We start from the raw sequence: 242,338 nt of genomic DNA, 5'->3' as shown, positions 1-242,338 counted from the left end.
ACAGTTTGCGTGCGTTTTTAAGCCCCACTCTTGGCGTGACTTCCTGAGGAGACATGAACAAATGTCTATTCACCCAAAATAGGGCGCCAACAACAGATCAAAGACACAATTCCATCCAAGCCCAGCTTGGTGAACGAATGAGTTTATTGGGCTTACTCATCTCCAGCACGGATGGTGACCTGCCAAAAGCTGAATAGGTGGAGCTCCCCTCTTACAGACTCTAGCGTCTCCCAGAGCCATGTGCTGCTGGAGGTAGGCATCAGAGGGAAGGAGGGAACAATGACTCTCTCCCCATTCCTTCCCTGGAGGATCGCTAATACACTCCCTCCAGCAAAGGACTGGTGCAGAGGCCAGCCCAGCTGCTCTGATTTCAAGAGGGTAGTGTCATGTTCTAGGACCTTCGTGGTTTATGCATATGCAAAAGATACATAGAAGTCAAAGAGAATTGTTTCAAGTTAGATCCTTGAAAATCCAACGACAGCTAGGGGGGTGGCTCAGAGGAAGAGTCCTTGTCTAGCATGTAGGAGGTACTAGCATGGTATAAAAATAAAGGAAGGGGACTAGAGAGATGGCTCAGTAGTTAAGAGCACCAGCTGCTCTTGCAGAGGACCTAGGTTCGATTCCTAGCACACACAAGAGGGGGTCATAACCCTCTGGAAACCTATCCTAGGGGATCTAACGCCCTCTTCTGGCCTTCTCAGGCAGAGCATGCATGTCAGGAAAAATACCCATTCACATGAAATAAAAATAAAGAAAGGTGGGTAGGGTGTAATGGTACCCACACCTTTAACCCCAGTACTTGGGAGGCAGGGGCAGGAGGCTCCCCATGAGTTCAGGTCAGCCTGGTCTACATAGGAAGTCCCAAGTCTATATAGACCCTGATTTCCAAAAAGACAAAACAATAGTAATAAATAAGTAAAGGAAGGAAGGAATTGAGGGCAGAGAAGGGGACAGGGAGTGTAAGATGTCATAGCTGTTTTATTTCCTCTATAAATTGTTGTAAAATAAATTGCAAAAATAGTCGATGCCCAATAGTAGGTATGCAGTTCTATATTTTTCTGTATTGTATCCTCACCTACACCCCAAATGTGTAGTAGGCCTAATGAGGTGGGTGGGTGGGCGGCTTTGGGGTCATTAACGATAATCTCCTGTTGGCAGACTTTTTCGTAAAAGATACTCTGGCCAAGACTTCAGGCTCTACCCCATGCTCTCAACAGAGATAACGCATTTAGCAGCCACAGACAATAATGAATCAATGGATGTGGCAGTGTCCCAATAAAACTTGATTCATAAACATCACAGGGTGATTTTCATACAATTTTCCTGTGTGTTGCCATTTTAGGAGGGCACTCCAGGAAGCAGTTTCTCTGAGGTCATTATCCATAAGGAGGGGCACTTTGAAGAAATGCAGCTATTCAGAGGCCACCCATGTTCCTCTAAGTAAACCCAATAAACAAAACTCATGGTTCAGGTCATTAAGAGAAAAAGATGGCAGGGGTGGGGTGGGGAGAGATACTTGGGCAACTCTGCTTTCCTAAAGAAACTGAAATAGACCCTGGTTTTCTTTCCTGTTATTTGTTAAAATTTACAATTCTATATGAGTATGTCATATTTCACTAAATTGCCCATGTTTTATTATAACACTGTAGATAACACAGGGAGAAACCCAGTGTAAAGTTAAACACTAAAGAAAGGTTTCAGATGCCGGTACAAGGGCTGGAAAGATATCTGGACAGTTATGAGTACTCGTCGCTCTTTCAGAGGACCCGTGTTCGATTCCCAGCACCCACCTGATTACTCACAACTACCTGTGAGCCCAGTTCTAGGGGATCTGACTCCCTCTTCTGACCTCTATGAGATCTTGGATTATTTGATGTTCAATCAACCTTCTTTACTCTTTTCTTCTCTGCTCAAGTTGGTTTGTGGTGCTGGGGTAGCAGACCAAGGAGGTCCTTGCATATGCTAAGTAAATACTTCACTGCTGAGCTAAAGGGACTGAGCACTACCCTAGGGTTTGCCTCTCGGGTGAACTGTAAATTCTTATAAGTTCCTGGGGTCTGGGCAGGTGCTACACCCAGAACATTTGCATAACTCAGCATAAAGGTTGAAAGGCAATGACTATGACTTGAGATAGATTTCATTCAACTCTAGCGCACACACTAATTACCTGTAATTATCTGTAAGCTTGGGCCATTGACTTGATCTCTCCCAGTTTGGCTTCGTCAGCTTTCAGATAGGGATAATAACACTTTGGAGCTCATAGACTTGCCCCGGGGTTTCAACACGAGGGTGAGTGTGAAGATTAGCCCAGTGCCTACTACCCAAGTGCATACTGAGGCTAGCTAACTCCCGATATACTTAGCACAGTGCTAAAAAATCCCATCAATTTGTGTGCCTTTCTTATTAAAGCAAATTAGAACGAAGTGCAGAACACTATAATTGCCCGTCATTGCCTCTCTGCTCCTCTTGTGCTAGGAGCCTTCCCACACAAAAGAAACCAATTTCATCTCAGAGATACGGAAAACAAGAGTTAGCCTTGCGGTTTTTCAACTCCCCCTCCCAGAACACCAGAGAGTCCTATTCTAGGCAAACAGATCTTGTTGTCCTGACAACACAGATTGCCAAGAAAATAAGTAAACCTGACATTTGAGTCTTTGTTTGTTTGCTTTTTTTTTTTTTTTTTTTTTTTTTTTTAAAGAGAAACTTAAACCCTGTGGAGGGGGCAAGGAGTGGAAATCTAAGACTTCATCATTTTCTCTCCCGTGTGGATGCCCCTCCTTCCTGAGCTAGCCTGTGTACCACTCATATTGTTCACAGGAACATTCTGCTGCATAGGCTTGAGTACCTAGAACAAAAGAATGGGATTCATATCACCAAGGAACTTGATTCATCGGGTTCTTTATCTTCCACAGAGCAATAGCTAAGAGAGGCCTTGAAAAACCACCTTCTACCGGCAGCAAGATAAATAGCTTTCTAAGTCCTCGATACGAGCAGCACCGTAAAAGATGTCAGGAAGAGTTTATGAGAAGGCTCTTCATCTGCCACTGCAAACAACATTTGCAAGAAGAAAAACATCAGGACACAATTGAATACTCAAAACAAGTAGAAAAAGTCCAGGCATGCAGGTGAAGGCAACAGTGGTCTGGACACAGGGAAAGACACGGGCTGTAGAGGCTGTCACACCAGGGACTGAATCGTCTTTCCAGTCCTTACCACTGACAGGGCTGGCTCAGGCCACGAGGTCAGGGCTCAGTTTCCTCTTCAGTAAAACGAGGGAGGCACTGTGCTTAAAGATGATTGTAAGTTCTGAGTGGTGTCTGGAACACGATGGCTACTAGATAAATGGTATTATTAGTCAAAAAATAGGTAAGTGTTCACAAAAACATCACAAGACCTTTCTAAACAGTGGGATCTGGGTAATGCCGAGAACATTAGGATCCCAATTCTACAACCTGCTATTTCTAAGACCTTGGGCGAGGGACTTCATCACTCTATGTCTCAATGCCATCTGTTAAACTGAATTAAAGCTTTGCCCAGACTGTTCTGAAGGTGAAATATAGGCTCAGTTTAAAAACATTTTTTTTTAATTCGTATGTCTGTGTCACATGTGTACAGGTGCCTAAAAGACATCCTTGTCTCTCCTGGAGCTATATAGTTAAATTCAATTGTGAGCTGCCCAGTGTAGGGGGTGCTGGGAAGTGAACCTGAGTCCTCTGGAAGTGCAAGTAACCTTAATCACTGAGTCATCTCTCTAACCCCAGAATGACCGTTTGTTTAAAGAACTCACAACAGGCCATTCTGTAAATTTTAGCTCTTCTCATCCAGGTCAGGAAGCACGCTGTTGGATCTGCGAGGCCCAGATAGAGTGCCCGCTGTCCTGAGCCAAAGCACCTTCCTCCTTTTCTTTGAGGATAATTTCTGAAGGCCACTGGGATAGACCCCAATGCTCCATGACTACAAAGCATTCATTTCTTTCTCACCAGACCCTTTTCCCATTTAATCTATTGTGAGGCCTTTAATGTGAAGTCGCCTGGAATTAGGCCATTACATAACATAATTACTGGCATCCTTCTCCCACCACACACTCCATTAGGAAAAAAAAAATTTTAAAGCCAGTCAGCTATCACCCAGATAGTTGTGTCTAGGGTCACTCTTGAGATTTCAACTTTCCATGTGGCATACTGTCTCCTCCTGAAGAACAGCCTGGGAGGCAGTCACTGGTTAGCTAAGGACGGCCTGCTTCCCTGCTGAGATGAATGTCACCCAGCAGGGCTGGCCAGGTGGCTTTGTGAGTGAAACCAGGCATATTTCTGTTGCAGTGAGTTTAACTACACTGCTTTGTGACCAGGAACTCTGGATCCATGAATAAAGTGTGTGTGTGTGTGTGTGTGTGTGTGTGTGTGTGAGCACACACACACCTTATCTATTAAATGCCTTGGCTAGCTCAAAGGCTGCACAGTTCTAATCCTCTACCCGGCTATCATAGATTCCCCCCCCCGTACCCCCCCCTGTACTCCTGATTCAATACCCTCTAAATCTATGATCTTTGCTGCCCTGTTCCTTTTGAGCAGCCAGCCCCCTAGTCTTTGCTGCCTAAGATGCTTCTGGGCAGCCCTTTCAGGGGCTGCGTTCCTTCTCACCTACATTTTGGATGATTTCCCTACTGCAGTTCTAAATCTGATCTTCTCCCTCCAAAACATGATCCCTCCTCTCTCCCTCCTCCTAGCTCTGGAAAGTCTAAGGGTTCCACCTCATCTCCCTTTGCCCAGCCATTGACCGCTGGCATCTTTATTGATCGATCAAAAACCAATTGGGGACAAGAACCTTCAGTGTTTGGACACGCAGATTCCCGGTGAAAATCCAAGCATTAGACCCAATCCCCAACATGGTTCTGTGCTCCAAAGGGGCTCATTACTTGGATTTAAGATGCAGTGATGTGCTGATTTAATCCCAGCCCTCTGAAGGCAGAGGCAGGCAGATCTCTCGTCAGTTTGAAGTCAGCATGGTCTACATAGTAAGTTCTAGGCCAGCCAGAGTGGATATGAAAGCTTGTTGTTGCCATTTTTATCTTTTTTTTTTTTTTTTTTTTTTTAGGAAAAAGAGTGCTGAAGATTAAGTCCCATCCTATCCTACACCCACTAGGGGTGCTACAGCCCAGCACCAAGAAATTTTACACCAGGAACCTCTCATTTTTTTTCATGTGGTCCTACACATTCCAGTCAGTTCTGATCCATCCTGACAGCTCTGGGGCTTAATGCTGATGAAATAAATGACAACAAGGACTGGTGGTGTAGCTCGGTGGTGGAACACACGCTTGGCACCTGTGAGACAATGAATAACCTAGCACTACCTCCCCTCCCCCTCTCAAGCCGATATCAGTCAGACCTGTGTTACACAGGACTCCAGGGAGGTTGAGGTAGGAAGATCCAAGTTTAAGATCAGCCTGGGGCTACAGCATTTAAGAAAACCAAAACATAAGGGAAAATAAACTATCTAGTTTCTCGCTGGAAATTTTTTTTTTCGAACTACATAGCCATTATTGTGATTACGTTTCTACAAATACAACCTCCACAGGAATTAAAGCAAAGACTTAAAAAAAAAAAAAAAAAAATCAACACTCCGAACCATGTCTCTACATCATCTATCGTGAGCCTGTCTCCAGAACAGCTGCCTTTGGCCAGCAAACACTCCCTGGCGGATGGAGTTGTTTTTCATTGCTTCAGAGAGAAACTGTTTCTCATTAGAAGGTTTAAATATAACAGAGAAGGAGCCAATGACAGAAGCTGCAAAATGTGGTTGGTTCCTTGTGGCTTTAGAAGAGCTGTTCCTATGTAGGCTGCTTTTGGCCTTGGAACGAGGCATTTGCCTATGCGCAGGGGAAGGAATTCATGAACACACAGTGACAACTGTTAAACTGCCAGGTTGAGATATGTTTAAGAGAGCTTCTAGACCCCTCCAGGGCATCTTCTTTTCCTTATAATCACCTTCGAGTTTACGTATAGAAAAGTACTTGCATGCACAAGACAACAAAAACAACGGAAAAATCATGTGCTATTAGTGTTAATACCACAAAATAAAGATACCTTCTTATCTATCTCCAGTAACGTGCTGTGAGGACTGGCTCAGCGACAGCAGGGCAAGCTACAGAAGTGAACCAAAGGCCTGTGAAGGTGTGTGTGTGTGTGTGTGTGTGTGTGTGTGTGTACTATAATAGCTCAGTGGCCTAGGTTGGATCCTAAGTACTGAAAAACCAAACTCACACAGTAAACCTTTTATTAGGGGTGTGACTGCCATGTGTCACAGCATATGACCATGTGCACAGCAGTTAGAGGACAATATGTGGAGTCGATTTTCTCCCATCTTTTATATGGGTGCAGGGGGTTGGAAGTTGGGATGTCTGATCTGTGAGACTCCTTTACCTGATGACAGTTTTTTAAATGTAGTTTTAGGGAACACATGTATGAGGGGCTCATGTGCCTGGGTGCTCACTTTGGGAGATGGGAGGCAGAGACAGAAGCTAGGTATCCTCCATCACCCTTCACTTAGGACTGAGTCTCTGGAGCCCACCGATTTTGCTACTCTTGCTAGGCAGCTGGGGTAGTAGTCAGCAGTAAAGTGTCTCCCTCACTTTTATGTAGGATCTGGAAATGCAAACTCTGGTCCTCACACTTGCCATCTCCCCAACTCTCTCTTTTGAAATGGGATCTCACTGGGTAGTACTGGCAGGCCTTGAAGAGAGCAGCCTGCCTCTACCTCCAAGTGCTGGGATTAAAGGCCGGAGTCACCAATCCCCTGTAAGCAGATTTAAGAGGGTACACAGGAGCTTTTAAAAATAATTCATCTTAATTTTATGTTCATTTCGATGGCTTGTGTCTATGTGTGGGTGTTAGACTCCCTGGAACAGGAGTTACAGACAGTTGTGAGCTGCCATGAGGGTGCTAGGAATTGAACCCAGGTCCTTTGGAAGAACAGTTAGAGCTCTTAACTGCTGAGCCATCTCTCTAGCCTCCAGATACAGTTCTTTTTTTCTTTAAAGAATTATTTATTTTATGTATATGAGTACACTGTCACTGTCTTCAGACACACCAGAAGAGGGCATCAGATCCCATTACAGATGGTTGTGAGCCACCATGCGGTTGCTGGGAATTGAACTCAGGACCTCTGGAAGAGCAGTCAGTGCTCTTAACCTCTGAGCCATCTCTCCAGCCAGATACAGTTCTTAACAAAGATGCTGACAATTCAACCCAGAAAACAAAACAAAAAAACACCTTAGACAAACTGATGAGAACAGTTTATTGACAAGACAGCATGTATTGACCCAGTCAAGCAGGGAGTCTTTTCTAGAGATGGTTAATCAGGGGCACCCCATGGGAAGGCAACTCCTGGTGCAGCTGCCGGAAGATCATGGCACAATGGTTCCTCTCCTGGGTCTTGCCAAGGATGTGGTACAGCCTGGCCTGGAAATAAGCAACATCCCTGATGCGCTCTCTACAGTCGACTTTTGCAAAGTAGTTCTTGGCTTCACTGAGGTTCTGAATGGCAGCTTCCAGAGCTGACAAAGGGGGTAGAAGAAGGAAATCAACACTTAACATTTCAGTTTTCAAAACTTGCTGTCTAGAACTCAACATATACCATACATTAGATAGTCTTAAATTCTCCGCTCTTAAAATATGAAGAGGAAGAAAAAGCCCACCCACCATACTATGGAAAGTTTTGTCTCACTTCTTTTTGTTTTAAAAATTAAAACTAAAATGAGAATGCTGGGGCTGGTGAGATTCGGCAGGCAAATGCAATTGACAGGCAGGCCTGACACTCTACAGAGCGCCTACCTTCTGCTTTCTTCACCGGGTCATAGGAAGCTGCTGAAGCCACTTGGCACTTGGACACTAAGAACATGGCACGGCCTTTGTCCAGGATAGCCCCATCGGCTAGGATGGGCTCAATAGCCATGTGGAGAAGGGTTAGGGCCTGTTCTGGGATTCCAAGTATGAGCTAAAAAAGAAACAGCAGATCATTGTACACACGCATGTCCTGTGCCCATTACCAAGATGGGCTTGTGTTCCAGGTATTTTTCTCCATGGCACAGGCTATCTCATCCTGCACAACACATTCCCAGAGAACATGTGCACACAGCACTATGATTTCCATCAAAATTACACACAGCCACGCCAGCTTTGGTGATGAACGTCTGTTATCTTGGCACTGCAGAGCAAAGGCTGGAGGACAGCTCCAAGTTTGAGGCCAGCCTGATATATATAGTTAGTCCCCAGGTAGCCCATGGTAGATAGGAAGACCCTGTCTCAAAGTGGGGTGAAGAAAGCCAGATTTTGTGGCACAAATAGCCTATAACCCTAACACTTAGGATGCAAAGGCAAGATCCCAAGTATAGGCCAGTCTGGGCTACATAACCAGATAAAAAACAAATGAACGATAAAAATTAGAAATGATGGAAGAGGGCTAAAGAGATGGCTCAGTCATGAAAAGGTTATAAAGAACCTGAGTTCAGTTCCCAGCACCCACCTGGGGCAGCTAACCACCCCAGGTCCAAGTGATCCAAACCCCTCTTCTGAACCAAGGGAACATGCATTCATATGCACATACCCACATAAACAAATAAGGATGCTCAAAATCAGTGGTCACAAGGCCTGAGTACCAAAACTACAATGAGCTACCATTTCACAAACATACAGCATAGAAATGAAAATTGCAAAATCCCAGAGAGCTGGCAAATTCTTAGTTGAGACAATTCTGGGTAAATTGGAAACCTTAATACGTTATTGCTCAGAACACAAAGATGACGAGTCCACTATGAACCCATTTTGTACCATTTCTGCCAAAAATAGTTAAGCAGTTCCTAAAAGAAATTAAAGTTATCTTATGATTCAACAATTCCATTCTTAGATGTCTAAGAAAACTGAAAACAGGTATTCAGACAAAAATTTGCATATGAGAAAGCTGAGAAGATGGCTCAATGGATCAAGTGTTTGCCACACAAGGCCAGAGGTTCACAGCCCTAGAACCACATAAAAAGCCTATAAGATGTGGTAGGACTGTCTGTAACTTCAGCACTTGGGAAGCAGATGCTTGAGGTCTGACAAGATGGTTCAGTTGTTAAAATCCCTGCCGTGCAAACCAGAGGACCTCAGTTTGATTCCCAAGCAAGCACATAAAGAGCTGGACACAGTGACACGTACCTGTAATTACAATGGTGGGAAAGCAAGACACATGGGGATCTCTGGGGCTCAATGGTTAGAATGGTTAGCCAGTCTAGCCTAATGACAAGTACAAGGTCCCAGTAGAGACTGTGTGTGTGTGTGTATAAATAAACGTACATATGTGTACATGTGTGTATTTATACATACATACAAACATACAGAGAGAAACTCAAAATAAGGTGGACAGTCTCCAAGGAATAATAGCCAAGGCTGACTCTGGCAACCATATGCACACACACATGAACCCCATAAACATAACACACCCTCAACCCCACAGTCCCCCACAGGGAGGAAAAAAAAAAAATCACACTGGGTTACCTGGGCATAAGCCAAGTTGAGCACAGTTTCAGAGGCCAAGTACTGTAGTCGGTATTCTTTGGAGAGGGCCAGAGCTTCCAGGAGCACAGGCATCGCGATGGTCGGGGAGGAAGATCGCCAGTACAGCTCAGCCACAGACAGGAGGACGCTGAGCAGAGGAGAGGGGGGGTGAGAAGACGCATCTTCCAGTCCCCATGGGACGCCCGAGAGACTGCTTACCTGATGACCATTTCTGTGTTCTTCAACTTTTGACAGTATGTCAGCAGCTTCTGCAGAAGTCTGTGTGCCTCTGTCATCTGGTTCTGAGCCTGCAGTACCACTGCTTTTCTGAAACAATCAAACGGACAGTGATGATTTCAGCTATAACCATTTGAGAACAAAGATCTATCTCCTCAGCAGGACTACTAACTTCTAAAGGGGAGAAAAGGAAGAAAAAGAAGGAGGAGGAAGAGGAGGGGGAGGGTACCAGTCTCTTCCTCCTCCTAAGTGCTGGGATTGTGCAAGTGTCCTGTTTTGTGGCCACAGCTTTCCAGGTCTCTTACCTGTATACACCTTCTATGCCATTAAGTGCTGTGATTCCTGTAACGAGTGAATCAGCCAGATGGAATTTGCCATCATTCATTGCTCTGTCAAACTGTATTTTTTGATCACACAGCATCCATAACTAAAAAAAAATTAAATACAAAAAGAAAAATATTCACATTATTGTTATAAGCATCCTAATAATTCACATACATGTGTTTGAGGTTATTTATTGATTTATTTAATGTTACAAGCAATTTTTAAAAAGCAAAGAGAAGCCTACATTTGGTGGAGACAAACATTTATAATTCCAGCAACTTGAAAAACTGAGGCAGAAGGATCAAGAAGGGTTCAAGGCCGTTGTGAAGAACAAACACACAACACAAAGCAGCTCCATGTCCACCTTTCAGCTACACTGCGCTTTACCCTGATGGTCTTAGATACTCCTGTCATTCTAACCAAATTCCATTTCCCTCCTATATTCCATACTAAGCATTCAATTTGTTGTCTGCCATTCCCATTTTATGTTTCCTAAACTTTTATAATATTCATCCTTAAACAATATACAGAATAAGGCTGGGTTTGGTTTCAAATTTTGAGACAGGGTCTCAGGTATCGCAGGCTGGTCTCAAATGTTCTACACAGTCCAGTATAATTTTGAACTTCCAAAAGATTTATTTTTGCCAGGTAGTGGTTGGTAGGCAGAGTCAGGTGGATCTGTGTATTTGTGTGTGTGTTACTGAGAATTAAACTCAGGACCTGTGGATCTTGCTAAATTTATATCCCCAGATATGATTTTGAACTTTGGATCATCCATTCTGAATCCTGGGATTATAGGCAACCACTACCACACCCAATTTATGTGGTGCTGGGGATAGAACTCAGGCTTTATGCTTGTTGGGCAAGCACTCTACCAACTGAGGCACATCCCTAGCTTGAGCCATTTGGGTTTGTTTGGTTTTTAAGACAGGAATATGTATTTCTGGCTGGGATGGAACTCATGCATATCAGGCTGGCTCTGCCTCCCATTGAAAGTGTGAGAAAATATCCAGTCCCTCCCATTTCTTGTTTAATTTTAGTTTATTCGTGTCTGTATGTGGTTGCAGGTGTCTACAGAGTACTGAAAAGGCCATCAGGTCCCCTGGAGCTATAGCTACAGGACTGTGAGCTAGCTGATAGGTGTGCTGGAACCCAAACTGGTCCTGTGGAGGACAGTATATGCTCTTTAGCACCGAGCCATCATCCTGCTAGCCCCGTTTACCACATAAGCTTAGTACAGAGAAACAGCATCACCTGTATGCAGCCTTTCCACCCCACTTCTCTGCAGTGCTAGGGATGGAACTAGGACTTTGTGGGTGCTTGGCGGATACTCTAACATTAAACCGCACACCCAGACCATCAGCTTCCTTTGTAGCTTAATGTTTTTCTGAGGGAATAATCTAAAGTGTCCCACTTCAGAGCTAGGGATGTATCTCAAATAGGAAAATGCTCCCGGGGTGCATGAAGCCCGGGTTTCATCGAGAGCACAGCACAAGCATGTCACCACATGACTACAATCCCAGCACTCGGGAGGGGCAGGCATAAGCATTAGAAGTTCAATGCCACCCTCAGACGGAGTCTAGAGCTATCTTGTGATACATTTGAACATGTCTAATCCTTTGCATTCTTTTCATAAATAAATCTGTCAGCGTGAGAAAGGCAGGTTACCTGGGCATGCTGACTGTTGGGTGGAAATCGTTCCTTCAAGTGCTTTAATACTTCACCAGCAGCAGCGAAACAGCCCTAGAACGGAAAGTCATGATCTGATTGGCATACCAGCACTGAGGATACACCCACTCACACACAACCTACCTGTTCTTTGTTAGTGAGCTAGAATAGGCACAGGGAACTGAATGTTTCAGTGGGCATTTTTTTTTCCTATAGGTCCTAATGAGTTTCATATAGTTTTAAAAATCTTTTTTCATGTTAAGGCAAGACATAGTTAAGTCTGGCTGTGAACTCCCCTGTTCCTTCTGCCTCCACCTCCCATGTGCTGTGACTACAGGTGCACGCTGCCATGCCTGGCTGAAAAACTGTTCTGAATCATATAGATAAGCAAAGTTCTTTCTAGGAGGAAATAAGAAACGTAAATAAGACCAAATTACAGCAGGTCTGGTGGCTCAGGGCTGCAAGTCAGCATTTGGGAGGCTGAGACAAGACAACTGTTGGGAGTTAAAAGTCAACCTGTTTTATTTTACCCTGTGAGCTCTTACACAGTAATACTCATCTAAACAAAAGAAAAGAACAAAAGCGCAGTTACTTGTAAGCCCCCCTCAAAGAGAATCTCAGATATGTCTGACACATCTCCTAAAGCCTCTTTTATACTCGTAAGTATAAAGTATTGAAGTTCCAAAAATAGCTATACATATTATTTTTTTTTGTAAAACACGTACAATACTGACTGCATGATTAAAATTCTATAAACTGTGGAGTTTTGTTTTTGTTTTTTGTTTTTTTTCTTTTTTTTTTTTTGACAGGCTCTCACTACATACCCTGGATTGGCCTGGAACTTAGTTAGTATGGAGGCTGGCCTTAATCTAACAGAAATCATCCCTGCATCTGTCAACCTCTCCCCATCCTAAGTGCTGGGATCAGAGGTGTGCTCCATCTCATCAGGTAAAATAAATATTTGAGTGATTTGACTTTTCCAGAAATAATATAACTATATTAGCATACTTTATTAGGTAGATAAATTGATACATCAAAATAACCTGCCGGGAGTCAGGAAACAGAAGATACATATTCTGGTTGTTTCTAGCTAACTGCACTTTATATATGCACTGGCTGTCTTGGGTTTACAGCTCTGCATACCTATGTGCCCAGCTGTTTCCTCACAGGCAGAAAAATGAAAGGTAATTTTTAAGTCTTGAAAACTTTTGCTTAATTTACTGGCTGAAACATTGACCTTTGAGCTAAGGGAACTCTGAGGCAGCATCAGGACTTAAGCCTCCTATGAAGAGAACAGCTATATGGGACCTAATTTATCATGCAGTCAGGGGATGAAAGCCAAGGTCACACCCACTTCCCACTGTCCTTTGGAATCAACTGGACATGAGCTGGAAACAGAACTGACATGTACTAGTGAAGAGACACTTAAAATCCCTGGACCTCAGATTCTTGTTCTATGAAATAAGAATAAAATACACTGAGCTCATGGGGATTCTGTAAGATAACACATACTAAGCACCAAGCACAGGCCTGGCAGACCTACGCGAGCAACATTCATTATCACTGTTCTGCCTGGATTGTCAAACTCCTCTCCAGACACACAAACATCTCTGCTACATTAAATTGCCATCTCTCCTTTACTTCTGTGTTTACTTCAGTGTCTCTCCCGCCAGGACAGCCCTGTCTGGGAACTCACTATGTAGACCAGGCTGGCCTCGTCCTGTCTCTGCTTACAGAGTGCTGAGATAAAAAGTGTACAGCACTATGCCCAACCTATTCCACTTCTTAAAAACCAGTAGACAACCTCATGTTCCCTTCGATGACATCAAAATACTCTGCATTTGACCAACGTGACATATTTAGACTATCACCATGGAGGATTTCATTCTTCAGCAACCTGCACCAACCAGACCCATGGACAATTACCCAGTGCTTTGCTCAAGCACTAGAGGAAGGAAATGGCATCATCGCCAGCACCCTAGAAGCACACTAGTCAGGCCACCTAGACTATATCTTTTAATTAACATTTGGGGCACACCCTTGGAAGCCATACTGGGACCATGAGAGAACAGATCTCTGCTACCACATGCACTGCTATGACATACAGACTTCCTTTGGTTTCCGAAGGAATTTTGCCATAGCAACAGAGCACAAACACACACACAACCAACCCACCTGCTCTGCATGTAGCTCTGCAAGATGGCAGAGAGCGACTGCAAAGGACTCAGTATTGTTCTGCTGCACGCCCGCATTCAGCGACTCCAGGCTGTTCATGCTCAGCAACATCTGGGCTTGTTGCAGTGCCATGGTGCTGGGTGAGGAGAGGGGACAGGTTTCTCTTTAGGCAGCAGACCCAGGCTGCCCCTGAGCCATACCCTACAGTTATCCTCAGTGGAGAGGCAAGAAAATTAACCCTTGCGGCTCTGGACGTGTGGAAGCAACTCCTCCCCATGCCAGCTCTCCTGCCCTCAGGCCGAGGAGAGCAGAGGCACCCTGGGTATGCAGGCACCAAGGAAGTGTAGAGTAGGTCAACGTAACTGGGAGCACTTGGCACCCAGATCCCCACCCCCTCCTCCCCACCCTTGATGTTCCCTGAGGTCACAGGATGCTAATTAGGTTTCACGGGTAAATTCAGACCCGGTGCCATCCTGGCACCGGCTGCTCTGGCAATGCAGGCAGTGGCCAGTGTCGGCAGCTGTTTCAGAGCACACCGTGCCAAAAAATTATCTGAAATACAAAAACAAGACTGGTAAAGAGGCGCTTCCTTCATTACGGAATTCCTAGAAACAGCAGGCTGTCTAGGGGATGTGTGAGATTGAGACAGGGCTCCAGGGGAAGGTCTAGTTCAGAAGTTTACTTCCAAACTATAGGTGGCTGAGTGGAAAACAGAATGGCTGCAGATATCCAGAGATATCTCAACAGAGGAGCAACCTTGTCTACACAAGCAGCTGTGGGGAGGGGTGCTGGACTTGCACAAGGAGGCCATGCAGCATGCGAAGAGGAAGAGGAGCTCTCAGCTCAGGGTCAGGTGATCTAGGTTTGAGTCCCAGCTGGCCACTGGTTAAGTACACTCATGATCTTGAAATCAAATGTGTGAGCCAGATGAGCACCCACCAGATGGTTATACACAGAGTAGCCGGGAAGAGTAAACCATCTACGTGGGGAAGACTTTGTCAAGTTCATGCAGACTACAAAATGTCACCAGATGACGAAGCATTTTCTCTAATCCCCTCGGTGAACACATTCCAAAGGGGGACAAACTTGCACAGGACCATTTTGATAGCTCCTGCTTATCTCTCTAAAGGCTTCACACCTCCGTGGCTCTGGCAGTCTGCCTGGAGACCTACCTGCGGCCGTACAGCCTCCAGATGGCCGTTTTCTGTGCAATGCTGATATCGATAAGTTCAGACAGGCTGTGTTTCCAGTGCAGGAGGTCAGAGTCCTTTAGGGCATCCATCAGTTTGTTGGCCGTCTTCCCAGCAAAAGCTCTCTGTTGAACAAGGGACTGTATTCCCAGGGAGGCGAGGTACTAAGGGGACAGATATACCCACGACCCAAGATAGAGATTACATGACAGAATTTGTTTTGCTCTTCAGAAATGTGGTGGATTTCACATTTCAGCACATGCACAGTGACAGCTCTACTTAAAGAACCTACAACCTGACCTTAGCCCTGACCCATGAGAGATGTGTTCCTGAAACTCTAGGGCTTGGAAGAGAAGCAGAGGGCACATGGCAAAGAGCCAGGGCTTCAGCATTTGGTAACCTGGACTTAAGACACTGCCTCTGCTACTTACTGTGTGACTTAGGGCCAGTCACTTAGCTTCTTAGCTAAGCCTCAGCTTCCTCATCTGTAAAATGGGCATCAAACCTATCATAGAGAATCGTGGTAAGGATTACAATGAGATAATAGAGCAAACAGTGCTGGGCACATCAGATAACAGGAGATTTAAAAAAAAAAAAAGGATGCCTGTCATGAGCAACAAGTTATCTTCTTAGCTTCTGGAATTCTCCTCAAGAGCAAAAAGCTCATCTCAAAAAAGCGGTTTAAATCCATAACCAGAGTTTGTTTAAGCAGTCTGTAAAGAGCCACTTCAATTCGGTCCATGTATTTTTCCTTTCCCAGAAGAAAGCACACAGGTAATGCACAGATTGAACAAGTATGTACATTAAGTTGTTCTCAATTTTGCTGCAAACTTCCTGAGAACGCGGTGTAAGCAGTCTTACGGTCTATGGTCACGGATTCAGCAGAATAATTCAGCTGAGATAGAATGCTGTAGTTCTTCCAATAGCAGTATAGACCCCAAGGCCATTCCTACTTTCTGCACACAGACCATGCCCTTTGCAAGGTCCCTGTGTCACCAAGGTAACAACTGAGCCCTTTCTTGTCATGCAGAATGAGAAAAACAGGTCTTCCCAGCAGGCCTACTGTTTAAAACAAGGATCAGCAAACTTTCTAGCAGGGTCAGAGCAGATTCCATGTTGCAGGCTACACTCAGTCTCCGCTTAGTTGGGGCTGTTCTCCTGCCCCATCCACCCAAACATGTAAACGTTTCTTGGCTCAACAGCCATACACAGGCTGACAGAACACCAGATTTAAAACACAAGCTGTAGTTTGCCAATCCCTGGTTTAAATTAAGCGTTCCAGGTCTGGGGATGCACCTCAGTGGCAGAGCATTGGCCTAGCAAGTATGAGGTGATGAGTTCTATACCCACACTAGAAAAGAAGGAAAAAGCCTTTTCTACAAATTTTCTAAGTGCAAATGTACTAACTGTTGCTTAATAAACTAAAACTAAACAAAGATCTCTTATCAAGTCGATAAGTGGAGCTCTCACAGATGTTATTGGAATAGAGAGAAACCTACCCAACAGAATTTAGTGGTGTGATTAATAATTAAAGTCAGAAAACAACGAGACCATGTGCAGGAATACCCACTGTAAGTCTCGCTGGTTCATGACAAAGGTGGGCCGAAGAGGAGACAAAGGCTCAACACCACTAATTTTAACAATCTCACAGAAAGATGAGCCTTACCGGTAACCCAAAATGTACTGCTTTCTTCACAGAGTGCTCCAGCAGAACATAGCTATCGGCTCTCTTCTGCCCCAGCACATAAAGCCAGCTCTGGCAAGAGATAACCATCAAAATGCGTCATAACAACGGCAATGGCAGATCTCCAGTGAAACATCGATGTAAGAAAGGATTTTAAAGTGACCAGGTAAACCCTCTACAATACTGTGTTATGCATTGTGAGACTTGTTGGGCATATCAAAACCTTTATCAAAGCTAGACTGAGATAAACACGCTATTGATTCACTCTCTCTGACAGCCCTGAGTGATAGGCCTGTCAGAAGGAAGCATAAAGCTCCCATTCAATCTGTCATCAAGTTACTAGTATAGAACATTGTCTCACGAATACCAACATCAATGCAACTCTTAACTCTTTTTCTCATGTCAAGTTATATAAAGTGTTCAAAGCAGAACAAATGTCACAAATTAAGAAAGATCTATGACTATGGGGCCCTCTGTGAGTCCTTGAGTCCACCTACATAGTTTCCCCTCACTGCTAAGGCCCTCTGATCCCACTGCAAAGCAGCCTGACTGAATCTGGGCCTTCGGGAGGCCAACTCTACCCATGAGCAAATCCCAAGACCAGAGGATGGCCTCACCAAACAGTGCTGCAGACACACGTGATCGTTGGACTCCTGGGCAATCCTAATTGCCTCCTGCAGGGCGAGCTCTGCCTGTTGACTAATGACAGACTAAACATTAATATCCCATTAACAATCACAAACATGCAAGCGTCAGTAGCAGGAAGTCATTTGCACGAATTCCGTCCATGAGCAGGCCTCTAGCTGCAGCTGTAGCTATTTATGGACTGCTTTCTCTGTGGCTACCCCAACCCCAGGAGCAGGAAACATCCACTGTGGAGGCGGAGACAGGCCCCTCTGGGGGAAATGTCTAGTAAAGGAAATGTTTCCCTTACTGCTTCTAAAATGTTTGTTCCAACTCTCCAATGCCAAGACAGCAAGGAAAAGACTAATAGTTTATTTTTCATTAAGTTATGTTTGACATTGTATAAAACAAAACAATAACAAAAAACCAACCCACTATGTGCTACTGCTACTTTATCATCATTAAAATAATAAACCTAAACTAACAAAGTTTTCAGAAGCATTCTGAAGATTCCTATGTCTGGTCATTTTTTCTCTCCTCACATGCCAACTGGCCCCTGAAAACCAACAGTCTCCCTCAACTTCCCACTCTTTAAGGCAGTCCAGCCAGCTATTCTCAGCTCTACTGAACCAGCACCTCTGAAAACACCCCATTTTGCAATGCTTCACTAAATACTACTGTGTGTTGTATTTCTGTATACTTATCTGTGTGGACTTAAACTACTTCACAAACCTCTAAACAGCACAGGCCATGCCTTATGTTCTCAATTTTCCAACAGCAAATGAAAAGATGAATGCTTTACTAATGTCATCTGCAGGTACCTCAGCATGAGAGCCTCAGTGTGAGAGCCTCAGAGTAAGAATCTCAGTGTAAGAAGTCTCAGATGTCACTTGCTTAAGAACAATGAACGTTCTTCCAACATTAGCAGCAGTCTCGCAGGTGCAGCTCTAATTAAGCAGTTTCCTTAACTGCTTGTTCAAACAGAGAAGCTGGATCCACTTTGCCTATGCCTCAGCATTTCTCTCAAACTGCTTTCCATGCTGAGCAGAATGTAACACAAGTGAGCCGCCTGAGAGCAGGGAGCACATCTTCATACACAGGTCCTCAGTGTCACCATTAAACAGCAGATGGCCACACAGTGCTAGGCTCAGGGAGTCTGAGAGACCCACACAGTGCTGCAGGACTGGAGACAACCAATGCAGAAACTTAAGAAAGTCAAGCAAACATTTTCAGTAAAGGGGCCTGGCATGGTGGTATCGGTCTGTGCTCCTGATAACTGGCAGGAAGATCAGGAGTTAAAGACCAGACTGGGCTACATGAAACTGTCTCAAAAAGGCTTGAGAAGAACAAGAGGCAAGCTGGATTCCTCTCTGAAATGTACTATGATGCCTACTTAGCTTCCCAAGACAGAAGCCACGGCCTCCTCACTACTCAAGCGTTCATACCTGGTCTCCACAACTGAATGCTGATCACCATCACCTTCTATTTATCCTCACTTGCAGAATCAGGAGCACACTGCTCAAACACTGTAAGCTCCCACCTGGGACCTTCTCACTGAGGTGACTATTTCCTCCAAACACGGGCACAGACCACTTGGCTTCCCTATGACTGTTTCCAATCTCAGGTCAGCGAATGACAGACAGGACTAACCTGTGACCTTGGCAACTGGGCGTGCACACACAGATGGACCAAGACCAGAATGCTCCTTCTTCCAGCGATGGCAGCCCCTCACACGGCTCTCAGCCTGGCCTACACTAAGGACAACACTGCAGCTCCACTCTGTGCCTGTGCCATTCTACCACCAGCTACGTTCTCTGCCCTACACACCAGTGCTTCCTGTTCTCACTTCTGCACTTTAAAAAAAAGAAAGATCTTTGGGGCTGTAGCTGTTGCTCAAAGGCAAAGCTTAATTAACCTGCACAAAGTCCTATAAACATCCAATGATAAAACCCCAAGAAGAGTTTAAAAAAAAAAAAAGTCCAATCTGCAGGTTATTAGAGCAAAAAGGGAGTGAGTTATAGTATGATATTATGGAATCTCACATTACCTGCTCTGGCCTTGAGCACAAGGCTCTTTTGAGGCTCTGCTCAGCAGTGAGTTTTTCTTAGACTATGTCTGGTAACCTGTAGCTCCCACCCTGCTTTGTCAACCACTTGTGCTGTCAAGCCAAGCCTCTCTTACACAAATCATTTCTACAGGAAGATGGTCCACACTTGCCCAAATTGTTTTTTTCCTTCCTGACTACAAGTTCTCATGTCTTTTCCACAAAACAAAACAGACAATAAAGCCAGGTATATATTATAACAAAACCAACCAGTTCCACATCATGGCTGTGTAAAACCACACAGAATTCCCAAAGTCTGTGAAGCCTGCTACCTGCAGATACAATTTCCTTAGCTTTATAATACTGAAAATAGCTTCTGCAGCACTATCACTACCTCCAAAAGTCCTTTTGTAAACCCCTGACCTAATGACCTAATTCACTAAATGGCCCATTGTTCTTAGAAGCAAAACCAAAGCAGGCCCAGGCACTAAAGTATGCAATACTGCATAGTGACTCCAGGGGGCATCCTACTAAGGAGGATTTTCCATTCCCGAAAAGGTTCACATCTAGACAATTTCAAATCAGTTTTTTTCTGCATTTTAAAAATAAAATGATTTTTCTGATTGTTTGTTTTATGTTTTGTTTTATGACAGAGTCTTCTATGTAGCCCAGGCTGGCCTTGAGCTGGCACCTGTCTTTTTCCTCCAACTCCTCAGTGCTGGGATTACAGACGTGTGCCATCTTTTTTTGTTGTTGTTGTTCTTTGAGACATAGCCTTGGCTGGCCTGAAACTCTCTGTGTAGACCAGGCTAGCCTCAAACCCAGAAATGCATGTGCTTCTGTCCCTGAGTACTGGGATTAAAAGGATGCACCACTACCGGCAACGGATTATTTTTAAAAACGAGTTTCAGTTAACAGAGATGCTTGTCTTCCACGTCCGCATGGACAGGAGTCTATTAACTTACTAGTGGCCGAAGCGGCAGTGCAGGGCAGCCAGGTTGAGAGCAGCGTATCTCAGGCTCCGGCCATAACCCTCTTCCCCATTACTTTTGCCCTCCGCTCCAGTGAGAATCAGGCGGTCAAAATAATGAAGGAGACTGTGTGTTGAGCTGAAAACATCTTGAACACGGAGGTTGTTTAAGTAGCTGAGGTAATGCTAAAACAAGAAATAATCAGTAGTCTCATGAAAGCCATAGTGCAGCTTTATCTTTTCTCTAGTAAAAAAGTACTGGCTTGGAACGGTATCAGGACCCAGGAGTGATACCGAAGGGTAGCGGCCCTCCCAAGCTGAGGTATTAAGGAACAGGAAATCAATGAGAACCTGATTCATGTACAAGTTAGAACTTAATTCTTCGAAATGTCCAACTAAAACTAGCTACCAAGTAAATTCTTGTCCTTTTGCTTTGAACCACAGAATTAAAGCACTCTCCTAACACGGACGTCTGTTACTGGGAAACACAATAGACCTGTTTTGACATGAATAAAATCTGGTGTCAAATCAAATACCATCTGAAATTTACATTAAGAAGCTCACAAAGGAACAGATCTAAGAGGACATTTAAAAACTTGTTTGAAAACACTCGCAAAAGGGAAAAAGGAAAAGAATTTTTCAGCTTTTTATCCACCAGTCTACCGTGTCTCCTGTCTAAAGCCATACCCAAGACAACTGAGAGAACAGAGTAGCAGGCCTGTGGCCCAAGGATGGTAGGGGAGCCCTGCAGTCTAGGCCCTGCTGCTATCTTGCCAAAAATGTGATTTCTTTTAGAACCTAGAGTCTTTGTGGCTCTCTGATATACTGAATAGCACTGTCCTTTTCCTTGAAACCCAGACACAAATTCTGGACAAAACTCACAGCTTCAGCAAAATCAGGATTAAATTTCAACAGGTTGTTCAACTCTTTCTGCAAGGAAGCTGGTGTGAGGGCTTTGGTCTCGTCATTCTTCAACAGAGCAGCCTGGAATGAAAATGACAGCACATTAAGAGACAGTCAGCCCAGAGGGGACAGTGACTGACACTGCCTCCCTACAGCCTCATCGGCCTGAGCACTGGCCTTGCTCGCACCAGCGCACATTTCCCTTCCCATGGATACAAGCCTCACCCACATGCTCCTTCCAGACCTGGCAAAGCCCGGTGGCTCCCACATTATAATTTACACTTCACTGTCTATCAGAGGCTAGGCAAGGTCTCAAAGGCCATACTCGCTCTCATGAATCCCCTGCACCCCCTCACTGTGGCACCTGCCAGACTATACATAAACTGTCACCCGAACACTCCCAACACTGTGAGCTCTCCAGACAGATAATGTGCTCATCTCCTGCCCTGTCCTGCACCTGGCTAGTTCACAAGGATAGAATCACAATTACATAATGCATGCCGCTATGGTTTGGATGTTTAATGTCTCCCTAAGAGACCATGTTGGTTCCTAAGCTGGCAGCAATGAGAAATGCTGGGGACCTTTAAGAGGCCCTTTAATGGCCTTAAATACACACACACCAATGAAAACAATCAAAACCAACAAAACTAGATTAACTCCAAATGAGAACAGAATCAGTCACCACTCAGATCATGAAGGACCCTTATGGGAATTTGTGAGCAGGTCAAGCTAAGAGATCTACCTCATCTGCCTGCCAAGTGCCAGGATGAAAGATGTGTATAAACATACCCAGCCAAATTAAATCTTTAAACGTAACTGATTATAGACAATTGATTCTATTTTTTAAGCCTTTTTCTTTGATTTTATTTATTTTATGTATATAAGCTTATTGTTGCTGTCTTCAGACATATCAAAAGAGGGCATCAGATCCCATGACAGATGGTTGTGAGCCACCATGTGGTTGCTGGGAATTGAACTCAGGACCTCTGGAAGAACAAGCAGTGCTCCTAACGGCTGAGCCATCTCTCCAGCCCCTCATTCCACTCTTTGTAGACAGCTTTACTATGCACATTCTTTCTTATTTTGGGAAGCATGCTATGCAGCCCATGCTAAGCTCTGACTCACTATCATCTGACATCTGAGGGCCGTGATCATAGGACAGTAGCGATTCCTCTGTAGCTCCAACTCCTCTACTCACTCACTCACTGTCTGATTTTTTTTTAAACAAAACTAAGTTTCTCTGTGTAGCCCTGGCTGTCCTGGAACTCACTCTGTAGACCAGGCTGACCTAAAACTCAAAGATCCACCTGCCTCTGCCTCCTGTGCTGGGAATGGAGGTGTGCACTACCAGCACTTGGCCTTTCGTTGGTTTTGATTTTTGAGACAGTTTCTCTATGTCCCCTGGCTGACTTCAATATGTAGAGCATGCTGGCCTCAAACTCAGAGATTCCATTTTTTCCCCCTCAGTGCTTTTAATCACTAGGCCATCTCTCCATCTTAATTCATCTTTAAAGACAGTCTCAATATGTAACCCAGGAAAACTCCACTGATTTTTTTTCTCATTATAAAAAAAAATGCCAAAAGATATGAAATAGCTAGGAAAGAAATTAAGAAGTTAGTAATACTGTCAATTAGAAATAAGATTATGAGGGGCTGGAGAGATGATGACCCAGCAGTTTAGACTACTGACTGCTCTTGTATAGGTCCTGAGTACAATTCCTAAAAACCACATGGTGGCTCACAACCATCTGTAATGAGATCCGATGCCCCCTTCTTGTGTGTCTGAAGACAGCTACAGTGTATTCCCATATATAAAACAAATCTTTAGAAAAGAAAAAAAAAAAAAAAAAAAAAAAAGAAGAAAGAAGATTATGAGATTATGAATAGTACATTTTTTTTCCTTGAAAGGAACTGGCCTCAGTTTTTCAGTCCTTCTGCCTCAGCTTCCTATGTGCAGAGACAGTAGTATCATGAGACCCGGTATAGTTGTGAGTGGTGTAGGTGGCATTTCATCCTAGTGTGCTTTTCCATACATGTAGGATTACAGATATGAAGCTGGGTATAATGGCCTAACATGTAATCTTAGCATGAGAGGCATTTGCAGGAGGATCAAGAGTTCCTGGGTTACATATTGAGACTTTGTCTTAAAAAGCAATGAGTAAGGAGGGTGAAGAGATGGCCCAGTGGTTAAGCACTGACTGCTCTTCCAAAGGACCCTGGTTAATTCCCAGCAGCCACATGGCAGCTCACAACTGTCTGTAACACACTGATCTGACACACTCACACAGACATGTATGCAACATACCAATGTTCATAAATAAAAGATAAAAAAATAAATGAAGCTGGGCAATGGTGGCACATGTAGTTAAACCCAGCAGCTGGGAGGCAGAGTTGGATGTAGCCTGGTCTACAGTGAGTTCCTGGACAGCCAGGGCTACAGAGACAAACACTGTCTGGAGAAAACACAGAACAGCTAAGGGCAAGCAGCACAGCCTGTGGCCACAGCACTCAGGCTGTGGAGTCCCTTTAGTGTGCGTCCAGCTTGGTCTAAAGAATGTTCCAGGCCTGCCTGACATACACAGTGAGACCCTATCTTGGGGGACTGCAGGTACAAATATGGTGGGGGAGGGGAAATGAAGTTCAGAGGTTAAGAGCACTGACAGCTTTATAGGCACTGCATACATGAAGTTCACATAAGGCAAAACATTCACACACACACCATATTAGTAATAGTATTTTTTCCGTTCCTTTAAAAAATACTAATTTAATTCTATGCATATGGGTATTTTGTTTATAGGTATTTCTGTACACGTGTGCAGTGCCCACAGAAGCCAGAAGGTGGCACTGGATCTCCTGAAACTGGAGAAAGTTAGAGCCACCCAGTGGGTGTTGAGAGCCCAGCCCAGGCCCCCTGGAAGAGCAGTCTTTACTCTTAACCACGAAGTCTTTCTAGCCTAGCCTTTCTTCTTTCCACACAGTAACAGATGACTAACTTTGTCTCATCATAAAACAGTCTTTGAAATAATTTCTAAAGCAACACTGTTAATTCTCACTCACATTTATTGTGAACTCTTCCTCCATTTTGTCATTTGCCTTTTAATTAAGTTAGAGAATGTGATGATGACATGCAGACATTAAGTTTTATACTGAAAAACTAAGTATCTCCTGCATGGTTTCTTTCTTTGTGCTCATAAAGGCTTTCCCCACCCAGAGGCAGTTAAAACTTCATATGGAGCGCCTTCTAGTCTAATTATAGAGTAACCTACATACACTTAACTCTAATTCATCTGTAGGCACAGGGTGTGAGAATCCAGATGACAAATACTTCTTCCCACAGCCAACACAGCCAGGACTAAGTTATGAAACCTGGGCTCGACATCTAAAGAATTCTGCATGTAGACTCTCCTGTTTGAAATTCACAGGGGGTGGGGGGTGTGTAATTCAATTAAGTTAGTTTAATTTAGTTTTGAGACAAAATTTCACTATATAGACCTGGCTAACCTGGAACTCTATGGAGACCAGGCTATCCTGGAATTCACAGAGATCTGCCTGCTTCTGCCTCCCCAGTGGTGCCATTGAAAGTATCTATTATCATATCCAGCTAAAATTCAAATATTACACCTCTCTCCTTTTTTTAAGATTTGTTTATTAGTACAGTGTAGCTGTCTTCAGACACACAGAAGAGGGCATCAAGTTCACATTACAGATGGTTGAGAGCCACCATGTGGTTGCTGGGAATTGAACTCAGGACCTCTGGAAGGGCAGTCAGTGCTCTTAACCGGCTGAGCCATCTCTCCAGCCCATATCTTTTTGAAGGAATAAAATTATAAACAAAATGAAGAAAAACAGGACAAAAAAATTTAAATTCCATTTTGTATTAAAATAGCACAGAAAAAATATTTAGTTTATGTTATCACAATAATGAAAAATTATGGCTTTAGGCTATAATAAACATATCTGGAACAACATATACCAGGATCTATAATCTGAAATACATTACAAGGAAATGGCTGGCTGGGGAGATGGGAAAGTGGTTAAGTTGTTAGCTGCTTTTCCAGGAGGCCATGCTTCAGTGCCCAGCACCCACATCAGGCCACTCATACCACCTCTAACTCTAGCTCCAGGGGGGTCAAATGCTTCCTTCTAGCCTCTAGGGGAACTGCACTCATGTACATGTAACCACACACAAACACAAATGTACACATAATTATTTTTTTAATTAAAAAGAAAACGTAGGTACACTGGAAAACAAGACAAGAAAACTGTCTACTGTCAGTCCAGGCTCTACAGTGAAACATCAGCCCCATGCCAAGAGATAAAATCTCATTTTAGCTGAAAAGAGCATGTTAAATATTTTACAAACAAAGTAAAATATAATTGTGGAATCCCAAGAGTAAAGATATGGACAGTCTCTATACAACACTTTCACTGGATGTGGTGGTTCAAGCTTATAATCCAAAGACATGAAGCTAAAACAAGAGGACTGCCGAAAGTCTGAAGCCAGCATGGGCTACAGAATGAAATCCAAACTAAAAAAGCACATGGTAGTGTGTGTAGAGGTCAGAGGACAACCCGTGACAGGCTGGTCTCTTCCCACCATGTGAGTCCCAGAACTGAACCACTCAGGTCATCATGCTTGATGACAGGCACCATTACACTCTGAGCCACCTTGTGTGCACTTCTCTTTACATGTGTGTTTGAAGACATCAAAAGAACAAGCTGGTGGGTATAGAGCCCACTGGAATTCCAGAACTACAGGGCAACGAGAGATCCCCAAAGCAAGCTGGCCAGCTAGGCTAGCAGCTTGTCAAGTTCTAGATTCAACTGAAAGAGCCTGCCTCAATGACTAAGGTGGAGAGCAATTATAAGGGAGACACCTGACATCACCGGCCCGGGGCCTCCACATGCACACATATCCACGCTCACAACATATATTCATGGGAACTAGTTCATCTGGAACATAACTGTTGGGGACTGGTCCAAATTCTTTGTCTTATTTCGAATCCCCAAAAGCCTCGCTTCTAGATCTGAGTGTCCCTTACCCCAGCCGGCTTCAATTGAAATAAAGAATTGCCATAAATAGTTGGGCAGGAAGACACGGCGGGACTTTTAGATTACATGGGTGAGGGCCTCGGAGAGACAGAGTAGAGGGAGAATCACTATGACCAGGACAAAGAAAGATGAAACTTCAATTCCTGTATTGAAGACTCTAGAAAAATGGCCCTAGAGGTCACTTCCCTGATTGTGTCTGGGGTAGCAGATGAAATGTTGACCGAATAAGCTGACTAAGGAAAGTTGGAGGGGAGAATGTGTGCTAGCCGCAGGGAGGATTAGAAATGCCCAGCCATTGAGCTAGTCAAGGCACAACAAAATTAGCTTGTGTGTGTGTCTGAGGAAGCACAGCCCACCAGGAGCCAAGGCGATTTTAACTAACCTACTGTGCATCGTAACTCAGGTTGTGTCAGTGCTTGCCTGGCACGCACAGGACATGGAGTTCAATTCCCTCAGTACTATAAATAAGTAGATAAATGCAAAAAGAAAGAAGTACATCAAGATTACTAGGGAATGGGCTGTTGGTCACACTCCATGATGAAGTGAATCTGTCTTCAGAGAGGAATGAAGTGACCATAGCCACTACCAGTAAAGAGGGAAGCGTAACAGGCACCACAGTCTTGCACAGACATGATGATACAGAAGAACATCATATAACTTAATAAAAGTAAAGAAAAAGCTTATAATAAGCTATATAACTAACATACCTGCTGAGAAAGAAAAAATTCTGCTTGTTTTTGGGACAGAGGACCGCTGCAAGATACTTCTTCTTCTCTAGAAAATGAAAACAAAAATAATAGTAAAGAATTACACAACAGTAAAAAAGGTAACTTTAAGAATCATGTAAATTCTTTAAAAGTTCAAGGCAAATTATGGTAATACACCCTGTAATTCTACTTCTCATACAGTTGAGACAGAAAGACGGAAAGTGCAAGGACAGCCGAGGCTTCATATTAAGAGGCTATTCAGCAGTCACTGATAGTGGGATACTAACCCCAGAGGCTTGCGCTGCCCCAGAAACAACTCACAGACAGTGTGAAGTCCATGAAAAAAACAAAACAAAACAAAACAAAAAAAAAGTCATGCTCAATCCTTACACACCAAGAACACATTGACAAATTCCGGGTTACACCCTATATTACATATACTTTTTGCTCACTGTAAAAAAAGAAAAAAAAAGAAAAAAAAATTTGTATTGATTGATATTTTCTACAACATTCTTTTCTTTCTGTTAAACTCTCTAAAATGTTTTTCTAAAGTCTTGGACAACCAGGGGACTATTGCCTGCAAATTTTTCACTGCCTTATTTACCATGTGGAAAGAATTTGGTTAAATTCTGTGTACTAGAAACACTGTGCTTCTCCTTTAGATGTTTTGTGTACTATTGTTCTTTCTAGAAAACCCCATTGTGGTTTTTATTGTTTCTATGTGCCCTTTTACCAATAAAAGACAGTCTATGAACAAAAAAAAAAAAAAAAAAAGAGGCTATTCAGAACGAACAAAGGTAACGCAAGCAGACATTCAAGCACACATCTGTAGATCACATGAAAGCAACTCAATTATCCACTGACAAACAGCAGATAAACAAAACGTGGTGTGTATTTGCAATATATTATTCAGCATGTTAAAAAGTTCTCCAGCTGGAGAGACTGATCAGTGTTTGAAGCATGTGTGTGATTCCCAGCACCTACTTGGCAGCTACACGATAGCCTCGTTCTGGCCTCTGCAGGCGTCCTGCACACCACGATGAACTGTCAGAACACTGTGTCACAACAGCCCTCTACCACAGCTTCCCCACTCCTAGCATCTCTGTCCCATGTCCATGTCTTTCTATCATTAAGACAGGCTCTTGCAATACAGCCCCAGCTATCCTGGAACCCACTGCTTAGTCAAGGCAGACCAGGAACTTACACCCCTCCTGCCTCCCTGATCATTTCCTAGTTCCTGCCCAGTGTAGAAATTAAACATATTATCAAACATGGCTTCTGTTTCATTTCTTTACCACTCTGACTCTCATAAAAATTCTATCTCATGAGTTTAAACTTAGTTCCCATCTACCATTGTCCTTCCCTACCTACTGGCATGAACGCTGGAATTTTTCTCCTTGCAGAGTGAAACACCAAGCATTGTGCCTAACATACAGGAAGCACTCAAACACTTGCAGGACAGCTGAGACTGATATTAAGCTAACACCAAGAGAAGAAACACAGAACTTCCTTAGATGAGAAGCAGCAGAGCCAGGAGCTCACGTAAGCTCACAGGGTATGCTCTACAGGACTGCACTCCTTCTGCAGAACATGAATGCTGTTGCTGAGCCACAAAGTTGAACAAAACACAAAGCTAAATTTTAGTTTTCCTGTTCTACAACTGGAGTCTTAAAACATTCAATCAACACTTCAGACGGAACAGTCCAGGTTCTAAATATGTTTTGTTTCTCTGGCACTGAACGCTGAGCCTAGGGTCTTATTTCACAGAAGGCAGGTTCTATGCTACTGAGGACATCCTTGGATTTCCTGCTCTTAAATTAACTGGAGCTCTCAGTGGTGGCTCATACCTGTCATCTGTATACTTGAAGGCTGAAGCAGAACTGCCCCGAGTCTAGGCTACTGAATAAAACCATGTCAAAAAACAAACAAACAGTGGGGCTTCCCTTCAAATAGGAGGAACTATAAAGTGGGGACTTGCAAAGCTTCCAATATTACCTCAAGAACATGTTTCCCTTTTCCAGAGCTAATGCTAATTTCTAAGAAAAAGACATTTGAGGTTGATATGCAGGTGAGGGTAGGTACAAGATAAGGCAAGGCCTGTGATTGGGCAGTAAAAAGATAGGCAGGGACAGAGTTTTAGAAAGACCAGAGAGATAGGAGAGGAAGCCAAGATGGAGGAGGAAGATGATCCACCTTCTCGAGCCTTTAAATAGCCACAGGTAGCTATCAATATCTTCTAAGGGATGCATCATTATTGGACAATTTGTCTTATCTAGGTGGGCATTTATACCTATATTAATTGGCTCTGAGTTTACTGTGTGGACGCTTGTGGAGTGGAAATTTATTGATATAAATCTGGTTGATGAATCACAAGCCTCTAGAGTTTTGATTTTACCGGGTTGCTGGGAATGTGAGCAGAGTCCGCAGCAGGGAATAGAGGCTGCTGCTGTGACCAGAGAGTAGCCAGCAGCAGACTGGGATGGAGATTGGGAACTTAGGGAGTTGGATTGCTTCTTTTTCTAATATTTACCACAATAGAAATTCCCTATAGAAGGACTGGAGAGATGGCTCAGTAGTTAAGAGCACTGACTGCTTGTTCAGACATCCTGAGTTCAATTCCTAGCAACTACATGGTAGCTCACAACCATCTGTAATGGGATTCAATGACCTCTTCTGGTGTGTCTGCAGACAGCTACAATGTATATAGTAAATAAATCTTAAAAAAAAAAAGAAAGAAAAGAAATTCCCTATAGAAAGCTAAAAACATCCCAATTACTACAAAAAGAGAAAGGGGTAATACAATGTAATACAATAAAATAAAATTATAAAAGGCATCTACATGTCATGTCTAGCACGTATGAGATTGTGGGTTATAGTCACACCCTTAGAAAGAAAAAAGAAACCATACACACATAAAAAATTAAAATTTTCCTTTTCAAAAGTTAAAAAGGGCTCCAATTGACCACTCTAAAAAATAGCTAAAGAAAAGGCTGAATGGTGCAGAAACGGCAGAACACACAAGTCCTGGACCAAGCCCCAGCACTATAAAAGCAAAGCAAATAAAAAGTTCAAGTAATCAAATTAGTCAGGAAATTTTTTTTTTCAGATGGGTTTTTGTTTTGTTTTTTTAATGTAGACCTTGCAATCTTGAAACTCAATATGTAGACAACGCTCTGCCTTTAGAGTTCTGGGATTCAAGTCATGTACCACCATACCCATCCAGAAATGTCTTTTATGTATGATGTGTATATAAGTGTTCATATTTGAGGCTAGCCAGGGCCATACAATGAGTTTAAGGCCAGCCTACTTAATGAAAGCATGTGTGTGTGTGTGTCTCCCCACCCCAAATAAAGACAGCTTATGGAAATCTATTACATTGTAAGCTAACTTTAAGACATTCTATAGAGACCTAAATATGGTGAATGCTTGTGCTTTAGGAAGCCCTCAAGTGATTCTCAGACTCTGAAGATTGATGTCATCGCTTATTAGGGAAGCTGACCCCACAGGACAGAAACTGCACGCTCAAACTTAGAAATCTGAGTAGAGTATAAAGTCAGGAGCAGGGCTCAGGGCAATCCATCAGGAAAGACGATTCCTAAGGTACACAGCAATGAGCCTAATTATAAACACTTCTTCCTAGTCACTACACTTCCAGAAGAGTAGAGGATCATCTGACAGAAACCGTGTCCCTGTAGGGAGTCCCAAAGGAAGAGAGCCACTGAATCCACACCCTGACTTCACTCTCCTTCCTCCTGTGGACTGTCCATTAGTGCCCACCAGCCAATCTGAAGCCACCCGACATGAAACCTCAGTTGAGCCTGTGAGCCAACCTCCTGGATCCTCAGGAACAGAAAAGAGATGGCCAGCTCATGTCTTGACCAGAATGGGCTGTGACACTTTTAGTCAAGTCGAGTAACTGGAACAGGACCCTGACAGGAAACCCAAATCACCTCACAGACACGTCGAGCTCTTCCTTTTCCATCTGTCTCTCTCCATCCTCTCTCTCCATGTCAGCGTCTTCCACCGTCTTTTTCTCCCCATTCTGGAAGTACTGCTGGAGGGCAGTGTACAGCTTGAACACTTGACTGAAAGAAAGCTTACTGTAGGCCAAGATCATGTGACGCAGAAACAGACCTACAAGATAAGACCACAGACAAGGGAAAACCATTAATTGATATCCCAAGATTCCCAATAACTCCCAGCCCCACTCCTCCTTCAGAGAAATCACAGGTGCTGTCCTCCTCCTGGAGTGTTCTTCCCCATGCTTGCCATTCAGGTCTCGGTCCTCTCCCACCTCTATCCCTTCAGGCCTCCATTTTCTTCGCCACTATTCAAACTCTCCAAAACTACCATAGTTATTATATTTGAGTCTAGTCAAAAGCTAAGGAATAACTCCATTATCTTATTTACTGATTTCCCTTTAACATCTGCCACCCCTGCTTCCAGCACAACTCAGTCTCTGTAAGAGGCAAGTCGGTGTCTACCTTGTACATCCAAGACCTGGGAGCAGGAAATCGATAAACTGATGTTGACTAATATAAAAATAGCCATGCAACGGAGTCAGAGGGGAGGGGCACGGGACACAGTTAGTAGAAAAGCATCAAAGAAATGTCATGTACACACGTGCTTCAAATACTAAAGATTGTGCTTTTACTTACCTCCCTTCCTAAGCTTGGCTGGTGGGCCCCACTTACATTTGCACAACAGACAAGTGGTCCGCAGGACTGTGAAAAGAGCTGGGCAACCCTAAAGACCCCAGAACCAGGCTAACTCTACTACAGATAAAACAGAATTGCTGTTCCACGAGTCATAGTTAAATATAGAACAACATGGAAAGGCAGTAAATACAAACCACAACACAGTCAGCACCCTAGTCTGCTTATTCATGTACACTGAAGTCAAGACAGATGCCCCTTAGAAAGCTCCTCACTCCAATGGGAACACTCTCTGCTCTTCTGAGAAGTTTCATACCTACTACACTTGTTTTGTGAACCTCTGGTTCAGTTCCAGAAAAAGAATCTGAAAGGTCATCAAAAAATTGTTCCAGATCCTTCAATTCGCCTTCAGCCATCAGTTTGATTCTGAATGAGAAAAATGGGATGCGTGTTTTAGGAAGGCCCGCCCGAACATTTCCCACATTTCACATTCCTGAATTACCAACAATTCCGCTTTAAACGTGATTTCAAGGCTTGTTTAAAACTGTGGCTTCTAAAACAAAGTTTATAATCCATTTAAAATGCCACTCCCACATTCCTCAAGAGTGTTTTACATTCAGGATTACTGCATACCATTCCTCAAAGCAAAAAAATGGAACTATCTAAAACAACTGTAAAAAAGGTAATTACATATGAAATAGTACACCTGGGGGGGGGGAAGAATACATAAACCTTATGTCTGATATTATCCATTAAAAACACCTAAATAAAGGTTCTTAGGAAAACTATCCCTTCTCAATGACCCTAGCTTTGGTTCCCCATGTATCCCAGCTGGCTTCCAGATTACTTTGTAGTCAAGGAGGAATTTGAACTTCTATTCTTCTTGCCTCTAACCCCCAAACACATAGATTACAGCTGTGTACCATCATGGCTAGTTTAAAGTGCTGGGCATAGAACCCAGGCTTTGTGCATGGGAGGCAAGCACTTTACCAACAGAGCCACATGCCTATCATTTTACAAGACTTCATAGCTATCCACTCCTTTGTAATCTTTCTTCACCCATCCTTTTGCAGAAAGAAAGTTCACCTGATCTGCACTGAGTTTGCCAGCTGAGGACACGACTCTTCAATCAGTTTGTAGAGCTTTGACAGTGCAATATCTGGGCCCTGCGTGAAGGAAAAACAGGAAGGTCAGAGATAGTGAGCAAAGAGCTTCAGACTGAAAACAACTGTAAAGAGTCATTTATCAATCATTCCAAAAGAGAAATATGGATCAGGATTCTTCCTGACCATGCAAAACACCAGGACATACTTTACATCTGTGGACTGTTTTAGTTTTGTTAATGGAATGTTCTATCAAAAAAAAAAAGAAAGAAAGAAAAATGAACAGGATTTATAAGACAAGGCTCTCTTTCCTTTGTCAGTCTATAAACAGGCAACACTGAGCCTGTGTCCTTCATCAGTTATATGGACTTAGTCACTGTCTCCTTTGTTTGTGGCAAAAGTTAAGTGAGAAAATGAGAAGGACTTTGGTTTGACCCTGGGAAGCACTATAAAAAGGTGGGTGCTCTAGTTCTCGTGACTATAAACACATTTCATCTTCTCCTGAACTCTGGAAAGAAGGCTGGCTAATCCCAGAAGCAGTACCTTCTCTAGAAGAGGTTTAAAATTACACACTGGAGCCATTTTAGAAAGTTATTGTTTATGCCATGCTAGACATGGGTAACCCAATTTTACTTCTTGGGAAACTGTATTTGACATATGTTAAAATAGCCTATATGGCTGGGTATACATCTTTAATATAAGCACTCAGGAGACTGAGGCAGGAGGATTTCTGAGTTGGAGGTCACCCTAGCCAATAGAGCTAGTTCCAAGACAGCCAGGACAACACAAAGAAACCCTGTCTCAAAAACCAAACAAAAATAGCCTGTATGTTGAAACAAAAAAAAAAAATTATTCATAGGAAAGAGTTAAATTAAGTTGGTTATCTTAATATGAACTATTATGCAGCTGATAAAAAGAATATTCTTTTTGACTGATATTGAAAGAGCTCCAAGACTTGTTAAGTGGAAGGACATTTAGCAAGTAGCATTTATCAAGGTCCTTTTCAAACTACTATTCAACAGTTAGACTGGACTAATAGTGTAACTCTGGGGAAAAAAAGAAACAAAACAAAGTAGAACTGTAAAGCATAGAGTACCCTACTTTCCAGAAGACCAAAGGCTCTTGAAACAGTATCCCTACCCCTAGTCACTCAGATTATACAGGAGCCTAATGTGGACCTGCAAAAAGAATACATGTAAAGCACCTGCCCATAGTAGGCGCTCAATAGACGTTAGCTAAAAGCATTCACGTTATTTTCCCAAATTCCTCTAGAGCAGAAAGAGTTACGAGAGAACCCCCGCCCCTAGGCCCCTGGTTGGACGTTTCCCGCCTCCCCCCCCCCCAGGCCCAGGGCGGGGCCCACAGGAAGCACGCAAATGGGCGGCAAAGAGTGGGCGCCCCTCACCTGCAGCAGTGGCAGGAGCAGCTGGTTGAGCTTCCTCCGCTCCACGAGGCTGACTGCACCCTCTCCCGTGCGGCCCATCTCGTTCAGCAGCACCAGGACCGCGATCTTATAGGGCGTCACCCAGTCCTTGATGCCAAACAAGTTGGCGTGCACTACCCCGTTGGTCATCATTGGATTTAAGTATTGGCTCTCGTGGACGCTGGCAATGACAGGCCTTCAAGGCCTGCCACGCGCCGCGCCCACGAGCCGCCTTATGCCATGGCTGCACCCGCCCGGCACCTAGCCCGCCCAGGACTGTTTCCCACAGCAGCGGGTCCTCCCTATCCCGGCGTGCCTTCAACCAATCATACGACAGGAGAAAAACTGACGGCCAATCAAAATATCCAAACGTGCAGTAAGGGGGTGGGACATAAGTGGTGTTTTTAGAAATTGGTTCCCTACAGAAACGCCCAACCACTGTAAACAGGTTCCTGGTCGACGTGGACAGGGATCTGGTAGAAAGGAAGAGGCAGTGATTTTGGTTAGACAGTCGTGAACTGGAGGCTGTGCATGTATCCGTTCAATTTGATCTTCCTCCCCCACCCCCATTTAAGTGCATTTTTTACCTCTGGCGGTACACGAGGTTGAGCACGAAGCCTTGTGTGTATCAGGGAAGCTCTCTAACAAAGACTTTCATCTGAAGCAACGCTCCTCCCCCTTTTGAGACAAAAGCTTGCTAAGACGTATAACCTGCCCTCGAACACGCGATTATTTTACTCATCCGCCATAACCACAGTAGCTGAGATGATGACATGTGGTGCATGTCAGTAAAAAAAAAAAAAAAAAAGCAAACAAACCCACCTCATATACATAAAATAAAATAAATAAATCTTTTTATTTATTTATTTATTTTATGTATGTGAGTACATTGTTGCTGTCTTTAGACACACCAGAAGAGGATGTTGGATTCCATTACAGATGGTTGTGAGCCACCATGTGGTTGCTGGGAATTGAACTCAGGACCTCTGGAAGAGCAGTTGGTGTTCTTAACTGCTGAGCCATCTCACCAGCCCCTAAATAAATCTTTAAAAAAGAAAAAGTAACTGAAAACTAGTAGACTTTGAAGTTATTTTGCACAGTAGGCAACCAGATGCCTGATTTACATATCTGAGAACACTGTACACCTGGAACAGAACTACATCAATTTTTCCTCTGACTCATCAGACAGTAGCTCTCCAAGGTGACATCTGCAGCTTCCATTACAGATGGGAGGGCCAGCAGATGTGTCTCAGTTGGTTTACCTGCTGCTAATCAAACCCAAACCTTCCCAAAGGGACAGCCCCTAATCACAGCACTTGTAGAAATACTGCTGAGTTGGACTGGAGAGATGGCTCAGTGGTCCCAGCAACCACATGGTGGCTCACAACCATCTGTAATGGGGTCTGATACCTTCTTCTGGTGTGTCTGAAGACAGGGACAGTGTACTCATATATACATCAAATAAATAAATCTTTGAAAAGAAATCTTTAAGACTTTTCTGGGGTTGGGGGACCGAGTTTTTGGGACAGGATCACTTGGTTAATCTAAACCAAGCTAATCACGCTGGCCTTGATTTTATGGCCATTTTCCTGCCTCTGCCTTCCAACAACCAAGATCACAGGTGTGTACCACCACTCCCAGGTATTTTTTAGACTTTTTGCTCCTAACTTCCAATTTGTTACTGCCTGACCATTTGCTATCCTGAGAACAAATCATCTTTCTACTCCATATAATGGATCTTGCCTTGTCCCACCTGAAATCCTTTGGGGAAGAGGGCAGGAACAAAATAACATTTTTAAAAAGGAGGCATGGGGGAGGGAGAGGGCAGACAAACATCTCATCAGGTAAAGGACCCAAAACATCTACCCTGCTGGCCTGAGTTTCGATCTCAGGATTCACAGGGTGCAAGAAGAAAACCAATCCTCTGGCCTCCATACCTGGGTTGTGGCACGTGCACACACATACACATGCATGCACACACATACACATGCATGCACACACATATGTAGATAGACAGATGGACAGATAAAATATTTTCAAAAAGAGGTCAGGGGCTCTTCTCTTGCTCCCTTACCTTCTTCCCCCCTTTCCCCATCCCCCTCCCCCTCCCTCTCTCCACCCACTTCTCTCTCTACTACCCTCTTAACTCCCCTCCACATGTCCTAAATCAACTCTGTTCTATACAGGAAAAAAAAAAGGCCAGGGATGCAGTTCTATGAGAGAGTGCTTTCAGAGCATGACCGAAGCCCTGAGTCCCATTTCCAGTCCCTTCCCAAATTGTGCATTCCATACTGCACCCCAACAACAATCGGTGACAGTTCAAAAGAAGCTTTGGGGTTCTCTATTTGAAAGTCAGCCCATTGAGTAGCACACAAAATACCAGTTTCATCCTGAATTGAATCATAGCTGACGAAATCTTTACAAGTTGTTCCTCACCTTATGTCTCCAGCACCCAGTAGCTAAGGAAATGGAATAATATAACTTTTCCGACATTCACCATTAGACACTGCGGATGGACCTCAATTATCGTGTTGAGCCTAAGCTTCCAGGGCTCAGAGAAAAGCAAATCAACTTTCCCCTGAAGCCTGAGAGGCACTGACTGGGAGGATCAAGAAGATAATGAAAAGGACTCAGAACCTTCCTAAAGATCATAGCCAGCACATTCATGAGAGTACTAATTATGTGCACTGCCAAGTGACTCACAGAGAGAACGGGCTCAGAGCCTGCCTCTCCTGGCTAGCAGTTTACAGTCCAGACAGGCTGACTCTCATGCTCATTTACAGACAAACCACACACACACACACACATACACACACACACACACACACACACAATGCAACAGGACTATTAACTCAGCTGATGTTAAACGGCAACCGTTTGGGATGGGGACATTGGGAAGGCTGAAAACAGAACAGTTGCCATGAACAGTCTACTTACAGGCTAAGATAAACAGACTGGACAAAAGGATTCTCCACCTAAGAGGATTCTTTTATAGCCACCTAAGAGTGTATACAAGCTTCAATCAAAAATGTTCTCAAACTTGCTAACCTTTTATCTAGCCTCATTCTGAACTCCTTCTACCTTCTAAGGTTGTGTAACTGTGTGATAGGAGGGAATTCACTGTCCTCCTGCCTCGACTCCTAAAGGCTGGATTTCAGGAATAAAGGCCATAAGTAGAGGTTCACAGTAATTGAAACAATTGGGGCTGGAGAGTCGGCTCAGCAGTTAAGAGCACTCGATGCCTCCCAGTACCCATATGGCTTACAACCATATATGTAACACGTGTTCCAAGGGAGCTAACACCTTCTTTGGCCTCCGTGGCACTAGGCACACACATGGTTCACGGCCAAATATTCAGGCTAATGCAATCATAAACATAAAGTAAGCATATGTATTTACCTTATAATATATTTTATAAAATATTTTATAAGAATATTTCATTTATTTGTTTGCTTGGAGACAGGGTTTCTCTATGTAGCCCTGGCTGTGCTAGAACTCCCTCTGTAGACAAGGCTGACCTTGAACTCAGAGATCTTCCTGCCTCTGCCTCTTGAGTGTTGGGATCAAAGGCATGCTACACCACACCCAGCTGACTAAAAGAAATATATTTTGAAAATAATAATTGTAGCAATCTCTGTGTATCCTAGTTACAGGCCATGGTTTTGTGTGGTATTTCTGAACACACCTCTGAATTTGCCTTTGCTAAAATAAAACTGCTGTTTCATTTGAGTACCATTGGCAAGATTCCTGAAACGGCTCGTTTGGCCTTGAATGGAGGATGTGGAGGATGTTTTTGTTTCAACTAGCTCAGTTCTATCTAATTCTTATTGCTTTCCATTTCAGTCAAGATTGGTTTTTCTAAAAAAAAAAAAAAAAAAAAAAAAAATCAAAAAACAAAAAGCAAACAAAAAAAGATAAAAATTTGAATAGCTAATTATTTTTACCCATTGACAGTTGCAAAACACTTTCTAGAGCCTGTGGGTATAACTCATCTGTATAAGACTTGCCTAGCAAAATACAAAGACTCAGGCTCTCTACAGCACCAAATATAAACAAGTCATAAATGGCAGGAGAAAAGGGATGGAGGAAGGCACAAGGCGGACATTGGAGGTTATTCTGTCGAGGCCTTCTGCAGGTCCTGTCCTATCAAAACAAAGTTCAACCAGGGCTATATGGGACTGTCACAAAAAAAAAAAAAAAACAAAAAAAAAAAAACAAAAAAAAAACAAAAAAAAACAAAAAAAACAAAAATCGGGTGTTCAAAATAGTTCAGTCAGCCAGTCAGTGGTGGCACACACCTTTTAACAAGGCTCTAAGGAGGCAGAGGCAGGTGGATCTCTGAGTTCAAGGCCAGCCTGGTCTACAGCAGGGGCTCCAGGACAGGCAGGGCTACACAGAGAAACCCTATCTCAAACAAACAAACGAACAGCAAAACGAAACACCACAGAAAAACCAAGTAAATGAAAACAGTGCTGGAGAGACTGTTAATAATATCTGAAGGGTGGAGAGATGACTCAGTGGTTAGGAATGGCTGTTTTCTCAGAGGACCCAGGTTTAGTTCCCGGCACCCACCGAGTGGCTCATGACCATCTGTAACTCTAGTTCCAGGGGGATCCAGTGCCCTGCCCTCTCCCGCCTCCACAAGCACCAGGTACAAACAGGCTCAGGAAAAAGACTCATACGCTTAAATAAAATAAGAATAAATAAATCGTGTACCAAGGCAGGAAAGTAAACTTATACCATCTAGCTTAAATAAATAATTAAACAAACAAACAAATATTGTTTTAAGGAGATAATTTTAAAAAGGGGGAGGGTATTTGATCCAATGGCCCAAAGACCAAGGCTAGATCCAAAGACAACTGGCAACAACAACAAAAAAGTCAATGAAGTGGAACCCAATAATATTCCACTATCCTCATAGTCAGATGCCCTATCCAGTTGTCATGGGAATCAAAGAGGCTTGATCCAGCAACTGATGAAAACAGATGCGGAGACCCACAGCCAAATATTAGGCCAAGTCTTGTGAATCCTTCTAAGAGGGGGAGGAAGGGTTGTAGCAGCCACGGAGGTCAAGGACACTACAAGAAAACTCAGAGAATTCACAAGCCCAGACTCCAGTTCACTGAGACTGAACAGACAATCGGGGTGCCTTCGTGGGTCTAACCTAGCTTGGTGTTTTTGTAGAACTCCTAACAGAGGGGACGGGGCTGTCTCTGACACTTTTGCCTGCTTTTGGGACTCTTACCCTCCTACTGGGTTGCCTTGCCCAGCCTTAATATGAAGGATATGCCATGTTTGGTTGATATCCCTGAGAGTCCGTCCCGTCTCTGAAGGGAGATGGAGGTTTGGGTGGGTAAAGAGGAAGTGAGGATAGGGTGGGACTGGGAGGAGAGGAGGTAGGGGAAACTTCAGTGGGATATAATTTATGAGAAAGTAAATTAATAATAAAATGAAGAGTATTTCAGTCAGGTGGTGGTGGGACACGACTTTAGTCCCAGCATTTTGGAGGCAGAAACAGGCCGATCTCTGTGTCCAAGGCCAGCCTGGTCTACAGAGATAGTCCCAGGATACCCCAAACCTTTTCAAACAACCTCCCCCCACAAAAAAAAAAAAGGAGAACAGAGTTTACGGCCAACCTATATACATAGTTCCAGGAGATCCAGAGCTACATGGGAGTCACTCTCTTTAAAAAAAAAAAAAGAAAAGAAAAAAAGAAAAGAAATAAAAAAAGAAATGTTTAAATTATAACATGTTATTCAATAAGTTTCAGCTAAAGAGTCTGTGCAAGACCAATAGAAGAAACAGCTGCCTTGTTTTAAATTACTTACAGAATTTTGGAATCAGCTGTAATTAAAATCCAGCTGCAAGTAATCGACCCAATTACAATTATAATATACTTGAGAAAAAACTAAACCAAACCAACAAAAGTATGTGGAAAGTACTAAACAGAACCCTAGTGTCCTTTAGGCCAGGATGTCTTAAATGTCTTCAGTCAAGTTAACCTTTCTCAGCAAAGAACACACCAACTGGTTTTTCAGTGCCAAGCAGCCAGCTCCGAAAACATACTTATACAGACTAAACAGGTTGTGTTTAGGGAACATACATATATGTATGCAATACCATTTAGTAAAAAAAAAAAAAAAAAACACAAGATTTGGAACGATAGCAGAGAGGGGCGTATATAGCAGGATTTGGAGAGAGGGAAGGAAAAAAAAGAAATATTGTAATTATAATCGCAAAAATAAAAGTTTTAATTAAATAAAAATAATCTTTTCCCTCTCAGAACTCTTTTTTTCATCTGAGAAATGTTCATACAAATATATATACAGAGAATATATCAAAAAGAAACATATTTAAAAACCGCTTTTGATACATAATTTTTCCATTTTTAAAGGAAATATTTTTGTTTTGTATGTAAGGATGCTTTGCCTACACGTACGTCTATGCACTGTGTATGCTGTACTCAGAGAGACCAGAAGAGAACATCTGATCCCTAGAACTGGAATCACAGGAAGTTGTGAGCCACTACGTAGGTGCTGGGAACCAAACCCAGCATCTCTGAAAGTGCAGCCAGTGCCCCTAACCACTGAGCCATCTCTCCAGGCCACACAATAATTTTGTGTAAGACCCTGTGTTTATAAAAATATAACATGTCCTACATATAGTATGTTTAGGGCCACTTTAGAAATTATTGGAAATTCTGTTCTAATCCTAAAATAAAATTCATTTGGCAATTTTAAAAAAGATTTATTTTATTTATATAAGTATACTGTAGCTGTCTTCAGACACACTAGAAGAGGACATCAGATCCCATTGCAGATAGTTGTGAACCACCATGTGGTTGCTGGGATTTGAATTCAGGACCTCTGGAAGAGCAGTCAGTGCTCTTAACCAGAGCCATCTCTCGGGTCCCAGTTGACAATGTTTATATGAAATTCAATTTATATAAGTGTAATATATATATAATTATAATAATCCAATACATATAAATTCATGGACCAACAAGATGGCTCAGTGGAGAAAGGTGATGACCACCAAGAATAAGGACCTGACCTCAACCCAGGACCTACATGGTAGAAGGAGAGAATTGTCTCCCACAAGTTGTCCTCTGACCAATGGGTGCAAGCCACAGCTCTCAGGTTCACACAGATAAACACACACACACACACACACACACACACACACCAAACAAAAATTCGAGCCAAGGTTTGGAGGGAGATAGCTTAAATAAAATGTTTGGTAAGCAAGCTTCAGCGGCTGAGTTCTACACCCCAAACTTAAGTTTAAAAAGCCAGGCAACAAACATCTTCCTCCCGGCAGGCGGATATCTATCACCATGAAGGGTTGAGCTGTGCAGTTTTAGTGGGTACAAGATCTACCCGGGACACCGGCGGCGCTCCGCCAGAATCGAAGGAAAGGCTTTCCAGTTTCTTAATGTTAAACGCGAGTCTGCATTCCTTTCCAAAAGGAATCCTCGGCAGATAAATTAGTCTGTCTTCTATAGAAGAAAACACAAGAAAGGACAGTCGGGAGAAATTCAAAAGAAAAGCACTCACCGTGCAGTCACGTTCCAGCGAGTCATCACTGGCGCATCTCTCGCCGATATAATCGCCAAGAGGAATCAGAAACCAGAAGTTAGGAAAGTTCAGCGAGAGCAGGCTATCAGGGCTGCCAAGGAAGCAAAAAAGGCTAAGCAGGCATCGAAGAAGACAGCAATGGCTGCTACCAAGCGCCCACAAAGGCAGCACCTAAGCCTGTGAAGGTCTCCGGTCCCAGAGTTGGTGGAAAACGCTAATTTGGTAGATCAGAGTTTAAAATAAAGATCTGTCTTTAATACTAAAACAAACAAAAAACAAATAAACAAACAAACAAAAAAAGAAACAAAAAGAAGAAGAAGCCAGGCATCAACTCATGATACCTGCTTGTAATCCTACTTTAGGCGAAGCGACAGCACAAATTATCATTGGGACAGTTGCTGTCAACCTAGCCTCCATGGTGAGAGACCTTGTTTCAAAACACAAGGTAATATCTCCTCAGGAACAAATTCCCAGGTTGATGTCTGGCCTTTACAATTACACACACACACACACACACACACACACACACACACACACACATGCAATAGACAAAATAAATAAACAGACCAGGGAAATGGGTCTAGAAAAGGTACTTACTGCTTAACATGACAACCCAAAGTCAATCCTGGGAGCCACGTGGTAGAAGAAAAGAACCCACTCCAGTAAGTTAGCCTCTGACCCCACACAAATAAACAGATAAATAACTAAATGACATTAATATTTTAAATAAATGAAATAAATTTAAATATTTTTAAGCAAGCAAGCAAGCAAGCAAACAAACAAACAAACAAACCTACCCTCAAATCAGCGCCTCAAACAGCAATTTTTGAAAATACTCTAACACACTCATACAATAAATACAAAGAAGACACCGACGTTTTGGGAATTTTATGCTGAGTAACGATGGTAGAAAAATATTCGAAGTCATTGTTTTCCAAGACTAAATCACTGTGTTTTCTTTTTTGCTCATATTTCTGTAAAAGCATAAAACTTTGCACATACTTCAACAAGAGAGCTGTCTAGAACCTTAGTGGAGAGAGGTGTTCCCGGAAGCTGTTTCTTCGTGGCAAGTGTTTCCGGTATGGGCGGCGCAAAGTGTGCAGGTCAGGTCACGAGCTCAGCACCAGGACTTCCGGGAAGCCACTCTGTGCAACACCATTGATGTCCAAGTGATTATTTATTTGCTTTTGGATACAGGGTTTCTCTGTGTAGCCCTGGCTGCCCTGGAGCTCATTCTGTAGATCAGGCTAGCTGGCTTCCGACTCAAAGATCCACCTGCTGGGATTTAGGTGTGGGTCATCTCTCCCCGCATTGAAACCTTTTACTCTTGACCATATTTTTTTTTTTACATACCCCATATTCAATTAAACGATGGGAGTGGAGGTGGAATGGGGGTTCCTCTTCTTGTTTCGTGTGAAACAATTTAAACAAAAAGCTGTTTGATCTGTTTGCTCTTGATCGGGCTAGCCTGAGCCATGCTCCTGCCATTGAAGAAGCCAAAGGCTTGGGGACATGGCATTCCCTGCAAAATGAGCTGTGTGCAGATTGTTATCTGGAGGGAAGCCTTCCGTGAAAGCGTGTGAATGTTAACCATAGTAGAGTTCTTGGAGTTTTCTCTTGACACTTTGATTTCTGTGTGTGAACTTAAACGGCTTAAAGCCAGAGAGGAAACTCCAGTTCCCAAAGAATCCCACGTTTCAAGTTGCTGCAAAAGCGAAATTTGAATTGGCCTCAAGTGCCTGGCTGAATCATGTGTAGTTCCTAGAATAGGCGAAGGGAGTCGAAAAATGTTTGGTACTGGGCATAGTGGTGCAAGCTAATCTCTGTGAATTTGAGGTTCCCTGGTTGATACAGAGAGCTTCAGGACAGCCCGGGCTACAAAGAGAAACCCTGTCTCAAAACAAAAACAACAAAAAAATTAAAATAAAAAATTTAATGCTATTAAGAAAATTAAATGATCCAACTTTCTTTTTTTAAAAAAAGATTATTCCTATACACTAGATTTTTTTTTTTTCAGTCTCTGAGAATTAAGAGAGAGGGAAATGGTCAGATCTGTTTCTAAACCCCGACTTTCTATAATTCTTACCCAGTCTATAAAGCAGTGCTCTTCAAATCCTTTTTCATGGCCAAAAGTAAAAATATGGTAAAGGGCTCTCCTGAGAGAAGTATTTTTTTTAGCACTGTTCACCAACAGAGAGAGTAGAACAGATATACATACATTCATACATACTTTATATATCTATACATATATTTATATTTATGTATACACACTACTGTTCTTTCTTGGGTCTGGAGATATAGCTCAGTTAGGAGTGTCTACCTAGTCTAGATGGAGCCCTAGGTTCAATTCCCAGTAACCACAAAAAAATTCTTTTATTCATTGATTCACAAATTAAAATACTAATCGTACATTTGGTCTGACAAGAACTGGTTAACCCGGGATGGTGGTCCATGCTTTTAATCCCAGCACTCGGGAGGCAGAGGTAAGTGGATCTTAGTCTGAGGCCAGCCTGGTCTACAGAGTGAATGAGATCTAGGACATCCAAGGCTACACTAACAAACCTGCTTTGAAAAACCAATAATAGGGGCTGGTGAGATGGCTCAGTGGTTAAGAGCACTGACTGTACTTCCAGAGGTCCTGAGTTCAATTCCCAGCAACCACATGGTGGCTCACAACCATCTGTAATGAGATCTCATGTCTTGTTCTGGTGTCTGACAGGTACAGTGTACTCACATAGACAAAATAAATAAATCTTTTAAAAAACCCATAATAATAACAATAATAATAATAAGCTTAATTATTCCTTCAAAAGTAGGCTTTACATTAAGGTTCCAGTGTATCCTGACCTTTACTAGAAATAGGAATTTTGTTTTGGTTTTTGTTTTTTTTTTAAGATTTATTTATTATATATAAGTACACTGTGGCTATCTTCAGACACACCAGAAGAGGGCATCAGATCCCATTACAGATGGTTGTGAGCTACCATGTAGTTGCTGAGATTTGAACTCAGGACCTCTGGAAGAGCAGTCAGTGCTCTTAGCCTCTGAGCTATCTCTCCAGCCCAGGATGTTTTAATTAACTAATAAGTTTTGTTTTGTTTGTATTTTTGTTTTTTATGTTTAGTAATCTTTAGCTCAAATATAAAAAGTTCAATACAAGCATTTTTAGGGCTTGAGATCTATTAATTTAAAACAAGACAATGGGAAATGGAACAAGATGGTCTTTCCATTTTCACAGCTCTCATGGAATGGACATAAAGCATCTTTTTAACCACACCCCTTTCCCTCACTACCAACCATTTATACCATTCTGTAATCTTTTTAAAAATATTTATCTATTTATTTTATGTATATGAGTACACTGTAGGTGTTCTCAGACACACCAGAAAAGCACATTGGATTCCATTAAAGGTGGTTATGAGCCACCATGTGGTTATTGGGAATTGAACTCAGGACCTCTGGAAGAGCAGTCAGTGCTCTTAACCATTGAGCCATCTCTCCAGCCCTTTGTAATCATTCTTTGTTGTTATTTGTTTATTTCTGAGACGGGGTTTCTCTGTTTAGCTCTGGCTTTCCTGCAACCCCCTTATAGGAACAGGCTTATACTTTATGAGATGAACGCCCAGCCTGGTGCCTAGAAGCGTGAACAGCCAAGTTGAAGATCAGTATTGTAATTAGTTTTTGAAAATTAGGCATTACATTATATACTGACAGAAAATCAAAAAAGGGGTTCTCTTTTTGTTTGTTTGGCTGCTTTTGGTTTTGCTTTTTGAGACGGTTTCTCAGGCTAGCCCTGGTTGTTCTGGAACCTGATTTTTCGACCAGGCTGGCCTCAGAGATCCAACTGCCTCTGCTTCTCCAGTGCTGGGGTTAAAAGTTCCCACTACCACTATGTGGATCCTCTACAAGAGCAGCCAGTGCTCTTATCAGCTGAGCCATTTCTCCATCCCCTAATTGATTTTAGTTTTTTTAAAAATTTGTGTGTATGTGTATAGGTGTATGTATGTGTAAGTATGTAGGTGTGTGTGTAGGGGTGTGTGTGTATAGGTATATGTACGTGTAAGTAGGTAGTTGTGTGTGTGTAGGTGTGTGCATGTGTGTCTGTGTGTGTATATAGGTGTAGGTAGGTTTGTATTTAGGGGTGTGTGTGTGTCTCTGTGTGTATATAGGTGTAGTAGGTAGGTGTGTATGTAGGGGTCTGTGTGTGTATGTAGGTGTGCCCATGTCATGGCTTATACATGGAGGCAGAGGACACCTTGCAGAAGTTGACTCTTTTCTGCCACCTTGAGGGTCCCAAGGACTCCAGTTTGTTGTTTGTTATCTTCTGTTTTCTTGAGACAGGGTCTCACTATTTAGCCTCAGCTGGCACTTTCTGTTTGTTTGTTTGTTTGTTTGAATGGTGGCCCTGGGGTCCGGCCCCGATCCTCATGCCTACAAGGCAAGCATTTGCACCCAAGCCATTCCCCAGCCCTGCACATTGTAAAACTATAACGCTTCGGTTTCTCACAGAAAAGCTTAGGCAAGCTGTATTACCCTTTGTTTCTGCTCACAGGCTCTTTTGTATGTTTTTTCCCTTTGTCCTACAAAAACATCTGAGCATTATATAATGTTGCAGTCCGGCAAGAGCCAGATGAGATAACCAGGCTTCCAGTGACCTTGGAGAGTGAACTGTTCCGTATGAGCAAGAAGACGGAAGAAAGAGAAAATACACACAAAATTCAAACAGCTTTATATCTTAATCTTAGGATTATAGTCTTGACTATAAAAGGTATTTGCTACCCCAAAGATCTGGGAGAGATGGTAAATATCTGTTTTTTATTTCTAAGGAGGCATTAGTACAGTTCGCCACAACATTACTCCCAAAAGAATGTCACCAAGAATGGAGGTAGAAACTGATATTAACAATCGTGGCTGAAATAGACCACAGAGAACAGAATAACAAGTTACTTTGAAACCAGAGCTCACACAGGCTATAACTCAAAGCAATAAAGCAAAGCAACACGTATATAAAAACACTTTTAAAAGTTTTTCTTTAGACTTTTATTGAAAGATGCTAGCAAGTCAAATATTAAAAATATGTCAAGGGGGACTGGAGAGATGGCTCAGTGGTTAAGAGCACTGATTGCTCTTCCAGAGGTCCTGAGTTCAATTCCCAGCAACTACATGGTGGCTCACAACCATCTGTAATGAGATCTGATGCCCTCTTCTGCTGTGTAGGCATACATTGTACACAAAATAAATAAGTAAATCTTTAAAAGAAAATAGAATATGTCAGGGGACTTGCCAAGAATACAGAAGGCCAGCCATAGCTGGCACCTTGCACTTGTAATTTTGAGACAGGGAGGGCATTGCTGCCAGTTCAATTCAGGCTGGGCTATATAGTGAAACCTCAAGCAAACAAAGAAACAAATGAATTTAAAATATAGTCATGGTTGTGAAAATCACAGAGAAAATTATCTCACTGATTGACACTATAAAATATAAAAAGTGGGTACACGCAAGTAAATGGATTTTGCATTAGAAATTAATCAATGTGTCCATCGATCCCTCCAGCTGGGAATAGTGAGGCCTATCCTGGATGGATAAAATACAGGGTTGAAAGGTCTGGATAACTAACTGAGCTGCCAGGGAAACGTGACCATGACTGATGAGCATGGCTAAGTATTTCCACATCTAACGTATCAGTCCAACTTCTCCAACTGTGTGGACCTCACTCCCTGGAGAAGGGACTCCTCATTGTACTTTGTACCTAGATGGACAGAACGCTCATCTCCCTCTATCTGTCTCCAACACAGAAAGAAACTGTGGTAGTTCACACCTATAATCTCAGCACAGTAAAAGGAGAGGCAAGAGGACCACAAGTTCAAAGTCATCCTCGGCTACACACAGAGTTCAAGGACAGGCTGAGAGCTACATGAGACCCCAGTCTTTAAGGAAAAAAAAAAAAACAAATGGTAGTAAAATAGTTTTATGCTCACATTCACATATCCATACATCTTTTTTTAAAAGAAGTATTTATTTCGTGTATATAAGTACATTATAGCTGTCTTCAGACACACCAGAAGAGGGCATCAGATCTCATTACAGATGGTTGTGAGCCACCATGTGGTTGCTGGGAATTGAACTCAGGACCTCTGGAAGAGCAGTCAGTGCTCTTAACCACTGAGCCATCTCTCCAGCCCCATATCCATACATCTTAGTCTATTTTATTTTACACCTAGAATAGACATGATAAGATTTATTTTAGTCTTGTGTATGTGTGTGTGTTTCTGTGTAAGGGTGTGTGCATGTGAGTACAGGTGGTTTTGGAGGGCAGAAGGTATTGAATCCCTTGGAGATGGAGAAGATGGTTCTGAGTTCCCTGCTATGGATGCTATGATGTGAACTCAGGTCTTCTACAAGAACAGCAAGCAGATGAGTCATCACTTTGTCTGCCCCTTAATTAGACTTCACTTTCAAACATGAGTGCTTCCTTCTACAAACTAACTCTGCCTTCATTGTTTGGGATTAAAGGTGTGTACTAAGGACACTTCTGTATTCCAGCCAGATCACACAGATGTAGGGCTTTGGATGTGAGCTCTTGCAAAGCAGCCATGTTGCTGGATTAAAATTTCGCTACAGTGAGTTTAAGGACATCATGGGCACCATAATATTCTAAATTAAAAATTGTAAAAGGCTGGGCATAGTGGCTCATACCTGTAAGCCCAGCAATTTGGCCACCGCAACAGGTGAATTGCTATGAGTTTAAGGCCAGCATGGACTATATAGTGAGTTCTAAGCAAACAAACAAACACAAAACAAAACAAAAAAGAACCCACATATGCCCTCGCTTCTCAGATTACATGAGCTCACTTCTCAGAAAGAATCGACTTTGCAGATAAAACTGGGGTCTCGAAGTGGGATCGTTCTGGGCTGATGGATGGACATAAGTCAGGTAGGGACAGAGGTAGAAGCTGGCTTGAGGCAGCCACAAGACATGGAATACCTGGAGCCACCAGAAGTTGAGGAAAAACAAAGAAAGCTCACTCCACAGATTTGTTAGTTTTACATCACTGTTACACAATTACCTTAGAAATAAAGGAAGTTCTTTGTCTCAAATTTGAGCAGAAAATGTCCCTCATGGTTGCAAAGGCATAACAGAAGGAGGCACACCACCCACAGCAACAGTGCTCAGTGGCATGGCTTTCTCACATCTTGGCAGAGTAGGAAGAGGGAATTCAGCAGAACCAGCACCCAGCCATAGCTCTAAGGCTCACCTCTACAGCCTAAGTCAACTATCTAGGCACTATGTCCGGACAGTTCCAGTCTCTGCAAATCAGCACTCCCATCTGGGAACCAAGTGTTCAGACATGACACACTCAAACCACGGCTCTGCCAACAGGCAGTTTCACACTTGTCATCTCCAGTGCTGCGAGAGGGTTTGGTGCTCCTCAAGCCACCAAACTTTTGGGCGTTCAATGCAGAAACTGGTACGGCCGTTCGGAAAATTTCCCCTTCATGTTCATTCAATTTAAGCTCAGTGAGAAGAGAAGGGGTGTCTTTTTGTTCTGGGTTGGCCATCCAGTGAGGGCACAGTATGAAGAACATGAGCTAGGAAGAACATGGCAGAAAGCAGCCACCTGCACTAGAGGTGAATTACTCCCCAATACTGTGGCATAGCGCTTCTGTGTGAATGGAGATTACTGTACAAGAATGGGCTTGTCTTGCAGGGTTGCTCTCTTTATTAGAAGGTTAGAAACACAGGTGAACATGAGCCTGCTCTGGAAACAGGGTTGACTTGATCCTAACTTTCATCAGGACACACATGAAGCCTCAGGCAAGAGAGTTCAGGAGTGGCTCGTTTACCCAGGCTATGAAAAGAAGAAAGGCCTGCGCCCGTTTTGGGTACACAGGAGGGCAGGGGTTGGAGTTGGGAGGCCCTGTAAAATCTTCCTCGCCCAGTTTCTTTCACTCTCTGGGTTTAAAACTACTAACATCCTCTCTCTGCACGCGCCCCTTTCAGTGTTTGCTCAGTTACTCGGCAGAGCTTTAAGGCATAAGTCTCCACCTGACAATCATGACCTCCATTTTTACAGATGGAAAATTATTTTTATAAAATACACATTTGATTCACTCTCTCACTATTGTGTACATATTTAATATGCTTTGATCATATCCTCTCTCAGTTTCTTCTCTTATTCTTGCTCCTCCAAATGAACCCTCTGGCTTTCATTGCTTGCTTTTCTTGCTTTCCGTCTGTCTGTCTTTCTTTCTCTCCAGGCTGGCATTCAATTAATTCAGTGTGTAACCAAGAATTGCTGCAGTAAATATCATTTGGTGGTTTCCACCTCACCTTAGATCACTTAGCTCCCAAATAAAAGACACAAAACCTTTATATTTATAATAAGCCTGACAGCATTAGAGCTGAGCAAATGTCAAAGCTCTGTGCTAGTTTGTTTACTTCCCTGTCAGTGTCCCCAAGATGTCACTTGCCGTGTCCCGCTGGGGCCACTATTTGAACATGCTGGCCCTCACGAGCCACCCATCCCTTGGTACCTTCTTCTTATCTCTTCTCCCTTTCCTCATGGTCTCTCCTCAGACACCAAGCCCTGGCACCAAAGCCCCACCTACCTCTCTTCTCTTCGGCCCAGCTACAGGCTGGAGGCATCTTTATTAACCAATAATTTTAAATTAAGGAGCGACGCTTGCACAACAAGAGCTGGTATACCTGTGAATGCACCCTCTGGGCAACTAGATATTGGGATACAGAATTTGCCATTACTATATATAGCAAGAGACCAAACCTCAACAAAGAGTGACTTTGAATACCTCCTGCTTCACTTCCCCAGTGCTGGGATTATAGGTCTGCCCTCCACACTTGTTTTTATGCAGTACTGAAGATCTAAACTCATGCCTCCTACATGACAGACAAGCATTCCAGCAACTGAGCCATGTTCCCAGGCCCAAAGATAACCTTAAAGGATGCAATGATTTCATTCGACTCAACAATAATTACAAAGAAGATTGATTGTCTTGGTTACAGTCGTGAAAGTGATCCAGGACCAATAAAACACAGCAAACTCGGTTTGATTCTCACACTTTCCCACCTGGCTTGTATCTAGTTAACCAGCCATGTCCATCAATCTAACACTCAGTTGAACTCAGATATGGAGTGGGGGGGGGGTGGAGTGTGGAGGTGGGGGAGGACCAGGAGGAGCAACACCAGAATGGTACACACCTTTGATCCCAGCAACAGGACAGCCAGGGCTACACAGAGAAAGCTTGTCTTTATCTATTTATCTATCATCTATCTATCTATCTATCTATCTATCTATCTATCATCTATCTATCTATCTATCTATCTATCTATCTATGGGGCAGTGGGCACTGTAGGGCAGTGGACTGTGCCACCAGACAGAAGAACTGGTAAGTTAGTTGCAAAAGTTCAAAACCTCAAAGTCATATAATTGAGAATGGTGGGAGTCCTCTAGCTCCCAACCAGATTCCTGTCCTGGAGCATGTGACGGTGACACCCCACTTAAAGGACCACAACATAGCACAGAAACCTGGGAGTTCTCCATGCTGATGAGGAAAGAAGAGATTACCACAAGCTGTCCTCTGATCTGCACAAATACCTGTGTCCTACCCGTAGAACATAGATAGATAAATGATAGATGATAGAGATGATAGATTATAGAGAGACAGAAGACGATAAATAGATGATGATAGATAGATGATAGACAGACAGGTAGATAGATGATTGATAGATACCAGCTAGATAGGTAGATAGGCGTTTAAGAAAAGGATTAGACTGGGAAGACGTCTCAGTGGGTTGAGGTGCCTGATGTCTCTGTTCCATCCCTGGTGAGCATGCTCATGCTCATGGTGGGAGTCAAGAACTTACTCCTGGAGATTGTCCTCTGAACTCTATGGGTGGACTCTGGTGCATCCAGGTACAAGTATACACATGCACACAAAATAGATAAATAAAATTCGATAAAAATAAGATGTAAATAGATATATCTGCTTACATATATTGACACATTGCACCGTAGCCCATAAATGTATTGAAGTTATATTTTAATCAATTAAAATAAAGTTAAGTAAAAATAAACAAAAAGGTCTGAAATCTCAAAAGTAGGGAAATAAAGGTATGATGATCTGGGAGTTCAGGACCATCCTCATCTACATTTCAGGAACAACCTACATATCAGGACTTGGTTTCACTCTGCCCACCCTCCCAAAAATAGCCACACCCAACTGCTCAGAGAACAGTCCCACTATGCCCTGAAATAGAAAGTAATGTCATCATAAATTAGCAAACCAAAGTTTCTCACACTAAAATTAGAACAGTGACCTCACAGTCAGAAAGAAGCGTGTTTTTATAAAAAGAATGCAAAAATGAAACTTTTCTTTTACTGAAAGTATGAGGTTTCAAGACCAAGAGGAGTGGTCCATCACTGAAATCCTTCCCCGGAAGAGGTGGAAGCATGAGAATCCAGAGTTCTGTCTCCTTAGCAATATAGCAAGTTGGAGGTTATCCTGGGATACACAAGACCCTCCTTAAAAAAAAAAATGTTAGTACATACCTTTAATCCCAATATTTAGGAGGCAGGAACAGGCTAATCCCTGAATTCGAGGCTAGCCTGGTGTGTGTCAGGATATTTGATCACACTGTGATCCCCAAGATTGTGTTATTTACTGCAAAAAGAAAAACAAAAACCAAAAAACAAAACCTGTTTTTAGTTGTGGTGTGTGGCTCAGTCTTAGCACACATCTTTAATCTAAGAGCTTTCTTATTGAATATTATAAACAGGATTATATAAAGTCGACCATAAGCCAAGAAGCAGAGCAAGCAACCAGTCGACAGAAAGTGAACATAGAATTATTAGGAGAAACCATAGAGGGTAGGAGGGAGTCAAGGAGGAAGACAGAGGTGAACAGGAAGTAGAAGAGAGGGACACTCAGTTTGAAGGGGTCTTGAGACTGTGCAGAAGGAGATCATCTTTTTGGATTTCAGCTGCAGAGGAAGGTCAGCTGGGTGTGCTTTTCTCTGAGCTAGCATGCTTGTATCCCAACACTAATTAAAACAATTTTGTTAAGAACGGCACTGGTCTACAGGTCCAGTTTTAGGCTATTAGAGTCACATGATAAAGGAGACACGATCTCAAAAATAACATTAAGAATCTATTTCAGGGCTGCCTGAGTTGCTCACTCAGACCGCTTTCTGGCGCTGCTGGTGCGGTGAATGCTGCTGGTTGCTGAGGGTTCCGGTCCCAACTGCTGTTAGTTAGTGATCCAGCCACCTCCAGTCCTGGGCGGTCGGGGTTCCCCGCCTCCACTGAAGAACGGAATCATGGAAGACAAACCACTGGTAGTATCTAAACAGAAAACAGAAGTGGTATGCGGTGTGCCCACCCTGGTGGTCTGCACGGCCTTCAGCAGCTACATCCTGGTTGTGGTGACCCAATTCGGGAAGATGGGTACCCTAGTCTCCTTGGAGCCCAGCAACGTGGCCAATGACATCAGCAAGCCAGTGCTCACCACAAAAGTCCTCCTCCGGCAGGACGAGCCTCTCATCCGTGTCTTTGCAGAGAACCTGGTAGCATTTGTGTCTCAAGAAGCAGGAAACAGAGCAGTCCTCCTGGCCATGGCTGTGAAGGATAAGAGCATGGATTTGAAGGAAGTGATCCGGCTCTGCTAGGTGTGGTTGAAAAACCACGATAAATCCAGACCCCAAGCAGGCAGAATAGAGCCAAGAATATAGGTTAGCCGGGTCAGCGACTTTTGTTCCAGGACAATCTTGAGAAACCAGGTGTTTCCCTTGTGATTCTTCACAGGTATTTTCGGTATTTACCAATGACGCCCTTCCCACCCCTTTTGGGTTGCTGTTTTTTTTCCTTTAAATACTCCTTTTCCCAGCTACTCGGGGTCGAACTCCTCTACCCCTGCGTGGGATATGAGTCTCGGTCCCAGCGCGCTGGCTTATGTGATTACAGCAAGGACGGTCTCTCACAAGGTCTTGGGGGGTCGTGTTATCCCAAGACTTGAGTGAGGGTCTCCCCGCTCTGGGGGTCTTTCATGGTGACCTGCAATCAGCAGTTGCAAGACACTCAGACGTGGTGGGCGCTGTGCACGAGGTCTCGGAGACCCATCTTCCCAAGCTCATTCTGTCTTTAGCCCTCGAAGCTGGAAACAACATTCTAGTCTCAGGACTCTTCCTACAAGGCTACTGTGTTCTGCCTGGGCCACTGGAAAGGGCTCTGGGCTGTGGTAGGTGCATCCACTGAATTGAAATCAGCGGCCAGTTGTGGGATTAGTAACCCCTGGGTATCCGGCAGCACTTGTGGGAAGACTTTTTTTTTTTTCTCTTTTTTTACTAAAAATAAACCTAAAATACTTGGAAAAATATATTACAGTGGTTAAGAGCACTGGTTGCACTTCCAGAGGACCCGGGTTCAACTTCCAGCACCCATATGATGTCTTACAACCATTTTCAACTATGGCTCTGAGGAGCTGACACCTTCTTCTGACCTCTTCAGACACATGACATAGGTCTATGTTTATACATGCAGGTAAAGACCCACACATATAAAATAAAATCAATCATAAAAAATAACTAAAAAAAAAAGAAGCTTTTTTTTTTTTTTTAAGTCTCAACACCAGGTAGTTAGGAATCATCAACTCTTACAGACTCTATTCCCTTAACCACTTGTACAAGATAGTTTTAGAATATTTTCATCCTCCAGAAAGAATGCTGTTAAGGTCAAACTCAGTGGTAGGACACAGGCAAAGTGCTCTGGATCCGGTCCACCCCTAGCACCAGGAAAAATCCAAAAGTTACTCCACGGCAGAAAAAGAAACCCCATTCCCAATATCAGTCACTTCATCATCCTTGGTTAATAAATTACACTTGTGTGCGGGTGTGTTTATGTATGTGAATGTATGTGTGTGAGTGTGTGTGTGTGTGTGTGTGTGTGTGTGTACATACAGGATCATGAATGTGTGCATGTTCCAGTACCCACACGTGTTTGAACAAAGTTAATGTGCTATGGTGCCTATACGGATGTCAGAGGACAATTTTTCTCCTCCCACTACACCAAATCCAGGGATGGATCTTAGTTCATCAAACTTATGGACAAGTACCTTTGCCCCACTGAACTATCTAGACAGAGCCTGGATTTTATTTAATTTTCTATTTATTGCTACTATTGTGTGTTACAGCAGTGTGTGTGGGGGGGTATATGATGTTTGTGCCCTAGCATCTGTATGGAGGGGAGAAGACAATTTGTAGGGTTGGTTTTTTTCCTCTCACCTTTATATGCATTCTGGGGATTGAACTCAGATCCTCAGGCATGGACCACAAGTACTTTTACATGCTGAGCCATTTTGATGACTCACACGTTGTATGAATGATTTTATTTTTTCCTTTGACATCACTAGGGACTGAACCTAGGGCCTCATGCATGTTCGTCAAGCCAAAAAAAGATTCTGTTGTATGCATGTGTGTGTGGGGGTGAGCCCTGTCTCACAAAAACAATGTATACATTTGTTTCTGAATTCATTCAGCAATGGACATTTGAGCTGCATTCTCGTGGTTTTCCCTGCTCTGAATCTTGCTACAAGGGGACATGTTCTCACTGGGTACACAGGAGTGGAATTGTTGGGTCATAGGTAACCTTATGCTTCACATTCTTAAATGGTCGCCAGAATTCTACCAAGCTTGGTCATGTGATATCATTGGTGAGTTCTTCATATCTTCAACAAGGCTTACACGTGTGCTGCTCTTGTCAAAATCCCGCTCGGAGGGACACCTGTGTTTTTATTTGCATTTCTGTGACAGCTAATGATGGCGGGCATATTTTTATGTGTTTATTTGTTAACCCTTGAAGATGATTGAGGGAGAACTAGTCTTTGCCTCACCAGCAGATGTATTATGATTTTTTGAGACAAGGTTTCACCATATCCCGCTGGCTGGCCTGGAACTTACTATGTAGATCAGGCTGGCTTTACATTCACAGAAATCCACTTGATTCTACTTCCTGACTGCTGAGATTAAAATGTGTGCCACCATGCCCGGCTTAATTTTTCAGCTAAAACCAATTGTGTATATACTATACATGCATGGGTCGGAGCTGGAAGCCAACATTTGATGTTTCCTTCGATTGCTTTTTATTGTACGGAGACAAGGTCATTGTCTGAGTCTGGAGCTCACCAATTAGGCTAGATTGTCTGGGCAGCAAACTCCAGGGATCCTTCTGCTTCCATCCACAGAGACTAGAATTACTGACAAGTCTCACCAAATCTGATTTTTATATGGTGCCAAGGAGGGAACTCAGTTCCTGGTCCTCATGTAACAGGCACGTTATCGACTGAGCCATCTCTTTAGCTCTGCCAGCATAGTTGATGTGCAGGGTAAGTATTGTCTAATAGTCTTTCTCTTTCTCTTCTGTGTAACAGCTCCGGTTGTCCTTGAACTCACAGAGATCCACAGCCTCTGCCTACCAAGTGCTGGATAAGATATTCCATTGTCTCAATAGAACCTGAAGAAAAATAGACTTGACACAATCTGAGGAAATAGCTTGCTATGGTTTGTTTTGTTCTGAGCCAGGGTCTGACTGTGTACAGTGGCTGGTCTTGAATTTAGAGAAATTCACCTGCCTCTGCCGTCCTGGGATTAAATGTGTACGTACACACAGGATTGTGAGCATGTGCATGTTCCAGTGCCCACACGTGTTTGAACAAAGTTAATGTATTATGGTGCCTATACAGAGGTCAGAGGACAATTCAGAGTTTTCTCCTCCCACAACACCAAATCCAGGGATGGATCTTAGTTCATCAAACTTAAGGACAAATACCTTTGCCCACTGAACTATCTAGACAGAGCCTGGATTTTATTTTATTTTTTAATTTTCTATTTATTTCTATTATTGTGTGTTATAGTGGTGGTGGGGTATGTGCCATTGTGCCCAGATGTATGTGTGTTCTGTCAAATAGTCCATCTAACCAGATGTTGAAAAAGAATAGAACAGGGGCTGGCTCAGTGGTTAAGAGCACTTGCTGCTCTTGAAGAGGACCTCAGTTTGGTTTCTAGCACCCACACACGTAGTGGTTCACAACTGTCTGTAATTCAGTTGCAGGGCATCCAATTCTTCTGGTTTCCTTGGTCACTGTGCACATGTGGTGCACAGATATACATGCAGGCAAAACCAGACACAAAGAATTTTAAAGTATTATTATTATATTATTATTGTTATTAAGAGTAGATCTGGCTGGGTCTTCGCTAAGGAAGAATGAACATCTAGAGCTCTAAAATTTCAAATATTATTTTGAAGTGAGAGATGGGTAAGAAAACCAACTAATTAAAGCCTTAATCTAGCAAGGCTGAAGAAATTAATACCATCCTTGTCACTTGTTTTTCTGTCCCGACATCAATTGGAAGGGGTCATGAGAATTCACTGAAAGGGTTAGAATTTAGGTAAGTTTGGACATTACATCAATTGGGTACAGGTGTGGGGGACACTTGGAAGGCAGAGGCAGCATTGATTTCTATGAGTTCCAGGCCAGCATGGTGTACACGGGGAGGGGAGGAGTTCTTTTGGAAACCTCGTGTCAACAGAAAACCACAAAACACACACACACACAAGCCAATCAACGACAAAGACTTGGACTCGAACAGCCTTTGGTTCAACTATTTTCAGTACACCTTCTTAGTGGTTCGCCCTCGAGTGTGCTGTGTCTCTCCTTAAGGAGACCGGAGGTTCTCACGGGTGATGAGAATCTAGAACATTCGGAGAAAGGGCTTAGCCCGAGGCCCTGCTCCGCAAGTTAGAACAAAAGCTTCAAACCAACCTTGTTTCCTACTTTACCACAGCCCTTTCTGCCTCCGGCTGCGGGAAACTAGCCACCCAAAATAGGAAACCAATTCAGCCTCAGCAGCTTCCTCTCTGAGAGAAGGTGCGTCGCGTCACACCCCGTCCCTCCCCACTCCGCCCCTCCCCTCTCTTCTGACTGCGCCCTAAGCCCCGCCCCTTCTCCACCATTTCATTGGCTCTGGTGACCGGCCCCCCGAAGGCCTGCTTCGGATTGGTGAGCTCCGCCCGCCGCTCGCCGTCTTCCCGGGGCGTGACCAAACGTGTCCCCGCCCCTTACGTAGGGACGCTCAATCGGTCTCGGGAGGCGCCGCATTCGCCGCCTAAGAAGGAAGGAGGTCCGTTGTGTGAGGAGTCTGCTATGGTGCTGAGTTCCCGGGTAGAGCCGACCGAGCCGAGGCGGTCGCGGCCATGAAGGTGAGGGGCTGGTGGAGCCGGGAGGCTCTCCTCTCCTCTCCTGAACGCACAGAGCGCTTCCTATTTTCCGTCTCAGCGGTTGTCCAGGGGGGTTCCAAAAAGACCACCACTGTGGGGGGCGCCCGGACGGGTTCCATCCAGAGAGGCCAGGCCTGCCGACCCGCCCGAGCTCCCACAGCGCCCTCCGGCGGCCTGGTTAAGAAGGAGACGAGCGGCCCTGCGGTCACAGCCTGCTGAGCCCTGTTCCGGGGCCCTGTTCTCTTCTCGGGGTCCCGAGCTTTTTAAGCCGCTAGAGCTCTCCTCAGGCCTCACTGTTTCTGCCCATGACTCTGCCCTCTGCCTTCCCGAGTCCTTGAGCTAACCCAGACCTCGGGGGTGCATCACGAGACAGAAGGCAGAGAGAACGCTGCGGGGTGTGATGGGGCTAGGACCAGAGTAGCCTGGCCAAAAATGACAAGGTTTGGGGTGTCCCCCTTCAAGGAGTTCTTCCGTGGGTTTAAACGTTGTGGCCGTGACCTAGAGCTCTAGACGTGTCTACATCGCCACTAGATACGCAGCAAGTAATTTGGCAGCCTTTCTCTCAGGTGGGAGTGAGTGCGTGGGAGCATCAGTGATAGAAGTTTCAGAAAAGGGCAGGTTTTGTGTGTGTGTGATTCTGGCCTACTTAAGGAAGATGATTTTTCTCAACTTCATCGCAGAGAGTTCTAAAGAGTCTGTGTACAGCAATTAATTCAGGCATTGATTCATTTGCCCAAATCAAATGGCGTGAGTCAGAAGGTGGTGATACCTTTCCTGACAGGGTTGTATTCATCTTGTGGAAGTAGTGTATTGGCTTTGGGCTGCTAGATTAACGACCTTTTACAGAGTGTCCCAAGATTTACTGTGGACAACTGAAAAGAGTGTCAAATGGCTAGAGAAATTCAGCGAGTGTTTTGCCCAGCTCCTTCATTGTATTAGTCAAAAAGGAGTAAAGGTAATTCAAAATATAGTCCCCTTCTTTAAGAAAGAGTTTGCAAGTTAAAAGACAAGAGACAGGTAAAGCATGGTGGCACAAGCCTGTAATCAACGTTTGGGAGGTAGAGACAGGAGGATTGCTGCATGTTTGAGGCCAAGCAAGTGTTTTCATGAAAAATCAACACTAATCCCCAGAGAGATATATCTCAAGTAGTCACATTACAATCTACAATAAAGTAAGGTGTGTGTGTGTAAAAAAAACTCTCAGAATCAAGAGATAATGGTACCTTCAGTGTTGCATACCTGTAATCCTAGCATTTGGGGCCAGGGGGTTGGGGAGGCTGTAATCTGTCTTTTAGTCGTTCACAGCCGTTCTTTGCTTCATAGTAAGTTTGAGTCCAGCTTGTACTGAATGAGATCCTATTTTAACAGCAAGCTCCCTGCTGCTGGAATCCAGGGAGGTTTTGGGAATAGGTTAACATCTTTGTTTTGAGATAGGGTCTTGCTGTATATCCCTGACTGGCCTGGAACTGAATATGTAGGCCATCCTTCCTCCTGAGTGTTTGGATTACAAATGTGTGATCAAGAACGGGCAATGATTGAACTGATATTAAGGATGAGGATCTTGTGAAGATTTTTTAAATGTTTAAAAATGCTTTTAGGTTTACGTGAATGAGTGTTTTGCCTGCGTGTATGTATGTGTAACATCTGCATGCCTAGTGTTCATAGAGATCAGAAGGTGGCCTTAGATCCCTTGGTACTGGAGTTACCAATGGTGGTGAGACACCATGTAGGTTCTAGAAACTGAACCTAGGTCCTCTGCAAAAGCAAAGTGAGTGCTCTTAACTGCTCATACATTTCTTCAGCCCCTAAGGTTTTTTTTTTTTTGTTTGTTTGTTTTGTTTAAAATTTTTATAGGTATGAATGCATGTATGTCTGTGCACCACAAACATGTACCCTCTGATTCTGAATTGGAGTTAGATAGTTGTGATCCCATATGGGCTTGGCAAGGGCAGCCAATGCTTTTAGCCACTGAGCCATCTCCTATAAAAGTTTTTACTTCCCAGTTTAGTTACAAAATGTCACTGTAACTTAATATTTTATTAAACTCCCTGGCAATAGCTTTATGCCCTGAAAAATAATCATCTTTGCTGTGAGATCCAAAACCAGCCTTTATTTATCAAGGAAAGTGGATATGAAAGGAGAATTGGATATAGGTACTGTGCCCAAACTTTTAAATAAGTTGTATAAAAACAATGGTTTTGTATTTAAGTGAAAGATAACGTTATTCTTTTTCTCTTCTTTCTGAACAGAAAAGGAAAAAAAGGGATATGGCTGCTTCTGGGTGTGGAGAAGTGTATTGTAGAAAAAAGGTAGAGCACAGCCAGAGGCAGAGACATCTGGGAGAGAGTTCAAAGTGGACGTGACCAGACAGACTGAGCTGGACCCAGCAGGGGAAGGGGAAGGGACAAGTGATAGGGGAGGGAAGGAAAACCAGATACATCAGCAAACAGGCTCAAAGGTACATAGAGGGTGGGAAACCAAAATGGCTGGATTATATAGGGAAGGACAGCCTAGTCTCCTGGGCTGGAGATTTCAGGTTAGGGGACAGGGTATGTAAGCCAGGAGGACACTGTAATGATAGGGACTGAGGGATGCTGGGAGAACCTGTTAAGGCACCTCAGCAATTTGTCTGGGGTTTAAAATTTACCACTTTCCTTTTTTTTTTCTGGAGACAGGGTCTTACGTGAGATACTAAGGAGAAAATGGGGAGAATTATTCCATTTTTAAAAAGGTAAAAATCATACGTGTATCATGGCTCACACCTATTATCCCAGCTCTTGGTAGGTGGAAGCAGGAGGATCCGTTCAAGGCTACCCTTCACTGCATAGTAAGTTCAAAGCCAACCTTGCCTACCTGAGACCCCATGTCAAAAAATAAAAAAAGGAAAAGTAACCTGTATGATATCGAGCAGAGATTATTGCAAGAGTATATTCATTTGAGGTTTGGCAAGATGACTTAGTAAAAGCTCTTGCTGTGTAAGCCTGATGACCAGATTTTGGTTTCTATAACCCTTGTAAAGAGAGAAGAGGGAACCAGCTTCACAAAGCTGTCCTCTCACCCCAAGTCCCACATACACGTATATAGAATGCACATACAATAGGAATAAATTTAAAGGACAGCACCTGTTTTATAATGTAGGATTTCTTCCTTTGTAGTTTATAGTTAGGTAGCATTAAAGCAGTGTGCCTCCTATATTTGTTTTGAAGCATCAGTGTCAGTAAGTAGTCTTTTGACATTTTTTTAAGTGAGTCTAAAGTTTGTCTTTTTTTTTCTCTCAGTTCTGTTAGAAAGTTTAACTGAAATCTAGACCATAAAGCATTCATTTATATCTCTGTTGCTAAGATTCAAAACATTGTTTCAACACAAGGACATTCAAATCTTAGCAAATTGAAATTGTCTAACAATTTCATAACAAAAATCTGTTGTCTCTGAAGTAGATGGGTTCTTTGAGGAAGCTTTCAGTAGCTGAAGCAGAATCTCAGGCCAGGCATAGGCTGAGGCCTTCAATCCCAGCACTTGGGAGGCGGAGACAGTTGGATCTATGTGAGTTGAGGCCAGTTTGGTCTATATAGTGAATTCCAGTACACTTAGAACTATGTAGACTCTTGTCTCAAATACCAAAAATAAAGTGTCAGGATGGCCGAGTAGTCTAAGGCGCCAGACTCAAATACCAAAAATAAAAGAAAGTAGAAGAGAATTTATATCCGATTCTTTTGTAGTGTCTTAGGATACTTAGTAAATATTAATATTTACACATATGAAATTGCTAGGTTCATCATTTACTGGACCATATTATAGTCCATTTGGCATTATGACAACAAAATAGACGTAATCTCTGGTGTAATTTCTCTTTAATTGAAAGCCAATGACTTAAATCATTTAGTTTTCAACAACTCCATTCATTGTCCATTACCTTCCCCACCCGTTTCTTTCATTTAATCTTCATAGAAGCCGAGTTCTGTAGGCTGGTTAACATTACATTTCATGGAATCATTAAAAGAGATCACATTCTAATTTAGTATAGTGCAGGAGCCAGAATCTGTAGTAGCTTTTATTTGAGTATTTTGAAGTTTTTTCCCCTACAGGGATCCTAAGTGTGTGCACACAGAGCAGCTGTAGATTGAGGTCATTTGAAAACTGGCACTGGAAGAGGGCTGGGTCCACGTTCTCAGAAATAATCAGGATACCCTTCCTCCTGGTTTTTTTTTGACTGAAGCTGTGTGTGCTGCAGACTGAATATACTAGTTGAATCTAAGAAAACTAATCAAAGTTGGTGATCTATTGTAGAAACAAGTGTCACAGTGCTTGAACTGTCAGGTCACTTTTAAAAATTATTTGTGGAAAGTAATAGTGTTATCTCCCACCCTTGTTACCAGAAACAGTTTTGGTCTATGAGGACTGAGCAGGAAGGGATTATGAAGAAAAATATTTTTAATAATCACCAATGGCTAGAAACTAAGCTACAAATATAAGTTGGGGATTATTAGCAAGTACAGATTAGGATTTATTTTTGTTTTTCCTATATCTCTTTTGTGTTGTGTTTTCTGTGCTGGAGTGAGTTTAGGGCTTGTGTATGCATGCTAAGCAAGTGCTGTGTCTAACTCTATGTCATCTCAGATTTTGAACTACATTCATGGCCCAGGGAAGCAATCCAGTCATTTTACCACGACTATTGTCTTGGACTTTCGTGGTGGGGCCCTGCAGAGTCCTGCTTTTAACTGTGGTCCCAACCAAAACTTCATGGCTTTAGTTTTCAGTGATCTGGGGCTTTACTTGGAGAAGAGACGTAGACTTAATTTTTGTTTTGTTTTTAATTTTTTTTTACTTACTACTATTGGGGGAGTTCATGCTGTGGTCAAGGGACTTTATGGAGTCCATTTTCTCCTACCCTTTTGTGGGTTCTGGGCCCTTTTTCAGGTCACCAGCCTTAAACTCCTGATCTTTTCCTCTACCCTCCCAAGTGTTGAGCTTTTACAGTTGTGTACCACCTCACTGAGGTTAGTTATTTTTTTGTTTTTTGTTTTTTTGAAGATAAACAACCACCTTTTATTATTTTTTTCTTTTATACAATAAAACATTATTCTCATTGAACTTTATTTCATTTCAAGCAGTATCCACATGTAAGTTTATGACTGATTAGCCTAATTTTTTTGTTTTTAATAAACAGATGTCAAAAAGTTATTCTTACCTAAGGGTTCTTCAAAGCAGAGGCAGAGCAACAGCAGTGAATTTACTACAAAGTGAAGGGATTGTGTCTAGTACGGTCTTTAGGAATGGGTTTTTCTCAGAAAATCTAGGCGGAAATGTTTGGAAAATATGTTCCAAACTCATTACCAAAATAGGAGCAACAGGTAAAAGGAAAATAAAGGAATATATGCTGACTAACCAGGTGATCTTAAAAGATAGGGGAAACAAAAGAATAGGAATCTAGGTCTCTGAAGTGCTCTCTCTCTCTCTCTCTCTTTTAATTTTATGTTATGGTGTTTTGCCAGCACATACATATATACTGTGTGTGTGCCTGCAACCCACAGAGGTCAAAAAAGGATTGAATCCCCTGGAACTGGAGTTCTGAATGGTTGTAAGCTGCCATGTAGGTGCTATAAATCAAATCTAGGTCCTCTGCAAGAGCAACAAATACTCTTACGCACTGAACCATCTTTCTAAGTCCAAGTTTTTCTCTTTTTTCCTTTCATCCCTCCCTCTCTCCCTTCCTTCCTAAGATTATTTTATTTAGGCTGGGCTTGGTGGCATACACTGTTAATCCCAGTACATGGGAACCAGAGGCAGGTAGGCATCTCTGAATTTGAGGTCAGCATGATCTACACAGTGAGTCACATAGTGAGAACCTGTCTCCAAATAAACAAAAAATGTGAGTGCGCGCACGCTTGAAAGGGAGAGGGAGAAAGAAAAGGGTGGGGAGGAGAGAGAGGATTGTTTTTGTTTTGGAGATAGCACCTTACTATGGCGTCTTGGTTGGCCTGAAACTTGCTATGTATTCCAGGCTGGTTTTGAACTCATAGATCTACCTGCCTTCTAAATGCTGTAATTAAAGGTGTGTCATAATGCCTGGTTTGATTTTTTTTTTTTAACTTTATTATTGTGCATAAGGGGGTTAGGAGGAAATGTGATCCACCATGGTTAGAATGTGGAGATCTCAGGGCAACTTTTGTAGAGATCTCATAGAGAAACCCCAAAACAAACAAATAAAAAATGTAAGAAAAAGGAAACAAAAGAAATTGGTAGCAAAAGAGTAAGTAAAATAAAAGAAATCACTAAATTTCAGTAAAAGGAACTTGAGAATCATTAAGTGGGCAAAACTTCAGGTAAGCCACTTTTAAGAAAGGTAAGCCCTTTTGAAAGTCTTGGAGAACTGTAGAGGGAAGTAGAATCTTAGAGACACACCCCTCACAACAAAATGTAGACATCTCCTGCTCAGGAATCTTGAGGGTTGTTTTCTTTCCAAAATTATTTAAGCAGGAAGAAGTAATCTTCATTAAGACCCAGAAAGCCTTGACCTTGTAAATGTTGGCTATATATCAGAATCACTTGGGGGTCAAGGGGAACTTTTGTGGGGCTAGAGAGGCGGCTCAGCAGTTGAAAACACTGACTGCTCTTCTAGAGGTCCTGAGTTCAATCCCCAGCAACCACATGTTGGCTCACAACCATCTGTAATGAGACATGATGCCCTCTTCTGGAGTGTAGGTATATGCAGATAGAATACTCATATTCATAAAATAATGTCTTTAAAAATTTTTTGTTGTTGCCCAAACTGTTGTTAGAATAGCAAATCAGAAGTCCCCAGAACTAAAAAACATTTAAGATTATATTCATTTCTGTACTTATATTCCATAGCACTTCGTGACATTCGGAAGACACCTTGGGAGTTGGTCCTCCTTCTAGCGTATGGGTCCCAGAGATTAGGCTTGTTTTATCAGGTGGGAATGGTTTTTAAGGCTTTGTAGTGAGTCTAACATGCAGAGAACAACAGTCTTGGTTAGTTTCACAGGCTGAGGCAATTACTTAGCAGGTGGCAGTTACAGAGCACCACAAAATAAGGATCTAAAACCACCTGCACACAAGGTCATTAAAGAAATCACTTCAGATGTGAGGTGTCAAGACACAAGGGGCTTAATATAGAAGTGGAAATTATGTTTTTCATATGCTGTTGGTGTGAATGAAGAAGAAACCCTAGACAGGACTACTGCGTGCATACAGACCAGTTTGAACTCTTAACTGTTAAGTTGGAAGAGTGTAAATGTTGTTCTCAGAGAAGCTAGCATTGTGGGTTTACCCTTTTCCTGTGCTGCCAAGGATGTTTTCTTAGTGTAAGACTGTTTTCTTGGTAGATACGTTTGATCAAAGTTCTCAGATCCTAATGAGGCTACAACCTAGATTTTCCACTGTGTTTTCTTTCCTTCTGTTTTGATCTGGCTGAAAATAGTAATACAGATCTACATTGTACTAAGTGGGGTTACAGCAACATTTTTGACAGGGAAGCTGTTGGAACTTTTTTGTTTTTATAATGAAATACTTGAGTTAAAAGCAGCCTTTCTCTGTTCGCAGTATGTGTGTTTATGTGGCCGAGTGCATATTTGTAGGCCAGAGAAAACTTTGGGGGTTGTTCCTCTGGTGACTTGAATAACCATAGTACAGTGACTAAGAAACTTTGTGACCTCAAAATTGCCAAGGCTGGGCTAACCGGCTAGCAAGCCCAGGGATCCACCTGTCCTAGTGTAATCCCTTAGTGCTGGGATTACAGATTTGGCTTTTCGACTCTATGATCACATTATTTAATATTTTGAAACAAGGCCCAAGCTGGGCTCAATTTACTATATAGACAAGAATGACTCTGAGCTCCCAGTCTTGATGAGATTATAGGCTTCTGTCCCCATCCTCACCTGCCTTTTGTTTTTTGGTAGGTTCTTGGAGTAGAATGTAGGTTCTTGTGCTTTGAGGCAGGCACTTTACTAATTGAGCTGTCTCCCTGGACTCTGTGTTCTTTTAGTCTCTTTCTGGAGGATGTAAAGAAAATTCTTGTTCTTCACAGAAACACTAGGGAACAGGACTATATTGTTATATTCTGATAATGGCATAAACCTAGAAATTGTACACAATTTCTCAAATAGGTTCTTGGTTCCCTTCACTAGAACTATCTAGTTTTTTGCTTTTTTAAAAAAATTTTCTGATGTGTTTATGTTTGCACGTACTTTTGTATTTATTTAGAAGCCAGAAGTGGACTTTGGTTGGATTCCTTCCTTGATAGCTTCCACAACAAAAGTCTGTCTTTCCTTTGTTTTTGCCTTTATTTTATTTTTATTTATTTATTTATTTATTTATTTATTTTGTTTTTTTGGGTTTTTTTTTTTTTTGAAACAGAATTGCTCTGTGTAGCCCAGGAGGTCTTAGAACTCATATAGGTCTGTGCTGGCACTAACGGCATACTCCATGATGCCTAGCTCCCCCCCCTTTAAAAAAAAAAAAAGAGACTGGTCAGTTATGTGGTGGTGTACACCTTTAATCTCAGCACTCAGGAGGCAGAAGTAAGTGACTTTCTGTGAATTGGAGGTCACCTGGTCTGAATAACTAATTCCAGGCAAGCCATAGTGAGACCTTGTCAAGAAAACCGAAATACATAAAATGTAAAATTTTCAGTTTAGATAGATTTCTTTGGGTTTGACATGGTGTAGCATACTCCTTTAATCTCAGTACTCAAAAAGCAGAGGCAGGGCAATCTCTGAATTCAGGGTGTCTTGGTCTACATAATGAGTTCCAGGGCAGCAAAGACTAGATAGAGAAACTCTGTCTCAAAGACTGGGAGTTTGGGGTATGGTGAGAGCAAACTTTCTTTGGAAGACTGTTGGAAGACTTTTTCTTAATGAACAATCACTGTTAGACTGGTTTTCATGCTTTGGTGTAGAACAGGAGCTGTTAATTATTTTACTTGGCTTTTGAAAGCAGCACTGTGGCAATTATAGATGTGGTGCTTGAGTTAGTGATGAAGGAACTAAGACGGTTGAACCTCGTATACTACCCTTCTGTTCTTCTCACTTGAACATCTGGATAGTGAGAATGGCATTATCATCAGCACTCCGTAAGCCTTTAAGCTCGATGAGCAAATAATATTTGACATAAAAGTAAATGGAACTGGTATTATCTGGTGTCATTTTAGCTATTACCTCAGGAAGGTTGTGTTCCATTACATATCACATTGTCTAGGTTCTAGAATATGTTTATGAAGTAGAATGTGGGGCTAGAATTCCCTCCTACTGGTCCCAAATACTGTCTCCTTTATTCTTCAAGCATGGGAAAATTGCTTTGGCCTCATATTTGAAACTTTGTATTTATTTTGGACAGGCTTGCTTATCACATTTAGACTAATAAAAGGTGATGAGGAGCTGGAGCGGAGCTCTCTGGTACAGTGCTTGTCAGAAGGGTCCACTCCCGACAACACACAAGAAAGACATTGTTATAGGTGGAATAGTGAGCCACAGTGTCACTGAGAATAAAGAGGCAAGAAAAAAATCAAAACATCCTAAACGAAAATGTATTTGGTGGAGAAGCAAATTATTTGTTTATTTTTATTCTTTGTGAGGTCAAGTGCTTTGGCCATTGGAAATGATATTTAGTGCTTTTGTTCAGAAAAGGTAGAATAGCTTCTGCATTAAAAGTACTTTCTTTAATGCCAAGTGAATATATTTTTTATAAAAATGTGGGAAATAGAGAAGAACTCAGAGGAAATAACTGAGATACATTAACATCTAGAGAGCTGCCAGGGTAGTGTACACTTTTAATCCTTGGTCTTCATAGCAAATTCTAGAACAACCAAGGCTATGTCGGGAGTCTGTTCACATAAAAGAACAAGACAAAAAACCCTGGAGAGCTTTAGTTGGCATTTGGTTGTTTTCAGTGATGCTTAGGATGGCGCCCAGGACCTCGTGCCTCTAAGCCGTACCCCTGGCATTTCCCTTTTGTTTCTTAATAATAAATTAGCATATTATACTCAACAACCAGTGAGACAGTAGGATTAATGAGATAGTATGGCTTTATTTCTTCTTGTTAAATAATAGCTGGAGAAGTAAACCTGTAATATCCAGTACTTGCTTAAGGCTAATAGGAAAAACCTGAATTTCACATATTATCTGGAGTTTTAAAAGTATAAGCATATCTCTAATATTACATAGGAGATACTTGACTGACACAGAGTTAGTGTAGCAACATACAGAGTTATAATTGGGCTTTTGGAAACTTGAGGCAGGAGAATTGCAAATTTGAGGTTTGCTTGGGCCTTTAGACACTTACAGGTTTTGTTACAGATTTTGTTTGCTTTTTTTTTTTTTTTTTTTTTTTTTTTTTTTTTTTTTTTTTTTTTTTTTTTTTGAGATTGGACTGGTTTCTCTTTGTAGCACTGTCTGTTCTGGGTTTAAAGACATGTGCCACTACCCAGCTTTTTTTTTTTTTTTTTTTTTTTTTTTTTTTTTTTTAAACCTTTAACCATGTATTTTTTGTTTGAAAATAAAAAAATTATCTTTCTAAATGATTTGAAATGTTGGTAACTTGAATGTTAAAAATACATCTTTTAATATATTACCTGAAGTAATTATCATTTCCAAGGCTTAATACCTCTGTCTGCTAAGCTAGGCCTAGTCTTGGAAGCATCTAGTGTCTGTACAATTTTATCTAGGCCTGGAATGTTTTCAGCCTCTGAGGCTTACCGCTGACTAAGATCACTCTTTCTAGTTCTTTCTGAGCTCTGGCTGGCTGATTCAACTCAGCTGTTCTGGCTCAAACTCCTCTCCAAACTGATTCTGGCTTCTCTCTCAGCCTCCCACTGAATTGCTCTGCTTGGCCTCAAACTAACTCTAATAATTAATCTTTTCTAATCTTCTGGCTCCTTTTCATTCTCTGGCACATTCTGTTTTTACCTTCATCTAGTTTGTTCTTTCATCTACCTGTCTGTAAAACTGCCTCCTTCCTCTTTCTCTTTCCTGTGGTGCTCTTTTCCAGTAGCCTCCTTTTCCTGTCTTCGTGAGAGTTGGCCATATCTAATCCCGGCCTCGTTCTGTTAAATCTTTCTTTGATTCGTCACTTTTAAACATGGCTGCTTCCTTTCATTGTTTGGGGATAAGGTGTGAGCCACACTACAACTAGAAACAGGTTTCCCAGTAAACACCACCACCTCAGGGTTCATAGTGTGATTAAATACCCTGCAACACCTGATTGTCCTTTATTAGGGGTGCTTAGAAACAGAAGTGCTTTAGATTTTTGAGATTTTGGAATATTTACCTTTACCTGCTCCTGAAATTGAAGCTTATTTAGCATTGTGTTGTTCGTGATAAAGATACTTACCTTATGATCTCAAGGTTACTTAAGACAAACTTACCTCTGAAGGGTGGCAGCCCATGTAGCACTTGGCTTTTATTCATCTACTCACTCACTCACCCACTCACTCACCCACTCACTCACCCACTCACCCACCCACTCACTCACCCACCCACCCACTCACCCACCCACTCACTCACCCACCCACCCACTCACCCACCCACTCACTCACCCACTCACCCACCCACTCACTCACCCACCCACTCACTCACCCACTCACCTATCTCTATCTATCTATCATTTATCTATTCATTTCTTAATCTGTTAGCCTTTTTCTGTCTGTCAATCTGTCTGTCTGCCTATTTTAGGCAGGGTCTCTCTACATAGTTTTGGCTATGTAGACCAGGCTGGCCTCTAACTCAGCAGAGATCTTCTTGCATTTGCCACCCTCCTGGTTAATTTTATTTTCTGTGTTTGGATGTTGTGCTTGTATGTATAGCTGTGTATCACATGTGTGCCTAGTTCTCTAAGAGGCCAGAAGAGAGCATCAGGGACTGGAGTTACAGCTGGTTATGAGCCATAATATGGGTGCTGGGATTTAAACTTGTCCTCTGGAAGGGTACTAAATGTTCCTAACCTCTGAGTCATCACTCCAGCTCCTCTGCTTGCCTTTAAATGGTGGTATGTATGTTTCTTTTCAGGCGGGTGCTACTTCTATGTGGGCTTCATGCTGTGGGCTGCTGAATGAAGTCATGGGAACTGGAGCTGTCAGAGGCCAGCAGGCGGGATTTCCAGGAAGTACTGGCCCATTCAGATTTACACCGAGTACTGACTTCTCCACCTACCCACCAGCAGCTACTGAAGGACCCAACATAGTTTGCAAAGCTTGTGGACTTTCTTTTTCAGTCTTTAGGAAGAAGGTGAGTTGAGTCAAATGCTGCACACAAATAAAACACATGGTGAAAAGGATAGATCATATTTTTTTTCCGCCTTGGTTTTTTAAGACAGGTTTTCTCTATATAACAGCTCTGTCTGTTCTAGAACTCGTTTTGTAGACCAGACTAGTCTTGAACTCTGGTAAGATTCTAGCTCTGTCACATTTTCTGAGCAGGCCTTGCTGATTTTCCTGTGCGGCATTGATCTTTGCTTCCAAAACCTCATTCCCAATGACACTTTTTTGAAGCAGAAGACTTAATTACTGTGCAGTTTTGTTCAGTGGTCATTTATTATAGCAAGGTACCAAATTTTAAAAATATTTAACTTTGTTTCCTGCAGAGCTTGTCATGAAGGTTAAGGCCTTATGTATGCTAGCAAATGCCCTCTCTCCCTCTTCATAGCCCTGTACTGCTCCCTAGCCTATCCTTGACCATGTTCTTTCATTATTTTTTTAAATGTATTTTAGATTGGATTCAAACTCCTAATTGGCCTTCTGCCTCTGTCTCCCAAGTACTATGATTACAACATGAGACATCATACCTGGCTCCTGACGATATTTTTTTTTAAAGAAAATGTGCATGCATGCCACTTGCGTGCAGGTACCCTCAGAAGCCATAAGAGGGTGGTGAATGCCATGGATCTGGAGTTACAGGCAGGAGTAAGCAACCCAACATGGAGATTGCAAACCAAACAAAGGCTCTTCAAAGAGCAGAAATCACTCTTAACCTCTGAGCTATCTCTGACCATCTTTACTTTTTTTTTTAATGCTTGTGTGTGTGTGTGTGTGTGTGTGAGAGAGAGAGAGAGAGAGAGAGAGAGAGAGAGAGAGAGAGTGTGTGTGTGTCTGAGCATATATTGCACGTGTGCAGATATCTGAGGTGGCCAGAGAGCATTGGGTATCCTGGAACTAGAGCTATTGGCATTTGTGAGCTATCAGACATGGGTGCTGAGAACTAAATTTGGGTCCTCTAGAAGCTAGTGCTTTTAACAGCTCAGCTATCTTGCCGTGGTATTTTTAAATGTTAAGGAAGTTGGATGTGATTGGTTCAAATCTGTACCTCAGCACTGGGGAGGCTAAGATAAAGGCTTATCTTAGCTACGAGTTCAAGGCCAGCCTAGGTTACATGGAGTGTTCAAGGCCAGTTCGAGCTGCAGTGAGAGAAGCTTTTGAGGATGAGAGGTGTAATGAACAGCTAGTGTTTATGGAGATTTACATAAAGCACTTTGGCTAAAACTTTTACTTTAAGGGGCATCTTTCAGTTTGATGAGTATATTTTCTTGAAGTGTGAGCTTATTGGAACCATGCACAGAACTGCACAGAACTGAGTGGGCATACCCGAGTGTTCTCAAAGATTCTCTTCTGAAATGGCTTAGGATGTAATTAGGCTGTGCTGGCTACAGATTTCTGCACTAGTGGAGTCTTCTCTGTCCTTGGGTTTAATTGGAGAGGTCAGTTTCCTTTTTGTATTAAGCATTTTTTCTTCTAGTCATTGCTGGGGAAATTATCCACATAGAAAAGACCAGGAGTGCCTGTGGTTATGCTCTGTTCCATGTGGTTCAAGTCAGCACTGTTCTGCTAATTACATGTTTGTACTGAGGGGTGGAAACATTTTAATTCATTAACACAAGAGCATGTATTTTTCTTAAAACTGCTGTATTTGAAGTTGTGAGAATCTAAGTTGCCTGAGCTGGTGCGTGGGTACTTCATATCAAAGCAAGGTTTCGGTTTTAGTAAAAGGCATCAGAAGAGGGTGTTTGCATGATGGTTTAGGTGTTGTGTCGTCTCCTCTCTCTTCAGCATGTCTGCTGTGACTGCAAGAAGGACTTTTGCTCCCTTTGCTCAGTCTCACAAGAAAACCTCCGCAGATGCTCTACTTGTCACCTACTCCAAGAGACGGCCTTCCAGCGCCCTCAGTTGATGCGACTAAAAGTGAAGGACCTACGGCAGTATCTCCTCCTCAGAAACATACCAACTGACACTTGTCGGGAGAAGGAAGACTTGGTGGATCTAGTACTGTGCCATCGTGGACTGGGCTCAGGGGATGACCTGGACTCAAGTAGCCTGAATTCCTCAAGGTCCCAGACTTCTAGTTTTTTTACACAGTCCTTTTTTTCAAATTATACACCCCCCTCTGCTACTGTGTCCTCCTTCCAGGGAGAGCTTATGGACAGAGATGGCACCTTCAGATCAGAAGTTCTGTCACAGGTAGGATGTGTGATTGATGACCCAAGAGCCTGGAGTGCTCACTCTTGGCCATATGTGGTTAGGATCTTTAGCCCCCAGTGCTGGCGTTGCACACCTGCCCGATGTATAGCCTTGGTGCTAGTGCCTGGAATCCGATCTAGAGTAGCTCACGAGTTTGCCTTGTAAACTTATGTAACTTAAAATTAACTGTTGAAGTAGTAATCAAAAGTGTCAGTGACCATAGAACGATCAGTAGTTAACTCAGTGACCATATTTACCTTGTTGGAGGGAAATTGTTCTGATTTGTTTTAATTTATTTTGAGACCAGGTCTCCAGCTCAGGTTAGCTTTGAGATCTCTGAATAGCTGAGGATGACCTTAAAGTAAGAGAATATGAGTGTGTGTGCGCAAATGCATGTGTGTACACATTCTTACTTACTTAGTTCTCCGTCTTATATTTTGAGACTGGGTCTCACTGACCTGGCTACACCAGCTGGTCTGGAAGCCCCGAGTTCAGGATATTCCCATTACTGCCTCTCGTGCTGGCATTCTAAGCATGGTCTTTTCAACCTGCTTTTGTGAGCTGCAAATCCAAACTCACATCCTGTGCTTGTACAGCAACCTTAATCATCTGAGTGGTAACCCCAGTCCTGACTCGACTCGCAGTCTTCCAGGCTCTTGAGTGCAGGGATCAAGAGTGTGTGTGCATCATTATGGCCTGGTCTTAAGGTAGTGCTAGAGATTGAACCAAGACTTTGTATACTAAGCCAGCATTCTTAACTAAGTCATGTCTCCAATTACAAAATTTATCTAATTCAACTAACAATAACAAAAAAAGTAGTGTATTAGAATACTATCCCAATAAGGTTCTTGAGCATCATAGTTGAATACAACTCAGTTTGTTGTGTATGAATGACTCTAAAATGATAAGTTGTGTGTGGTGGTGGTGAAGTTCTGTGTAAAGTAGGGAGGCAGGCACAGCAAGATCTCATGAACTCCGGAGTTTAAGGGCAGCATGAGCCATTAGCAAAGAATGCTCTCAGTTTTACAAACATAACAAAAACCCTAAGATATAAAATGCTGAGTTATTTTGAATTTTTTTTTTCTTTGAGAAAAGATGTTATTAAAAGTAGATGTAGGCGGGCAGGAGGGAAGGCTCAGTGGTTAAGAGCACTGGCTGCTCTTGCAGAGGTCCTGTGTTCAATTTCCAGTAACCACATGGTGGCTCACAACTGTCTGTCATTCTAGATCCAGGGGCTCCATCACCCTCACACAGACAGACAGTTAGGAAAACCACCAATGCAAATAGAATAAAAACAAGTTAAAAAAAAAAAGTAAATTATTTAAAAAAAGAAAAAAGAAAAATCTTTGAAAAAAGTAGAGGTGTACTGGGTGTTAAAGGCATGATGGGGCAGGTGGCGCACGTTTACCCTGGCACTCAAGGGGCAGAGGCAAGAACATTGATTTAGCTGCTATTCAAGATAAGACCAGAGTTTTATGATTTTCTCAAATGAGAATTTGCATAATTCTATAACCAGTAACACCGACTTTTGGGTATATAACACCATTTGGGGGAGATGTGGGTGGCAGTGCTGCAGTGTGGTACCTGTGGGGTGAAATGTGATATTGGAAGCAGCCTAGACTATTGTATGCTATGGTTAAAAAGATGCCATTAAGAATGGCGGTGTACACCTACAATTCCAACATTGAGAATGTGGAGGCAAGGAGGAGATGAGTTCATACTAACCCAGGCTAGATCTTGTTTTCCTAAAGAAAACTGTTTATTGGGAATTTTTAAAAATATTGATGCCTTGTATACGTATGTGAACGTTTGCATGCACTCATGCCCTGGTAGGCATGTCAAATTCATGTGTGCCCTAGTGCCTGTGGAGTTCAGAAGGGGGCACTGTATTCCCCTAGATTGGAGTTAAAGATGGTTGTGTTCTGCCACGTAGGTGCTGGGAACTGAACCCAGGTCGTCTGCCAGAACATTAAGTGGTCTTAACTGCTGAGCCATTTCTCCAGCCCTAGTCACACCCCCCTCCTTTTTTTAAGGCAGGGTCTCACTATGTGGTCGGTAATTAGAAAAATCTAATTACAAATATAATTGGATCTGTCATGTATATAGGTACAAAGTGAAATAGCTTCAGCAAACACAGATGATGACGATGAGGACGATGATGATGAGGACGATGATGATGATGATGAACAAGAAGAAGAAAACTTAGAGGAACAGGTGAAGTTCCTTTAAAATTGCTTTTCCTGATAAATGCTTATGGCAGGAAGGGCAGATGCTGGACTTGCTTTAGGTCAGCACAGAGTTTCTTCTAAGTCCAAATGTATTAAAACACATTTCAGGCAGCTGAGAAGTCTGAGAAGGGTATCTGGCCTTGGGGACCAACGTAGGCCAGACAGTTTGGGCTTAAGTAACAAATATTCTGATTTCAGAACCCGGGGCTCTCTAAGAAGAAAGTGAGAGCTTCCCTGTCTGACCTGTCAAGCCTTGAAGAGGTAGAAGGGATGAGTGTGCGCCAACTGAAGGAAATCCTGGCTAGGAATTTTGTCAACTATTCTGGCTGTTGTGAAAAATGGGAGCTGGTAGAGAAAGTTAACCGGCTGTACAAAGAGAATGAAGAAAACCAAAAGTCATGTAAGTTTATATTTTTCCCAATATCCTTTCTTGCTCTTTAAAAATTGGCTTTTGTCATGCTTAAAGTAAGTTTAGCTAGCATGACAGTGCTTGCCATGATCCCAGTACTTAGATAGCTAAAGTGGAAGGGTCTCAGGTCACTGTCAGACATGCCTCAAATAGAAATTATTAAAAATAAAGATTTGGGGCTGTGGAGATGGCTCTGCAGTTAAAAATTGCTGGCTGCTCTTCTAGAGGACAAGGGTTAATTCTCGGCCTCCACATGGTGGCCTATCTGTAACTGCAGATGGGGATCCAGTGCTGCTTCCAGTTTCCATGGGCACCACGAATGTCAGAGGTACACAGACATGCAAAACACCCATAACACATAAAATTTAATAGATTGATTAGTCCTTTAGAAAAGCAATATACCTGTTTAGTAACTGAGTTAGTTATGAAAGCTTGTTGCTAAGTAGTTCATGATGTGTCATGGCCTTTGAGATCATTGTCAGGTGAGCTAAGACAATTTTGCGGTCTTGTTTTTCTTATAGACTCCTTGCTAAAACAATGCCGATTTTTTTTTCCCATTAATCCCTCTAGCAGGTCAGTACCTTGGTTATCTTGACTGCAGCTTATTATATATGTAATTTATTAAACATTTATTTTGTCTGTGTTGCCTGCAGAGGCCAGATCCCTGTAATAATCTAGAGGCTTGTATGAGATGCTTTCTCATACAAAATTGGTATCATCCATTTGCTAATGAACTATCTAATGATGGAAAAGTTTTTACACATCTACTTCTAGGACAGTGTCAGAGTAACAAGTCTAGGAATAGTCCCCATACCTTAGATCCGAGGCTGCTGGCTTGGGAATGGCATTCTGGAAGAGGGCGTTTGTTTTGTAAGTGTAATCCTTGTGTATCTAGCAAGGTGGAATATGGGGTATCAGTTTTTTGCTGGAGGCCAACTTCCTACTCAACACTAGTTCAGTCCCTGGCTTGAATACATTGTTTTGAGCACAGCTGGAATTTTCTCTCTAGACTGGCCTAAAGTCACTTAAATGTTAATATTGACTTGGATAGCTCCACTATGTTACACATTAAAGACATGGGAAGAAACATCCACATAAGAGATCAATCAAGCTTTAAAACTGGTCTCCCTCTAGTCTCTTCCTCATCTGCTTATCTGCTGTCTCAGCCATAGATCTTTTGTCTGCAAAGTGGGTAATAAGATCCTCTGTGTATCCCTGGATGTCCTGGAACTCACTCTGTAGATCAGGCTGACATCAAACTCACAGAGATCCACCTGCCTTTGCTTCTCAAGTGTTGGAATAAAAGGTGTTTATTGTCATACCCAGCAAAATGATTTTCTTAAAAGTAAAGACTTCTGGCTCTTTAATTCTTGCTTTGTTGATCCATTGATCCCCATTCTTAACTTTAAGGCAAGTCTCAGGCATGGTTAACTTTTTAAATTCATCAACTTTTTCAGTGTCTGAGATTTTTTAGGCTACATAGCCAGGAAAGCCTAGCCCGTACAACAAAAACATGACATTTGATGTTTCTCAAGTGGTAAGAGACCTTTTTAATGTGTGATTATTGAAAAGCTTCCTTTGAGTAATGAAGTCCCTCTTAATGACTAGTGTGCCACTCATGGCCTGACTAGTGTGTGGCCCACATGAGGAAGGTCTCCTGTACCCAAACTCTGTAGTTGAAGATTATCCTGAACTTGTGATCCTCTTGTCTCTACCTCCCCAAGTGCCAGAATCATAGGCATACATTTATTTTGCTTGGTTCTGCAGTGCTGTGAATCACACCCAAGATACACAAGCTAAGTGGGCACTATACCAGTTGAACTACACCCCCAGCCACTTTCTAAATACAGAATGAACGTGTCTTCACCATACACTTCTCCCATTACATCATGACATAAAACAGCCACAAACATCCAACATTTATTGAACACTTTATAGCTGCTCTCAAGTTCTTCACAGAACCCTGAACTAGTTAGTAGTCCTGTAGAGATTAGAGACTGTTCTTTGTATAGCACTGGGATGGTCTACTGGGCCTGTGGCAGGCTCAGATGGCTGTTTGGCTGTGAGAGGGCAGCAAGGCCTTAGCTCAGCTTTCTTTCCTTTCAGATGGTGAGCGGATGCAGCTTCAGGATGAGGAAGACGACAGCCTGTGCCGAATCTGCATGGATGCGGTCATTGACTGTGTCCTGCTGGAGTGTGGGCATATGGTCACCTGCACCAAGTGTGGCAAGCGCATGAGTGAGTGTCCCATCTGCAGGCAATATGTGGTTCGAGCTGTGCATGTGTTCAAGTCCTGATATTGAGGCCCCTGCAGTGGGACATTCACATGACTTTACCCCCAAACATTTCAGTACACTAAAGGGACTGGAAACTTAATGTCCTAAATAGCAGAAGCTATTTTTAAAAATTATTTTCATTACTAACTGGGGACAGGAAGTTCATCCTAAGTTGAAGAAACCTGGGCTGTGCCATAGGCCCCTTTACCTGGGGACACATGGGTTAGGGTTAGGTGGGTTTTATCACTTGTTTCCCCTGAGCACTAGTTGAAGCCAGACTGTTCAGTGTTGGTGTTGAGGCCACTTTACTTTATCCTGTGTTTGAAACTTTTGTTCTTTGAGGTGAACTCACCGTTCATTACTATAGTGTGGACTATCCTGAGCAGTAGCTGCTCTTAATGTTCACTTGATTAGCCATGTATATTTTTAAATGCTAATATTTAATGAATGTAAGTTTCAACATTGTTGCTATTTCTGCATTTAAACATAATTGGGAAACAACTGACATTCTCATTAGTCAACTGCCAGGGCCTTAGACTAAATATGTCCATCTTTGTTTGGGTACAGCTTTTAATAGCAAGGGCTGCATCTAGCTTATCTTAGAAGTGTATGTGTGCTAAATTCTTTATTAATATGTAATCAATTTACAATGTTTTGTATAGTGAAGGTGTATTTTTAGTGCTATCTGCAAGTAATTTCAACTTTAGGAATAAAATTAAATTAAAAGACTGCTGTAGTTTAATATTGTTTCTCTACATTTCAAACTTACTGCATATAGTAAAACAAACAAGCATCCTGGTCTGCACCTCTCTTCAGAAGAGATGTGAACACCTTCGAGATCTTTGATGTTCACCATAGTCATATTTACTGTGACGTGGTTAGGTGCTTTATGGTTTTCTCTACCTACTGCCATTCACTTGGATGGAGAAGCTTGTCTCTGAGAAATTAAAAGCTTTATCTAGAATTTTACCTAACTCACTCTTTAATATTCAATTAGCTAAATATTTATGCTAAGGGAAGGTGGAGGGACAGACTTCTAGTCCCCTGCTAACCCCTTTGAGTGTACACAGCAAATGAGATCAATCGTTTATGCAGAAGGGGCATAAAGATTAAGAAAAATGGTCAATTCACCTTACTGTACATTGTATGAGGTATTATTAGGTCATCCAGATATGATAGGATCTTGTATATGCAGGATCATGTATATGTTATCTGCAAATACTATACCATGCATGAATTTGGGCGAGTCCATGGTAAATACCAGGGATGACTGCTTATTTCTTTCAGCAAAGGGTAAAAATTTCTGCTGCAAGCTGCATGACAGTCAATACATCAAATGTTCTGAAGGTTCACAGCACAACAGAATGAAGTCTCTTCAGTAGAGCATACTGTAACCTCAGCAGACATCAGGTTCCCTTGATGCACTGGTGCCTCACTTTTGTTTGGAAGCTCTAGATTGACCATAGTCATTCACAAGGTTTGTTCTTTCCACTACCAGCTGTGGTAAAAGCACCACCTTGGAGCACCTCTTTGTAATGTGGTTTTAGGCTGGCTTCAGCTGAAGCTTGTTTAAAGCTATGGAGGGCTGTTGAGATGAGGTACATACATATCACATACATAAAATAAGTGCAATGAAAAATCTACAGAGATTAGGTTTGTTTTGGGTTATAATCTTCCTTGGTGGTTCAGTACTCCTTGGCAGATGTTAACTGTGCCTTATGCTGGTCTATAGCTACATTATATCTTTACTCTGCTCTTTGCCTTTAGTAGTGTGAATACAGGTTCTTACCAGAAACTGCTTGTGTGGGAAAAAAGAAATTACTCCGAAAGCAGTTCTTAGGGGATAAGATGGCTTCTTACCAGGGTGCAGCTGTCTTAGTTGAAGGTTCAGAGAAGTAAAACGATCACAGAAACGGCCTTTGCATCTATACAACAATCCATTTTTACACTTTACATTTTACACAAGTGTTGACACGTCCAGTTACCCCTCAGATAAGAACAGAAGCCACTGTCCCTAGAATTTGACTTTTGAACTTAAATTAACTTTCAGGAGAGTGCAGTGCTGCATAGGCCTGTGTGAGATGGCCTCTGCAGGTTTTAATACCTAGTTCCTAGGTGGTAGTTTGGAGGGATGAGGAATTGTGATTGTTGCAGGAGGTTAATCACTGAAGGTGGGCAAAAGCCTCCCACATGTGGATTGGTCAAGATACACACGCTGTCAGCTGCTGCTACAGCTGTCTACCTCACTCCTCTATGCCCTGGCTCCATCTTCATAAATTTTAAGTCTCTGAGACAGTGAGCTCAATTAAATTTGCTTTTTTAAGTTGCCTTGATATCAGTAAGACAGATAGTGGCCATGCACAGAAATTGCTTCTGTGCAGGCATAGTGGATGTACAGACAGCCGGTGAGCCACTGCACACAGCAATATCCACAGGCAGCCCTCATTGTAGCGTAGTTTTCTCCCATTATCTTTATTGGTTAGAAAGCCTCTTTCTGTAGGAGGAAAAAGTCACATGTTTTGGGGCTGTTGCATTTCTCAGATGACATTCTGATTTGATTTTAACCCTCATAAAACAGAAACCAGCAAACACAAAGAGTAAATTTTTTTTTTTGTACAACTGTTTATACAAATCCAACAAAGGTAAAACCGCATCAGGGAAAGGTTAAGAAACACCAAACAACAATGGCACACATGGATGCAGAACTTGACTAGAAAATAGCCAGCTTACCAACTTAACTGAGAACTGAACACTTGAGAGGAGGGGGACAAAGGAAAGGCTATGGGCACATTTCTTCTACTTGATTTGTGGTATAAATTAGATCTATGTAAATAGAATACAAAGCTCATGCTTGGAGCAAAACCCTCCTGAGTGTAAAGGCTGAAGTCTGTATTGTAAAATTTTGAGGAAAAAGTGAATTCTATTGAAACTTGGCAAAGTGTTTTACCTGGACTATACTTTACACAGATCCACAACATGCTTGTGTAACTTCTTGACATACAGAGTAGGCTCTCAGCATCCAGTTAAACATGCTTTTTATGTGGGAGGTCATAGCCCCCGTCACACCTGGGCACATCTGGAGATGGGCTTTTTATGTTTACGAAAGTACAGGTTAAGTTCTCTCCTACCTGAAGGACAGTTGGCAATCTAAATAATAAAAACACTGGTATGCATTCAAATCTTGCATAAATAATTTTTAAACAATTTATACAAAAATAGTTCTGCATAATGTAAGGTGTAACAAAACCAACTAAACAAAATGACGGCTGCAGATGGTTTGTGTGCTCCACTCCACGTCGACACCAGAAGCCTCAGCATTGCAAGGAACAAGGTGCCCTAAACAAAAACTACTGATAAAACACTAAGTTTAGGCTTCTAAGAGGATTTCTCCAAACCTCATCTTCTTTCCAATTGGAATGTCTTCTAAAGGCCGCCTTAGAAGTGGTCCAGAAAGCCGTGCAGTTACGATGCAGAAAGAGCAAAGGAAAACATCTGGCTCACTCATCCCCAAATGGTGGCTGAACGGCTTCTCCCTTGGCAAGACTTGCAAAACAGAACTGTGTCCTGTAGTCTCTTGTTTCAAATTCCAAAGGGAAATATAGGCCCACTTGTTTTTGCGGTCTTTCCCCCTCCCTTGCTGTATTTCCCCCAACCCTCCATATTTACATACTTGTCCTGGAGCTAACTTAGTTTTTGCAGGAGTTTCTCTTCTACTTGCCCAAACTGGACACTCACAGACATTTCGGCTATGAATTGCTCACAGCCTTCCTTGGTGACTTGCTTGCAGTACCTCAGGTCAATATGACAGATATTTCCACAGCGTTTAAAGAAGGACAGGCACTGGTCAGTGACCTTATTGCAGTCTGCAGGAAAGAAGAAACCATGTGAGGGACAGAAGATGCAAAGTAAGACCCTATAAACTCAAGGGTCCTGTAATAGAGATAGAAAATAGGTCTTTATCATAGTCCAGACCTTGATGTCCCCCAAATGGGGATAATTTCACCTACCAATTGCAAAGTTCAATAATGTATTCTTAGAGAAGTGTATCGAGTGTTCAGGAGTGTGAAGACATAAAGTTCTGTTTGGAACACTGTCAGTCTCCAACCCCAGTCCCTCGCTCCTTCTGACCCCTCTATCAGGTAGAAACTACTTATACAACAGGGCTGCCTCTTCCTGTATAGTCACATACAAAACCACTGTCTTACAAAAAAAGTCACAATATTTTGAGGGGGTTGCCTAAGATTATCATGCCCTTTTAAAGAATTTATATAAGTAAACTATAGCTGTCTTCAGACACACCAGAAGAAGGCATCGGATCCCATTACAGATGGTTGTGAGCAATTGCTGGGAATTGACCTCAAGACCTCTGGAAAAGCATCCAGTGCTCTTAACCATTAAGCCATATCTCCAGCTCCAGTTTATTTTTTGAGACAGGGTTCTAACTGAACTGGCACTTGCAGACTCAACTAGCCTGGCTGGCCAGCAAGCCCAAGGTTCCCTCTAGCTCCACCTCCCTAGCACCAAGATTACCAAATGTGTCTTTGACTACTCTGTTCAGATAAATACTCTAGTGGATATGGCTGTATCAGAGTGAAGACCTTAAAATCGGAGACTGAAGAAAAGGCTTTGTCCACAAAACAATTCACTGTATCCTGTAGATATTGCATATTTTTTCAACATTCTTTTCTTAAACCCTACTACTCGACTGGATAATCAGTGTCCAGATGAAACTATAAGCAAGATAAATGACTTCTGGGTGGATCAAATAGATGAGAAAAATGATTGCTATCATCCTGTAAGGGTATTAATTTTGAGCCCTCTTCTCTGTACTATCATTTTTTGAATAAAAATCGGAGCCAGTAGGTAACACGCACTAACAGAGTTGAGAGTAATGAAGGCACTGATCACCTTTACATTGTCAGTCTTGCAAACAGTAATCAGAGCCCTGAACACAGGTGCTCACCAATTCTTGGATGCATAATGTGGACCATGTAAGGATAACCCAACCTCTCAACGGTAGTTGGAAAATAAGTACTTGTAGTAGGCAGTCACAAGACGGAGGAGTCTGCGCCACTGACAAGTGAGGGTGGAGGGAAGTTAGACAGAAGGGTCTGAGAGAACGCTAGCAAGGATGCTTCCAATACACTGATCTTTCAAGCATATTGCAAATGTTTCTGGGAAATGGTCTTTATGTAGTCCTGGAACTGGCTTTATAGACCAGGAGTGCCACAAAATCTTAAGATCTCTCTGCCTCCCAAGTGCTGGGATTAAAGACGGCACTACAGTATTTGGCTGTTAATCTGCTTTATAAATCTTACTGCAAAATTAGAGATGCAAATGATGATGCCCACATACAATTACTTAAAACTCAGTATTTGATTCACTTATAGAGGATAGATTTTGCTGGTATAAAAACACATTTGCTTTAAAAAATAAACTCAGTATGTCATTCGAAGCCCCATTTGAACAGAAGCTTTTTAAAATATCAATTTATCTTGATTACCTACAGGTAAGCTGGCTTGCTAAAGACTGCCACAGGGATCACCCATCAGCAGGTAATACCTGTCTGTGGAAGGTGTAAGGAATCAGGCTATAAACACATTTAATGCATAACGAGGACAGCCCTTCCAATTTCCCAGACAGGGTCAAGTTCTAGGTGCAAGCTAGTTTATTGTTAAAACTAAGCCAGGGAACACCACTGAAAGAGGCCATGCGCACTGTCCCAAAGTCAACTTGGAAAAGGAGCCATCTGGAAATACTGGTCACACTGGTGTAAAAAGGTAAGTGCCAAGATAAGCACAAATACCTAATGGCCTCAGGACAAATCAGTGTGCTATCTGGACAGCAAGGGCCTTTGGGTGAGAGGTGCCGAGGAAGAGACAGGAGTGTGAGGCTCCTCTGTGTACATGTGAGAGACTGTTCAGGGTTGGTGATGGAAGTGAGGCTTCAGAGGACTGAGATGGAGCTGAATGGAAACAGCTCTCAGAAGAAGGTTCAGATAGAAAGAAGGGTGTAGGTGCATCCTAAAAAGGCTCCTAGGGCTGTAGGGAAACACTTCTGTAGCCAGCATGTCCATGACATGAACTTACCCAGAGACAATCACAATTATTTTGTCCATAGCAAGGAAAGTACAAATATTATCAAGGAAATTTTCTTATCAAAAGAAAAATGTTTAACTTATTCAAAACTTCTGGCCTTAACCTGGAGTTCACATTAAAAAACACTATGAGGTTCACTAACCCTGAATGGGAAACATTTTCTAAGTAAACGAAAGTAATATAAAGAATATAAAGAATACAGGACTTCTTAGAAGCCAATATCAGCCTCTCTCGCCTTTTAAAGGTAACTGTGAGGTTCTGCTTATGTTTGTGGTCTTAAGATAGAATCTAGCCAGGGCTTGTTAAGAAATAAGCAAGTGCTTTATCACTGAGCTCCATTCCAGGTCCTGTGTCAAGGATTACTGATAACAGGATAAGGGCTGGTCAACATAGGAGGGGCCTCAGATGTCACACTGAAAAATGAAAATAAATTACGTGCTTTCTCCCACCCCTAATACTGGCAAAATTTCTATCCTATTTATACTTAAAATTCACCTTTGTATCTTGGAAGCACCTGAGAGGCTATTTAGGAAGAGTAAGGGTTCTTGAAAAGAGGGAGAGGTTTAATTTAGAGGCATCTTTTCTGTTAGTTTTCTCATCTTCAGTCTCAATGAGAGTAAAAGAATACTCCATTTATTTCTTAGCTCTTTGAATTTACAATAGTGTGATAGCACTATTGGAGTTATATAAATAGGCTCCTTTCTTATGAAACATTTTATGATCTAATTGTTACACAAGACTTAAAACAATAAGTTGTGTTGCCTGCACTATTTGCTGCTATTGTATGTTTGAAAATGTTCACAACATAAAAATGGGAATTGCAGAGATGGCTCAGTGAACCTGGGTTAGCCATCTATACCACCAGTTCCAGGGGATCTAACATATTTTCTAATTTCTGCAGACACTAATCACACATGATGCACATATTACATGTATGTATGTAAGGCATATTAAAAAAAATTCAAAATGGGAGATTGGAAGAGAAACCCTACCAATGATGAAGATAATTTTTAAACATTTTTTAAAAATAGCAAGTTTAACAGAAAAAAAATTGGCAAACTTAGAAAAATAGTTTCATTTCTAAATGAGAACAATAGAAAAAATTGTAAGCCCATGCACAATAGCACCCAAAAAGAGTAAATTCACAGGAATGAGACTTGTCCACTGACATGGCAAACAAAAACAACAACAAAAACCTACTAAAAGACACAAATGGAAAAACATTCTAAGTTCATAGATTAGAAAATAAAACATTAAGATATTTCTACTGTCAAAGATGAGCAATCCCTAGTGGTTTTGCAAAAATAGAAAAGTCCATTCTGAAACAAGTAGTCTGAAAAGTCAGAAGATTCATAGCCAAAGGAATAGAATTAAGGTAAAAAATTCTTATTACATGGTTAAATAATAATAATATCAATTACTGCTACTATTAATGCTATTACCAATATTATTATTGGAGACATGTCCTTTCTACAAAGCTCTGGTTGCTCTGAAATTCACTAAGATAGCCTCAAACAGAAATCGTCCTCCCTTTGCCTCCTGAATGCTAAAATTAAATCAAAGGTGGTGTGACCTACCACACCTCACTAGTAAAATTAGTTTAAACAATTTCAAAATATATTTGTGTGTGTGGTGCACATGTGGAAATAATAGGACACTTTTGAAGGTCAACTCTCTCCTCCTATCATGTGGAATGTAAAGATCAGATTTGGGGTCACGAGGATTGCATTATGTGCCATTTTGTGGGTCCTCAAATGATTTTTGACAAAGGCATTGAAGAATTCTTTCAGTGAAGAAATAAGACAGTGTTTCCAGCAAATGGTGCTGGGAAAACTGGACTGGATGCCTACATGCAAAAGAACGTAACCACTCCTACCACATAGCACATACAAATATAGGAGAAAAACCTTCATGACTTTAGGAGCTGAGACCCAAATGCTGATGGCTTTGCCACTCCTCTCGTCTCAGTTGGGTCCTTGAGCAGAGATGATGCTGCCTATCACAGCTGTGATGAAATTTCACTTCAGCATAGCTCTCTGCCTGTTACTGCTAATTCCTGCTACCAAATCTTTACAACGCAAACTGTCTAACCGTCCCACCATACCTGGTAGGTGGTGTGGATATGGCTGTAAAGACAGGTAAACATGAAATGACATGAGTCCTAACAGTGGAACGGAATGCAGCTGTGTTAAATGTAATTTTAGTTAAGTGAGGATATCTCTTAATTTCTTAAGAAAATTTTCCCTTGTATTGTGACTTTTTTTTTTTTAACATAAATAACAATTCCAAACCAGATTCTGAGAGATGAGAGACATAAATAGTGGACCTCTGTATAGGGATTTCGTTTCTAACAACAGGCTCCTTGATAGAGGATTGTAACAGTCACACACAAGACATGGCAACATAGGCAGAAATAGGGTAAACCCTGTATTCAGTGGGCCCTGCCTCTCGGCCTGTTGCCCACACACTGGCTGCAGGCATGACCTTACCTCTTACCATCCAGGAGATGTCCTAGGCTATAGTTTGGATCAGGAACCACTGTTAATATGCCCTCACTAATGCTAGCACCAGTTTTTGATAGGAAGTATTTTAATTCTCATAGCAACTTCCTCTCTAAAGTTGGTGGTCTCACTCACTTGTATGTTAAAGTACTGTAACCAAACAGTTCTTAATAAATATCCAGTGCCTAGATGTCCCACAGGTATGGGGCCCAACTCACCTGATAGGATGATCTCTGTCAGAGAGTCTCGGGTGGTGGTGCCAACTGCAGTGAGCAGGTTGATGGACTGATCAGTGACGTGGTTACAGTAACTGAGGTGGAGCTTGGAGAGCAAGGGCATATGGCGAATAATGAGCCGCAGGGAGAGATCTGTAATGTCTAGGCCAGCTAGGCGCAGCTCTACAATGTTCCGGAGCTTGCTCCGATTGTCCATCTGACCTGTTGGGACAGATGGAAAAGAGGCAACTTGTCAACCTGAACAGGGAAATAAAGTCCTGCTATTGGTCTGTTACATAGCCCTGAAGTGTTGCCATGCAAGCATTCGAATTAGCAATTCTCAGCATTAAAAGCTTCCACATCAGAATTCTCTATAGAGAAATCAGAATTCGAAAACCTGGTTGGAGGATCTGTCAAGCTGTGGTTGTTTAGTCTGCACTTTATTCTAGCAGTACTAAGTCTAAGCTACTCTTCGCCTTTACCATCAAGAAAATTCAGAAACATCGAGCCTAAATTTCATTGAAAAACAATAGTTCAGCTGTTGCAGAAATGACCTGCTGTCCTTGTCTGTTGTCACCTCACTTTATGCATATACCTGTTTGAGCTTTGGCTGGGGGATTGGGAGGCACCCAAGTAGCTGACCTAGGACCATGCCCTCACAGCCAAAGCAAGCTAAGAACATTTTGCCCTATATCTTCCAGCAAAGGGCTAAGGCCAGAAAAAGCTGACGACACATATACCTTGGGGTGGGAGGGTGGATGATAAGAGGTCAAAAGCTAACAGGGTATCTAGGTCACCTCATATCTGTGAGACAGACCCTTAGGTCTCACCTGGCCTGTTGTCTGTGGGTGGAGACAGGAGATCCCGCATCTGGGCATCCTTTAGTCCTTCTACCCACTGGACATCCAGGGTCCGGAGCAATGGACAACTGGAGCTACAGAGGGCCGAGACAGCGATCCATGAGCAGCCTGACAGCACCAAGTCTCGGAGCCCTAGGAGATGAGAAGAGGGTAAAGAGTCAGGAAACATAATCCAGGCCATTATTACTGCACATCTGGGATCCTCTACCAAAAGCTTACCAGGTAACCGGTTGATGAGCCAACTCAGCTGCTTCTTTGAGATATTGGTCCAGCTGAGGTCAAGAGAGACAGGCTGTCGCCGGATGATGCCACTCAGCATCAGGGGTGTAATGGACTTGCAGTGGTTCAGGTCAATGCGGGTCCACAACCGCTTATCGCAGCACCTGGGAGTTGGGCCAGACAGGAAACATCAGAGTTGTCTCACTTACCTGGGGAACCCCTGCTTGGCTGTAGTAACTCTTCCCTGCTTGCCATCTTCATTCAAGGAGGACGTTCCTTTAAGATTCAGTCCTCTGTAACTTACTGATCATGCACACTGCCCACATTGGGCACCTCTGTTGATGGCCACATGCTTATACAAAAGATGCCAGTAAGAACTCTCCATAAAATGCCTCCTGGGCCTCACAATACCTTCTATAGGATGCCGCTTAACAACCCTCTTGACAGAAGGTCAGAAACTTAACTAAAACTAGAATACTGAAAAATGTCTGGCTGGAATTAGTCACTGTGGGCACACTCAGTCAACTTCAGCTAAGTCCAGACAAGGAATTCTACATGGTCCTTATTTTCCCATATTAGAAAAGCAAATAGGTGCCTCCACAAGCAATTCAAGCAATATACGCTTCCATGGACCATTCTGACCTGAGACCTACACCCTCCTGCACAGGGACGTCCCTTACCAGCGGTTCCAGGTCCTGCAGACCCGCATGCAGACACACAGGTCTTGGTGGCTGAGGTAGCTGAAGACTGCCATCCACACCTCCCTATGCATGACATGGGCTGCTCCATCATCCAGGGGCAGTGAGTCAGGTGGAGGGCTGATAGGTGGTGGCCGGATCACGTGACGCTCCATCTGGATGCACTTGGGTGGGGATGCAGAGGGTGGAGGCCGGGAGATAACACGAGGTGGGCTGCGCAGGCCAGGTCCCAGAGAATGCCGAAGCTCCCGAGGAGTGCCGTTGAGCCCTTTGCTGAAGCGGTGAGGGCGCTCACAGTGGCTTAAGGGCCTCTTTGGCTCCTCGTTCTCACTCTCGGGCTCTGACTTGATAGGCTGGTGGTTCTCGTGGGCCAAGGTACTCTCTGTCTTTTGGATCTCGTGGTTGAGCTCCTTGCTTAGCTCTTTGCTCAACTCCTTGTTAGGAAGCCGCCGTTTCCGGCGCATCTTCACCTTTTTCTTCTCTTCTGGGCCTTCAGCCCCCTCAGTGCTGGGCCCAGCAGTAGGTGAGCTGGACCGAGACTGATCACTCTCCCGAGTCTTAGGAGGTGCCTCGGGCAGATCGTCCTCTGGTTCCTGCTTGAAGCGCCGAAGGGGCTTGTTGGCCAGTGACAGCCTATCCTCAGCGTTCTTCCAGGACCGCCGCTGCAAGAGAGAGGGAAGGGTGAGGCTGGTGGCCCGTGATCAAGCCACTCTGTTTGGGGCGGCACCCACCCCAGACTTCCCAACCCTATCATGGGATACGCTGGGCCATGGGTGTGTTGCCTACGTTTCTGTCGGCTTACAAGTAGGCTGCAGGTACACAGGGAAGGGAAGAAGGTACCTTTTTCCTGAAAAGCTTATCTTCTTTGCCAGGTTTTAGCTGTCATAGGAAGAAAGGATACAGAGCTTGCTCCTGGACTGAAGAAAAATGGTCCCCTTCACACCCCACCACACCACAAGCCCAGTCTTATCAGTAAGGGCTAGAAGGACATCTTCCTTAAAGCCATGTCTTTCACATCTGACAAACAGCCTGATGCTTTTCCAGAGAATGATAGAAATCATGAAAGATGGTGAATTGTTCCCACCCAGCTCACCTCCCACCTGAAACAGACCAGAGTTGGCAGCTGCTCATGACAGTTGCCCACTAACAGCAGTGTCATGGCTGAGAGAGCCTATAGCTGGAGACCAGACAGGAACTTCTCCAGGCGCCACCTTGTGGCTACTAATGGCAAAGCCCATAGCAAAGCTGGGCCACCAGGATTTTCCCAGCTGCAGATTCCCCAACCAACAGAGGCTTCTCCACCTCAGACCTTCTCAGGCCTGCTGCTGGGACCAGCAGCAATGGACAAGGGTACTGGGGAGTGGGGAAGAGGACAGCCTGGACTCGAAAGTCCCCAGGGCCTCAGGAGGGTGGGGCGTGGGAGCACCTGCTGCTGGAAGTAAGTGAGACTGGATCTCCACCAAGGGCTGAGACTGCTGCCTAGAGGGGGCCTCGGCGAGAGGTGAGAGGAGGAACCGGGGGACGTTTGAAGCGTCGAGGCCTAAAGGGGGTGGGAAGAGGAGTGACTTCGCTGGCTTTTCTCTTTTGGGCCAGGCTCTCAGGATTTGGGTGACCTGCTCAGGTACCATTAATTTTCCCTGCCCCCCCCACCCCACCCCATACCTAAGACCAGCCACACCACCCTTCTGCTTGCTACCCAGGTCTTCCCAGTTCGTACTCGCTTTCGTGCACTCAGTTCTTGGGGCTTCTCGTATTTCCGCTTCCTCCTCAGGTGCACATCATCAGACTTTCGGCGAAGGATGCCATCTGTAGGCACCTTCTTGGGGTGCTCATCTGACCTGCGACGGGGAGCCTCTTCACACTCACTTCTGCGCTTGGCAGGCTCCTGCCCTTCCTTGTTGTCCCGGTTCATCTTCTGCTCCTTGAGCAAGGAGCCAGGCAGGTTGGAGGCATACTTAAAGCCAGGGCCACGCTTTTGCTTGTAGGCCAAAAAGAGAGAACAACAATCCAACTGTATATCTTTGAACTTGCTCTTCTTTACCCAGCCTCCTGCACCCCACCTGACTGACAACTGGGGACAGGCTGGTCCTGGCAAGGCCCAGCCCATCCCTTTCTGCCAACCCGACCCAACCAGAGACTTGGAGTCCGCACTCACTTTCCCGGTCTTGCCGGCATGGTTACACTTCGGACACTCCCAGCAGTTGGGAAGCTCATCGTTGACCACACCCTCTGATTCCTTAATCTGCAAGGACAGGACAGGACTTGGTGGACAAGGAAGAATACTCTGAGGGTCCACAGGACACAGGTCACCTCAAAGACCAGTGTAACTCAGCATTCACACCCTCCCCAAAGCTGTGCCCATCTTGTGCCTAGACTAAAGAGAGGACCCACCACGTGGTTGTATTTTTCTTAGCTGAGCTCAAGAGAAATGGTGAAGCAATAATTCCCAGGAGAGGCTGGCTTCCAAAGCCACAGATGGCACAGCACCCCCTTCAGGTGGGTGTGACGAGGGAAACAAAGGCCATCACCCCTTGCAGCCAGATATAAATGCTGGGACAGAGACATGTGCCAGGACAAAATGTGTTCTTCCTTTCTAAGGTGGAATCAGCTGCCTGAGCCAGGCAGGCACAGAGGTCACCCACAAGGCATTCCTGCCCTAGCATATCACAGGAACCGGTTCTTGGTGCAGATGCATGGGAGAAGAAACACCTATTGCTCAGGACCCGCCCTCCCTGGCTCAGGCTTTGTTCTCTCAGAAGCCAGGTGTCAGGATACATGTTTTCTGTCTACGGAGTTTTGAGGTCCTGGGTGTTCAGAATGAACTGAGCTTACTCAGTCAGCACACTATTCTTCCTGCCCTGGACTTACCACCTGACACAGAATGCCCTAGAACTGAGGGGCCTCTAGAAATTCTAGAAGATACCACCTATGTATCTTCACTCCTTGAGCAGCAATTTCTAAGGAGGTAGCTTATGATATGATCGCTGCCATATCAGACCCATCAGACCCTGAAGAATGGGGGTGGGGTGCCCAGAGCCTCTAGGGATGCTACCTTAAGGCATCCAGGGTGGATGATCTCGTTGCAGATGGAGCACTCCATGAGCATGAGGTTAAACTTGCCTTCTTCCTCTTCCACCGTGTCCTCCTTCCCTGCCTCGCCACACACAAGGCACACGGCGGTGTGGGGCAGCACTGGCTGAGGACCCAAGAAACACACAAGTCATCAGGGAGTGAAGACAGACCCCACTGGGGACTAGACCTGTCAGGGGTCAGAAAGCTGCTCCAGGCACATTTATTCACCTAGCACTATCAGTGTTAGGTGCTCTACAAAATCTAGGGATACAGCAATGAACATAAGACAAAAATCTCGTATCCTGAGCTTATCTCTTAGAAGAATGAGGCAGACAGCGTGAAGAACATATTCTGTTTATATCAACAAATCTAAATGTGTCCACAGAGGGCTAAAGCTCTCCTTACCATTGTTATCAAAGCACAATCCACAGCCTCGGCTCACACCCATCTTGAGTAAGAGCAAGACATGAGATTTGCACTCCCCGACAACAGTGCAGAAGCTCGGTGGAGAGTGTAGAGACCCCACCGAGGTGCAGCCCACCATCCGAAACCAGTTCACCACGTAGGACCACATGCATACCGAAGAAAAGACCACCAGTTCCACTTAATGTCTTTGATTATTAACTTACAAAACCTCAACTCTTGAGCACATATCTTTTCCACACAGGAAATATGCACACAGTACTTCCCCATGTCAAGGGACCGTTATCAAAGGAAAAATACATGTGACTATGTTTTGAGCTCAACTGACCACCAGGTTCTCCATAAAATATCTTTATTTCATTTTTTTTCCTGCTACTTATTTATTTAGAGACAAAGTTTCACAATGTAGCCTAGGGTATCTAGAAACCTCTATGACCTGCTTGCTTCAGCCTCATATAACTTTTTATTTGAAAAAATAGAAAAGGGCCAAAGAGATGGCTCAGTGGTTAAGAGCACTGACTGCTTTTCCACAGGTCCTGAGTTCAGTGCCCTTGTCTGGTGTGTCTGAAGAGAGTTACAGTGTACTCATATACATAAAATAAATCGTATTTTAAAAAATATATTGAAAAAGTAGAAGAAGACAGTAGCTGCTGTTCTAAGTCTTTAAGACTTAAGACCTGATTCTGTCATGGGGGTAGGGGGAGGGGCTGGAGAAATGGCTCAGTGGTTAAGAACACTGCTCTTCCAAAGGTCCCGAGTTCAAGTCCCAGCAACCACATGGTGGCTCACAACCATCTGTAATGGGATCTGATGCCCTCTTCTGGTGTGTCTGAAAACAGTGATTTACATAAAATAAATAAATCTTGAAAGGAAGGAAGGAAGGAAGGAAGGAAGAAAGAAAGAGAAGGAGGAAAAAAAGGGAAAGAAAGAACCAACAATTTGTCAATTGGTACAAATGAGAAAATTGAAGACTAAGAGCTAATGAAAATGTCCTTCACCTGGTACTCTTTCATGGTTAGAAACAGGCTTTCTTATCAGAAAGATAATGATACTATCAAATGTGATTTATGTATATATGCTTAAAGCATGCTGCAGTCTATGGGAAATGGCCGCAGTCACCAGTGTGTAATGTTACAACCCTGACTGCAGGAGCAAGGCTAAAAATGACAACTTTTAATGCAACAATATGAAAAGCTGATCGTTACAATTTCAGATTCCATCTTGCAACTGACTTTAATCTGCCACCTCAGGGCAGTGGTGACTCATACCCTTAGTCCCAGCACTCAGGAGGCAAAAAACAAATGGATCTCTACATTCAAGGTTAGCCTGATCTACAGCATGAATTCTAGGACAGCCAGGGATACACACAAACACACACACACTCACAACAACAAAACCCAACCAAAAAACAGTAAGTAAATAAAATAAAAATAAAAGAAGCTACCACCTGTGGGATTCACAGATGGTTCTTCAAAGGACTCACAGTTACCTATGGTAGCTCTTAGCATGTTCCTCCATTGCTCAACAATCTGTGGGGACAGTCTGGAGAGATGGCTCAGTGGTTAGGAGCACTGAGTGCTCTTCCAGAGGTCCTGAGTTCAATTCCCAGCAACCACATGGTGGCTCACAACCATCTTTAATGGGATCCCTCTTCTGGTGTGTCTGAAGACAGCTACACTCTGCTCACAAACATAAAATAAATTAAATCTTAAAAAAAAAAAATCTGTGGGGAGGCTGGATTTTTTCCTCAGCCTCCGTCCAAATCATATCTAACTGATGGTATAGAGAAGCAGAAATGAAAACTAAAGTCCAAATTGAGCCAGATATAAGAAGATTTACAGAAACATGAGATAATGGCATTCTTTCCCCCTACTAATTATTTTATTTTTGAAAATATAGAGTTGGCTCTCATAAAAACATGTCATTTGTGAACATACTTATTTTTAAAATGAACCTAAACATTTTTAATTTCTCAACTGTAATTTCAAATACAGCATTAGATTAATATTTTTCTTAAGACCATATAATTTGAAAACTATAAATGATACACAGTGAGGCCAGGGGCCAAGTTAGATCTTCAGCCTTCTTGTGCTAATTAGTGCCTACCACTACAATTAGTGCTTCATAAGGACCTCAAAATAATCTGGGACACATTCCACAGTTTAAAAGTCTTTGTGAGGCTAGATATGGCAACAAGCACCTTTATTCCCAGCACTCAGAGGCAGGTGGGTCTCAATGAGTTTGAGGCCAGCCAATGCTCTACAGGGAGACTAAGACAGTTTCAAGAACAACCCACACTTGTTGGAACCTGTCTGTGGAAACTGATGATTTGGAACACAGTGGCTCCTAGACCTTGCCACACTGGAAGACCCATGACTATCTGCCCAGGAAGAAACCTGTGTGGTTTTTTTTTTCTTTTTCCCAAAAAAAATATTGCATTTTGTACCCCAGGCTGATTTGGAACACGCTGGCCTCACTCTTCTGAGAATCCTCCTGCCTCAGCATCTAACCTTTACCCATATGTGACCCATATGCCCCGTTCCCTTTTCTAGTGTATATGGAGTAGCTTCATCCACAGACACAGACATCCTCCTTGCTGCCCAACCTCATCTCTGCCAGGATCTCTGAGAGCCTTACCTGTACTGCCTCAGTCAACCTCAGACCTCCCTCTTGCTTCCCTGGGCTGTTCCCACTAAGCCTGGTCCTGGTCCTAGGTGCCTTGTCCCACCACTCTTCCCAGACGAACAGTTTCCTTGTGCCGCTCCTCTAGCCTTGGTTGCCTCAGGGTCCTTTCTGCCTTTCTTGTTCTGCGCACACCTTTTCCTTGGATTTCAGTGAGTTGTCTTTGTTTTCCCAAATACCAAGGTGGCAGCTGCTTCTTCATCCTACAGCCTTCTGTATCTTATAGAATAATCACTCTCTTCATGTTGTTTGAATGTATATCTCATGTCTGATATCTCACAATTTTAGAGGAAAGATGACTTTAAAATTTTTGTAAAAATAGGTCTCTTTATGCAGTCCTGGCTAGCCTGGAACTCTCTTTGTAGACCAGGTTGGCCTTGAACTCAAAGAGCTCCGTCTGCTTCCTGAGCGCTGAGTTTAATTAAAGGCATGATGCAGCACACATTTACTTGGTACCTCACAACTGCCTGTAATTTCAGTCGGGCACCTGATACCCTTTTCTGACTTCTGTAGGTATCAGGCATACACAGTGGTATTAGGGACACACACACATACACGGTGGGAGTGGGGGGCGATGGAGAAGCAAAACACTCTTACAATTCATGCACCTGGTGTATGTACATGCTGGCAAAACAGTCATAGACATAAACAAAGTAAACAGAGATAAACAAAAGAAGTTGCATTTGAGTTTTGAACAATAATATGTAGAATATATAAAGAACTATATATTTATAAATATATAAAAAAAATACGTATTTCTACAACTTACCAAAACAAAAGGCCAAAAAATAAAATAAAATAAAATCCAACTTAAAGCTGGGCAAAGGACTTAAAAGAAAGATATACAAATGGATAACAAGTACCCGATAAAGTATCAATCATTATTAGGGCAATACAAATAAAAAACCAGTCTGATACGACTCAATGCCTAATAGAGCTATGTTAAAACAAAGAACAGACAATTCAAGGAGATGACGCGGCCCAGGATGTGGAGAAATGGAATCTCTGCACTTCTCATGCAGTGTGAAATGATATAACCACTATGGAAATTCCTCAAAAACTAAAACCAGAGGTAGAAACAATTCAAAATCCAGAGAACAACAACAACAAAAGTATGATATACATCAATCTAAAGTAATATTATAAATCTAGTATTACCCAAGATTAACAAATTAGTCAGGTAGGAGGCTACAAAGCAAAACCATGGCACAGTAACCGAACAGCATACAAAAATTTTAGATTAAAACAATTCTGTCGGGCATAACAACTGTTATCTTTGAGCATGTTATGCTAAGTGAAATATACAACTCATAAGAAAAGGACAAAGTGTCTGATTTCTCATTAGCATGCTCTCTGCAGTGGTTCAACGCTTAGAAACTAAAAGCCGCCACAGTGGTTTCTAGGAACTGGGAAAATGCCTAGAGTTCTGCTTGGTTTAGAAGATGAAAATGCCCTCTAGATCAGCCACAGACTGTGCACAGAATCAACACTCACGTGCTGCTTAAAAATAGGCAGGTCGGCACATGTTATTGCATGTATATTTTGTCCACAAGTGACAAGGCAGTGCGAATACAGAGAGGACACGATGCTCGGGACTTGGGTGTTGGGGACAGCAGCTTCATGAAGAAGGAGCTCACTCACCCAGTGCCATGCTGGACTCATGGACCAGTTCACCAAAAAGTGTGTGGAGGAGGGATCTAAAACTGAACTCCAGGAGGACTCTGTCTGATTGCCAAAGAAGCATGGAGGGAGGGTCTGGAACGGCTGGCTAAGTTCTCCATAGGCCCAGCTTCACCAGGCCAAATATCACCTCTCCTTGTCTAGGGCAAAACTAACTGTGCACCCAACTTCTGATTATGAAGACAGGGAAGAAGGGCCCAGGACCCTGTACCACAAATGTTGGTAACAGGGGCACAGTCAAGACAGAGTGTCCTGACCTTTTTTAATAAGGGGGATTTCAAAGTACTCAGCTAGTAGGAAAGAGCTGTAGACCACCAGATAACACACAGGAGTCTGACAGCATAGCAAAGCGGCCCAAGTAAAACCAAGGGTAGCTGCAACCCCTCATCCCACAGAGCACCCCTAGGGCAGGACAGACTAGCAGGGAGGCCAGAGCCCTGCAGGAGCCCTGCCTGTGCCTTCTGTGCACTCACCGCGATGCACTGCCGCATGATGCAGCTCTGCTTCATGCGCCCAGGACCTCCAAACTTCTTCATGTCCTTGCAAAAGTGGCACTCTCCACACTCCGTCCGCAGGCAGGCCTCGCACTTGCGGCATCGCGTCCGGCGCCTGCGAGCTCCTGCTGTTGTTCGGTTGGCAGCCAACTTCACCGCTGAGGCCGGGCCCAACTTGCCCTTAGGCCGACCCACCACCCGGTTCTGGTCAAGAACAGATGGAACAAGTGAGATGGGAGGACGGGGACAGGCAAGCCCCTAGGAGAGGCTGTCAGGCTGGCAATGATGGTACCTCAGAAAGCGACTCATATTGAGATGGGATTCAGGGCAACTAGGTTAAAGAAGGGCAAGTCAGGTAAGCTCAAACTGCATGACAGGCAACCTCTGAAAGGGGGACACTTAGATGCAGGCCAGCATGTAAGCACATGTGAAAGCAGGAAAAATTGCCATGTGACTGCATCCTCCCAGAAGCCAAGAAACACCAAGGGCTACAGACCAATACCAGAAGCCCAGAAGCAAGGAAGGATCTTCAACTTGAACCTTTGGAGCAAGAGTGACTTGGGGACTTGTTAAAACTGACTAAAGAATGTAGCTTTAAGCCCTCTACTAGCACAGCTTTAGGTAACTTTACTATAGGAAGCGACCTGGCTGCACTGGCTACATATAGTTTGGGCCCTGGTGGCTGTTCTGACCTCTTCCTGCCCACAGTTAATCTACACTTCCTGGGAAAAGGAGCAGCGGGACACACCAAAACATCAGCTCTCTCCCTCTGAACTTGCCTGAGAAACACATTGCATAGGACCAGTTCACACTTGCTCAGGGGTCTAGCACTCTTAAGGGTATTTCAAACTGGTATATCTCAAACTGGCCATTCCTCTGAGACAAGGCACGCAAGAACTGACATCACAGGTATCTCATGCAACACTGCATGACTATGAGATGACTTGCCACCCTGTTATCCCCAGGAGAATTGGGCAGCACCCCCCCTGAAGAAGGCCTTCTAACTTCAGAGACACCCCACCTCCAAATGGGCTTCAAGTGTATCACTTCTTATGACTTGAAAGAAAGCAAGAGACCAAGTAAAAATAAAGCTGTGCTCAACAGTGAAGCGAGCAGCTGCAGTTCTTGCTTCTCATCCCCAGCCCCAGAGCTCTGCCAAATCCAAGATGCATGGTGAGCCTGCCAAGCTAATTACTGGGGGTCACTGTCAAGGTTCTGAGACAGGAAGAACCAGTATAGTGGGTAGTACTGTCTAAAGGTTCTCAATCTGTGGGTAGCAACCCCTTTTGGGTTAATAATCCCTTTACAGGGGTCACTTAAAATCACTGGAGGGCTGGAGAGGGCTTAGAGGTTAAGAGCACTGACTGCTCTTTCAGAGGTCCTGAGTTTAAATCCCAACAACCACATGGTGGATCACAACCATCTGTAATGGAATTCTGGCACCCTCTTCTGGTATATCTGAGGACAGCTACAGTGTATTTATATATAATAAATAACTAAACCTTAAAAAAAAAAGAGCATCGGACAACACAGATATATACACAAAGATTCATAGCAGTAGCAAAATTACGGTTATGAAGTAGCAACAAGAATAATTTTATGGTTGGGGGTCAGCACAACATGAGGAACTGTAAGAAAGGGTCGCAGCATAAGAAGGTTGAGAACCACTGCTCTAAAGCATCCTTTTGTAGAGTGAGTTTACTGGGACAATCCCTCTGCTAGGGAGGGCACCGCTCCTGTTCAAACCTACTAGCCTAACTATCTCAAATGGTTAAGTCACTTTTCAGGCAACAGCTTGTCCTCAGCAAACATGTATAGTTTGCCATCCTTGCACAGAGAATCCTATCTCACAGGCATGAAGGCCAGGCAGCTTGCCAGCTTCCAAGCACCCCTTCCCAGCGCGCATCTCTCAGGACCTCAGGGCTTCCGACGACACCCATCTGCATTAGGAAGAAAACAAGTCTCCTTTTCTCCATGAACCACAGTTACTACCTCCTCTCCAACTTTCCCAGCAGCCTGCAACTTTCAAGAAAGGATGGGCAGGGCACCACTCTAGAGGGCTACCCACCCACTAAAGTCAGGTAGCAGAGCATCCCACAGATGTCTTCTCATTGTCTTTACAGTGAGTCTGGACTTCCCCTCTACACACACAAGACCAGTTCTACCAAGCTCACTGATATCAGTGGGACACCAGCCTTTATTCACACCATATTATATATGTCAGCTCAAGATATAGGTCTGCTATCAAAGTACATCACAACTAGTGTCCAGAGCTTTGTGAACCTGAAAACTCAACAAACAGCAACAACAGAAATGTCTAGAACACAGCAGGATGACAGGTAATGGTAGGCATTTTCTTAATACTATTCATGAAGAATGTGGCCATCATTTTACATAAGATGCAATCTAGTTTTCTAGTGATAACTTCATGACAGTTCCCTTATTGTCCCCATTTTACAGAGGAACATCTAAAGCTAAAGGTTAAGTGGCTCACCTAAGATTGGAAAGCCTACAGAGATGTGGACACAATCGAAGTATGGCAACAGCCTCACAACACTGTAACTGCCAAGGGCACTCATACTGAAGGGAAAGCTAGAGATGCACAGGTCACAGGCCCCTAGAAGCACAGAACCCAGAGGTATCTTCTTCTCCACACTTGCCTTTTAATCCTTCTACCATGTGGCAGGTCAGATGCCACCCATCTCTGAGGGAAAAGCCAAGCAGGAGGGCTCATCTTGGGCCCTTGCTGTAGGAATTCCACAGACTAGCCTCTTGTGGTGGAAAACTAAAGAAATTCAGTCCAAAGTTATTTCGGATATCAAAGACCTGCCCTTGCTTTCCAAAGGAGACTTTCATCCAAAAGCACATTCACTAGAAAATGAATCCGTGTAGGCCTAACTAGCACAGACATCCTGGAAAATGACAGAGTAAATGACAGATGACACCTTCAGAGAAGCTGTTTCCATGATTGCTGCCCTCTCTGCGAATCCAGCTACAGACAGGTTTTGGCTGTGGTTACCAGCTGGAGGAAACCAACCAATACATGCAGGATCCTAATAAACACCGAAGAAAAAATTCTCCAAGGGGAAGAAAAATAATGAAACTTCAGCTAGAGCTGGGCATAGTGATGCAAGTCTTTAGCCTTAGTACTTGGGAGGCAGACACAGGTCTCTGTGAGTCTGAGGCCAGCCTGGCAGTCTCAGGATAGCCAGGCTACATAGAGAGACCGTTTCTTAAAGAACAAAAAGGAAAACAAAAGGTCCAATTAGGACTCTAAAGAATTAGAAAGTCTCATGGCAGCAGAATCTAGACAAGTGTTGAAGAGGAAACAGGGAGGTAAACTAGCAAAAGTGGCCCATTCTGCCTGAAGTTTTTCTATCTTTTGTGTACTACCCAAAGCTTCACCAATTCTGAACTCCACTTTTCTCTTATCCTACAACATGGAACAACAGCATCCAGCAGTTTCAAAGTCACTTACTGATATTTTATTTTGTCCAAGGCTAGCCCTGAATTTGTCTTTACACTTGGGATCCTGGTGCCTTTACTTCCCAACTGCTGAGATTACAGGCGTGCACTGCCCTCCTTGGTTTACGCAGCTCTGGGGATGGAGCCCAGGCCTTGTGCATGCTAGGTAAGCCTTGGTTATTAAAACTGGAAGCACACATACTTTAAAGGTTCTTTCCCCAGGACCAATTCCCTCAAAAGGAAATGTCTCATTATGCAGCCCAGGCTGGCCTCAAACTCAAGAGATCTGCCTGCCTCAGCTTCCTGAGTACTGGGATAAAAAGTGTCCCATCACACCTATTAAAGGAAATGTTATAAAAGAGGCTCACTCTTTCATTCTCTCAATATTTAACGAGTATCTCCATCTTCCCAGCACTATCTTCCAGAAAGTTCATGGGTAAAAATTTCAGAAGGCCCACATCTATGTGACAGGAGCTCAGGAACAAGCTCTTTAGATGATAAAAAAAAGTCAAAGCTCAGGAGAGCTGAGGTGCGTGTGTACCATGCATGTGACTCTGAGTTTGATCCTCAGAACCAACAAGAATGAAAAGGAAAAGTTGGGAAAAATAACAGCATGGAAGACTTTGAGCTTCCTGGCTGCAATCTCACACAGAAAGGCAGGTGACAATGAGGTGTACTGCTGGAAAAGAGCTTGGGTCCAGAAGTAAGCTTGCTTCTTTTTGACCAAATGGTTTTCTACAGGGGCACCAAAAAATTCAGTTGGGGAAAAAAATTTTTTTTCAACAGTGATGAGAAAAGTGGAAATTCCCATGCAAAAGAATGAACACAGGGCTCCACTTCATAATACATACAAAAGACAACCCCACGATGGACCAGAACTCTAAGCATAGAGTTAAAAGAATGCACAGGTGTATAGGAAATAGTTTCTTGGATATGACAACCAAAGCAAAATCACTAAGGGAAAATATAAAATCAGACTTCCTAAAAATTAAAGCTTTAGGGGGCTGAAGAGATGGCTCACTGGTCAAGAACACTGGCTGATCTTTCTGTGGACCTAGGTTCAATTCCCAGTCTCCACACAGCAGCTCAAAACTGTCTAACTCCAGTTCCAAAGGAAATAAATTTTTAAAAAAATTTAAACTTTTGTGTTTCAAAAAAAGAAAAGAAAAGAAAAACTAGAAAATATTTGCATAACATCTACACAGTAAAGGACTAGGATCCAGAATATATAATTCTTAACATCTCAATGATAAAAATACAAAATGTCAACTTTAAAATTGGGCAAAAAGGGAGCTGCTCTTCCAGGTCTCAGGCTCAGTTCTCTGATCCCACAAGCAACTCAACCACCACCTGTAACCAGTTCCAGGAGATCTGGTGCCCTCTTCTGGCCTCTATGGGTACTGCATGCACATGTTGACCAGACTCATGTGAAGCAAAACACACATAAAATAAAAATACATCTTTTTTTTTTTTTAACTAACAAAGAATTTTAATAGCTATTTCTGAAAAAGAAAATAACACACAAATGGCCAACAAACAAGGACAAGACACTCAACATCACTAGCAACGAGTCTGCAATGTGCACTGGGGACTCATTCATTAGCCCCCTCATTCACATATTCACCCACTCATCCACCCACCCAAGTGTTTTCTGGCTGTGAATTATGAACCAGATTCAACGCTAAATTCTGGAACTTCTGAGATGAGTAAGCTGTGTAGCCTACTCGTAAAGACGTTACAGTCTGGAAGGAGAAACACAGGAGCTACGTAAATGCAACAGGATGATAGATACTGCAGGCTAACTGTGAAGTGCTAGTCACTTGTAAAACATTTCTACCAGTAGGTTATGAGGTAGTAATTATTATCTCCATTTACAAATGAGGGAACTTGTGGACACTACAGTTCATTAACCTGCCCAGTGTCATGCTGCTGATAAGAGAACTAAGCTCTGAGCCTAGGCAGTAGCTCTGAAGTCTGGGCTCTGGTATGCAAACCCAGAAGAGATGCCTCATCCTCTGGGAAAGGCAGGTTGAAAAGGGCAGTGCAGACCACAGCAGCTGCTGATTACATGGGCAACAGAGGGAGAATAAGACTCTACAAGACAGCAGTGAGGGTGGGGTTAGGGGGTGGATAGATTATGCAGAAAGAAGAGTAAAATGGAGATGTGAAAGTGCATGACACATTTCGGCAACTACAAACAGCTCAGCAAAGCTTCTGGAAAAAAAGAGCTCTGAGGCAGCAGGGCCTCCTAGGCCTCGGTAAGAAAACACACGCTGTACGCACAGGACTTCACACACAGGAGCAAGCAGGACTGGCAATAGTGTGAGTAATGGAGATTTCATGGGCAGTGAACAAGACAAAATGTGGGCAGAGATCAGCTAAAGATTATAGGGTCATGAACAAAAAAGCAGCAGACAGTAAGACAGCAGGGGACAATTCTACCTGGTAGAGGGTAGAATACGGGGGTCCTTGTGTGGTTTGAACAACAAGCAGAGAAAGGAAGCCTAGGAGGTTGAGGAAACAGGGTTTCAGGGGACACTGGAATCTGCAGGGCCTAGGGAGCAAACCAAAAGCAAAGATACACATCAAGGAATCAACATCATGAAAGTGCTAAAGCTGTCTCGCTGCAGCAGGGATGGGGGAGAGGGGGAGGCAGCCAGAGGGAGAGTTTGAGAGTAACCCTAAAACTGAAAACAATAAATTGAACCTAGGGAAGACTGATCCTTTCAGAAATGCCAGGACTGCAGGAAAAGCAGCAGAAAGTTGCTCTCAGTAAGAGTTGGAAGCCTTAAGGAATGGTGGTGGGAAGTGGTAGCCCACACCTCTAATCCCAGCACTCGGGAAGTAGAGGCAGGAGGATCCAAGTCAGCCTGCTCTACAAATTGAGAAAGGACAGCCAGGGCTATTATAGAGAAACCCTGTCTCAAACAGGAAACAAAACAAAATTTTAAAAAAGGAAAGGAGTACTTGAGTTTTACTGGGTGGTTGTGGCTCACACCTTTAACCCCAGTGTTCAGAAAGCAGAGGCAGGCAGATCTCTGAGTTCCAGGACAGCCAGGGTTACATAGAGTAAAACCTGTTCAGAAAAGAAAAAGAAAGTTTCTACAGTGAACAGTAGTCAAGTGAGTAAAAACAGGAAAATGTAGCTAAATGTTTCTACAATTAAGACAGTTTTACAGGTGTGGTGGGCTCATAGCTACTTGGGAGGCTTAGGTAGGAAAATTAAAAGTTCAAGTCATGCCTAGACTACACAGTGAGTTGAAAGACAATCTAAGAAACTTATCGAGACTCTGTCTCAAAATAAAAAAGAAAATAATAATAAAGAAAAATAAAAATTAAAAAGTAAAGGGAGTGGGCAACCTGGTTTAGTGGCTGAAGACACTTGTCACTAAGTCTGATATCCTGAGACCTCACTCCCACATATTGTCCTCGGACTCCTTCACATATGCCAAGCCACATGTAGAGCCACACGTGTGTACACACAGATTAAATGCAATTTTAAAAGGGAAGCCTGGGTGGCTCGATGGTAGAGAGCCTACCTACTATGTTCAATGACCCAAGTTCCATTCCCAAAGCTGTAGGTAAGTAAATAGGTCTGAGTTTCCCACCTACTTACCTACCACCACAAAGAATACCAATGCCATTTATCCCTGTAAGGGTTTAAAAACAAAAAACAAAAACAAACATACTAACAGTGCATTCTGATGCACAACACAGCTGAGCTGACATGAAAAGCCACACCCAGCCTCAAATCACTTGAGCACAATGAACACGCCACCCACAAAAAGCTAAATCTGACCAATGCTGTGGACCCTGGAACACATCATACCTGTAGGTTACAGGGAAAGTTGTTTATGCACTGAGGGTAAAGAGCAAGAGAATAAAGAACACCCAAGGGATGGAAGGATCTCTGGAGAATCTAAGGAAGCTAAGGACCTTTCCTCTAGAAAAATACACACAACCACAAAGTTGCCAAAACTTCTATACATCTTCAGATAGGTTCAGTGACATGCCTGGAAATGTCACTATTGAGCTGGGCTTGATGTGGTAGCCCACCCCTGTAACTTAAACACTTAGGAGGTCAACGGAGAGGTACCATTCCTGGCTACTAGTGGAGCTGGAGGTCAAGAAAAGAAAGGAAAGGAGATAAAGGGGGAGGGGCAGACAGAAGGGAGGTACAAAAGAAAATGAAATTTCACTATTAAAGTGCTAGCAAGATGGCTCAGTGGGTTAAGGTGCTTGCTGATAAAACCTAGTGACCTGGGCTTGACCCCTTGGTCCCACATAGGGGAAAGAAAAAAGAAACAATTCCCAGAGGTTGTCCTCTGAACTCTATACACACACACACACACACACACACACACACACACACACACACCCCAAGAATGCCATGGTATATGCACACACATACACAATAAACAAATAAAAAAACAATAACCAAAAAAAAAAAAAAAAAAAAAAAAAAACTTCACTGCTTAAGGAATTACGAACGCCAGTTTACTAGCATATCCCAGTACTTAGGAGGATGAAACAGGAGAATCAAAAGTTCAAGGAATTCCTGGGAAACAACATTGAGACCCTTATACTGAAAAATACCTCTGTGAACCAAACTGAAGTAAACCACCACTACCACCACATAAATTTCTGAGTTTTTCTTTATAATTCCCAAAGTGCTATTTTCAACCAGTCCTGGTCAAGTCACTTTCATTGGGAAGAAAAATAAATAGTCGGAGACAGAAAAGACTCTTACTGACAGCTATTCTTTAAGAGACACCTCCTCAGACTGGAAAACAGAGGAATTTCCTGATGCCTCCTGTATGGGACATCGCACAGCCAATGTGCACAGCAGTAAGGAGCAAGCAAAGGATCAAGATAAAGTTGCTCCCTGGCCATCACTTCCTGGCTAGTCCACAGGCTGATGACACTGGGGGACACCTAAGCGGCTGAAGGAAGATGCAGGACAGATAGCTAACCCATTACCACAGCTGTGCCAGCCCAGGAGGACAGGTCTAAATAAGTCTGATACTGCTCAGACCTGGCTGGCAGTCTGGGAGTTAACCAGAATTCTGAGTAGGGTTGTAGCAGCTCTCTCTCTCTCTCTCTCTCTCTCTCTCTCTCTCTCTCTCTCTCTCTCTCTCTCTCTCTCTCTCTCTCTCTCTCTCTCTCTCTCTCTCTCTCTTTTCCCCCCCAATTTGGTTAGTGGAACAACTGCTCCCCAACAAGGCCTCCCTCCTCTCTGTCTTCTGTTTTGCAGGTGGCCTAGTATACTTGATATCTACATGTCAGAGCTCCAGCACCCTCCTCTTGAAGGTGCTGAACACATGAAGGTACAGGGAGGGGAAAACTCAGAAAAGCAAGTTTAGAAGTCACAGATGCTTTCACAAAGGTTCTTTGGGACATCTACTCTATACAGATCCAAAGAATCCCAGGACTGACAAAACTGATGGAAAATGTGGTGGCAGGGGAAGGGGAGGCAAAGGGCACTTGAGCCACAGCCTAAGGTAACCCCCAAATGCAAAGTATCAGAGCTGATATCAATTCAGCAGGGCTCTATTCCTTGGCTTAGAATGTTGTCTGCCTAGTAAACCCATGAGGGGCGGGGAGAGCGAGACTTTAAAGTGTAAATGAAAACTGGAGAGAATGTCCTCTTGCTAACTGCTCTAGAAAAGTGATTCCCAGCTTGACCCATTGGAAGAGGGCTACCTGGCTATAGGAGTGTAGGCCCTTCCTAATAGCAGTCTCCCTTAGAAAGAACAGTGCCACAAAATGTGCTCTTAAGCCCAGGGACAAGCTGGGTGTGGTGACTCACACCTGGTCTCAGAGAACTCGGAGGCCGAAACAGGAAAACTGCTACAAGTTAGAGGCCGCCGGGGAACACGGAGCTTCATACAGAGCACTACACGAATAGGCTGTCTCGGTAGCAAAACAAACAGTTCAGAGATAGTTGTGCCCTGTCAAAGGCACTGGACTACAGGATATAATCAAATAGGGGGGTGGGGGGGGGGGAGAAGGTTAAGACGAATGTCAAACCAGATGGACCGAAGCCCGTACTGAATGCTAAGATGTCCCGATGCCATGGTAACGGTAAACGGTTGGCAGTATTAATTAGGCAGACCTAAACCGAACCCTGAGTTGAGGCATGAACTATATATAGCAAGAATTTGACGGCCATTTACACAGGGAGAACTACCTGAGGCAAACATTCCAAGTCCAAACCTCCTGAATTGTTCCTGGGTTCATCCAACTGAAAAACTTGTGAGACTCATTAACACTTAGAGGGTGGGCATGACAAAGCTGGCGCAGCAGAACCAAAAAACCAAACGCTGAACTCTACCTCTGTTAAATAAAACTACGGAGCAACACGCACAATACCTCAAGTGCAGCCCTTCAGCTCACTTCCTCACTGACGCCTAAGGTTGGGGGTGGGGGTGGGGGGTGTTCCGATGTTTTCGCTGGAAACATCTTTATTCCACCAAGGAAATGCAAGCAGCATTCTAAAAAGCATCTTATTCACACAGGCCGTCCAAAGCCCACACGATAAGGTGACCCATCCCAGTTCTAATCCCTTGGATATGTCTACCTGGCCTGTCTTACTGCAAATGCTATTTTACACGCCGTGCTTGGTTTAGAAGCAGCAGTACCTCAACTTTCTTCCCCGGTGTCCTAAACACGAGCCTTGAAGTAAATCTTCACGGTAAACACACCCAGAGCTTTGTTTTACACGCAGAATTCTACTCCGGTCTCTCCTCTCCGAGAGAGGTGCTCGGTTCTCCTGACTGCCGAGGCCAAGGGCGATCGCCGGGTTCCGGATGGCCCGCGCCGGCCGCGGCTCGCACCCCTTCCTGTCTCGGCTGCCCACGGCGGGCGAGCGCGCGGCGCCCAGACAAAAGCTCGGGCCGTCGGCCCACGGGCCGCGGGGAGTCCTCCAGCCCCGATGCAACTTTGCCCGCGGGAAGCGATGAGGCACCGGCGCCGCGGGGCCCGCTGCGCTCCGCAAGCGCGTGGGCCGCGGGCTACCGAGCCGAGGAGGGCGCGGTGCGCCCCGCAACTCACCCGCGGGGCTGGGGCCCGCGCCACCCGACGGCCAGGCCCGCAGGCCCACATTGTCCGCGGCGCCGCGTCCCGCCGCACACGCCCCCTGCCCGCGCCCGCCCCGGGCCCGCCGGCCGCGGCCGCCAAACTTTCTCCTCAGCGCGGCGTCGCGGCCGCCTCAGCCGCCTCAGCGCGTCAGGCAGGAGCTCGCCGGGTCGAGCCGCGGGTCCCTCCCTCCGCCCCACCCCGGGCCACCGACCTGGTCGGGCTCCGATTCATAGTCGTCGTCCTCCGCGCTCACGGACATGGCCATGGCTCATGGTGGGCCCAGCCTCGCGCGCGCTGACATGGCTGGAGCGCCGCCGCCGCCCGCAGGGAGCAGGCTCGGCTCACCCTGGCTAGCGCTCGGGCTCCCGCGCAGCGAGGAGGGAGCCGCCGCCACCGCGCGCCTCGCACGCCCGCGCGGGAGGGGGCGGGGCGGGGCCGGTGTTCATGCATATGCATGAGGCGAGCCAGGAAGGGGCTGGCCCCCCGGGCGGGCGGGCCAATGACGCGGCCGCGGTGCTCGGCCCGCACACAAAGGGAGCCCGGCCTGTGGTGACACGGGGGCGGGCCCGTGGAGGACGGCCGCGGGGCGCGTAGCTCGGGGGGACTGGGGCTGCGTGGGGGCGTGCCCCGCGCCCCGCCCGAACGGGTCGGCGCGCTGCGGGATACAGATCGGTGGCTTGCGAGACGCTGCTGCCACAGGAAATGCACACCCGTCTTGGGGTGGGGTCTTTTGTGTGGTCCCTAGGGGCGTCTCCTGAGTCCATGTCCAATGGCCACGGAGGGACCACCCTATAAGCAATGCCAGGCACGGGTTTCTAGGTCTCCTGCAGCAGGATCTGTGGATGCTCGGAGATCGGGATCTGATGCCTGCGGGAGTCCCAGAGGCCCCCAACCCAGAGCCCGCAGGCCTCTCGGCCTCAGTAACAACTGGGGCCTCTGCCCTCTGCGCTCTTCCGTCTGCCTATCCAGGTTGAAATTCAACGTCAAATCTGAGGTGGTGCCGGCTCCAGCTGCTAGACTAGAAGCTGTCTGAGAGAATCCTCCAGTCTTGGCCCTGAGGTGGATGTCCCCACCTTCCTAGAGAGAACCACTACTCTCTAGTGCCCAGGAACTGACTTCAGAGAGGTTGCAGGTGCCATCGTCCATAGCACAGTAATCCTAGGAGACTGGGCAGAAAGGTGTAGGTTTCTGGGTTCTTCAACTCCGGAAACAAACCAAACACTGCAGAACATCGTTGCTAGAAAGCCAGACTGACCTTCATCCCTTAACAAAAAGTCTACTCGCAATTGTGTCAACAGATCAGCTCATGACTTTTAGCCCAGATGACCAATGTTATTACAAGCACCAAAATGACTGAAACATAACTACCACGGAGGGTAACTTAGCTAGACAACTGAGGAACATATCACATACATATCTATCTGAGGTGACACTAGGCATACCTGCTGCTGCTCCAACTATAAAATGGGAACGATTTACTGAGAGCCTCTCTGGAGAGTAAGTTCCAATAGTTGCAGAGTCAGATGACCACTCTGTCACTCTGTCGTCGTGGGTATCCAACTGTTTACCCTCATCTAGACCAGGAGTCAGGACATCCATAGCGGGAACAGGGTGGGGGTGGGGCGATTTGTTAAGGCCTGGGCTTTCCGTGAAGGCGGGAGACCTTAAAAAGCTCAGGAGGCTTCCAGCAGAGCCAGCAAGAGTAAATAAGTAGGGAGTGTCAGTCTGACTGAGTAGATTTTAAAAGTCTCTGAAATGTATACACCCCCACTGAGGCTATGGAAAAACTCCCAGCTGACTTGCTCTGAGTTTCCTCTTCCATTTTGTTTTTTACCAGCCTTTCAAGGTTACCAGAAGGGGATAAATGGCAAAAGATGACCCTACATACACTACCCTTCACCCATAAAGCCACCATCATATATAAGCCCTTAGGACATGCTCCACCCCAGGAAAAAGCAGGTAAAGAAACTAGATAGAGGGAAGTAGGTGGAGAAGGATGCTAACTATGGGACTTCCGGAGTATCTTAGGGGTGGGGTGTGCCGGTCTAGGATATATCTGTCCAGCATAGAAAGAAAGAGGAGGTCGAGGAGGAAAAGGAGGAGGATAACAAACACACCCTTTCTTTCTCTGTCACTGGTCATACCTGCAAGGACAGAGACACCCCAACAGCCTAATACATCAGACGTAGTCTGCAAATGGGATATTTTTCACCCTCACGGGTCTCCTCTGTTAAGAATCAGAAGCACAAGTCTATTTAATAGAACTTGTCTTCAGGCTGGATTCCTTTGAGGTGAGGACTCTCAAAAAGATCACTTCTGTATTTAAATAAGTAAAATGACACAGCTCTCTTATCATGGCTCAACCAGGAGAAAGGGAGAGAGCTGCAGGGAGAACCTTGGCGGGTGGAGAATCCCTTATCTAACGTCAGCCTGCCCAAGATCACGATCTCACGTAAGATCACAGAGGAGGTATGGTTTGCCATCCTGCCAGATGTGCACCCCCTGCACAGATGAAGAGAAAGAGGTGAGACTCTGCCAGGAGGTGAGAGGATTCCATTCCGATCTGATCCTGACCCAATGAAGAGGATGCAAAAATTAAAACTAACTGGTTTGTCACCTGGTCAGGTTTGGTGGCACACACCTCTGAGTCTAATACTCAGGAGGCAGAGGGAGGAGGACCTCTTCTCAATTCAAGGTCAGCTTGGTCTTATGTATTGAGTCCAAGACCTGGTTGTCACATTCCAAGAGATAATGTTGACTAAAGCAAAGAGGAAACAAGACACACACACACAGACACACACAGACACACACAGACACACACACACACACACACACACACACACAAGGTTTCTGTTTTGTTTTAAGATGGGGTCTTTTTTGTATATGTGGCCTTGGCTGGTGTCGTGCTTGCTTTGTAGCCAAGGTGGGTCTCAAACAATCCTGTTGCCTCAGCCTCCCAAGACACCTGGCCAGGTGTCTGCCACAACAGCTTAGTCATGCCAGATTTTATAAATTGCGAATCCTCAGTTTAAATGCAAAACTAAAGAGGTAACTTGCAGTTAGGAAGCTGGTAAGGCCTGATGTCTGACCTTCCCAGGGAAGAATGAAACTAAATAATTCCTGTGTTAGGTTTTCTTCTAAACATAAAATGGTGCCTGCCAACCACAGTCCAAAAGGCCTCTTGAGGATCCTCTCCTGGTACTTGCGAGGGGCTTCTTCTAACTCTCCTAGCCAAATTTCCTTTAGCTAACTGGTACAATGATCCAACATCTGACTTGTGTTGCTACAGTTCCAGGCTATACACAAGCAGAAACTATGACGTCCCTCACCCAGCAGAATTGCTACCTGAAACTGTACTGCTTTCATTGTGCCATGGCTGATCGTGTCTTGTTTACTTGGCCCTGGCCTCATCATGAATGACCCTGAAGAACTGAACCCTCTACTTGCTCTGCGCAGCCAGATCGTCCTTATATTTCTAGAAAGTTTTCAAGGCTGATGCCACCCATGCTTGCCCTGAGCCAAGGGGTCCAGACTGACTGTAGGAAAGGAAGCAAACAGAAACACTTGGGTGCCAAGTGCTCCCAGGTCACAGGGGCTTCCCACTCTCTTCCTTTTTCTTTGGGTGTTACTGAATACTCCTCCTATACCTATCAGGTTCTAAGACCTCAGAAGACATGGTTCTGCCCAGACTTAGCCTTATCCCAGGATGGGGAAAAGGTAACATGCTGGAAAGAAAAGAGAAGAAACAGAATACGTTGAAAGGGGAGACAGCTTATATACGAATGGCAATATACCCACAACCTAGAATACAACGCACACCCGCACGTCTAAGATTTATTACCTTTCTTTATAAAGCAAGCCACAGAGAGGTGTGTGCAAAATGCATCATTTAAGTTGAGCCTGGTAGTATGTACCTAGTATCCCAGCTAACTGGGAGGCTGAAGCATAAAGAAGAAGAAAAATTCCAGGTCCAGTCTTGGCTACAGTTCTGGGGGAAACCCGAACAAGTTAGCAAGAGCTTGTTAGCAAAATCAAAAGTCTACATACAAAAAAAAAAAAAAAAAAAAAAGTCTACATACACTGGACATAGTCGATCGTGCCCAATTTTAGTGCCGCAAGCAGAGGTGGGTGGAATTTTGTGAGTTTTAGGACAACCTGATCCATCCATCCTTCAAGGCCAGCCATGACTATATAGTGAGACTTTGTCTCAAATAAATAGTTACTGTAAAGGAAAAAAAGATGCAAGAGTATGATGTCTTGTAACTATAACCCCATAGGTTGAGAGCATTTGAGGCCAGTGGAAGCTGTACAGTAAGTTCTGGGCCAGACTCAGGCACACAAGATTCTATCTCAAGAAATAACAGAAACAAACAAGGGATGGTGATGGAAATGATCTTCACCAGTCTCACAGGAGCCATCCTATGGGCAGACCTTGCTGACATCACATAGCTTTTGGGTCACACTGTTCTTAGGAGGCCTCCTTTTCATTTAAGTGTGATCACATGACTTGGTTTGCACAGGATTGGCCAGCTAAGCATGTCACGTACAGAGAAGGAGCTATACCCTCGCCCCTACAATCACGTTTTTCCATCTACTTCCAGAGCTTTAAGCCAAAGTCTCCCCTCCTTTTATAAAGTCTTAAGGCTCAATGAATTACTTACTCTACGTAAAATCCCAACTAATACTTGTGCCCTCTCTTTTGTTATCATAGTTATTAGTCACCCCCAAAAGAACCCAGAGTCTCACTCTGCTAGCTAAATATTCAACCATTCACCATAGTCCCAGCCTTGACACCCATTCACAACCATCATCCTCAACTTCCCCACTTCTAGAAATGGGCAGAGGGACATCAGATTGGGGATGTGTCCACTTTTCCCCTGGACTCGGGTTACAACTAAGGGAGAAGGTCGTGCCCAGTGTAAGGCCCCATAACCTGAACTCCACAGGTAAAGCTTAGAAATGGCCCAGTATAGGAATAGACTACAGAGTCCTTGGGGTCAATGGCTGGTACCCTCCTGAGCTGATGAACACCCCTTGTGAACATGCCTGTTAGAAGAAAGGACAAAGCTTGTCTGCAGAGGGGCATCTTGGTATGATGTGTAATTTATGCTTAGTAGCTATAACGAATATATGCTTCAGGTGTTTTTACTGTTACTTCACCATTTGTCTCTCTCCAATAATCCTTGCCTAGCTTAATGTAATAGCAAAACGTTTTGCTTTATGTTGCCCAGGCTAACCTCAAATTAATGATCCTCTTGCCTCAGCTATCCCAGTGCTTGAATTACAGGCCTGTACCACCACGCCTGCCTAGCAAAAGATATTTTGGAGAGTCACTCTTAACATGTAAGAGAAATAAAAAAGCATTTGTGAGTCTTGCCAGATACCAAGTTAGGAGTCTACCTGGTAAAACTGGTTTAGAGAATATCATTTTGACAAACTAAGGGCTGCTGCAGAAATTTGTTTAAAAAATTACTAATGCTACTTAATTTTTTTAACTCCCTCAAGAAACATTCTACAGCATTTAAAAACCACATATATTTATCACATGGGTACACACAATAGACTGAGCTTCCTGTTAAATGAAGATTCCTTTCTTAATTGTTCATCTTTACTTTAACAAAATCAACCTGGAAATATTAACGTGGGCTGGAAGATTTGAGACAACACACAAGATACTTTAGAAAAAAGTAATTTGCGGGCTGGAGAGATGGCTCAGTGGTTAAAAGCACTGACTGCTCTTCCAGAGGTCCTGAGTTCAGTTCCCAGCAACCACATGGCTCTCAGCCATCTGTAATGGGATCTGATGCCCTCTTCTGGTGTGTCTGAAGACAGCTAAGTGTACTCACATACATAAAATAAGTAAATAAATAAATAAATCTTAAAAAAACAATTAATTTAAACCAGATGCTGCACTCTGGAAGCAGAAACAGGCATAGCACCCTGTAAATTTGAGAATAGCCTGGTCTACAATGTAAGTTCCAGGACACCAGACTATACAGTTAAAACCTGCCTCAAAAAGAAAAAAAAAAAAAAAAAAAAAAAGGTGGGGGGACTGGAACTGATGTAAAATGTTTCTCAACATTTACCCCAATTCAAAAATTATTCATGGAGAGATGGCTCAGTGGTTAACAGCACTTGCTATTCTTAGAGAGGACCTGGGTTCAGTTCCCAGCACCACAAGGCAGCTGACAAATGTCTGTAACTATAGGTCCAGAAAATTCAATGTTCCTTTTCTGACCGGCCAGGGATCAGGCATGCACACTGGACTGGGACATAAGGTTAAGGTAAAACACACACATGAAGTAAAGATCAATGAATCTTTCTTAAAGTTTCTTTCCTTCCTTTTTGAAACAGGGTTTCATTCTGTTACACCGGTTGCTCCTGGAACTTGATACTTAGTTCAAGTCTGGTCTTAGGCTTAGTCTTTCAAAGTTTTGTTACATTTTCCCCATGTATGTGAGTGTGTCCGCAATGGTGCACAAAAGGAGTAAGAAAGAGGACAGACTGTAATAGGTTCTTCTACCACATGGAACTCTGGGATCAAGTCCCTCCTCCAGGAAGGCAGGTACAGCCACTTTTTTTTCTTTTCGCTTTGGGGACAGGATTTCTCTGGGTAGCCTGGCTGGTCTTGAGGTTAGAGACCTACCTGCTTCTGCCACTACGCCCAGCTTAAAGGCAGTCAGCCTTACCCTACAGAGCCATCACACTAGCCCTGAATTTGTGCTCTTAACCCTCCTGCCTCAGGTTATAGGTGCTGGAGTCACTGATTACAGGGTTGCTGGCCGTCTAAGCTAGTTGACTGAATCTGAAAGCTTCAGTTCAGTGAGAGCTACAGCCTCAAGAAAACAAACTGCTTATGCTTATATAGATATTTTTTTCATTAGACAAGTTTTCCATGGATTAACTAGTCAAAAGGAATGCTCCCCACCAAACAAACAAACAAACAACAGAAACGTGTACAAAACAGAGCTGAGGATAAGCCTAGCCTCCACCATCACCATCTTGGCAGCCAGATCTTCGAATAGACTTAGCTCTTCAAGGGTGGATCTGCCAACCCCTTCACTGTGATTTCAGATCCTGCCCTTGAAAGGTAATCTCACTGGGACTGCAAGCCATTTGAAACCAACTACCTCTTTAAGAGCTGCAAATCATCACTGCAGGGGGCTAACTACCTCAAATACATCAAAATGGGGATGGGGGAGGGATACTTAGTTCTAACCAGGAGACTCTTTAAATACTTTAAAAAAAAAAAAGATTATGTATATGAGTACACGGTCACTGTCTTCACTGGGAATTAAACTCAGGACCTCTGGAAAAGCAGACAGTGCTCTTTACTGCTGAGCCATCGTTCCAGCCCTTTAAGACCCCTTTTTTAGAGGGGAAAAAAAATAAGGTGATGGTGGGGGTGGGTGGTACTCACTCTTGAGGCAGAGGCAGGCAGGTCTCTGTGAGTTCAAGTTAACTCACAGTTATTGAACTCAATTATTTGGCCTATTGGCCTTGACACATGAATTTGGGAAAGCCTTTTCTGTATTTTCCTTGTTTGTTTCCTGTTTGGGGTGTGATGATTACTTCGTGGATTTTCATTGGTCCAGGAGATGCAAATTTGCTCCCTAGAGCCATTTTCCATGATGTAGAACAAGAACAGTAAATAAGGGCTGGAGAGATGGCTCAGTGGCTAAGAGCACTGATGCTCTTCCAGAGGTCCTGGGTTCAAATCCCAGCAACCACACGATGGCTCACAACCATCTGTAATGGGATCTGATGCCCTCTTCTGGTGTGTCTGAAGACAGTGGCAGTGTACTCACATAAAATTAATAAATAAATCTTTTTTTAAAAAGGTAATTAAGGGCTGGAGAGATGGCTCAGTGGTTAAGAGCACTGACTGCTCTTCCAGAGGTCCTGAGTTCTATTCCCAACAACCACATGATGACTCACAACCATCTGTAATGGGATCTGATGCCCTTTTCTGGTGTGTCTGAAGACAGCAATCATGTACTTATATAAGTAAAATAAGTCTTTAAAAAAAAAAAAAAAAACCCAAAGTGGTGACGGTAAAGATTAAACGTTTGAAGAGGGAGCTGATCATATAAGAGCAAGAAGTAGATTGGCATTAAATTGTATTTATTACTTTTACTTATTGATCTTTGCATGTAGGTTTAAGTATGCCAAAGTGTGGAGATGAGGGGACAACTTGTGTTATCCTCTGATCATATAGGTCACATAGGGTAAATGCAAGGTGCCAAGCTTGGCCACTGAACCATCTCACTAACCTAGAAAACCAAAAAACAAAACAAACAAACAAAAAACCAACCAACCAAACAAAAAAACCCCTAAACTTAGACCAGGGTTTGGTTTCCCAGCACCTTGTTGGCTCATAACTGTCTTTAACTCCCATCCTAGGGATCTGATGGCTTCTCCTGGCCCCCTTGGGTACACAGACCTGAGCACGGTACACATGACACATGCAGGCAAAAACACTCATACACATTGCAGCGGCTGTTCCTGGTTGTCAGCTTGACTGTATCCAGAATGAACCACAATCCAGAACTGGAGGGCTCACCTGTAATCCTGATTTCGAGGTTAGGAGATACAAGTTTCAGTCCTGGATCTTGGCATGGAGACCTTGAGGCACAGTGGCTATGAATCCCAGGACACTAAAGCAAGGAGATCTCTGAGTTCGAGGTCATCTGGGACAAAGCAAGTCCCAGATTCAGGCATGGTGTTACACACCTTTAATCTGGGACACACCTTCTGCTGGAGACCTACGTAAGGACATTGGGAGAAGGATCGCTCTCTCTTCACCTGCTTGCCTTGTAGAACTAAGCTAGATCCTTGGACTTCCATTCACAGCTGCTGCTGACCGTTGTTGGGGAGCTGGACTACAGACTGTAAATCACCAACAAATCCCCTTCCTATATAGAGACTACCCACAAGTTCTATGGCTCTAGAGAACCCAGACTAATACATAAAATACAAATTAAAAACAAAAAACTTTTAAAAAACCATTGGAGTAAAAAGCCAAGTGTCCTTTGACAAATAGCTAAACAAAATGTGGTATATAAAAACAAAAAAAAAAAAAAAAAAAAAAAAAACAAAAAAACTGTGGTACATATACACACAGTGGAATTCAGCCTAAAAAGGGCATTTGGAATCATTGTCTTTAATGAAATAAACTAGTCAGTAAGTTAGTGGTGGTGCAGATCTGTAAACCCATTTGGCAGTGAGGAAGGCTCTGCCTCACTGCCAGGAGTCTGGGGCCAGTTTATGATACAGTTTTGAGCTAGCTCAGACCAACCAAGCAACCAACAAACTAACCACCCTTTTTCTTCTCCCTTTGTGGCTCTAAGTGTCCCCAGGCTCCCCACTTAGTACCTGGATTTGTTGCCCATGATGGAAATGGATTTCACTCTCACTTCTGAGCCTCAATATCTACTTTCTTTATGTTCAACTGAGAGTTCCTTCGCTGCATCAGAAACACAAAGCAAAATTAACTGGAAGGGAGAAGATGCTCAGTGGTGCGAACGTACGCTCAGCATGCTGGATACCTGAGGCTATTCCCGGCACCAGGAACCAAATAAAGTTCACATGATCTTGCCCTGTTTTTTTTTTTTCCTAGATTTCCTAAATTGGGAGGGTGAGTGATCTAAAGGAATTACGGAGCCAAACATTTCTAACAATGACTAATTAGAAAGAAGAAAGGAGAGGAGGACCGGGAGAGAGGAAGAAGAGGGAGGCAGGAAAAGTCACTTGTAATGTATGACGGCACCTGATGGCCGAAGTCGGTCATTGTTCTGGAAATAGAACAGCAGCAAGGGACAAAGGATCACTTACTGCCTGCCAGACTTCCAAACGGCCTCACCAAAGGCACCGGCCCTAAGTACTGCAATTGCTTCCCAAGAACACATCTGAGGCGTTATTAACGCAGCCGCTCAGGTTTTCGGGCTCAAGCAGAAGCCTTGGTTACAGACTTTAATAGTGGGGTCTTTCAGCCAAGTGCTGTCTTAGGGTTCCAACACCGCGTTTCTGAAGGACTCGGACAAACACAAATGTCAGCGTGGCACAGCCTTCCCAGGTTGAAGGGGGCTGCCTCAGTCTGAGGGAGGAAGTGTTGGGGCCTCTTTCTCTTTTAATTACTGGTCTTTTAGCAGATCTAGCAGCTCGCCATGACTGTAACAGAGAGAGACAGACAGTGGGGGCGGGGGTGTCGTCAGTTAAGTCACATTGGGCTCTGAAGCATTTGGTGAGCAGGTCAAAGAGATCAAAGGGATGAAACTAAGTGGCTAAAACTTTACCTTTAGAAATTCGTGGACATTTTTGCTACCTAGCAGGTTCAACAATTATGGTGCGGGGGTCGGGGTGGGGTGGGGGGATTTTCCTTGGCTCTTGGGTATCTGGGGAAAACATGGATTCACCAGTTGTAAAATGGATGAATGGAGCAAGGTGACACAATCCTTTAACTCCAGCACTTAGGAGTTCGAAGACAGCCTGGTACACATAGTGAGTTCTAAGCCAGGATCATAGTGAGACCTTGTCTCAGTCTAAAAGAACATATCCAGGAATGTTGGGTCTTTAGTCCCACAACTCAGGAAGCAAAGGTAGGCAGAACTCTTGAGTTCGAAGCCAGCCTGGTCTACATACTGACGTTTAGGACAGCCAAGGCTACGTAGAAAGAGCCTATTTCAGAAAACCAAAGAAATCAAATCAAATAGACGATGGGAAAATTAGTAAAAGAATCTCTAGTATCAAAAGGCTAGTGCACAGAGGACAGCTGTCAGTCTGAGGCCAGACCAGCTAGATAGACTGTTCAGCCTACTCTACTGAGTAAGATGATGTCTCAACACAAAACCAGCTAGCCCCTAGGGCAGGTAGAATCATTGCCAACAAAAATGTGGATCGTAATGTCAAAGCCCAGGGGGGAAAAGAAATGCAATCAGTCTGTCCATCATGACCTTAGTAGGAGACTAACAGGAATGGAACCTTTACCAGATGCGACTTGGGAAAGGCTATGGTAGACAGGGTGGCCCTCAGTGGCTAGAGTCAGTCGACAACAACGATCTGCAGGGAGAGAGCTGGGGAGATGAACGTCCCTAGAGTAGTCTTCTACCGCCTTCCCATTTCCTATGCGTGCTTCCAACTCACTGAGCCTATCAACAAACCCAAGGAAAGGGAAGCCTGCTGGTGCTACTGGTAAGACCTGGAGGAATGACTAGGAGATGTGGAGCCCAGGACACTCTCTGCTGAACCGGGAGTCAAGCTGGATGGACCTCGGAGATCTGTCCATGGCAGATAATGAAGGCGGAGGCAGGTAAGGGGACGGACAGACTCGGCTCCGCTGTAATGGAATGAAGATGGAGCCACCAGGAGCTTCTAAGACTCAGCTAGCTGCAGGCGGGGCCCTGAGCCTCCAGAAATAGCAACGAAGTGCCGTCACTAAGGCCACGGAGCTTCGAGTTCTGCGGCTCCGATGAACTAACAAGGGAGCAGAGTAGGGAAAATTGGGTTAGACAGATGGGAGCCTAGGGGGACTGAGCCTGGACAAAAGGAGTAAGTGGTTCCCAATGCTGGAAACCATTGTGGCCCGTCTCCAGGGAGAAGCAAGTCCTTCTGCCTTGGTAGACGGACACAACTCTGACATTTCTCTTCACCTCAAACACGAAGCAACTCCTCCCTTGCAAATACAGTCTTGTTTCTTCATTGACATGGCTACTATTCCCAGCCAAGTTACTCTCACCCGCGCCCAACTAGCAGCTCTCTGGTGCCCCAGCTTTTAAAGGAGCCCCGGCCTTTGATTGATTGAGGAGGGGTTGCAAGAAAGAGAGGAAGTCGGTTGTCCCAGGGCTGGGTTTCTATCTATGATGACGAAATATCCCAGAGACAGATGGTGCTCCTGGCTGCACAACCCTGTGTGAGTGTGCTATCAACTGTAAACTTGGAAATGGTTAGGATGAACCAAAACCCAAAGCAGGAGGGCGGTCACACATCTGAAGTCAGCCTGGGCTACCACAGGAAGACCCTGCCTCAGAATATCAAGGGCTATGGTGGAGAGCACCTGCTTAGCACGCACGATGATGCACTGTGATCATTCCCTGACACACAGAGAAAATAAAAATGGCACCCCCGCCCCGTACGTGTGTTTGTGTGTGTGTGTGTGTGTGTGTGTGTGTGTGTGTGTGCATGTGCGAGTGTCTGAGTATGCAAGTATTTGTGTGTATATGAAAACCAGAACACAACCTCTCTTGTCCCCCTGGACCCTCCACCTTATTTTTGTTTCTTTGGTTGGTTGGTTGGTTGGTTTTGAGACAAGGTCTCTCACTGAGCCTGAAGCTCACTGTTCCAACTAGGAATGCTAGGCCACAAGCCCCAGGAAGGAACTGTCCTGTCTCTGCCTGGGAATAGAGGTAGGAGCTGTTACTTCCCCCTCTTTAGCATATACAGATGGTGTGAACTCAGGTGCCCGTGCTTTAGGGCATCTTCCTGCACCCAGGATGTTAACTTTCATGCAACAGAAAGACAATAATGCCCATCCCCTTTAAAAATGGTTCTCCCAGACTCTCAGCATCAAATTTAAATTCCTTTTCATGATCTCCAGCATTTCACTAGCTCCCAAAGGCCTTGCCGGACTCGCCTAGATCAGTGTCACCTCCTGGGCCCAGCCTTCTGATCTTTCACCTGTAAGCCTTTAACTTCTAGGTCCCTTCCATGTCCCCCTCAAAAGCAGTCCCTCGCAGCCACCTTACAGCACTTGCTTGTCTTCCCACAGGGGACTAGCCCGGCTGGATCATTATATATTCTGTTATAACCTCCAAGTTCCATCAAGACAGAGGATAAAGGTGTTTTTTACGTCCAGTAGCCTGCACATTGCACATAATGCCAGACACCCGTTCATTGTGGGATAAACAGGAAAAAGGAAATTGACAAAGAGCCGCCATACTTAGAGGGGAGAAAGAGGCTAGGTACTTTCCAGCCTCTGGTCACATCTTCCCTGATCAACCAATTCATCAATACACTTAAACCTGTTTAGATGTATTTCTGCTTAAAGACCTGTTAGTGGGAGGCTACAAGTAAAGTCTATACATGTTGATTGAGCTGGAAAACAAAAACCGGTCTTTGTTTAACCCAGTGGGATAGTCTTACATTGAACACTTAGAGCTACTCAAGCCAGCAGGTGAATGTCATATACATGCGCACACACACACGCACACACACACATACACACACTCACGCACCCACACACTGACACACACAAACTCATACCCCATGATCTGGCCCTTATCTATCCCACTAGCAAAGTGCAGAGCGGCTGTATGGGGTTCTTGCTCCAAGGCCCACCATAAGACACAACCATAAGCTCATGTGTAGTCAGAGGCTACACATCCGGTGAGAGAGGCCTGGCCCTGGAAAGCCCCATGATTCAAGGACTTGTTCCCAGCTTGGCACAAGGAGGATGTAATCGTCACTCTTTAAGCCAGGCTTGGTGGCACTGAAGCATTTGGTAAGCCGAGGATAGCTGAGAGTTCAAGGTCAGCCCCACCCACACGGTGGCTCACAACTGTCTCTAACTCCAGTTTCAGGGGATAAACACCCTCCTCTGACCACTGTAGGCACTGCACATACATGACGTATAGACATCCATACAGGCAGAACACTCGCACACATCAAGTAAAAGTGAGAAACAAAGAAATTAAGAGTTAAAGGCTAGCCTGGGCTACATACAAAGATGCCCAAGTTGCCCGTCCTCTGCAGAACTTGATCACGACATTATGTGAGACTAGGACAGAAAGGCTCAAGAGGTTTTAGAGCATTTTAAGATCCTTGTAGGACAGGCCAAACTGTTGCCCAGCCTCCACCACTCCAGTGTCCCTTCCTGTCGGAAGTCACCGGAGGTTGAGCAAACCGTAACTGGGGGCCACGACAAAAGTGAGGCAAGTAAACGGTCCCAGAGTTTTGGTCTCAGTCATGGGAAGGAGCAGAGCTGGGTGTGTGGCACTAGCATGGCAACAGTTAGCCATAGACAAGGCATTCCACAGGAGGAATCCATTATGGCGACTGCAAGAGCAGCTTCACGATAAAGTCTATCAACACCCCTTTGGCCAAACCCCTTCCTGGTGTGGCACAGAAGCAAGCTCAACAAAGGTGACGTGCATACTCAGGAAACCAGGCCTGGTATCTACCAAGCCCCACTGCCAACACCATGTAGGCTGTCCTAGTACCAGTGTCCATTAAAGCCACCGAGAAGCCCCCAGCAATGGAACCAACAGTGACACCAAGTCCTGGAAGTCACTCTAGAGATGCCCAGGACACAGACGGTGCTAGTAGGTCCATCAAACAAGAATGGGTAGCTATAGTAATATCCATGAAGGCAGATGTCATGTGACTGGAAAAAGAGAAGACAGAAGTAGCCAATGGACTGAGGAGTGATGACTCCTTGGCTTGTGCCGACCTGTATGACAGTCAGGATGTACATAGGAAGGCCTTGGATGACGGACAGCCCGCTGGGAAAAAGGAAAAATGGCAGATGCTGAGCTGAACACCATGGGAACAACATATTTAGGAAGAAATGTATGACAGCGTTCAACGTGTGCTAGCCCCACAACATATTAAGTCACTCAACCAACCACGGGGAAGCTCCTGAGAACCAGAGACTGTTACTGGCATGGTAACCTGTTTCTTAGCCACAGGTCTATAGTCACATCCTTCAAGGCTCAGAGATCATTCTAGAAGAAAGGGGCAAAAAGAATGTCAGAGCCAGAGCCAGGGGTGGAGTATTGTGTAACAGTTTCCAGAACAGAGATTAGTTTTCATCCTCGGGGCTGGAGAGATGCTGAGTGGTTTTAGAGCACTGGCTGCTCTTCCGGACGGACGACCTTGGTTCGACTACCAGCATGTGGCTCACAACCGTCCGTAACTCCAGTCCCGGGGCCTCTGAGCAAAGCACATGGTGCACAGAGGCATGCAAGGAACACCCATGCATATTAAAAAATAATTAAATTAAAAAAAAAATCTAGTAAAGTCTAGGCACTTTATCGGCCGAACATCTATCTCCTAGACCCTTCACTTGCCTTCCCTGCCCTTCTGGGCTCCTTGTGCGGGCCAACAGTTATTTCCTTGCTGTATCAGGAGCCACTTAATCCCGGCCTTCAAGTTGCTGCCTCGTGGGGGCTTTCATAAGGTCTATCTTGCCCCTGGGTAACTGCGAAGGTTCAGGCAGCAGCCATACTTGGCCTTTGACACCCTCTCCTCAGACCTTGACCTAGAGGCTAGGGAGCTTGTGGTCTTAGCTGCCTACAGGCCCCAAGGGTACATTCTAAAGAAAGAGCTAGACCCTGCTCAAGAGCCTGAGGTTTCTCTCCACCTGAGTAAAAAGGAAGGGGAAAAGGGAAACAGCTTCTTAAGCCCCCACCTTCTCACCCCCCAAAACCAGGGCACACCAGCTCCTTGTGGCTTTTTTACGGAAATGAAGGCCGGGCACAGTAGCGCATGCTTTCAATCCGGTCATTTGAGAGGTGGAGGCAGGGGGACCGGGAATTCAAGGCTGGTTGGCTACAAATCAAATTTGAGGCCAGCCTGAGCTATATGAGACCCCCTTCTCAAAAAAAAAAAAAAAAAAAAAAAAAAGGTAAGACCCCCCCCAAAAAGAGCTGCCTTCAGGTCAAGTAGGCGGGCTTTAAACTCATTGTCCTGCATCAGTCCAGGAAGGAGTGTCAACATCACAGGTGTGCACAGCTGTCCTCGGTCAGCCTTACTTGTCACAACTCTGGACTAGAATAGCTATATCCCTGAGCAGCGACCTAAAACAGAGGGCTTTATGTCATTGGTTGATTTGTTTGCCTGAGGCTGGACTCAAACTCGCCACACGTCTGAGCATGATTTTAAACTCCCGGTCGTCCCTCCTTGATCTCCCAAGGGCTGCACAAACCAGGGTTGTATACCTCCTCATATTTTTTTTATCTCTAAGGATATTTTAAAGACAGTATCTCACAGCAACCATGCCGGAGTCAAACTGCTAACCCCCTCTTACAGCTAGGTAAACTGAGGCTTTGACTTACCCAGGAGACCACAGCTAGTCAGTGGCAGAGCCAGTTGTCAGTGACCAGTGGTGCCTGCCTTTGGCCCTAAAGCACATGTTCATGCTCTTGGGATGATCTGGAAGTTCTCAGAAGCAGAGATTCTTAAGGGTCAGTGGGATTTTACTCAACTTTCAATGTCAAGGGAAGGACCTAAGACAGACCTTAAAAATATTTATGTATGCATTCATTCATTCATTCATTCATTCATTCATTCATTCAGTGTGTGTGTGTGTGAGAGAGAGAGAGACAGACAGATAGACAAAGAGGGTGTGTGTGTGTCAAAGGACAATTAGTAGGAGTTAGTTCTCTACCACATGGGTTCTGAGTATCAAACTCAGGCTGTCACGACACCTTTCCCTGTTGAGCCATCTCACTTTTGAGACAGGGTTGTGCTCTGTACCTCAGGGGAGGTAGCCTTGAACTTAACACTGGAGCCCAGGTTGCTCTTGCTGCTTTTAACAAGTTTCCCAGGCAAGGTTGATGCCCCCCAAGCCTAAGATTGGGCCCTCATTAGACCACCCTGCCTCTCTCTAGGAAGAGACTGAGCCCAGAGCAGAGGACAATAATGAACAGCCAATTACTCCCCTCCCCATAGTTTGTTCCTTTCGTTTCTCTGTAGCCCAAGAACACCAGAAGTCCTCCACCTTTGAATAGCCTGGTCTTCTCAGAGATAGACTACACATCTCCCAGAACCCAGACTGAACATGTAACCCGTATCTAGTCTGTTCAAACGCAGAGGAAGAGAAACGAAGTAAAGCCACAGGTGACATGGGACCTGGGTGACTTCCTCTCACACCCTGCAAGCCATCCTGTGAAATCCTTAGAGGGCATGGTGGCTCATGCATGCCTTGTGGCTGCCCTGTACTCCAGAGGCAGAGGCAGGCAAATATGAGTTCAAGGCCACCATTGGTCTACAGAACAAATTCTGGGACAGCTACACAGAGAAACTGTGCCTCAACAACCACCCCCAAAATTGGGGATGGGATTTTCAAAAGAAAGGCTTCGACCACTGTCTTGCCAGGTGGGTAGCTATGGCTCGATCTCCTCTTTGGGTCGTTTCCTTTGAGAATATACCAGGCAAGCTCGTGGCTTGACGTCTCTGGCGGGTGAGCAGAAGTTTAGCTCAGTAATAAGGCCACAGTCAGAGACTGGGCTACAAACTGTGACCATCTCCTGTCTTGCCCTCCAAAGTCACAGACAGGACCCCCAAATCTGTCCACCTGGCTAAAAAGGGAAGCAGACAGATCAAAACAAGTCCAATGTCACTCATGGAAACAGCCAGTTGGGGGAAGAGTGATGAATGGGGTTCGGTGGCATCCTGGAATTAAAGGACATGCCACCAGAAAAGACCCCACAGCACCTAATCAGTTCCAGAAATGGGCTTTGTTCTCCTGAAAGGAGGTGGGAGATCAAAGCATTTCTTGCTGTTCACCCCTGAGCATTAATTACTTGTAGAGTAACCAGACCCAGAGCAGACCCTGCTCCCTGCCTTGCATCCTGGTGGCCTCCGTGAGCACCTTTGATCTTTCAACCTCACAGGCATCAAATTGGAAGGGAGGTTGACTGCAAACCTGGGAACCCAGAGACCTGGTGTGGCCCAGGCAGCCGGTCGTTCAGCCATCCCTTCCTTTCCTGTTCACTTTTTAACCCTACCCGCCAGGAAATGCTCAAGCGTGGCGCTGCCCTCCTCCCGCTTCCCTCCACCACACCTCACTGGGTTCTCACAGAAAGGCTTGACAGAAGCAGGCTCAGAAGCTGTGTGGCTGAAGGCACATGGTGTACCTCTCTGACCTCGTCACCTCCAAGCACCCACCACTTAGCTTTTTGTGTGCACAGACACAAAACATACATTTTTATAATTAAAAGTTATTGGCCCTGTGTGTTGACTCACGTAGTAATCCCGGCCCTTGGCAGGCTGAGGTGGGGAAAGACTGCTGTGAGTTCAAGGCAGCCTGGGCTATCCACAAAGTGAGCTTTAGGAAAGCCTAGGCTACAGAGTGAGAATGTCTCTCCAAAGAAACATTAACATAAAATATAAACACTTCTAACAAACCTCAGCTAGAAGGGATAAGGGCTACAGCAGAGCCTTACTTTGGTTATTGAGAGCCCCATGACCCCAGGCCCGGTTAGTAGTTTCCGGTCACTGTCTATAAGCAGTTGTGGACTGATGCATGGACCATGTCTTGTAATTCTACACATTCCTACAAAGTGGGGGTGGATCTCAGGGGTGTCCTAGGCTTTGGGAAATTCAATAACCCCAAGTAATGGATGTCCCTTCCCTAAGTACTCCCACATTTAGAAATAGACTTTTGGGTAAATAATCAAACAATGTGAAAAGAAATATCAGTAACAATGCCATTCGATAGAGATACAAGATGAGCCATAGAAACACTTCCGGGTTTTTCCTTCTAGTACTAGAGATTTCAAACTCATCTTCACTAAGCCATATCTGCAGCTGATTTTTTCGAGTCCTGTGTAGCCCAGGCTAGCCCCAAATGTGCTATGTAACAAAGGCTGGCATCAAATCCCTAAAACTCCTGCCTCAACCTCCCAAATGCTGAGCTACTGGATTGTTATCACCCCACTGGGTTGAGACTGTTGTTTTATAGCACATGCCTGTAATTCTGACTGGGCAGGGGAGCCTGAGACAGTTTGAGGCCTACATGGACTAGTAAATTCTAGGTTAGCCTGGTCAAACACACATACAAAATTCCCCTTAAACTGGCTGGCCATGCTGGTACACACCTTTAATTTCTGCCCTTAAGAGGCAGGAGCAGGAGGATATCTGTGAGTTTAAGACTAGCCTGCTCCAGGAGAAACCCTTGTTTTGAAAAACCAGAATTAAAAAAAAAAAAAAAAAAAAAAGACTTGCCTAATAATAATCCAGTTAAAGTGTTATCTCTGAGAAATTGTCAGTTCAATTAGGTTGCCAGATTTATCGGATTAAAAACACAGTGCACCTAAATTAAATCTCAGACAAGCATGGTGTTTGGACATAGTGTATGTCCTATTAACACTGGGGACACACCCACTGTCTTAAGACACCATGACCAAGGCAAGTCTTATAAAGGACAATGTTTAATTGGGGCTGACTTACAGGTTCAGAGATTCTGTCCATTATCAAGGTGGGAGCAGGGCAGCATCTAGGCAGGCATGGAGCAGGAGGAGCTGAGAGTTCTATATCTTCATCAGAGGGCTGCTAGGAGAAGACTGACCTTCAGGCAGCTAGGGTAAGGGTCTTATTTAAGTCCACTTGCCCACAGTGACACACCTACTCCAACAAGGCCACACCTTCTAATATTGCCACTCCCTGGACCAAGCATATGCAAACATGGGTCTATGGGGCGGCGACCTAAACATAGCATAATGCAAAATACATTTAGTCCAACTTCTAAAGTCCCCATAGTCTATGGCAGTCTCAACAATGTTAAAAGTCCAAAGTCTCTTCTTCATCACCACTAAATTCTTAGCTCCAGCTAATGAGCATCAACTGTCCCAGTAGTCTAGTCCCTTCTATTCTGGACCCTAAAGCCAGAGCCACATGGCGGAAGCTACTGAGTTCTGTTGCTTGCAGGAGCTGGAATATGGCCCCCTTGTTCTATTACATTATCATTAGCTTTCTGTTCGCCTAACTCCTTCACTGTATAAATTTCGATGTCCTAGATATTGCTCTGTAGACTAACTTTGAATTAGTTAATCCGAATGCCTGTCTCCTAAACACTGGGATTAAAGGTGTGGTCCACCAAGCCTGAATTCATGTTTTCTTTCACCTAGAACTTGTTCTGTTCCAGGCTGGCCTTGAACTCGGAGATCGGCTTGGCTTTGCCTTTTAGGATTAAAGGTTTGTACTACCATGCCTGGACCTAAATTTACCCTGATGGGATCTTGCCCCAAGGTTACCACTCTGTATCTTTGAACACAGGATTAAGCTTCATTTCACCTCCTGGTACCTGTTTAAGATTCAAACCATATATTTTATATTTTTCTTTCTCGGCTTGCTATGCTTGTTTAAAATGCTCTTCATGAGACTTAACCAGAGAACAGAGTCTAGGATGGGTGTTTCTGAGACTTCCTTTGCCAATGCAGTTAATCAGAGTCTCTTCACCTCAGCCTCAGGCAGGTTCTTTAGAAACGGGCAGAAAGTAGCCACAATTTTCACCAAGATACCACAAAAACCATTTCTAGGCCACATATTGAAATTCTCCACTGAAACCTCTTGGGCCAGGTCTGAACGATTCAAATTATACTCAGCAAAGAAGTCTTCCACATTCCTATTAAGATGGCCCATTTAGCCCTATTTAAAAGCATTCCACTGGTTTCCAAACCCAAAGTCCCCAAATCCACATTCTTCCAAACAAAAGCATGGTCAGGCCTCTCACAGCAATACCCCAGGCCCTGATACCAACTTCTGTCTTAGTTAGGGTTTTACTGCTGTGAACAGACACCATGATCAAGTCTTGTAAGGACAACATTTAATTGAGGCTGGTTCAGATATTCTGTCCATTATTATCAAGATGGGAGCATGGCAGCATCCAGGCAGGCATGGTGCAGGAGGAGCTGAGAGTTCTACATCTTCATCTGAAGGCTGCTAGTGGAAGACTAAATACCAGGCAGCTAGGGTGAGGGTCCTAAGCCCACACCCACAGTGACACACCAACAAGGCCACACCTACTCCAAGGCCACACCCACTCCAACAAGGCCACACCTCCTAGTAGTGCCACTTCCTAGGCCAAGCAAATACAAACTATTACACCCACATAGAGAGTTTGTTAATTATCTGATATTCAAACTTAACCGGGAACTTTTTGTACAATTAGGTGACCCCGGTGAAAATAATATGAGAAGCAGTAAGGTAGCTTACGTTTGTCTTGTGCTGTCTCTGAAACCTGCTGTCTGTTTTGCACATACAACACTTTCAGTGTGGGCAAAGCCATGCTTCAAACACACAGTACCATACAAATGGCTGTCCCTGCTGACAGTGCCTACAGGTTTACAAAATTCTCAGTGTCATATGCAATAGAAGAAAAAAAAAAAAAAAAAAGCAAAGAATTGGCAAAACACCCACGGGTAACAATATTTTCTTAGGGGAAAAAAAAGCCAGGATTTTGTGTGTGCTAAACAGGAGTTCTACCTTTGAGCTCAGATCTATTCTCTCTCTCTCTCTCTCTCTCTCTTTCCTGTGACCTGCCAAACCTTCTGCCACTGAGCTAAGTCTCCAGTGCTTAAGTTACTGAGACAGGGTTAATGTAGAGCCTTGGCTGGCCTCGAAGCAGCCATGGAGCACAGGCTCCATTCAAACTCTACTTCCTGTTGCCTCAAACCCCTTGAGTGCTGGGAGTATGTGTAACTGGGAGCAACAATGGCTAACATTTAGAGCAGTGGTCGAACGACCCTTCCACAGGGGTTGTCTAAGACCACACTGTATATCAGATATTTACCTTTCGATTCATAATGGTAGCAAAACTAACAATCATGAAGTAGCAACAAAGAATAATTTTATGATTGGATTTCACCGGGACATGGGGAAGTGCATTAAAGGGTCATATTGTTAGGAAGGCTGAGAACCACGGCTTTAGAGGGTGCAGAGCACAGGCACCCTGTTCTGAAGGCTTTGTGTGCATAAAAATCACACTGAGTCCTGAGAACCATTCCAGGTGCCAGTCTAAACAAATGAGGACGTGTATACAACTTGTGCAGGTGGAAGGAAGACCCGGGTGAAGCCCAGTGTGGTGGCAAGGGATCTTTCTGCCCGTCCTGTAAGCCCTTTATCTCTTAACCCACCTCCAGAGCCATAGTTTAGACATTTTTATGTTAAACGCTGATAAGTCTTATGAAGAGAAAGTAGTTACTCTAAAAGGGAGGAGTCCATACAGGGAAACGGTGCAGCCAGAGAAAGACCGGAAATTTGAAACAGAGCAAGCCTCATTCCCGAAGTTCAATGGGGCCACCTGGAGCCACCTGCGGCCACCAGGGGCTACAGCTAGTAGCTTGCACAGTTGGTAAACTGAGCCCTTTAAAAAGGAAAGCATTTGCATGTCCTTAAAACCACTCAGGCTAAATGGAGTGCCCTCTCCAGGAGCAGGAGAAGAACAGTCTTACCTTTGGAGTTTTCTTTGGCCAACTGACCACGGGGACCCCTGTGATGGCCAGGTTGGGGTCGTCATCCACATGTTCCTTCAGTACGTTCTGTGGCCAAACAAAGGATCCATATTAACTGAGGGTAAAGGAAAGGTCCCTAAAGGAAGCAAAACTAACCCCTCAAAGAATTGCAAGCTCTCCAAACAAACAAACAAACAAACAAAATAAAAAAAAACAAAACCAAAAACAAACAAACCTAGGATTCCTATGGACTCACAACATCCCTCTTCCCAAAAAAATGTGTTGAGACCTAATTTCACTTTGCAGCTCTAGCTCACCTAGAAGCTACAGAGATCCAGGCATGTATCCCATCACCCTGGATTTACCACCCACTTACCATTGACTGCTGCCACTATGACACCCAACCCTTCTCTAGAGCACCACAGACTCACACACTTTGTGTCTGTAGCATATGCTCACGTGTGTGTGCCTGTGTGCTGTCCCCAGAGAACTCGGAAATCAGAGAAGGGCCCTGGGTAACCTCCACCATCTCCTTCCACCTCAAGTCCTTTGGGACGGGATCTCTTAATGAAACACACACAGCTTGTGGTTTTGAGGCTGAGCAGGCCACCCACAAGCCCAAAAGAACCTCCCATCCCTGTCCACTAGAGTGCTGGGATCACAGGCATGTGCAGAACCATGGCCAGCTTTGACGACATGGTGCTGGGATCTCATGCTTGGACAACAAATATCTATATCTATATCTATATCTAATCTATATCTATCTATATCTATATCTATATCTATCTATCTATCTATCTATATATCTATATCTATATCTATATATATATATATATATAGATATATATATATAAAACCCTGCTATTCTGGAACTAGCTCTGTAGACCAGGCTGGCCTCGAACTCAGATCCGCCTGCCTCTGCCTCCAGATTACTGGGAAAAAAGATGTGTGCGACCACCACCTGGCCAGCAAACGTTCCTGACCGCAGAACCTTGTCTCCAGCGTAGTTTCACTTTTAACCAAGTAACCTGGGGAGCTGGTACACGAGCGTCTTAGAGTCTGGTAAATCCGTGAGTGCAATGATGTTCTCAAAGAAACAAATAAACCAACCAGGTATGGTGTACATGGCTGTAATCTCAGCATTTGGGATGAGGAGTTCAAGGTCAGTCTCTCCTTCACAGTGAGTATGAGACAGGCCTTCAATATGTGAGACTCTATCATAAAAACAAACGAACAAACAAAACCCCCTAAAGACGGAGAATGGGGGAAAGGCAAAAGGAAAAAGAAGTTTCGTGGACAAGGCTCAGCAGAGGTGACTGACAAGCTGAGCCCTTAAATGCAGGTTTCTGTCTTATCTCCTTGGTGTCCAGCAGACACAGCCATGTGCGTAGAAGTTTGTGGGGATAAAGTCTGGTCTCGGGAGTGGTTTGTCTTTTCCCCTGTGGTACCCCCAAACATAAATGAGAGATGATTCAGAAAGCCCTTCTTACACAGGAATGAGGATCTAAAGATGCCTCGCTAAAAGCCAGAGTCTGATTCCACGTCACCCTTCAGGAACCTGCACATCACTCACAAAGCAACAAACACCATGTGGTATGTTGGCGTCTCAACCTAACACACCCAACACAACTAATTTTTTGGCCAACGTTTAGCCAGATGGCCAGCTCAAAGCATTCTTTGGGTGACATTTAACAACACGGCCAATCGTGGGGGGATATTTAGTGGGGAGGGCAGAAGAGCTCAAAAGATAAATATGGGGAGTGATTATTTTACCTTTTAAAACAATGTATTTCATGTTTGTGTGTGCATGTGTGTGTGTATACATTCTCATTGGAACAGGGGCGCGAATGCTTGTGTGTGGTGATGTCACAGCGTACTTGTACGGTTCAGAGGACAACTCTTTAGAGTCAGTTCGCCCCCATGGCCTTTACAGCTCAGATTGTCAGGCTTCTTTGGCAAAGACCTTTCTTTACCTCACGAGCCATCTTGATGGTTCCGAGAATGATTTCAAGACATTTTTTCTGACCTGTCTTACCAGACAGGCATCCAAACCCGCTTCTGACGGACTCAACACTCTATTTTCTTGGTCGCCATTTGGTTGGCTGGTTTTCTGAGATGGCAAGCCTCAGTTTCTCCACTCCCCACGGGAGACAGCAAACAGCACAGAAGTCGCCAGAAAAGCCTGAGTTGGAATCTTTACCCTGGAGCATCCGGTGTCAGTTGCTAGTTACAAAATATCTTTATCCACTATATTTAAGTGAACAATGTCTCCTGCAAGCTCATGTAGGGCCATACTTTGTGCCTAGCTGGTGGGGAGATAAGAGGGCAATAGGGGTGAGACTGGAGGGTTACTGGTGAGCACGGTTTCCTACCTGAGCTCCCTCTCAGTCCTGTCTGTTGCCAAGATACAACCAGCTGAGCTGGTGGCTTCTGTCACCGCGCCTGTCACCTTCCTTGCCGCCAAGGATAAGTCTCTAAAACTGTAAGCCAGACGCTTGTCTCCCTGACATTGCTTCTGACAGATACTCTGTCCAAGCATAAGGGTGGCTGACAGTGTTGTAGACCCAATGTTGTCTAACCCAAGCCCCGCACAATGACTACAGAAAGCTTCTAGCAGGTAAAGCTCAACACATAAAGCTTCATGCCTCCACAGGACATGCTACAAGATACCCGGCTAGAGCCTTCCCCAAACCACCAAAATCATACAAACAAACAAAAAAAAAACACCCCTCAAACTCCCCAAAACAGGGAAAATCTAAAAAACTAGCCAACTTAAAAAAAAAAAAAAAAAAAAAAAAAAGGAGGAAATTAAATGTAATATCGCATCAGGGACAAGATTCTCAAAAATAAATCAATAAATAAAAAACAAAAACAACAACAACAAAAAAAACGGTAAACATTGAGGAAATCTAAAGAAATAACAAAACTTTTGTTTTACTAATTGTGCAGAATGCCTTATACTAAGATGTTAACATACTTGCGCTGTTTTATTCTTCTGACTTTTCCGTAAACCTAGAACTCTTCTTGCGGGGTGAAATGGCAAAGGCATTTAATCCCAATGCTTGGGAGGTAGATGCAGGGAGCCTGTTATGAGTTCAAGGCCAGCTTGGTCTACATAATGAGTTCTAGTCAGAATTACTTGGTGAGATCCTTTCTCAAATAACAACCATACATTAAAAAAAGAAAAATATCTAAAAAATAAGGTATTAATAAAACTGCTTTCTTATTTAAAGTCATGAACTATGTAGCTCTGGCTGGCCTTGAACTCAGAAATCCATTTGCTTCTGTATACTTTTTTTTTTGGTTCTTTTAAGACAGGGTTTTTCTGTGTAGCCCTGACTGTCTGGAAACTTGCTCTGTAGACCAGGCTTACCTTAAACTCAGAGATCCACCTGCCTTTGCCTCTCAAAAGTTGGGATTAAAGGCATGTTCCACACCCGGCTCCTTTTTATTTTTTTAATTAAACACATTAGTTTTAAAGTTTTCCCAAGGTGCCCTTGTATATTAGACCTCTCGTACTAAACAATGCCAAGTTCCCTTCTGAGTATAGCACTCAATGGCCACTGGGGGGCACAATGAACCTTGTCTTTCTGGGAAGTATTTTCATTTGTAAAGGTGAAATTTAGGGGAGGGGTAGCCTAATGCAAGATTTTTGTCTGTCTCGGGAGAAAAAAGTGTGCTGGAGGGAAGGAAGTCACAGGATTCCTTAGGCTGTGCCTGAATTTACACATTCTCTGGGACCGCTGAGCACACAAACAAAACGGAGGCTGTGTGTCCAAAGTGTCCCAGACCCCTAAGGATGACACCATGTAAGCCTGTGGCTCTCACAAGTCCAGAGCAGGCTTCCTGCCCACCCCACAGCCCCAGGCTCTAGCTTCAGGAACCTGCCCGTGTGTGATCTACCAAAGAAACCTCACCTCCCCATCATGACAACTTCTCTCAAAGAATTTAATTTGCTAACAAGAGACGTGGCCTTCATTGCTCCCCAGGGTGGGGTGTTAATCACTGAAAGCCCCATCTATGCAGTGACTAAAAATACCAGCGCTAACAAGGCGGTGGTTGGCTTTAGGATTGCAGCTCCAACAGTGGCGTTCATGAAGGGGGTGAAACAAGGCCTCTGGGGAACACCAGGTGACAGTTTATTTGGGTCTCTGAACCCCTCCCTTCCTCCATTCCATCTGTACCCGGAAAAAAAGAAAAGAAAAAACTCCATCTGTATTAGATTCCATTGTGGTCTTCCCCATAAAACAGGTTTAATTCTTAACTCTAAATGTCAATACATGCTAACAGAAACTTCCAATCTTACAAGGGAAAGAGGCCTCTACGCAGTAAGGTGAATCCTAAATCCTGAGGCTACCTACACTCACCAGGCATGGACTTGCCTGGATACCTGACACTGAGTTCTTCCCCCAACTCCTGCTCTTCTTCATTCTCCTCCTGAGGTTACACAGGCAGGGAACACAATATGTACAGCTCTTTCTGTGGTCACACTGGGAGCCAGCCCCTGGCCTCTCACTTCCTGCCCTTTTAGCTCCTCTCAAAAGGCTCCTTTGAAGTAGGCCAGGAGGTGATGGTTTTACTATCAGGGCTGGAGAAGGAGACTGTGACCCAGCACATGCCCAAGGTCCCGGGCCCATCTCTAAGCAAAACACACACACACACACACACACACACACACACACACACACACACACACAGAGAGAGAGAGAGAGAGAGAGAGAGAGAGAGAGAGAGAGAGAGAGAGAGGGAGACAGACAGACAGAGACACAGAAAACAAATCTAGATTGTACACCTCTCACTGTCTTGCAAATCGGTAACCCCACAAAGGAGCAGCTTTCAAAGCAGGTGGGTTCCAGGGTGGAGAACCCTGTGTCCCCAGCAGAAACATGGCTCTGCCCCTCCTCCACATCACAGGTCCTCGAGCTCTGGGACCCAACAGTTGTTTCCTGTTTTCATCCCAAGGTGTCTAAAATAGTAACAATATCAACTCTAGTTTATGGAGCACTTCAAGGCCCCGCTAAGGCTTTACACGTGTCAGCCATGACATAGGTCCCGCCTCCTCCTATTTTTACCATGTCCCCGACTGTGCAGGGGGACTGTGACCTGACTCCACAACTGTCCTCAAAGACAAGCGACATCTGTTTGGACAATGTGTTCTTAATTTAGAACTGACATCCATTTGGGCAAGGCACTCCGAATTTAGGACTTTCTTCCCTCTCACATTTGGAGCCCCGTGTCAGAATAATACAACTGATCTCTACTTGGCTGTTGAGAAAAAAAACACTTGGCCTGACAGGTTCGTTTATGCCAATAATCCTGACACTGGAGAGTCTGGGACAGTACTGTTACAAGATTAGAACCAGATAGAGCTACATATAGTCTATGCCGTACAGTGAGACTGCATGCTAAGAGTACGGGAAGGGGGTGCGGGTGGGGTACCAATAACGACAGAAAGGGAGGGAGGGAAAGAGGTAGGAAGGGAAGGGAGAGAAAGACACTTTAAAACAAGAAAATGACTGACTATCGTGTCTTTTAGCCCCACAGCTGTGTAGCCCTATAATCCCCGTCAGTCCCATAACTCTATTGCAGCCCCATAATTCCATGCAAATGGATAGGTGGTTTGTATACCACAATAAGGTGACAACAGCCGGAAGGGCCCGGAATCACAGCAAGGGGGCGTGGCATGGAGTTAACGATGGCTGGAAGCACCTGGCAGAGGGTCATCTGATGAAGCCATCCCACCTACATTCTTGGCATCTCTGCCCACTAAGGCCGAAGCCCTTCCCAGCCCTGCCACATACTGGGTTATACTCCAGTCACTTGGAACTGACCTAAAGGTCTATCCTCCTCCTCAAATACTTACACACCCCTCTCTCCCCTCCACCCTGAGCCGAGGCCCTCTCTCCGAGTTCTAGCCGAAAGAAGGCAGAGATGTTTCTAGGTGAGATGCCTAGCTAGGCAATCCCATCTTACAGTGAATTACTTCATCCCGAGACTGTTTGCTAATCCCCAAAATTCATGTGCAGTAAGAGCCCCAGAATGAGACTCTGGGCACGGTTTCTACACATTTAATCAAGTTGACCTGAGTTTCTGGTGGGTTCATCTGGGCCTGAATCCAATGGCTGGTGTCACTCTCAGACAACACGGGGGAGGGGGAGGGCCATTATGATCTATTTTAACCATGGCTTCAGGTGCAAGGGACAGAACAAGCCCAGCAAGGCCTCGGACAGCTAGCTGCATCAAGAAGCGGGAGGAGCTAAGGACAGGCATGGCTCTGTAAACATCTTGCTTTCAGACTCAGTCTCCCAACATCTGGACCCAAGGTGCTCTGTAACATTGGTCCGGGGGAAGCAAATGCAGAGGGCAACTGCTCCCTAAGAACAGATGAGAACTGGGGGTAGAGAAGAGGGTAAGATCCTGGGGCCTGAGAGGCTGATCAAAACCAACCTCAATGTTCCCTGCCACGGTGCTGTCCAGCTTTTTCTTTTAACAAAAAGATGCCAGTTGTTATTTCCGTCTATTTATTCTGCGCCCACTATGTGGGTCCCGGGGACTGAACTCAGGTCCTATGGCTTGGTGGCAGGTGCCTCTAGCTACGGAGCCATCTTGCCAGACCCCATTGCAGTTCTCTTTCTCTCTCTCCCTCCCCCCTCCTCAGATTTGCTTACTTATTAATTTTATGTCTTTATGTACGGTGTGTGTGAGTTTATATGTACCAAGTGTATGAAGGAACCTGGGAGGGAGAGAGGAGTCGGTTTCAGGAACTGAAGGTAACAGAAGATTGTTCCTTTCTAGAAGATCATAGCTACCATGTGTAGTTTTCCATGAGGGTAAACCTGGGTCCTCTGATTTTGCTTTTGTTTTTAATATTTTGCTAAAAATGTTATTACGTTTATTTGTTGGGGGGCATCCCGTGATTCACCTACAAAGATCAGAGGTTGGGTCAGCCATTCAAGCCAATTCTCCCCCTTTACCATGTGTGTTCGGGGGTTAAATTCATGTCATCAGACTTCACAGCAAGTGCCTCTATTTGCTGAGCTATTTAGCTAGCCAAGGTTTTATTTTATTTTATTTTATTTTATTTTATTTTATTTTATTTTATTTTATAGCCCTGGTTGCCCTAGAACTCATTCTCTAGACCAGGCTGGTCTCAAATTCAGAGATCCCACCTGCCTCTGCCTCCCAAGTGCTGGGGGTTAAAGGCGTGTGCCACCATCACCCGACCAAGATTTTGTTTTTAATTGAATGTAGATTTGCATCTGCACGTGGTTAGTGCATATAAGTTAAGGAGCTCCTTGGGACCAGAGGACACTGGTCCCCTGGAGCTGCATTTACAGGTAGTTGTGAGTCTCCTAAGGTTGGTGGCCTGGAATTCAAATCTGGTCCTTTATAAAAACACTCAGGGGGCGGGAGAGATGGCTCAGTGGTTAAGTGCACTGACTGCTCTTCCAGAGGTCTTGAGTTCAAATCCCAGCAACCACATGGTGGCTCACAACCATCTGTAATGGAATCTGATGCCCTTTTCTGGTGTGTTTAACAACACACACACACACACACACACACACACACACACATAAATAAATAAATAAATCTTTAAAAACACACAGAGCTCTTAACCGGAGTCCCCTCTCCAACCCCACCCACATCGCGTCTTAATGAAGTACCTAAGTATTTCACAGTAATCAAGAAACATCAGAATCTGGTCCCTAGAAGAATCAAGCCCAACCTGCCCAGTTGTTTTGTTTTGGGCTTTTTCAGACAGCATCTCACTACGCAGCCTTGGCTGGCCTGGAACTCCTAGATATTTGCCTACCTCTGCCTCCCCAGGACTGGGAAACTAACTCCATTTCACAAAGCACCAGAAAATAGAAAGCAGAGAGACCTGCTCAGCGCCATATGATAAGTAGCTGAGAACATAAATATGAACTCAAGGATCTTGATTTCCTGGTCCTGTTATCAAAATAAGTGTACTCCAAGAGGTAGGCAGCGTTCTTTCATGGCACTTGGGGAGCCCAGGACCAGGTGAACCTAAGGCAGTGGCACACGCCCGCATTCCCACGCTCAGGAAATGGAGGACCGGAAGTTCAAGGTCCACAGCCGGTGATCTCTTTTTCACCAACCTATCGAGCGAATACGAATACGGTTGTCTTTCAGCTAGATAAAAGACTCCGCCAGGCAGCCACAGGAGTACTGGCCTCAGGACATGGTGTGAGCCCTACCACGGTGGTACAGGATTCTGTCCTCTATCTAAGCCTGTGACTCAAGAGGCTTCCTCACCAGCAGGCGAATCCTGCCTCACAGGGCAATGGAGGGTAGGAGGAGTCTGAGGTTCTACCTAGAAGGAAACCTGGCCGGAAGCCAGGGGCACTCCCTGGAAACACACAACACAAGGATGTGAAGAACATCTCGCATGCTTTAACCTAGAGGCGGAGGCAGGGGCAAGTGGATCTCTGAGTTCCGGGAAACTCAGAACTTTCAGGAATTTTGTTCCAAAACAAAAATTTAAAAACAGATCGCAGATCAATTAAAATTTTTTCACTTTATAGGCTATCCCAAGTTTAAAAAAAAAAAAAAAGTAGACACATGACAGAATCCTTAGGTTTCTGTTAGGATACCAGACGATGAAAATAACCAGTAGAAATGGACGTGGGGACAGTGGTAGAGAGCCTGCCCAGTGTGTGTGGGGCCCTGCATTCTATCTGGTTCCACACACAACAAAATCAAATTAGTAAGCGAGGCACTCCTGGACTAGTGATTTTTGTCCCATGGTTCCCTGTGCCAGTGGTAACTGGTAGGCTACCTGACCTGAGCCCCAATGTTTCACATACTCTAACTCTCACCACCCCACAACCCCCAACTGTGCCCCTGAGTCCCTGCAAGGCCAACACAACGTTGCCTAGATAAACTACCAGTTCCCAAGGAGGAAATCCGAGTTCCATTCCTAACAACACCAACAGACTTCAGGCTGTACTGCCTTAATCAGACCCTGGAACGGCAGATGGAGAAGTGGCATGACCTCATACGGAAGACTTAGCAATGCAGTAAGAAGCAGTTCTGCACGGTGGGAGGTGGGATGCTATATCTGCATCCATCCCGGCTCTACCTGACCCGCAGGGCCTGATTCCTAATCGGGGAACGCAGATATACTTGACATCTTGGCAACCCCTCAACCTTCGGCTGCTACACCTCGCCCAACCACGGTCAACAGCTATAAGGTGCGTCACCAAGAAGCGTGACCAGCTCAGGAGCACAGACTCATGCCCTAGGAAAGCAACCCAGAATGGTAATCCTTCTCACTAAGGGATTAGAAGTCTGTCTGCCAAACCCAACAGAACACGGCCATAGCACACGCTAAACTTTCTGGGGATGGAGAGGAGCCTCAAGATTCCAAAAGGATCACCAAAGAAGCTGGTGTCCCCTCAGGGCAAGCATCCACCTAGCTGCTAAGTGGTGGCAGATTCCGTAATCCAGATAAGCTTGCCTAGACGGAGTACCAGCCCAGCACCTGGACCAATCCCAGAGTATCTACACTAAAGCCCGACCCAGCCATGGCCCCTGCCCACCTTTACACCTTCCAGGAGGGCCTGGGGGTCCTCGATTCCCTCAGGGACACACTTCTTGTTCTCCGGAAGAGACTCTAGTTTTTCAACCAGGGCTTTCAGGCCCTTCAGTTCAAATTCGGTGAGGTGGGTCCACTTGGTTGAAACCTCAGTGGCCGGGGAGCCTGTGGGCGTCTTGGGGTAGTCTATGGGCATCGATGTGGACTTGACACTCTCCTCCGACTCATTGGACAAAGTCCTCTTGAGGAATCGCATGGCGGGGGCTTTAGGCTTCTTCCCCGTGCTATCCTGGTCTTCCGACGGGTTGCTGTTGGGTGAGGTGGGGCCATCGGTCGATGGCTTGGGTGTTTTATCTGCACCATCCCCTTCCTCCTCCTTGTCCTCCTCCTCCTGGGGCTGCTGCTCACAGGACTCCTCCTCCATCTCTAGCCACGAATCGGATGAAAAGCCGTCTACACTGGTTTTCCTTGGGGCATCTGTGGGGAAGATCATAAGGCATAACTATGATCACGTCACCGACGCAGGCAGCTCTACAGATTCCACTCACTCTTAAGCAAAGAAAGAGGATCTGGTCTAGGCTGCCAGAAGGGTAATTAATAGTCAGCCATACACAGGTTCAAGTCGCAGCCCTGCTCTTCCCAGGTCAGTACACCCACACAGGTTGTTTTACCAAGCAATATGCCTGGCATTTTATCATATGTATACAAATCAGTCACGGGCAGGGATAAACAGATGGCTCAGTAGTTAAGTGCAACCACTATTCTTGCAGAGGTCCTAGGTTTTGTTCACAGTACCCACATGGCAGCTCACAAGCACATGTAACTCTAGTTCCCAGGATCTGATGCTCTCTTCTGGCTTTCAGGATATCATCCATCCATCCATCTATCTATCTATCTATCTATCTATCTATCTATCTATTCATCCTCAATTATATACACATAAATAAATAAATCCTTTAAAAAAAATCAGTCAAGGGCTGACAAGATGGTTTAGTGGGTAAAGGCACTTGCTGCCAAGCCTGACAACCTGAGGTCAATCCCTGGCAACTACATCGTAGGAGAAAATAAGACTCCTGAATTGCCATCTTACCTGCTGGCACACAAAAAAAAAACCAACAAGAGCAAAGGCAAAAATGAGAGTCAGGGATACACCTCTTTGGAAGATAATTAATCATCAATAAGCCTGCGGATAGACTAAGAGGCACAGAAGTGTCTCCCCAGTTTGCACAAAGTCCTGGGTTCAATTCCCAGTACAACGTCAACCAACATGAAACCTGAAACTTCAGCATGGGAGACATGCAAGCGGGAGGATGAAGACTTCGATGATAGTCTGGGTACATAGAAAGTTCTAGGCCAACCTGGACTAAAAGGCAAGGCTGTACCTCAAAACAAGCAAACACCAAAGGCTCCAGGTGTGTATATGTGTCTTTGCTCCTAGGGGGACAAAACCCCAAAAAGCAGCTGGTAACCACAGAGGAACGAAAAGAACCGGGATTCTTTGTTCTGTGGGATGGATGGTTCTGTTTTAGCAAGCACACTGTGATAGGCTTCTCCATACATCTGAACAGTCAAAGGAGGGGGTGAAAACCATGTTTCTCCTGAGGGTCACAAGCTCCTTTTCTTGGCTTCCCTATTCTAGGTTGGAAGCTCACAGGCCGGGGCTTTTTCCTGAGAGGCCTGATGGCCAGAATTCTGGCTCTAAAGAATCCCAGGAGACCCAGGACTATCTGCAGGCTCCAGGACAGAAAGAATTTCTGTCAGCCCAAGCAGCTGCCTCTGAGATAAACGCAGGCTACTCACCAATAAGTATTAATTCTCTCTGGTATTCCTGAGTGAGGTAGGAGCGCTGGGTCACACAGTACACGTATCTCTCCAAGACATACCAGCACATCTCATAGTAGAAGGGGTAACGGAACTTGGGCTGAACCTGAAAGCAGAGAGCAAGCCGGCAAGAGGTCAGTTTCCAGGATCCACGGGGAGACACACGGCAGGCGGTAGGTTCCCTCAAGAAGAGCTCACCGTCTCAGCAAGAGCACAAATGGCCAAGGGGGAAAATGGGAGGTGTCACTGGCAGGGAGGCAAGAGAGAGGCCTAGGAAGGGAAGCGCCAGCAGCATGCATGGATGAGACAGAGCGCGCCCTGTGGGAGGCACCTCGGATTTGGACCCTGAGCTACCCACCCTGGAAGGTCAACAGGGCCCACTGTGTGTAGAAAAACAGTTCTCCCCTGACCTGTTGCCAGCGCTGTGGATGCCTGCAGCTGGGAGCCCTGCCTGATCCCAGCTGCCACGGACATGGGGTCCTCGCTTTAGAATATTCTTGCGCAGGCTTTGCTGTCTCTCCCACCCCCTTGGAAAACAGAATTCCACTCCCAGTCCTCATCCTTCTGCAGACAAGCTATAGTACATCCTCCTGGATCTTAGGAGGAAGGTGAGGAGGGGAGGAGCGCGGCTAACGGTGGTGCGGTCTCGTCTGCCTTCCAAGGACAGGGCTTCCAGTGTGTTCACAGTGTCTGCTGTCCACACCTACCTACAATACCTGCCTGGGTCTCTACTAAGGGCCCCAAGGGACCCAGTTCCCCAGTGTGACCAACATGCTGTCATGGGGCGGGAGGGGGATACTCTGGGGTCTTGTGGCAGAGCACCAACAGAGAGCCCCCTCTTGGCTGTTTCTTACACATTCAGAGGCAGTAAATGTAAAACTGTAAAATGTGAGGACCTCAAGGGAATTCTGATGGTGGCAGTGCAGGAACGGGTAGTGAAAGAAAAGAAAGAGGAATACCCCCATAGATGGCGTCAGCATGGGGGAACCTTCTAGAAGCTACATGAAAGGGCATGGAAGGAATAAGGCCTAGTAAGGTGAGCTCATGGCCCACAGTAGGGCTGTCTCCTCCTCCAAGCACTTGCCCAGTGGGTCTTGCACAGACCCCACATGGCTCCCTGCCTTTCTCTTTTTCCAAGAAGGTATCTGTGAAGGTCAGAGTGCTCCCTCCTGACCCCTCTCAACCTTCAGGGAGCATCCCCTACTCCCAGGTGCCCCTTCTATGCTGACAGCATTACAGTCCCCGGGTACCTTTTCCAACAAAATCAGACAAGAGCCGAGCCGACACCTCCGTGACCTTAAGTGTGTTTTTCCTGTATTCTCTGAGCACCCAGGTGTTCCTCGGGTTAGCTAGCCTGTCAGCTCTCAAGCCCTTCCCCCACTTCGGGTTCCACCTCTTCCCCCTGCTCACTGGGTCTGTTTGATTTCCCTGCTGTGGTGAATGGGGTGTTTAGGAATGAGACCATGGTCGCTGCATGCTTTTCAGCTCCTTGGGAAGATGCGCGGAAGAGAGAGCATACTCTAGCGTTTTCCTTGGCTCCAGCTGCTTTCTGAGAAGCCCAGTTCCACAGTTACTGATCAGCATCCCCTGGGTTTACCCGGGGGGAGAGGCTCTGGATCCTGAGGTAGACCTTGACTTCCTAGGATGAAAGGTTTGAGGAGAGGCTCAGCCCCATCCCTAGTCCAGAGACTGGGTCAAAGGATTTTGAAACAGATTGCCAATCCCTAAAATTGCAAGCAGAGGAAAACAGAGCCCTGAGTTCACAACTCCCAGTGGTAGACGTGATGGATCAAACTGTTTGCTTTTCAAAAAAAAAAAAAAGAAAAAAAAAATTGAGACAATCCATGGCACTGTGCCATTGAAGGGCACCGTGACACCAGAGAATCCTAGTTTAAAGGGGGACATTAGAGGAAGGGGCTGTATTTCAGGAGAGGAAGGCAAATCTCCCCTCTTTGTTGCTGAACCCAAGGGAAACTAGTTGGGTAAAAACAAATACAAATGAAAAATTTTCAACTTGGTTTAGTTGTTTGGGTTTTTTTTTTTTTTTTAATTTGAGGGGGGTGGGGGGTAGGTACTATTTTTTTTTCCAAGAGAGGACTGCAGAAAAAAATGTTGCAAGAAATAAACTTACAAACAGGTTGTCACCTTCTACCCTTCGCCTTCCAAAGGTTTCAGCCACACGCCTGGGAACATTAAACACATGATTGCTTAATATTATTTGGTGACAAATTTAGAGACTCACCAAATTGAGTTGTTAACCAACGTCTGTCCAAAACAAAGGGCAAGGCAGTCACAAAGAAGGCCCGTGCCCAGCCTAGTGGACAATTAATCAACAGTGGATCTCAGGGGTCACACTGGAGTTCTAAAGGCCCATTTAAGTGGCACTTGCTTGGCCTAAGCCACTCCTCAGGGGCCTGAGTCACCCAGAGTTAAACAAGCAGCCTTTGAAGGAGAGATGGAGAGACTGGCCCCTGTGCTCCCAGAACGGCCAGGTCTTAAATTAAAATTCGAGGATGAATGGAAGTATCTTAAACTTTTTCTCCTGGAAAAAAAAAAATCAATGGGGAAAAATAAAAATCCAGTGGTAAGAGGGAGGGAAGAGGAAAGGTAAATAATTTGCGGTTTCTAAACAGTCACTGGCTGCAAAGGGAGGGGACATGAGGGGTGCCGGCATTACCTTTTCTGGGAAAGCGGGTTTCACTAGCGCCATTGAGGAAAGAAAAGATAAAAGTAAGAGAGACAGCAGTTTGGTGAGTGATTATCTGGACCATCCTTTCTATCCTCAGTAGCTGACTGGAGCTAAAAGCATGTCACGGGTGCAGTGACATAGTTATGACAAGCTGACAGTACGCCATGGTCTAGCTTTATTCGTAATCTTTGGGGGAGGGGGTTGTAGGAAGGATAGGGTCCTCCAGAGGTTCCCCAGAGGCCTGTACCTGCTTGCCCTGCCTTATAAGGGTAAGTGTTACCAAGAAGAAGTGTCACCAAGCATGTAGCCCAGAAAAATGAAAATATTTCCTAAATGTGGGAGAAGTTTAGGGTTTTAGGTCTGGATAACCCATCCTACTGCCACCTAGAGCTATGAAGGCAAATAAATACCTTTTCTAAAGTCAAACCCACACGAAGAGCGAGGGCCTTATAGACTGAGTTTTCTCTGACCAATGGCCTCCACGCCATTTTTTAGAACACTCTGGGACAAACTGTTTTTAAATGCCCGTCTAACACCTATATCCTTCTTAAAGGAGCTGATATGGATGGGAAGGATTGAGCTGTCTTGGGCTGACAAGTAGTCCTGGTATTTTTATTCTGGCTTCCAAAATTCTCTCCAGGGCCCTTTGTCTGCTTTTGGCTCCTCAGACATAAAAAATCGGGCCTTGTAGCCAAGACCCTCTCCAAAGACCAGAAATCAAAGCAGATTAAAATGCCTGCTGCTGCTGACAGCCCAGCCTGCCCCCCAGTCATCCCGCCCCCAGCCCTCAAGCCAACAACCTGCTTCAGAGAAGCCAGATGGGTTCCCCAGTAGACTAAGGACCAGAGAGGGCCCTTGGGGAGAGGGAGCTGATGTGCATCTTGATGGGGTGAGACACTTGACCAGTGCAAACAGCAGGACGCTGTGGGAGAGTTGAGTGATACCAGTTGGAGAGAGGAAATAGGCTCCTGGGAGTTATGGACTATGGGGGAGGGGGCGCAGGGGGAAGAAGATGGAGGGGAACAGATGCACTTAGATGCATAATCATATTCCCATTGGACGGGACAGCTACCTAGCAAGTTTCCAAAGTCTTGAGAAATCCCAGTCTGAGTCTAGCTTTCAGGAACTGCCTGCAAAGTGTGGGCCTGACCTCTGCTCTAGAGCACTGGGTTTCCATCCACACCTGCTGGTCTGCTGTTCCCAAATGGGACTGTTTTTCAGGGCTGGCCAAAGAACAATTGGCTGGAGCCCAGAGAGCATCTGACTGAGATTGAAAAGTGATGATTTGTGCCCAAACCGTGCGTTTCTCCAGAACAGCACAAAGCACGTGTTCCAGATCTGGGCTGTGTAAACCTTTCTAGATAGGTGTCACAGGGGAGAGGGGAAGAAGTCTATGAAATGGGGGTGGGAGGGATTGCACAGGGCATCACATGTCAGTAAATTCACAAAAGGGAAATTCAAGCATGTCCTGGGCACACTCAACAGCTCCCTCACTTTGACTCACTGTATCAATCCATGAAAACCGAGACCTGAAAACAAGACCAGAAAGATACATTCTGACCAGAGCGGTCTGAGGTATTTCGTTAGAGTCCAAGGGCATCAATACTTCTTCAGGGCCAAAAAGTCACCTCTGAGGCAAATCCTGAGTAGAAATGGCATGTGGTCTGCCCATGCAATGGAGTTCTACTCAGCTATGAGATGGGCTGGCAGTGGCTACACAGGAATGTACCTTGAAAACATCATGCTAAGTTAAAGAGTCTGAATAGGAAAGGTCACATATTACATGATTCTGACCTTAGCAGATGTCCCACACTGGCAAATTCATCGAGACTGAAGGTTATATCAGGGCTGTCAGGATTGGAGGAAGAAGAAAAGAGGGAAGATGCTAATGGGTATAGGGGTTCCTGGGTGTGTGTAGGGGGTGCGCGGAATGTGCTAGAACCAGTGGTAATGGCTACACACTAAAAACGCAGAACTGTACATTTCGAATGGCGGATTTTATGGCATGTGAGTTATATCTCAATTTAAAAAAATTAAACAGGGACATTTGAAGAGAGAGAGAGAGAGAGAGAGAGAGAGAGAGAGGCTCTTTTATCCCAGGGCTTTAGTTTCTCACCCTTGAACTGGCCATGGGGTCAGGACACGACATTGGAAAGAGGGTAGCCAAGTCCTAATCATCAAAGATAATTCAGGGAAAACTCCAGAACAAAAGGCACAAACGGCCCTTGGAGGAGATTTCATAGCCGAGAAAACATGACCTGAGTTGTCACAGTGGGCACAGGGGAGCCACGGTCCCAGAGCTCAGAGACAAGAGACCGGGACACAGGCTTCCTCTCCACCAGACTTCAGTTTCCCAAGGAAATGCTAAGGAGAGATGTAACTTTGGACTAGGCTGGACCTTTATCAAAGCCTCCCCACGCCCTGCAAACATCAGCAACAAGAACAGAACATTCCACACACCACGTTTCTATGGAAGCAAAGCGGAGAAAGGCTTGGTCCTTCCCACTTCCTGCTCTTCTCTCCAGATACAGGCACACAGACACTTGTTCGGGTTCAGATACACGTGGTTCCATAAACGGTTGGTGTTGTTTGCGGGTTTGGGTTTTTAATGAGAAAACATATCTCAGACTGGCCCCACCCTATGTCGCCTTGAACTTCTGATCCTCCTGCCTCCACTTCCCAAACGCTGAGGTTTACAGACATGTGCAGTCACGACACCCAACTTTCCCACTGAGGATTCTGTCTGCCTATGGCCTGACCTTGGACAGAAACTCCAGGAAACTAGGGAAAAGGTTCTTGTGGATGGTCTGACAGCTCGCTGCAGAGGAGAACCAAGGCCCCAGTTAGAGACAGGGAACCGGAGTGGAAGGGAACGGACAGCAGACCCACCCGGAAAGGGAGGCGTGGCTTACCCGGGTCCTGTCCTCGATCTCGTAGATGCGTAGCTGCATGGGCACGTTGAAGCTGTGCAGGATGTTCCCGCCGAACACCAGAGAGTCCACAGGCGTATACACTGCATGGATCCAACCTGAGTGGGGAGCAGGGGGGGGAGGTGAGCTCACAAGACTGGAGGGAGGGAAAGATAGGACACGGGAGGGCACCGGGGATGCGGAAGTGCAAGGACATGGGATGCAGACACCAAGGTTCCCAGACAGCCCGAGAGATGAGCCAACAACCCCTAGAGACCCCAGCTAACTCAAGGTAGGTGGGGGGATGCGGCAGACAAGTGCCTGTCTTGAAGACCTTGATGATCAAACCTTCCCACTGAGACTTGGCTGTAGCCCAGAACAGATGGCCCTGATCCCAGCACCTGCACAGAGTCAGAAGACAGGAGGGCCCTCCTGAGCTATACATCTCTCCTCATCCTTTTCTTAGTCATTCCTTGACTCGCTGGTCCCTTGAGGGCTCATATGGGGCAGCTCAGAGAAAGGACTATAGAGCCTAGGTACGCCTTGTTAGCATGAAATCCTCCCATGCCCATTTCCAAGCCCTCAGTCACAGGATGCTTGTTCCCCATCTCAGCTTCCCCCAACCATTTTTCCTCATGTACTAAGTGCTGTGCAGGCATCCCTTCTGCGCAATGCAGCTTCTTAACAGTGCGGGCACACTTGTGACTTCCTGAGGTACACCCCAAGGGCTTTCCAGGCCTTTGGTTTATTACTTCACACAGAAGCCATCTCTCTCCAACTACAATTCGCAGGTGAAGAAACGGAGGTGTGCTGAAGTGAAATCATCTTTTAAGTATTTTGAACCCCAAAAGCTAGCCTCTATCTGGTTTGTGGAGACTTTAGTCAACAATATCGTACCTCCATTGAGACTGGCCCAATTGCCAGTGCAGAAAAGACCAATGTGGTCCCTGGACCTGGAGCTAGAGGGCATAGAGCTTTATAGTATCTCCAGTTCATTCGGCAGGTGCTCAAAGGCTGAGTCCCTTGTTGCTGGTGGTGGTGGTGCACACCTTTAATCTCAGCAGAGGTAGGCAGATCTCTGAGTTCCAGGCCAGCCAGGTCTACACAGTGAATTCCAGGTCTCTCTCTCTCTCTCTCTCTCTCTCTCTCTCTCTCTCTCTCTCTCTCTCTCCCTCCCTCCCTCCCTCCCTCCCTCTCTCTCTCTCTCTCTCTCTCTCACACACACACACACACACACACACACACACACACACACACACGCACGCACGCACACACGAGTCCCTTGCTGAATGAAGGAGCAGCTAGCTGCTAAGGGAAAACATCTATTCTCAGCAGCTCTACATTGCCGCAGAGGCCCAGGGACGGGCATGGGAACATACAGAGAAGCCACCGAGGAATACCTTGAGACAATAGGGATGAGGGCAGCAGTGACAAGGACAGCGGTGGGAAAAGTCAAGAGTGGAAGACAGAAGAGGGTCAGCACAGGGGAGAGAGCAAGCAGGAACAGATGGGACACCCTTTCTCTCGAAGTTCTAAAACCCAAACTAACTCCCTGCCCAGGCCTGAGCCCAAACAGCTCCAGCTCTCTCCCAGGAGTCCTCAGAGTCATGACCAACACACACTGCGGTGAACGGAGCCACCACATGAGTCTGCTCCCGCTGACAGTACCACAACCCATCCTGAAACAACACCTCCTCAGACTGGGCTGAGGGTGTCTTGTTCCTACACTTCACGTGGCCACCTGTCCTGGTTTGAACATGCTTGGCCTGGGGAGTGCCACTATTAGGAGGCGTGGCCTGTTGCAGTAGGTGTGTCACTGTGGGTGTGAGCTTTAAGACTCTCATCCTAGCTGCCTGGAAGTCAGTCTTCCACTAGCAGCCTTCGGATGCAGATGTAGAACTCTCAGCTCCTCCGGCACCATGCCTGCCTGGATGCTGCCATGCTCCTGCCTTGATGACAATGGGCTGACCCTCTGAACCTGTAAGTTAGCCCCAGTTAAATGTTCTTATAAAGAACTACCCTGGTCATGGTGTCTGTTCCCTCTACCTAAACCTGAGCTTATGGAGCTCTGGTTTCAGACTCTCCCCACAAAGACATCCCTGTTCTGTGCCCGACCGAAGACTATTACCTTCCTTGTGGGGGAACCTGGTGAGCAAGAACTCAAGCTACAAGCAGTCACTATCGACATCGGTTTGGATAAGGATGGGACGTACGTTAACACGTACGGATTAACCCAGACTCTCCTGCAGGCAAATATGGAGGCTCACTAGACTCACGTCGTTCACCTTGGCATGTGAACAGAGTGTGAACAGAAGACAGGTGCCACTGGAAGCAGACAAGGAATCTGTATGCCAGATGTTCAAGGGATGCTAGAAGGTTCTACCAACTTTCCTTCACATCCTAGGGAATCACAGCTGGATCAGGCAGACTGCCTTGGATTAAGATGGCTGCTGAGTTCCTGTCCAGCCCTGCTCACATCTGCTTCCCTGTCCCAGTGATGCCCTTTGGAGAAAACAGGAAGGGAAACCATGGCATTCAAAAGCCCATCTCTCCGCATTCTCCCACAAGAGGATTCTGGGAAGGCTGGAACTGTAACTGGGCAGGAGAGGTCACAGCACCTGCCACGAGCAATGTGAAGGCAATAAGCAGCTTATATTCGGGCCAAGCAACCAGGGACTGATGCAGACACGAAAGGAAACACAGTGACCCACAAAACCCACTGGGTGATTTCTGGGACTTGAGGGGCCAAGAACAAAGGAGTCACAAGGAATCTCATCCACAACCCCAGCACTCAGAATGCAGGCTACAAGCCCCTTGGCACATCTGCCTCCATTTTTGCAGTTGCTGTAGAGATGACCTCACAAATTCCATGGGTGCCCCACCCCCTGGCCACTGTGGGTGCTGGCCAGCAAACTACAAACTGCATCTGACCCAAGGGCAGGTATGTTAAGCTACCTCATGTTAAAAATGGGAGCTGTTCTACCTGAGAACCCGAAATTGCTTTCCTCCTAGCAACATATGGAGACAGATAGACAAGTCAGGCCCCAATATTACCTGGTCCTGAAGCGCCAAAGCTAAGCAGTAACTGCCAAATTTCCAGCCCCCTCTGCGGTTTACCCACTACTCTGTTCTGTACCGATTTTACAGTGGACAGACCACCAAAGGCCCAATCGTGTTATACCAAAAAGAGCTCAGATTCACCATTACTGACTTGTTGGCCTCACTGGGTGGTTGTGTCTCTCATTTTGATTTTTTTTTTTTTTTAAAAAAAAACAGGGTCACACTGGTCAGCATTGGCGGGCCTTTAACACCTACGTAGACCAGCACAGCTTTGAACTCAGAGAAATTCATCTTCCTCTGCCTCCAAGGGCTGGGATTAAAGATGTGAGCCACCACACCGTGGAAAATTGTTTCTTGACACGAGTAACATTCGGCAACCCAGAGTAGCCTCCTCCTGCCTCAGCAGAAAGTGGCTTCCACAGGATGGTTCTTATTCCAAGGCAAAGATAGGGAATGCATTAAGGGCAGCCTACGTCTCTTGACTGCAAAATACTCAGACACTGCCACCCTCAGGTCTACCTAACAGGGTCCCCATACTGGCAATAAAACACTTTAATTGCCACCTGGGTGGAAACGCAGCCAAGAGTGGGGGAGCATGTCCGACATCTCCTCAGCCCCTCCCTCATTGTCAGAAACCAGTGTGGCTCTAAGAACATTTGCTAGGTGAAGTGCTTTAATCTCAGAACCAGTTTAAAGCCAGCCTGGATCATCTTCAAAGACCTTCATGGAGCTTTCCTGGCCTGTCAAGGAATAGACTGGAAAGAAGCCAGCCTCCAACTCCTCTGCACTCAGACACAGAAGGTAAAACACACTGAACCATTCTAACCCACTAGCATCCTACAAACACTGGACAGAAACAGGACACTTAGGGCTTAGGGCAGTAGAAAACATGTCCAAAGTCACTAGGGTGTGTTTGAAGTGTTATAGTTTATTTGGTAGGCCACTTACCCAGGAGATGAAACCTGGGTTTCTCAATAAAGGCAGACAGCCAAACAGTCACACATATAAACAGACACACACACACACACACACACACACACACACACAAACAAAAAAACTCACTATGAAGGAATATATTAATGTATATATTTAGTTCTACCCCACTGTGGTTATATATCAAATGTCTAAAACTAGATATGATGCCACATGCCTGTAATCCCAAGCACTTTCAAAGTAGAGGCAAGAGGACCAGGAGTTGAAAGACCTATATAACGTATTCACCTAGGTCTATTGAATAAAATTTAAATCTTGGGACTAGCAAGATGGCTCGACAGGTAAGTGTACTTGCCACCAAAGATGATAAACTGAGTTTGATCACTAGGACCCACCTGGTGGGAACAGAAAACCAATTCCCACAAGCTGTCTTATGGCCTCCAAACTCAACCTCCTGACATGTGCACAAAACATATACGAAAATAAAACAAAATTCCTATCTTTTTAATGTTGCCTAGCAGCAACAAATTAAAAAAATAAAAGGTGTCGGTATATTTTCAGATGCACAACTATCAGGCTTCAAGTGTCACTCTTTCTTTGACACATATTTCTATCTGTCCAGCCAAAAGGATACTGCTTATATACATACATTCAACCATCTACAAGTCATAAATGTCCAGGGGGAAAATGTTTCTGTAATGACTGTACAAAGACCCTATTTCTTTTCTCTATATAAATGATACAATGTAGCAACTCTTTATATAGTATTACACTGTACCAAGTCTTTTTTGTTTGTTTTATTTTTCCACATAAGAGTCACTCTTTGTAGCCCTGGAACTAGCTCTGTAGACCAGGCTGGCCTTGAACTCAAGAGATCTGACTGCCTCTGCCTCCCTGAGTGTTGGGATTACAGGCATGTACTACCAACAGCTGGCTTGAACTAGGTCTTATTCCTGATCTAGAGACTGGGTATGGTACCCACAAGTCATACTAGAACCAACCTCCTTTACCCGACCAGTCACAACTCCCACAATTCCCCTTCAGATTCCTCTCATTTGACTGTTACCTGCTAGTCTGTCCTCTGGTTGACATATCTTCCAAAGTCTAATTACCACGAGGTATGCAACATGTGGACTTGACCTGAGTATGTGTGTGTCTCACTGTGTGTGTATCTGTATCTTACTGTGTGTGTGTGTCTGTGTCTCACTGTATCTCCCTGTGTGTCTGTGTGTATCTCATTGCGCGCGCGCGCGCGTGTGTGTGTGTGTGTGTGTGTGTGTGTGTGTGTGTGTGTGTATTGGTACAGACTATTACATCTTGGGTAGAATGATTTTGTTAATGCAGCCTAACATGGAACTCCCTGCTCCCCACATCACTGGCCAATCTGTTAGTAACTTGGTCTACAGCTAAAAGTCCCCTGTCTGTCTCCACGCTTCCATCCAAGTCTGGGAGCGATGCAAACAGTACCTAAGGACTACGTCGCATTCCCACAGAAACCTCCAGAGCAGCGGTTCTCGGTCTTCCTGGTGTTGTGATCCATTCATATGTTGTGGTGAGCCTCAACCATAAAATTATTTTTATTGCTATTTCACAACTGTAATGTTGCTACTGTTGTGAATCATAATATAAGTACTTGATATGCAGGGTTTCAGAAATGAGACCCTTGTGAAGGTTCATTTGACCTCCAAAAAAGTCACAACCCTCAGGTTGAGAACTGCTACTCTTCAGATGTCCCGAGAGGAAGGAAGGACCTGAAGCATCTCCACAGGTATGGTTACTCAGGTTATAGGCTTTCTCTGGAGCCTGAGACTTGCTCCCCTCAGGGCACACCAATGGCTCATCTGAGCCCAAAGCCCGCAGAAATCCTCACTCGGTCTCCAACTCTGGCCAAGACCACAGGGCTGCAAGAAGCAGCTCCAAATTTTGGGGGAATCAGTCGTTGACCACCCAGAAACCTACCAGAAGGGATGAAAAATGTGTAGCCTTGCTTCAGCTCAATTCTTTGGCAGCGTTCCACACGGTCTCCCAGAAAGATGTCACTCTGTTTGCCAGACAGCACCCACTCTTCATATAGAGCCAAGTTGTGCAGGGTTGGAGGGATCAGCCAAAAGATCTTGGGAGCAAAAGGAGGCAGTTAAGCCGGAATCTCTGATTTCTTCCAGGCTTGGAACAAACCCAAAAGAGCCCCACCCACTTGGGGAGGGACATGGAGGGTGGCAAATCTGTCTGGGCTCCCCAAGCAGGGCTAAAAGCGGGATGTGGGGAGGTGGGGGTGGGTTTCTGGCTACCTTTGGGGTATCTCCATTCCAGCAGAATACCACAGCAGGAATGCTTTCTGTACTGGGTAGAATATTTTTTTTCTCCTAAGCCACAGGCTTGTCTGGGAAGTGGGGGGAGGTGGGGGGGAGAATACGATAAACTTGCCCAATAAATAAATTCAGCCTGCGCTCACTTTGGAGGAGGAAAAAAACATCTGGAATCAAGTGGCTTGACTTCCTCCCAGAATCTCTCCCAACACTGTCGTTTCGAACGAAGGTACATTAGGACCCAGATGAACCAGGCACACATGGGCATATTCTCAAGAAGCACCGTCATCCACGCAGGGACTTCAGACACCAAAGCAAACACAGCACAGGTACCCTGAAAGTATACCCTACCACTTCCTTTTCAGAGTAATGTTCTATCTAACCCTGGTGGCAAAATGTCTGGCTCAGAGGCAGGCGGTGGCCGCCTCCTGCTTTGAAGTTAAAAGACCTGGGAGCGAATCTGACCCGAAGCTGAGGAACCTTATGCTGGAGCCTCCTGAGAGCTTAAAACAGTGCAAGGAGCTGTGACTAGGTGACCCTCCCCTCCGGTAGGAGACAGAGAGCCAGGAGGTGGTCCCAGGGGATAAAGTGGCCCCAAGTTACTGAGCAAAGGGGAGAGAAGTAAAGAAAGGAAATATCGAGACTCTCCATGTGTAAAAAACCTAGAGGTACAAGGAGCACTCACTCACCTTCCCACCGCGGAAAACATGATACCACACGGAGGTGCCTCCAAAGTCAATGTGGAAGTCAGTGAAACAGCCCTTCACGCTCATCAGACAGTACCTGAGGTGGGGGGGGGGGACAGAAAACGAAAGTCAACCCCAAATCACAGGAGGCAGGCAACTGCTTCAGAGCCACCTGACCTGACACCCTTCTATAAAGGTGGCAGATGGGGAATTTCCTCCTCTATTTTTTAAAAACCGAAATGAAATCAAAGTGGAGTTTCCCTCCTGGGGGATGCCCCTGGGATCAGGTGACAAATCTCAAGCATGGGTCACCCATCACAGATGTTCACACACAGCGTCTTGGCTTTCAGGTTCCCAAGAGAAATGGCAACCAACAGGAGGCTATCAGTTTCGACCCTTACCCCACCCCCACCCACCTCCGAGGCTTCCTTTCTGTTCCATCCAGGCTCTGTGGCTCTGATAGCTTCAGTTCTCCCTAGCTGCCAGCCCCCTTTGTAGCAGCTGGGCCCCCTGGAATTCAGTAGTAAACCACCTGCGTAGTTTGCCAATTACCAGTCCCCATTCATCTCATGCATTCAACCAGTAGTCTGGCCAGGAATGAGGCGCACAGTACTGAGAGAAATGGGTAAGAATGCAGAAGATCCCAGCCCCTTGCGGATGAGCCCCTGTGCAGTTGAGGGTTGCACAGATAAAGTAAAATGATACAGTGGCTTGGTGCAACGAGGCTAGAAATTCCACTCGGTGTGATTCTGCGTTATATGAAACGTCCCAGGTAAGAAACTCCAAAGAGGAAGCCCACAGACAGATGGTCAGGGGCTGGCTGGGCTGGCGCTGGGGCTGAGGCCAGGCTGGGACTGGTGTTGGGGTGGGGGCTGGGAGTGGGGGCTGGGGCAAGAATACACTAATGGGTATGAGGTTTCATTCTAACAGGATGAAGAGATGCTAAAACTGACGATGTGGTTACGCCGCTCTTTGAACACACTAGAAAACACTGGGTTGCACACTTTTTCTGTGTGAATGATAGGTGATTTTTATCTCGACAGAGCTGTTTTATCTTTCTTCTTTTTTTTAAGTGAAGGGATTAAAAGAAGGTCCTGGGACCAGAGAGGAGTGAAGAACTCTGGTGACAGAAGCTGGATCACAGGTTACACGTCCAAGAAGAGAAAGAACCCGCAGCAGCAACCCTTCCTTACAAGCACCAAAGGAGGTAGACAACCCAACCTTCCCTGCAGGTACACACCAGTCTTCTGTCCCCACCCCCAATGTGCTACCTCCAGCCCTAGGGGGTGCATAGAACCTGAGTCAGAGAGGAGGGCACCTCGCTGGCTTCCAAATCCGGGCCTGGCAAAAAATAGTGTTATTCCCCCCACTACCACTGACCCCTACCCACAAGAACCCCAAGGGGCACGAAGGAGCAACCGCCCCTCCCCTACTGCTCATCTTGGCACGTCCAGAGGCCCGCGCACACATTTACCCCACTGACCTCTTTTCCCTGCTGTACTTTGCTCTTCCGTGGTTTGGGGAAGAGAGATGGAATGGGGCGGGGACCTGCAGGGAGGAGCCAGCAGCAAGCCCCAGTGGAGAGAATGGGGGGTGTGGGGCTGAGCTGGCTTGAAGGTTGGAGGGCTCTGAGAGCCCCCTCCTTCTGGTTGCCTTTTGCACCTCTCGTTCAGGTGGACCCGGGGCTTGGCAATATGCAGGCAGCGTGCCCCGAGTCCCTCCTCCGGATAGGCTGGAAAGAGCCTTAACCATGTGTCTGCAGGAGGCTGACAAATCAGAAGGCCTCCCCGTACATCAGAGCCCCGCTGCCTAGCAACCCCATCGGAGGGGTGTAGTTGACAGCCCAGGACTGTCACGAAGCTGGCACTAGGGCTGCTTAAGTCCTGACTGGGGCTCTACACCCTGCCGGCCCGCCCACTCAAAGCAATGCAAACAGGTCCCCTGACTTAAGACTGGAAGAAATCTTCCCTCCAAAGAACGGGGGTCCTGAAGACCTACCCTACCCCAACCTCATGGACCACACTGGCCTCTTTCCTCTAAGCTCCACTTCAAAATATTAGTCCTCATTTCCCTAAATCCAGCTTTTCCTCGCGGTTTGGGTTTTTTTTTTTTTTTTTTTTTTTTTTTTTTTTTTTTTTTTTTTTTCCTTTTCTTTTCTTTTTAAATCTAACCTTGGTTTCCACCCCCTCCAGGCCTCAGCTGAACACAGACTAGAGAAAACAATTTAAGTGCGCTGGGTGGAGCCAAGAGAACCTGCTTCCTCCAACCTGCAGCTGGACGCCCAGAGGGGGTACCTGCAGCAGGGAGAAAGGACCAGGGGTGGGGTGTCTAGCTCTAGGCCCCCTGAGGCTGCGTAGCCAAACCGGTCACTCCCACTTAGCCCATCTTCCAGCCCTCCGTCCTAACCCCTCACGTGAAAAGCTCAGATCTTCCGGCACAGCCGGGAAAGTTCTCCAAGTGTAGCCTGAGTCTGATCTGCCCTCAGTCAGGGGCCCACTGTGTGCTAGAACGCTACTTCCAGACCAGCCTCCTCTGAAGTGGGACCTTCCTTTCCGTGTCAGGTCCACGCCTCCCACCTCACACGCCCTTATTAAGTCAAAGTGGCTGTGACAGACTGGCTTTATACTGGCCCCTGCAGTCCAAAGGCAACCCTAGGTTTTTCCACCCCAAGGCTCACACCCGCGCTGACTTGGGGCCCCCTCCTCGCTCTTGCTTGCTCTGGCGTGCCGCCTTTGCACTGACCTCTACAGCTTCCTCCTCCCAAGCACACCGCAGTCACATGGGCACCTTGGCTCGGCTTGGTGCCACAGCCAGCCCGCCAGCTAGCCAGGCTTCCGCAACGGCAAGGCTGGACAGCCAGGCACGCGACACCCCCACCCCACCCCCCACGCTAGGTGGCTCCTGTGTACCCTGCAACTTCGCAGCTGAAATTGCGGAAAATCGGTAGCGCAAAGGCTCAGTTCTTTCAGCGGTTGGAGGCCAGGGATGGAGGGAGGCAAGAGGCATAAGGGGGGAGGGGTGCTGCACCTGCCGCACCAACTTTGGGGTGCGGCCTGGGGTCTGAAGAGGTGGGGTGGCCCCACCTTGCCCTTCTCTCTCCAACTTCCAGAAACTCTCCCCTAGGTGGCCCAATTGACATCCCTTTGGGTAAAGGTCTGACAGTGAGCCAGAAAAGCTGGTGACGGGTGGCGAGCTGGAGGCGCCGCGCGGGCGCGAACGTACACGCCCCACACTTCCAACCCGCCCCGGGAGACACAAAGAACAGCTCAGCGTCGCTGGCCGAGCATCCCGCGGGCAGGAGGCCACCCACACCCGCCCCACAAAGGAGGTTACCCTCGGCGGCGGAGCGGCTCCCTGGCGTCCCCTTCCGCAGAGGCTCGACGCGCGCCAGACCCGTGAGGCGACGGCAGCCGAGCCCCCTCCACCGCGCTGCCAGGCCCCAGCCCAGGACGCTGGGGCCCTCTCGCGCCGCCTTCCTTCCTCGGGGAGACAGGCGCAGCCTGTGCTCATCCCCACGCTGAAATTGAACATCCGCACGGCGCGGAGGCCGCCAGGGAGGTGGAGAGGCCGCGGCGACAGAGAAGAGCTCCCGGTCACACACAGGATCCCTAGCCCACTCCCGCACTCCCGGGCAGTAGCCTGAGGACACTCACTAGGTCGGGATTTTCCAGAGTGTAGACACTACCTTGCTGCCCAGGTGGTGACCTAATATAAAGCCACCTGCCTTAAATATCCACCCTTAGGCACAGATGGATGGAGGGCCAGAGCTAAGATTTCTGGAGAATATGTATGGCTGTGTGACCTTGGGCAATTTCTTTCCTCTCTCTGGCTAGTTTTGTAGAGGGAGGTAACCTCAAGTTCAACTAGGCCATCCTAGACAGACTCTTCCCCTACCTGCCCCTCAGGAGCCTTTTCTACTAATTACAAACTACACTGTTCAATCCAAACTTCACAACACTGTGAGCTCAAGCCAACCATTTCAGATGCGGAAGCCAACTGTTCCGAGCACAGCGCCTCGCCTAGACGCTATCTTACAAGTGGCCAGAGTTCGTTACCGCCTGTCTGTGAATCTCCCAGTCCCTCCCAGATCTGCCTGGCCTGAACTCTAGCACCAAAATTCGAAGTTACACCCAAACTTCAATCACTCACTGCCTTTAGGCAAAAAAAGTTCAACTCAAGTCCTACCCTGGGGTGGGGGTGGGGGTGGGGAGTGGGGGAATGTCAAGAAAGAAATCTCCTTCCAACCGTGGCCTAAGCCACAAGGAGGCAGGAGATGTTTGTACGGCTCTGAAGAGGCAGAAACCAAATTCCATTCTTTGGTCAAACACTGTACACTGTGGAAAGCCAATGATGTAAGTAGGTTCTAACTGAAATGTGGACCATAAATGGTTGCATTCCTGATCCAGTAAGACAGTGTAACCCCTGTCACCCTTCAACCCCAGCACCCCCAACAAACATCGAACTCATTTCCAGATGTTCAATGACCCCAGCATTCCCTCATGACCTTCTAGCTTTCTGTCTATACGCTTAGACTTTAACAGGATGGATTTTTTTTTAAGGTGGGTGGACGTTTTACCGGTTGAAAGGTAAAATTAACAGGTCCAAAGAAAGTTCCCTATCTTGGGTAAGAACACAGATCACCAGGGAGAGGTGTACTTGAGCCAGAATTTTTGTCACTCTTAGAAACTGATTTGGAGTTTTAAATAAAGCGGACAGAGGCAGCCACCCTGGCAACTGGACCAGGCAGCTCAAAGGAGAGGATTACTTTATGGGGGGGACAAATACCTCTTCCCTGATGGAAGGGCCATAGATGATTCATTTGTGGAAAGAAAGTGTCAACACCAGTCTTAAAATCCTCATCAGGTTGGAACTTTGGGTAGATTCCTTTAGGGACTAGTTAGTCAGGAGCTTTTAACTGGTTCTTCATGTGCATGCTTGGGCTACTGGGCTAGCAATATTTTTACTTTTACATGTGCATTATATTTAGGGGGGCTTTTAGGCTCTCACTATGTAGCCTTGGTTGTCCTGAAATTCATTCACTCTGTAGACCAAGGTGGCCTCAAACTCACAGAAATCTGCCTCCCAACTGCTGGGCTTAAAGACTTGTGTACGCCACTACACTGGCCACATGTATATTTTAACCATGTAAAAAATTCAAAGGGAACTTTGACTGGATGTGGTGACGTGTGCCTGAAATCCCAGGCACTTCAAGAGAGAGTCAGGAGGATGAGTTCAAAGCCAGCCTGGGCTACATGAGACTTCGTAAAAACAACGAAATTTTAAAGGGCAGCTTCTCAGTTCTTTTCAAGGCCCATCAGCCGCTGCTTCCCACTCAGCCGATAGATCACCTTCACTGAACTGTCTCTTGATCTGTAAAAACGTAGCACACCTGCCAATGGTATCGCTGAGGTATATGTATGCCAGTGCCTAACATGACACCCAAGCAGTGACCCTACAGAACGGGACAACAGGTAGAGATGCTAAGAAAAGAGCCAAGAATCCTGAGGTCTGGAGTCCAGTCTGGAATCCATGGTCATCAGTTTCCCGACCTAGTAAGTCACAGGTGGTACTTGTAACCCCAAACTCCTCAACTTAAAGAGGGTGTGGCAGCAACGAACGTACAAAGGGCCTGGTGGGAAGGCAGAGAACACCATTCCCCAAGAGGCCACAAATGGGATCATACTCCACAGGTCACATCCGCTGTATACTCCTGTCTTCCCACAGTGCAGGAGAGAGGCAGCCCCGGGGGCAGACAGAGCCTCGGTGCAGAGCAAGCTGAATCTCCCAAAGAAGAGGATGCTTGAGTGTTCAGTGACGGTGCCGTCCTGTGTTCCACCCAATACTTCCCCCAGGTTTTCTTCTCAGTAGAGTGGAAATGTACAGTCAAATCTCGGGGGAGGGGAGTACTCCCTTTACAATCATCTGAGTTGCAACCATATGCTTCATTTGAGTCCCCAACCCTTTTTTTGCTGGGATTCTGAGCTCCTTGACTGTCGACCCACAGCCTATCATTCTGCCAGCAGCACTCACTGCCAAAAGCCCTGCCTGGCCAGCAGGAGGAGTGGGGAGACGCCCTAATCCCTTGCATTACGATTCCCAACTCTTACCATGCCCAATCCTTAGTGAGAAAGGTGCATGCCTGTCCAGAACTGGGGGTTTCCGGAATCTTCACTTTGAAACATGCCCTATGAATTCTCTCAAGCTCCCCCTCTTCAAGAGGTAGAGCTAAGCTCAGTGGGAGAATACTCGCCTGGCATGTGCAGGGCCCTGGAATTTCATCTCCGCATCACAGAAACAAAGGGGGAGGGAAAGTGGGAATGTAGCCCTGTGCTCGATCCCTTGCATCATATAAAAATCGGGAGAGCGCTGGAGAGCTCTGAAAGGCAAAGAAGACCCAAGCTAGGTTCCCTGCACACACATGGTGGCTGACAACGGTATTCCAGTTCCAGGAGACCAGATACTATCTCTTGGCCTCTGCAGAGCCACATAGTACATACACACACTCTATGCATATACATATATACATACATATATAATACATATAAAAATATATGCATACATATACATGTGTGTTCTTCCTACATGTGTGTATACATATACATATATGTGTATTATGTATTTGCGTGTATATGTGTGTAAAACATTCCCATAAAGTAAAATTTTTAATTTAAAAACAAGACGTGGGGTCACACGCTTGTACCTAGAGGTTGAAGCAGGGGAATCAGAAGCTAAGGTCATCCTTGGCTATACAGTGACTTCAAGGCCAGCCTAGGCTACGTGAGATCTTTCTTGTCTCAAAGAGACCGACACCCTTCCAAAAGGAAACAAAAGAGAAACCGCACACCTCTGTCCCTTAGAATGTGGGCTGCACTAATGAATGAAAGAAGGAAATAGGATCCGACTTTCAAAATTAGGTCAGACGAGCACTACATCCTCTTCAGATTTTCCCGGAAGCACTTTCTCTGGGGACATTCAAATAGCCTTGTGCAGTGGTCCACAGGGTGAGGAATGCAACCCCCGCTGACTTCCGGCCAACAGCCCAGTTAGTGCTCCACTTCAGAAGTGGACCCTTAAACCAAGCTCTAACCTTAAGATGAGCACAGCCTAGACCTAAGCCCCAAAGAGCCCTTGAGCAAAAACTATCCCTGCTGCTTCATCTTTGGGGTCTTAAGCTTTGGGGAGGTGGGGGAGTGGGTGTGAAGTGGTTGTTTTACACTTGGACACACAGTGGTCCTCTTCTTGCCCTTCAAGTGTCGATGGGATGGCAGATGGGCTACCACACCTACCTCTGTTATTTTTTTTTAAGGATGTTAAAGTTAGGGGTAATGGCTATCAGTGAACAACTAGGTCAGGGGTACTCCCCTGTACCATGGCTGTGCAGGGACGGCTTTTCCAATATGGATAATTCTACACAATCAAAGCATCTCTGCTGGGTAGAGAAGAGGGAGAGGAAGGAAGAGCAGAAACACAGGGTGGTTTCCTTATTCACCAGCGCACCCCTTCTGTCTCCTTATGAGGATGGGGCCTTGGTTTAACCACTGTGATGTGATGACTAACTTAAAGTAGCCAATTGCACCAAAACTAATACGTTAACACCCTCTACAAGTCTTTCATATCCTCAGTCTCAGGTACCTGGATTCCATTCTCAACCGAAACCTATTAAAATTCCTACCCCTCTGACCACAATGGAGCAGTATAAATCCCAGTGGCAGGGAAAAAAAGCCTTAATGTTTGTCACATGTCCCCTCCACTAGACAAACCTCCTTCCATTCAGGAGGGGCATCAGCTGTCTATTCTGCACGCCTCCAGCAAGGAAGCACCGTGGCTTTCAGAAACAATGTCATTTTAATTAAATTCCACAGAACCATTCCCTACTCCCAGAGGACTCCATCATGGTGGGATTTTTTTTTTCCCACCTTGCTTATGAACATTTGAAATCAGCCTTCATTTCAGTCAAATAAATGGACTATCTCCAAGGTGACAACGTCCTTCCTAGCAAGGTTCAAATCTTATATAATAAGTCCCCATGGCCACTGATAAGAGGCTGGAAATCTGATCAACACACAATCTCACCAATACATCTGAGACACATGGGCATGGAAAGTCACATATTTATGCCCCATTGTTTTGGTAATTGAAGAGTCCCTAAGTGTGCTTAGGGCACATTTAAAGGAACCTTTTTCTATAAAGTACAGACTATACTGACACACTAAGAAAGGCAGGGCAGGCTTTAGTATGAATTTACATTACCCAGCACGATCTATTTTCCTCCCTAAATATATGCCCAGGTGTGATCACCTTTTTTCTTGTCTGCTGAGATGTAGGCCAGGGAGCAGCCTCCTCACACCTCCTATCCACACAGCAGGAGCATTTGCAGAATAGAAGCCAACATGAAAGTATCCTGCTCTACTTGGAAGATCTTGGTGGGGGGGGTAGAGGTGGGGATTGAAGGGTAATCAAAACCTCCTGTACTTGTGTAGGCACAAGGATCATAAGCTTTGAGCCCATCCTGGGTTATATATACTGAGAATCTCTCATCTCACCCTCCCCAAAACTAGAGAAACTACTCAGTGTTTCTAAAGGTGCCTTGCTATGAAGACCTGAGTTTAGATTCCCAGAACTCACAGAAATTCCAGGGTGTGGTAAGCCTGTCTGTAGTTCTAGTACCTCATGAGGCCAAGACAGGAGATCTTTGAAGTGATCTGGCCAGCCAGATTAGCTATATCGGGGTGCTCTGGGATCAACTGAGAGCCCCTTACCAGCTGATTCATCTCGGACCAGTACCAAGAGATCTCACAGTTCTGTTAGTAGCCTCACCCCTAGAATTCAGTTTTCATGTATTTCTGTCACTGTTGGATTAACACCTGTCTCCTCATAAATTGAACAGAGTTCCCTGACCCTGTATCCTCAGCACAACCAAGATGCTTAATTTACTGTTGCTGAATGAATGAATGAATGAATGAATGAATGAATGAATGGAAACCGGCAAGGGACCAGTCATAATCCACTTCTTCCTTCCAGCAAGCCCCTCTTCACCACTTCCCTTTCTCAATCCCTTCCCAATCCTCATGGGGTTTTCTTCTACCCCCTGTCCCCAAAACCCAGCTAGGAACCAGAGGGGGCTCTACCGGTTAAGAAAACACCTGCTGCGCATTGCCTAGCAGCTTGGATGTGATTGGTTCCCACAAAAACCTGGCCTCTTACTTTGGTGTGCACACTGTGGTACTCGCCCCTCCTCACACATCACATATGCACAATGATAATATAAAAATATTTTTAAAGAAGAGTAGGCGTGTCAGCTCCTGCCTTCAATTCCAGTACTTAGGAGGCAGAGGCAAGAGGATCTCTGTGAATTCAAGAGTGAGTTCCAGGACACCCAGGGCTATGTAGAGAGACCCTGTCTCAAATAAAACGAAGCAAAGAAATAAACCCCAAGTTAACTACCCCGCCCCCTGCCTTTCAAGAAAGCTCCTCGAGAACAAGAGCTCCAAAGGATTCACCTGTCTGGATTTGTTTCCCACACTGCGGAGAAATGCGGCTGCTCATATGCTACCTGGCACGCTCAGAATCTCTTTATCTGCGCGACTCAGAACAGTTTGCTGTGCTCGGATCAGGAGAGAGGTGGAAACGAGCCCTGCTCCCCTCTACGCCTGGACCCCATCCTCTGCCTTTGATACGGACCAAACCCACGGAATACACTGAACTTTAGCTTAGACGGGAAGAGAAAAAAAAAAATGTCCATGAATTAATGAAAGCGTGAGAGAGAGAGAGGGAGAGACGGAGACAGAGATAAAAGAACATTGAGAAATCCGTGGCCATCACTAGCCTGCCTCACAAAGCCTGGCACTACTCTACATTCAGCACGGGCTGACACAGAAAGGCTCAGGGGGTGAGGAGTTCATGGCTGAGATTTCCCGGGGGCATTGCTGGAAGCAGGACCAAACAGACCAAACAGCTAAAGACCCACGCTGCCGGCACCAGTCTTTCTGGAAGCCCGCATCTCCTTCCCATTTCAGGGAGAGAAACAGAGGGTCTATAATGGCAGAAGTATCCAAGGTGACCTCCGCCGCCTCCTCCTCCAGATGGTCCATTATTCAAATCCCTTAATATGAGAGAACTCCCGGGTACCGCTGTCCATATTGAACAGCAGGCTCAGAACATGCTGGTCATGTGACCTGCAATGAGGCCTCTGCTTTCAACTACGGATACCTTTCCCGCCTTGGCATTCAAACACGCACACTAGATAAAGAAATCCTTAAGAAAAGAGAGATTAGACTAGCCCCGGCCCCATAATGCTCCAAAAGCTGTGTCCACTATAGACATGTCCCTCTGAAAATGCCCCTCCCGGGGACCTTGTCACACTAAGGTTTCAAGAACAGATAAATGTGTACCCATGCACAAACATGGATACCACTGAGTTCCCACCACTCCTCTCAGATCTCCACCTCCAAAGAAGCTGTGTATAGGCTCCAGGGCCAACAGGAAGAAATGCCTGACCCCATCACGGGACACAGAGGCCTAGATCCCAGGGAGATGACATGGCAGTTTGTTTACACCCGGGGACTCGTCGCTCACGTCACAACTGTGGTCCAGCTGGGTATCAAACCTTCATCTCTGAAGCAGCCCCCGGGACCCGTATCAATACCCACAAGGTTGGGGTCCCACCCTTCCCCCAGTCCCACCATCTTACTTCTTCACTTTGGGGTACTTCATCTCTGCCAGGGCATTTGTGGCTTCCGTCTGCTTTTCCTTTAGGTGCTGGGGCCACATGTTGTCCACCCAGTCGACCAGGTCCACCTGAAAGCCAGTCCACTGTAAGCACTCCCTGCTTCCCCGGCCACCGACAGGGAAGCCAACCTTCCAGGCATCGGATCCTGCGCTGTACTTCCCAACCATACCGGAAGGGGCCAGCCTCAGCCACACCCAGCAGCCACTCTATCTCAAGAAGCAAGCCGCTTAGAGCCTCACGGAAAGCAAGTTGCCGGTACGCAAGGATGGGAGGCATCAACATACCACAGTGGGACGCTTGACCAGATGCTCCAGCTTCGTGTGGCTGAACTCGAGGCTGATGACGTTGTACAGTTTGTCCCGCTGTGCCTCTGGCGTCTCGTAGTAGCGCACGAACTGGGACATGCTCATCTCCGTGCCTTTCTGGGTGTTGACATCCATCACGTCCACCAACCGGCGGCTCCCTGGGGAACAGAATGTACACCCTGCTTACTAAGGCCAGCACAGGACTCCAGACCCCACGAGGGAGCACGCGACAACCAACAGCTACAGACCCCCAACTCTCCTCACCTCCACTCCAAGTCTGCCAATGACTGTGTGCACCGGATAGTTTTACGTCACCTTGACACAAGCTATAGTCAGAGGAGGGCGTCTCGACTGAGAAAATGCCTCCGCAAGATCAGGCTACGAGCAAGCCTATAGAGCACGGTTCTCAAGCTTCCTTCCTATGTTACGACCCTTTAATATGGCTCCTCCCATTACGGTGACTCCCAACCATAAAACTGTTTTCATTGCGACTTCCTAAATGCTACGAATCATAATGTAAATATCTGTGTTTTCTGATGGTCTTAGGAGACCCCAGAGAGACCCGCAGGTTGAGAACCACTGCTACAGAGCACTTTCTTAATTAGTGATTGATGTGGGAGAGTCCAGCCCATTGTGGGAGGGGCCAGCCCTGGGCCGGCCGTATGGGTTCTGTAAGAAGCGAGGCTGAGCCAGTCATGGAGAACAAATAAGCAGCATCCTCCGTGGCCTCTGCATCAGCTCCTGCCCTGTTTGAGTTCCTGCCCTCACTGCTTTTGATGATGAACTGTTATATGGGACTGTGAGTGAAATAAGAAACCCTTTCCTCCCCCAGCTGCTTCGGTTTTTTTTTTTTTTTTAATCACAGCAATAGTAACCCTAGCTAAGACACAGTGCCCTGTCAGTATCCCTGACCCTGACCATCAGCTTCCCTCCTCCATCAGTGCAGCCTGCCTCCTCCATCAGTGCAGCCTAAAGTGACTGCTCTCCAAGATGGCATCCCAGGAGCTCCAGGTTACACCTTGGACCCCTACTGACACTACAAAATGAGCTTTCTAAAACTAAGACGCAACGGAAAACCTCCACTGGGCTCTACATTTCCTACCAAAAAAGCCCTTAGTGTTACACATAAGGCCTTTCTGTTTACAGCATGAAGAGTATTTCTCTCGGGGCTGGAGAGACGGCTCAGAGGGTAAGAGCACTGACTGTTCTTCCACAGGTCCTGAGTTCAAATTCCAGCAACCACATGGTGGCTCACAACCATCTGTAATGAGATCTGTACCCTCATCTGGCCTTGGGGAGACATGCAGGCAGAATGCTGTATGTATGCATAATAAATAAATAAATCAGAAAAAAGAAAAGAAAATCAACAGATTCAAAGATTCACTTGGGACTCCAAATGAATAGCTGTAGTAATATCAGTCGTATTTCAGGATAAATAAATATCTAGATAGATAGATATCTAGACAGACAGATAGATCAAGCTCTCTTGCTTAGGAGGCTGAAAAGATGGCTCAATGGTTAAGAACACTGGATCTTTGAGATGATCTGGGTTTGATCCCCAGTACCACATGGTGGCTCACAACCACCTATAACCCCAGTTCCATGAGATCTCAGACCCTCTTCTAGCAGGCACATCATACACATACCAGGCAAAATTCTCACAAGTGAAAAAAAATTTTTAATTAGTTTTTAAAATTAAAAACAAAGTGTTAATTTTAAATAGATAAAAGTCTTACTTGGGGCTACGGAGATGGCTCGGTTCGCACGGAACGTGCCTTCCAAGCATGAGGACATGAGTTCAATCCCTAGAACGCACATTAAAAAGCCTACACTTGTGCACTGTTATCCTAGTGCAGGACAGGCAGAGGCTAAAGGATCTCCAGGACTCTCTCTGGTCAGCCAGCTTTGCCTCGTCTCCAGGGGCTCCGCATCAGTGAGGGATTCATCTTATAAAAATGGGATAGATGATTTCGAAGGAAAGGCACCCAATATTGTCCGCTGCCAAGACAGGCAAGACAGGCAGGCATCGCGCACACACTCGCGGATGCACATGTACACACAGGCTCGTTTCTGGGGCTGGGAATCTGGATCAATTGGTAGAGTGCTTGCCTAATACATTCAAAGTGCCGGTTTCCATCGCAAACATTGTATAAACCAGGAAGGCAACGTACACTGTAATTCAATACTCAGAAGTCCGAGTGAAGCAGGAGGATCACCATGAGTTCCAGGCCAGCATGGGCTACATAGTGAGCTCCAGCCAAGTACAGACCGCCATGTGGGACCCTCTCTCAAAATAAAGCTAAGGAGGAAAAAAAAAATCTCACTCCCTAACCTGTAGAGGCAGCATTAGGTTGGTTTCTTTGAACTTCAGGCTTCATCTTGTCAACCCTTCCGCTAGAGTGAGTGTGAGGAAGAAGTCACATGACCCAGGGTCATCCGTCCAGAATGTAATGATGCTTCATTACCTCCCCTAGCACTGGTCATGACTGCTAAAGACTAGGTTGCTTTCTTGTCCTTCTTCCCGGCCCCTCTGTTAAGCAACACAGGAGCAGGCACCAAGCTGTAAGGGGAGGTTCTGTCGCAGAGGTCTCGTTCTCCAATTGGTTCTTGGCTTGCCAATAAAGAAGGCTGGGGCCAATTGTTGGAAAGGTACAGGTGGGACTTCTGGGTCCCAAGAGGAAAGGGAAACACAAGAAGAGAGAGAGGGGGGCTTTTCTGTTATACTTTGGAACAAGGAGAACGCCACAGTCATGTAAGGTCTTGGAGCAGCTAGGACCTGTAGCGTCTATTATGGGCGGGGGGGCCAAGAATGTTGGCGGGGACTAGCTGACACAAGCCGCAAAGTTTAGGGTAGATGGAGAGACAGAGATAATAAATTGATAAGGGCACACATTTCCAGGTAGGAGGTATCTGTGTCTAATAATTGTGCCACAGAAGACAAGCTATAAAGTGACAGGCTAAGTTTATGTTTTTATCCGCAGATCAAAATGGAAGCCGGATTAGGGCTGGCTGCGCTGGATCCCAGGGCTAAGCCAGGTGGGACAAAAGGGAGCTGGGAGGAGCTGGTATCTCAGTCGAAGCTCCCAGGCTAATGTGGCGGCGAACATTTAAATCAACACATAACACCCTACTGTCTTGCTCTCACTCTTCTGTAACAAGAATCTGGACAAAGGGGTCTGGCACACGCACGCGCGCGCACCACACACATATACATGGCAGCTACAGAATGGACAAGTATCAAAGATGAGGTGAAACCCCACATCACCTATATAAATGGTGACCCTATGGAAAAAAGCAAGTGCCTCCTGGTCAGCAATTCCAGGTCCCCACTTCAGCAACCGACTCTATGCCTCTCACACCTCAGACACCAACGGAGCCGGCTCTGGACTAGGACAGAGGCCTCCAGGTTTGGCTGGGATTCCCCTGCCAACAAGCAAACTTTTGGTCTCTCTTTACTCCCCCGTGAAATGGGAAACCGCGTGTCCCTAGAACGTCTGCGGAGAGGAGGAAATAACCGGGAGAAGACAGACACAATGGAGTCTGCCAAGTTCTCGGTGACTTATTAAGGAAGCTGGCACCTCCTGCGTGTTACACTCGAGACGAACATGAACCGGCCATCTGGTCTGGAAGGACCCTGATTCCTCATTATCTCCATAGCAAATGCATGGTGGATGGAGACTCTGACACATTCAACAAACAACAACCGGAACGGAACCCATGTATCACCATAACCCCCAGGTCACAGCGGCACTCACCTAGGGTTAGCACAGGGTATCAGAGCCAGCAGCTGGTCCAGCCCGCTGCCTGTGTGTCTGTTGGTTTTGGTTTTGTTTTTTTTTTTTGAGACGGGGTCTCCTGTAGCTCAGTGTGACCTCAACAATATAACGCAGAACTCCATCGTCCTGTCTCTATCTCCCAAATACTGAGGTCAGGGTCATGAACTGTGTTACTTTCCTGGATCCTGGGGTTACACAGGCAGGCCACCATGCTTGGTCCCTAAAGTCCTGCTTTCTGGGCTTTATTCCTTTCTAAAAACATGGCTAGAGCCATGTCTAGCCCCAGAACTTGCTAGGTAGACCAGGCTGGCTTCAAAATGATGAGGTTGGGTGTGGCAGCATACATCTCTAATCCCAGCACTCAGGAGGCAGAGGCGGGTAAATCTCAGTGAGTATAGACAAGCCAGGGCCACATAGTGAGACACTGGAAAACAAAACAACAAAATCAAATGCTGGAGTGGGTAACTATACCCAACTCCTTTATTATCATTACTATTATTATTTTTAATCTTGGATTTATGTTCTTTTATTTCTTGAGACAGGGTCTCGCCATGTGGCTCTGACTGCCTTTGAACTTACGGAGATCCGCCAGCTAAGACTTGATTTTTATTATTTTAATTAAGAAGCTTCATATCATCAGCCACTCCCAGCACTCTGGAGGCAGAGGCAGGGGGATCTCTGTGAGTCTGAGGCCAGCCTGGTCTACAGAGTGAGTTCCAGGACAGCCAGAGCTACACAGAGAAAACCTGTCTCGGGGATGGCAAAAAAAACAAACTTCCTATTTATCCTGCTTTCTGACTCTGTGCCTTCAACACTCTGGAACAGATTTTCTGTTCCTTACTAATGAAAAAGCACACTTGATCCCACCACAGCCCACATCCAGCACACATGTGTTTTGGTTTGGACAACTTCATAAGGACGTCAAGTCTCACAGCACAAACTGGTCAAAGTCTGCCTTCGCAAACGCCACTTGCAGACTTCAGTGTTTCCCTGTCATTCTGGGTATAAAAGTAAGCAATCCTATCACGAGTGGAGGCTTGGGACACCCTCGTTTTCCTTGCCACTTGTACTGCAGGAAACCACGCAATGATCGGATGCCAAGCAGCAGTGCACTCTGAGTACCCATAAGCACCTCCCCCGAGGAGCGCTGTTTACATTCCTAAATGCATTCCCAATTGGGAATGTGACTGAAACTCGAGTTTGAATGTCCACAGAGAAGTGTGCTCAGCACTGACCAGCAGGCAGCAATCCTGTACCACTCCCGGGCTATGGCAGAGCTGGGTGTCTGCGACAGAGAGCAAATCACTCTCAATCCCTCAAATGTTTGCTCTCCAGCTCTTTCCGAGAAGTCTGCTGACCCTTGCACCAAACAGAGCTCTGGATAAACCCGAGTGCTGACCCAAGCGCGCAGCTCATCCTTCCCAACCCTCCATGCTGGGCACAGGACTGCCCTGGAACAGGCCAAGGGCCAATAATGGTGAAGGGAGGATCTCTCACATAGAAACTGAGTTATAAAAACTAGCTCCGAGAACACACAGAAGAACTCAGGGGTTCTTCTCTCTTGGATTAGAAGTCTGGCTCTCACAGCAATGAACAGGACTATTTTACAAACAAGCAAAGCATGGTCACAGTGTGGTGAGAACTCCCATTCCCAGGGACAAGCTCTTTCTCCCAATTACAGCCAGTGCCGAGCACATCGGCGGAGGCAAGTCCTCTCTGCAGGAATGTTCAGGACCACTGCTCCATGAGGCAGAACTCCAATTACCCCTGGATGCACGAGAGACTGGACGCCTGGACAACTGACTTGCCCAAGCATGCCCAGTCAGTACACAGAGTTGGGATTTGAAGCTAATTCAAGGCTACACCAGGGCTCGAGCTCTAAATGCCACCTCTATGACTGCCTATTTTTATCACATGCTAAGGCTGGAAAGATTACCCTTGCCTGCAGCGATTCCAGTTTCCTGTGGCTAGTTCCAGCCCTCAAGATGCCAGGAAGCGGACCCAAGTGAAAGCTGCTTTGTGCCTGCATTGGGAAAGTGCCTATCCACCAGGGGGCATCCCAGGTCTTTGCTGAAGATTCAGGCCATATTTGACACAATGCTAGTTCTTCTTTAAGGGTCAAATGGCCTGGCATAGGTCAGCCTCCCTCAGGTTTCCTAAGAGCTCCTCCTGGCAGAGAACACACTCTTAGCATCCACAAATCCTCTTCCCCCTCAGACAGCATCCCATTCTGTCCAACTACCTTAGCTATGCTCAGGATCCTGCTGATGGGTTCTCCCTAAGAGGAGGGGTACAGGGTGAGCATTAGAGCATTAGGCTGCTACAGGCCACGCTCAGGCACTGCATGTGTAAGGTGCTCAGACATACATATTGGCAAGACAGTCATACACATTAAATAAATAAATACAACAAAGAGCGAGAAAGAGTGACTCAGCCTCAAAAACAATCAAAGCTGGTTATGGCAAGGCATGTCTTTAATCCAACCACTTGAAAGGAAGAGGCAGCCAGGGCTACATAGAGAAACCTTGTGCCAATCAATCAATCAATCAATCAATCAAACGTTATATGCAATACTCAAGAACTTAATAAAATCTTTCTTACTCTGTCTCAGCACAAGAAAGAACAGTGTCCAAAGAGACAGAAAAGGCAACTCAGTCACACTTAGGACCAGGTGACAAGGACAGGCTGTCCCTGGAACCCAAACAAGGCTCCCAAGTCTAAGAGTTATTACAGGGGAAGTTTTCCACCTCAGAGCCTAGAGTTCCTAAGTGGCCGGGTTCCTCTGCTCCCCCTCCCTCTGGGTCTCAGGGTTATCTGCACTCCCACGGCACCTAAATCCAACCGACTGCAGCTGCAGAAGTCGATCTGTAGTCCTGTGGCCCCTGGTCTGGATAAAGGCTCCTTCAGTCAGCTCCAAGAGTCTGGCTCACAGCCAGGAGGAGGCTGCTCAAAGGCACCTTCAAGCTAACAGGAAGCACATACAGGAACTGACCCCAAACTCTGTGAGCACTACTCTTTAGAAGCAACAAAGATACATTCTACATCACAGCTTCAAAACACCAGGAGGCTTCACAGATAGGTTTTATGCTGCTTCCAAAGTACCCCTCTCCTCCATCTCCTGTAGGTAATATTTATGACATGGGATATTAAGTATGGGCTCGTACCCTATTCTGCTCCACAGTTTCCACCAGGTGAGGCCTCAGGTACATTCCTAAACATCTTTGGTCCTCAGGTGTCTCATCTGTAAAATGGGAACACTAGGGCTACTCCTCTTGCCCTGTCAGAACTATCAAAAGCACTTGGTAAGCTCCCACAAAGCCTCTGCTCCAAACGGAAGCATGTAGGAAATGAGGCCAGGGTGATACTGTATGACTCGGACAGGATCCATAGATCTAGTCCTCTGTGAAGTAAGATGGATCCAAAAATCTTCTGCGTACTCATCTTAAAACCTCTGCAAATGGTCTCCAGAGCTGTTCCCGTGCCTTAAGATCCTTACCTTTATGGACAACATGCCCAAGACGTAAATCCAAGGCATGCCAGACAGCACGATGGATAAAGGCATTTGCCACCAGACTGACTATACAATCTGAGTTTGGGATGAATCCACTACGAGCGAGAGAGAGAGGGAGAGAGAGAAAGGCAGAGACAGAGAGAATAAGAGTGAGAGTGAGAGAGAGTGTAAGTATACAAGAATGAGAGAGAGAAATGACTCCCTAATATTGTCCTCTGGCCTCCATACATCCAAACACATACACAAATAATTTTAAATGTTTAAAAAAAGAAAACAAAACAAACAATATATATATATATATATATACATACACACCAACCCAGACAGACAGACAAACCTGGTGTAAATGCAACCAGTCAAGGAAATCAGAAATTAGAGGAGTTACCCAAGCCAGCAACAAGGAAGCCTTCTGGATGATGAAGGCTGAGAGCCAGCCACAACACTTGTGCAGAGGTTATGAAAACAGAAAAGGGAGGTGAGTAATCTCTGCACTTCAGAGCCTAGGGCAGGAGGAACACCACAAATTCAAGGCTATCCTGTGCTTAAAAGGCAAACAAACAAACAAGGGGGCTAGAGTGATGGCTCTGTGGTTAAGAGCACTGACTCCTCTTCCAGAGGTTATGAGTTCAAATCCCAGCAACCACAGGGTACCTTATAACCATCTGTAATGGGATCTGATGCCCTATTCTGGTGTTTCTGAAAACAACTACATTGTACTCATAAATATAATAAATAACTCTTAAAAAACAAAAACAAAAGCCCTCCGCGTTCACACAGTTACAGGAACAATCTTGGGCCTTTCGCTTGTTGGTTGCAAAACAAATTTGGTCAGGAACAAATTACTCTGAAGACTTGGATGTCTTCTCTCCTTTGCTTATGCTGGGGTTTACATGCACTGGCTAAGCACTCTTGCCGCTCACGAACAGCCAGCTCTGAGCCTGGGTTTTGGCATCTATAAAATGGACATGAGTCGAGGTATATAGCTCAGCGGTAGGGTGCTTGCTCAGCAAGTTTGAGGCACTGAATCAGTTCCCAAAACCAGGAAAGAGAAAAGACAGGAGAGGCGCTAGACACATACTAGCATCCCTCTGTCAGTGGTAGATAAGGCTGTTAAAGACAGTCCGAAACTCAGCAGTGACTACACTTGCAACTTTTTTACTTGATGGCAGTGCAAAAGAAAAACAGAGAGGGAGAAAAGAAAAAAAAAAAAAAAAACCCCACATAATTTGAATTCTAAGTTTTGATCTGTTCCCAGGCAATCCAATACTTTTGGAAGGCAGCAACAGCCAGCTGAGGTTCCCGCTCAGCCCTGTGATCACGAAGCTGAAGGGCTGGTACCCTACCGCGTGTTGTTGCTAGGCAGTGATGTTCAGGAGCAAAGATACAGAAAATGCACTATAAACTCTTATATTCCATTTACAATGCTTTTATCACTACAGAAACGCTTTATTATTTAAGGAGCTACCCCTACCGGACTGATTCCCGGTGGGAAGGGACATTAGGAGAGTATGGGCAGTTTCCCTTGAATTTGACTGCGATGAGAGACTTAGCAAATCTGTGAGATGGGTGAAGAAAAAGATACTGGTGAAAAAGTTCAAAAGTCCCAGTTTTTCTTGGGCTCATGATTCTTAATGCTCCTGCCTTCGTGATTTCCCTGGCCTGCATTTCTGTCATGGGCAGCTGGGACTCTCCACAACTGCTTGCCCTATCTTGACTTCTGTCCTGAGCTCAAATTTAATGGAGCTAGAACCAAACAATGTCAACACCCACAGCCGAGTCACTTTTCCTCTGGGATGAAACAAAAGCCTTGTCTTCCAAGCACTGAAATCAAAGCCCACATCTGAAGCAGATGGCCACAGACCATCTGAGCAACTCGATGGGCAGAGAGCCAGTCCTCAGCGCTCATGTGTGAACTGTGGAAGAGAGACTAGGGGGAGGCTACGAACCTTTTTCCAGATTAAAACTGGAAGAGATGCTGCTGGCGGTCGATCATTTGCCTGGTGCTCAAATGATCTCGGGTTCCATCCCCAGCATGTCAGATAAGAAGATAATTAGCAAACAAATAAAAAAGTCTGGATCAAAAAATTCTTACCACGTTTAATTGTGTGTATGTGTGCACACACTTGTACATGTGTTTGTGCCTGACTGTGCTTGTATGAGTGTGTTTGTGCACTCCTGTGTCTGTACCATGTGGGTCCTGGGGATTGACCTCAGGTCATTAGGCTTGGCAAACGTGCCTTTACCCACTAAAACTTCTTACCAAAATCTGCAATTTTAAACAAAGCTTTAAGGGAAGGTCTGACCCAAGCATGATGTCCAAGTTCAAAATTCTAGCAATCAAGAGACTAAAGGCAAGAGGATTTGGAGTTTGAGGCCAGCCTGAAATACACAGTACGATCTGTATCAAAAAAGAAAGGAACATGGCGGCAGAGGTACATGCCTTTAATCCCAGTACTCATGAGGTAAAGGCAGGTGGATCTCTTGAGTTTGAGGCAAGCCTGGTCTACAGAGTGAATTCCAGGACATCCAGAGCTACACAGAGAAACCCTGCATCAAAAAACAGATAGGTAGATAGGTAGATAGATAGATAGATAGATAGATAGATAGATAGATAGATAGATAGATAGATAGAAAGACAGACAGACAGGAAGAGGAACTGGAGAGATGGCTTAGCAATGAAGAACACTGGTTGATTTTCCAGAGGTCCTGAATTCAATCCCAACAACCATGTGGTGGTTCAAAACCATGTATAATGAGTTCTGATGCCCTCTTCTAGAATACAGAATACATGCAGATAAAATACTCATTTACATTAAATAAATAAATAAATCTAAATATATTTTTTTAAAAAAGAAAGAAAGAATGAGGCAGGAGAATCAGGAGTTCAAAATCATCTTCCATTCCATAGTGAGTTCAAGGTCTGGGCTACGTGAAACTCTACCTTAAATAAATTAATTTAAAATTGAATAAAAAGTAGGGCTTAAGAGATGGCTCAGTGGGTCACGCAAACATAAGGACCACAGCACCAGCTTTACTCTAGGGAAAGCCAGGGAAGCTTGACAGGAGCCAGTCTAGTCAAAAAAAAAATGGAGGGCCAGTGACAGCTCATCGAGTAAAGGACTGGCTGCCAAGCCTATGTTTAACCATCAGGTCTCATTTCCACTGTTCAAAGGGAGAATTAAGAAAGTTCGTCTCTTGATCTTTTTTTTATAAAGATTTATTTATGTATTATATATTAAATACACTGTCGCTGTCTTCAGACCCATCAGAAGAGGGCATCAGACCTCATTACAGATGGTTGTGAGCCACCATGTGGTTGCTGGGAATTGAACTCCGGACCTATAGAAGAGCATTTAGTGCTCTTAACCACTGAGCCATCTCTCCAGCCTTTATCTCCTGATCTTGACACTCATGCTCCCACAATACAATTAATTAGTTAATTAATTAGTGTCATTTAAAAAGAATTAGGTATAGTACAAATAAATGAAAAGTGGGAAGCTATACAGCAAAACACACAGTATCATCCTCTGGCCTTCACAGACTCACAGAGCCTGTACTCACACACATATGTACATGTTTGTGCACACATATAAATACACAAACACACAAAAAGATCTGAGGATAAGTCAGTCACCTCAGATTTCCAAGCTATGAGACTTTATTGCCGTTTCCCTAAACTCAGCCCAATCAGAACAGAGCCCATATCTCCCGAGCTTTCCCAATCCCTAAACCAGGGCCAGACCTGTGACACAAGTAGCCATTCTAGCTAGAACCTGGCTCTCTACTGCTACTAGCTCTGATGTAATTGTTGCCTCTGAGCCTCAGGCTTCCTAGCCCAAAATACTGAGCAGCAAATTCACAGGATTATGGGTGAGAACAAAATGAACTCATATTGTAAACATTCAAGAGGAGACAAAAGATGATTGATACAATTAGATCAATGAATAGAGAAACAAGTCTCATGACTTTTTTTTTTTAAGGGAACCATAGGGCATTAGTTGGCTCTAATATCTCTTTAGAGAGAAAGCCAACACAGACATAGCAATCAGGCTCCATAATCATGGGAAACCTCATTTGTCCAAGATCCAATCCCTTTCCTGAGACTTAAAGTATCTTCTGGGGTTGAGGGTGAGGGAGGAAAGAGCCAGGTGTGGTATGGAATTCCTTCATGCCAGCACACGGGGGTCTCTTTGAGACCAAGGCCTTCCTGATCTATATGGTCTGCCGTTCTCACTTCTGGCCTCTTTACTTCCCCAAGTCCCAAAGACTAAATGTAACCCAGGAGACCCTGTAAGCCACGTAAAATCCACAGTAGTCAGCTTCTCTGAATGGATCTCTAGGTGAAGCCAGCAAAGTCAAAAGTCCCAAGGACTCAAATTCATTATAGAAAAAGATTGACACATTTTTTAGGACAATTATAGGCTCCTTTTATCAGATTTGGTCAATCTCAGATTGAAAACACTTCAGGGGAAAAAATTCTGACTGGTTATGGTGGGATATTAGTTCATGCCTATAATCTCAGCACCCAGGAGAGAGACTCGGATGATCAAGAGTTCTGGGCCAGGGCTGGAGAGATGGCTCAGTGGTTAAGAGCACTGGCTGCTCTTTCAGAGGTCCTGAGTTCAATTCCCAGCAACCACATGGTGGCTCACAACCATCTACAATGGGTTCCAATGCCCTCTTCTGGTGTGTCTGAAAAGAGACAGTGTGCTCACATCCATAAAATAAATAAATAAATAAATCTTTACAAAAAAAAAAAAAAAAAAAAGTGTTCAAGGCCAGCCTGAACTGTATAGGGATAACCTCTCTCACATCTGCACTTTCAGGGCTAAGGATTTAACTTGCTGGTACTTAGGGCCCTATGTTGGAACCCTCAGGGGGGAAAAATTAAGTAAACGAAATGCATCTATATTGAATATGTTCAGACTCATTTCTCTGTCAGTATGTTACATTGTGACAAATGCATCATGACAATTCCTTTTATGGCACTAACATTGTATCAGGTAATGGAAGTATCCTAGGAGAGCCTTAAACTCTGTGAAGATAAGCAGACTAGCTATAAATGCCACACCATTTTATAGAGACATGCAGATTTAAGCATCTTCAGGTTTTAGGACCATTGAGGACTTACAGTATCAGTCCTCTATAGATACTAAAATATAATTAAAAATCAGTGTATGAACCTTAGCTGTATGCTAGAATCGAAGAAGAAAAAGAAGAACAATAAAGATTTGGGGGACAAATGGGAAATTGCCCACTGCATATAGTACAGCATCTGTGTTAACATCCCGAGTATGATCGGCTCTTCTCAAGTCATAGGAGGATGCTTGGGTTCTTAGGCGATCTCTACCGGAGTATTTAGCAGTGAGGTCATATGTCTACAGGTAACATACAAGCAGCTCAGCAAAGTATGCGTGTGCCTATGTTTGTGCGAGAGAATACTTTTTGGGGAGTTTGGAATGTTTTCTGTGTAAAAAAAAAAATAAAGGATAAAAAGAAAATGAACTTGTGAATAGGCCCTACAATGGCAACACAATGGAGGAATATGACAGAAGCGTGTAAAGAGGTTTTCAGACTTGGAGCCAAGTGAAATGATGCACACTTGCAATCCTGGCACCCAGAAGTAGTGGCAAGGAGTCTGGGAGTTTGAAGCCAGCCCTGACTACATATAGAGGTATATGTAGTCAGGGCTGGCTTCAAACTCCCAGACTGTTGGTATATGAAACCCTGTGGGTCTCAGTGGGAGGCTCAGTTGAGTCCCCCGGGATCTCGGCTAGGTGTTGAAGAGGACATTTCCAAAAGCCTTGGCGTGGCTCCACCGGGCTCACTACCTCCCTGCATGGCAGTGCAATTATTGGCACCCATATGTTTCTCAAGCTATTGTGACATGCCACGAGGTGACACAACTGAGAACTGTCACAGGAGTGGAGCCAAATGTCAGAAGCAGCGTTAAATCGCCCTCTTCAAAGGGAGTCTGGTTTACTGATGTCATTACAATAATGAAAAGCTAATACAAGATTCCAGCCAGCTCAACGTGATGAGAAAAATAAACCGAAAGGAATAGACAGGAAGAAATACCATGGACATTCTGAAATGTTTGTGGGGGTGCCCACCTAGAATTCTAGCACTTGGGAGGCGGGGCCAGGAGGCTACCATGAGTTAAAGGCTAGCCTGGGCTAAAGTTCGAAAGCCTGTCTCAACAACAAACAATAATAAAATTAGTACTGATGGTAAATACTATGACTGGTTAACTTAACATATTAAGCAGGGAATGAGGAGGCAGCTCGGTGAGTGAGCACACTTGTTCTGCAAGTGGAAGGACCTGAGGGTGAGTCCCCAGCACCCTTGTAAAAAGAGAAGCGTGGGGCTCATCCAGACGGGGGGGGGGGGAGGACAGGGAGCACCTACTTCAGGAGAGAATCTGTTGTAAGGCAAGGAAGACAGTGACAGAGCAGGCATCTGGCATCCTGCTTTGGCCTCCAAATACTCAGGCACGGCGCTCACATGCACACATGTGGGCAACATACAAGTACATACAGAGAAGAAAAAAGCCAATTAATTGCTTAGGAATAAGTCTAATAAGAAATGTAGGTTTTTGGGGACTGGAGAGATGGCTCAGTGGTTAAGAACACTGACTACTCTTCCAGAGGTCCTGAGTTCAATTCCCTGCAACCACATGGTGGCTCACAACCATCTGTAATGGGATCTGATGCCCTCTTCTGGTGTGTCTGAGGACAGCTCCAGTGTATACATAAAATAAATAAAATCTTTAAAAAAAAAAAAAAAAGAATTGTAGGTTTTGGTGATTAACCTCTTGTCTTTTTGTTGTAAAGATTAATCTCATTGCCAACGTGATTGGATTGAGAAACAGTCAGGAGGTGATAGAAGCATTCCTCACTTCCCAGATCCCGAAGGCTCTGATTTAACCCTGAAAACCTGAACAGACTATTAGGAAGCAGTCGAACTGAGGGGGTCGGGGCCTCACTGGAAGAAGTGGAGAACCAGAGCCCATTCTTGGAGACTGTGCATTGCCATGGCCGCTTCCTGCTACAGTAATGACGTGCTTCCAACTCACCATGAGGTGAAGAAGTCCTTCCACTGCACATACTACACCGCCACCCATTTTCTACCAAACACTCAGTCCGTGAAGCCCTGGGCTTAGTCCTCTGGAACTCTGAACCGAGTCCTTCCCTGTGAAGTGATACCCTCATATCCTTCGGTCACAGCTGTAGAAAAGTAGCTAACAGCAAATGCCACACATTAACGGAACGTTATGCTCACTGATTATAAAACTCAATACTATAAGAAGCCAGTTTTCTCACGTTGTTTTTATTAAATAATAATAATTTTAAAAAACCCACAAAACTTTCAGGTGTATTTCTTTTATTTTAGGTTGTATCTTGCCTGCACATTTGTATGTGGGTATATATGCCACAATATGTCTGGTAGCCTGGGAGATTAAAAAAAGAACATCTGATCCTCTGGGACCAGAGTCGTGAATGGTAGTGAGCTCCCAGTAGGTGTCAGGAACCAAACCCAAGTCTTCAGCAAGAGGAAAAAGCAAATCTAAACCACTTACTCATCTCTTCAGCCCCTAACTCTTCCTACAACAAGCATTTGATTTTTTTCCTATATTTGTCAGTTAGGCTTTTTGCATGTGTTTAGAGTTTCATTAAATAGCCTTAGCTGGCCTGAAACTTACTCTGTAGACCAGGGTTGCCTCAAACTCACAGAGATCCGCCTGCCTCTGTTTCCCAAGCTGGAATCAAAGGCTTAGGTATTATTTCTGAATCCAACTGTTTCTTTAGGGAGCTTAGGCTGACCTGGAACTTTCAATCCTCCTGCCTCAGCCTCGTACAGTACTCAGACCACAGGATGTCTATCAGTATGCCCAACCTCAGCTTTTGCAAAAAGATGATGATTCTAAATGTCATACAGGGAGCCAGAGTCAGTGTGGAGCAAAGATCAAATGTTTCCACAGCATGGTGGGCCCTGAGTTGATCCTCACATGCAAAATAAAATAAAACTGATATAGAAGTGCCAAGAGTGATAAACCAAAGCATTCTTGAAAAGAAAGAATGAAAGAGCTAGATATGGGGACACAGTCCTGTGATCTCAGCACTTCGGCTGGCGCAGGAGGATCACCAAGAGCTCCAAGACAGCCTACTAAATACTCAGCAGAAGACCAACTTGGGTACAAAGTGAAATCCTGCCTCAAACAAACAAACAAAGCCAGGCCAGCAAGATGGCTAAGCAAAAGAGGCTTGTCACCAAGTTTGAGGACCGCTCCCTTCACCAGGGCCCACATGGTGGAAGGAGAGAACTGACTGGCCCAAGTTCCCCTGGGCTTTCTCAAGCCCCTCCCACCCACTACACACACACACCATCAATAAGTAAATAAGCAGTAAGTGTATCTAAAATAATAAAAAGCACAAAAAAAGTAGAAAGACTATTATGTAGCAAGCCCTATTACAAAGTTACCAAGTCAGGGTGACATTTAAGTTTTATGAGAGGCTGAACAAAGGAACAGATTCAGGGGTTTCTACCAAAAAAAAAAGAAAGAAAGAAAGAAAGAAAGAAAGAAAGAAGCACCACAGGCACCTGATGCCTGTGCTGTGGAGAGAGGATACGGTCCATCAACATGGATTTTTTTTTTTTTTAAAGGACCTTGACCCCTATCTTTTACCAGACATGAAAATCAATTCCAGATGAAGTTGAGATCTAAATGTGAAAGTCAATTAAGAGATTTTCAGAAAAATATATGATTGTGGAGAGGGTTTAAAAAAAAAAATCTCAAACAAGATGCAATGGGAGCTAATGAGCAAAGCAAAGGTAAATAGTTACCGTGAAGACAAAGAATAACTGTGGGCTGTGTGGTGGTGCCTGGAGTAGCCGCTCGCTACTCAAGAGGTGCCACAGGATCATCTGAGCCTAGAGTTCGGAGCCTTAACAATATAACAAGACCAAAAGATTCCCATCTCAAATAGGAAACAAAACAAACCACATTCTTTTTTCCCCCTTTAAGACAGCATCTCACTATGCAGCCTTAGGTGGCCTAGAATCCACTATGTTCATCAGGCTGACCTTGAACTCATAGAGAACTACCTGCCTCTCTCCCAGACTGCTGGGATTTTAAAGGTGTGTGCAACTATACCTAGTCAAACCCACCATTTTAACTATGTCAAAAGACCACACAGCCTGGGCTCTAAAGTGTCTGCCTAGGTTGGAGAGATGGCTCAGTGGTTAAGAGCACTGACTGCTCTTCCAGAGGTCCTGAGTTCAATTCCTAGCAATTACATGGTGGCTCACAACCATCTGTCATGGGATCCGATGCTATCTTCTGGTATGTCTGAACACAGCAACAGTGTACTCATATATATCATATATATGTGTGTGTGTGTGTGTGTGTGTGTGTGTGTGTGTGTGTGTGTATAATAAAATATACATATAATATATATAATTAAAAATAAATCCAAAGTGCCTGTCTACTACTTTCAGCCCTTCAGGAGCTGGAAGGAGAGGGGCTTCATGAAGGTGGGGCCAGAGGAGACTCATGAGATGCTGTCTCATCTCAACAAGACAATAATACACACAAGGGGAGTTTTAAAAATTGTGCATGTCTACAATTAGAAGACTAAGGCAATGGGATTTCAAGTTCAAGGACTTGCATACCAGTGGTAGTGTGGCTGAACTGAGGATATAGGGTAAGGAACCACTAAAACCAGAACAGTAACACCGACCAAAAACAGAAACCAACACGCCCGCCCGCCAGGCTCCAAATGCTAGGACTGTAGGGATGTGCCTTCATACCTGGCCTTTAACCTAGCAGCTACCGGACTGCCCTCAAATCAATATCATAAATCCATTAACTGTGGGATGTTCATTGAATGGAAACCTATACAGCAGGGAAATAAATCTATGATCACATATAATCACTATGAACTGCCTAAATATGAAGTGGAGTCAAAGAAGACAAAGACCAGAGGCTATCTATCTAGTATGAACATAAAGGAACAGGCAAGAGAGAATTTGGGATGCTGGTCTCCATGATATGTTCAGGTGCTTAAAAATCAGTTAACACTACCAGCATATGCACACTTCCTTACATGTTTGCTTCAACTTAAAAGTTATTAGGTAGAACATAGGAATGGAAACTGTCTCATTCTTATGTTTAAAGGCAGGTCACTGCAGACTGTGCCACAGGCTTACTGTCACAGCAATTTGGAATGCTAGAGTAGGAGGAATACTTGAGCCCAGGAGTTCAAGACCAGGCTAGAAAACATGCTAAGATCTGTTTATACAAATGTAAGACAGGGCTCTAGTGAGGGGCAGATGGCCCGTAGACAAAAGCTTGATTTTAAAACGGCAGAGAATCTACAGCCAGGACTGCAGCCTGAACAGCTGGGCATGCCTCTTCCCAACCCTTTTTTTTTCTTTTATGCTTATGTGTGTGTGTGTGTAAGTGTATGTGTGTGAGTGTATGTGTGTGAATGTATGTATTTGTGTGTGTATAATATGTGTGTATATGTGTGTGAGTGAGTGTATGCTTGTGAGTATGTGTGTATGTGTGAGTGTGCATGTGTGAGTGTGTGTGTTGAATATGTGTGTATGTGTGTGTGTGGTGTATGTGTGTATGTTAAATATGTGTGTATGTGTGAGTGTGCATGTGTGAGTATGTGTGTTGAATGTGTGTATGTGTGAGTGTGTGAGTGTGAGTGTGTGTGTATGTAAGTCACAGGTCGACATCAGGTGTTTGCCTCAGTCATTCTGCTCCATAGAAAGAGAGGTAGGGTCTCTCACTTGAATCCAGAGCTCATCAATGTGGTTAGTTTAGCTACCCAGTTTATCCCACGGATCCTTAACACCTGAGTACAGGGATTACAGCGAGGTTCCACACCTGCTCAGCGTAGACATAGGCACTGAGGATCCAACCTTGGGTCCACATGCTTTATAGCAACTGCTTACCTGTTGAGCCATCGGGAGATGCCCCTTCTAAATTGGGGTGGTCGGTCGCCCCAGCACTGTCCTCCTAGCAGATGTGAATTGTTAGGAACATGTCTGTCACTTGGAAACCCCCAGAGAACTGCTGTTTCCTCATTCTTTATCTCCATGGACCGTCAGCCCCCTGAGGCTCACAGCTTCAGGGTTGGCATCACAGAGACAGGGCCTAGAACTGTCAGGGGGGGATCCTGGTTCTATTTTTGCCTTCAGAAGGGGAGGCAACTGCCCAAAACAAGTCAGAAAGAGGAAGGAAAGAGGAACAGAGGAAAAGAAAGGCAAGGGCCAAGGAGATGGCTCAGCAGATAAGGTAAACTCACCAAGCCAGAGGCAAGAGGTGACCTACTGAGACAATTTCCTCTTAGGGTAATTTTAGACCACTGAGGTCCACTGAGGTCTATAAGAGCAGCAGGATACACACTAGATATATTACACAAGTCAAACTATTCTGTCCGGCTTAATCCAGCCTGAGTGACATTTGTCGCCTCTGTCCTTTATGATAAATGTACTTTCCACCACTCTCCAGAAGCCTGTATGTGGACTGAGGCTAAAATGGACAACCTGGATACCCCAGAAGAGCTACGGCCAGCAACATCCATCACCCAGTGTCCCAGCTCCCCATACCTCCCTGAAGCATTTACATACACATTATGACCCCAGAAATGGTGGGGAAGGGGGGGGGACATGATGGCTTATACCCATAATCCCAGTGTGGAGGAGGATGAGGCAGAAGAATTACTGTGAGTTTAAGCCCAGCCTGAGCTACAGAGTAAGAGCTTGTCTCAAAACAAAAGCAAAGAAAAAGATACTGAGAGATGAAAGCAGGTGAGCTAGCCCTGCTTTCCTGGTCAATATACAGCTCTAGTCTAGCAAGAATGTTGGAACCATCTAATTAGATGCTTCCATGAGAACCATGAAGGTCCAAGCGGAAGAGGAGGCAGCCTGGATGCAGACTGTGTCTGGAAAAGACTTGGGCAGTTTATTAGCAAGTCCAGGAAAGCAACATTACGAAAGATAGCTAAAATAGCCAGGCGGCGGTGCCACATGCCTTTAATCCCAGCACTCAGGAGACAGAGGCAGCCAGACCTCTATGCAGTCCAGGCTGGTCTACAGAGTTCCAGGACACCCAGGGCTACACAGAGAAACCCTAAAGCTCATATCTACAATCTTAACACCTAGAAGACCGAAGCAGAAAGAGCACTGTGAATTCAAGACCAGCCTGGTTACACAACAAGGCCTCATCTTAAAAACCTAAAAGAGTGTGCTGGAGAGATGGGGAGGTATTTAGGTCTTGAGGCTAGACCCCTTAGGAATGGATTAATGTCTCCTGGGACCGAGTTCATTATCATGAGATCAAGTTCCTATAAGGCAAGATGTTCCTGTGCCCTTCACACCCCTGCATGGTACAAATTGAACAGATCCCCACACACTATGCTCTTGGACTCGCCAGTCCCAAAACCATGAGCCCAAATTAACCTTTACTTTGTAAGTTACACAGTAACAGGTAGAAAACACGGCTACGATGCCTTAAGACTCAGGAGAAATGGATGTTCATGAAGCAAGCCATTGTGTTATATACGACAGCTAAGAGGTAGAAACAACGGAAGTGCCCATCAGGAGATGCGTAGATAAACAAAGAGGGGCCTTTTGATATACAGAAAATGAAGGACGTGTACAAGGGGGCAGATGAAGGGTTTGTGGGGGACAGTAAGCTGGAGTTGCACAGTGGTGACGGTCACAGAACACGAATATTTAAAAAACCCACTTAACCAGACACTTTAAATAGGGAGTTTTTGTTATATAAGTTTCACTTTAACTTAAAAAAAAAATGTTAAGCAAGAAACACAGCACAGCTGGTAGAAAAGTTGCCTGCCATATGTGAAGCTCTGAATTTACTCTCCAGTGCTACTTAATTAATTAATAACTAATAATTAATTAAAAGTGTCAATGCCCACAAAGAAAATAATCAAATCATATAGCACCCCCCACTCCTAGTTTTGCTTCCCATCTTACTAAAGAGCCAAATCCAGATTTCCCTGGGGCCTCCAAGGCCCTGATGATCTGGCCCTGGGGTGTCTGCCAACACTTTCTCCTCTGTCATTCAAGGTTGAAACACGAAGTTTATACCCCTGGTCTTCTCCCTTGCTCAGTTCTCACAGCCTAGACCGTCTTATTTTCCTGTGCCTGATATTTTAAAAATGAATGAAAGGATGCATGGATAAGTAGTTTTTATTTGCATGTCTCTGTTTGTGTCTGCTGATGCCAGAACAGCGTGTCAGATACACTGGCGTTAGAGTTACAGCTGGTTTTTTAAAAAGCCTGACAACATAAGTGCTGAGAAATAAACCCGGGTCCTCCAGAAGAGCAGCAAATGCTCAGCCACGGAGTCATCTGTCCAGCCCCATAGCTGATTGTTATTACCTGTGCTTGCTACCTATCACCCTGCTTAACTTCTTTAAAACCCTTTCAATCATTGGAAAGATATTGTTGTTAACGTCTTTACTGCCTGTCAGCCTACCAAAGAGGGCAGGGGCCTTGTCAGTTACATCCACAGCCTACTATTTAGGCAAGAAATGATTTTCTAGAAAGAATGATGTTATTGAAGGGCTTTCTATGTGCTCTGAAACACCACCTGCTACCTGGTGGAAGGTTGGGAGTGCTAAGCCACCAGCTACCCTTGGCAGGTCCTCAGAGAGTTAAAAGCCATTTGTCTGTCGGACAGAGTGGCAAGCCACACCCTAGCCCTGCCCGGAGCCCTGAGGAAGCAGGAGGCATAACCCCTCCCCTGTGAAGACAAGAAAGTCTTCTAGGGGTCATGAAGCACCCAGTGTTTACCCAGCAACCCACAAACAAACGCAAAGGAGAGATCTGAGATTGTATTGCTGACACCCAAGATAGAGACCGGGTCCAAATCACCTCATAAAACTGTGCTGGCAAACATCCTCTGAGCCAGCTTCTCAGGACTTTGCAATCTAACCTGTTCTCCAGAGTCAGTCGGTTGCAGCTTACACCTGCTCCCACCTCCTCCAGGGAGCACAATCTTTTCTGAAGCAACTGTAAGTCTAACTGGGCAGGGAGTGAAGACCTCCCCTTCCCTTCTCCTGCCCTGCCCTTGGCACTTACCCACCAGGAGTTTGACATCTCTGACTGTGAAATCAGGATCTGGCATCCTGGGGGGAAAAAAAAAGTATGGATATTTAGTTTAAATAAATAAATAGACAGACAAATTAAAAAACAAAAACAAAACAAACAAAAAAAACCTGACAGAGATAGGCTCTACCCTGAGTCAAAGGGGAACCCATTTTTCAAAAAAGGGCTCCTTGTTCTAAGCTTGGGCATATAAGAGAACCCTGAAGGCAAACCTGGGAGACCAGATAACTACTGAGGGAAGTCACCCAGAATCAGAGTAGGCTCCCTAACTATAAAAAGAGAGACTCAAGTTGAGTCTCAGGGGAATATGGGACGACACTGGTCAACTTACTGCAGGACAAACTGAAGTGTGGTGTCAGGGACCAAACACCTGCTTTAATTTAGAGTGTTTCTGCCCCTTTAGAAAATATTTTCCAGGCTGGAGAGATAGCTCAGCAGTTAAGAGCACTGACTGCTCTTCCAGAGGTCCTGAGTTCAATTCCCAGCAACCACATGGTGGCTCACAAATATCTATAATGGGATCCAATGCCCTCTTCTGGTGTGTCTAAAGACAGCGACAGTGCACTCATAGACATAAAATAAATAAATCTTTAAGAAAAATATTTTCCATACAGTCATATGGACTGTGGGAGAGAGTCCTCTCTACTCAGAGGGAATATACTTGAAGCACCGAAAACAGGAGGATTGTGAGTTCCAGACCAGCCTCAGCTACACAGCAATAACTATCTTTTTTTTTTTAATCAACACAATTAAATTAAATAATAAATTATTAAAGACAGAGTCAGAAAAGGACACATCATGCTTTTACGGACAGTGGCATAAGCCTACAATCCCAACACTTGGGACGTGAAGGCAAGAGGAGCAGGTAAGGTGTTCAAGGTCATCCTCTACCACATAGTTACATCTGAGGCCAGCCTGGGCTCTTAAAACACAAAAACAAGATGGAAAAGAGAGATGCTAAAAGGCAGGTGCCAGGAATCTTTCATCTCAGCACTCAGAAAGAGGCAAGGAGATCTCTATGAATTCAAGGCCAGCCTGGTCTTCATGCTAGCCAGTGAGAAAGATGCTGAAAGTTTCATATCTCTAGAAGAAAGTCCGTGAATAAGCCTAGCAGTAGATGCTGGAGTGGGAGGCAGCCAAAAACCCCTTTCTTATCCCTGTCCAAGGAGTGAAACCTGTTCTTCCAGCCTGCCTCCATCTCTTCCCAACCCAGACCGCTGGAAGTTCTGAGGTCCTTTGCCAGAATATAAAATAGACAGAGGCTAGTGGGGACAGGAGAAGAAACACACACCCTTCACAGAAAGAGACCCATTTCCCACACATTGAGAGTATGTTCTGAAAACATGCATCCTGGTACCCTAGTCTAGGCACAGAGGATGGCCAGTCCCTTCACAACCCACGCTTCAAGCAATGCTCAGCAGGAAGTTGCTGTGTGGGACCAGAATAGACCAGAAAGCAGTGGGAGATAGATACATCACTGCTGAAAATGACCAGGATAGACAAGATGTGGGTGGGGAAGCTCCAGCACCGCTTAAATGCCCTGGGACTTCCAATTTCCCCCCCCCCAAAAAAAGGTCAGCTCTTTTCTCCGGTGGGCCTTGAACAAGGAACCAGTCCCTGGTTTTAGGCAAAGTCCTTCTGGAAATGCTAAGTGGTGTACGGAAGGCAGGAGGACCCAACCCAAGCTTTGAGGTGTGACAGGGAGGAAGATGGAGGAGGAAGGGGGTGATTTCAGCCACTTACTTGATTCCCAGTCCATCCTTGTCTCGGAACACCAGGGGAACCCTGAGAGCTTCTCTCTGTACATACTCATAGTTAAAATCTGTTGGGGTATTTGAATTAAAGACGGTTATTTTGGCTAACTGATCGAGGAACAAATGAACCAAAACCCTACTGGTGAGGGAAATAAAAATGGTAGAAGCATCTAGACAAGATGTAGGTACCAGCTAGATGCTGAGACTCTGTGGGGGAATAACAAGAAAACAGATAAGGCAAACTCATGCCATCCGCTCCTCTGCCTACTCATTCCCCACATGCCCCACGGGTCCCAACTTGTCAATGAACAACAGCCCAAGGACAGCCAGAGCTGGGGAGGAGACTTATAATGAACTCTACACTGAAAACTCACCAGCTACTATTGAGAAACAGGGACAGACAAACACATCCCAGGCTGAGTTGCAGTAGGAAAGGAACAGCAAAACTGAAGCATGCTACCTGGGAGGATCTGAAGCCCCATAGAGACTTGGGAGGAGGGTTCTCATTGTAGCCGAGCATCAGTGAAAATCTCATTGTAATATCCTGGATGGTGAAGGGGGTTGGGGGAGCCGGTTTCCCTGGAAACTATGTATTTGGTGCCAAAATAACTAGGGAACTGGGCATAGCTTTGTTGTCTTCCTATAGTGAAATTCTGCTGGAGCCCATCATAATACTCACTTCAACTGGATAACCAGGAGGGCTGAACTAGTGAACTGTGAAGACAGGGCACAGGAAGCTCCCCTCCCCAAAGGAAAACCTCACAGGGCAGTTTTCTATCAGCAGCTTGCATGGTAGAGATCCCCTCCATATCCTAACCAAAGCCCCTCAGCCTTTGCCCAATTTCTTTCCTTCTTCAAGTCCCAAGCCAGTGGCTCTGACCCAACCATATACCCCAGAATGGAAATGGGGGAATGCTGAGATACATCCTCTTCTCTCCCAGGTCAGGTGACTAATTTGAGGTACCATGGGCACTGGTCCTCTCCAAGCTGATCAGAAATCGGGGAGAAGAGTGGGAGAACCTAAGCCCGAGGGAAACAGCTCACCAGGGCAGCCTTTGGGGGGGGAGGAGGCCAAAGCAACCGGCTCAGAAGACAGAAAGAACAAAACCCAGAGCCGAGAAAGGCCTGACCCCAGAGGCTCAGATCCCCAGGGGCTCCCAGTGAATGGGGATTCCTCCGGATTTAAGGGAGAAGTTTGACATGCTTCTCTGTTGAAGCTAAGGCTTCCTTCTGCATTGCAGCTCCTCCCTCCAGTTTGGGGGCAGATCTGAATTAATAAGCAAAACCCAAAGGCCCCTGCCTTTGAAAGAAGCCAGGACAGCAGCTTTAAGGATGCCCTTAGAGCTCCCTAAATGGTAACCTTTCCCTGTCCACACACCCCCAACTCCCCACCCAACCCACCCTCCAGTTTCAGCTTCCAGAAATGGGCCTGAGAAAAAGCTCACAAATCCTGGCCTGAGGATTCCGGACAAATCACTAGGAGGGAGTGTTCAGACATTGTTTTTTCATAGGCTTTGCCAGGCCCGGGAAAGTGAAGGAAGAAAAGGAGACAAATTAAAATCCCATTTGTACCAATAAAATATATAAACACAGCTGAGGCAGGCACCCTGTTTTCGGGTGAAATTTCTTGGGGGGGAAAAATAAAAATAAAAGCTTCCCTCCCCCCACTTCTCCCTAACTTCACCAGAGCCCCAGGGAGGCAGTGAGCACAAAAGAGAAACTTCAAAAAATGCAAAGCCGGGACAGTCTCCTCTAGGGCTAACTCCAGGCCTCAGCAGCTCAAGCAGAACCTGGAGGAGGGGAGGTTCCTCCCCTGCTGTCAGCCCACTGAGAGCACAGGGGTTTCCAAGGATGGGGGAAACACAAAATGGAAAATGAGTAATTGAAGGGAAACTTTATAAAAAGTCTACACACCCTAGGAAAGCTTGGGTAAGCGAGGGCTTCTCCCAAACTCCAATCCTACAGGCCAAATTAGATTCTGGGTCCAGAGTCTACAAAAGACCCCCCAGGATGCTCGCTGGGGAGGTTCGAGGCTTCTAAAGCCTCACTTCAAACAGGAGTATCACCCAACATGTCTAAGAAACACCCCAGCCACACCGTCAGTAGGAGAGCTAGGGAGAATCCCAAAACCAGGAGGCTCTTCCAAAACCGATGTGTGTTCCACCCTCTGCTTCTACACCGGAAGGGCCAGAAGACACAGAGCTCTCATGTCAGGCCTGGAAAAAGACCCCTGTCTCCAGAAAGGTACCTAAGTCTTCCGTTCAAACTGCCAAGAAACTGGGATTTTAGGTCTGAGCCCGAGCAGGTAGTTCATTACATATACAAACAATTGGGATTATCAAAGTTGTAGCACTAGAGGCTTCCGGCTTGGGGAGGCCGGGGGTAGTGCCCATAATGCCTATCAGCCCACTTAGTTCCTTCTCCAATCCAACACCGCAGGGCCCAGGAAGGGAGAAAGGCCCTTCAGACCCAAGGCTCAGATTCAAAGCTCGAAGGGGCGTAACCCTAACAACCTAAGGCGCTGCCATCTTCAGTGCCTAAACCCATTTCCAGTACAGAACCCGCAGGGCCCATGGTGTTAGGGTTTTTTCCCTTTTTTTGGGTGGGGGGTGGCTTCAAGCTTAAGTCCGTCACGCCGATTTCCCAGGGATGTCAGGAAGGGCTCCTGCCAAGCACTGCACCTCTGGCAGCGCAGAGAGCGCAACTGGCTTGGAAGAGTAAGGATGCTGCGCTCACGCCCTCCCTCAGTCCTAGAGTCTGTCCCTGGTCCCTCTCAGTCCAATAGCCCCTTGGCAGTGACTAGCCTGGTGCTAATGATGGGTACAGTCAGGGCCTAGGCCCACGCCAGGCCCAGCCCTCTTCCTGCCTGCCCTCCTCCCTTACTACCCCCCCACCCCCAGTGCTCAGTCTTGTTTCGTCACCGGATCCCCTGGAATGGGGGACGCGGGCGCGAAATACGAACCCAGCCACAGGCAGCTCCCTCCCCACGTGCGCGCTGGCCCTCTGCACAGAGTGCAGCCAGGAGAGGGGGTGCCTCACCTTTGCCTTCCATTGCATGCACGAAGTCCCCCTGGTACAGCTGGCTACGTAGCTTCTCCTCCAGGCTGAAGCCACGGACGCTGACAATTTCCTCCACGTCCGACAAGTCTTCGTTCTCGTCGTATCTCTGGCGGTCAATCGCACGCTGCGGGGACCCAACCAGAGAACCCGGGACATTACTGAGAGGACTTGGGGGTCTCCTCTCACCCCGGGCCCACCAAGAACAGGTGCAAGAGTCGCGCGCCCACTGCACCCCAGCATTGCAATCTGAGCAACTTTGCGCAAATGCCAAAGATACTGGAAAACAGAAAAAGGGGCTCACACCCCCAAGGCCCGACTGCCCTTACACGAAGCAATTCCCTCCTGCATCTTCGGAAGCCATGGAAGTACTATTTGGGGGCTTTCCTCTGCCCCCACCCCAGTGATGTGCTAAGCTTTGCCCACTCGACTGGGAGCCTGGTTATATAACCCCCGAAGGGGGCTCCGGGTATGAGCTGGCGGGGCAGATGTAGGCCCCGAGAGAAGCCGCTGCAGCACCCGGCTCAGCGGTAACAGCAGCCCTGGCGGCCACGGCGGCCAACCCGGGAAGCCGGAACCTGGGGCCGGCGGCATTTCTAAGGCTGGAGCTGCTCCCGAGCTACAGAAAAGCTGGAAAGCTGAAACGGAAGGGTTGAGACCCTAGCGGCCCCCGCCAAGCGACCGCTAGTGCAAGACGAGGAGGGGAGGGGAGGAGGTTAAGAGCGTGGGGAGAGAGGCAGCCGGCCCACCACAAAGCTTCCATCAGAGACCCCAAAACGCACCAGCAGCTGCCTCATCTCCCCACAAGCGCGCGCACACTCACTTCCTACGGAGACTCCCCACCACTCCCCGCATCCTTCTTCCTCCTCCCTCCGACGCTCAGAACCGAGCCCCGCAGCCCCCCAGATCCCAGGCGAACCTCGAGCCCGCTCAGCCCCTTCCACGCCTTTCGGCGCTACCTCCTCCCCACTTAAGTGTCTGAGACCCTGAACCTCACAAGAGACTGGAGGAGTAAGCTGCTTGCTTCCTTGTGCATGCAATTTATTATTTTTTTCCGGTCCTCTTGCAAAATACAGAAAAGGAAAGAAAAGGCAGCAAGAAACAACCAAAAATAAATAAACAGATAAATCGATCGTATACCAGATACAGATTTGGGGGAGGAAAAAAAAAAGCTACACACCAATCTTCTTCCAGAGTCTTTCTCTGCCTCCATTTTTTTAGGAGAGTTCACCAATTAATTGTCAACACTCCTGCCCCCTGCATTTTGGCGGAGGGGGAAAGGAGGGAAGACCAAAGAAAAGAAACCAAAAAAAATAAATAAATAGAGCAAGCCAGAGCCGATATCTACAAAGTTTTGCACCAACACTTAAGCAGATCCGTTTGCAAAGTCCTAGGAAACCATTTTCAGCAGTTGTGGGGGGGGAGGCGTCGACGTCATAATCCCCGGAACGTAAACATTGTTGCCGATCGGGCTCGGAGCTTGCGGGTAGGCTAGTTGGGGAGAAGGGGGGCTCGGGTTGGGGGTATCGGGGACCGCAGCCGTAGGAGGTGTGGGGCCAGAAGGGAGCCTGGGACACACCGGGCGCCGTTAGCGCCTTGGCATCGCTGTTTTGTTGTTGGGTCACGAGTGCGCCTCTGCACGCAGGCGCCGCCGCCGCCCGGGAGCTGACTTTTGGAGGGCTGAGTTGCAGGCGGCGGGCGCATCCCAGAGATGGCGGGGCAGGGAGGGAGGGAAAGAGAGGAGGGGGTGGGGAGGGAGGTGCAGATTTGCACGGATGGCCTCAGCGGGAGGCGCGGAAATGCTAGCCGAGCCTGCTGGCGTGAAAGCCCCCAGGGCCTGGCACCCCCCAAAACGACCCCCCACCTCTGCCCCTGCCCCCCTTGCTTGGGTTACCCAGGGCTGTCCCTCTCTTCCTCCTCCTCTCCCTAGTACCTATGCTAGCGACCTAAATTCAAAGTATTTTCTATGTACGATTTCTTTTTCCCGTTTTGCTTTTCTACTGCATGTCTAGGGGGGAGGGGCCAGCCTGTCCAGACCCCTATCCATTTGCGAACCTGCCATATGGAGGAGGCATCTGAGGGACTCAGAAAGAAATTAGCGCAGCTCTGTATCTGTAGGCTGCATAACTTTTAAACTCCCGGGGCTGAAATAATAATGTGGAGACAGACCGCACAGGTACAGGAAATGCAGCCAGTCCAGAGCTTTTCAGACTGCAGCTGACCGGAAGAAAGCCTTTCGTTCATTCATTCCGACAGCCTCGGTAGTACAGCCCTGAAACAGAAGTTGGGCTTTTTAAAAAGAAAGAAAAAAGTCTCTCCACTCGCTGAGAAGAGATAAAAATCGATACACAGGAGGGAATAGAGAATCGGATTCAGCGTCTCTAATGCAGGCAGGCAAAAGGTAAGCCTTTCGTGTGAAATTTAAGAGAAAAGTGGTGGTGATGTTCGTGGCTTTCTGGGGTACAGCACCTTCTATTACAGTGTTTCTCGGCGGAGAAGATAGGGGCCGCCTTTGTGAATGAAGATGCACGGGAGTATCAGATCCCCCAATGCTATCTTTCAAGTACTCCCGGAATTGGCCCTGAGTGATCCTGGGATTCCAAAACCGGACAAGTCAGGCCCCTTTAAGTTGGGAGAAAAGCTGGCCCTAAACTTTGTTCCCTCCCGGCCTCCTTCCTGCAAGGGCCTAATGATGTTGCATCAAGGATGTTCTGAGAGACCTCCCAGGTGATGCTACCAATGACTGCAGCTTCTTACTCCGCACACAAGCTAAAGCGGGTCATTTTGCACACTGGGGAAAGCCAGGTTCAAGAAATTATGAATTTAGGTGACTGCCCTTTTTATCTTGCCCCAATGTCAACAGCACTGGTTCAGACAGATGTAGGGGAGGAAGTGGCCTTGCCACCTGAAATCAGCTGTGAGCCAGACGTGGTCACCCTCCCTTACGTTAGAATTTCCTACCTTGCTTTCTCTACTTTTTCCGCCTGTCCCCAAATCTACTCTTTGAAGTTTGTTTTTATTCCATCCTCGAGTCAGTGAAAGAAAAATCTCCTACATCAAGATGAGGCGACAAACACCAAAATTGTCATTAAACTGAAGTTACATCTACGTGGGCTCAGTTGCATCCATTGGGGCAGCCTTTCTAACTATCCCTGTTGAAAACCAAGAGCCAATGGTGATGTAATTCAGTGGTGGGACACTCGGCCTAGCAAGCCTGAGGCTCTAGTTTCCATAACAGCACCAAAGAGGGGGAAAATGATGTGGGGATGTGGACCACTTATCTGGCTCTTCTTGTGAGAAAGAATATTTTTAAAGGTGTCCTATGGCCTTGTTGCTCCTTTTTTTTTTTTTTTTTTTTTTTTTTTTTTTTTTTTTTTAATAATGAGGAGGCTGGGATTCGGAAAGGCAGAACTAACTACTTGCTCACAACCACACTGCTTGCCTTTACAAATGTTCACCAACTTCTGAATGAAATGAAGGTGCTTTAAGGAGGGACCCAGGGGTTTAGAGTCAGGAGGTTAAGGTTTAAAGCAAAACTGTCAAATGGGACTGAGATCTTTGTTCTTCACCTTTCTCCCTGAGGTTCTCTCTCCCCCACCCCCGTGGCTTCTGAGTTCCCCCAAAAGGAAAAAAGTCTGCGGTTAGCTACTTTCATAGAATGGGCAGCGGATCCGTCACCTGATTTGATCCCCCTCCCTTTACAAACCTGGAGGAAATCACAGACCTGGGAGGAGAATGAGCCAGCCGGGTGTTTGTTCCCCTTTGACTCCCCCAGAATGCCCACCCCTCTGCTGGGTCTAAGTGGTCACTCACTCAATAAACGTTGAACCCTTGATGGATCACCTTCTCCAGCATATTTGCATTTTCTCTTTATCAGTAATTGGCAGATGAAAGCCTTTGTCCTCAGTTGAAAGAATTCCAAGCATTCCCTCCAAGTGGGGGAGGAGGTTATTTTGGGCCAAAGGGGGAAGGGCCAGACCCTTGAGCTCTAACTTTGGTTGATTGTTCCCCCGGGAGCTGAGAAAAGGTGAGAAATAGAAAAGGGGCTTATTTCAAGAAAGATGAACTTTTGACGCAAGCCAGCCTCATTGGAAATGAGATAATGCCTTTCTGTGACATCCTTGTAAAAGGCTCCATCAGATCCTACCTGGGTTACAGGAACTTTATCGTCCGTCCCCAAAGGCAAATTGAGCAGTTGTGTGTCCAAAGACAAGGGGACAGAAGCAGAAATGACAGCTTTGCTTACACACAAACACACACCGCAGGCATTGCTTCTCCTGGATGGAGCACTCAGAAACCGAGGAATCTGTTGACTAAGGATCAAACTGCTCTTCTGTCATTGTTCGAGCTCTTGGCTTTCCTCTTTGTAAGACAAGGGTCTGTACCTAGCCCTAGGTAGCCTGGAACTTGCCATGTAAACTGGACTGGTCTAGAACTTTGAGAGCCTCTGTCTCCTGCACCTTAGGACTACCCCAGTCTCAAGCTCCAGGCTCTGAAGCGCTTACAGTGCCTTTGAACAAGTCCCTTCATATTGGCATCTCTTTAAATCTTTGCTATTTCATAGCTAAGATGCTAAATTATTTGACCACAACCATATTATGACTACATGATTTTAACTAAGAGCTCGGAGGAATCTGGAGCCCACAAGTCTGGCCATTATGCAAGCCCTGCCTGTAAGACTATAACATTTAGAACTCATGAGTACTAAGAACTCACTCTACTATTGAAATACACTTAAAGCAAAAAAAAAAAAAAAAAACAGGAGGCTAAACTGGGCGTGCCTGGTGCATGCCTGGGCAACCTAATAAAACCCTGTCTCAAAAATAAAAAAAAATTAATCAGCTACAGTTATGGCTTGGAGATACAGCACTTGACTGGCATCATATACAAGACCTGGGATCCAATCCCACTGCCATAGCAAGCAAACAAACAGAATACTTAAAGCAACGAGGCCTTAGGGTACCTTGTGGTACTTATTAAGCTATTTATTAAGTCAAGGTCCAATTTGGCTCCGCAGCTCCAGCAGCAGCTATCCTAGAACACTAATAGAGTGAGTGAAGAGGCAAACAAAGGTGAGGTGAAGGTTGTATGGAAGAACACACGTGGTACAATGTGAATTTTTCAGCCTTAGGGTTTGAAGCACTTGCTCCCTGTACCTGCCAGGAGTATAGCCTAGTGCGGGGAGCCTGGTGGGATACCAATTGGATAGGCTTGGTTTTCCAGCCAAGATCTTGGCAATACACTTTTAAAGGGTGATAAGTATCCTATGGGTAGAGTCAAGGACCACATACTAAAGCTTAAGCCAGGCATGGTAGCATATTTTAGTCTCGGCATTTAGGAAGCTCAGGGTCAGGAGTTACAGGCCACAAGGACTTGAAACAAGAATGTGTAGGAATCCAGAGCCCATAAGACTCTGGTCTCGGTGGGGACCTGTCAAAAGCACACAAAAACTGAAACCAGAGCTCTCGGACTAGCCTTCAGCACTGAGAAAAGGAGAGTATATAGCTGGAAGGTTGTGGCCCACACTTTTAATCCCAGTACTCAGAAGGCAGAGGCAGGATCTCTGTGAGTTTGAGGCCAGCCTGGGCTACAGAGTGAGTTCAAGGACAGGCAATGCTGTGCAGAGAAATCCTATCTTAACAAACAAACAGAGAGAGAGCGAGAGAATATTTTTTTATATGAAATGACTTAATTATATCCTTAAAACAAGATAAAGAATACTAAGTTTTTATGACTGCTTGGATAAGCCAAAGGAGATAGATCCATAAATCTATACTTAATCCTTTCTACGCATTGGGTTGTCTTAGGAAAGGCATGACAATGGAGGAAAACCACATGAAAAGAAGAGGAGGGCTCTCCTTTGGTACGCTGTGAACTGTTAACCACCTGTGTATGGATGTGGCCCGATGCAGACCTGAGGGGTTTAATTTCATTCTGTGTGCTTATGTGCCTTTTCAACCCAGCGCCATGGAGATGTGTTAACTACTCAGAAATGAGTTCCAGGTTAGTGGGGGTGTCTCAGGAATAGAGCATTTGCCAGCAATGTAGAGAGTCTCTCCAGGGTTCAAGCCACAGCATGGTAGGGGATGGGGCACAGGAATAGAAATAAAGACAGTAAAACCTTGTGTGCCCAACCAGACCCACCACTGACCAATGGTATTACTTTTGGAATTTAAAGTGTACCCTGGTTTTAATATGGCAGAAGACCAAGCTGTTTCTGTTAAAGTGATTATTCTCAGATATCTTCTGTTTATTTTGTTTTTACAGTCAGTGCCTTGTGGATTGAAATCAAAGAGAAAAAACAAAACTGTACAAAGACTGTGAGGCCTGACCTTTGGAGAGAAGCTTACTGTTCTTAGCATTCTGATTTTTTTTTTTTCCTTCAATGTGCTTCTTCCTGTGTAAGGGTTGGAAAGGCCCCTGGAAACCACAGGTGAGTTAAAGGGTTAATGCGGTGAAGAGAGTCATAAAAGTTCAAAGATTCTTTCAAAACTTGCATCTTGAGATTGATGGACATGGGCGGTAGCCAATGGGAAGGGAAAGACAGACATTACTTCATCATGCTCACTTGTCACTGGTTGACAGTCCTTGAGGGATGAACAAGAAGGCTGGCAGTTAACCCTTCAGGGCCTACCCTGCCCTTTGCACTTCTACTTGGAAAGATGAAGCACAAACTGAAGAGCTTCCAAAGCTCCCCCACCTTCAGGTGCTAGCTTTGGGTCTAACCCCCGGAGACGGGTCTCTCCTGTCAAAAGGATCCCCCCCTCTGAAAAGATGTCCTGGAGTAAAGTTTTGAGCTTTGTAAAGACCAGGAATCAGCTAACCTTGCTGAGGGAGGCCAGGGGAGAAGTTTGACTCACTTTTTGTGCTGTCAGAACACAGACCCATGGTGGAGACATTTCCATTAATCTTGTAAAGTGGTCAGTCACTGGAAGGATTGAATTGCATTTCCTGCCCAAAGATGAGGAGACAGATGACCTTTGCCACAGCCCTCAGACCCCCAGTTCACAGCTGGAGAGAGGATGTGTCAGCAGTTGCCTTCCAGTCTCACCCAGCCCTTTGTTCAGAACTCAAACCCTTTGTGCTCTGGCTGCTGCAGGGGATTTTGTAGTTCTTGATGCAGGTTTTTTTTTTTTTTTTTTCCCCTAACCTCCCACTTCTTAACAACTTCTGAGAAACAAACTCTGTTTGGCAGAAGATGATATCTAAAAGCTGCCCCAGAGGGAGAACCAGAATAGATGTGGGGAATTTTGAGAGGCCACTTGGCCTTTGGCTATAACTATTGCCCCTTCCTGGGTTTCCTGTATACAGCAAGCCAAACTAGAAAGAGTCAGAAGTCCCACAAAGTCACTAACCTCATGTTTAGGTGGCTGTATTTAGAAGAAGAAAACAAGACTTTTACATGTACAATCTCAAGTCAAGGGCACTCAGAACTAAAGCATTTATGTAAAGGGACATAGTAAACCTAGGCAGTACCTCAAGATGCTGGTCTGTTTTCTCACCTGTAAAATGGAGTTTGTAAATGCAGTCACACAATACTACATGATCCAATTTTACCAAGGGGCTCATCCAGTGATGGTATTCAGATGAAGCTGATGTTCTAGGCACCATAACACCAACATTTTGCTTTTTGCTGGGTTTAAGGTTCCTCGAGAGTCATCTAGGGAGGTTGAATAGCTGTTTCCCCAGCCAGATTCCCTCTAAACCTGACCTCCTTGCTCTGTGTACTTTGAGTCCTTTGACTAAATAATCTTGTCTCCTCCAGGCCTCTGTACATGCTGGTCCTTTTCCTCCACATTTTTTTCCTGCTAGCTCCAACATCCTTCTCCTAGAATCTGCTTAGGTACCTCATTTCCTGTCACCTTCTAAGGCTAACCATATATTACATTGTCGTGAGATTTCCTCAGGGAATCAGACCCAGGACCCCAGCAGGAACTAAAATGAAAGAATCCTCGGGTCCTATAATGGTGGGGTGTTTATCTAGAACCCCATCCTCCTGGCAGTCCTTGAATTATTTCCAGATTATTTTTAATGCCTAATATTTAAATGCTGTGTAAATAGTTATGATACAGTTGTGTTGTTTAAGAAATAATGACGGGAAAAAAACCATGAAGGTTGGGGAGAAAAATTATAAAACTCCTTGTGTGGAATCTCCCCCCCAGTACAAGCTAGGCAAGCAGTCTGCTACTGGGCTATCTCCCCAACTCTTTCTTTTGAAACGTAGCTTTGCTAAATTGCCCAGGCTAGCCCTCAGCTTATGATCCTCATCTTTACCTGGAATTATAGACCAAGGCCCAGCCAGATGGGACTCTTGTGTTATTATTTTTCTCTTATGTTTTCATTGCTTTTGTTGTGTGTGGGGGAGGCACCGTTATGTGGAAATCAGGGGACAACTTGCAGGAGGTGGTCAGTTCTGTCACTCCACCAGGTGGGTCCCTGGGATCAAACTCAAGGTCATCACATCTGGTGGGAGGCATCTTTATTTGTTGAGCCGTCTTGCCAGGATCTAGTAACATGTTCGTTCCTTGTTTTGACACAGGGCCTCCCTGGATAGCCTTGGCTGGCGTGGAGTTCATTCTGTTAACTAAGCTCAGAAAGATTCTCTTACGCTCAGCCTAGTAAAGGACAGGACTGCTGGCATGAACTACTACCACGCCTAACTCCAGAAGGAATTCTTTAAAATGTATCTCCTCAGGTTGGAGATAGTGTGCTTAGTGTGTATGAGGTCCTACATTCAATCCCTAGAACAAACGACCCTGTAATATAGCTAGGGGCAAGGAAGGTGGCTCGGTGACTGAGAGCTCTTGCTGAGCAACCCTGGGGATCCTAACACATAAGGCAGGGCTGGTCTTATACCTACCAGTACTGTATGGGGGTAGAGACAGGAGAGTTGTTGTAGCTTACTGTCTGCTAACCTATCAGAATAACATGAGTTTGAATTTCAGAGAGAGACCCTGCCTCAAAGGGATGAGGTGAAGAATGAGAATGCTAGACCCCCCTCTGGCCTGTGAGTACATGTGTCCAAGCATCTGCACATAACACATACATAAGCAATATAATCCAATGCCCAAGTGCTGGGCCTGTGGCTATGGAGAGAGCTGATATATCTTGTTGCCTCTGCTATTAGATGTCCTGGGATCAGAGAGATTCTGCACCAGGTGCCTCAGTTGTAATGTGCCAGGGACTGAACCTAGGGCTTTGTGTATAATAGGGGGGATCACTTAGTTACATCACCCACATCCCTGCCTGTCACTGTCTTTAATATACTTCATATCTCCAACAGGACTACTGTTTACTCTAAAACTACAACCTAGATAGATAGAAGCACACACCCTACCATTTCTCCCCAAGTGCCCACACTACAATTCCTCCCACAGTACGTAGTTAATCTTTCCTGGATAAATGTAATCGCTTTTGCAGGTGGTGTTGCTGGCTTTTAACCCTTTTCAAATAGCAGTCAGCAATTCCTACATCATTTGTGAAACACATCCTTGATACGCACATGCATGCACACACACACACACACACACACACACACACACACATATGCACACAAGTACAGCAGCCTGTATAGGAAATCCTCCTTTCCCTTCCCCCCATGCCACCTGTTCCTGGCAGAGAACAGGCTTTCCCCTGGGGAGGATGGAATGTTCCGAAAAAGGACAGTTGGCTCTTCTCCCCAGCTGCAAGAGAAACTCTTAATCATCTAACATTTGCCTCTCTTGTTTAAGTAAAAATTCTTTGCAAAGACAGATCTTGTCTTCAGTCCCATGGCTTATAAACTATGCATTTAAAAATACTTAGGGAGAGCTGGAGAGATGGCTCAGTGGTTAAGAGCACTGAATGCTTTTCCAGAGGTGCTGAGTTCAATTCCCAGCAACCACATGGTGGCTCACAACCGTCTGTAATGGGATCCGATGCCCTCTTCTGGTGTGTCTGAATAGAGTGACAGTGTAGTCATATGCATAAACTAAATAAATATTTTTAAAAATATACTTAAGGGCTGGAGATATAGCTTTGTGGTTAAGAACACTTGCTGTTCTTACCAAAGGTTCTGGGTGGCTCACAACCATCTTTGAATGTTCACACGTGTGCACACACACGCACATGTGCGGGAATAAATGAATTTTAAAGGCTGAGACAGTTTTAAGAGCAGCAAGATGATTTAGAAGGAGAAGGTACTGACCTGTTAAACCTGATGATCATCCCCACAATCCACATACAAACAACACTAATTTTTTTTTTTTTCTGTAATGAGATCTGATGCCCTCTTCTGGTGTGTCTGAAGACAGAGCTACAGTGTACTTATATAGAATAAATAAATCTTAAAAGAAAGAAAAAAAGACCTAGGCTTTGAGCTGTGGCTCAGTATAGTGTTTGCCTAGCATTTCTGAGGCCAAACATGGCTTTAAGGAATCAAAAGTAGTTTACACCTAGCTTGGGCTACCTAGCAAGACCATTTATGTGTCAGCAAACTTAAGAAGTCTCCAGAATCTAACTGAAGTAGTGTAATTGCATCAGAGGTGCATGCTGGGAACTCTGACTGATAACCCCTGTCTATGTGGTTTACCCACCATGCAAACTACATGAACTGCCTCATCTTCCTGGGACTCGGTTTCCTCCCCAGTAGAAAGGAAGCAGTAATACAAACCGTCAGGTAGACCATAACCATGGACGAGATGCTGAAGGTAAAGCACCCTGCAGAGTGTCTGGTACACATTAAGGTCTCGGCAAAACACTGGTCATCATTATTTATTATAGTAAAACTAACAGAAGGGACCTGGAAGTTCATTACAGAGTCGCTAAGCACTTAAAAGACCTCACAGTCCAGCACACAGAGCAAATGTTTATTGGCTTGAATCTGAACTCAAAAGGAGAGAATGCATCTATAATGTTAACTTGGCCCTGGTAAATGGTTTTGTTTTTGTTTTTTTATTTTTTTTTTTTTAGCCCCCTTCAGTGCTAAGTATAGAACCCAAGGCAAGCTCTACTATTGATCCGTCCTAGTAAATTCTGATTCAAACCTGTGAGGCTGGAGAGATGGCCCAGTGGTTAGGAGCACTTGTTGCTCTTGTACGGGACTGGGTTTGATTCCCAGCGTTTACACAGCACTTCACAACCATTTCTCCAGTTCCACGGGATCCACTCTTCTAGCGTCCATAGGGCATCAGGCACACACGTGATGCACATGCGTAAGGACAGGCAAAATATTTTTACACATAAACTCTTTGAAAAAGGGCTGGCAAGATGGCTCAGTGGTTAAGAGCACTGACTGCTCTTCCAGAGGTCCTGAGTTCAAATCCCAGCAACCACATGGTGGCTCACAACCGTCTGTCATGAGATCTGATGCCCTGCTGTGTCAGAAGATAGCTACGAGTGTACTTATATGTAATAAATAAATCTTTTTTAAAAAATCTTTGAAAAAATAGACATGGCTGGGCAGCACATGCTTTTAATCCTAGCACTCTGGAAGCAGGGTAAGCATGTATCTGATTTTGAGGCTAGCTTGGTCTTATGTATCAAGTTCCGGGCCAACCTGGAGTATACAGTAGGACCCTGTGGTGGTGGGAGAGTAGGTGCTAGAAAAGGTACGAAAATTCAAATGAGTTAAAGTAGAGAAGGACTTTGGGCCAACTATTGCCTACAATGGAGTCAGGGGACAGTGTGTGCTAATAGTTGCACAGGTCAATGGAACATTGCAACCTGTAAATATTGCAGATGTGTGTGTGTACACAAGTACTGAGGATTAAGTCCAGCCCTTCTCAAATGCAATCACTCTACAGGGTGCAGCTATACGCTTACAGGTACATAATGCAGGGGAGACTGACCCAGTCTGCCGTTGGATGAAAGTCAGGGAAAACGTCCAAGGAATTGGTGTGGAGAGCTGGACTCTAGGGGAAATCACAGCTTAGCTGAGCTGCGTTGAGGCTAGGGGGTGGGGAGTGTCCACACCAAAGCCGCAGCAGACCCACATGAGCTAAGGGAACAGGGGCCCATCAGGCCTTGCAGAAGGGAACTGAGTGATGGTCAGTGAAGCTGGAAGTGCTTGTAGCCTGGGATCTAGCAGACTCCTAAGCTCAGCACGATCAGGAGTAACCCTGACAAACAAGGATGCACCTTGATACCACTGCCTGCCATGCCAAGAAAATATGAGCCAGTATAAATGCTCAGCTGTGGGGGGAGAGAGTGTGGCCAGCAGAGCCTATCTTGCTTTGGGTTCTGCAGAAAACAGTGCTGGGTGTGGTGTCAGAAAGATCAGGAGTTCAAGGCCAGCTTTGGCTACATGAGACTCTCTGAGAGAAGGGGGTAGGGACGGAGGAAGAAGCTGCTATGTGGGCCTGCCTGCCTCACTGTAGAAGGCAGGCTGAGGCAGAGACGGGGAGGAAGACAATGGCGGGAACTGAAGAGAATCTATTTACAGAGGCATTTCAGTGAAGGCTTGCCCACTGCTCCACCTGTACGTCCATCAAAAACTAACTCAGATTCTCCTTTCCAACATCCTTAGTGGTACCCACCATTCTGTCTCTACATCTGACTACTTTGGAGACTATTAAAGTACCATACTGTATCTTTCTGTGTCTGGCTTCTTTCACTTAGCAGACCTTCAAGATCCCATCGTAGCATTGGTGGAATCTGCCTCTTTTTGTTTGTGGCAGATTTAATAGACAGTCTTCTGTTTGTTGTTTTATGTGCATTGGTGTTTGCCTGCCCATACGTATGAGCATGTTGGACCCCGGGAACTGGAGTGACAGAAATGCTGGTATTATAGGTATGCACTACAGTACTTAGCTCTCCTGAGGGTAAATTCCACTGCCTTGTTGATATGGTTTGGTTGGTTTTGGTTTTGAGACAAAGCCCAGGCTGCATAGCTCAAGCTAGCCTTTAACTCACTGTGTATCCTAGGGTAACTTTAAACGCGTAGTTTTTCTACTGCTCTAACTTCTCAAGTACTAAGATTACAAGCATGGCCCCTGGCCACCTTCAGCAATACGCCCCATTTTATTTTCTTACTCATCCGCTGATGGACATCCAATACCACTTGGGGCTATTGCTGACCATTAAGATTTTCTTTCTTAGATTGATGGAGATACATTATTTTTAGACCATACACATATGTTTATATCCTAATTTTTTTTTTAAGCTTAGCAGTTGTGATATTCTGAAATATGTGTGATCTTCATCCCAGTTTCCTGGCTTAGGACTTCAAAAAGCCTTTGAATCTCCAAAGTGATTTGTCTTTTTATATGCTAATGAGTCAAATGCCTGTCTGCCAGCCTCCTGGTAGCTTCAGAAGGAGAGCTAGGTGACCAGAATGTCTAAAGCCACATTAAAGGGTGGGAATCAGTCCCACCTGCCACCTCAGGACAGGGGTCATATTGGAGGTAAAGTTGATCACCAGTAACAAATGATTTAATCAATCATGGATATGCAATAAAATCATGATAAAAACCCAGGAGGGGCCTTCATTGCCCTAGGAACCATTCCCAGCATTGCAAAATGAAGCCCAAAATGAAGTTACTAGAAAGTAGAATACCCAGTTTTAAGAGGGTCAGTCTCTGCCCCAATGGTAGTGGCCTTTAATCCCAGCAATCGGGAGACAGAGAAGCAGGTGGATCTCTATGAGTTTGAGGGTAGCCTGATCTACAGGGGCAGCCAGGGCTACACAAAGAAACCCTGACTCAAAAAAAAAAAAAGGGGGGGGGGGTGGCAGTCTCTTCATGTGTATTCTTTGTCCTGGCTTTTGTTGCTTTGAAACTTTTATTTGGTTGCCTCTCTCTCATCCATTATCTCATCAGGTAAAATAATAGCACCATGGAGGGAAAGGAATCCTGTGGACTCCAGCCTTTGGTCACAACAGCATTACGCCCTTGGTTTCCTTCTCTGAAATGAGCTACATCTGTGTTCCTGGCAGTGCCCTCGGTAATGGTGAATGCCAGCGGTACTTTCCTCAAGTTTCCCAGGCTTTGGTGGTCCCTTCAGAAACACAGCTAAAGCGGCCTGGGACAGCGCTGGTGTCAGACTGGTAAAGACAGTCTGTGTGTGTGTATGTTGTGTGTTGTTGAAAAAAGGTCTCTTACATAATACAACCTGCCATGGAGCTTGCTGTGAAGACCTGTCTGGCCTCAGACTTGTAGTAATCTTCCTGTTCTGCCTCCCAAGTGCTGGGGTTACAGCAGTAGGCCACCACAATCGTTCCGTTGTTGTTTGGATTTTATTCTTTCTCTTTTGCGGTGCAGTGGATTGAACCCAGGGTTTTACCCGTGGTAAGCATACCCTCTACCTGAATACTACCCCAGCCCACATAGTGTCAGAATTGAACAGTGGACGCCCTGCCAGTGTAACCTGTAGGTTTAGAGACTTGACTGATTAGTTGGTAATTAGGAGAAACGCCCACGCTTGATTGACCAGAGGTCACATTTTATATTTGTGAGGCTCTAGGAGAATATGTTGTTTCTTCCTATATGTTCCACCGTGTTCATTTCTACACTTGCTCATGTTTGTACAACTTTTATTACTGTGCACATAACTGGTCCATTGTTACGGTTATCTTTCTAAATTATGCTGTCAGCCGACATCTTATTGATAAGACCACAGTAAATGGCAATGTGTAAATGAATGGGTTTTTGCCTTGTTTTGTGTACCTTTTAAAAGGTGGAGAGATGACTTGGAAGTTAAAAGCACTCACTGCTCTTGACCTGAATTCAGTTCCCAGCAACTGCCACGTCAGGTGGCTTACGACCAGCAGTAACTCTAGCTCCGAGGTTCCAGCGCACGAACTCTGGCTTCCAGATACCTACAGTCATGTCCAAATACACACAAACACACACACACACACAATTTACAAATAATAAATGAGGGCTGGAGAGAAGGCTCAGCAGATTCGAGCACTTGCTAAACTAGTAGAGGGCGGGGTTCTCTCAGCAGTCATCAGTGTCAGTCAGAAACTCCAGTTCCAGGAGATTCAATGTCCTCTCCCGGCACCAAGCACACATGTGGTGCACATACATACAGGCAGTCAAATACCCATGTACATAGAAATGCGTCTTTAAAATAAATCATCGGGGACTGGAGAGAGGGCTCTTCCAGAGGTCCTAAGTTCAAATCCCAGCAACCACATGGTGGCTCACAACCATCTCTAATGGGATCTGATACCCTCTGTGGGTGTGTGTCTGAAGACAGCTACAGTGTACTTATAGTTATAATAAATAAATCTTTTTTAAAAACTATCTTTTGTTACAGTGTGTATCTCACTGTACTTGAATAGCGTCAGGTTAGCACTATCCTATAATCTGAGCATCCAGGGAGATAATTCCAGAGCCAGCAAACTGGTTCAGCAGGGGAGAGGACTTGCCACCAAGCCTGTGACCATTTGGAGCTACATAGCGGAAGGAGGGAACCTATTCGCATGAGCTGTCCTCTGATCTCTACACACAAATCTTGGCATGTGTACCCCCATATCACACGGGGTCTCCCTGAGCAGTAGTGCGGTGGCACATGCCTTAATCCCAGTACTCAGGAGGCAGAGGCAGAAGGATCTCCATGAGTTAAGACACCAGCCTGGTCTATAATAAGTTCCAGGAGAGCTAGGGTTACAAGAAACCCTGTCTTGAAAAGCAAACAAGGTAGGGTCATAGGCTAACCCTGGCTAGCCTAGAGCTCATTATGTAGACCAAGCTGGCCTGGATCTCACAGAAATCTCCCCGAGTGTTTAGTTTGCATACCACAGATTGAGAAAGAGAGAGAGAGAGAGAAACCCATGGCAGACTGAGCAACCTTAGCAGTAAAACACATGTCTATCCCTAGTACCTCTGGGGGTGGGGGGAGGGACATGTTCATATGGTGCTAAAGCTTTGTGGCTGGTGAGGATTTGATTCATAGTCACTTCTATATACACCTAATGTATTAGCCCTCATTAAAAATTTTAATTTTCCAGCCTGGGCAGATGGCACAGCTGATAAAGCACTTGCCTTGCAAGTATAAGGAGCCAGAGTTTGGATTCCCAATGCCCACACAAAAGCCCTGCTGGTCTGTTGGACTTCCTGAAAGCCCAGCATTTTCGAGACAGAGACTAGATCCCTAGGACAAGCTAGCTAGCTGGACGAGCCAAATCATAAGCTCTGGATTCAGTGAGAGACCCTGTCTCTGTAAATGAAGAGAGGGATCCAGGGAGACAAAGGACATCAACCTCTCTGCTTGGAAGCCCACACACCACTCACGTATAGAAGAAACTGCTTTTTTTTTTTTTTTTTTTTTTTTTTTTTAATTAGCCAGTACAAAAGTCCAAGTAAGGGGTTATGGTGGGGAAGAGTTAAATCCTCCAGAGCAAGGAAGAGTCAGGCCAAATGAAGGGCAGACAGCTTTTGGCTCACTGCCAGCAGCACCAGGTTTGGAGCCCAGCTGCTGCCCTCTTGCCTGATGAACGAGACACTGCCAGCCTGTGGGAGAAGGTGGCAATCATCCCCCAGGCCTTGATACAGGTGTGCCACAGGCAGAGCCCTGGGACTCGAGACCCACAGACAGGCCAACAGAACCCGTCTGACCTCATCTTCAAAGAGCTATTTTCCAGGTGAGAAGGTAAATTTCTGAGAAGGGTACTGGCAGCATTTGGAGATAAGGGTCTCTTGCCTGCGCACACGCCCACATTATAGTCTTCCTTTTTACGTTAGTTATTTAAGAGCATTTCAGCCGGAAGACCAGGAATCCCTCATTCAGACTGTTATTGAACTACGGTATACTCAGATACAGACTGGGCACAGTAGATGTTGTAAACGTACGTTGCTTTGGACAACGAGCTCACACCTAGCATCTGATGGGTGCTTAATAAATGCTCCTCTAACTGAATAATAAACTGCATGCACCACGCTTAGCAAGCAAGCATTTGTAAACTGTTGGACTACACGCAGGAAAGAATTTGGAACCTGCCCTTCTGCTGCTGTTGTTTTCTTTTTTTGTTTTGTTGTTTGGTGACGGACTTTCTCACTGTAGCCTTGACTATCCTGGAACTTAAGACTGTAGTCCAGGCTGGCCTTGAACTCAAAGATCTGCCTGCTTCTGCCTCCTCAGTGCCGGGATTAAACTGACCTTTTATTGTGATGCTTAAATTCATACCACATTAGAAATCAAACCACCCACCAGGCAGTGGTGGTTCATGCCTTTAACCCCTGCAGAGGATCCAAGTTTGCTCCCCAGCACCAGGTCTGATGACTCACACCACTTGTTATGGTTCCAGGGGATCCAACATCCTCTTCTAAGGTCTGATACCACTGTACTCAACCCCCACACACATCTACACCTGATTAAAAACAAGGCTTGACACACACCTTTAATCAGAGGTCTCCGTGAGTTTGAGGCTAGCCCAACCTGCACAGGTCGAACTTCAGAAAGACATTCCGGAGTATGGAGGGGTGGGCTCATGAGCTAGGAGGAAAGGGATACCCTCAAAACCGGAAAATGACTTCAGAGACATGGTCTAAAAGCAAAGCAGCCAGCTTAGCCCATTTGGCTGCCACAGCAAAAGACCATAAGACTACAAGACTTAGCAAGGCAGATCTAATTCTGTTTTAGCACCTGTCGATTCAGTACAAAAGGTGGACGTGGTAATGGTTCAGTTGGTGCTCAGTTTCTTCCATGGAAGCTCTGTATAGACCAGGTGTGCTGGCCCATAACTTAGCACTCAGTGGAGACAAGATCAGAAATTTTAAGGTTATCCTCGGCTGTGTATGGAATTTGAAGCCAGCCTGGGTGGGTTTCATGAGGCTCCCCATCTCAGACAGACAAGGCCATCAGATTCAGAGTCTGGTGAGTACCTGTTTCCTGGTTCACTGATGCCATAGTCTTATTATGTCTTCTGGGAGATGAGACATGAATTCTAGTCATCCGAGTTCCGTAAGGGAGGCGGCAGGGCAGGAGTCAATCAGATAAAGCTTCCCAGGTGAGGAATTGAATAGCCACTGAAGGGCCTTCCGCAATGTGGTGAGCGAAATAATGGCTCCTTCATATCCAAACCCCCTTGAGCCAACCTGTGACCATAGTATCTTAGATGGGAAAGGCTTTTCAAAAGTGATATAAATCAAAGATCTTGAAATGGGAAAACTATCCAGGTGAGTCCAATGTGATCGTAAACGTCCTGTCAGGAAGTAGTCAGGAGAGGCAGAGAGCTCGATGGACCGATGGACGCCAAGATCAGAGTAAGTGCTTTCCACAAACCAAGGACTACGGGAATCCACCAGATGGTGAAAGAGGGAAGGAGATGGCTTTTCCTCATCAGAGCTTCCAGAAGGAACCAAATCTACCATCTTTAGTTTATTTAACCCTGCAACTTCATTTTTGACTTCTCAATACCCAGAAAAGTAAATAAATAGCTGTCAATTTACATCATATTAAGCAACTACATTATTTATTAAGCACCAATGGGAAGTTAATGTATCCATGGGAAAGACACAATCGGTTGGACTATGTATTTAGAGACGGGGTCTCTTTGTAGTCCTGACTGTCCTTGAACTCCCTATTTAGTCTAGGTTGGCCTCGGACTCAAAGAGCCCTGCCAAGTGCTGGAATTGAATGTGGTGCTACCTCTGGCAAGTTGTGCCTTTTAGAAAGGTTTTTTGCTTGCTCTTACAGAGTGGGCTCTAGGAAAACCAAAAATATTGGACAAGTGATCGCTAACATCTGGATGAATCCTGATGGCCCTGTAGATACAATGGACACGAGGAAGCTGGAGGGAAGAGCTCTGGTCCTAAGGAAATGTTAAGGCCCACAATTGCCTGGTAGACCTTCCTAGTGGAATGGATTCATGAAGGAAGGATGGAGTGAAGGAAGGGGCACTTGGGTGTCTCCTCAGGTGATTGTTCCGAATACTCCACTGTTCCCAGGACCTGCACTAGACGGTGTGTTCCTGGGAAGCTGGGTCTTTTTATGTGATTAGCCTGGAATAGTTCTCCGAGAAATAAATACCCTTCGTCTAAAGAGTTTTTATGAGCCAGGGCAGAGGATTAAAGACAACCAGGCTCCAGAGAAATCCCAGGGTCAGGGACTGCTGAGGATGGAGACTTTTAACCTAAATCTTACAACGTTTTTGGGTTTTTACTCCCTCTGTTCAGAGTGTCACTTTAAATATGTGTTTGGCAACATCAACTGTTCTATTTTTCTTTTTAATTATACAAAGAACGATCCTGGAAATGGCCCAGCTCCAGACTGGAGGAGGCAAGGGAAATTTGGCAACAGCCGCTGAAGGCAGAAGCAACAACTAAAAAATCAATTGGATTTGAAATCTGAGGGAGCCGTGAGACCAAAACTTCCTACTACCCCTGAACTTGGTGTGGTCAGCCCTGACTCAGGACTTCTAAAAGGAGTCTGACAGACTCACTGGCTTAGAATGGACAGCAGACAGATGGACGTGTGTCTGGGTAAAAATATCCCTACACTAATGCTGGACTGGATCTCAAGTTTACTTCCGGTCCCAGTTGTTGTTCCCCCCTTTCAGCTTATGAGCAGCAAACAGCTGATTCTTTTTGTAGGTACTGCCTAATGTGTGCCAGGCACTGGGCCAAACTGTCATGTCTTCTGTCTTGCACCCAACTCCCAGAGAGATATCTTTATACCTGATTTCTACATATAGCATTTGAGGCTCCGGAGGTCAGTACAATTCCACACCCCGCTGCCAGGCCTGGGACTCTTTGCCCTTGAGTCCTCTTAGCTACTTTGGTCTGGACCACTGGGAACCATCCTCCGGCTCCTCAGTCGGCAGATTTTCTGTACAGAGAGGACCAACCTGAGGCAGAGATAAACAGTGGCACCTCCAGGAAGGGAAGGGCGGTTGCTGTCTTCTAGTTTTCCTTTTTCCACAGGCCTTTCACTTCCAGACAAGACAGTTCATCTCTGGTCCTTTCTTCTGGTACCTGTTTTTCCTGTTTGGATTCTCAGAGATGAACGGCCCTTTGGTAAATACAGATCAGCCAACTCATTAGATGTTCGACGGATGGGGCTGCCATCCTTCTTTGATCCCGGCAGCGCCCGCGAGAGGGAAAATAGTCACCATTTATTGAGCACTGTGCTGACTGCCAGACAAATGTTCTGTCACAAAACACTCTTAACAACCCTTGCTGCCTGGTGCCATTGAGACTCCCACTTGACAGATGGAGCCTAGAGAGGTTGGGATGTTCGCCAAAGTAGCTGAGTTACACACCAATGAAACTGGAGTCCAAATCCAGGTGTATCTCACCCAACAGTCTGTGATTTTTCCTTACGTCTGATGAATAAGGATTCAACCTCCTTCATTGGCTGAAGCCATCTCTTTGAGCCACTCCAGGGTCCTGAGATTAATCTCTTTAGGCTGCCCATAAGGAAGAGTGCTGTAATCCAGGGAGTTCAGAGAGCCATTTGTTTATTTATTTTAGCTCCCCTCCACCTTTTTTTTTTTTTTTTTTTTTTTTGAGCTGAGGTCTAATTATATAGCTCAGGCTGGCCTCAAACTCTTTTATCTCCTACCATAGCTTCCCAAGTGCTGAAACTACAGGGGTACCTGACCACACCCAATGAACAGATTTATTGTCTCAGTTCTGCAGGCCAGAAAGCAGCCAGCAACTACAGCCTCCTCACTGCAAGATCACCCAAGCTTGTCCATGTGTTGGAAAGGATACGTTCTCTTAAGGTTTTAGGGGAAGATCTGCTATAGGCTTTTCTCCTCCAGCTTCTGATTCCTTCTTTTTACTTCCCATTACCGCTCATATCTCCCTTCAGTGTATGTTCTTTGTTGTTGTGTTTGAGACATTCTGACTTTGTGTGTGGGTATTTAGCTTGCAAATATGTGTGTATCGTATATGTGCCAGGAGGTCGGAAGGTGTCTGATGACTTGGAACTGAAATTAAATAGCTGTGAACCCGCCATGTGGGTGTAGGGAATTGTCACTGAACATTGATCCATCTCTCCAGCCCCACATATGTATTTTTAGGAGTCTGTAGCCCAGGTTGGCCTAGAACTTACTGGTTAGCCCAGGGTAGCTTCGAACTCCTAGCAGTACCCCTCTGTTCAGGTCTATCAAGTGCCAGAATTAGGGTTGTGAGCCACCATGCTGGGCCGATGTCTCAGTTTTGCTTAGAGAACCAAGGTTCGGAAAGTAAATTTGCCCCAACATCACATTGCTATAGAGCAGCCAAAAGTACAGTAGATCTTAAACAGGTAAGAGACTCAAAAAACACTTGAATGCTAAAGACAGGCTGGTTGAGCGATTCTCAAACTTCACTCAAAGAACTCACCAAAATCAAAGTAGCTTGGATGGCTTCTTTCAAAAAAGATTTCATGTATTTTTATCTAATGTGTGTTGCCTGAACGTGTTTACCATATGCATGCAGTGCCTGTAGAGGCCAGAAGAGGGCGTTGGATCCCCCGAAGACTGCACTAAAGGGCTAGTTGTGAGCCACCATGTGGGTGCTGGAAAACAAACCCCCACACCCCCACCAGAGCAGCAACTGCTCTTAACCACTGACACTCCCCACACACACCATGGCTTTTTATAACTTTTTAATGGTAATTTAAAGAAAAAAATATCCTGACGCATCTAGGAAATTGAGTGGGGTGATGGTGACGTCCCAGACACTGGACCAGTAAATTGAAAAAAAAAAACAAAAAAACAAAAAAAAAAACAAACTGTCCTACTAAAATAAATGAATCATAAATGAGATAATACTACTGCTTCCTAACAACCTCCTTTCTTCTCATCTGTAAAATAGTGATTTTACTACTAGAAGGTTTTAAGGAGTTAATCTATAATGAAATAATACATAACAGCTTACAGAATTATAGGTGTTAATAATTTAGGACGGGGCCTGTCGTTGATTGATGTAAGCACTACATTGATGTAAACTACTTTCTCCTGGCAGGATGCTGTTATTGCTACCTTCTCATCCTCATCGACCTGTGTCAGCAGTCTCGGGTCAGCCCCCAGGCTCCTGGATCAGGCCACTGTCTTTCAGTAGGGTCGCTCTCTCAGGCACAAAACTGATTGCAGGAGTTGTTTGGGACTTTTTTTTTTTTTTAAAGAGAGCAACCCCAGAGGTTGATGGCATACCTTCCGACCACCTGAGGGAGCCCCGCGGTTGCTGGAAGCTAAGGCGAAACCAGAAGCAAGGGGTCCATTCCTCCGGGCCAGTCTGCGGCGGCGCCTCCGTTTCCGTCTTTTAGCACGCAGCTTTCTCGCTAGAGCCGCAAGCTTCCCACCTGTTGAAGTACTCACACGCATGGCTTTGCTGCTACTCATGGCCTCAGCTGGATCTAGTAAGGGAGAAAAAAATTACTGTGGGTCCTTCGATACTCTGCAGTCAGGGGTTGAGCTTAGAGCCTTCCCTCCACCCTAGGTCTGGATGTTTTTATTGTTTACTTTTTCGTTTGCTTTTTTTTTTTTTTTTTTTTTTTGGTGCAAGGATTGAACCCAGAACTACATGCTGAGCTTTCAGTTTAGTTTTGTTTTCTCTCATCCATACTAACGGGCTGATGCCAAGCCAGAGTGATAAGGAAGAGAGGAGGGGTTACGATGTTGCAATGAGGAAACCAACTCCGTAGCTAAGGCCCCGTTGCTAAGGCCCCGGGTTTTTTAGCCACCGCGGTCAGATCTCTTCATTGCTCTAAATCAGTAGACCTTCCTCTTTGTCTTCCAGACTCTTAACCTCCAGATCTCAGACCCTCTCTTCAGCTTGGGGTTTCCTTGAACCAAAGGGTTTCCTTTACTTCATTCACTAAACCTGTTTTCTATTCAAACTCTTAAGGGTGGGGGTCCGATCAATACATAAATTGGCTAGACAGTATCAGATGCCATCCTACCATTGCTGTGATAAAAGCCAAGAACCAGAGGCAACTTGGGAAGGGAAGGGTTTATCTGACTTACGTTTCCCAGGTCACACTATATCAGCACAGGAACGGAAGAAGAGATCAGTGAGGGACAAAGCCAAGTGGCTAGCTCAGCCTGCCTTCTTATAGAACTCAGGATTTCCCACCTGCCCAGGGGTAAGCGCCACTCACAGTGGGCGGGGCCATCCCACATCAATCATTCATCAAGAAAATGACCTCCAGTTGAGATTCCCTCCTCTCAGATGACTCTAGCTCATGTCAAACTGACAAAAAAAAAAAAAAAAAAACAACAACAACAAAAAACTAACCAGCGCAGATGCTATTACCATCAATCAGGTATGCAAGAGAAGGGAGGCCAGACAAGTCCTTTCGTGGAGCTATGCAGGCAGAAAGGGAAGGTCTTCGGGATATTTCAGTCCAGATGCAGAGGGTAATCAGGAGTCGTAAGCACAAAGCCCACCTACAAAACAACCCAGTGGGGTAAGATTTCAAATTCCAAGTGCTCAATCTTTTCCTCGTCATTTAGTTTTATGTTATTGAAGACAACGTCTTTTTATACATGGCCTAGAACGCAGAGAATCCACTTGCCCTGCCTCTGTCTCCTAAGCGCTGGGATTAAAGGCATGTGTCACCAGGCAGGCCCCAAATTCTCAATCAGGGAAGGCGGCGGCTAAGGGGGAGTCTCTTTTGTGCCATGTGGTTGGTTGGAGGGCTGCCCTCTAGCGGTTGTACAAGAGTTAACTATCACACCGTACACCTAGAGTGCCACTTGTTTAGGATTTGTCTGGGGTCTAAATTTATCATTTGTTCTTGTTTTTCCCACGTGTATTCAGTCAACAAGTATTTCTTCAGCGTGGAGTGTGTGCCAAGAAACAGTCTGATGGCTGGGGATTAAAGCGGCGAAACCGCTGCTAACGAGGCTGCTTTGGATTTAAAGTCCTAGTCCAGGAGCCTAGTTTACCTGAGCCCCACCCCCAACCTCCATACTTCCTCTTCCCTTAGGTCCTGGCTCCTCACATTACTGGCCCAGGTCTCTGCTCACCCCCAATGGTGTGAACTTGTTTAGTCCTAGTTTTGTATTCCCTCCAGAACTGAAAATCCCACGAAGGGGTCTAGGGATGGCAGGCACATGTTTAATGCCAGGACCCCGGAGGTTTGGGCAGATGAATCTTTGTGAGTTCGAAGCCAGCTTGGTCTATATAACAAGTTGCAGGCCAGGCTGGGCTATGTAGTCTCAAAAAGTAATAAATACAAACGGAGACTAGCATTCTAAAATTAAAATAACAACCCTGTTACTATCCACCTTTTTTTAATCTTTTTTTTTTTTTGTACACAGTGACAGCCTTCTGATATAATTTACTCATTGACGTTTGTGTTGGCTGTAAGGGGGCAGGGAATTTTGTCCCTCTTGTGTTCCCACGGCAAGAGCTCACGACTCCTTCAAACTCATTATTTTCCTGCCTCAGTCTCCTCTTTGCTGGGATTCCAGGCACGCATGACATCTTCGGGATGGATCTTGTCTGTCTTAATCACAAGCCTACACCCTGCCCTCAGCGCCTGCAACAGCGTTGGCACCCAGTGGACGCTCAATAACCGCTCACTGAACTCTAGTAGACGTCCGCTTGCTCTTTTTCCAACAGACCTTTTGCCACCTTGTTCCAAGGAGGAAACAGGCCTCAGGAGGCGCCCAGAGATGACCTCGGATGGCCCAAGTCAAGAGCTCCGGGACCAAAGGCACAAGAGCAGCTGCAGAGAGAAGCGAGGCCTGTCAGCGTGGGGCGCTTCCAGGAAGGCGAGCCAGGAACTGTGGGCGGAGCCGTCGGAGGCGGCGCGGGGCACGTAACTCGCGGGAAACCCCGCCCACCGCTTTGTGGGCGTGGTCTATTAGTGGGTGTGGTGTATGCAAATAACCACGGGTCGCCCGCCAATCGCGGAGCTCGCGGAGGTGCCGGCTTGGGACCGGACGCCGGTCGGCGCGCAGGCTCCGGTCGCGGCCGCTTAGAACTTGCGGAGCGGTTCTGCAGCCAAGTGCCTCGGCCTCCGGATCCGGTGTGTCCGGTTGCGGGAAGACAGGCTCTAGTGGGAGGCCGGCGGCGGAGGTGCGGCGCGGTCCCGGGGCCGCAGCCTTCGCAGGCGCCCGCCGCCAGCCGCGCCTTCGCAGCGTACTCCATGCATCCGGAGCCTGCCCCGCCCCCGAACAACAGCAATCCGGAGCTTCCCTTGAGCGGCGGCAGCAGCACTAGCGGCAGCCGCCGGAGTCGCCGCCGCAGCGGGGACGGGGAGCCTTCGGGGGCCCCACCGCTGCCGCCGCCGCCCGCCGTCAGCTACCCGGACTGGATCGGTCAGAGTTACTCCGAGGTGATGAGCCTCAACGAGCACTCGATGCAGGCGCTGTCCTGGCGCAAGCTCTACTTGAGCCGCGCCAAGCTCAAAGCCTCCAGCCGGACCTCGGCTCTGCTCTCCGGCTTCGCCATGGTGAGCTCGGGCCTCCCTGCCCTCCTCCCCTCTTCCTGCTTCGGCCGCTCCCGCCCGCAGCCCCGACGGGGCCCACAGTTGGGAGCGGGCTGGGCGTGCCTGGGGTGAAGGGAAGAGCTGGGATAAGCCGTCCTAGGCGCCGGAGGGGAGCCAGAGGTTGCTGAGCTGTGAGGGAGAGGTGCACGACCAGCGATAGAGATACCCAAGCGCAGGTGTTTTTAGACGGGCGCCTTGTTGCGGCAAAGCGGTTAGGGTGACAAAGAATGTTGCTTTCATGAAGTTGCTATGTAAGAAGTCTGCCCTGAATGTAATCAGGGGGACAAGAAGGACTCAAAGGGTCCAGTCCACTGAGGACAGGTATCAGGAGATGAGGATGAGAGCTACCTTGTGGCCGCGCCTTCCCACACACCTAAGGCCGGAAGGTATTACCAAGACTTTGATCAAATATTGGAGGGGATTTCCTAATACTTTCCACCTCCCGTACTCCACTAACTCTCACCCCCCCCCCCACAACCTCCTTTTCCAAGAGTCTCAGCCTAGGGGTTGACAGCCACTCCCCACCCTTAGAAACTTGCCTCTGAGTCACTGCGTGTGGGGGAGGAGGGTGGGACATGTTCCCCTTGAACGGGCTCTTGCTTGATTAAGAAGTAGGCATATTTTCCTCCTCTCAAGTCCCAAGAAGGTGGTACAAGAAGCCTCTGCAGGAGGCGCCCCTGGAGGCTGCACGTTAGACACCAGACATTAACTCTAGGAATACCTTCAGGCCTGACGTCTTGGAGTTTGCCCGGAGCTGAGGCAACGAAACTATGTTATTATCTTTTGGTGACTTCAACCTGCATCAGTGGGGTCTGCCCCCCCCCAGCACTCCTGCCTCCCCCATGAATTAGCTAAGCCTTTGGCCTTGAGGAAGGGAGTGGCTGGCACCCATAGTGTTTTCTTGGGAAGGGTGTGTGTCTGGGTCTCTCCCCATCATCTGCAAACAAGTGGGTCAGCACAGTTTGTGAGCCTGAATGTCTCAGAGGCCCACAATGCGCTAGGCCAGAGAGGGAAGGCCAGAAGGAGTGATAGTCACTCAGCTCTGCCACTTACTGCTTGTATGACCTCAGGCAAATCTCTTTCTCACTCCCTGAATCTTGAGTTCTTAAGTGGCAGATTAAAAACTATTCTTAAAACTGACTTTAAGAAAGAGGAGAGAGTTGGGTGTGGCCTATAACTCTGGAGGCAGAGGCAGGAGGATTACCCTTGACTTCAAGACCCACCTGTTCTACACAGCTAGTCTGTAAACAGCACTTGAACCTGGGTTAGCCAGATCCTAAGTCTTGCTTAGGACAGACCAGAATGCTGTGATTAGTGTCCTGCCAGAGACTGGTAGCACCAAGCCAGGGGGAATGAGAAGCAAAGCCACAATGTTTCTTTGGAAGCTAAAGAGAAAGTTTTGACACTTTAAGGGGGTGGCAAGGGGCATTGTATGTATGCTCTTACATGAGTTTGTAAATTGTAACTTCCTAGACCCTGGGAAAGGTGAGGGTCAGAACTGACACTTTCCTACCCTCCTGTTCTTTGTAGGTCAGGCCTCCACTAAAAGACGTGGAGGAATTAGAGGGCTGAGGTAGCTCAAAACCTTGGGTGGGCATGGGTGCATCCATTACTGTTTATCTGGGAGTTTCCTTTGCACAGCCTGGGTGCAGTAGGCTCCTCAGTTCCAAGGTGCCATCCCTTAAATTCTGTAAACTACAAGGGGTTGAGTCCCAGGCCTGCCTAAGTCCTTTGCTATGTATGACTGGACTTCTAAGAACTCTGGAGTCATGGTCTGAGGTCGGATGATGCCCTGCCCCCACTGCGGACACCCAGCCCTTGAGTGAGCCTCAAGAGAGGAAGGGGGTGCCTGGCCACCCTGATGCCATGGTAACAGAGCGACAAGTTTCCTGGATTACTCTTCCCTTGACTTGTGAGTCAGCACAACCAACTTCCTGCCCCCAGAGGGCTTCCTTCCTACAAACCTGGAAACGTAGAGGAGTTGACCTGACCTTTGTTCTCCAGGGTTAGCCATGTTGCCTAGAATACCAAATTCACCTGCTCATCCATAAAGTGATGGTAAGGGAGTCCCCCAGAAGGTTTGGTAGAGACTGAGCCAATCCTAACTTCATGATAGAGAGGTGTAAGGCAGGTGCCTGTAATGTGTTGAGGTGTTGAGGGTGAGCGTCTTTAAGGTTAGTTTTCTCCTGTGTAGGGATGGGAGGATCCTCTTTGCTCCAGGATGTGAATGAGGATTCATTACAAAGGCTTATGAATAACTAAGGAATTTGAGGATCTGAGACAGATCTGGTCTGCTGGTGAGACTCAGCAAATACAAAATAAAGGGACCCTGAATCCAGGTTAGAAGTGCATCTCACAGTGTCCCTGGAGCTAGGAGTATCCTTTGGGCAGATGGTAGCACACACCTTTAATCCCTGGTACTCAGAAGTCAGAGGCAGGCAGCTCTCTGCGTGGTCTACAGAACAAGTTCTAAGACAGCCAGAGCTACATGGAGAAACCCCATCTTTTTAAAAAAAAGTCTAGCTTTAGACTGTACCTAAGGTTACCACAGTCCAGGCCTGACCCTGTCCCTGTGTAGGACTACCTTGATCATGCATGGAGGGCAGGCTGTAATAGTAGCCTAAGCAGACGATAACTGGGAAGGTCAGACTGCTGCAGTAAACAAAATGCTTTCCACGACCTGGGATCAATTAGTTTTGGATTATCTTCCTCCTCAAGTTCTGCCCGCCAGCCCCCTTTTGTTCTAGGTTCCAGCGCAGGTTCAGAAGTTGGCTAAGATTTCTGGGAAAATGAGTTGGAAGGAAGCGCCCAAGTCATGAGACGTTACTGGGTGTTTATGACATACCCGGAGATCAGGGTGCCCGGAGATGAGCAAGAAGCTACTGTTACCACTTGGTACTAATCCCCCAGAAATGATTGTTAATGCTGGAGCTGAGGGGGCTCTTGTACTGGGCTAGCAACAGTGGAAAATGCTTCAGAGGTGTCATCCTCCGTGCATGGTTGTCCTAGATGAATGACATGCTGCAATGAAGTCATGTGGTCGGAACATGGTTATGACCCTCTGGGTGGTCCATGGGAAAGCAAGCCTCAGAGAGTGGTAAGGACATAGAGCCCAGAAGCTCTAGAGTAGCAAAATGGGAACAAGGGCAGCATCTACCCAGCTTGGGGGGCCAGTGTCAGCCCAGCTTCTTCAGACTAATATCTGGGGGAAGTCGCTTAGCTTCCTTAGAGCTCAACTTCCCTCACCCGTAACCAAAGTAGTAGTTGTTGGTGTGAGGATTTATTGGGTTGGTATTTGCAAGTTATAATACCTGCCTAGGTATCTAGGAAACTTGTGTACGCTAGTTGCTATGGTGTGGGGGCTGCTTTCTGAAGGACAGAAAGATTGTGATTCCAACTGAACACTGAGGATTTTGCAAGTGAGGTCCAGAGAGGAGCCTACTAAACTGGCAAGAATATTCACAATCAGTCGTAGGGTCTTTAGGGAACGATGGGTCTGGTATGACTGGCATCATGCCACACACCAAGGCACTCTGGTAGCTCACACCTCTAAGCCCAGTAGTCAGGAGACAAAGGCAGGCAGCTCCCTGAGTCTGAGACCAGCCTGGTCTGTGTATCCCGACCTTATCTTAAAAGTTCTATGGTAGAGGGGCTTGATTGAGGATCTGTTTAGGAAGTTTGAACTCTTGTGTAGGGAGCTATGGAAGATTATACAGAGGCATGAAGTGAATAATGTAACAGTGATGGTTAAAGTGGTTATTACGTAACTCTTAATTGTGTCCAGCAGGAGCTGGAACTCCTTCCTCTCATTCTTGTTTAAACCTCACCATAGCTCTTGAAAGTCCGAGATCCACACAGGAAAACTAGGCCTCTGAAGGCTCTGATCATCAGCTAGTAGGACTCCACCAGTTCTGTTGAGTCTTAAATGGAGCCTTTTCCTCCCTCTCTCCTTCTGCCAGTGTCCCCCCCCCACCTCCACCCCCGAGCTGGTTGATAACCAGGCCTTTGGAGTCGGCCAGATGCCCAATTCTGCATGCAGGATTTGTATGCTGGGCAGTGCATAAATGGGACTCGACTGAATATCCCAAGAGGAGGTTGGTGTCTGCTGGGCAGAGAGGCCCTTTGTGAAACTTCACAAGTGCCTGCGGCACTTTCTGAAATTCTCAGCTGGGAACAGTGAGGGGCCCTTCCCCTCCCGGGTCCTTGACAGGAAAGGAAAAGCTCTTTTTAAGCAGGCCTCCAAAGGCAGTGCTCCATTGATTTACACTGGGTAGAGGATAGTCTGAAGGAGCCGGAGGATGAAGTTAAAATGTAAATCAGCTGATTTCTCTTGTCAGAACATCTGAGGGCCTTTTAATGTGCTTCTTGAAAGGGACATTTCAGACAGGACCACAGACAGTGTTGATGTTTTTGGGGGTTTTTTTGTTTGTTTGTTTGTTTTGTTTTTTAAGAGGTTCTTTGTTTGCTTCTTTGAGATTGGGTTTCTCTATAGCCCAGTGTGGCAAGGAACCCTTAATCCTCCTGCCTTAGCTTCCTGGGTGCTGGGATGACATACATTAACAGACATATACTGCCATACCTGGATTAGAAGAGGGAGAGGGGGAAGAAAAAGAAAGAGAAGCACTATATATTTATGTATATAAATTTATATGTTAAATTAATTTTATATAAATATTTATATTTTTTCCCATTCTTTCAAGACAGGGTTTCTCTGTGAGGCCTTGACTATCCTAGAACTCACCCTGTATATGTGACATTTCCATTCATGTGTCATTATAACCTGCTCGAATCTTTCTCCCTCCCCCTTAGAGGGCTCTTCTGTGACTGTTGTTTAAGAATCTCCTTTGGGGAGTGTTGGTCTAACTGTAGGGTCACCCAACTTCGTGTGACTGGACAGTGTGGCTTTCCAGGTAAACTATCATACTCTGTCATTGTCCTTCGATGATATGTAAATTAGTGGGTGTGGTCCAATACAAGGCCCTGTTGATCAACCTTTGGTCTGAACATTGGTCTTCAAACTATTAAATTTTATGTGCCAGCTTTTCTATTTCTATTTTTTTCTTTTTCTTTCTTTTTTTTTTTTTTTTTTTTTTTTTGTTGTTGTTGTTGGTTTGTTTGGTTTTGAGACAGGATCTCACTACGTAGGCAGAGATGGCCTCTAACTTATAGATCTGCCTGCCTGTGCCTCCAGAGTACTGGGATTAAAGGCGTACACCACTCTGTCCTGGCCTATTGGTATTTCTATAACTAATACATACATTCTAGTAAAATATTGTGCTATTAGGAGCATATGTAAAAATAAAGAATAGAAAAGCTAAAAAAAAAAAAAAAAAAAAAAAAGACAGTGGTGGTGCATGTTTCTAATCTCAGCAGCTGAGGCAGAGGAAGACAGAGTGAGTTCTAGGACAGCCAGAGCTACACAGAAAAGCCTTGTCTTGAAAAAGACAAAAAAAAAAAAAAAAAAAGGTGGGCCTTGGGGTTTATACCTGTCATTCCCATACTTGGGGAGTTGAAGGCAGAAGATCAGAAGTTCAAGGTCATCCTTAGCTACAGAGTAAGCATGAGGCCAGTCCCCCATACATAATACTCTTTGGAGAGATCTCAGTGGTTAAGGACACTGACAGCTCTTCTAGAGGTCCTGAGTTCAAATCCCAGCAACCAAATGGTGGCTCACAACCATCTGTAATGGGATCTGATGCCCTCCTCTGGTGTGTCTACATTAAATAGATAAATAAATCTTTGAAAAAAAAAAATAGGCTCGAAAAAGAGAAAAAACAGTTCTTGTTTTTCTGAATGTACTTGATACAACAGAAAAGCTCTCTGAGATGCTTGGGGATTTTAGCTCAGTTGTAGAACATGCACAAAGCCCGGGTTTGAATCCTAGCATCAAAAAGGAAAACGCTTGAGTTGTACACATGTAGCCAAGACAGGAAGACCATGAGTTTGAAGCCCGCCGGAGCTACATGGCAAGATCTTGTCTCGGAAACACCTACGAATGGGTGCTGGGGACTTGGCTCAGTGATGAAAAACACTTGATGCTCTTATAGGGGACCCGGCTTTGAGTCCCAGCACCCACATGGCTGCTCACAGCCATCCATTATATCCTGTTCTAGGGTCCAACACCCTCTTCTGACCTCCTAGGCCACCAGGCATGTGTGTAACATACATTCAGGTAGAATACACTTAAGAAAGTAAATCTAAAAACTAAAAAACGAAGTCATCAAAGTAAAGACGTGAAGAGAGAGAGGATGAACCACCAAATGAGTCACAAATGAACCACAGTGCTCAGTCTGCAGGATCAAACCGTTACTCAGGGAAGTGACGACTCATCAAGGGTCAGAAATAAACGTGGGGTGGAAGTGCACATCTTTAATCCCAGCACTGAGGAGGCAAAGACAATCGGATCTCTGTGAGTTCGAGGCCAGTCTGGTCTACAGCCAAAGCTATGCAATAGACCCTGTCTCAAAACAAGTGAGTGTAGATTTATGATCTCTACCTCCAGAAAAGTGGAGGTATCCTCCAGCTTTTGAGAAGCCAGCTAGAGGGTCAGCACACCCCACCCTGACCCAAGTACCATGTGATGATGCCCTCTTGGATTAAGGAAGACTGGAGACCAATCCTCTAAGAGGTCTGGCTTCTTCCCCGGTTGGGACAGTGTTTGATTTCCCAGTGATTTCCTACAGTATTGTCTCTTCAGAAGGGGAGGAGATAACCACTGTCCCAGGAATTCTCAATAAAAATTTTAAGACTTAAATGGAAGGGGGAGGAGTAGCTGGCGAGGGCTCACAAGAATAGGCTGCATTGGCAGGCTTCAAGGATACGTGGTGTTTAGTGAAACTTTTGTTTGTTTCATAAAAGAGTGCACATCTATTTTTAGAGACATTTGGAGTACTGGACTTCCATGGTCAAGAGAGTCTGTAAACCATGGGACTGGATTCAGATCTGTCTTCCTAGATGGTCTGCATTTGGAATGGAGTTAGCAAATCCAGACAGCTCAGTGAAATCCGTGTGACTGAGGCTTAGGGGTCTACCCAAGGTTACAGCTACCTACTTGTCTCAGAAGGGTGAACAAGAAGAGCTGGGGAGAATAAGGCTTTGTATCCCACTGTGGTTAGGGGGAATTGGGCATGGCACGGAACAGGGAGTTCTCTCAGAAGTACTGGGATCACCAGGATCCAGGTGTTTAGGGTGTTCACGGAGCCTAGCAGGAAGTACGGATGGTTGATATTCAAGTGGGGTAGCCACATGTCTGGCCAGGAGGTCAACCAGGGTTTGCCTTTCACAGGATCAGTGATCTTTTTTTTTTTTTTTAAGTTTCCTCCTGAGACAAGGTTTCTTGTGTATCCCTGGCTGTTCTGGAACTCGCTCTATAGACCAGGCTGGCCTGAACTTATTCTGTAGATCAGGCTGGCCTCGAACCTGGAGATTTACCTGTCTGTCTCTGCCTCCTGGGTGTTTGAATTAAAGGTGTATGCCACCACTGCCCATCAAGATCGATAAACTTTAGCCCCTGCTTCAGGTTTAAGATGCCCAGTATCTCCTTCGGGGATCTGTAGGCTGGTGTGATTTGGGACCCATGGTCTGCCCCTTCTGTTCTGTCAGGCCCTGTACTGCTGGGTTGGTAGAGGCTTGCTGGCTGGCTAGGAGCTGTTTATTTTGGGCTAAGAGTCCTGCTCCGGGCTATATTTACCTTGTGAAGCTGCATGCAATTTAATCTGATGCGATCTCTCTGGAGCATATCTGAGTCCCCTGGTTGTCAGCTGCTAGATTCTGTCAGGGCCCTGACTTTACTTCCCCCATTCTGGGCAGCAGATCCCTAGTGGTAATCACTCTAGAAGACCTTAATACCTGTGAATAGTTTTCAACAGGGTTCATGACTATACTAGCCACTCCTTCTTGTTCAGAATCTTTTTTTTTTTCTTTTCTTTTTTTGCTTTGTTTTGTTGTTTTTCAAGACAAGTTTTTTTGGGTTTTGGGTTTTTTTTTTGGTGTCGCCTTGGCTGTCCTAGAAGCCATTTTGTAGATCAGGCTGGCCTCCAACTCAGAGATCCTCCTGCCTCTGCTTCCTTAGCATTGGGATTAAAGAGGTGTACCACCACTCACCTGGCCAGAATCCTTTCTTGTACGAAGCCCTGTAGCACTGAACTTGGTCTTATCTGGGGCAGTGGTGCATACAGCCAGCCTGTGCGGTTACTTCCAGGAATGGTAGATGAGGGTAATGGGGTTTCTTCCGGAGCACAGCAGCAGGTCCTTCCTCTTCAGTGAAGAGCTCAAGCGTTCTTCCCACAGCCCAAGGATGTAAGGATACCCAGACCTGTGTGCCTCAGCTGGGTATTATGGCCCTGGTGATGCTGTCCTGCAGAGGTGCTCTGCTTGGCCAGTGTTGGCTGGAGTACTTGCCCCCGATGCCCACGTTGGGAGTTAGTGTAGCCTCAGGAGGAGCTGTAAGGCCTGCATGAGGAAGAGCAGGCCTGAGGAAGTTACTGTTTCTTTTTCACTTCTAGCTCCTTGTTTTCCCTTTTAACTAAGATTTATTGAGCTTCTCCAGTGGCTGAGTCTGTGCTAAACATTTACACCTCAAAACCTCATTTAACCTCACTGACCACGTGAAAAACCACACCATTATCCACAGACTTATGAGTGGCTGTGAGTTCCCCCAGCCTTCCCTAGAGCAGGATACTACTACCAGCCTGGAATTGATCTCATTTCTGAGACTCAGTTTTCTTATTTGAAATTGAGTAGTGAGTGAAACGAGTGTGTGTGTGTGTGTGTGTGTGTGTGTGTGTGGTGTGTGTGTCTGCCTGTCTTTCTGTGCATCTGTGGGTATGTATGTACGTACATGGAACCCAAGGCCCTCACCACACTATGCTAGTAAGCTCTTGCTGAGCTACAACCTCTGTCCCAATGCTTATCACTTAATAAGAAGTGATTAGCATTGTGCTGGACAGTGGTGGTGCATACCTTTGATCCCAGCACTCCTGAGGCAGAAGCAGGCAGGTTAGTGGCCAGACAGGGTGGGGGTGGGGACTGAAGAGAAATGAGATCTGATGTCCTATTCTGGGCATCTTTCACCGAGTCTGAAGACAGCTATAGTGTAGAAATAAATCTTAAGAAAAAAAAAATGGCCAGCCTGGTCTACACAGTGAGTTTCAGGACAGCTAGGGCTACACAAGGAAACCCGGTCTTGAAAAGCCAAAAACAGACTAAAAAGAATCAGTACTCTAATTGTATGTGTCCAGTCATATTTTGTGTTCATTAACTCTGAAACATCATAGCTGTCCTAAGCAGGCCTCCATTTTCTGGGTGCAAAACGTGGGGTATCAAAGACTTTAAATACTTACCTCGGGGTCACCAGCTTTGTAAGGTGAGGCACGGGCTTACATCCGGCTTTGCGTTGTGGCTTCCGTGTGATTGAAGTTCTATGGAGGGGTCAGTATGTCACTTAGAGGACACTAGGATGCAGTGACATACACAAACCAGCCATAAACACGCCCATCATGGGACCCACAGCCCAGCCCCCCTGCATATTGGCCTCCAACCCCAGAGGACAAGAGCAAATGGACCAGGGGCAGTTCCACCATGTTCTCTGGCTTGCCGTTTCTCAGGTTTCAGGTTCTGAGATAAGAGGGCCAAAACAGGAAGAGGTAGTATGGGGGTGGGGAAGTCGCAGGAGGTGCTGCTGTTGCTGCTGAGGGTACCCAGCTTCTCCAGGTTGTGGGGGAAAGAGTGCATTCAGGTGCCTAGCCTTTGCTGTCCTGTGTCCCTCACCCGCATGTGCTGAGGCGCCCAGCTCCCTTGCCCGCATGGGCTCAAGAGAATTCTCAGGGTTGGCATTAGGCCACCAGGGGATCTTAAACAGCGGTCAAAATTATCATGCCAGTGCCCCAAATTTACATGAGCTTGAACCATTTTGTAAGTTCTCAGGCTGAAGCATCCATATTCTTGAGGGCTGTGGCAATTCTGAGGTGAAAGCCTTTAAACCTGGTTCCTTTCCCCAGACTCTTGGCGTCTGTCTGTCTGTCTGTCTCTGGTATCACCCGTCCATCTTACTGAGAACATTGGGTCTAGAGTGAGACTTGGGATGGCTCTGGCTCAAGAGCTAAGTCGACTGTGCCTTTGACCGGCTTCTGTCGAGCTGAGCCTGCCTCTCGGAAGGAGGGGTAAGAACTGAAGAATTTCAGATGGCCTGAGATGGGAGTGAAGGTTTGAAACTGAGCAGTGGTAGAACCCACTTTTACTGCTTTTCCTGTGCCCCCCCACCGCAGCAGGTGTTTGGCTTGGATTAACACAACCTCCATCCCAGGCACCTACTGTCATTTTTGTTGTTTTTTTTTTCCTTAAAGACTGGGGTCTCATGTAGCTCTCAGCCTGTCCTTGAACTCTGTGTGTAGCTGAGGATGACTTTGAACTTGTGGTCCTCTTGTCTCTCCTTTCGCTGTGCTGAGATCCTGAACTACCACAGTTTCTTTCAGTGTTGGGGACTGATAGAGGGCTTCACGCATGGGAGGTGAGAGATCTGTCCACCTAGGTACAGTCCCCGGCCTCCCTTAATGGTAATGTCATTTTCCCTGTTTCTTTGCTGCCCTTGATCCTCCAGCCCCCATGGGTGGACCCTGGCAATGTACCCAGTTGTCTGCTGCTCCTGGCGGAAATCTGATGAGTTGGCTCCTTCGCATGAGGGTGATTTGCAGGACCCGAGTGTAAAGGAGCTGGTAGCAGGTACAGATTATGCCCCTGGTGACCCCAAATCCTCATGTCTCCAGGAACTGGGGAACAGCCAGTGTGTGAGCCCTGGGGCTGGAGAAGGAGATGCCCTGGGGCTTGCTGGCGCCCAGCCAGCCAAGATCCAGACACTAGGTTGAGCCGGTCTGTTCTGAGAAGCCTCTCTCAGTTCCCTGTCGGCCTGTGCATTCTGTTCTCAGAATGGACTTGAATATGACGTGGGAAGGTCTTCACTTCTCCAACCTATTCCTTGTCCTCGGAGTAGGACAGGAAATTGAGTCCTGTGTAGGTCTGAGAGTGTGGGACAGATAAGGGTAGTGGTTAGAGGTTCATTTTTGTGGCTTTGGTTTTCCCAGACTGTGTAGTCCTGGCTGTCCTGGAACTAGCTCTATAGACCCAACTGGCCTTGAACTCAGAGAATCCACCTGCCTCTTGAGTGCTGGGATTAAAGGCCTATATCACCACCAGTTGGCAGTTGGTTTTTCTTTTTCAAGTTTTAATGTATTTTAAATTTTTCTTGGTCTGGAGAGATATCTAAGCAGGTAAAGGTGTGACTACTGCCAAAGTTGACACTCTGAGTTTGGTCCCTAGGACCAGTGTGGTAGAAGGAAAGACCTGCCTCCCAAGGCAGACGCAAGCAGATCTCTGGGTTCAAGTCCAGCCTGGTCTACAGAGCAAGTTGCATAACAGCCAGGGAAGGCTACACAGAAAGACCCTGTCTCAAGGGGGAAAAAAAATCACAGTGTGCATAATTTACTCTACCTGCCTTCACTATGATTGACAGGGGCAGTGTTCCCGATAAATAGATATTTACCGTATACCGGGAACTCTGGTTTGTTAAAATAATTCTGTGAACAAACGGGTCATACCTATTTCCTATATATGTTAAGCCTGGGGAAGATCCTGACTTCCTAAGGACACACAGCTGATGGATTCACGTTCCTCTCATACGTTTTTGCTACCTCACAACTAGAGGAGGTGGCTTTAGTATTTCCAGAAGCTGAGACTCAGAGACCGAATGACCAATGTAACGGGAAGAGGGATAGGATCTGAGCATGCCGTTCACGTCCGTGTTCCCCTCTCCTAGGTAGCGATGGTGGAAGTCCAGCTGGATACGGACCATGACTACCCACCAGGGTTGCTCATTGTCTTCAGTGCCTGTACCACAGTGCTGGTGGCCGTGCATCTGTTTGCCCTCATGATCAGTACCTGCATCCTGCCCAACATCGAGGCTGTGAGCAATGTCCACAACCTCAACTCGGTCAAAGAGTCGCCCCACGAGCGCATGCACCGCCACATCGAGCTGGCCTGGGCCTTCTCTACGGTCATCGGGACGCTGCTTTTCCTGGCTGAGGTCGTGCTGCTCTGCTGGGTCAAGTTCTTACCGCTCAAGAGGCAGGCGGGACAGCCAAGCCCCACCAAGCCTCCCACTGAATCAGCCGTCGTCGCCAACAACAGCGGTGGCATCACCCCGGGTGAGGCGGCCGCCATCGCCTCCACAGCCATCATGGTCCCCTGTGGCCTGGTTTTTATCGTCTTTGCCGTTCACTTCTACCGCTCGCTGGTCAGCCATAAGACGGACCGACAGTTCCAGGAGCTCAACGAGCTGGCTGAGTTTGCCCGCTTGCAGGACCAGCTGGACCACAGAGGGGACCATTCCCTAACACCAGGCACCCACTATGCCTAAACCCTCACCTTCCCACTGGCCCTTTGAGGCCTTGGCCTTATGCTCTTCCCCATGACCTTGTCCTGGCCCAGTCTGGAGGACTGTGTGTGCAGGCTGCTGGCTTCACCAGGGCAGAGTGTGGAAGGAAGAAGCTTTAAAAAAAAAAAAAAAATCACTGCACTTCGAGATTTTCTTCTGTGAGAATAAGCACTCCCTGTTCTTCCAGCTCTCCGTCCCCCTCCTGGTAGGATGGGGGCGGAGGATGGGGACAGTTGTTCTCTTTGTCCCTTTTCCTCCCCTGCACCAGTGCCACCCGGATGCTTCCCGTCCTGTCTTCAACCTCCTTACTAGTTAGCTGTGCGTGTTTGTGTGTGTGTGTGTGTGTCCTCTCTGTTGCGTGTATGTGCACGTGCACACTTGTATGTGCACATAAGGCATAAAATATATTCACAAGGGACACCTCTTCCTCATGCCTATGTTTGTTGGTCTGGACTGTCTGATAGGATGTCCCAGTCAGGTGAGTCACTAAACAGTCTTTAAAAAATTTAGAGGAAGGGGCTCAGGGACAAAACACTAATCTGTCATGGTCAAAGCCCTGGCATCAGTCCCAACAACTCTACAAAAACTGTGTTGCTGGAGATCGAACCCAGGAATTTGCCAAGGCACTCTCTTGCTGAGTTCCACTCCAAGACCTGTACCTTTGCTTGGAAAATTTCTACTCAAAAGAAACCTTCAGGGATACTAATTAAAATGTGTACCTAGTTGTTTCTTTTGGCACTAGTTACAGTCTACAAAGTTGCCAGAAGACCAGAAGTGGGTCTGCAAATACTGAGCCACTGTTTCTAGGAGAAATTTAAAGTTCCTCCAAGCCTTCAGTCACAATATCTGTGTTGTGTGATTAAGACATTACATTGTATTAGGTTCCATTGAGTTTTAAGATTACATATATTGTAGGGCTGGAGAGGTGGCTCAGTATTTAAGGGCATTCAGCTGCTCTTCCAGAAGACCCAGGTTTCATACCTAATATCCCAGTTGCGGCCCATAACCATCTGTAACCAGATCCAGGTGATCCAATGGCTTCTTCTGGCCTTTATGGGTATGAGGCATGCATGTGGTTTGCAGACATACAGTCAAGACTTTTTTTTTTTTAAGACAGGGTTTCTCATACACACACACAATTTTTTTTTTAGAACAACTTGCTCAGTGGTTAAGAGCACTCGCTGCTTTTTAAGAAGACCTGAATTCAGTTTCCAGTGTCCACATAAAGCAGCCTTTATTTCTAACGCCAGGGGACCTGACAACCTTTTCTGGCTCCACTGGGCACCAGCACACACATGATGTGTGTTCACAACAACACCAAGATAATTCTTGTTAGCTTAAACAGACCTTCTAAAACCAAGGATTTTACCTTACATAACCACAACTCCTGAGAACAGGATTTTATATATCCCAGGCTAGCCTTGGTCTTTTCAGAAACATCCACCTTCCACGTATTGGAATTAACAGTAGGTGCTACTTGTCCACTTTATTGGGTGCTAGGAGTTAAATTGAGGACTAATTCTATGAAAGTCAAGGTCTCTGTGCTATGTAAATCTCCACCCCAAATTTGGGAAATGCGTATATTGCTGTTATCTGATAACTCATGTCCAGTCCCCTACTTGCCTTAGGAGTACCCCTTCCAGCAGTTCTTGTCCTCCGTTCCATTTGTAGTAAGGAGTTGTCACTTTTTTGTCTCCTTTAATTTGAAATGGTCGCATGGCTTCATTGTTTCAGATACGAACCTTTCGGGGGTTCTATTAAAAATAGCAGAATGTAGCCCAGGCTAGCCTCCAACTTGCTATGTAGTAGAGAATTACCTTGAACTACTAAGACTACTCCAACTCCCAAGTTCTGGGCTTACAGGTACACACCTCCATACCAAGTGTCTTGCAGAACTAGGGAACAAATTCAGAGCCACCTGAATGCTGCCGAGGCTCTCTGTGAACTGAGCTAACATCCCCTCTCCATCAATATTTTTTAAATTGTGTATTTGTGATGGTCTGTGTGTATGTATGTGTATCACATGCATGCTTGGTGCCTCTGACGGCCAGAAGAGGGTGTCACATTACCTGAGAATGGGACTTACACGTAGTTGTTAGCTACTGTGTGTGTGTGTGTTAGGAACAAAACCAGGGTCTTCTGTGGGATCAGCTTTTATCCCTGAGCCATCTTGAGCCATCTGTCTAGCCTAGATATTAAGATTTGTTTGGTTTTTTTCCCTGAAACAATCATGGTTTTACAGAATGCCTTATAGTTTAGCTTCTCTTGAGATTCTTTTTCATGGTTATAATCAGATTGTGCATTTCAGCAGGAATACCCTGTGAGGGTGTGCCAATCCAACTGAAACATCAAAATAGAACTAGTTAGCCATTGTGTGTGTGTGTGTGTTGGGGGGGGTGCTCTAAGTACTGCACAATGCTTATTCGACCCTCCCCCTTCCTCTCAGAATGTCACCCATCACAGTGCAGCAAACAAAAGTTGATGTTCAAGACAGTTAAGGTAGCAGGCCTCTGTGTCACATGACCAGATGGGCCAAAAAGACAAACAAAGCAACTTATAAGGTTTTGGTCTCAGGGATGCTACTTCATCATGATGGAGGGGGTATGGGGGGAGAAATTTGCCATGGCAGCTGAGAGTCAAACAAGAGGACATAGGAAGTAACCATAGCAAGATACTGTGACATCCCTGTCAAGCCCCCACCCCCAGGTATCATCACCTCCCAATAATGCTGTCCTGTGAGCCACAGAGGAATGACTCCCTGCCATTGATTAGGTCAGAGACCTTGTGAGCTAATCGCCTTTGGAAATGCTCACACAGTCCCCAGAAGTGCTTTATTAATCCCCGGGGCTTTTCCTAATCCAGTCAAGTTGACAGTGAAGATTAACTCACTAGTAACTTGCTAGGACTCAAACCTGCAAGGTGGCTCAGAGCCCAGAGCCTCCAGACTCTTCCCTGGGCAGATCCTGGCATCGCTGCAAGAATGGGAAGTTCCAGGGGCACTGGGCCCACCTTGCAGACCTCCAATGAGCAGGCACTGTTACATAGGGCCTATGTTTGCTACACTTCCCACCACTCCCTCTCTCTTCTCACACCAGGCCACTCTGAATTACTTCCTTGGACAATTCAGATGGCTCAGCAGATAAAGCAACCTGCCCCAAAGCCTGGGGGTTGGCAGTTCACACGTTTTGGCCCCAGCACTCTGGACACAGGCAGATCTCTGAGTTCAAAGCCAGCCTGTTTTACAGAGTCAGTTCCAAGACAACCAGTGCTACACCTGAAGTTTGGCACCAACTGGTTTCCCATGACAGGTGGAGAGAGTCTGTTGTCCTCTGTCTTCCACACATGCAGCATGGGACTTGCACACATGCAGTCACACACAGTGAATTTAATTAAAAAACAAAACCAAACCATCACCTGACTCCCGTAGACCTGGCCTTTGAAGTGTCTGTCCCAGAACCTCAATATATAAAGTTGCTTTGTTTGCTTCTCTTTCTGATGGTGCTAAGAACCAAACCTATGGTGCATCACACATAGTAAGCAAGCATCCTCCTCTGTGCTATATCCCTAGCCCGTTAAAATAGTTTAGGGGCCTAATACTCATCCTGCTCCCATCACGTCCCCATCCACCCTGCATCCCAGCATCTTATATACCAGGACCATCCTCTGAGAAACACTACATATAAACGGGGAGGTCCCCAGGTGTAGCCTCTGCTCCCCAGAGGAGCCTGGATACTGCTCATTTGTCAAACCACCTTCCTTGCTTCTGCAGAAACCCAAGATCCTGTTGGAATGATTCCTGGCAATGAGTCTCAAGTCTTTTTTTTTTTTTTTTTTTTTTTTTTTAAGATTTACTTTATGATCAGAAGAGGACATCGGATCTCATGACAGATGGTTGTGAGCCACCATGTGGTTGCTGGGACTTGAACTCTGGAGCTCTGGAAGAGCAGTCAAAGCTCTTAACCACTGAACCATCTCTCCAGCCCGATTCTCAAGTCTTAACAGGTTTCCTGAATGTGTCTGGGTCAAGAACCACCAGGCTGGCTTGTAGAATGTAGATACCCAAATACCACCATCACCCATGAGCTTCCGATTCAGCTTGACATGTTGATCTCTGGAATCTATTTCTAACAGGTTCCCAGGCAACTTGAGTAAATACTCCTTGAGAGCCCAGTCTCAGCTGAGGGGTAGCTCAGTGGTAGAGCATTTGCTTAGCCTATGCTAGGCTTTGTGCTCCGTACCAGCACCAAAGTAGACAAATAAAAAAAAGTCTCTCTGTTTCATCACTCCTTATTTTTCGGATATGGCAGATTATTTATTCACTTGCTTCAAATTTCAACAGGAAAATGTTGGTCTCCATTCCTGTCCCCAGTTGTTGTCTCCAGAAGTGACTACTGTTGCCATTCTAAACAAACATGAGTATCTTCATTCCCCATTCCAGACCAGGCTGAAGAGATCTGCTTGCCTTTGCTCCCAAGTGCTGGGATTAGAGGTGTGCACCACCATGCCTAGTAACAATCTGTACATATTCTTCCACTCCCTAAGAATAGAGAGGTCTGGGCTAGATAGATAGCTCCGCAGTTAAGAGCACTTGCTGTTCTGCCTGGGGACCCTGTTTGGATTCCCTGCACCTGTGTGGCAGCTCACTATTGTCTTGGGCACCAAACATGCACATGGCACACAGACATACATGTAGACAAAACATCCAAACACACAAAAATAGTTTTAAAAGAATATATAGGAGCTGGAGAGATGGCTCAGTGGTTAAGAGCACTGACTGATCTTCCTGAGTTCAATTCCCAGCAACCACACGGTGGCTCACAACCATCTGTCATGGGATCTGATGCCCTCTTCTGGTGTGTCTGAAGAGAGTGACAGCATACTCATATACATAAAATAAGTCCTTTAAAAGTGTATAGATCCAAGGTTAGGTTCAGAATGAGCTTGGAGATTTATGAACCAGTTTCCTCTAAAACAGCAGAGAGAGCAATAGGCCACCACACAGGTTATAGAGTCACAGGAGAGACAACTGAAGCTGTCCACAGGGCCTGGTACGGAGCCAGCACTTGGCACCTGTAGTTACATTGATCCTACATCTTGGAGTCAGATACAGACAGTACCACACACCCCAGAGCAGGTCACCACACTTAAAGAGCGAAGAAAACCTCGTAGTCGGCTTTGCTGTATTGGTGAGCTTGTCCTTTGTGCTCACTTCTGAAGCCAGACTGGGGTCATGATTCTCTTCTCTCCATCTCCAGAATGCCAGAATTATAGGTGTGAGCCACTATGCCTCATGACGTTGAGGTGCTTGCTAAGAACCTTATGGACAGACTTGGGAATTGGATCCTTTGTAGCCTGTTGACATGGCAACGTATTTGAGCCCAGCAAAGTAGTTTCAGGCCTTTAGTTCTCAGGGGGCAGAAGCAGGCAGATCTGTGTGAGTTGAGACGAGCCTGGTCTATATAGTGAGCTCCAGGACAGCCAGGAGCTGTTTACATAGTCTACTTAGTGGTCTACATAGTGAGACCCTGTCTCAAAAACAAACACACTAAAACAAAACAAACAGTATGTTTAGCAACATCCTTGCTCTTGGGGGATACTATGAGACAGTAGCATTCATCTCTGTTGTCACGACAACTATGACAGAGGGGTCTCCAGCCATTACCAAATGTCCCTAAGTAGCTGTAGCTGGGGGAGAGCAAAAATCCTAGCTGGTCTTAAACCACTGTTCGGTCTTTGTTTTTGGTTTTTTCTTTTCCAGACGGGGTTTCTCCGTGTAGCTCTGTCTGTTCTGGAAACCGATATGTATACTAGACTGGCCTTGAACTCAGAGATCCTCCTGCCTCTGCCTCCCAAGTGCTGTGATTAAAGGCATATGCCGCCACTACCACCTGGTTACCATTGTCTTTCTATCGTTTTCCTTTTTTTGTTTTGTTTGTTTGTTTTTAGACAAGATTTCACTCTGCTTCCCAAGTACCTGTATTGAAGACACGGACCACCATGACTGCCCTGGATGCTCATAGCTTATACAGCTTCCTCGGCATTCTTGGGTTAGGCTAAGGAGGCGATGACGTGTTTAAACCTTGGCAGCCATGGTGGCAGAGTGCAGGCTCACTCTCCTCTCTGGGTGAGTTCAGACCAGCAGAAGTGAAACCACTTCACTTCCTTGCCGCTCTTCCTCGAACCTTCTAGTCCCCCTGACACACACACAGACACACAAGGGGAGAAATCCACACAGTTGGTGAGGCTGTCTTTCCTCTCCCTTGGACCCCCGCCCACCCCTGCTCAAACTATCAGCCCTCGGAGTAAGACCACCACGTTCTTTATTTACTCTGCTATAAAAACCACAGGACCAAAGGCTTTAAGCAAGTGGGTCCCCAAGACCAGCCAGGGAGAAGCAATACCCCACCTCCACTTCCAAGAATAACCTAGTGCCTGGAGGAGTGGATGCCCTCCGAGGGAGCCAAGGAAGGGTGTGCCCAGAGTTGCCGAGTGCTCCTCCTGTAGGAGCCGCACCGGTCTGAGCAGTTTGGTGATAAGGGCTGGAGTTTCTCCTGAGCCTCGATTCGATCTCTGCACAAGTGTGGATGATGTTGGAGTTAGAATCAGAAACACAGCCACCAACACTGTCGCCAGAAAGCTGCACGACCACCCCCGGGACAAGGTCCCAGAAACAACTATCAGTACAGGCTCAAGGCCTTCTTCAACATCCTTTAGAAGAGACCAAACACCTGAGCGCAGCTCAGTCAATGCTAAGAAAGCAAAAGAGGCAAACTAGGCAGGACTGGAATGCGCCAGGTCATCTAAGAACACGTGTTTCAAAGAGAGCGTAACCAGGAAGTTTCAAAAATCGGGACTACGGAAGGCAAGGAATTTGTCTCTCTGGTCCTTCCCTGCGCCCGTTAGTGATACCGGAAGATCAGCATTATTCAGGGACACCGAGAGACACTTCGGCTTCGTCAGAGATAGCAGACAGCGCTGTTCCCTCACCTGACGTCAGTCCTCTTCTTCCTCAGGCTTCTTCAGCTTATCGATCGCTTCCTTCAGCACGCCATTGGGGTCTAAAATCTCTACCTGGAGGGGGGAGGGGGAGGGGACTGGGTGGTTGGTATAAGCAACATGGAAAACCCCCAAGCTGCTTTGCTACAGATGCTTGAAAAGAAAAACCTCATCAATAGGCCCTTGTGTGGAGCTGCGGATACGGATACTGGTTTCTGTCTCTCTGGTTTCAGGACCCTAAGAGAACTACCCACCTTAGGAATGGGGAACTGGGTGGGTTCAGGGGCCTCATCTCGGCCAAAGTCGATCATGGTGCCACACTTGGCCACGTTGTCCACCCAGAAGCCTTCAAACAGCTGACCGTGGTCCAGGTGAAAGAAGCGCCCGTGCCCGTTCTTCATGCCTCTCTCCCAGCCGCCCTCGTACCGGTTCCCGTTCTCTAGACAGGAAAGCATGGGTGCTAGGCACAGAGAAGCAGCTAGAACACCAGGCTGAGCCTCACTCATCCCAGCTGCTGACTGGCGTGTGCTAGCTAACCTCCAAGAGTCGTTAAGCAACCAGCAGGAGGTGCAGGGTTGATAAACAACATCACTTAACTTCAACCAATTCCAGGGATTCTATTTTGACTGCCAGTTATGGTGGCACACGCCTTTGGTCCCAGCACTCAGAAGGCAGAGGTAAGTGGATCTCTGAGTTCAAGCCCATCCTTGTCTACCAAGAGAGTTCCGGGGCTACACAGAGAAAACCTGTGGAGAGGAGTGGGGAGAGAAAGATTGGAGCTTTTTGATGTTGGAGACAGGACTTGGCGCATGCTCACTCTCAGCACTTCCTCTGCCTCTGTGTGACAGCTCCAGCTCCAGCTTGTGCTGTGAGTTTTTGTTGTTCTTCCGTTACTTTGTTTAGTTTTGCTCTGCAGCGCAAGAAACTGAGCATGCTAGGCAACTGTTTGTTCCACAACTCCCAGGCCTTGGCCTGAAACTCCATATGTAAATCAAGAATTCAGAGCTCCACCTGCCTCTGCTTCCCAAGCACCGTGATTAAAGCCATGTTTGTTTGTTTGTTTGTTTGATTGTTTGAGACAGCATTCCAACCTCTAGCTAGCACAGGCTGGTCTCTAAGTTGAAGCAATGTTGCGGATCCCGGGTATTAAGGACCCTGCTCACCCCCAGCCCCAACCTGTTTTATTTTGTTTTCGTGTGCTTGTGTTAAATGAAGGTACTTGCATGCCATGGTGCATGTGTAACACACACGTAGGATAAAAAGACAAGTGTGGGCAATCAGTTCTCTCCTCCTATCTTGTGGGACCCAGGATCAAACCCAGCCTGCGGAGAAGCCAAACTCATCGCTGAGTTGGCTTCAACCCTTACCCACCGAGCCAACTCACAGGCCCTCTCATTAAAAAATAAATAAATAAAATAGCCATTTGTTAACCACAAGGAAACTGAAGCAAATTGCCCGGGGTCCCAGAGTTAGTACCCGCTCACACCAGCATCTGAATTCCTGCACACTTGCCCAAAGTCCAGGCCGTAAGAAGCCCCTGGAACATTTGCTCTGCTTAGCAAGAGCTCACTAAATCCAGCTGATGCATAGTGGAGGCTCATTGAAGGCAGGCTCCTAGCCTGACTGTCTCTGCCCTCCCAGATGATCTAGGGCCTCAGCTTAACTGGATCTCATTGAAAACCAGAATCTCACTTTCTCAGGGTCGACAAGACTGGTATTTTGGGACAGGTATTTTGTCTGGTGGGGCAGCGAGTCTGGGGCGAGATCTTTCCGGGAAGGGGCGGGGCCAGGAAACCTTGGGGCGTGGTTTCATGGGGCGGGGCACTCACTCAGCCGCAACATGCCCTCCCCGTCAGGTTTGTCGTTCTGCCAATGGCCCTCGTAGACGTCGCCGTTGTTGTAGTACATTCGTCCCCACCCGCTGCGCTGGTTGCTACACCACTCACCCTCGTAATACTCCTTGGGTCCGAAAAACTGGATCCCATAGCCCTGAAAGCAGGAAGGTGTCCCACTATTTGCCAAGTCTCACACCTGAGTCTCCTCCGGCCGCCCGGCTTTCCTGGCAGAGGTCAAAAAAATTCTAGCTGCATGTTTCAGTTCATTTCGTGCACCGCCTTCATACCGCCCGCATAATTTCTTCTGTCTGGTCCCCTTCTCTCTGGCCTCACTTCCATACAGACGCCAGAAGAATATTTTATACCCGGTAAGACCACCCAACTCTGATTACATTGGGTCTCTACTCAGCTGTCTACTTAGAAACATAAATGTTACATTTGGAGACCACCGGCAGGAAATCAGGGACTACTGGAGATCGTTCTCAAAGTGGCTTGGTTAAGTAGCAGAAGTCTGTATCTCAAAATCCCAATACCACTTTCCCTACTCTCTTTCCCTCCCCACCCCTCCACCCCCAGCAACTAAGACTCACTGTTTGATATCTTTGTTATTTCTTCCTACCAATTCATGTCCACCGGGCTAGCTCCTTGCTGCTTTGGATAGGACTTCCTGCGCTGTATTAAGAGCACTGACTACTCTTCTAGAGGTCCTGAGTTCAATTCCCAGCCCCAACATGGTGGCTCACAACCATCTGTAATGGGATCTGATGCCCTCTTCTGGTGTGTCTGAAGACAGCTATATATGTAATAAATACAGAAATCTTAAACAAACAAACAAACAAACAAAAACTCTTCATTAAAGGCAGATCATTAGGCTCAATCTTCCCACGCTGGTGGAACATGAAATCTTGGGCTGTTACAAGAATACAACAGCTCAAGTACCATGTACCATAACAAGGATGGATACAAGTTCTTTTGGGTGTTTGTTTGTTGTTTGTTTAAATATGTCTGCAGTGGAATGAACATTTGTGGGCTTTCCTCTGGGTAGCTTCTCCCCCTCTTCTTCCTCTCTTGTCCTTGCTCCCTGTTTTCAGTCAGGGTCTCTCTCTATGTAGCGCAGGCTGGCCTCAAACTCACTCTCCTCCTGCCTCCACCTTCAGGATCCTGAGATCACAGCTCTGCCCCTCCACGCCCTGCTTCCTAGTCTCCCTTTTGACTCAGGCCAGCAGGAGGAGGAGGACTCTCAGAATGGGGTACAGGGAGAAGAAAGCCAGGAAACAAGGGGGAAGAGGGTGGAGGAGGCCTTGCCTGCTGCCTCCTTGAAGCCATAGTTTTTTTAAGGGTTCCTCCCTGGGGCCCCCACTTCTCTTGCTTCCTGTTTTCTTGGTTTTGTTTTGAAAAGCACTACAGTTCCTCCACCCCTTCCTTCTCCCACCCAGCAAACCTCTGGCTCTAGGTCCACCTCCCACCTTTGCCCTCTGAGTGCTCTCTGGCTCTTACCCTTGCCTACAAGCAAGGCATGCTGGGAACCACTCACCCATTTCTTGTCACCTTTCCACCAGCCTGAATACACTCTCCTGAGCTTTCCAGTCTCTGGGTCAGGATGACTGAGGGTACCATAGCCATCTCGCTTCCCAAACTTCCAGTCCCCTTCATAGATAGCACCACTCTGCTTCCAGACCTGTGTTCCTTTCCCTGTGGACACATGGATGGGCCACCCTAAAGCTGGAAGCCATCCGGCAGTCCAGACTTCAGGGACTTCTGCCCTGAACAGTTTCTTCAGGACTGGAATAGGGTCTGTGCCTCGTCGTAAGCATGCAGAAGACAGGAAAGTTTCATGTCTAAAAACAGTGATTCTCCTGCCCATGGTTTCACAGCCAGACTGATAGGGCAAACCTCAGATAGAGATGAGGCTGAGGCAGGAGAATGATGAGTTCCAGTCCAGCCTGGGCAACTTCTAGAGACCCTGTCTCCCAAATAAAGTAAAAAGAGGCCAGGAAATGGTGTGAGGACCTAGGTTCATTTCCCAGTAGTGAGACAAAGAAAGAAATCCAGCCCTCTACAATGTGGATGAACAAGGACATTAAGATAAGTAAAACAGCCTGGCAGCAGTGACACACACCTTTCACCCCAGCACTCAGGAAGCAGAGGCAGGTCTCTGGAGTGAGTTCTGGGAGAGCCAGGGCTATACAGAGAAACCCTGTCTCAAAAGACCAAAAAAGAAAAAGAGCATTTGGGGTCTTGGGGGGACCAATGCACAGCAATTATAGTTGATAACTAAGTTGGGGTTGGAGAGATGGCTCATGGGGCAGGGGTGGGGAGAACCTTGTAAGCTGATACTTGAATTTGCTCTCTGGGACCCACAGTGGGAGGGAAGGACTTACTTTCTCACTTACCATCTCCTACCTGCTGTGGTAATGCCCATACTCACTGGTACCTATCAGACCTGCCCAGACTTAGGCCAGGCTAAGGCTCAAACCAAGGCCTTGTCCATGCTAAGGAAGCATTTTGCCAACTCACATCCACATGCCTGTATTATGGATTTTAAAGACAGGATCTTGTCCTAGGTCCCCGGCTGTCCTTGAACTCATGATCTTCCCACTTATGGGTCTTATCATTCCTGGCAATCAGTTTGATTTCAATGAATGAATCCAAGGGATGAAGGAATGAATGAATGAGTCACCATGGAAGGAAGCATTCCTTAGCTCCCCTGTTGACTCAGTAGCAGGCCGAAGTTTTCTGTTTCCTTCTCATTCCCTAAATAAAGTTAAATGGATAAGTGCTGGCAGCTCCCAGAGGTAGCAAGGAAAGTGTTTTTGCTTTTTGGTCAGGGTCTCTGAAGGCTGATGAAGCTACACAGAACAACAAAAGAAAGCCAGGTGCCTCCCGGTAGTGGTAAGACCATAAAGAAAGTATCCTTGGGCTACTCACACCCCTCTGAAAATTTCTTCTGACGATGAAGAAAACTCTTAGTAGTGTCAGGCATCACCCACTCACTGTTCCTCCCTGGCATTTTCTCCGCCATCTTCTGGCTATGAACTCCAGGAAGAAAGACCCAGGGCTGAGCCAATCAGAGTCATGTCCTTGGATTTTCGTGTATTAATTGTTATATATTTTTAGTGCTGTTGATCAAATGCAAGGCCTTCACTAATGCCAGGCAAGCTGTCTACTGCCATGTAAGCTACTGGACACAAGCCAGGGTCACTTTTCAAAGAGGGAGAAAATGTCTCCACCAGATTGTAGGCAAGCCCGTAGGAAGGGCCCAGCTCACTGTGGGTGCTGTCACCTCTGTGTTAGACTCTCTGTGGGTGCTGTAAGAAAGCAATCTTAGTTGTGTGGAGGTTGCTGGAGAGATGGCTCAGGGGCTGGGAACTCAGGGTTTGTTCCCAGCACTCTTGGTTCACAACATCCCATAGACAAAAACATAGAGGCAAAATATTCACACACATAAAAAATAAGTAAATCTAAAAGAAGACAGCAAGCGAGCCTTGAAGAGCAAGCCAGTAAAGCAGCACTCCCTCCCTCCTGGTTCCTGCCTTGACTTCCTGCCCTGACTCTCTTGGATGTTGGTTGGACCTTGATGTGGTAGTGTAAGCCCAAGTAAACACTTTCTTCTCTGAGTTGTTTTCCGCCATGGCCATGGTATTTATCACAACACTAGAAACCTGAAACCTAAGTAAGACAGCCACAGACCTACATTTCTAGTCATTGTATTTTAAGTTTTATTTATAAAGGAGTATTCTGCTTTTAAACACTTATTTTTCATGTGCATGTAGTGCCTACAGAGGCCAGAAGAGGGCGTTATAACCCCTGGAACAGAATTTCCAGGTGACTGTGAGCCACTGGATGTGGGTGCTGGGAACTGAATTCGGATTCTCATCTTCTTTGTTTGTTTGTTTGTTTTTGCAACATGGTCATGCTGTGTATAACAGGCTGGCCTAAAAACTTGCCATGTAGATCAGGCTGGCCCTCCAGTCCTGAGATCTACCTACCTCTGCCTCCTGGACTTAAGTGTGCACCACCAAGACCAGACCCTTGGGTTTTTTTAAATCTAGAGCAGGTAGGGTTTCAGTCCTATCTCATTTACCTAATAATATTTGAAATATTGTGAAATAAGATATTCATGTCAGGAGATAGACATTTGATCTAGACCATCCCTGACAAGGGCAGACTCATCCTTTATCCAGCACATGCTTGGCACACACAGAGCTGACTAGCCTGACTCCTTCTTTTCAACAATGTTTTTTTGTCCTGCAACAGAGAGACAGAGCTTGGGGAGGGGTGGCTCAGTGGTTAAGAGCACTTGCAAGCTGTAGCTCACAACTCCCTGAACTCCCTGTAACCCCATTTCCAATGGGATCTGACATCCTCTTCTGATCTCTGTGGGCACCAAGCACTCACGTGGTGCACATACATACCTGCATCAAGTCAAAAAAATACTCATGCACATAAAATAAAACGAATCTTAAAAAAAATAAGACTCACCATGGTCCAGGAAACACACCATATTTATTGAATTCTTAGCTCTATAGGCAACTGAATGTTCTCCTCTCTCTCTCTCTCTCTCTCTCTCTCTCTCTCTCTCTCTCTCTCTCTCTCTCTCTCTCTCTCAGTTTTGCTTTCTTTTTGAGACAGTGTCTCATTATGCTGCCACAGCTTCAGTAAAACGTGCCATGTAGACCAGGCTGGCCTTGAACTCACAGAGATCATCCTGACTCTGCCTTTGAAGTATTGAAATTAAAGGTATGAGCCGCCACCATAACTGGCTAATCCTTCCTTCCTTCTTTCCTTTCTCTCTTTTTAATACTTATTTTGTTTTGAGATAAGGTCTCTTGTATCTCAAGCTGCCCTAGAACTCACTATGTAGCTGAAGCTGACCTTGAACTCCTGATCTTCCTACATTGTCTTCCAAGCACTTGGGACCCACAGGAAGGCACCATCATACCTAGCTTCCCCAACCCCAACTTGCTTTGGGGGAGGGGCCATAAGAGATAAGGTCATAGCCCAGCCTTGATCTTCCTACCTCAGCCTCTTGAGCCAATAATTGTGATTACAGGTATGTATAACGAAACCACACCCAATTCTGTCCCACTTTCTCTCCCATTGCTCTCTGCTCCAGCTACACTGACTTCTAATCTGTCCCTCAATCAAGTTACACTGACCTCCCCAATTCTAATTCTACAGCTTAAGGTCTAAATTTTAGATGAAATAGCCCTTAGCCTAGCCGCAGCATCCTCATCCTTTCTGCCCATCTCAAGCATCACCCTGCTTCCTTCGCTCCCTTTCTCTCCCCTCTCTGGTG

At 45.6% G+C, this 242,338-nt stretch overlaps 6 protein-coding genes and 1 pseudogene across 13 annotated transcripts in view; 4 read left to right on the top strand and 3 right to left on the bottom strand.

The window, feature by feature from the left end:
* Positions 1-7,279: 7,279 nt before the first annotated feature.
* On the bottom strand, positions 7,280-34,558 carry ANAPC5 (anaphase promoting complex subunit 5). Of its 2 annotated transcripts, none has more exons than XM_080940398.1 (17): positions 34,275-34,558; positions 32,853-32,932; positions 32,083-32,192; positions 31,062-31,245; positions 27,112-27,178; positions 21,332-21,433; positions 20,445-20,635; positions 17,429-17,510; positions 16,794-16,883; positions 15,110-15,291; positions 13,938-14,073; positions 11,763-11,837; positions 10,076-10,197; positions 9,753-9,860; positions 9,534-9,681; positions 7,830-7,992; positions 7,280-7,552 (listed from the first exon to the last, which is right to left on the bottom strand). In XM_080940398.1, the coding sequence occupies exons 1-17, from the start codon at positions 34,443-34,445 to the stop codon at positions 7,341-7,343; spliced, it is 2,223 nt and encodes a 740-aa protein (XP_080796524.1). In that variant the 5' UTR covers positions 34,446-34,558; the 3' UTR covers positions 7,280-7,340. The 2 variants fall into 2 exon arrangements, with proteins under 2 accessions (XP_080796524.1, XP_080796525.1); XM_080940399.1 differs by having other exon boundaries at positions 15,110-15,252.
* LOC308439496 (large ribosomal subunit protein eL24-like) lies at positions 34,533-42,087 on the top strand (annotated as a pseudogene). Its single transcript has 2 exons — positions 34,533-34,663; positions 41,635-42,087. The product of its transcript is annotated as a large ribosomal subunit protein eL24-like (transcript).
* A 10,961-nt stretch (positions 42,088-53,048) lies between these two features.
* On the top strand, positions 53,049-53,552 carry PSMG3 (proteasome assembly chaperone 3; the record flags this gene model as incomplete). Its single annotated transcript, XM_080941175.1, has 1 exon — positions 53,049-53,552. Exon 1 carries the CDS (start codon positions 53,205-53,207, stop codon positions 53,550-53,552), a length of 348 nt encoding a protein of 115 aa, XP_080797301.1. The 5' UTR covers positions 53,049-53,204.
* Positions 53,553-58,043: 4,491 nt separating this feature from the next.
* RNF34 (ring finger protein 34) lies at positions 58,044-78,238 on the top strand. Its single transcript, XM_080941263.1, has 6 exons — positions 58,044-58,137; positions 70,176-70,394; positions 72,209-72,616; positions 74,723-74,830; positions 75,043-75,244; positions 77,360-78,238. Exons 1-6 carry the CDS (start codon positions 58,132-58,134, stop codon positions 77,548-77,550), a joined length of 1,134 nt encoding a protein of 377 aa, XP_080797389.1. The 5' UTR covers positions 58,044-58,131; the 3' UTR covers positions 77,551-78,238.
* Positions 78,239-81,181: 2,943 nt separating this feature from the next.
* Positions 81,182-191,909, bottom strand: KDM2B (lysine demethylase 2B). 5 transcript variants are annotated; one of them, XM_080940445.1, is made up of 23 exons: positions 191,609-191,909; positions 190,411-190,555; positions 187,361-187,439; positions 185,591-185,637; positions 164,162-164,340; positions 163,839-163,945; positions 153,152-153,245; positions 152,116-152,269; positions 146,167-146,282; positions 140,545-140,671; positions 138,749-139,221; positions 129,186-129,272; positions 96,451-96,675; positions 91,173-91,316; positions 90,276-90,362; positions 89,838-90,098; positions 89,547-89,660; positions 88,961-88,999; positions 88,103-88,782; positions 87,423-87,586; positions 87,174-87,335; positions 86,347-86,565; positions 81,182-81,392 (listed from the first exon to the last, which is right to left on the bottom strand). In XM_080940445.1, the coding sequence occupies exons 1-23, from the start codon at positions 191,639-191,641 to the stop codon at positions 81,211-81,213; spliced, it is 3,918 nt and encodes a 1,305-aa protein (XP_080796571.1). In that variant the 5' UTR covers positions 191,642-191,909; the 3' UTR covers positions 81,182-81,210. The 5 variants fall into 5 exon arrangements, with proteins under 5 accessions (XP_080796571.1, XP_080796572.1, XP_080796573.1 ...); XM_080940446.1 differs by lacking the exon at positions 89,547-89,660; XM_080940447.1 differs by lacking the exon at positions 96,451-96,675.
* Positions 191,910-215,241: 23,332 nt separating this feature from the next.
* Positions 215,242-234,039, top strand: LOC308439342 (calcium release-activated calcium channel protein 1). Of its 2 annotated transcripts, XM_080941087.1 has the most exons (3): positions 215,612-215,745; positions 226,379-226,500; positions 227,591-234,039. In XM_080941087.1, exon 3 carries the CDS (start codon positions 227,597-227,599, stop codon positions 228,188-228,190), a length of 594 nt encoding a protein of 197 aa, XP_080797213.1. In that variant the 5' UTR covers positions 215,612-215,745; positions 226,379-226,500; positions 227,591-227,596; the 3' UTR covers positions 228,191-234,039. The 2 variants fall into 2 exon arrangements, with proteins under 2 accessions (XP_080797212.1, XP_080797213.1); XM_080941086.1 differs by lacking the exon at positions 226,379-226,500 and having other exon boundaries at positions 215,242-215,745.
* A 1,162-nt stretch (positions 234,040-235,201) lies between these two features.
* The window catches only part of MORN3 (MORN repeat containing 3), a gene marked incomplete at both ends in the record, with an annotated part of 8,144 nt that continues 1,007 nt past the window's right edge, over positions 235,202-242,338 (bottom strand). Inside the window, 4 exons of the mRNA XM_080941237.1 lie at positions 235,202-235,279; positions 235,459-235,643; positions 237,034-237,193; positions 238,574-238,731. Of these exons, the coding sequence (XP_080797363.1) occupies positions 235,202-235,279; positions 235,459-235,643; positions 237,034-237,193; positions 238,574-238,731 (581 nt within the window). The remainder of the gene's footprint in view (positions 235,280-235,458; positions 235,644-237,033; positions 237,194-238,573; positions 238,732-242,338) is intronic.

This window comes from Micromys minutus (assembly GCF_963924665.1).
Source record: "Micromys minutus genome assembly, chromosome: 29".
NCBI lineage: Eukaryota > Metazoa > Chordata > Mammalia > Rodentia > Muridae > Micromys > Micromys minutus.
This window is presented reverse-complemented; position numbering and strand designations above follow the sequence as displayed.

What these genes read in the sequence shown, in the direction of transcription:
- LOC308439342 (XM_080941086.1), top strand. Translation starts at nt 215,440, where the DNA reads ATGCATCCGGAGCCTGCCCCGCCCCCGAACAACAGCAATCCGGAGCTT. An exon ending in TGCTCTCCGGCTTCGCCATG is followed by an intron (nt 215,746 to 227,590) that starts GTGAGCTCGGGC and finishes CCCCTCTCCTAG; the next exon opens with GTAGCGATGGTGGAAGTCCA.
- RNF34 (XM_080941263.1), top strand. An exon ending in AAGAAAACTTAGAGGAACAG is followed by an intron (nt 74,831 to 75,042) that starts GTGAAGTTCCTT and finishes TTCTGATTTCAG; the next exon opens with AACCCGGGGCTCTCTAAGAA. An exon ending in TGAAGAAAACCAAAAGTCAT is followed by an intron (nt 75,245 to 77,359) that starts GTAAGTTTATAT and finishes CTTTCCTTTCAG; the next exon opens with ATGGTGAGCGGATGCAGCTT.
- ANAPC5 (XM_080940398.1), bottom strand. Translation starts at nt 34,445, where the DNA reads ATGATGACCAACGGGGTAGTGCACGCCAACTTGTTTGGCATCAAGGAC. An exon ending in TCACAAAACAAGTGTAGTAG is followed by an intron (nt 31,246 to 32,082) that starts GTATGAAACTTC and finishes CTTATCTTGTAG; the next exon opens with GTCTGTTTCTGCGTCACATG. An exon ending in TGTGTCTGCAGCACTGTTTG is followed by an intron (nt 16,884 to 17,428) that starts GTGAGGCCATCC and finishes ATCTCTTGCCAG; the next exon opens with AGCTGGCTTTATGTGCTGGG.
- KDM2B (XM_080940445.1), bottom strand. Translation starts at nt 191,641, where the DNA reads ATGGAGGCAGAGAAAGACTCTGGAAGAAGATTG. An exon ending in TCATGCGGCAGTGCATCGCG is followed by an intron (nt 91,317 to 96,450) that starts GTGAGTGCACAG and finishes TTGGGTCCTCAG; the next exon opens with CCAGTGCTGCCCCACACCGC. An exon ending in GCTCATCAACCGGTTACCTG is followed by an intron (nt 87,336 to 87,422) that starts GTAAGCTTTTGG and finishes CTCATCTCCTAG; the next exon opens with GGCTCCGAGACTTGGTGCTG.